Below are 288,358 nucleotides of genomic sequence, written 5' to 3'. Positions count from 1 at the left end.
TTCAATTTCGAAGGTGACAGTTCTATGCAATGTGTGCTATAAGGACGTAGTCCATGTCACCAATCAGTTCTGGCGAGGCACTTTCTTTTTCATTTTTCATTTCATTACCATAAAGACCCCTTGCGGGGTATTAAATAAGGGGTGGGTGCACGAAATAATTCAGAAAGTTTTCCCACTATGTAAGTTTACAGAAAGAACACTTATTACTACTTCCACGGAGGCAGATGACGTGGTGATGCAGCAACGTCTTGAGGAATGCTGTTCCAGTCTTTAGCTGTGCGATGAAAAAATGATGAAGAGCAGGTGATAGTGGGTGCACTAGGGCGAGCAACATTTATTGGGTGGCCTGTGCGCAGCAATATGCGTGAAGGTGGCAAAATGTAAGGTGCATGGTGAAGCGAACTGGTGTAGAATTTATGGAATAATGATAAGCTCGCGATACGGCGACGGTGCGCTACCGCGTCGAAACCAGACTACATTTAATGGTGATACGCTGATATAATATGAGCATGTCGAGTGAATGTATCTTACGGCGCGGTCCTGTATGGATCGTAATGCGTTGCTGTGGTAAATCTAGTGAGGATGCCATATAAGTGATGCGTATTCAAGTTTTGGTCTAACCAGTGTTTTATATGCTACCAATGTTACCTGTTGAGGAGCATTGCGGAGGTTATGTTTCAGAAATCCCAAGGCTTTGTTGGCAGAAGATAGGATGTCAGTTACATTCCAGCACCAGTTTAAATCACGCGTGATCGTAATATCTGGGTACTTAATTGAGTTTACAGTGCCGATTCGGATGTCATTAATTGTGTAGAGAAAGACCTACCGTTTACCGCTGTGGGAAACTGACATAGGTCTACATTTATTAGTGTTTAAGACCATTAACCAGTGATTTCGCCAGGCTGTAATGTTATTGAGGTCATTTTGGAGATAAATGCAGTCATTACTGTTAGTGATAGTTCGATAAATAACGTAATCATCAGCAAACATACAAATCTGAGAGGAAACATGCAATGCAGAATTGTTATTGTATATTGGGAACACGAAGGAGGGGACCTAAAACTGAAACTTGGGGGACCCTGTGGGAAAAGACTCTTCTGCCAGATTTATTGTCGCCGAGCGTTAGGCCGCCGTAGCATTGCGTACTCAAGGTCAAAAGCCTAACATCGGCATTCTCCCCGGACACGAGACATCTCCCTCTTCCTCTTCTTCGATGCGTCGCGCGAGCACGACTTCCAACATCCTCCGCGGCCAACAATGTCATTTGCACAGTTCCAGAGGACAAAATTGTTGAACGAGTCTCGTGAGCTCTGTGTTGTCTACTAGTCGGACTTTGCATGCTCCGACGTACCCATCGCTCCCATTAAATAATTTAACTTGACCTAATTTCCAAAACGTAATGGGTACTTTGTTATCTCTAATAATGACCAAGGTCATCATTCTTTAAACACTTGTCGAGCGTCTGTGACCTGTTCGCATTTCTCAGTGTCAAGATACATTCTTTATACAAGCGCTGCCAAAAGTCGTTTAGTTTTTGTTCTCCACTTGTCTACAGCCGCGCAGTGTGTTGGTTTTGTTAACTTGCGCTTGTAGAAGGGCAGTGAGACGTCTACCTGACAAAAAGTGCGAAGGAGTTAGTACTTCCGCTTCAATAGCATCATCAGAAATGTATGTGAGTGGTCTATACATTATGACTGCCTCGACCGCTGTGAGTAAAGTGTGCAGCTGCTCGAAGATGAAGCATCCTTTTCCTAGTGTTTTCCTGAGGCAGTTCTTAACTGTTTAAGTCATTCTTTCCCAAAATCCTCCCCACCATGAAGCACGCTCAGCATTGAACTTCCATGTGATGTTACTAGATGCACAAAAGTTCTGTACCGGGATATCACGTAAAATTCCATATGTAAGCTTAAGTTCATGACTGGCTGCCTTAACCCTTAAAGCATTGTCAGAATAAATTATACATGGCAAACCACGGGGCGAAAAAAATCGATGAAAGACCTATAAAAGTGAATTCACAGTCATGTAATTCGAAAGTTCTAAGTGAACAGCTCGCACTACAGAACAGGTAAATACTACAATGAATGCTTTCACCGAGCCGTTTCCCCTCACAAACACTGGACCAGCGAAACCGACGCCCGCGACTTGAAATGGATGAGACCTCGAGACTCTGTCGATCGGAAGCGGGGCTCTAGGAGCTCAAGCCACTTTACGACGAAACCTCGCACAGACCCCGCACTGGCTAATCACCTTTTTGAAGCACTGGCGACCGCGCACTACACAAAACTTCTCTCAGAACTCGGTGAGTGTAACACCGACATCACTATGAAGAAGGCGTTGATGTTCGCTGTCCACGATGAAGTGCCTACAGCGATTATCTGCGAGTAGAAGTAGAACACACTTTACGTTGTCTGAAGCAGCTGCGTTGTCAAAGCGAGTCTTGATCCTGATAAAGCCCTTGGCATCAATGAACGGGTGAAGGTCTCGTATGGTCGACATCTTGTACAGACTTTGTCCGTTTGAGTGCAGCAATCTCGTTTGCAAAGCCTTGTGCTTGTGAAAGTGAAAGTGAAAGTGAAAGTTTATTTTCTTTTCAACGAAAAGAGGGCGCCAAGACAAAAGGTAAGAGCCTGACAAGGTCCCGGTCACCCGTAAAACAGTTGGCATTGTGCATAAGCACTTCACAAGAAAATACACAATGAATTTCTCAAGCATTGTAAAAGCATGAAGCAATAAGTTAACATGCATAAAATTTTTACAAGAAAAGAATTGAATACACAACTTATCGTATTAGGGGTGTAAAGACACATCTTTTTATACAAACATAAAAATATCAGTCCTAAAACAAAGAAACAATATCACAGGTAGCAAAAAATACAAATAAATACAACAAAAGGTAGTAAAAAAAATACAAAGTATGTCGACTGAATAAATGTATCATTCCGTTTGTTCCAATAGGTATTTTTTAATAGTAGATTTAAAGCGTTTTTGTGGAAGGTAATACTCAGTTTCAAAGGGAAAGTTATTTATTACCGTGGGAATCTGGTAGCTTAGTGTTTGCTTGCCGTAATTGGTGCGTGTGATAGGAACAAGCTTACGTTTCGTCCGAAATGCATAACGGCTGTTGGAATTATCTGGGCATGAAAAGAACAATCTATGATGATGGATGTACTTAAGTAGACAGAAATTGTATACTTCTTTTACTTTAAGGATGCCATATTTCTGAAATACCGGTAACGTAGGTAAATCTGAAGGTCTGCCATGAAACCCTTCAATGGCACGTATAGCGCGTTTCTGAATTGAAATTAGTTTGAGGTAATTGCTGGACGTCGTAGTTCCCCACACAAGGATACAGTAAGATAACCTTGAGTACAGAAGTGCGTAATACATGGATATCTTTAACCAGGGGGGCAACAAATGAGATATCTTATACAAACAGCCGACTGTTTTACTTAAATCAGACATTAATTTGGTGATATGAAAACTCCAAGAAAGATTCTCATTGAACCAAACACCAAGAAATTTCTGGTTTGAAACACGTTTTAATTCAGTATGTTTGTAGCAAATTTTCAGAGTGATACTTTCTACTGTATTAATAGGCTGAAAAATTATGTAGTTAGTTTTTGATAAATTGAGGCTTAGCCGATTCGTCAATAACCAGTTATGTAACTTTCTTAAGTATGCATTTGCCGTAGCCTCCATTTGGGACAAGGAGTGGGAAGAAAAAAATATATTCGTGTCGTCAGCGTACATGACGAGATTAGGCGATTCGGATATGTTAGCGATATCATTTATGTACACTAAAAACAATAACGGTCCTAATATAGATCCTTGAGGAACACCATGCTGAATTGCCAATTTCTCTGAGGGTATACCATTAACTTGAACATACTGTAATCTATTATTTAAATAGTTCTTTAGCAAGTCAGATGCAATACCACGTATGCCATAACTGTTGAGCTTGCGTAGCAGGGTGTTGTGATGAACGCAATCGAATGCCTTTCGGAAATCTAAGAAAAGACCAAGAGTGAACTGTTTCATTTCGATATTCTTAATAATTCTTTCTTTTACTGTTAAAAGCGCCTGCTCTGTTGATTTGTTTTTCAGAAATCCATACTGCGAGGAAGTAATAACACTGAACTTATGGAAAAAATTCTCGAGACGAGTATTAATGACACCTTCAAAAACTTTTGATAAGACAGGTAGAACAGAAATGGGTCTATAATTGGATATGTCATTCTTTCCCCCACTTTTGTAAACTGGACATACACGTGCTATCTTCAGCTGATCAGGGTACACTCCGCTTTCTAACATACGATTTGCGATGTAACACAAGACGTCACATATTAAAGAAGATACATGCTTCAAAGGTACCGCTAGTATACCATCATGCCCTGGTGAAACGTGATTTTTTACCTTATGTATTAATGAAGCTATTTCATGAGTAGTAGTTGGCATAAGCGCAATAGAGTTTTGTAAGGGAGTGATTAGATTAGAAAGTGCGTCTGGTACTGATGACGTACATACAGAATCTGCTACATTAATGAAAAAATCATTGAAAGTGGTTGCGAGATCAGAGCCTGTAAGTTCGCCATTGACTGTCATAATAGTAAGGGGCGGGTCCGGATTACATTTATTAGTTAAAAAGGCAATTTCACGCCAGACTTTTCTACTGTCAGATTGTACTTTTGTAAACCGATCAATATAGTAAGTAGATTTAGCTATCTTAACATCCTGGTTAAGTTTATTTCTGTATTTTTTAAATTCAATGAGGGTATTGGCATCACGGCTCTTGATAAACTTGTGATACAAATGGTTTTTCGTTTTAATTCTTTTGTATAACTCCCGAGTCATCCAAGGCTTTTTAAACTTTTTGCAAGTTTTAGTTTCCTTTAGCGGAAAGGCAGTGTCGTAGCACCAAAGAAACTGATTAATAAATGCATTATATGCTTTGTTTACGTCATTTGTATCGTACACATTATCCCAATGTGAACTTTCGACTAATGTTTTGAACATACCCAACGTGTTAACATTAATTACTCTGTATAACCGTGGGACCTTCACATCTGTATCGTGAATGACAGGCATGAAGCAAAAGATTGGCAAATGATCGCTGAGGTCATGGGACAGGACACCAGAGATAATGTTGTTAGACATCAGATTTGTAATACATACGTCTAGTAGACTACTTGTTTCAACAGTTACCCTTGTGGGTAAAGATATGCAATTCCAGCAGGCAAATGATGCGACGGTATCATTGAATTGCACTGCACATGAATCGTTCGACAATAGGTTAATATTTATGTCACCCATAATAATAAATACGCATCCAGTAGAAGTGAGATACACGAGTAAATTTTCAAGGAAGTCGAAGAAGAGCTGTTTGTTACCGGTGGGAGGTCTGTATATTGCAACGACCACTACATTTCTAGTAGATACAGTAATGCATTCCACATTAGAATCTATTATGCAAAATTCATCTATTACAGAATGTTTGTACAACTTATTTACGTACACAGCAACACCACCACCCTTGCAGTGAAGTCTTGATAATCCATTATAAGTGTAATTGTCAAAGCGGGGATGATCCTCATGGGATGTTAGCCATGTTTCTGTAAACACCAAAAAATCAAATCTATGCTTTATGGACGCAAAAAACAAGTTCAGATGGTCACCCTTGTGTTTAATACTTCGAGCATTAAAATGAATAGCACTGACCCCTTTCTTTAGAGAGCCGAGCTTAGTTTTGAAATCTTCAACATTATAGCCAGCACAAGTTGGCTCGCAGTTCATGGAGGTGCGACAGTCCATCTTAGGAAACGAACCTTACCTAGTCATTTTTTCCAGATCACCATGATCGGTGATCCTCAGAGCGTCAGTCAGTTCGCTTTGACGTGCGAACACCTTACCCCCTATAGTCCAGACATATTTCCATGACACTAATTTCTTACGTGCAATGGCAGCACCTAACAACTGCTTATTAAACTGAGATAGATGCTCATTAACATAGACAGCCCCTCCATCCGAGGAACCAAGCATACTGTTATTAAGTCTCTGTTTCCTTGCCTTAGAAAGGAACGTGTTCCTTTTTTCTCGTCGAACAAAACGAACTATAATGTTTGTCTCGTCCGAGTTCCGAGTGGGAATGCGGTGACATGTATCGATGTCCGATTCACTGACTGGCTCGCCAACAACTTCACCAATTTGTTTTATGACATCAACAGGCTGCGAATTCCCCTTGACACCCTTTACTTCCAAATTGTTGAGCCTCGTGTACTGTTGTAGCTCTTCAACTTGTCGTGTCAACCGCTTGTTCTCGCTCCTCAAACCTTCATTACACTTAACAAGTTCGCTAACTTCTTTTCTCAGTGCCTTAACCTCAGAAGTGATCTTCTTCGTCTCATCGCAAGTGTCGCTGCAGAACTTCATGCTGTCTTTCACAGAACGAAGTTCTAATCTCATTTCACGCTTAAAATCGTCGAAGGCTTTAGCTAAGTCCTTAGACATATTAGAAAAAGAAGAACGACAAATTGAACAAAAAAAGTGGGAACTGTAAGTGTGGCAGCAGTGCGCAGTGCGTAAAAAGAACAAGAAGTTGCTACTAGTGGGTGCTTACCTGCAAAAGCAGAATACTTTTAGTAGATGCTCGCGCGGCCTGCGCACTGCTGCCAACTAAGAGGACAGATGAGGGTGCGTCCGCTTTTAAAGACCCAGGGCATCAGCTGTCCCACGTCGATCCTTAGCCACGTATCTTCGCTTTCTGAAATCTCCTGAGCGGGAAGTGTACATTCTCTTCTAGTATTACAACGTGCTTGGCAATTGTGAATGAACCTCTTCACCCAAGTCATTATTCTAAGGATCGTCTTCCAGCGACTATATTTGGTGACATCTAATATACGCTCCGGAGTCCTACTCAGGGCCATCAGAACCACTTCTGCTGGTTTTCTTTCGTCGAGTAACACCTCAGATGAGTTCTCGCATCTCTCTTCCTGTTTCGGCCACATTTCTTGGGGCGTAATTAGCCATTCGGGGCCAAACCACCATAAATAATTTGTGCAAAGGCTCTGGACTGACATATTTCTTGTTAGTAAATTGGCTGGGTTGGTTTTCCCAGCGCAGTGACCCCAGTGACTTGGATCGGTGCGGTCTTGAATTTTCACTACTCACTTACAAACAAAGGGTTTCCACTTAGCGGGTGATGACCGAGTCCAGCATAGGCAGATATTCAATTCAATTCAATTCAGTCTTTATTTTTTTCTTGGACAGAGAAGGAGATAGGACTAAAAGCTCGTAAGCTTGACAGAGGTCCTGCCCCCTTTATCAACTTGGCAGTACAGTACAGAGGCAGAGATTTTCAATTTTCCAAATAAACACTGAAACAAAATAACAAAACACTTTGTAAAAACAGTGCTATGCATTTCAGCACAAACATAGTGTTACGTTTCGCCTACGACGCGCACTAAAGCCGGCGCGGATGCAACGTACGCCGGGGCTTCGTTCAAAGCGGCGGACATTTTGGCCCGTTCGGAGCGGCCGCGACGCATCCCCGGCGAGCGCGTCCCGGCATGTTCAGTGCCACGTGTCTTTGTGTGTGCGTGTGTGTGTGTGTGCCCACGCTTGTCAAAGCGCGGCAGCCGGGGAGAGGAGCTCCCCCAGTGTGAAGCGAGGAGGTCTGACCGGCGCCGGCCCGTCTGATGCGTCACCTCCTTGTTCCAACGTGTCTCTCAGTCCGTCCGTCGCCGCTGTCACGTGGTGTCATCTCGTGACCTTCCTTCTTGCCCGTGACCCCAAGAGTATAAGAGCAGCTGCCCCCGGACGCCAGGAGAGAGGCTCCGATTTCTTCTGTTGAATAACGTGCTCTCCCGTCTCTCTAATTCGGTCGACCTGACCGCCCGCTCTTTGCGATGCTAAAATAAACAAGTTGTTCTGTTAGCAGTCGCCTCATGCTTTGCTGGGACCTTCGGATGCTTCCAGTGTGCCCCAGGCCGCCAGGCCAACGCTACCCTTGGGGCTTGCGACCCATTTGCAACAACGGGCGCCAACGGTCCGGTTGCAACAACGGGTGTCAGCACTGAGGTTCCAACAGCTGGTGGCAACGCTGAGATTCCAACAGCCGGTGCCATCGGTGCGGTTCAAACAATAGGTATTAGAAAAACAAATAAGTGGTCATGGGGAAGCGAAAAAAAAATAATAACAGGTATAGGTTTAAACTGAGTGCAACATTACGTAATCTTGCTAAGAAAAAATCGCTTAATAACAACACTCGAATGCTGAATGGGGTCAAACAATTATTTGTTTAACTTATTTAATAATACTGGGACAGTATAAGAAAGAGACTGCTCTGTATAATATGCCCTAGGCGTCGGCACTAACGAAATTTCTTTATGGCTAGTCTGCAGGATATGCGTGTTTTTCTCAAGTTTTGCCAGATAACTAATGTAATGTTCATCACTGTGTGAAGAGCGTTTATAGATCATTAAAAGTCTATAATTGTATAAACTATAGATTGGCAGGATTTCATATTTTAAAAACAAGTCATGTGTGGGGGAACAATAAGGAACACCAGCAATACATCTTACAGCTCTTTTTTGAAGAAGGTGAAGCTTGGATAAATTTGTGACACCCGTAGTGCCCCAAACGGTACAAGAATATTGCAAAAGAGAAAGAACTAATGAGTTGTATAGCAATAGCCTAACTTTCACAGGAAGAATACCGCGCAGCCGCAACATGACACCGACAGCTGAAGACACTTTTGATCTGATATAGTGAACATGATCATTCCAAGTCAAATGCTTTGAAAATATAACACCAAGGATTTTAACAGAATCTACAATTTCAACAGTATATGAGCTTAAGAACACGTTCAACGGCCTAGAAATTATCTTTCCTTTAGGAAAGTACAATATTATTATTGTCTTTTTAGAATTCATCTTCAGACAATTTGCTTTTGCCCACGTATTTAATGCACTCAGTGTTTTGATTGCTTTATCTTCAATGTCATTATCTGATCTCCCAGTTATGAACACCAAAGTGTTCATAACCGAAGTGTTATGAACACTTCGGTTATGAAGTGTTCATAACCGAACACCAAATTTGTCTGGCAGAATTATTTTTCGCGTTTTGGGAGCGTCTCTCGTAGGGATGTCGCGATCTGCGTGCCCAGGTACGCCCCAACGAATTCAAGGTGCGGTAACGTCAATCTCTTGATGGGAGCAACACGAGCTTTCGAGAGCAGTTGTTGGACATAGACGTTGCCCGATACATCTTCAACCCTTGGGTATGCAACGACACAGTATGCTTGAGGGCTCGCGTCAATGAATACATGTAGCTGTAAGTGAGCTCAGTCCGTGTTAGCTTCGATCAATGAGCTCCTCTTCAGAGACAGACTTCTTATGTCTTCAACCTCCACAGCAAACATGTTCCAATCATCTTCGAGAGCCTTCGGTAGTTACACATCCCAATTTAATCCTTGCTACAATATCTCTTGAAAAAATTGGACGCTTATCAACGTTAAGCCCAGTGGATGCCTTCAAACGCTAAGAATACGCTAAGGTTAAGCCCAGTGGATGCGAAGCATCCACTGGGCTTAACCTTAGCGTATTCTTAGCGTTTGGAGGCATCTTGACCGCATACACGCCCGGCGCAAAGACGCTGGCGCGGTTGCGGGCACAGAGACTGACGCGACGGCGGGCGCGCGCCGCTTCATCGCTGGCGTGACATCACATATCACGTGAAGCAGCGATGGTGGCGCCGCCACCGCGTCGCGCGCGACGGCGCAAACCGAAGCGTGGAGCCCTCCGCCGGGCGACGTCCGACGGCGCGATATGAGGCCCCATCTGCAGCCGGTGTGACGTCATCACGTGACGTCACATCATGTGATCTCACTTCAGGGTCAATGGTGGCCACCGCCGGGAGGTGACCAACGGCGCGATATGAGGCCCCACCTGCAGCCGGTGTGACGTCATCACGTGATGTCATGTCACGTGACCTACTCGAAGGTCACTTGAAGGTCAATGGTGGCCACCGCCGGGAGGCGACGGACGGCGCGATATGAGGCCCCATCTGCAGCCTGTTTGACGTCATCACGTGACGTCTTGTCACGTGACCCCACTTCAGGGTCAATGGTGGCCACCGCCGGGCGTCGCGCGAAGGCCCGAAACCTACGTTAATACGCTTCGCATAAAAGTATTTTGCCTCTGATTGTGAATGAAGACAAAAAAATCCAACGGGTCCTGAATTCTTAATGTGGTCTGGAGTACAGTTCACTTTGTGCTTTTTCCGTTGTTGATCTTCGTCCGTATTCCAGTATAGGCCGACTACCTTCGTTAGTATATGTTCCCTCGTTGATGTTTCTTTTTTCTTCCGCAGAGTATGTCGCAGCGTGACGTCGTTAGTTGACCATTTCTGCATACTCATCCCTGCTAGTTACGTGGTCTCGGTTGTTTGTTCGTACAAGTGGGATATCTCCTCTGGTGTTGAAGCGTCAAATACCAAATCGTCCACGTAGAAGCTTTCTTTGAGCTAAGCAGCTGTTTCTTGGTATTTCGAATCTACGTGGTTGGAGTCATACTGAAGCGTAGCCGATAAAAGAAACGGACTCGAAGTGCTTCCAAAAGGCACCCGCCTCATCCTGATCTCCTCGAGCCATGGAAGTTGTCTGTGCTTGGTGGGAACTTCCTCAAGCCACAACAAGCCAAGCGCATCCCTCTCTTCTTCCTTGGTGGATATCTGAAGGAACGCCTTCTCTACATCCGCTGCAAGTCCAAATACGTACAAACGAAAGCTGATTATTATCATCTTGACAAGGTCAGCGTTCAAGTTCGGTCCTTTTGAAGTGCTTTATTTAGACTGCATGATCCTTTTCCGTGCGACGATGAGTCGAAAAGAACGCGCAGTCTAGTAGTAGTAGATGTCTCGGGAATGACTTCATGATGGGGCATGTAATGCACGTTTTCTCGTGACGTTTGGACGTCCTGCACCTTCTCCGCATGGCCATCCTTCTCGTACTGTCTGACTGCTTTGTCATACACTTCCAAGATTTCATCGTTCGACGAAAGCCTTCAAAACAATGAATATTGACACGTGCACTTATCTTTATCGGGCAACCACGTTTCGCAGCCTAACAATTGTAATCGCACAGCGTGGGAGGCGCCTGTATGTATCCGAAGTTTCTGGAAAGTTATCGATGCTTCTATCCGCTGTCTGTTGTCGCCGAACGTTGTGTTATCTGATTTCTCTCATGACGCGAATGGTGTAGAACTTTGTGGAAGGCACGCGGGTCCGAACGATTAGTCTGGAACATTCGATGACTGCCCTATAAAAGCCGACGCGCTTGACCCACTGATCAGATTTTCGAGATTGCCGACTGTGTTCGCCGCTATCGTTGTGCTTTAAGTGTAGCCTGTTTTGTGGGCACAGGTTCGCCCAATAAAAGCTAGTTTTGTCTTTCACAGTACTGCTACTGTGTCATTTAACGTCACTACCACGTGACATCTGGTGGAGGTGCTTGTGCGTTCATGTACCGAACGCCCCCACAAAGCCGCGACCCAAGCCCGAAGCCCGAGGACAGAACCGACATCGCCCAAGACCAGCGTGCTAGCCGCAGACTGCAAGGACTGCCCCCAGAGCATGGACTTCTACCTGAGACGACAAAGAAGATGGTGGTCAAGGAAACCCCAATGGCTGCCCCAGCGTCCTCTGTTATCCTACAACAACCTCGGGAACCACCAACCTTCCGTGGAGCAGCGACTGAAGACCCGGAATCATGGCTGGAGACCTACGAACGAATCGCAACATTCAACAACTGGGACTCCGACGAGAAGCTGCGGCATGTCTACTTCGCCTTAGAAGACACCGCGACAACTTGGTTTGAGAACAGGGAATCGACCTTGACAACGTGGGACCTGTTCCGTAGCGGCTTCTTACGCACCTTTACAAGCGTCGTGCGCAAGGAAAGCGCTGAAGCTATGCTGGACGCCCGAGTGCAGCTACCAAACGAAAACGCTGCCATTTTTACGGAACAAATGAGCCGTTTGTTCCGCCACGCCGACCCGGATATGGCCGAGGAGAAGAAAGTCCGCCTACTGGTGCGTGGTGTAAAGGTGGAACTTTTCGCCGGGATGGTAAGAAGCCCACCGAAGACCGTCGAAGAGTTTCTTCGTTAGGCGACGAACATCGAGAAGACACTCGAATTGCGGAACCGGCAATTCAACCGCCGTACAAGCTCTACCCACTACGCAGGAATTCAATCACTGGACACGGACGATCTGCGCGAGACCATCAGGGCCATTGTGCGCAAGAACTGCGCAAGGTCTTGCTTTCGTCGCAGCCTCAAGTGGCCTCGATCGCCGACATCGTAAAAGAAAAGGTGCACCAATCGCTTGGAGTTCCTGAGGTGCAACCCCAATTATCGCAGCCCCAGCCAGAAGCGATGACCTACGCCGCCGTCGCCCGCCATCAAGGTCCCCTTCCACGACCGCGCCAGGGCCCCATAACGCCGCAATTCCGTCGACCACCACCGCCGCCGCCAGCACGCCCACCCATCGCCCAGAGCAGCTACCCGAGGAAGACATACGTTTGAAGCGCTCCTGACCACCGCCCGCTCTGCTGCCACTGCGGAGATGCAGGTCACGTCTACCGACGATGCCCATACCGAGAGATGGGACTGCGAGGTTTCGCCGTCAACGCACCGCGTCCATAGCTTGGAGAGCGCCCACGTCACATCGCCGACTTCCTCGCCGCTACTCAATGGAGCTCTCGACGACCGTCGCGTTCGCCATCACCAGGCCGCTACCTGTTGCCGCAGCGCCGACCATACACTGCCCCAGCCCGGAGCCGGTCAGCGAGCCCATATCCGGAAAACTAAAAGCAGCAACCGATGGAGGTGCGGGTGCTGTTCGTCGAACTGACGGAGATCCTCCGCCGCCGACGAAGACGACGAAGACGACGAAGAGCCCATCTCGACGACATAATAACGACACGCCGCCATCCCGACAAGTCAGGTAGCCAAGACTACACCGACTAAAGACGATTTGACGAAGCGACGTTCCACCTTCAGTTCAACCCGACGCAGCAGTGATCCGACGCCAAGACCTAATTGCAATGTCAGACAAAGAACCACCGACCTCGACGTGCTTCTCGACGGCCACTCAGTCACCGCTTTAGTGGACACAGGAGCCGATTACTCTGTCATGAGTGAAACCATCGCCGCGCAGTTGAAGAAAGTTAAAACTGCATGGGCCCTCAAATTCGGACCGCTGGAGGACACCTCATCACGCCGACTGGAATCTGCACGGCAAGAATAACCATTCATGACCGGACTTACCCTGCCACCTTCGTTATCCTCCAACGGTGTTCACGAGACGTCATTCTCGCTATGGACTTCCTGAACCAACACGGCGCAATCATCGACCTGAAGTCGAAGTCAATAACGCTGTCGGAAGATCAAGCGATACCGCCGGAGAGCCTTCGTAGTTACCACGCCTTGAGTGTGCTCGAAGATAAATAGAGCATCCCGCCTCGCTCCAGCATTGTTATTTCGGTCGGCACCGAAACACCCGCTGACGTCGAAGGCGTCATCGAAGACGACCAACGTTTACTGCTCGACCGTGAAATTTGCGTCGCAAGAGGGATCGCTCAACTGCATGGAGGAAACACGAAAGTGTTGGTGACAAACTTCAGCCAGGAGTTCAAGCACATCAACAAGGGCACGACGATCGCATACATCGAGGAAATTCAGGAAACCAGCGATGCCTTTGTCATCTCGGATTCTGTTGCATCTACCCCGATGACCTTAGTTTCCGAGCCAGACTTCAACATAAATCCAAGTCTCCCCGTGATTAAGCAGCAACAGCTCAGAAGTCTGCTTCGACGATACAAACACTGCTTTTCCACGTCATCAAGGATTCGACAAACACCAGTCGCAAAGCATCGCATAATATCCGAAGAGTGCGCTCGACCACTACGCCAGAGCCCTTACCGAGTTTCGACGCGAGAACGCGAAGCTATAAGACAACAAGTCGACGAAATGCTGCGCGACGACATCATCCAGCCGTCGAAAAGCCCGTGGGCGTCTCCAGTTGTTTTAGTGAAGAAAAAGGACGGAACCCTACGTTTCTGCGTCGATTATCGTCGACTGAACAAAAACACGAAGAAAGACGTATACCCCTTCCCATGGATAGACGACGCATGGGATCGGCTCTGCAATGCTAAATACTTCTCATCGATGGACTTCAAGTCTGGCTACTGACAAATAGAAGTCGACGAAAGGGATCGCGAAAAGACCGCCTTCATCACGCCAGACGGCCTCTATGAATTCAAGGTTATGCCATTTGGACTGTGCTCGGCGCCTGCAACGTTCCAGCGCGTGATGCACACGGTTTTAGCAGGATTGAAGTGGCAGACCTGTCTTGTTTATTTGGATAACGTCGTCGTCTTCGCCGGAAATTTCGACGATCACCTTAGGCGGCTTGCAACAGTAGTAGAGGCCATCAAATCATCAGGGCTCACTCTGAAGCCAGAAAAGTGCCGCTTTGCTTACGACGAGCTTCTGTTCCTAGGCCACGTCATCAGCAAATCCGGAGTACGCCCCGACCCGCAGAAAACAGCCGCCATCGCAAAGTTCCCGCAGCCCATCGACAAGAAGGCAGTGCGTAGATTCCTTGGCATGTGTGCCTACTACAGGCGCTTTGTCAAGGACTTTTCACGCATCGCTGAGCCGCTAACGCATCTAACCAAATCTGATGTCGAGTGCAAATGGGAAACGCCGCAGGCCGACGCATTTCAAGAACAAAAACGACGCATGCAGTCACCGCATGTACTCGCACATTTCGACGAAGACGCCGATACCGAAATCCACACTGACGCCGGTAGCCTAGGCCTCGGTGCCGTCCTAGTCCAGAAGAAAGACGGACATGAACGGGTGATATCTTATGCTAGCCGGTCGCTGTCAAAAGCGGAAGGCAATTAATCTACGACTGAAAAGGAATGCCTCGCCATCATTTGGGCTACAGCAAAATTCCGCCCTTACCTATATGGCAGGCCATTCAAAGTCGTCAGCGACCATCACGCGTTGTGTTGGCTAGCTAACTTGAAGGACTCTTCAGGACGGCTGGCGAGGTGGAGCCTCAGACTGCAAGTATATGACGTCACGGCGATCTACAAGTCCGGACGAAAACACTCAGACGCCGACTGCCTATCACGCGCCCCCATCGATCCCCCGCCGCAAGACCACGAGGATGACGACGCCTTCCTTGGAATGATAAGCGTGGAAGACTTCACTAAACAGCAGCGAGCCGACCCGGAGTTAAAAGGACTCGTCGAGTACTTGGAAGGGAACACCGACGTTGTCCCTAGGGCATTTAAGCGCGGGTTGTCTTCGTTCACGCTACAAAACAATCTGCTCGTGAAGAAGAACTTCTCAACAGTCCGCGCCAGCTACCTTCTTGTTGTACCGTCAGCGCTGCGTCCAGAAGTACTGCACGCCCTACACGACGACCCAAGAGCTGGGCATCTCGGATTCTCCCGGACGCTGTCGAGGATAGACGAAAGGTATTACTGGCCGCGTGTCACCGCCGACGTTGACCGTTACGTCAAGACATGCCGAGACTGTCAGTGGCGCAAGACACCACCGACAAGGCCAGCAGGATTACTACAGCCGATCGAACCACCTCGTCGACCGTTCCAGCAGATTGGGATGGATTTGTTGGGGCCGTTTCCGACGTCAACATCCGGGAATAAGTGGATCGTCGTGGCGACGGACTACCTCACCCGCTTCGCTGAAACTAAAGCTCCACCAAAAGGCAGCGCAGCCGAAGCGGCGAAATTTTTCGTCGAGCACATCCTGCTGCGACATGGTGCCCCAGAAGTCCTCATCACCGACAGAGGAACGGCTTTTACAGCAGAGCTCACCCACGCCATTCTGCAGTACAGCCAGACTAGTCACAGGAGGACAACTGCCTACCATCCGCAGACAAATGGTCTTACGGAGCGCCTGAACGAGACCCTCGCCGACATGCTAGCAATGTACGTCGACGTCGAACACAAGACCTGGGATGCCGTCCTGCCGTACGTAGCATTCGCTTATAACACGGCGGTGCAAGAAACAACACAGATCACGCCGTTTAAGCTGGTTTACGGCAGGAATCCGACGACGACGCTCGACGCCATGCTGCCGCACGTCACTGACGAGGAAAATGTTGACGTCGCTAGCTATCTCCAGCGTGCCGAAGAAGCCCGACAGCTCGCCCGCCAGCGGATCAAGAACCAGCAGAGGACCGACAGCCGAAACTACAACCTCCGACGACGCTTTGTCGAGTACCAGCCCGGTGACCGTGTTTGGGTTTGGACCCCTATACGCCGACGAGGACTGAGCGAGAAGCTTTTGCGTCGCTAATTCGGACTACACAAGATCATCCGACGTGTTGGTGCACTGGAATACAAGGTCGTGCCAGACGGCATTTCGCTGTCACAGCGGCGCCGCTCACGACCTGAAATTTTCCACGTTGTGCGGCTCAAGCCGTACCACCAGCGTTGACGAACTTTGGGATTTCGCGTAACTAACCTTTGGACTTTGTTTCTTTTCGTTGTTTTGTTACTTATGTTTAATAGGTGTCCTTTTGTGTTTCGCTCTCTTATATTTGTAGCATCGGGATGATGCTTTTTAAGAGGAGGGTATTGACACGTGCACTTATCTTTATCGGGCAACCACGTTTCGCAGCCTAACTAATGTAATCGCACAGCGTGGGACGCGCCTGTATGTTTCCGAAGTTTCTGGAAAGTTATCGATGCTTCTATCCGCTGTCTGTTGTCGCCGAACGTTGTGTTATCTGATTTCATCACCTGACGCGAATGGTGTAGAACTTTGTGGAAGGCACGCGGGTCCGAACGATTAGTCTGGAACATTCGATGACTGCTCTATAAAAGCCGACGCGCTTGACCCACTGATCAGATTTTCGACGATCGCCGACTGTGTTCGCCGCTATCGTTGTGCTTTAAGTGTAGCCTGTTTTGTGGGCACAGGTTCGCCCAATAAAAGCTAGTTTTGTTTTTCACAGTACTGCTACTGTGTCATTTAACGTCACTACCACGTGACAATATCGTTGTGAAACCCCAACTTTGGGGTTGTCTGTCATATCAGGTCCAATTGATTTCCATGGGAGCGATACTTCATAGCGACCATCTTGAAATTTGATGGCTTCGTGAAACTCCGTCCAAACATCTGGTTTGTATGACGGCGTATCCACTATACCAATCGTTTGCATTTCCCGAAATTGTTGAGACGGAAAGGAAAGCTCTTCATTCTTGTATGCGTCTACGCGTAAAACACATATCTGACTGCTCGTTTGCCGACTAACTTTCCTTGTGAATGCCAAGGGCACTTGAATAGTCCTTCCGATGTACGTGTTGACCGGTACCAGAGATCGGTTTTCGGTATCGCATTTCACCTCACTTGAATTCGGCATGAGTTTCGACGTCTGGTCGGTCGGACCCAATCAAAAACTGACTGCTGGTTCACCTGTTAGGTCCGGGAAAACCACTGCCTCTGCTAGTGCTTTGTCCTCCGCGACGATGGCACGGAAAAACTGGTTATCTAGCGGAACTTCGGTCATGCCTTCGCAGGTGAAAGGCACGACAATTGCTTCTATGAGTACTGATACATTCTCGTGCTGGTTCTGAAGTGTTATGCTGACTACCTTAGCCCGCTGAGTATGCTGTGACCGAGCTCGTCCGAACGTGCTAATCACCAGATCCATATCTCGTATGGGCGACAAATTGAGCTTCTTACATACATCTTCCCGCAGAAATATTGACACGTGTACTTATCTTTATCGGGCAACCACGTTTCGCCGCTTAACAACTGTAATCGCAGAGCGAGGGACGCGCCTGCATGTATCCGACGTTTCTGGAAAGTTATCGACACTTCTATCCGCGTGTCTGTTGTCGCCGAACCTTGTGTTATCAGATTTCATCGCGTGACACGAATGGTGTAGAACTTTGTGGAAGACACGCGGGTCCCATCAGTTAATCTGGAACATTCGATGACTGATCTATAAAAGCCGACGCGCTTGACCCGCTGATCAGATTTTCGACGATCGCCGAGCGTGTTCGCCGCTATCGTTGCGCTATAAGTGTAGCCTGTTTTGTGGGCACAGGTTCGCCCAATAAAAGTTAGTTTTCTTGTTCACAGTATTGCTACTGTCTTATTCAACGTCACCACCACGTGACATCTGGTGGAGGTGCTTGTGCGTTCATGTACCGAACGCCCCCGCAAAGTCGCGACCCAAGCCCGAAGCCCGAGGACAGAACCAACATCGCCGAAGACCAGCGTGCTAGCCGCAGACTGCAAGGACTGCCCCCAGAGCACGGACTTCTACCTGAGACGACAAAGAAGATCGTGGTCAAGACAACGCCAATGGCTGCCCCGGCGTCCCCTGTTATCCTACAACAACCTCGGGACCCACCAACCTTCCATGGAGCAGCGACTGAAGACCCGGAATCATGGCTGGATACCTACGAACGAATCGCAACATTCAACAACTGGGACTCCGACGAGAAGCTGCGGCATGTCTACTTCGCCTTAGAAGACACCGCCAGAACTTGGTTTGAGAACAGGGAATCGACCTTGACAACGTGGGACCTGTTCCGTAGCGGCTTCCTACGCACCTTTACAAGCGTCGTGCGCAAGGAAAGGGCTGAAGCTATGCTGGACGCCCGAGTGCAGCTACCAAACGAGAACGTTGCCATTTTTACGGAAGAAATGAGCCGTTTGTTCCGCCACGCCGAGCCGGATATGGCCGAGGAGAAGAAAGTCCGCCTACTGATGCGTGGAGTAAAGGAGGAACTTTTCGCCGGGATGGTAAGAAGCCCACCGAAGACCGTCGAAGAGTTTCTTTCTGAGGCGACGAACATCGAGAAGACACTCGAAATGCGGAACCGGCAATTCAACCGCCGTACAGGCTCTACCCACTACGCAGGAATTCAATCGCTGGCCACGGACGATCTGCGCGAGACCATCAGGGCCATTGTGCGCGAGGAACTGCGGAGGGTCTTGCCTTCGTCGCAGCCTCAAGTGGCCTCGATCGCCGACATCGTAAAAGAAGAGGTGCACCGATCGCTTGGAGTTCCTCAAGTGCAACCAGAACCGCCGCAGCCTCAGCCGCAAGCGATGAGCTACGCCGCCGTCGCCCGCCGTCAAGGTCCCCTTCCACGACCGCGCCAGGACCCCGTAACGCCGCAATTCCGTCGACCACCACCGCCGCCGCCAGCACGCCCACCCGTCGCCCAGCGCAGCTACCCGAGGAAGACAGACGTTTGGCGTGCTCCTGACCACCGCCCGCTCTGCTACCACTGCGGAGAAGCAGGTCACGTCTACCGACGATGCCCGTACCGAGAGATGGGACTGCGAGGTTTCGCCGTCAACGCGCCGCGTCCACAGCTTGGAGAGCGCCCACGTGACATCGCCGACTACCTCGCCGCCACTCAGTGGAGCCCTCGACGACCGTCCCGTTCGCCGTCACCAGGCCGCTACCTGTCGCCGCAGCGCCGACCGTACACCAGCCCAGCCCGGGGCCGCTCTGCGAGCCCATATCCGGAAAACTAAAAGCAGCAACCGATGGAGGTGCGGTTGCTGTTCGTCGAACTGACGAAGATCCTCCGCCGCCGACGAAGACGACGAAGAGACCATCTCGACGACCTAATGACGACACGCCGCCATCCCGAAGAAGTCGGGAAGCCAAGACTACACCGACGAAAGACGACTTGACGACGCAACGTTCCAGCTTCAGTTCAACACGACGCAGCCGTGATCCGACGCCAAGACCCAACTGCAACGCCAGACAAAGAACAACCGACCTCGACGTGCTTCTCGACGGCCACGCAGTCACTGCCTTAGTCGACACAGGGGCCGATTACTCCGTAATGAGTGGACACATCGCCGCCCAGTTGAAGAAAGTTAAGACCGCATGGGAAGGCCCTCAGATTCGAACCGCTGGAGGACACCTCATCACGCCGACTGGGATCTGCACGGCAAGAATAACCATTCATGACCGGACTTACCCTGCCACCTTCGTTATCCTCCAACAGTGTTCACGAGACGTCATTCTCGGTATGGACTTCCTCAACCAACACGGCGCAGTCATCGACCTGAAGTCGAAGTCAATAACACTGTCGGAAGATCATGCTATACCGCCGGAGAGCCCTCGTAGTCACCACGCCTTGAGTGTGCTCGAAGAGCAAGTGAGCATCCCGCCTCGCTGCAGCATGGTTATTTCGGTCAGCACCGAAACACCCGCTGACGTAGAAGGCGTCATCGAAGGCGACCAACGTCTACTGCTAGACCGTGAAATTTGCGTCGCAAGAGGGATTGCTCGACTGCATGAAGGGAAAACTGAAGTGTTGCTGACAAACTTCAGCCAGGAGTTCAAGCACATCAACAAGGGCACGACGATCGCGTACATCGAGGAAATTCTGGAAACAAGTAATGCGTTTGTCCTCTCGGATTCCACCGCATCTACCCCGACGACTGTGGTTCCCGAACCAGACTACGACATTAATCCAAATCTCCCTATGATTAGGCAACAGGAGCTCAGAAGTCGGCTCCGACGATACAAAGGCTGCTTTTCGACGTCATCGAGGATTCGACAAACACCAGTCGCCAAGCATCGCATAATCACCGAGGAATGCGCTCGACCACTCCGTCAGAGCCCTTACCGCGTTTCGCCGCGAGAACGCGAAGCTATAAGAGAACAAGTCGACGAAATGCTGCGCGACGACATCATCCAGCCGTCGAAAAGCCCGTGGGCATCCCCTGTTGTCCTGGTGAAGAAAAAGGACGGAACCCTGCGTTTCTGCGTCGACTATCGTCGTCTGAACAAGATCACAAAGAAGGACGTATACCCCCTCCCACGGATAGACGACGCATTGGATCGGCTCTGCAACGCCAAATACTTCTCGTCCATGGACCTCAAGTCTGGCTATTGGCAAATAGAAGTCGACGAAAGAGATCGCGAAAAGACCGCCTTCATCACCCCAGACGGCCTCTACGAGTTCAAGGTTATGCCATTCGGACTGTGCTCGGCGCCTGCAACGTTCCAGCGCGTGATGGACACGGTTTTAGCAGGATTTAAGTGGCAGACCTGTCTCGTATACTTGGATGACGTCGTCGTCTTCGCCGGAAATTTCGACGTTCACCTTAGGCGGCTTGCAACAGTACTAGAGGCCATCAGGTCATCAGGACTTACTCTGAAGCCGGAAAAGTGCCGCTTCGCTTACGAGGAGCTTCTATTTTTAGGCCACGTCATCAGCAAATCTGGAGTCCGCCCCGACCCGCAGAAGACAGCGGCCATAGCAAAGTTCCCGCAGCCCATCGACAAGAAGGCAGTGCGTAGATTTCTTGGCATGTGTGCCTACTACAGGCGATTTGTCAAGAACTTTTCGCGCATCGCTGAGCCGCTGACGCAGCTAACTAAATGTGACGTCGGGTTCAAGTGGGAAAAGCCGCAGGCCGACGCATTTCAAGAACTCAAACGACGCATGCAGTCGCCGCCCGTACTTGCGCACTTCGACGAGCACACCGATACCGAAATCCACACTGACGCCAGTAGCCTAGGCCTCGGTGCCGTCCTAGTCCAGAGAAAAGATGGACATGAACACGTGATAGCTTACGCTAGCCGGTCGTTGTCAAAAGCGGAAGGCAATTATTCTACAACCGAAAAGGAATGCCTCGCCATCGTTTGGGCTACAGCGAAATTTCGCCCTTACCTATATGGCAGGCCATTCAAAGTCGTCAGCGATCACCACGCCTTGTGTTGGCTGGCGAATTTAAAGGATCCCTCTGGACGGCTGGCACGGTGGAGCCTCTGACTACAAGAATACGACATCACTGTAACATACAAGTCCGGACGAAAACACTCAGACGCCGATTGCCTATCACGTGCCCCCATTGACCCGCCGCCGCAAGATGGCGAGGATGACGACGCCTTCCTTGGAATAATAAGCGCGGAAGACTTCGCCGAACAACAACGAGCGGACCCGGAGCTTAAAGGCCTCGTCGATTATTTGGAAGGGCACACCGACGTTGTCCCCAGGGCATTTAAGCGCGGATTATCTTCCTTCACGCTTCAAGACAGTCTACTCGTGAAGAAGAACTTCTCACCAGTCCGCGCCAATTACCTTCTTGTTGTCCCGTCAGGACTTCGTCCAGAAGTATTGGACGCCCTACATGACGATCCGACCGCTGGACACCTCGGATTTTCCCGGACACTATCGAGGATACAAGAAAAGTATTATTGGCCGCGCCTGACCGCCGACGTCGCCCGTTATGTCAGAACATGCCGAGACTGTCAGCGACGCAAGACCCCGCCGACAAGGCCAGCCGGATTACTACAGCCAATCGAGCCTCCTTGCCGACCATTTCAGCTGATCGGGATGGACTTGCTGGGACCCTTTCCGACGTCAATAACCGGAAATAAGTGGATCGTCGTGGCGACGGACTACCTCACCCGCTTCGCTGAAACAAAAGCACTGCCGAAAGGTAGCGCAGCCGAAGTGGCGAAATTCTTTGTCGAAAACATCCTGCTGCGACATGGCGCCCCAGAAGTCCTCATCACCGACCGAGGCACGGCCTTTACAGCGGAGCTCACCCAAGCCATTCTGAAATACAGTCAGACAAGGCACAGGAGGACAACGGCCTACCACCCGCAGACGAATGGTCTTACGGAGCGGCTGAATAAGACCCTCGCCGACATGCTAGCGATGTACGTCGACGTCGAACACAAGACCTGGGATGCCGTCCTGCCGTACGTAACATTCGCTTATAACACGGCGGTACAAGAAACAACACAGATCACGCCGTTCAAGCTGGTCTACGGCAGGAACCCGACGACGACGCTTGACGCCATGCTGCCGCATGTAACTGACGAAGAGAATGTTGACGTCGCTAGCTATCTCCAGCGCGCCGAAGAAGCCCGACAGCTCGCCCGCCTACGGATCAAGACCCAGCAGCGTACCGACAGCCGACACTACAACCTCCGACGACGCTTCGTCGAGTACCAGCCCGGCGACCGTGTTTGGGTATGGACCCCGATACGCCGGCGAGGACTCAGTGAGAAGCTGCTGCGACGCTATTTCGGACCCTACAAGGTCATCCGACGCATTGGCGCACTAGACTATGAGGTCGTGCCAGACGGCATTTCGCACTCACAGCGGCGCCGCGCACGATCTGAAGTGGTCCACGTGGTGCGCCTTAAACCATTTTACGGACGCTGATGAACTTCCTTAGTTTGTTGTTTTCTTTGATACGAGTGCTTTTCTTTGTTACTTTCGTTTGTTTGCAGCATCGGGTCGATGCTTTTTAAGAGGGGGGTAATGACACGTGTACTTATCTTTATCGGGCAACCACGTTTCGCCGCTTAACAACTGTAATCGCAGAGCGAGGGACGCGCCTGCATGTATCCGACGTTTCTGGAAAGTTATCGACGCTTCTATCCGCGTGTCTGTTGTCGCCGAACCTTGTGTTATCAGATTTCATCGCGTGACACGAATGGTGTAGAACTTTGTGGAAGACACGCGGGTCCCATCAGTTAATCTGGAACATTCGATGACTGATCTATAAAAGCCGACGCGCTTGACCCGCTGATCAGATTTTCGACGATCGCCGAGCGTGTTCGCCGCTATCGTTGCGCTATAAGTGTAGCCTGTTTTGTGGGCACAGGTTCGCCCAATAAAAGTTAGTTTTCTTGTTCACAGTATTGCTACTGTCTTATTCAACGTCACCACCACGTGACAATATTTTTTCACTGCCATTGTCCGAAACACCGTGGACGCAACAGCAGTTGTCGGAGTCGTCAGCCAGGCACGGAACGTCTGTAGGCGAATCTCCGTAGCGAGTCGAGGCTGCGTACCGTTCGTTGCAACGGGCATGGCCACATCCGGCGTCTTTTGTGGCGCTGAAGAACGTGATCTTTCGTTAACGCCAGCGCTGCACATCGTGGAAGTGTGACGAGGCTTGTATGCGGCACACTGGATCCTGCGAAGACAGTCATGCGCAAGGTGTCCCCTCATCGTGCACTTGAAGCATCAGCCATCTTTCCTGAACATGCTGCGTTTGTCTTCGAGGCTAACTTTACTGGTGCATCGTTCGATCCTGTGGTGTTTGGCTTAACAAATGAAGCATGGTTCTGTTAATACTTCTGCCTTGTTGTGAAGAACCCTTGCAGCAGGAGTCGACGACATATTGAAGCTCGGACTGTGTTTAGGACGTGTTTCGTTCAACCTTGATGTTCTAGTCCTTGCGCACCTCTCTCTACATTCGACTTCTAGCTGAAGAAATTTCAGCAAGTGCTCTAACTCCTGTTCCGGTGAGTGCTGACTATTGCTTGAGCCTACCGATGGCATAGCGAATTCGATGCTCTCGCGCTTGTAATACTCTACTACCGTATCTTGAGGTATAGCTTTTAGAAGTATTTCATGTAGCATCGAAGCGTCAGATGAAGAGCTCACGCAATGGTTTGCAAGTCGGTTGAGTCGAATGTCTTCGAGCAACTTCCGCAAGCCTGTAACGTTATTCGAAGATGCCACCAATCCGAGCATTTGTAGGTTTTCCAAGAGCTTCTGCTCAATCAACTTGCGGTTGCCGTAGCGCTGCTTCAATATTCAAGTGCGTCGCTGTAGCTTGATTCCATCACTTCGATTCCGGCGACCGCTTGAGCAGCAGTTCCGAAAGTAGCGAAATCAGGTAAAGGAAGAGATCCGTGTCGGTCAGCCGCAGGTTCTCGTAAGGAGAATGAAGAAACATATCCCATAACGGCTGCCATCGGGTGCTCGTTCCGTCGAAGCGTATAAGTTCTGACTTCGGTAACCTAGCACCAAGCTCACGCTGTGAACGTGTCGTGTCTGTCGAGGAAGCAGACGCTTGGTTGCCGTCAGATGCGGTCGGTGGCTGAATTGTCGGAGGCGAGGAGGGAACCTTGAGCATGTCGATATTGTGCTCGAGCAAGGCCAAAGCGCTGGCAGCAGCGCCTTCATATTCCATGACGGAATGATAATTACCTCTGGCTTGCTCGTCACTCATGAATATTTCCAACTCGGCCTTGAGTACGAATAACTCTGACTTCGTCACCTTTAACCGGCTATGCAGGACTCGAAGGGCACAAAGGTCGAACTATCCGGATTGAATTATCTCGTTCACCTAAGTAATGATACTCGTGCTGTGCGCTCGGGAAGAAGTCCGCTTGTTCTTGATGCGCTCCATGATGGTCTGGCTGCAGAGGTCTCTCCCAGACAAAGCCACAAGTTGCAAAGATGCTGGCTGGCTTCCCGGGTTTTCGGCACCAAACACAATGTGGGAAAAGACTCCTCTGCCAGATTTATTATCGCAGAGTGTTAAGCCGTCCTAACATGGCGTAGTCAAGGTCACAAGCCTAATATCAGCATTCTCCCCGGACGCGAGACCATCTCTGTCTTCCTCTCCTTCGATGCGCCGCGCGAGCATGACTTCCAAAAGACGCCTTATGTTACGGGAAGAAATACTGAGGAAGTATTGGTAACACTGACTGACTGTGATCGCTTACTAAGAAATTCTTTTATCCATGTTACGACATTGGGGTGGAAGTTCATTTGAGAAAGTTTTAATAATAACCGTTGAGGAGCTACTTTATCAAACGCCTTTGCAAAGTCAAGAAGAATTACGTCGGTCACAGTGTTAGTATCACGATTTGAGTGTAGGTCATCAAGAAATCTACCTAATTGAATGTCACATGACAGGCCTTTAGAGAAGTCATGCTGCGATGGATGTAAATATTATTACTGCCTAGGAAATTCAATACGTGAGTATATGACGTGTTTCATTATTTTGCAAGCGCCACTAGTTATGGATGTGGGACGATAATTTAAGGGTGAATTATGGTTACCTGATTTGTAGACTGGAACGACCTTGCTCTTTTTCCACTTGTTTGGGAGCGTGCCTGATGATAGTCCTTTGGGAATGCAGCCGGGATGAATACATGGCAGAGATGCGCTTCGTGTTTTTTTTTAAAGCTTTTAAGTGATACCGTCAACAACGGCTGATGGGGATAATTAGTGATTATCAATGAGTGCGGATATTTCATCTGGTGAAAAAAATATTAACCGCCATTGGAGACATGACAGCAACAGGAAAAGCAGGAAGAAGCATGTGGGGTTCGGTGGGGAAAACAACTGAATATGCATCATTAAACAGTTTGGTACAGTGAAGATCAGGTAAAATTTCACCATTTTCGAAATTCTGACACCAGAGGATGACTGGGGACTGATTACCAGTCAAAATTTTTTTGTAATACTGCTGAGCATGCGGGGTAGGTCTGAATGAAATAATGAGCGCATTTGTTGCCGGATAGCTACCAGGTAGGCACGTCAGGTAAGTAGTATATTTCCCAGAATATACGGCTTGGCCTCAGTTTAGCGGAGCGAAATAGAAGTTTCTTGTTATTTTCCAGTTTTTTTTTTCATGCGCACGCTCGTGAATCATTGTCTGTTGCGATTAGGGTGAAGTAGGATAGTTGGTGTAAACTGCGCAACGAGGTTAGTCATCTTATTTTGGAAGAGCCACCAGTTTTCTGGTATCGAGTGATTTCCAAAACCTAACGCAAATGATTGATAGAATGTGGCTAGTTCGTTGTTCATCGTGGCATAATTCCCTTTTTCGTACAGGCGGATTGTTTTCTGATCCGAATGACGAACTATAGGTGAAAAAGAGACAACAGCATGAATTATTTTGTGATCACTTATTTCGCGCAGGTAGCTAATGGAGCACATTCTTTCAGGATGAGCGGCTAGTACGAGGTCTAGGATGTCAGCAGTGCCATGAGCTGCTCGCGTTGGTTCTGTTATCATCTGGGAGAGATTAAAATTAAGGCGGATATCGAAGAATTCTCTAGCTCCTATCATACTCGTAACTGTGCTAGAATAATTTGACAAATTTACATATGGGCAATTGAAATCCCCAAAAAGCAGAATGCAAGCTTTCGGGAATTTTTAGTGTTAGGTTGTACTCGGCATCATATAAGAAAACGCAGAAGCAACTCACCAAGTAGAGCATTCCCCTTTATGATCAATGCCGTCTCTTGGTTGCAATCGCTGTCGGTCGAAGTAATATAACCGCTTCTGGCTTTTTTCATTTCTGTTTCCTTGCCTCTAAAATTACTTCGTTCCCGCTTCCGTTTTCAACTGAATATATATGCGGCGAAAACATTCCTGGCTTCGCAAATGGCCTTCTTTATTTGTGGCACCATTTCCTTAGGCTTCTTCCAGTTATCGCTCGAAGTCCAGTTAGAAAATACTTGCTGGAAGTCGTTAGTTCCCATAAAGTAGCTGCACAATCTTTGGTATGAACGTGCAACTGGACAAAAGAGATATTTTTGTCTGGTTATATAAAACTTCCCTAATTTCGAACACGTCTATATTGCCAAGGAGTACCTCATTATCGGCGTATCGTCGACTAGCCAACAATCTGTACCGAGAATGATCTGCCTTGAATCCAAAAAGCGTTTCTATGTGCAAAATCAACAGCTACTGCGAAGTCAGCCCAAGCAGTGATTCCGTGGGGCATACACTTACCGTGCCAAGTGCTTAAACTCTGATCTTTTACCTGGCAAAAGCGCGATCGCGGAAGGCTCCAGATTAACATTTTTTTTAGAGTTTTTTGCCTTCCACCCAATGCGTGGCGCACGAACGTTTTATCATTGCTTCCCCCGCGGCCGGCATTGAACCCGCCACATCGACTTCAGCAGGGCAGCAGTACTGCGCGAAAAGTTCGCGTTTGGTCTAGCGAGAGCAACATTTCTATGCGATGTGTCAATCAGATAAGGTGGGGTCTGCATATCAATGTGAAGCATTATTTCTTGAAATGGCGGATCTGGAAAAAAGGAACCACACAACTCTCCCCTCTCCCTACCCCGCACCCTATCTCCAGGACTGAGAAATGGCGGTACTTGTGCGCTGGAAAATGCAAAAATTCAGCACCACACGTGCCCCCGCCCCCTGTATTATGGGTGTCGTTGAGCACCTCCCCGCCCCATCTCACGTAATGCTACTCGTGACCCGCCAACAATTTATGTCCAGTTGCATTTGTACAGGTGACTCACATGATGCAGTTCGACCCATACGAGGATGTTATAGCCACCGTTCAGTTCACCCTTGACATCGTGTACATGCTGGTGGGCTTCGTGGTGGTCTCCTTCTCGGCGGCTGCCGTCTGCAAGGCGTACGATGACTCGCTCCCACAAGTCAACCACCTCGCAGCCGTGCACTGTGCGGTGGCTCCTGTCCCGAACCAGGCGTTCCTGGAGCAGGCCTCCCTGCTCATGTCGCAGATGCAGACTAGGGACGTCTCCCTGACGGCATGGAAGTTCTACGAGCTCAACCGCGCCGCTCTCGTCACGACAGGAGGCGCCGTGGCGACTTACGTGGTGGTCGTCCTCCAGATGGCCCCGTCTTTTTTGGAGGCCGCGGAAGCATGAAACATTTGTTGCTCGAGCTGCCTGAAAAAGCCGCATTGAAGCGGACAACCGAAATTTCATTGTAAGTTCGGTAGTAGAACATAGTATAAAAGCGCTTCATTCCTAAAGGCTCCAGTTATTGAAGCTAGGTTACTCTTGTCACGAGCACCGAGTTTTGGGCTGGTTGGTTACGCATAGCAGATCACGGTCAAGTGCGCACAAACAAAGACATGGTTAGGGGTAGACAAAAGAAGCGCTTACTTTCAACTAATTTTGATTTTACAAAATCGCATCTTTCGAACACTTTCCTTCAGGACCTCACAAGACCGAAATGCCGACATCAGGTGGCCATGCTCAGAAACTTAGTTGCTTTGGACGACAGAAAAACAGAAGGTGCCCTGACACACAACAGACCCACCTTCCTAATGTAATTTGCTTCAGTTATCCCCTTGGAATACTGTGGAAGATAGTCGCCAAAAATAAGATTCAGGATGTCAGGAAGAATACGGAAGCAGATTGCATTAAAAAGGCAGGTGTGTTGTGTGCCAGAACACCTTCTGTTTTTCAGTCGTCCAAAGAAACTAAGTTTCCGAGCTTGGCCAACTGGGGACCCAGGACCTAAACCTATTCTGATATGTTTTTATTCCAATCTCCGGACGTCTGAGCACACCAATCAAATGCTCTCCCCGTTTATAAGAGGTCACTTTTGTTTGCTTGAAAAATAAATAGCATTCCCTACACTGGGCAGCTTGTCTTATTTAATTGGCTTACAAGAGACAATGAACATGCTCGAGTGGAGAATGATTCAATGAAGCCGAGCCACTTCACAGAAAATGGTTAACTGGATGAAGAGGGTGGCGCTGGCGTCTGCGATTGGTTCGGTTTCCCTTACTTAGTTTGCGGTGGCTGGTCGAAAATCGTGGTGGCATGCAACGGCAGCCTAATAGCGACGCTAAAACGGATCCTCAGCAAATAATAATAGGGAGAACGAGGTCGCAAATGTGCCGAAAGTGCTCGAAAACGTTACACGGTCACACAAGAAGTTATATTGTCACGAGAGGAAAAGCCAGTCACTTCTAAGCGAATGGCCGTTTACAGTTCGTTTTTGCAGCAGCTATCGCGCACATTTCTCCTCGGATCCCCTCGGTTTGGCTTGCGGTAGTTGCTGACATCTTCCTCACGGAACTTGCCAGGGGACTGCATTGCGGTGGAAGACCTTGAGGCGACGGCTGCTTCGATAGATTTCTGCCGTCCTCGAGGTACTGGCGTCGGTAGCTTCTGTTTCAGGACCCGTAGGCAAACGATGAACGCGTACCCCGCACCTCCACCAGTTTGTCACGAGAGGAAAAGCCAGTCAGTCAGTTCTAAGCGAACGGCCGTTTACAGCTCGTTTTATTACGCAAATAAATCCTTGCTCTCCGGTAGGTGCGAGTAGCCAGTGCCTGAGCTATCGGCCGCCACCACCTTTGTTCCTTTCGGGAAGCCTGCGGCTATTCAGAAGACCTTCAGTCTTGTTCGGCATATTAATGCACATTTAACGCGTACACGCCACTTTGACGCGGTAAGTTTTTGTGGTTTTGTGACGTCGCGTGACAGGCAGGTGAAGTGGGTGCAACCCAAAAACTTTTAAACCAATAGCCGAGGGCTAATGGCAGAAAGGGTTCGAATCAGAAATAACTCTTTTTATTTTGTCCAGTCCAATTAAACATACCCAATGTGTCACGTCATATCAGTTGGGGACCAGTCGCGGTATTCGTTACGTCGCGCGAGAGAAATCGCGGTGGGCTGATTGCAGAATTGAAATAGAAAAGTTTGGAATAGCTTTACGTTATAACGTCCGAGCTTTACGTTATAGCGCTCCTGATGTCGGCATTTCGGTCTTGTGACGTCATGAAGGATATTGTTCAATAGATGACATGAAAAACAGGTCACCTTTTTGTTACGGTGGAAAGGTAATGTGAAAATTGTCCTTATACATAAGCCTACACTATATGGCCCGCCATTCATACCTTTGGGAATGCATCAGCCATTTTACAGAGCTTTAGCAACGAACACAACCTTCGAGGTGTCTGCCCTTGAAGACTCCTCTGCGCGCGGAGGCTTATTGTTGAGCGTGTGTGAAGGTGTTATCAGCAGAATAAGCAAATGGAAATACACGACATATTTGACGTCCAACTTCTCCTGATTTCGAAAGTGATAACACGAGCGACTGTTAGATTTGTAAATAAGTTTCCCCCCTATTATTTCCTTTATCATAAGCAGCCCAGCTAAGCGTGTTCAAAACGACAGCGCAAAGAACAGCAACTCCAAGCTGCGCGTGTGCGTCCTCTGGCACTGCCGGCGTCATTACGCCTTGCGCCACGTATGCTTGGAACGTTACACTAAGCATGCCTTTCCGTCAGCATTACTCTGATTCAACTCTTCATTTGCCAATTCAGATGCCTGAGGTACAGACGATTACCGCATTCGGCGGCAAGCCGAGAAGGATACGAAGACTCGAGCACATGCCGTCTCTGAACGGGCTGCCACCGGGCCGGTCCACACCGCTCCCCTTCCTAGTGACGCCACTGAAGCTTTACAATAGAGGAACACCCGGACACGCGCCCTGTCTTAGGCGTTTGTTTCAGATAAAGCAACAGGTTGCTTGACCGTGGCCAACTTGCCCAGGTAGCAATCCTGATGAATAGACCGGGGGTCTAACTGTTCAGTTTACCCGAATGCAAGTCCCCACGCCCTGGCACTCGATTGAAGGCGCAGACAGAGGAAGCCTGCACACCCCGCATGCGCCGTAGCGGCACCGCGGAAAATGTTGTGGCACCAGCGCCGAGTGAACCAACCATTTAGCTGGGAACAAATTCAATTTGGCCTGTTTGGTGTTTACTGCAGGCCATATTGGCGACTGATAAAGACGCGAACAGGGGAAAAGGACACAAAAGGACAACATGGTCGTCGTTTTGTAAAAAGGTATGCAAGATTGATTGTGGTGGCTGGCAGCATGTTAAGAAAAACAAAAAAATAGTCCTGGTGCCGCCTATGAGCAATGCAGAAGTAGAAATGTGGTCGTGGTGCCATATCTACATAGAGTCATCAACAACGTCAACAAGATTGCACGAAAAGTTAGAGTGGACATCGTTTGTTGTGCCCCGCGCACACGCTCGAAAGCTTGTGCGAGAAAGTTCATAATCCCAAGCGGAATTGCACTACTTCTGACACAAATAATCGCGAGCTGTTTGTTGTCCCATGTTTGGGAGGTGTAGTTTAGTGCATTATATTGTCACGCGGGTAATAATACTTTGGACTAAGTGACACTAGTCTCAACGATTGCTTACGAGAACACTCAAACAATGTTAAATGGGCAGTAACCGGTCATCTTGCTGCACACTTCCTACGCTGTGGCTGCAACCATTTCTTTGAAGAGACTAGAGTGAAGGGCAGGGATTTCAATCATCTGACAAGGAAAATCGTAGAAGCGTTTGAAATGAAGAGAAACAGAGAATGCATGAGCTGACCATCAGTCGCGTTGTGAGAGAAGGAGACAACGTTCTTGTTACGGTAGCGGTAGCCTGTTACGCTGTTACGTGAACTGTTATGCTGCGGGAACGTCGCACTCCATTTCCCTCTTTTATTGTACGTTGCTATATATACTGTGACCAAGTGCAATAAAGCATCAGCTCTTAGCAGCGATGTGTCCTGTGTGCCTTCTCTCGTGTCGTGCGTTCCTTTGCAGTAGAATCGTTTAACAAGATATCAGTGCTCCATGTTCATTTTAACATATGACTTGGCTTTTCCTTCAGAACATTTAAAAATACCTTTTCCGATAAATGTTTACTAAGTAAAAAGTAAGTTTTTGCACTGCTGTTTTACAGCTCTAGAATCCGTTCTTATGCTGGCAGCACTGCCCGAATAAAGAGTTGGCTACGATATCCAGGATCATGGAGGAACTTTTGCTAGGCACAGTGTTCGAGTTTCTCGGTTGTGCCATTGATTCAGGGTGTTTCGCCGAAGCAGGAAGGGTCCATGTGGCCGATGACCTTTCATTGATTAGTCTCAAGTACTTCAGTGACAAAACTACTGAACTAGTGGAGCTGCGCTTGCAAAGATCAGGCTGGCTAGATGAGCCGCATCAGATTTTTTTAAAAGAAGAAGAGCCTATTAACGGAACTGTATGTCGTAGAAGGCAAGTGTTTTATTTGGTGCATATCGAGACTCTTCGAACAATGCAAGCGCTTACGCATGGCGTTGCCCCACGGCTACCGGCAAGATACTATACTGCATTCAACCTACATATGGGCAACACTTCGCTGTGACTCACGCTGTACCCATATAACATATACTATCACAATATTCAAGTACTAACGTCTGTCATTCGTGCAGAAGCTAAATACACATTATGTGCGTTGATAGAACATGCCTAAAAACCATAAATTTATCCGTTAGGAGTCTCTTGGCTTTTAAGCAAATGAGAGATCGAATTGGTAGGTATTATTAAACAGAAAATGCGATATCCCCGCACTCGTAGGTCGTATAATGATTGCTCTACCATCTGCTTAGCTCAGATGGTACAGCGGCTGCCCCGGAAAAGCAGTGGACCTAACTTCGAGTCCCAGACCACTGGCAGGACAAATTTTTATTTACCTACGAGGCTTTTCTTCGAGAAACACGTATGGATTTCCTTTGTAGCAATTGCTGAGATTGGGTGAATGCATCATTGTCCGTTTATGAATGAATCCCCTCCGCCTTGCGGGTTTCTGCAGAACTATTACGTCAAACTCTTGCCTTTGATTACAACGAAGGCGCCAAATTAAACAATGGACGAAGGAGGGATACACGAGGCAACCACGTTGGCGCGCTAACTGAGCGTTTTATTTCTTGACAAAGGAATAAATACCTGCTGTCAACGATGAAAACAATAAGTAGAACCAGGGCCATCATCTGCACCGCACAAGGAAACCACAATACTGAACGACTTCTAAGTGGCGCTCCCCAGATGCGCCAGTTCCTTTATCTAAAGGGAAACGGAGGCTTCAGTGATGCAATCATCACCACGCTTTTTGATCTCAAGCGCTTCCAATACCTCCCTTGTCAGTTGATCATCAGCTCTCTTCAAAACACAGGTGCTATCAAAATCTGGAATGCACTTGTGAGCCTTACAATGCGCACACCAGGTATTTATTCCTGTGTCAAGAAATAAAACGCTCAGTTGTTATTGCGCTTAAGTGGTTGTGTTGTGTCTCCTTCCTTCGTACGTTTTATTTGGCGCCTTCGTTGTAATCATGCATAACCACCTCGCCCTCCAGCACGTGCTCAGTGTCTTGCCTTTGGTTCGAGTTGTCGATAGATTGGACTTCGCCCTGCCACCTGCTAGCCGCCTGGTTAGCTGACATAGTAGAGCGGCTACCCCGGAACGGCAGTGGTCCCGAGTTCAAGTCCCCGGACCAGGACGACTTTTTCATAACTACGAGGCTTTTCATTCGAGGGATCCGTATCGCTTTCCTTTGAAGCAATTGCTACGATTGGTTAGATGCCCTATTTTTCGTTTATTAATTACTTCCATCCACATTGTGGGTTTCTGCGGAACTATTACGTCAAACTAATTGGGGGTTGGTGCACAGATTTCTGTTTTATTTTCTGATCTGTGTGATGAAGTCGTCTGCCTCTGATAACTGGAACTTGTTCGTATGCGCACTAGGCAGTGTTCGAAATAGGGCCCGGGCTTACGAACGCAGCCCACACCCGTCCCGTATAGTGATCCTTAAAACTTGGTGAAACGTGAAACGTGAGCACCTGAAACATGAATAGCAATCAATTGGACCAAATTATGTTGCTTCCGACATTTGCAAAATATAGCGATGGTTATTTTAGTGGAAAGTCTCATATATTTATTTATTTTTCTATTTATTTATTTGCAGGTACTGTTGGCCGATTGGGCCGTTACAGGGGTGGGGTACAATAGTGGCGCAAAATGCATCACGGCTTACATAAAGCAGCACTGTATAGCTAATACTTAATCACAGCGTGTCATTATACATATATATAATACAAAATCTGACTTAACAACCGTTACGCGAAACAAAGCAGCAACGTGTTGCCAAAAAATGCATCACGTACTACATACTACAACTTACATGATACATATTATATCACATACATCGAAACATTATACATATAACAATACTAGATTCTACAACTTACACGAGAAATGTTAGATCATGAGGGTCCATTTAGAAAATATTTTGTAACTTCGGTTTCAAAATGTTTTACAGTTTGAGAATCACATATGGCGTTCGGTAAATCATTTCAGTCTCTTATGGTTCTAGGGAAAAAAGAGTATGTGTATGTATTCACACGAAATTAACATACTAGAAACCTGTTGTGGAGGTCACCTCGTAGACTCCGGACTTGTCGCGGAATTAGGTACTGCGCTGCATCAAAGTTAAATAAATTTCGAGAAAGCAAAAACAAGAATTTAAGTCTGGCTATGCGACGGCATTCCAAGAGGGGGGGTAAACTTAGTTCTTCCAACATCTCTGTCACAGAATCAGTACGGGAGTACCTTGAAAGAATAAAGCTAGTCGCCCTTCTTTGCACTGGGTCAATTTTATGAATTAATTCTTTTCGGTAGGGGTCCCATATATTGCTTGCATATTCCAGTGTAGGCCTTACTATTGTTAAATACGCTGCTAGCTTTACGGGGGCTAGAGCAAGTTTTAATTTGCGACGTAAGAACCATAACTTTTTTCAATGGTAGAGCAAATATTAGTGATATGTTGAGTCCAGTTGAGGTCTTACGATACTGTTACTCCTAAGTATTTACATTGTATTTGTTTACATTGCATTGTTTTTTAAGTATTTACTTGCTAACTTGTAAGCACGGGGCGTATCTGGCTGAAGAGAGATTGCATTTCGGCAACGTAGTCGGTAGGTGATGGCATAGCTGTTTTGGTGGTGACCGCAAAGAAATCGCATGGAAGGCCGAGGTGAGTGTCGTTCACTAGGTCCGATTCATGAGCCCCATTAGCGAGACTATTCGTGCTGCATAAAGCCCTGGGCCTCAGGCAAAGAACTAAACTAGCAACACAAAATTAAGCTCAAGCGTTTATCACCCTAATACTTAGCATATACGAAATATGGTGTACACATTGGGAACAAACAAATCTTCCTTTGTGAACTTTTTTTCTAGAAACAAGCAATTCATCAGTCACCTTTTCCTGGTCCGTAACTGTCTTGCACATTTAAAAGGGTTTGAACATGTGTTCGATGGTATGAATCTGGGGCGAGAAGCCATGGCGCATTGTGGAGTCTCGGCTTTCTGAGAGAGAGAGAGTGAACCGATAGAAATGATCTCTTAGCGCAGCGTTTTTTTATGTACTAGAATACTACTCCTTTCGGCACGTGCAAGTGGCACCTGTCTCGTGTAGACGCGAGCGTCTGTGTAATTCCGATGCAACGCAGGTGCTGCTGCTGCCCCAGAGCTACCTTTGGGATGGGGAGGAGGCTCACGGACCGACTAGAGGTTTGAAGCAGGGGCCGTCAGGTGCTGACCAACGCCACGGGTCGATACAGGTGATGAGGGAGGCCAAGACGTCAAATGACGCGTGGTGGAAATGGCGAGAGTGGTTGTAATTGAGCGCTAGAGGTGACATAGTAAGCAAGGCAGGCGGCCCGCAAGCCGTCGTAAAAGGCGCGGCCGCCGGCTGGTAACCGGAGCCTCGAACGCAGCCGGGCACTGCAACCTTGTTTATACGAAAGTGGCCGTTCAGCTGGATGTGCAAGAACTATGTCCGACATGTCGACGTAGGCTTCTCGGACACCCTACAACCACGGATGTCTGCCAGACTGCGTGACACCACGTCACTCACCTCGGTAGAGTCGGTGTACTACACTGGTATGGCTGGGCTCGCTCGTTCCGGTCACCGATTTGTGGGAGGTGGCACGAAGAAGTAGCCGCCGTAACCACGGCTTATTTAGGCCAGCCACCCGTGCTGCCGCTGGATGTCGGTAGCAGCTGACACCGCGGACAATCAGGTGAAGCGCACTAGCGTGTTCTCGCACTGCCTGCACGTGAGCCCCTCATCTTCGCCTGATTTTTAGGCGATATTTGCGCCAGTAGAGGACGTTCCAGGGCAATCGTGTCGGGTCGGCTGCTTATGTTCACGACAAAAGCCGTCGCAGGGCGCTGGAGAACGGAATATGGTCCGCTTTCGTGTGATTGTAAAGGCTTTAGCACGGCACAGTTATACACGAAAACATAGGTAGCACAGCTGAGTGCAGGGGAAACATACGGTGACCTTGCTTCTTGCTAACTTGTAAGCACGGGGCGTATCTGGCTGAAGAGAGATTGCATTTCGGCAACGTAGTCGGTAGGTGATAGCATAGGTGTTTTGGTGGTGACCGCAAAGAAATCGCATGGAAGGCCGAGGTGAGTGTCGTTCACTAGGTCAGCCCAGGAGCAACCTAGGCCACACTTGAGTGCGGCTCTAATACCAAGTAGGACGAGAGGCAAATGTAGACCCCACCTCTCCTTCGATTCATACCCAATTAGAGAGGGTTTGAGATGCCTGAGAAAACGTTCAACAAGCCTATTTGACGGCGGGTAGTAAGCAGTCGTGCAGCCGAGCAGTTTGTGCAGCTCGTTGAAGAGTACCGAGTCGAACTGCCGGCCGCGATATGTGACTGTTGTGGATGGGCCGCCGAACCTTGCAATACGTGTAGACACTAAAGCTGCTGCACCAGTGGGTACTGGGCTGTCAGATATGGGTGTAGCTTCTGGCCCCCGTGCGTACAGGTCAATGAATGTCAGTATGTAGGAGTAACCTGCCGAGGGTGCGATAGGCACTGGTGCACGGTGTCAAAACACGCATCTGCTAAAATAAAATATTTTACTGGCGGGCTGGGGTGACGCTGAATCTTGGAGAGTTGACACGACAAATAGCAGACAACACAATCGCGAACTTGCTCGTTTAGCTAAGTCCAAACAAAACGACTGGAAAGAAGTTTCTGTTTCTCGCGTGTTCCAGCATGCGACAAGTTGTGCATGGTTTCGAATAAACGTTTGTGTAGCGATGCTGGAATGTATGACAGAGGCGGGCCGGTAGAGGTATCGCAGACGACGGCCATACAATCTGGAGTCAAAAGGGCATCCTACAATTTCAGAGAAGTCGACGAATTGTGGAGGGTACGAAGTTCGGTGTCGTCGCACTCACACTAAGAAAAAAGAAGACAATCTCTTACACGTTTTGAACTGTCTAGACTCAACACGTATACGAACCACATTGAGGGAGAGACCTGAACTCTCTTTCTTCAGAGATTCTGAGAAGATCTGTACTATATAGGAGGTGGTTCCTTAACTCCTCACACAATAGCCATGCACACTGTGTTCTAGTAGTCTCCTGGACGCTCACAAGAAGGTTTCAAGAATACTGCTGAGGGAGTCCGTTAACTATTATAGAATAATGAGACGACTTAAGATAAAGGATCACATGCCCATTGCTGAAAGATTCAGGTAACTTTGTTGACGAGTCTGATGACTCCAGCAGTGCGTGTTAAGTTACCCATAGTGCATGGTGCAGAACTCTTGTCAATGGAGTAAAGTAACTAATCCACGTAAGTCGTTCGACTTTTCACTGGAAGTGTGGGGCAACTTTTCAAAATGAGTTAAAAGCTTTTGCCGACAGTGCAAAGTGACTTGTCAAGCTGACTATTGTAAAAATACGACGTATATTAATAAAGATCCATAGTGTCACGTGGTAGTGACGATAAAGAACACATTAGCAGTACTGTGAAAGACAAAACTAGCTTTTATTGGGCCAACCTGTGCCCACAAAACAGGCTACACTGAAAGCGCAACGATAGCGGCGAACACAGTCGGCGATCGTCGAAAATCTGATCAGCGGGTCAAGCGCGTCGGCTTTTATAGAGCAGTCGTGGAATGTTCCAGACTAATCGTTCGGACGCGCGTGCCTTCCACAAAGTTCTACACGCGTTACGCGATGTCACATTCGCGTTACATTCGCGTTACATTCGGTCACATTCGCGTTACGCGATGAAATCAGATAACACAAGGTTCGGCGACAACAGACAGCCCGGTAGAAGCATCGATAACTTTCCAGAAACGTCGGATACATGCAGGCGCGTCCCTCGCTGTGGGATTCCAGTTGTTAAGTGGCGAAACGGGGTGGCCCGATAAAGATAAGTACACGTGTCAATACCCCTCTCTTAAAAAGCATCGACCCGATGCTGCAAACAAACGAAGGTATTAAACAAAAGCACTCGTAGCAAGAGAAGAACAAAAATGGCGAAGTTCGTCAGCGTCCGTAAAAGGGTTTAAGGCGCACCACGTGGACCACTTCAGGTCGTGCGCAGCGCCGCTGTGAATGCGAAATGCCGTCTGGTACGACCTCATAGTCCAGAGCGCCAATACGTCGGATGACCTTGTAGGGTCCGAAATAGCGTCGGAGAAGTTTCTCACTGAGTCCTCGTCGGCGTATCGGGGTCCAGACCCAAACACGGTCGCCAGGTTGGTACTCGACGAAGCGTCGTCGGAGGTTGTAGTGTCGGCTGTCGGTCCTCTTCTGGCTCTTGGTTCGCAGGCGGGCGAGCTGTCGGGCTTCTTCGGCGCGCTGGAGATAGCTAGCGACGTCAACATTCTCGTCGTCAGTTACGTGCGGCAGCATGGCGTCAAGCGTCATCGTCAGGTTCCTGCCGTAAACCAGCTTAAACGGCGTGATCTGTGTTGTTTGTTGCACCACCGTGTTGTACGCAAAGGTTACGTACGGCAGGACCGCGTCCCACGTCTTGTGTTCGACGTCGACGTACATTGCTAGCATGTCGGTGAGGGTCTTGTTCAGGCGCTCCGTGAGACCATTCGTCTGCGGATGGTAGGCAGTTGTCCTCCTGTGGCTTGTCTGGCTGTACCTCAGAATGGCTTGGGTGAGCTCTGCTGTAAAAGCCGTTCCTCTGTCGGTGATGAGGACTTCTGGGGCACCATGTCGCAGCAAGAAGTTATCCACGAAAAATTTCGCCACTTCGGCTGCGCTGCCTTTTGGTAGAGATTTAGTTTCAGCGATACGGGTGAGATAGTCCGTCGCCACGACGATCCACTTTTTCCCGGATGTTGATATCGGAAACGGCCCCAACAAATCCATCCCAATCTGCTAGAATGGTCGGCGAGGAGGTTCGATTGGCTGTAGTAATCCTGCTGGCCTTGTCGGTGGTGTCTTGCGCCGCTGACAGTCTCGGCATGTCTTGACGTAACGGGCGACGTCGGCGGTGAGACGCGGCCAGTAATACGTTTCCTGTATTCTCGACAGCGTCCGGGATAATCCGAGGTGCCCAGCAGTTGGAGCGTAGTGTAGGGCGTGCAGTATTTCTGAACGCAGCGCTGACGGTACAACAAGAAGGTAGCCAGCGCGGACTGCTAAGAAGTTCTTCTTCACGAGCAGGTTGTTTTTTAGCGTGAACGAAGACAACGCGCGCTTAAATGCCCTAAGGACAACGTCGGTGTTCCCTTCCAAATATTCGATGAGGCCTTTTAGCTCCAGGGCGGCTCGTTGCTGTTTAGTGAAGTCTTCCACGCATATTATCCCAAGGAAGGCGTCGACGTCCTCGTCGTCTTGCGGCGGGGGATCGATGGGGGCGCGCGTTAAGCAGTCGGCGTCGGAGTGTTTTCTTCCGGACTTGTATATTACCGTGACGTCATATTCTTGTAGTCTGACGCTCCACCGTGCCAGCCGTCCTGAAGGTTCCTTTAAGTTAGCTAGCCAACACAATGCGTGATGGGCACTGACGACTTTGAATGGCCTGCCAGAGAGGTAAGGGTGGAATTTAGCTGTAGCCCAAATGATGGCGAGGCATTCCTTTTCAGTCGTAGAATAGTTGCTTTCCGCTTTTGACAGCGACTGGCTAGCATACGATATCACCCTTTCAAGTCCTTCTTTCCTCTGGACTAGGACGGCACCGACGCCTAGGCTACTGGCGTCAGTGTGGATTTCGGTATCGGCGTCCTCGTCGAAGTGTGCAAGTACCGGCGGCGACTGCATGCATCGTTTGAGTTCTTGAAATGCCTTGGCCTGCGGCGTTTCCCACTTGAACGCGACATCACGTTTGGTTAGACGTGTTAGTGGCTTCGCGATGCGTGAAAAGTCCTTGACAAAGCGCCTATATTAGGCATACATGCCAAGGAATCTACGCACTGCCTTCTTGTCGGTTGGCAGCGGGAACTTTGCCATGGCAGCTGTCTTCTGTGGGTCGGGGCACACTCCTGATTTGCTGATGACGTGGCCTAGGAACAAAAGCTCATCGTAAGCGAAGCGGCACTTTTCCGGCTTCAGAGTGAGCCCTGATGACTTGATGGCTTCTAACACTGTCGCAAGCCGCCTAAGGTGATCGTCGAAATTTCCGGCGAAGACAACGACGTCATCCAGGTAGACAAGGCACGTCTGCCACTTCAGTCTGGCTAACACCGTGTCCATGACGCGCTGAAACGTTGCAGGCGCCGAGCACAGTCCGAATGACATGACCTTGAACTCGTACAAGCCGTCTGGCCTGATGAAGGCAGTCTTTTCGTGATCTCTCTCATGATCTGCTGGAATGGTTGGCGAGGAGGTTCGATTGGCTGTAGTAATCCTGCTAGCCTTGTCGGTGGTGTCTTGCGTCGTTGGCAGTCTCGGCATGTCTTGACGTAACGGGCGACGTCGGCGGTGAGACGCGGTCAGTAATACCTTTCCTGTATTCTCGACAGCGTCCGGGAGAATCCGAGGTGCCCATCGGTTGGAGCGTAGTGTAGGGCGTGCAGTATTTCTGAACGCAGCGCTGACGGTACAACAAGAATCGTCGTCGATTTCTATTTGCCAGTAACCAGACTAGAGGTCCATCGACGAGAAGTATTTAGCGTTGCAGAGCCGATCCAATGCGTCGTCTATCCGTGGAAGGGGGTACACATCCTTCTTCGTGATCTTGTTCAGTCGACGATAATCGACGCAGAAGCATAGGGTTCCGTCCCTTTTCTTTACCAGGACTACAGGAGAGCCCCACGGGCTTTCCGACGGCTGGATGATGTCGTCGCGCAGCATTTCGTCGACTTGTTGCCTAATAGCTTCACGTTCTCGCGTCGAAACTTGGTAAGGGCTCTGGCGGAGTGGTCGAGCGCTCTCTTTGGTTATTATGCGATGCTTTGCAAGTGGTGTTTGTCTAATCCTCGATGACGTCGAAAAGCAGTCTTTGTATCGTCGGAGAAGACTTGTGATCTGTTGCTGCTTACTCATAGGAAGACTTGGATTTACGTCGATGTCTGGTTTGGGGAAAATGCTCATCGGGGTACATGCGGCTGAATCCTAGAGGACAAAGGTATGGCTGGTTTCCAGAATTTCCTCGATGTACGCGATTGTCGTGCCCTTGTTGATGTGCTTGAACTCTTGGCTGAAGTTGGTTAGTATAACTTCCACTTGCCCTCCGTGGAGTCCAGCGATCCCTCTTGCGACGCAAATTTCACGGTCGAGCAGTAGATATTGGTCACCCTCAATGACGCCTTCTACGTCAGCGGGTGTTTCAGTGCCGACGGAAATACTAATGCTGGAGCGCGGCGGGATGCTCACTTGATCTTCGAGCACACTCAAGGCGTGGTGACTACGACAGCTCTCCGGTAGTATCGCTTGATCTTGTGACAGCGTTATCCATTTCGACTTCAGGTCGATGACTGCGCCATGTTGATTCAGGAAGTCCATGCCGAGAATGACGTCTCGTGAACACTGTTGGAGGACAACGAAGGTGGCAGGGTAAGTCCGGTCATGAACGGTTATTCTTGCCGTGCAGATTCCAGTCGGCGTAAGGAGGTATCCTCCTTAATGAGAGCAGCATTCCGGGCAAGTTGGTAATCCATTGTTTAAATAATATTGCGTGACATAAAAAACGACACGGACGTGAAAGAAGACGACACACCAAGCGCTTGGTGTGTCGTCTTCTTTCACGTCCGTGTCGTTTTTTATGTCACGCAATATCATTTAAACAAGGTATCCTCCAGCGGTCCGAATTTGGGGGCCCTCCCATGCAGTCTTAACCTTCTTCAACTGGGCGGCGATGTGTCCACTCATTACGGAGTAATCGGTCCCTGTGTCGACTAAGGCAGTGACTGCGTGGCTGTCGAGAAGTACGTCGAGGTCGCTGGTTTTTTGTCTTGCGTTGCAGTTGGGTCTTGGGGTCGGATCACGGCTGCGTCGCGTTAAACTGAAGCTTGAACGTCGAGTCGTCAAGTCGTCTTTTATCGGTGTAGTCTTGGCTTTCTGATTTCGTCGGGACGGCGATGTGTCGTTATGTCGTCGAGGTAGTTTCTTCGGTGTCTTCGTCGGCGGCGGAGGATCTTCGTCAGTTCGACGAACAGCAACCGCACCTCCATCGGTGGCAGGCAGGCAGGCAGGCGGGCGGGCGGGCGGGCAGGCAGGCAGGCAGGCAAGGCAAGGCAAGGCAAGGCAGGGCAGGGCAGGGCAGGGCAGGGCATGGCAGGGAAGGCACGGCACGGCACGGCACGGCAAGGCAAGGCAAGGCAAGGCAGGCAGGCAGGCAGGCAGGCAGGCAGGCAGGCAGGCAGGCAGGCAGGCAGGCAGGCAGGCAGGCAGGCAGGCAGGCACACACAAACACACACGCACACAAACACACGTTCGCATTCCTATTTTCGCTCAATGAGGCAAGTAATGCTTTCGCGTTTAAAAAATGGTTGGTCTGCTACGTTTTTCACGTACCTAAACTTTCATCGGTCCTTTAGCTTTAACGCAAGATCACTAGCCGTGCTAGAAGAAAAAACTGTCCGGTGCTGGTGCCAGTCTCTACCTCTCAAGCGTGGAAGATGGCGTTTAGAGGGCTTTCGTTTTCCCCACCTTCAACATGCTAACAGATGGCTAGAAGAAAGGCTAAAATGAAGGAAGGCTATAATGGCTCACTCGCTATAAGCAAACACCGGTGAGAGCAGCATGGTAATTATACTTCCGCGACAGGTGACAGCGATTTGTATCGAGTAAAAATAGCAGCTTAGTGAAGTCACAACCAGCGGTAGCAGTCGTTGGTACTCCAAGGCAGCAGAACGGCCGCACAAACGAAGCGGAGATATTCAAGAATGCTATTGGATTCCCTTCGCATCAAACCAGTTGATCGCCGCTCATTTTCTTTTTGTTCAGTTTAGTTGCTTCCTACAGTCTCACCTCATAAAATTATCGTCATCATCGGCAGCAGCAGCCTATTTTATGTCCACTGTTGGACGAAGGCCTCTGCCTGCGATTTCCGATTGCCCCTGTCCTGCGCCAATCGATTCCAACAAGCACCTGCAAAGTTTTCTAGTTTCATTACCGCCCTAATCTTCTACCGTCCTTGACTGCGCTTCCGTTCTCTTGGCACCCATTTTGTAACACCAATGGTCCAATGATTATCTAGCCTGTGCGTTACATTACTGGCCAAGCTCCATTTTTTTCTCTTAACGTAAATTTGGATACCGGCTATACCCGCTTACTCTCTGATCCAAACCGCTCTATATCGGCCTCTTATCATTAAGCCTAACTTTTTTCGTTCCATCACCCTTTGCACGGTACTAAACATGTTCCCGAGATTCTTTGCCAATCTCCAACTTCCTGCCCCATATATTATCACATCTAGAATGCATGGATTTGATACCTTTCGTTTCAATGATAGTTCTAAGCTTCTAGTCAGGATCTGACAATGCCTGCCGTATGAGCTCCAACCCATTTTTATTTTTATGTCAATATCCTTCTCATAATGAGGGTTCCCTGGTAAACTTGTTCCTTCACAGACTGAAAAGGCTGACTGGCGATCCTAAACTCTTGTTTCCCTTCCCGGCAATTAATCATTACCTTTGTCTTCTACATACTAATCTTTTACACTCTCTCTATTAAGGTCCTCAATCATTTCTTGAAACTCGTCCCCAGTGTTGCTGCGCAAATTCCAAGCGTACCGCGACTCCCAAGTAGCAACATGTGCTTCCGCCACTGTTTCGGCCATGTTGTCTTGTAGAGGCATCGCCTCAGGCCACCTTGAGTAGCGGTCGACACATGTGAGGGGGTACCTGAAACTTTGGCAGGGTGGAACAGGCCCCACCAAGTGTAAACGCACCTGATCGAAACGCCTCTCTGGTGCTCGAAACTTCACGGCTACTTTCACGGCTTCAACCCCACTCTTACGCTTTCTGTTTTAAGCTCCTCAAACATTTGTTTTAACTCATCCCCAGTGTTGCTGAACAGGACAATGTCATCTGTAAACCAAATATTGTTTAGACATTCACTGTTGATAATCACTCCTAAGCCTTCAAGTGTAATAGCTTGAATACTTCTTCCAGGCATGCCGTCAATACCACTGGACAGATTGTCTCCTTGCCTTGCCGCTTTCTTTAAAGGTGTTTTTCTACTTTTGGTGACCTAAGGTAGGTATGGAATCTCTGTGGATATATTCTAAGATATTTACGTAAACCTGTACTCGTTAATTACGTAAGGCATCTATGACTGTTGGTATCTCTACTGAATCAAATGCCTTTCCGTAATCTATGAAAGCCAAATAAAGAGGCTCATTGTACCCGGCGAACTTCTCGAGTACCTGATTGATGACATGGATGTGATCCATTGTAGAGTATGCCTTCCTAAAGCCTGCCTGTTCTCTTGGTTGACTAAACTTCAGTCTTGCCCCTATTGTATTGAAGATTATCGTGGTGAATATTCTATATAATACTGGAACTAGGCTAATGCCTATATTTTTCTATTCTATTATTATTCTATTATTATTTTTCTGTTCTATGTTATTCTATTGTGAATTACTATAATGTTGGCATTCATCAAGTTCTCTGACACCATTGAAGTCAAGAAGCAGTAAGCCTGCTACTTTTTGAAGCATTATGTCTCATCTATATTTGATTAAATCGGCTGGTAGTCCATCTTCTCCTTCCGCTTTTCCCCGTTGATGTCTTGCAAGGCCCTTCTAAATTTATCGTTGGATATAGAAGGGGCCTGTGTAACCTCTTCACTGCTACTTCGAATGGAGGTATCGCGGCTGCTTTGCATACTGTACTGGTGAGCATAGAATTATTTTCTCCATTAACTATATCATTGAAATTAATGATGATATTACCCTGCTCATCTTTCAGGTCATACATCTTGCTTTGTCCGATGCCAAGATTCCTTCTCACTGATGAGAGGCTGCGTCCATTTTTTACTGTTTCTTCAGCATTTCTCACGTTATCATTTCGAATATCCTTTATTTTCTCCTTGTTGATCAGTTTTGGCAGATCCGAGCATTCTCTCTAACCTCTTCAGTTGCGCACTTTAATTCTTTGTCGTATCTTTATTAGGCCGTTTTTTACTCGGGACAGCTTGCCTATTGGTTGCCTTGGTACATTGCCTCCCACTTCAATTGCTTTCTCTGAAGCCAGCCTAGTTACTGTTTCATTTATTGCCTCTATGTCATCTTGATCTCTCTGTTCTAAGGCTGCATATATGTTTGCAAGCGCCAACCTGAATTCATCTGCTTTTACCCTTACTGCGTCTAAGTTGGCCTGTTTCCTCTTGACCAATTTTACATTTTCTCCCTTCAAAGTGAGGTGAGTCCTTGCCCTCACTATCCTACGATCACTGCACCTTCCCGTACCTAGCACGTCTATATCTTGCGCTTCCCGGCCACGGTGGCCGCATTTTGATGGGGGCGAAATGCGAAAACACCCGTGTACTTAGATTTAGGCGCACGTTAAAGAACGCCAGGTGGTCGAAATTTCCGCGGTGTTCCACTACGGCGTGCCTCATGATGAGAAAGTGCTTTTGACCCGTTAAACGCCATATTTAGTTTAATTTCACATATTGCGCTATGCTGGGATCGGCAGAAAGTATTAAATTCTTTTAATTTTTGGTTTCAACATTATGGCGTTTCCAGGTCTACTTTTTGTTCCAATGGCTCCTGAAGGAGCTGATCGTTACACGCAGCTTATTCCTATCCGCGAATTCTCCTGACATCTCTTCTCTAGCGTTCCCAGAATATCGACGCCGTAGCTGCGTGTTGCTTATTCACCCGCCTGCTTTTCCCCCACCTTTATATTGATGTCGCCCATGACTACAGCACACTGAGTTTGCACTTTGCGCATCGCTAGTTCAACATCTTCATAAAACTGCTCTATTTCTTCATCATTGTGGCTGGACGTTGGAGCGCAAGTTAGTGCTACCTTTATTTTATACCTCCTATTCAGCTTTATTACGACTACTGCTACCCTCTCATTAATAGTGTACAATTCGTCAATGCTGCCCGCTATGTCCTTATGGAATAGAAATCGTGCTCTGAACTGCTTCTTACCTGGTAGTCCTTTATAGCAGAGGACGTGGCCATTTGTCAGTACTGTATAAGCCTCACCAGTTTTAATAACCTTGCTAAGGCCAATGATATCTCAAACAATGCCTGATAAATTCTCAATGAGTCCTGCTAGTCTAGCTTCAGTCGAGAGGATTTTGGTATTAAAGGGCCCCTGAAACGGTTTAGTCAAATTTCGTAGACGCGCAAGGTACAGCTTAAGTAGAATATTCGCACCAAAGTTTAAGTGAAGCGTTACGTATTAATGGAGCTACAAGCGATTACAAGTTACCCTCCTTCCTAGCCATACTTCTCCTCAACTCGTTCGCCGAGCGATCGGGCCTAAGCTCCGCCTTTACTGGTTCTGCTTCACGATGCGACGTCACATCGTCCACTTCCGGTTGTTTTGGAGCCCGCCCCTGCCCGCGCAAAACCTCTCCGCTAGCCGCTTGGCTGTCGACCTCAAGCGAGAGCTATCAAAACAGCGTGCGTTGCGAGCATTCTGTCGTATCGCCGAATGTGTCTGGTATTGCGGTAATCACACACAAGCGAAACGTTTCGACAGAATGGTGGAGGCATAAACTCAAGCTGATGAAGGAACTTTAGCGTAGATCTACGTGAGCTGCCTGATCGGTCTCCACGGTCCAGCCACCCGTTGGCGCAGAGCTTAACCAGCCACGAAAAGAGCTAATGTTGCTCTAACCAAGTGTAAAACATTTTAAACATTTACAAAACAACGTGCTAACGATTACACTCCTGCGAAAAATTTACACCAGCAGCAAAGAAGAATATATTTTTTTACTGCTACTGTGTGTGGTTGAGCTCTATGCCACCAGGTGGCTACACCGTGCAGACCATTCACATTTGCGCTTTTCATCCCCTGAAACGACACGCAAGGGACATGGCCAGGTCCTGTCCCCTTGCGCTTGCGTTTACCTTAATACCGGACTCGCGAAACGCTATTGCAGTAGTAATCTTCCGGTTTAATGTGACGGCCGCAATCGCGCAAATCCTGGCGCCGATCGGATAGCGGCAGTCCGATGCGCTGCCGCCAGTCCGCTCGTCTACTGGCTCGCAGAGGGACACGATGTCGCAGCTTGACATATGGCCAGTCGCTACTTTTGCAGTCCATAAAGCAACAAAGTGGAATCATAGCGCTCGCGAAAAGACGGACCGACACTGACGGCGGAGCTCTCGTCAAAGCACGTTGTAACACAAGCAGACGACACTTCCTGTGTGCCACAAGTGCTTAAGTGTACTGAAAAATTGTTCTTATGTATTCTTTTGATGTTACTTTCTCCTTATAAAAAAATTAACTAACATTCCAACTATTACGAACGTCATTTGTTTACCATAAATTTGGAAAAATTATCGATCACGCACCCTGGTCAGCCTATCGGATAGATCGCCTCACTGACGTCATATGGGTGATTGCCGGCATAAGGGTAGGGGCGGCTTAAAATTCCGCGGAACAGTGCGCTGCGATCAGCAGCGATGTGCATTTTTAAAACCTTATAATAAATTACATGCTTTATGCTGAGCACTTAGATGTGTCAATTAATGATCAGAACGGTCTACTCTAATGACTCAGTATATTTGTAGAAAATCGTCAAAATCGTTTCAGGGTCCCTTTAAACCTTGCAAGGGTCAGTTTCTATTGGTGGCCTATCCGGGTCCCAAGATTCTTAGCGCCCTCTGTTGCGTTACAAGTCTGACCACCACCTTCGTAAGCGGCTGAGGACTGGGGGCCAAAGAATGGGTCATCTAGGAGGGAGTGGCCAAATACTGCACCAGGGAAGGCAATTCCTGTTCTGGTGAGGGAGAGTCTTTTCTTGAAGCTTAGATGGTCTTCCTAATTTGGATGTACCTGGATTAGTGTAGCCCCACTTGCTCTCGGCGTTTTGCCTGCTATTAGGCGCCTCTTCAAACCTGGAGATGTAGTGTACATGGGGGGGGGGTGCATTTGATTTCTGCCTTCGGGAAAAAAATACCAAGATTCGAACGTCTGAGTGTGGCTACCGAGCATCCAATCTACCTCAGTAAGATAAGCATGCGCGCTGTTTGGCCACCTTATGCCGGATAATTTCAGCCCAAAGTTTCCTACGTGCCTGAAAACATGCTTGAATTATCCTTGATATGAGAGTTTTGCTGATCGCAAGAGGTGGCACAACATTGTATTTCACAATGGTTCTAACACCGGACTTTCGGAGTCTCCCGTACGCATGCGACTATGAACGCGGCTATATGCACAATATATTTTCGGCGAACTTGAATAGCACTTAACAGTAATATGCAAAAACAGAAAATCAGAAAAAGAAAAACTGTCAGCGCTTACCCGGAATTCACGGGTCGCGTGTGGACGGAGGTACACCAAACAGCTTAAGGTCGCTCCTGCCTGCCTCAGGCACCGGAGAAGTCTTTCCGAACGAGACGCAACTGATGCCGATGCGCCGCCGAAGGCTGAGACGTCGGGTGTGGGGAGGGTGAATCGGCAGAGACTCTCGCTCAAACGGCAAATCCTGGTGAGACGGCTGCCAGAACAATAGGGTTCTGAGCCACGCCTAAAATAGGCGACCTTGGAAGCGGCCTTTCTGTATGCTTGGAAAGCACTTGTACGATGCCTACTTTAAGAGGAAGCTTTAGCTCGGGCCCAACTCCGACACGGGCTGTTCTAATACCTGTAAAATGCAGAAATGCTTTTCTGAGATAACCCCTGGACCGATTTTAATGAAATTTCTTGCATTTGAGAGAGAAGGGTAAATTATAGTGACTCTTGGAAGTGGAATGCATTATTTATGGCCTGAATTTTGTCGAAAAAATTTTCACAAATTTGAAAGTTCGAAAAAAAATTGAAACACGAAGTTTACAAATTAATAGCTCTGCTTAAGAACCACATATCCCCGTTCAGTAAATGGAATCCATTAGATCATTCAAAGCTGACAAACTAACTGTGCCAATTTATACCTTACGTGAATTCGTTACGTTGCATACGAGGGTTCGGCAAAAGTTATGTTTACAGATTACTAAACTTTTTGAGATTCATATTTAACATGTCAATTTTGTCCGCATTAGATGCACTATCAGATGCAATTCACAAAATTGTGATATCAATTTTTTAATGAGTTCCAGTGCTGTAAACTTGACAGTTCTGCTTTCTGAAAATTTCCGATTTTTTCCCCTTTTTTTCATTAACAAAATTGATAAACTCAATCAAAAATCCAAATTAACAGGCACTGCGCTTTAAGTTTCTCATTTAATTGCAACAAACCTCGTCAAATTTGGTGCAGTGGTTGCTGAGAGAAATGAATTCTGCTTTTACAGGCATTTAGATAGGAGCAGTAGCTTAGCGCGAATCAAACCACGGAAACAAGAAAGACGGACAAGGATAAGCACTTCGTCTTTCTTGTTTCCGTAGTTGGATTCGCGCTAAGCTACTACTTCAAATATGGACGACCAAATAGCCCAACAGCCAACTCTTCTAGACAGGAGCACTCGAGCTAAAGCTTCCTCTTAAGCAACGTCTGCGATCAATTGGACATCAGAGAGCTTCAGAATTAGGGCCCCAATAGTTTGGGGCCCCAAGGTGTTTGCGGGTGTGAGTGTTGGGGCACCCAAAAGTGAATAGTTTTTGAATAGCGCTTTGCGTTTGCGGATAGCGTCTTGCGCTGACAGTGCCGCTGCGCCTTCAAAGAAAACCTATTCGAAATTATTAAATAAAATATATCATTTTATGATATGAATTGTGATTTTGCCTTTAGTGTTTTAGCGTTTAATTACAATTTAGTCGTTATTCTGGTAGCGGCAAACAATTAGTTGAGCTTAGTTTTGAGTAACCAACTTTACGAGCCTTTCCAGCCAAGCTAAGCCATGTTTGGCCTAAGAGCCATAATATGAACCATTGAATTCGGAATCAGCGGCGTCTAATAAAGCAATCTTCAAAACACAAGCTAGTTTAGAGAAAGCGATAACTGTCGTCACTTCTCCGCATTATCACGCATCCAGGGCAGTTTGGTGCCATATTAGAGCACGAGCGTTTGAAGGATCGCCAGCCGTTTATGTGTAGGTGCGAGCAGGTGCAGGCGCGAGAGAGAAAATCTGGCGGCTTTTGCTCGTTGAATATATGATTCTGCCTAGGCACTGCGGAGGACGTTTCTGAGCGCATGTTGTAGGCGTTCGTCGCTTCTCCGTAGTGCCTTCGCAGTAGTGCCTAGGCAGAATCATATCTGCAAGGGGCAAAAGCCCCCACATTTTCTCTCTCGCGCCTGCTCTTACAGGCGCCTGCGCAGAGGCGGGTGGCGATCCCTCAAATGAGCGTCTTGTGGTCAGAGCCGTCGCTTCGATGGATGCCGCCATGTTCATTTACGTAAATCTTTCGGAGCAGATTTTGGAACTCCCGCTAAATCAGTGTAGTAGTGTGCCCTACGCAAAACACAAACGCCGTTTGCATCTCGCGCGTGCGCAGTGGCTTCAACGCTACTTCTTTGGGGCCCCAAACGTGTGGGGCCCCTATTGTAAAGCTCTTCATTGTTTGTACACTTCCCGCGGGAAAGCTATTGACGTTCCTTTCGCCGCCGCAGTTGTACTACTAACAGTTTAGCAGTTGCCAATACACGCTCGTGATCTAGGGGAGCGCAAACGGAAACTCGCGAAAATGAATATAAGTGCAAATGCAATCTTTCCTCCTCATTACATGTCCTGCCCATACTCATTTCTTTTTCTTGATTTCAACTAAGATGTCATTAACTCGCGTTTGTTCCCTCACCCAATCTGCTCTTTTCTTATCCTTTAACGTTACACATATCATTCTTCTTTCCATAGCTCGCCGCGTCGTCCTCAATTTCAATAGAACGCTTTCGTAAGCCTCCAGGTTTCTGCCCCGTACGTGAGTACTGGTAAGTCAAAGCTGTTATACACTTTTCTCTTGAGGGATAATGGCAACCTGCTGTTCATGATGTGAGAATGCCTGCAAAACGCACCCCAGCCAATCGGGGTCGTCTCGATGTGCCGTACGCGACACGGCATCACAATCTTCACTCATGAGCGTCACTCCGAGTATCCTAAGGCTGCAATCGTAAGGAACCCGATAACGTGTACAGCGATTTCCATCAAGGTGGCCCAAAAACGACAACCCCATATTCGCATATCAGGCGTCGATCCCGACGTACCCGCTCATGGTCTCCTCACCGCTATCAATGCGCGCAACCTATCTATCCAACTCGATCCTGTTTCCTGTAAAGTGCGAGTCTCTTTACGCGAACGCTCCGGAAACTTCACCCATGATCTTGCCGTCGATGTCGCCTCCTTCCGCTCCCTTACCGCTCTCGGGTGGTTGATCATAGGGTGGACTTCGGTGACGGTGCGGGAAGATTGCATGTCCCCACCTGAACCGTACGGGCACTTCAAGTGCACCTGTCCGCATAAGTCGGACCCCTGGCGGATGGTATGCACGAAATGGGCAGAGTCGCATTTTGCAGAAACGTGCTCGGTCCGTATGGGGGACACTGCGGTGTCATGCATCGAGTGCCGGCGGGTAGCTAGGGCGTCGTCGTATTCCACGGGCGATGCGACTTGCCCAGTTTTGCTCGAACGCATAGCGCGTATGCGCATGCGCACGGACTATGGATAAGATATCACGCACCACCTACTCTTGTCCCTTGGGGGCTGCGTGGTGGCTCTTCCCATCTATACCTCCTGCCGTCAGATACACCTGTATGCTCACTACTCCTCGGCTTGCGGACTTGAAACAAGTGTCGGTTTGTCACTACGCAGCCCCTTTCCCCATAGGGCGGGTGCATACGCCCCTCCATCCTCCTCAATCCTTGTTCGTATTTTGTTCCTCACCATGTCCGTTGCTTCCTTCTAGTGGTTTCATTCTCTCTATTTGCTTCCTTCCTATCTTCTATCTCTCTTTCCTCCATTTTCTCCATTTATCTGTTAACTTTTGCCTCCTCTTTACTCCGCGCATTTTGCCTTCCTTTATTTCTGACACCTGCGATCTATACTCACCTTAACGCTTTTTTTTTAATAATATGATATAAGCAGATGTTGGCGCGCAATTTAAGGCGCCGGCTACTCCTTATCTCTTGGGTGGTTTCGTCATACGTCATTCAGGGTTCACGGTCACATATCAAGTAATATTTTTCAATCAATCAATCATTTTATTTCCTTAAAGAAGGAGGAGTACAGGACTAAAAGCTTGGACAGCTTGACGAGGTCACAAGCACCAGGACTTCTAACGCAACGTTTCCACAGGAAGACTATGACATAAAGAATACATGGTACATACAAAATGCCTGTGGCTTAGCTAAGGTTAAGCCCAGGATGCGAAGCATACTAGCCTTTATTTTAACGCGACAGTGTTAAGGAGCTCGTGTCGCAGAAAAGCCGGTGTCGTCGGCGTCGGCTCAGGCGTGCGGCGCTTGCTCAGGCGCACATTTTGTTGTCGCGCCGAACGCTGCGTTGCTCGACGCTGTTACGTTTCGCCTACGACGCGCGGTATGCCGGCGCGAATTCAACGGATGCCGGGGCTTCGTTTAAAGCGTCGGACATTTTGGCCCGTTCGGAGCGGCCGCGACGCATCCCCGCCGAGCGCGTCCCGGCAAGTTCAGTGCCACGTGTCTTTGTGTGTGCGTGTGTGTGTGTGTGCCAACGCTTGTCAAAGCGCGGAAGCTGGGGAGAGGAGCTCCCCAAGTGTGAAGCGAGGAGGACTGACCGGCGCCGGCCCGGCTCATGCGTCACTACACTCGTCTCTACATGTCTCAGTCCGTCCGTGCCTTGCTGTCACGTGGTGTCGTCCCGTGACCTTCCTTCTTGCCCGCGACGCCAAGAATATAAGAGCAGCTGCCCCCGGACGCCAAGAGAGAGGCTCCGATTTCTTCTGTTGAGTAACGTGCTCTCCCGTCTCTCTACTTCGGTCGACCTGACCGCCCGCTCTTTGCGATGCTAGAATAAACAAGTTGTTCTGTTAGCAGTCGCCTCATGCTTTGCTGGGACCTTCAGATGCTTCCAGTGTGCCCCAGGCCGCCAGGCCAACGCTACCCTTGGGGCTTGCGACCCATTTGCAACAACGGGCGCCAACGGTCCGGTTGCAACAACGGGTGTCAGCACTGAGGTTCCAACAGCTGGTGGCAGCGCTGAGATTCCAACAGCCGGTGCCATCGGTGCGGATCAAATAGCTGGTGGCAGCGCTGAGATTCCAACAGTCGGTGCCATCGGTGCGGATCAAACATCTGGTTGCCAGCGGTGAGATCGCGACAACGGAGGCCAGCAGCGAAGATATGCGGTTGACTGTATGCTGAGCAGCACAACGACCATCCTGGAGCAGTGCAACGAGCCCTGTGTGATGACTGGTTGCCTGCAGCGGAACGACTGCGCTGAATTCTTGGCTGCGAGGTTTGGTGAGTGCGGGACTTTCTTCTGAGTTTTGCCAGGCTTTTGTTAGTGTTAGAAACAGAGCTGGTAATTGTGGTTGTCGTTGCTGCCGGGTTAGTTTGCGGCAAGACAATAGTAGGCAGTAGAGAAAGCAGCATTCAGAGCAGCCATGGATTTGAAGTCGTTGCGCAAACCGAAATTGCTGGAGCTTGCAAGAGAGTTGGGTTTGGATGTCTCAGACAAACTCAGAAAACCAGAACTGCTAAGGGCTATTCTTGAGTTAGGAGCTGAGGATGACGAGCTGTCGGAATGCCTTGAGACCATTGAGGAAAGGGCAAAAAGACAGGAGCGTGAACTTAAAGAACAGAAAGAGCGAGACCAACAAGAGAAAGAGCGAGAGCAACAAGAGAAAGAAAAAGAGCGAGAGCAACAAGAGAAAAAAGAAGAGCGTGACCGTCAACACGCTTTGGAAATGAAGCGTCTCGAGTTGGAGATGGAACGCGCTCGTAATGGAAGTCAGGCACACAGTGCAGGAGAACGAGTATTGTTCAAAATGACTGACCTAATGCGGCCGTTTAAGCTTGAAGAGGACATTGGTTTGTTCCTGGTTAACTTTGAGCGAACGTGCGAGAAGCAGGGGTTCTCTCGGGAAACGTGGCCACAGCGCTTGCTCACTTTGTTACCCGGCGAGGCGGCCGACGTAGTCACTCGCTTGAAGAGAGAGGAGGCAGGGGATTTCGACAAAGTGAAATCGAGTCTGCTAAAAAAGTACACGCTGTCAGCGGAGGCGTTCCGTCGGAAGTTTCGAGAAAATGAGAAAGGCAAAAGTGAGTCATATACAGAGTTTGCCTACAGGCTAATGTCAAACATGCAGGAGTGGCTCAAAGAAGAGAAAGCGTTTGGTGACCACGAGAAAGTTCTGCAGTGTTTCGGGCTAGAACAGTTTTATAGTCGGTTACCTGAGAACGTGCGCTACTGGGTCTTGGATAGGCCAGACGTTAGTACGGTGGCTAGAGCCGCCGAGCTAGCCGAGGAGTTTGTGACGCGTCGGGCTCGCGGAGCTAAGGACGGTCAAAAGGGTGAATTTGGCTCTAAGTTTGAGAGGCCGAAGTTCACGCCCATGAGAGCAAAGGGGGACACACGTAGTGCGGACGCGAGTGAAAGCAGTCCGACCGAACGTAAGGAGACGGCGGCAACCGAAGCCGAACGCAGAAAGCGGTTCGAGACGAGGCAAGCGCGCGTTTGTTATACGTGTCAGAAGCCGGGTCACTTTTCGGCGCAGTGTCCAGAAACAAAAACAAAAGTCGCGTTTTTGTCATTATGCAGCACTGACGAAAACATGAAGCTTCTCGAGCCTTACATGCGAGACCTCCTCGTGAACGGGAAAGAGTGCCGAGTGCTTCGCGATTCCGCAGCTACAATGGATGTAGTTCACCCCTCTTACGTAGAACCCGATATGTTCACGGGCGAGTGCGCATGGATCAAGCAAGCCGTGGAAGCTCATAGCGTGTGTCTGCCCGTAGCAAAAGTGCTTATTGAAGGACCTTTCGGAGCACTTGAGACGGAGGCCGCAGTGTCATCTATGCTGCCCCCCCAGTACCCGTACCTATTTTCGAACAGGTCCGATCAGCTCCTGCGCGAGAACGGGCTTTTGTTTGGCGAGGCTAGCGTTCAGGCCTTAACCAGATCGAAGGTTCGGGAGCTCGCTGCAAAGGCGGTAGTTGCGGGGCCGACGTTGTCGAACGATGAGAAAGGGTCAGAGGCGCAGCAAGCTGATATTCAGAGCACGCCCGAACTGAATAAAATTGAGCCTGTAGCGTTAAAGGAACCAGATACTGGAGAGGAAATTCCCGATGCGGGAAAGTTAGAAGAGCCATCTGCAGATTTGCTCATCGCGCCTACGTCAGACGGACTTCATAGGTTGCTAAAAGTCAGCCGGTCGGCTTTGATAGCCGAGCAAAAGAAGGATGGCAGCCTAGCAAACATGCGCTGCATTGTCAAGGAAGGTACCGCCAAGAAAAATGCTCGCTTTGTGGAAAGAGGTGGGGTCCAGTACCGGAAGTATCTAGACCGCAGGGGAGTGGAGTTCGATCAGCTGATCGTGCCTCAATGCTATCGTCAGGATCTGTTGCGCTTGTCGCATGGGGGTTCGTGGTCCGGACACCTAGGAGTTAAGAAAACTAAGGACCGTCTCTTGCAGAGGCCAGGGTGTTTTCGGGACGCAGACCACTTTGTGAAGACATGCGACACCTGTCAGCGGGTGGGCAAACCAGGGGACAAATCGAGGGCGCCGTTGAAGTTGGTACCTATCATTACGGAGCCTTTTAGACGGCTCGTTATTGATACAGTGGGACCTCTGCCGGTAACAGCCACGGGGTACAGACACATTTTGACTGTGATCTGCCCAGCGACAAAGTTCCCTGAAGCAGTGCCGCTTAAAGAACTCACCTCAGTTGAGATAGTCAATGCACTACTGTCCATATTTGCGCGAGTTGGTTTTCCTGCGGAAATCCAATCAGATCAGGGCACACTGTTTACTAGCGCTTTGACGACGGCCTTTCTCGAAAGGTGCGGGGTAAAGCTGTTACACAGCTCAGTGTACCACCCACAGTCGAATTCCGTTGAGAAGCTCCACTCCGTCATGAAGCGCGTGTTGAGAACCTTGTGGTTTGAAGAACAAACTCACTGGGAACTGTTTCTGCCTGGGGTGATTTTTGCATTGAGGACCGCGCCGCATGCGGCTACAGGGTTTTCGCCCGCTGAGCTAGTGTACGGTCGCTCGCTGCGATCTCCGCTTCGCATGCTTCGAAACGGATCACTGCCCTCTCCAAAGGCTGCAGACTATTTGTTTCACAAATGGCCGCCTCCTGCGCTGGAGCCTCGCTTTGCAACAATATTCCTTTGAGGTGCGTTACAAAAAGGGGAGTCTCAACGGTAACGCCGATGGCTTAAGTCGAAGTCCCGAACATGGGAATCAGCCTCAAAATTGTTTGTTATTGATGTTTTTCTTCCTGAGGCAGGATTTTTAACATATTGCTTTTGTGTAGCGTTTCAAAGTGATGATGTGCTTTCTAGTGCAATTTTCCGATTTGTGGACGCGTTCTGAGTGCTGCTAGACTACTGTAAGGAACTAGGCAGTAGTATAAAAGGGGAAAGAGCCTGGCATGGCTTAGTGAGGGTTGTGCCGTGCTTGCTGACTGAACGGCTGAGTCTCGGCGTAGTTCTAACGCTTGCTGGGAACGAGAGAAAAATGAGAACTCTCCCGAAGTCACTTTGCAGTGTCCTGTGTGAACCTGAACGTGAGAACGAGGCCTTCTCGGTGCGCTGCGCTCAAGAAACGCCGAGGGACGACCGGCTTCGGTTATGAGCATCATCGAGCGACATCCCTCCGGACAGCGGATGCAGTCCCCTGACCATCGGGATCTCCCTCCCCCGGCGGGGCGGTCTGTTACGTTTCGCCTACGACGCGCGATATGGCCGGCGCGGATGCAACGGACGTCGGGGCTTCGTTTAAACCGGCGGACATTTTGGCCCGTTCGGAGCGGCCGCGACGCATCCCCGCCGAGCGCGTCCCGGCATGTTCAGTGCCACGTGTCTTTGTGTGTGCGTTTGTGTGTGTGTGCCCACGCTTGTCAAAGCGCGGCAGCCGGGGAGAGGAGCTCCCCCATTGTGAAGCGAGGAGGTCTGACCGGCGCCGGCCCGTCTGATGCGTCACCTCCTTGTTCCAACGTGTCTCTCAGTCCGTCCGTCGCCGCTGTCACGTGGTGTCGTCCCGTGACCTTCCTTCTTGCCCGCGACGCCAAGAGTATAAGAGAAGCTGCCCCCGGACGCCAGGAGAGAGGCTCCGATTTCTTCTGTTGAGTAACGTGCTCTCCCGTCTCTCTACTTCGGTCGACCTGACCGCCCGCTCTTTGCGATGCTAGAATAAACAAGTTGTTCTGTTAGCAGTCGCCTCATGCTTTGCTGGGACCTTCGGATGCTTCCAGTGTGCCCCAGGCCGCCAGGCCAACGCTACCCTTGGGGCATGCGACCCATTTGCAACAACGGGCGCCAACGGTCCGGTTGCAACAACGGGTGTCAGCACTGAGGTTCCAACAGCTGGTGGCAGCGCCGAGATTCCAACAGCCGGTGCCATCGGTGCGGATCAAACAACGCTCACCGCGTCCGACGCGGAGCGCTTAGCCGCTGCGCCGTAGCAAAGCCACCTAGAAACAGTCTCTGTAGCACGCCGCAACCTTCGCTCCTCATTCAAACGAGCAGCTCTGTATCCAGGAGGCATCTCACCTCGTGAGTGTCTAGCAGATGCAAGCGCAGCTGCTTATATACCACCGCGACGCCGCGAGCGACGGCGCGAGTTGGAGCCCCGTTTCTCCTCTGTAGTGACGTCACGGTGTCACGTGGTATTGAAGGCGACACCGCCGCGCCTGAGGAGCTGGGTTGAGCTCTAGTAATATGCTTCGCATAATATACATGCAAATGTCTCCACACTTATGTAGTCGAAAGTCTCAAAAGTACAAACGATACTGTCGCCTAATAACACATTGTCTAGTCAGTGGGTAGTATATACATCGTGTATATATATTAGCACATACTGTCACAAGAGAAAATCCAAATAACATAATTGCCAAACAGATGCCTATATAGAGCGACATTGAAATGAACCGAACAATGAAAGCACGAATAACGTACAACGATGCCGCTGTCGTCAAGAAAAGTCTTTAGCGCGTTTAAAGCGCTCTTCTGCAAGGCCGTTGTTGGCCAAGGGCCCAAAAGTTCCCTTAAACTGAGAGGTCTGCGGTATAATTTACTTAGCGCTGATATAAGTCGGCATCTTGGTGTGTCGTGATGTGGGCGATCTAGAAGGAGGTGATATATATCTTCATATACAAATCCACAATCACATTCGGGGGTTTCCGCTCGGCCAATTCTGTGTAAGAAATGCTTTGTGTAGGCAGTGCCTAGGCATAATCGATGAATAAGCGTTTCCATAGTTCTATCTAATGACAATGCACATTTGAATTTAATTAATGGGGTTTTACGTGCCAAAACCACTTTCTGATTATGAGACACGCCGTTGTGGAGGACTCCGGAAATTTCGACCACCTGGGGTTCTTTAACGTGCACCTAAATCTAAGTACACGGCTGTTTTCGCATTTCACCCCCATCGAAATGCGGCCGCCGTGGCCGGGATTCGATCCCGCGACCTTGTGCTCAGCAGCCTAACACCATAGCCACTCAGCAACCATGGCGGGTGCAAATTTGAATTCAATAAATGGATCAATATGATATAAGTCAAAGCTCTTAGAATTCTGGTCAAACCAAGTGTTTCTAGACATGTTGAAAGACGTTATCCTTATAATGCAGCGTAATTCATTCTTTTATATTGCGAGCGGAGCCGTATCATCTTTCAGGTGCGCTAGTCGTGCTGCTTCATCGACTGCTGTGTTGCCAGGAATGTTGCAATGCCCTGGTATCCACTGGAATGATATTGCATGTTTCGCTTCGCTTGCCTCTGTGAGGTTTTTAAGTGTTTCATATATTATACTGTTGCTGAATGTTTTCCCCTTTGTGCTGCAGAGTGATGTCAGAGCCGCCTGTGAATCACTGAAAATTACACATTTTTGTGCTTCTGTTACTGACAATGTAAATTTTGCCGCACATAGGATTGCGAACAGTTCAGCCGTTGTGGACGAAGTCGCACGAGATAACTTAAATGATTCGTGTTTGTTGAGGTGCGGTATAATGAATGATGAAGTTGAAGAGGTTGCTGTACTGGAGCCGTCCGTATAGACGTGTGTGTATCCTGAATACCGCATATATATCTGGTATAGTGCTAGTTGTTGAGCAGCTTGAATGAACATGTCTCTTTTGCTGAATACCCCTTCTACTGACAATTCAATTTTTGGAACTGTAAGCAGCCATGGAGGATATTCAATGTCCGAGTTCCAAAATCCATTTCCTGGCAATATGTGAAGATTTTTTTTTGAATTTCTGTATAAACCTAACTTCTATCTCGTTTCATTACGTCTAGAGTCAATGGGTGGTTCTTATGCTGGGTTCGAAGACGGAAATAATGCCGGCGTGTTTCAGTAGTTCGCATAACTGGAAATGGTGATTGGCGAGCCTCAGCTATTACAAGAGAACTCGAAGTCGCTCGTGGAACTCCTAGACATAGGCGCAGTCCTCTAGCTAAAAGTCTTTGAAGTCTCTCTTCTGACGTGTGGGAAATTCCGTGTAAGATGGGCGCAGAATATGCAATTTTTTGTCGTAATAATGCATTGTAAACAGTCAGCATGGATGATACTGATCCGCCCCATGATGTGCCTGCAAGTCTGCGAAGCACAGTCACAATGGCATTGACCTCGTTTTCGAGTTTTCTTAAGTGGGCTGCCCAGGATAGCTGCCTATCAAGTATTATGCCAAGAAATCGACGCTGTGTGACAATCATTAGAGGGTGTCCTTCCAGATTAAGAGTGAATTTTTTTAACTGCCTCCGAGTGAAGGGCAATACAGCAGTCTTTGCGTGTGATAGTACCATTCCCCTTTCTCTCAAAAATTGGTTGATGATGTTTATGTCGTCTTGCAATGCCATCTGAAGTAGTTGAGCATTAGACCCAGATGTTCAAATACACACATCATCTGCATACAGTGAAAACTTTAACTGTGATGGCAGTCTTCGCGTTAAATCAGCCATGACGCAGTTAAAAAGGAAGGGGCTGAGTACGCTTCCCTGTGGTACTCCCTGTTTGACAATATGTTCAGCACTCTTCCCTTCACCCGTCTGAACAAATATTTTGCGACCTGATAAAAATTCAGAAATCTATCGCAAGGACCTGCCAGACAGACCAAGTTCCAACATGCTTAGCAGAACATGAACGTGACTAACAGTGTCAAATGCCCTCTTGATGTGTAGGAATACTGCTATAGTCATGTTTCCATGTGCATGCTCGTGCTCCACACAGGTTACTATATCTAATATTGCATCCATTGTGCATGTATATTTTCTAAAACCTACTAAAAAGTTGGACAACACCTTCGTTTCATTACACCGCCATTGAAGTCGCGCGCCTATCATTTTCTCCTTTACTTTGCATAAACAACTTGTGAAACTAACGGTGCGGAAGGATTCAAGGCACAAGGGCGCCTTACCAGGTTTTAAAATTGGTATGATTCGAGCAACTTTCCAAGAGTCAGGTACAGTTTCCTCTATCCAAAAGGTATTATAGATGCCTAAGAGAGCATTTGTACCTGTCGGTCCGAGGTTTCTTAGCATATAGTACGTAATGCCGTCCGGCCCAGCAGCGGACTTTTGGCGACATGATGCAATTGCACATTGAAGCTCGCTTAATGTGAAAGTATGATATAATTGCGGATGTTGGGCCCAGTAGCAAGCAGTAATTTTTGGCTTAGCCAACTCTACCGAAATATTAAATTCTGCGCGTTGTGATGAAAAAGCAGATCTGGAAATAAGCTCACAAAATTCATCTGCAACTATTATTTCACATGTGTCCCGGGCTACAGCGTGAGCACGAAATGGGAAGCTATGTGTTACAGATCCACTTAAAGAACGAATTACTAGGAAAATTCGAGGGACAGCCATGTGAGGAGACAGCGTTCTGCAGAAATCGCGCCAGCGCCGTTTGCCTAATCTTTCGATTCGTCTGCGCATTACATTGTGTATTTTCTGAGCGTTTTTGTATGCTTCTAAACTTCCGCTCCGTCGGTAAGCTCTTTCGGATCGGCGTCGGATGGCTCTTAGGTGTTCATATTCTCCGTCTACTGCAGCATAATATTTTAGTATTGGGACCTTCTTTGTGCATATGTTCATATTATCCTTCAAATATTCTGTAAATTTTTCCACCGTTGCATGTTGGTTAATTTGATCCGTTAGGCGGTACCGAAAAGCTTGCCACTTGGTTAGTCTGCTGTAACGCCTGATATCATAGTGCGTGCTAGGGTGGTTAACAAGGATGGGAAAATGATCACTTCCGCGCGTTTCCATATCTGTTGTCCATCCCACACCATTCACTAGATCATGTGAACACAGGGTAACATCTATGCAGCTTGAGTAATTATATCCACGAAGGAAAGTTGGGGACACATCGTTTAAAATAGTCAAGTTGCATTTGTCTATGGCGCACTCAATAACATTACCCCGTGCATCACAATGATCACTGCCCCAGATGATGTTGTGTGCATTGAAGTCGCCACATATAAATACATTAGAATTAGCTATTTTCCAGATATCCACTAGCGCTTCTACTGAAATCCGGTTTGAAGGTTGTAGATATAGATTATTTTCTGTTATACAGAGCTTGCCAAAGGATACTTTACATGCGATGAATTCCGGGAAGTCTGAATCATGGACTGAATTTGATAAGATGGTAGGTCCTTTCTGACGCACAGGAGCACTCGGCTAACAGCACCTTGACGAGAAGTCTTATATATCACATAATTCGAGAGGCGAAAGTCGTCAGTGATTCCCGCCTCTTGAATGCAAAGTATTGAGAAGTTCTATTGCACAAGCAGTTTACGAACGTCAGCACACTTTCTTCGAAGGCTGTTGACATTCCACTGAAATATGGAGACATTTTTTAGCGGTTATTCATGTAGTGCCTGCCGCAGTTTTGGCCCGGATTGTTGACACAGCAGTGCTTCTAGAGGCAGCAAGGCTTTTACTTCTGGTAGGTTGTTTGCTTCCGGCAAAGCAGATAGGATTGCCTTAAGAGCTGCGAAAAGCATTGGTAAAATCAGTTGTGCCACCGATGCTCTGGTATGTTCGCTATCAGCTGGTGTTGCTCCTGCAGTAGATGCGCAAGGTCGCTGAGAGAAATGTGTACGAGTACAGGAGCTTTCTTGTGTATTACTTTCTGCCTGTTGTCCTCTGGGTTTCCGAAGCACTGATGCATAAGACTGGGCACTTGACTGTGATCCTCTTGATTGGTCTCTTGATTGCACTGTTGGTTGTTCTCTAGAGGAGGGATATCTTATTTGGTGCTCTTGGCTGTGGTGGTTCCGGTGCCCGCTGAGGTGGCTGATCTGGATGAACAATCTCGAAGTTTGGTGCGGGTTCATTGCGTCGCGGTTGTCTTCCATGAATTAGTTCATGTCGACGCATTTGTGCCGCTGCTTATTTCTGTGGACAGCCTGAGAAGGAGGCGGCATGATTCCCCGTACAGTTTGCACATTTAAGTTGAAGAAGTGACTTGCCCTCCTTGTGGTCATGGTCTTCTGAGCTGATTTTGCATCGGCGTGTGCTACGGCAGGTTTTCGCCATGTGCCCAAATCTCTGGCAATTATAGCAGCGAAGTGCGGGTCCTAGGTATTCCTCGACAGGGTGACTCTTAATGCTCTCTTCCCCTTTCTCATCTACTCTCAACCATGGCCCATTCCACACCCATTACATTTTTGCAGCTAATCTGGTGCATTCCCGACAACCAACACTGCTCTTGTTGGACTTTATCCAGCAGCAGCACATTGATTTTATCATTATTTCCGAACCTTATACACGAGGCAACTCTCGTCCGCACCTACCTCACACGCACATCACCTTCGCTTCACCAGTAACTCCGCGTCTGGCTCTTTTCGCACTTAAACATACCTATGATCTCTTCCTAATCCATTCCGATCCTCTGTATGTTATGGCCTCCTGTGTTGCCCTTTCAGTCTCTTTCGTCATGCTCGCCGTTTGCGCTCACCCTCACGAACCACTGGAACCCCTTTTTGACGCCCTACAAGCTCACCTGTCCTGTATTACTCAAACATTTCTGGTGATGGCGGGTGATTTCAATGCGAAACACTTACTGTGGGGCCCAGTGGACGGCGATATCAGGGGTGCACAGCTCACACAATTTGCTGCCGCAAACAACTTAGGAGCATTAAATGACCCTCGTTCACCTCCTACCTTTCAATTCCACCTTGCTGAGAGTTGGATCGATGTCTCCTTTGCACCGCTTCCTCTCGCCTCATGCGGCTACAGCTGGTTCGTCGACGAATCGAAACGCTATCCGACCACAAATATATCTTATTTTCCTTTATTTGGCCATGTCAGACCCCGCCATAAACGTTTAACAAGATCGACTACATCTCATCTTTTACAGTCACTCGTCACTTCTCCATGGTTTTCGTTGGTCCAACTGACTACTTTGCTATCGCCCAACGCAGTTGATTTGATTTTGGAGAAGTTCTACATTCTTTTCGACAAGCTTCATCATCTCCAATCTCGCTGGATAAAGCCGCGCCCCTCTCCGACTAATTGATGGTGGACTCCCGAACTTACTATTGAACGCAAACGCATCCGTGCTCTCCGTCGGCGCTTCCAACGCACCACTGACCCGTTCCTTCGACAGACGTTTAAGACTCAATATTATCATGCCCATGCCAACTATAATATGCATATCGACCAGGCCAAATATAATTATTATAAATACCTAATAAATGTGACGGAAATGATACAAAGCAGAGCAGCCTGGTTCATATCCCGTAACTACAGTATAAACTCAAGCATTACACAAATTAAACTACACCTACTGTTGCCGCCATTAGATATCCGCCACAACATCGCTCTTCTGTGCTTATCCCACAAATATATTTAAACTAATAAACGAACCCGGTTACAACTACAAATACCCCACTCTTTTTCACGCAGATTACATAATCAGTTCAGTTTCATGCGCATATACGGTAAAACAAATGCATTTAGTTCATCTGCACTACCACGTTCCTTTCGTCTCTGGAATGACCTCCCTGATAACATAGCCTCCATATCTAATCCCGACACGTTCCGCTCTCAGTTACTCATGCTTTTCCTATTTAATACCGTTCACAAAGGACCAATCTAGTGTATGTTACCGTGCACTTTTTTCCATGTTGTATATCATTTCCATAAACGGTATTCATTTGCTCTGTTAACAGTAACAAGTGTTCGTGTGCCTTCAGATATTGCTTTGTATTCCCAGTGCCTTCAATATTGTGTAACACGGTAATCTTTTTATAGCACTGTTCCTGTTGGAAATTTGTACTTTACTGTTTAATATGCCCCCCCCCCCCCCCCCTACTTTATGCCCTCCTGTAGGACCTGTAAGGTCCTTTTGAATAAATAAATAAATAGATAAATAAATAAATCTGCTGCCTCCAAATCTATCTGCTCCGATCTGTCCAAACGCAATCTTTTCGGTCTTCCTTTCCGCATCTGCTTTGACGAAGCCTCCCGTACCAACCAGATCCCCTCACTTCTTTTAGCCAATGGTCGTTCCACATGCGGCGTGCTTGAGTCGACCCATTTTCTCCTTACTGTTCACGTGACTCATGACTCCCCCTCATCAGATGCTGACGACCGCGTGCGCCTGCGTAAAATAACTGACACGCCTTATTCCTCCAAAGCTATCGACCTCCCTTTCACTATTGCAGAGATTGAACATGCCCTCAATTCAGGCAACACCAACGCCACCCCAGGTCTAGACAGACTGACTCTTCCTATGCTCAAGACGCTTTTTTCCTATCACCCGTCCTTTTTTTCTCTTCATTTTTAACCATTGTCTCAATCTATCCTACTTCCCAGCTCATTGGCGTAAAGGACGTGTTATCTTCATTGCTAAAGCCAATCGCCCTCCCGACTCTCCTTCATCCTACCACCCTATTGTTATGAATTCTTTGTTTAGTAAAATTCTCGAATATCTTCTAAATTCCCGGCTCTACTTCTTTCTCCACTCGAATAACTTACTTCATCCGCGTCAATTCGGTTTTACACATGGCAATAGCGCGTCGCCCGCTTTGTACCGTCTTAGACAAACTCTAAACACCTAGAAAGACACGAAATAACACGCAGTTCTCATCTGCCTAGACTTTAAAGGGGTTTTCGATAGTGTTTGGCACCCTGTCGTCCTCCACTTTTTACGCTCGCACAATTGCCCTTCCAACCTTTACCACCTTCTAAAATCCTTCTTAGAACACCAAGAGATCACTTTTCGATCGCAGGCAGGTCAGGTGTCTGTGATGCTTACTTTGGGCAGCCCTCAAGGGTCACCACTCAGTCCGCTGCTGTGGAACATTGTCATCTACGGATTGCTTGACCTCCCCTTTCCCCCGGACGTGGTTGCGCAGGCCTGTGCAGATGACACTGTCATAGTGCGCTCTGCAGACAATCGTCGCGCTTTGGAATCGAAGGTAGCTCTCACTCTTAATCTTATTTTGACCTGGGCACAGCGCACCAAACTCACAATCAGTACCGACAAATCCTCCTTTCTATACTTCCCCAATAGCCACTCTGCTTCCTCTTCACGCACACGTCTTCCCATTGTTGGCTTTAACGGCTTCGCCCTCAAATTACAGTCGACTATTCTTGGCGTCATCTTTGACACCCATCTCCCCTTTAACACTCATTTAACATATCTCCGTACTAAAGCAGACCTTCTCTGTTCCCGTCTTCTCCTGTTCCTTCGAATGCACTATTCGATGCCCCATCCGCTCTCCATCTCCTCTATAATCAGGTTCTGCTTCCATCCATCACATATGCTTCTCCTGTCTGGTGGCCAACCTTTCCTGCCTCACAGTCTAAACTCAAAATTTCTTCTATCCAACGTACTCTTCTCCTTCCAATCACCGGTGCTTTTCCTACGACGCGTACTTCATCACTTCAGGTTTTGGCTAACGCACCACCGCTCCACATTGAGCTAGACCGCCTAAACGCACACTTCTCTTTATTTGTACTCAAGGCGCTTACCTTTTATGGCCCTGAGTCCTACCGTCCGTCGCTTGTGCACTACCCTATGAACCCTAGGGACTGTAATCCCAGCCTTAAATGTCGTTTTTCCCAATACCGCCATTACCGCCTTCGATTTCAAGAGGTACTCTCTGTTACCATTAGGCCGGCCTACCACTTGTATACCGACGGCTTCCACACTTCCCACTCGGCTGGAGCCGCTTTCATACTTTAGAGTCCAACAGGCCACACCACTAAAGTTGGAAAATTTAATCTTATTGGTGCCACTTCCTCTTATGCCACTGAAACACTTGCTTTATTGGAGGTACTAGCCTATATACGGACTTTGCCCCATTTCATCCCTCTACACATTTACACCGATTGCTTGTCCATGCTCACTACATCGAACACTTTCACGACCTGTACCTCTGTCAGAGACATCAAGAAGCTCCTTCTTTTCATTACTACCCGGCGACGGGGGTCTCTTTTCCATGTGCCGACACATCAGGGCATCGAAGGCAATGAGATGGCGGACTTCCTCGCTAACTCCGCCGCCTCCCATGGTGTTTCTCGATTCCTCCTTGCCACTCCCTCATCCATAAAATCAAAGTTGCATACCTGTTCCTTCGCCCAGTGGAATTCTCACTAGACGCGAGAGAACAGTGACACTGGACTTTTTAAGTGAATAAAAAACGTCACCTGCATTCCCCTTTTCTTCCCGTCGAAAAGACCCATTGTTCACCTCATCACCGCTCATGGCCGCTTCCCTTCCTATTATTTCCGCTTTCATCTTTTATCTCGCAGTAACTGTGCCTGTGGCAATCCTTGCACAGATTTGCTCCATTATTTCAACGATTGTCCTCTTACTTCTCACATTGCTAATCTCCTTAAAGAGAATCACCCCACCACCTTAGCACCTGACCTTTACCGCCCCCTTCTTACCGATCAAAGAAAGCGGGCACTTCTCATTCGTCTTTATCGCGTCATTTCTTCGTTCACTTTCCCGGACTCATGCTATTATTTTTCTTCCATCCCTTATCTTTAACCCTCCTTATCCAACTTAACTATCCTCCTTAACCATCCCTTATCCCTTTTCTTTCATCCCTTATTTCTTCATCGGTTTCCTTTCTCTCACCTTTTTCCCTGTTTCCATTTCATATCCCTCACACCTTGCCCTTCGCCTTTCGCTTTATAGTGTCCTTAGTTATGTCAGCTAAGGTGGGGCTTGTATCCGGGAACACTATAGACGGAATGGCTGTTTTCTTGACTCGGCCCTTTAGTTTGTCTTCCATTCCCTGTCCGTACCCATTGCTAAGTGCCCAAGATACACCTACTGAACCGGCTTGCCACCACTTTCAGGTCTCTTGCAGATCTTCAGTGGAGCTGCAGTCAAGTGGACTGCACTATGCTTCTGATACCTGACGTAGTCACACCTACCGGAAAACTCTGGTCACATGTACGAAAAGCACGCCATCCCACGAGCCTTCAAGAGTATACCACTGCGTTTCGTCTAGAGGAACCTACTACACGCCTGTACGTCTCCAGGCTTGTGCAGTCCGGCCTACCCAAAGCTCGGCTCCAGATGTCCGGCATCCTGCCAGACCTGCAGGTCTCCTCTGGCCCTGCCCTCTTCTGCCGTCCTAATTCTTTCTTCTTTATTTTCCCTTTTCTTTTCCTGTTTTTTCCTCATGATTTGTGACCTAATAAAGAATTGGATGAATCCTGAGACGTCACACGCCACAAGCCAATGCAGACAGGTATTCCGACGTTCATTCCTGTCCCCTACTTGTAATGATAGACATTTTCTGTCGGCTTACCTCGTTTTTTTTAACAATTGGCTTTTCCTCAAATTACATTTTGGGTTTCTGCTTTGGGGCACGTGATGGCAGGCGCCGACCGAAGGATAGGCAGCCTCTTACTGCTGGGGTTCTTTGTTCTTTGTTCTCTCTCTGTCGCGGTACGCCGTGAGCGGCCACCGGCGACCATTTGGCCATATTTTGTGTCTTAATTAGCTTCAGATTTCGACCTGCTCTTAAAACGTGTGTCTGTATTGAGTACAACCTCAATAAATGTTCTTTGTGGCTTCTAGAGAGCTTCACCTAGGGTCTCTTGCTGCGCGCGCGGTCTCGCCTTCCCCTAAGCTGGGGCCTGCCGGGCGCGTACGCGCGCAGATGCGCGTCGGCACGCGGAGCGGGCCGGAGCAGGCGCGGACTCGACGCCCTGCACGCATGGCGGCTCGGAGGGCTCGCACCCGCGGTGGTCGTCCGGCATGCGCGATATCGGAGCGTGCGCGCCGTGAGCGTAGTGAGGAGACCACATAATATATAAATAAAAAGGTGTCAGTTGCGGTTATAAATAAAGAATGCATTACACAGTTTCTACACTGATAAAGTAATAAAACCTATGGCAACACATCACAACATAAAACAATGTACATAATAAGCAACATAAAAATACTTCAACGAATAGATGCAGTTTAGAGGGTAGTAATATAAGCTCTCAGTGAACGTTGGTATGACGATAATGTTGGTAAGGATTTCTCGTGAGCAGGTAAATTATTCCGCATTTTCACACTAGCAAAACCAACAGTTAGCTTGTCATAGTTGCTGGGTGATTTCAGGAGTAAAAGGTTATTTTGTAAAGAGAACCTGGTAGTGTTAGGATTAGCCAGACTATTCCTACCAATGATATAATATAATGGTAAGTTTTTAAGAAGGCGGAAATAACCGTGCTGTGGTTGTACCAGATAATTTTATTAATTCTGAAGATACGTAACTCAGTTAAGATAGGGGTAACATGAGCGTTATCAGGTGCTGAAGCGATCATACGGACAGCGTTATTTTGGATGTGCTCCAAGGGAGCTATATGACAGCAATATGTAAGACCCCAAGAACTGACACAGTAATTTAAATGGCTATAAATGAAGGCAAAATATAATGTCAGGCGAGTGTGCTTTTGAAATAACTGTTTGGCCTTTAAAACACCCTGATACCACAGGCAGCTGTGCCATAGAACCCCATAAGATGTGCGCCAGGGTGGCCCTTTCCCACTGGCACACGCGGCACACATCCCTCACATATTGTCACGTGGTAGTGACGGCGAAGAAAGAAGCAGTACGGTGGAATACAAAACTAGCTTTTATTGGGCGAACCTGTGCCCACAAAACAGGCTACATTTATAGCACAACGAAAGCGTCGAACACAGTCGGCGATCGTCGAAAATCTGATCAGCGGGTCAAGCGCGTCGGCTTTTATACCGCAATCATCGAATGTTCCAGATTAAACGTTGGGACCCGCATGCCTTCTAAAATGTTCTACACCATTCGTGTCAAGCGATGAAATCAGATAACACAACGTTCGGCGACAACAGACAGCGGGTAGAAGCATCGATAACTTTCCAGAAACTTCGGATACATGCAGGCGCGTCCCGCGCTGTGCGATAACATTTGTTCGGCGGCAAAACTTGTCGCCCGATAAAGACAAGTACACGTGTCAATATACTTTCGGGTACAGATGATTCATTAATACAGGTGTGGGTAAGGAACCAGTTTGTGGTTGTCGGAACAGTACCGCCTCCGCCCGGCTCAGCCCTGGGTGCGGGGGTAGGAAAGTACTTCGAGCCAGGTGGTGAAACTATAAGTTCGTCGAACTTCGTCGTGCCGTCCTTGGCACTACACCACGTTGGACAGTCAGTTGCAGCAGCGCGGTTGGTTAGCGCTCGCACCACTGCGTGTGCCATCTCGTTGTGGTTATCGTGCTTCTCCGACGCCGGGAAGCACTCGATTATAACATACCTATTTTCTCGTTGCAGGTTAGCCGAGCACAGAACGTGCAGAGCCTCACCACACACTTTGCCCTTGACATAATTCCGCACTGCACTTCGCGAATCACACAACACCGTCTGGCACCCGGGGTCGGCAATGACCAGGGCAATGGCCACCTCCTCCACCTGACATGCCTATCGGACCCGTAGGCTCGCCGCTGACCTCGTCGCCCAGGACGACGCCTCGATGACGGTAGCTACGAACGCCGCGCTGTCTTCTGGTATTCTGCCACATTCACGAACCTTGCGTGCACGTCCTTGGCGCCCCGCAGGGGTGTCTGCGTCAGCAGGCGTTTGTTGTGTTGCGACACCACGGACCCGAGCACACGAGGGTTGGACCCTCCCGCGTCTAACCGTGCGCGGCTTAGCCGTCTCCGGGGAAAGGGGGATCCTGGAGGTTGAGCCAATGCCGTGTGTTCGGACCTTTAAGGCCCTCCCCGCGGAGGCAACACACCTCTTCGCCCTCGGCTTCACGCAGACGGCACCTCTAGACTGACCCACCTGGAGGAATTCAGCAGTCGCCTTTTCCTGTCTCTCTCTCCCTACAACCTTCGTCTTTCCCTTACTTTCCACCTTTCCTGTCTCCTTTTCTCTTCTATTTACTTCCTTCTTCTTGGCGGCAAGGGTTAACCCTGTGTGGCTTTCCAACCTTGGGTACACCATATATGGTTATAATGGCGGCGTACGACTGGCGTCGTGCAGACTTGCATGCAAGCTCTGCCGCGTACCCTCGTTGGGCTCCGTGGTGAGCGGTCGCGCTGTTGCCGAATTTAGAGCGCAGCTCTTTGGCGTCCGTTCCTGGGTTTCGCGTCGTCGTCATCGTCGGCGTTGTCGTCGGCCTCGTAACCAGCTCGCCGACGAATCTGCTCCGCCGCCGCGCATGCGCGCTGTCGGCTCTCCGGGCGAGGGAGGATGATGGAAGGGAGGAGGAGAGACTGTGGAGGAGGGCTGGCTACACAAATGGCTCTTTGGTGTCCGTTCCTGGGTTTCGCGTCGTCGTCGGCGTTGTCGTCGGCCTCGTAACCAGCTCCGCCCCCCTTTCATCCCCCCAGCGCTAGCAGCGACCGACTGATACCGCTTTCGTGAGTCCGCTACCGCACTCACGAAAGATGTCGTGCACTTCCTGCAACTCGCATTAACCGTCCATCGATCCACACCGATGTTAGTAGTGGGGGACATTAATGTTGACATAAAGACAAACAGCGATTTCCTAACACTTATGCGGGAGAACATCCCGTTCCTCTCGCTCGTAACGCGTCCCACGGCTGTGACAACCTCGCGAGGCACTTGTATAGATCTCGTCTTTGAGAATCAAGCATTGGTCTACCAAGTCGAACATATATCAGTCTATTTCTCCGACCACAAAGCTTCCTTCATGACTGTCAAGAACTGTTAGTGGAGTCTTTGTTAAAGGAATACGTGTGAAAAATAAAAAAAAATTCTGTGATAGCGCATACATGTGTTGCTCGATTTCTTTGCCTCAATCTATCGAAAAGGTGAAACAGCTTATTTGCTGCGCTCAAATTTCGCATTAGGAAGTAACGTAATCGTCGGTAATTTTTTATATATTTTCATGGAAACTACTTTCCCCAAACTTCCTGATCGCCCTCAGAAACCAGGGCGCACCTAAGATGTATTTCAGTTTTTCGCACACCAAATCCAGATTTTTCCCCGGTTCCATGTTATCCACTCTGAAAAGCCAAAAAAGCAGTGCGAAATGTTTCACCATTCCTTGTGTCAAAGTCTTTGAATGATGTTTTTGGTCCAGGTTACAAGGTGTCCAGGATGGCAAGCGGTGACCTACTTTTGGAGCTCCGCGATTTGAAACAATATGAAAAACTACCAAAACTAGTGTCATTTGGGGAGACCCACATAACAGTAACCCCGCACCGTACAATGAACACCACCCGCGGTGTTGTGTCGGATGATGATTTGCTTGAGCTGACTGAAGCGGAACTCCTTGAGGGCTTCAGCGAACAAAATGTGATCAATGACAGAAGAATGAAGATGAGGCGGGATGGTAAAGAGATTCATACGAAACACTAAATAATTACTTTTGGATAAGTATCTTGCCCGAGTCAATCGAGGCCGGGTACATCAAGCTCCGTGTTAGGCCGTACGTGCCAAATCCGCTCCGATGTTTCAAATGCCAGTGCTTTGGTGAGAGCTCGCAGAGCTGCCAAGACCGCCAAACATGTGCAAAATGCATTGCCCAAGAACACACATCTGAAGCTTGTGAGAATGCTATCCACTGTGTAAACTGTTATGGGGAGCACACCGCGTACTCGCGGTCGTGCCCATCCTGGAAAAAACAGGAAATTGTAACAGTTAAAGTAAAAGAAAATATAAGTTTCAAGGAGGCACGCAGGCGGGTATCGTACCTGCCCAAGAAAACCTTTGCCGATGTGGTGCGTCAGGGGGCAGCGTCACAATTGCCTCCGGCGGCTGTCCGACCCACAAGTAGGCAGTCGGCACCTACGCCATCTGCCCCCGCGGCGGTTGCAGCTAGCGCTGCTCCGCCAACCCAGCAGACGGGGCCATCGACCCCGAAGGTGGGTGCAGCCGAGGCTGTCCCAACCTCCAAGGCCCCTTGCAGTCAGCGCAGCCAAATCCCTCAGGGAGCTCCATCGACCTCCGGGCTGGTGGGCGCAGGGGTCTTGCCCTTCAAGGCGAGGCTCCCTCTTGTAACTTCTCGCTCGCAAGTGCATGTGTCCGGCACCTCACATGAGGCAATGGACACTACACCTGCCCTCAAGGCGCACCAAACGCCTAAGGAGCGGCGAGGCTCCCTCGATCGCTCCAGAAGCGGCAGAACCCTCGTTACAGGGCTTCGAAAGAGCTGTGTAACCTAAGGCATCACCTCCGTTTCCGTAAACACAGCACCAATTTTTCTTTAAATATGGATACACAAATCATTCAGTGGAATGTCAGAGGTCTTCTTAGAAATCTCGATGATGTGCAAGAACTTATCCATAAACACAATCCAAAGGTGCGGTGTTTACAGGAAACACACTTAAAATTAGGATACACAAACTTTCGTCGACAGTATGTTATTTCCCGCAAAGATCGCGATGATGCTGTCGCATCATCGGACGGTGTTGCAATTATAATTCAAAAAAGCATAGCCTGTCAACGTTTACAACTACGAACAGCTCTTGAGGCAGTGGCGGTTTGAGTTGTTCTGCCAAACAGACTTATCGCTATTTGTTCGCTTGATATACCCCCACACTACAATCTAAGCAAACACGAATTTCAGTCCTTTATAGATGAATTGCCAGAACCATATGTTGTTCTTGGCGATTTCAAGGCACATAACTACCTGTGGGGCGACGCTCGTACAGATGCGCGAGGACGTCTTGTTGAACAGTTCCTTTTTTCTTCTGGTGCGTACCTGTTGACTAAGAAGGAACACACATATTACTCTCTTGCAAACAAACCTATTCTTTAATAGATCTTAGCATAGTCTCCCCGTCTGTACTGCCTGAACTTGAATGGGAAGTTACCGACAACCCTTATGGCAGTGACCACTTCCCTATACTGCTAAGGTCACCTAAAGAAAACAAATATCCTCCGCAAGCTCCTAGGTGAAAGATAGACACAGCCGACTGGGAGAAATTTCGAGCTCTCACCAGCATCTCATGCGCTGACATGTCTTGATGCTGCGGTGGAGTATCTTACAACATTCATAATAGACGCCACATCAAAATGCATATCCGAAGTGAGGTGTTTAGCATGCAAACGGCGCGTCCCGTGGTGGAACGACGAATGTAGGACCTCCCGTAAGAAACAAAACAAAGCGTGGGGGTTGCTACGCTCCTCTCCCACTGCGGAGAACCTTATTAGCTTTAAAAAAGCAAAATCTGAAGGCAGGAGAACGCGCCGACAGGCCAGAAGAGAGAGTTGGCTGAAGTTTTTATCGAGTATTAACTCGTTTAGAGATGAGGCCAAAGCCTGGAACAGGGTTAATAGGATTAGAGGGCGGCAATATATTCACTCCCTCTGGTAAACACACAAGGCGATACCCTGCAAGATCAGACAGACTACTTGGGGAGCACTTTGAGAGCGTGTCGAGCTCAACCCATTATTCTCAGTCCTTTCTCAAACGTAAACAAATGGAGTATTTAAGCCAACAATTAGAAAATCCAGACAGAATGAACCCTATAACCAGCCTTTCAGTATTGCCGAGTCGAGAGCTGCCTTGAACACATGCAAAAGTACTGCACTGGTACCTGGCAGAGTCATGTATGATATGATCAGAAACTTACATACCGACACACAAGTTACACTATTCACACTTTACAACACTATTTGGGCTGCGGGATACATCCCATCTACATGGAAAGAGGCGATTGTGGTTCCTGTCCTGAAGCAGGGAAAAGACCCCTCCTTGGCAGCAAGTTATCGTCCGATAGTTCTCACGAATTGTCTGTGTAAGCTTTTTGAAAAAATGATTAATCACAGACTCATACGCTTCCTTGAATTCAACAATATACTCGATCCCTATCAGTGTGGCTTCAGACAAGGGCGGTCAACAACAGATCATCTTGTGCTCATTGAAGGATACATTCGCAATGCCTTCGTACACAAACAGTATTTCCTCTCCATATTCCTCGATATGGAGAAGGCATATGGTACAGCATGGCATTACGGGATCTTGCGAGACTTATCGGCAATGGGCATGCGTGGAAATATGTTGAAAATAATTGAAAGTTATTTGTGCAATCGTACCTCCCGTGTTAAAGTCGGCAATGCACTATCACGTCCCTTTACCCAGGAAACTGGTGTACCCCAGGGAGGCGTGCTCAGCTGCACTCTCTTTATCTTTAAGATGAACACACTACGTGCTTCACTACCACCTGCCATTTTTCGTTCCGTGTACGTAGACGATATACAAATAGGCTTCAAATCTTGCAACCTCACAGTATGCGAAAGACAGGTACAGCAGGGCTTAAACAAAGTGTCCAAATGGGCAGACCAAAACGGATTTAAGGTCAATTCCCACAAAAGTTCTTCTGTTCTTTTCACAAGAAAGAGAGGCCTGGTCCCAGATCCTTGTGTAGAACTGGGCGGACAACAAATTCCTGTCAACAAAGAACACAAATTCCTCGGTGTTATTCTTGACTCCAGGCTCACTTTCATTCCTCACATAAAACATCCTAAAGTAAAATGTCTTAGAACAATGAACTTACTTAAAAGCCTATCCCACACAACGTGAGGTAGCGACAGACACAGTTTATTGAATATTTACAAGAGCCTAGTTCGATCACGGTTAGATTATGGTGCCGTAGTATATAACTATGCCGCACCGAGTGCGCTTAAGATGTTAGACCCCGTTCAACATCTGGGTATCCGTCTGGCCAGTGGCGCATTTAGAACAAGCCCTGTTGAAAGTCTATGTGTAGTGTTACGCTTCGCCTACGACGCGCGGTATAGCCGGCGTTGATGCAACGGACGCCGCGGCTTCGTTCAAAGCGGCGGACATTTTGGCCCGTTCAGCGCTGCCGCTACGCCTTCCCGCCAAGCGCGTCCAGGCATGTTTTAATGCCACGTGTCTTCGTGTGTGCGTGTTTGTGTGTGTGCATTTGGTGGCCACGCTTATCAAAGTGTGGTAGCCGGGGAGAGGAAGTCCCCAAGTGTGAAACGAGGAGGGCCGTCCGGCGCCGGCCCGGCGGATGCATTACCTACTCGTCTCAACGTGTCTCTCAGCGCGTCCATGCCCCGCCGTCACGTGTGCCTCTGACGAGGCGTCCCTTCTTGCCCTCGACTGCGAGAGTATAAAAGCAGCTGCCCCCGGACGCCAAGAGAGAGGCTCCAAATTCTTCCGTCGAGTAGCGTGCTCTCCCGTCTCTCCACTTCGGTCGACCTGACCGGCCGCTCTTTTGCGATGATAGAATAAACAAGTTGTTCTGTTAGCAGTCGACTCATGCTTTGCCAGCACCTTCGGATGCTTCCAGTTGTGCCCCAGGCCACCAGGCCAACGCTACCCTTGGGGCTTGCGACCCAGATGCAACAACCGGTGCCAGCGGTGAGATTGCAACAACTGTCTGCCAGCGGTGAGATCGCTACAACGGAGGCCAGCAGCGAAGATATGTGGTTGACTGTATGCTGAGCAGCACAACGACCATCCGGGAGCAGTGCAACGAGCCGTGTGTGATGACTGGTTGCCTGCAGCGGAACGACTGCGCCGAATTCTTGGCTGCGAGGTTTGGTGAGTGCGGGACTTTCTTCTTCTGAGTTTTGCCAGGCTTTTGTAAGTGTCAGAAACAGAGGTGGTAATTGTGGTTGTCGTTGCTGCCGGGTTAATTTGCGGCAAGACAATAGTAGGTAGTAGAGAAAGCAGTATTCAGAGCAGCCATGGATTTGAAGTCGTTGCGCAAACCGAAATTGCTGGAGCTTGCAAGAGAGTTGGGTCTGGATGTCTCAGACAAGCTCAGAAAACCAGAACTGTTAAGGGCTATTCTTTAGTTGGAAGCTGAGGATGACGAGCTGTCGGAATGCCTTGAGACCATTGATGAGAGGGCAAAAAGACAGGAGCGCGAACTTAAAGAGCAAAAAGAGAAACATGGGCGCGAATTTAAAGAACAGAAAGAGCGAGAGCAAGAAGAAAAAGAGCGCGACCGTCACCACGCTTTGGAAATGAAGCGTCTCGAGATAGAGATGGAACGCGCTCGTAATGGAAGTCAGGCACATGGTGCAGGAGAACGAGTATTGTTCAAAATGACTGACCTGATGCGGCCGTTTAGGCTTGGAGAGGACATTGGTTTGTTCCTGGTTAACTTTGAGCGAACGTGCGAGAAGCAGGGGTTCTCTCGGGAAACGTGGCCACAGCGCTTGCTCACTTTGTTACCCGGCGAGGCGGCCGACGTAGTCACTCGCTTGAAGAGAGAGGAGGCAGAGGATTTCGACAAAGTGAAATCGAGTCTGCTAAAAAAGTACAGGCTGTCAGCGGAGGCATTCTGTCGGAAGTTTCAGGAAAATGAGCAACGCAAAGGTGAGTCACATACAGAGTTTGCCTACAGGCTTATGTCAAACATGCAGGAGTGGCTCAAAGAAGAGAAAGCGTTTGGTGACCACGAGAAAGTTCTGCAGTGTTCAGGGCTGGAAGAGTTTTATAGTCGGTTACCTGAGAACGTGCGGTACTGGGTCTTGCATAGGCCAGACGTTAGTATGGTGGCTAAAGCCGCCGAGCTAGCCGAGGGGCTTGTGACGCGTCGGGCTCGCGGAGCTAAGGACAGTCAAAAGGGTGAATTTGGCTCCAAGTTTGAGAGGCCGAAGTTCACGCCCATGAGAGCAAGGCGGGACACACGTAGTGCGGATGCGAGTGAAAGTTGTCCCACTGAACGTAAGGACACGGCGGCAGCCGAAGCCGAACGCAGAAAGCGGTTCGAGACGAGGCAAGTGTGCGTGTGGTATACGTGCGAGTAGCCGCGTCACTTTTCGGCGCAGTGTCCAGAAACAAAAACAAAAGTCGTGTTTTTGTCATTATGCAGCACTGACGAGAACATGAAGCTTCTCGAGCCTTACATGCGAGACCTCCTCGTGAACGGGAAAGAGTGCCGAGTGCTTCGCGATTCCACAGCTACAATGGATGTAGTTCACCCCTCTTATGTAGAACCCGATATGATCACGGGCGAGTGCGCATGGATCAAGCAAGCTGTGGAAGCTCATAGCGTGTGTCTGCCTGTAGCAAAAGTGCTTATTGAAAGACCTTTCGGAGCGCTTGAGACGGAGGCCGCAGTGTCATCTATGCTGCCCCCCCAGTACCCGTACCTATTTTCGAACAGGTCCGATCACTTCCTGCGAGACAAGGGGCTTTTGTTTGGTGAGGCTAGCGTTCAGGCCTTAACCAGATCGAGGGTTCTGGAGCTCGCTGCAAAGGTGGTAGTTGTGGGGCCGACGTTGTCGAACAATGAGAAAGGGTCAGAGGTGCAGCAAGTTGATATTCAGAGCACGCCGGAACTGAATAAAATTAAGCCTGTAGCGTTGAAGGCACCAGATACTGGAGAGGAAATGCCCGAAACGGGAAAGTTAGAAGAGCTATCTGCAGATTTGCTCATCGCGCCTACGTCAGACGCGATTTCAATAAGTTGCTAAAAGTCAGCCGGGTGGCTTTGATAGCCGAGCAAAAAAAAAGATGGCAGCCTAGAAAACATACGCTGCATTGTCAAGGAAGGTATCGCCAAGAAAAATGCTCGTTTTGTGGAAAGAGGTGGGGTCCTGTGCCGGAAGTATCTAGACCGCAGGGGAGCGGAGTTCGATCAGCTGATCGTGCCTCGGTGCTACCGTCAGGATCTGTTGCGCTTGTCGCATGGGGGTTCGTGATCCGGACACCTAGGAGTTAAGAAAACTAAGGACCATCTCTTGCAAGAGTACTATTGGCCAGGGTGTTTCAGTGGGGGGCAAACCAGGGGACAAATCGAGGGCGCCGTTGAAGTTGGTACCTATCATTACGAAGCCTTTTAGGCGGCTCGTTATTGATACAGTGGGACCTCTGCCGGTAACAACCACGGGGAACAGACACATTTTGACAGTGATCTGCCCAGCGACAAAGTTCCCTGAAGCAGTGCCGCTTAAAGAACTCAGCTCAGTTGAGATAGTCAATGCACTACTATCCATATTGTTACGTAGGATGACGCAGACGAAAAGCTATGTACAAATATATTTACAAGGAAAATACGCTGCGCTAGGCCAAGAGGCAACAGCCCGCGCTAGAATCTAATCGTCGTTGTCGTCTTCACACTGCTGGCCTTTCGTGATCGCACATATTGTGCCGTAGCACTACCCTCGGCTGCAAAAGCGCCGTCCCGGAGCGACTAAAGATCGGACTCGGAAGCAGTGTAGTAGGCCTTGAGCCTACTGACGTGTACGACATCACTAGATGCCACAGGAGAGGACGAGGTTGAGCCCACAGGAGCAATTTCGTAAGTCACAGGCGTCACCTGGCGCAGCACGCGGTAGGGCCCTGTGTATCGCGAAAGAAGTTTCTCTGAAAGTCCGACGTGACGAGAGGGCGACCACAGGAGCACGAGCGCACCAGGTGAAAACTGTACGTCACGATGGCGGGCGTTGTACTGACACTGCTGAGTGGTCTGTGAGGCCGTAAGTCGAGCACGGGCAAGCTGGCGTGCATGGTCGGCGAGGGCGATGGCGTCGCGCACATACTCGCTTGTAGAGACCGCAGCAGGAGGAAGTGCCGTGTCTAGGGGCATCGGATCGGATCGGAAAACATTTATTGGGCTCTAGAAAAGATCTTCGCGGCTTCAGACGGCGTCTTCCATCTTCTGATGGATGCTTCTGTCTGCAATCACAGGGTTGGTGCCCTAGTCCAAGGCTCCACTGAGTATGGCCAACCCGCGAGCTCGCTCTACTAGGCGCTTTTGGCCGTTCAAGCTTACGCTGGAAAGCATACTCTCCCACTGTTCCGCACGCGGGTTTTTAATTTTATAGATAGTTGGGGATTCAATTTTCTGACAGGCCCATGATATGTGGTACAGATCTGGTTTCTCTCCGCACCATGGGCACTTAGCCTCATATTGTGTAGGGAAAATTTTATTAAGAAGGTTTAAATTCGGGAAAGTACCCGTCTGCAGTTGTCGCCATGCAACAGCATCCTCTCTGCTTAGATCCTTATCCGGGGGTGGGTACTTCAGTCTGACCCCTTTATAATAATTTAGTATATCTGAGTAGCCCATGGGTACTGACTCGGGTTCCTCAAGGCTGGATGTGTCGGACGCCCGGTTGGTATGCCCTCGAGCTATCCTATCCGCCTCTTGGTTCCCTGTTATGCCAGTGTGCCCTGGTACCCAGATTATGGTATGGTGAACTTTGTTTCCCGGGTCGCATGAGCAGAGTATATGGCGTGCTTTGCGCCCAATTCTGCCGTTTGTATAATTACGGCATGCTGCTTGAGAGTCTGTTATTATTGTTAGGGACCTGCCAGATCGATAGCCCTCCAGTGCTGCCAGAGCCACAGCTGCCTCTTCGGCCTCGACTACCGTGCAGTCCTGTAGTGATGCGCTGGTGATCTCCTTGAGGTCCGAATTAACCACCGACGCCACTGCTCTGCTGTTGTGTCTTCCGTCTTTGACGAACGTTGCCGCGTCCGTATACCTTGTGTTGTCCTAGTTCGCCAAGGTTCTCTGCACGTACTCCGCTCTTGCCTCTCTACGCGCCTTGTGCAGGTTCCGGTCCATATTCTTGGGTATCGGTGCGACGCGCAGTGTACTGCGATACTTGTCCGGAATGGCCTCGGTACGTTCGATCTCTTGGATCATGTTGCCGCCGCCATATCTTCGCAGGAGCACCCTTCCCGTGGGGGTCTGCATCAGCCTACGTGCCTGAGAGCATAGTAGTGCTTCTCTTAGTTCATTGAAGGTATTGTGCAGTCCCAGGGCCAGCAGTTTCTCGGTTGATGTGCGCTGCGGCAGGTGAAGCGCAGTTTTGTACGCCTTTCGCAGTATGGCGTCCGCTTGTTCTTCTTCTTGCTTGATGCATTTGTGGTAGGGAAAGCTATACACCACTCTGCTAACCACGAGGCTCGTGACTAGCCTAAGTGTGTCGCTCTCCTTCATACCGTGTCTCTTGCTAGATACTCTGTTGATCATACGGGCTACCTGCATGGTGGCAGTCTTCAGCAGTGTCAGAGTATGATTGCACCGTTGATTGGATTGAAGCCACATCCCCAGGATCCGAATGGTGGTCTTCTCCGGAATGCGTTGTCCCGCGAGGTAGACGTTGAGGCTGAGCTCATCGCTTGTAGGGACCGTTCGATTTTGTTTGCCTCGCCACACCCTTAGGAGCTCGGACTTCTCCGTCGAGCAAGTGAGGCCCCTGGCCCTAACGTAGGTTTCTACGCAGGTGGCCGCTTTTTGCAGGCACACTTCTTTTTCGCTGAGCGATCCCCGATTCACCCATACCGTGATGTCGTCAGCGTAAATGGCATGCCGTATGCCTTCAAGTTGTTCGAGTTGTCTTGCTAGCCCGATCATTGCGACGTTGAAGAGGATGGGGGAGATGACCGACCCTTGAGGAGTTCCCTTGTTTGGGGTGCGAAACTTCTCTGATCTGACTGCTCCCAGGCCGATTGTTGCTGTCCGGTTAGAGAGGAAGGCCTTGACGTAGCCATGAATCCTTCTGCCACAGTTCAGGCTATCCAGTCCTTTGAGTATGGCTTCGTGGCTGACATTGTCGAAGGCTCCTTTAATGTCCAGTGCCATGATGACGTGTTCGCTGTTTCTTGGGACGTTGCTGAGCACCTCCTCCTTGAGCTGGAGGAGCACGTCTTGCGTCGATAATTTAGCGCGGAATCCAAACATGCTGGGGGGGTACAGCTCGTTGTCCTCCATATAATTTTGTAGCCTCATTGTAACCACCCGCTCGTACAGCTTGCCTAAGCTTGGTGAAATAGAAGCAGGAGGAAGTGCCGTGTCAAGGGGCAAGGTAGGTTCGCGACCGTACAGGAGATAAAATAGAGAAAATCCGGCGGTGTCGTGCCGGGAAGAATTGTACGCAAATGTTACGTAAGGAAGGGCAATGTCCCAGTCGTGGTGGTCCTTGGAAACGTACTTGGCCAGCATATCGGTAAGAGTACGGTTTAACCGCTCTGTCAGGCCATTGGTTTGAGGATGGTATGAAGTAGTCAGTTTGCGTTGAATGGAGCAGGAACGCACAATGTCAGCGATAACTTTGGAGAGGAAGTTTCGACCACGGTCAGTAAGCAGCTGTCGCGGGGCGCCATGAAGCAAGATAATGTCACGCAAGAGAAAGTCCGCGACGTCAGTGGCGCAGCTGGAAGGGAGAGCCCGAGTGATAGCGTATCGGGTGGCGTAATCAGTCGCGACGGCTACCCATTTGTTCCCAGAGGATGACGTGGGAAAGGGGCCGAGCAGGTCTAATCCAACACGAAAGAACGGTTCCACAGGGACGGTGATCGGCTGGAGATGACCGGCAGGTAGCACCTGAGGTGTCTTCCGACGCTGGCAGGGATCACAGGCAGCAACATAGCGTCGAACGGAGCGAGCGAGACCAGGCCAATAGAAGCGGCGGCGGATGCGGTCGTGCGTGCGGGTTACCCCAAGATGTCCTGCAGTGGGTGCGTCATGCATCTCAAAGAGCAAAGCCTGTCGTAGATGGTTTGGCACGACAAGAAGAAGATCAGGGCCATCAGGGAGGAAGCTCCTTCGGTACAGAATGCCGCCCTGGAGGACATATCGGCGAACGAATGCGTCGGTAGATGTAGAGCGCAGACGCTCGATGAGTACTCGCAGCGATAGGTCTCGGTACTGCTCATCGGCGATGTTAGCGAAGGCAGACACGGAGAAAATGCCTTCGGCGGTATTACTGTCGGCGTCGTCAGGCTCGTCTACCGGGTAGCGAGACAGGCAGTCAGCGTCCTTGTGTAGTCGGCCAGATTTGTAGGTGACAGAGAACGAATATTCTTGGAGGCGTAAGGCCCAGCGACCAAGTCTTCCTGAAGGGTCTTTCAATGAGCATAACCAACAAAGCGCGTGATGGTCTGTGACCACGGAAAAGGATCGGCCATATAAGTATGGGCGGAATTTCGCAACCGCCCAAACTAGGGCCAGACAATCACGCTCAGTGATGGAATAGCTGCGCTGCGTGGGTGAGAGGAGCCTGCTGGCGTAAGCGATAAGACGGTCGTGGCCACGCTGGCGTTGTGCTAGTACTGCTCCAATTCCGTGTCCGCTGGCATCAGTACGGACTTCGGTAGGCGCAGAAGGATCAAAATGGGCCAGAACGGGAGGCGTTGTGAGAATGTCGATTAGATGAGAGAATGCAGAGGCCTCGTTATTGCCCCACTGGAAAGGAGAGTCTTTTTTCAAAAGGTCGGTTAGTGGTCGTGCTATGGCGGCGATATTCCTCACGAAAAGGCGGAAGTACGAACAAAGGCCGGTGAAGCTGCGCACATCCTTGACACACGTCGGAACAGGGAAGTGCGTAACAGCATGGAGCTTGCCTGGGTCCGGTTGCACTCCGTTCGCGTCAACGAGATGTCCAAGGACGGTAATCTGGCGACGGCCGAATTGGCACTTCGATGCGTTGAGCTGCAGACCGGCTCGCCGAAAAACGTCCAGGACTGCTGAGAGGCGCTCGAGGTGCGTAGCGAACGTTGGGGAGAATACGATAACGTCGTCCAAGTAGCACAAGCACGTGGACCATTTGAAACCGTGAAGAAGGGAGTCCATCATGCGTTCAAAGGTGGCAGGAGCGTTACATAGGCCGAACGGCATTACCTTGAATTGATAAAGACCGTCGGGTGTCACAAAGGCAGTCTTCTCGCGGTCGAGATCGTCCACGGCAATCTGCCAATAGCCGGAGCGAAGGTCAATAGAGGAGAAATAGCGAGCACCGTAGAGGCAGTCAAGGGCGTCATCAATCCGAGGTAGGGGGTACACGTCCTTTTTGGTAACCCTGTTAAGGTGCCGATAATCCACGCAAAAGCGCCATGAGCCATCCTTCTTTTTTACCAGCACAACCGGTGACGCCCAAGGACTACATGACGGTTCAATAATGTTCTTGGCAAGCATTTTGCCAACTTCTGCGTGAATAACTTGACGCTCAGCTAGTGCCACTCGATACGGGCGGCGATGAATAGGAGGGGCATCGCCGGTATTAATGCGATGTTTGACAGCTGTAGTTTGGGCTAAAGGACGATCGTTAAAGCCAAAAATATCGTGGTAGGAAAACAGAACGCGGTAGAGTTCACGAGCGTGCTCGGAGGGCAAGTCGGGCGCAATCATTTTCCGTAAGTCAGCAATTGAACAATTTGTCGACTGCGATGGTAGAGAAGTATCGGATGAAGTGTCGTCTACTGCAATGGATGCTACTGAGTGATCCTCGAACGAACAAAGCTCGGCCAAAGACATCCCACGTGGCAGCACTTGTGTCGTCAAGCCAAAGTTGACCACTGGCAGGCAGACGAAATTCGCCGTAATAGATAAAACTGTATGGGGTACTGTGATCCCGTGCGTAAGGAGGACGTCTTGCATAGGAGCCGCGATGTAGGGACCGTCGGGGACTGGTGGGGATGACACTAGGTCGACGTAGGTCAGTGCCGAAGGTGGCAAGCGAACGAAGTCGGCGGAACTGAGGCGACTGGGGTGTGGTTCAGTAGGATCCAGAACAGGCAGGTCAAGGCGGAGAGTACTGGCGGAACAATCGATAAGAGCAGAATGTGCGGAGAGGAAGTCTAAGCCGAGGATGATGTCGTGGGGACAGTGGGCGATGACTGTGAATAGCACGATTGTTGAGCGATCGGCGAAGGAGACGCGGGCGGTACACATACCAATTACGGGGGCTGTTCCGCCATCGGCGACACGGACAACAGGCGTCGTGGCGGGCGTGATAATTTTCTTGAGCCGGTTACGAAGGTCAGCGCTCATTACGGACAAATGCGCCCCAGTGTCTATGAGAGCAGACACGGAAACACCGTCGACATGCACGTCAAGAAGGTTCAGATGAGTGGGCAAAGTCAGTAGAGGAAGACGCAGACGACAAGCTATGTACAAATATATTTACAAGGAAAATACGCTGCGCTTGGCCAAGAGGCAACAGCCCGCGCTAGCTTCTAAATCGTCGTCGTCGTCTTCACACTGCTGGCCTTTCGTGATCGCACATATTGTGCCGTAGCAATATACTCTAATAATAGCTCACATAATGAAACACAATGAATATCCAGTAAAACGCGGTCGTGCTTTCAGTAAAATAGCCAAGTGTAAAGCAATAGTCTGCTCGGTAAACGAAAATTAATTGAGATTGTGGAAATCGAGTGTTCAGTATACCCAAAGCCTCACGTACGGGGTTCTTCCTATGCCACTAATGCACATAGCTGCGAAGAACAAGTAGCGTACCCAAATGCGTATTACAATAAAAAGCATATACCTGTCTTTACTTTGTGCAACAATTCACAAGAAATTATTTTATTGAATTTCTAAGAAATGTGCCGAGAAATGTGCCCGATTCGATGGCAGTGGAAACAAATAGGCTTGTCGTCAGCAGTGCGCCACTCAGATGGGTTGCGGAAACGTGGTGGGTAAGAAGATGCGGGACGGGGCGAAATCGAAGAAGCCGGGCGGGTATCAGGGCGATGGGCCGGGCGGGTAACAGGGCGATGGGCCGGGCGGGTAGCAGGGCGATGGGCCGAGCAGATGGTGTGAAGACCCATGTTTTCAAACTCCTGGCGGACAACTGCCTGGATTAGTGAGACCGTGACTGCAGATGTGTTGGTGGGACTGGAGTCGAAGGCAGCCGGATAGGCGGCCTCGATCTCACGCCGGACGATCCTGGTAACATCGGCAGTGTTGTTGGGGCGAGGAGCGTCGCCACAGGAAGATGTCGCTGGGGTGTTGGGCAGACGGGCAAACTGCTGGTCAATACTTCGGCTTTTGGCGAGTTCCAGGCGGCGGCACTCTTTTATAACAGCATCCACCGTGGCGACGTTGTTGCAAACGAGCAAGTTGAAGGCGTCATCGGCAATGCCTTTTAGGATGTGGGAAACCTTGTCTGACTCAGTCATGTGGGTGTCAACTTTGCGGCACAGAGCCAAGACGTCCTGAATGTACGTGACATAGGGCTCTGTTGACGTCTGCACACGACCGGAAAGCGCCTTCTGCGCGGCAAGTTTTTGACCGTAGGGGTTGCCAAACAAGTCTCGAAGCTGTGTCTTAAGTGAATCCCAACTGGTGAGCTCATCTTCGTGCGTGCGATACCAAACTCGAGGTGTGCCACCGAGGTAAAAGACTACGTTGGCGAGCATAATAGTAGGGTCCCACCGGTTATTGCGGCTGACGTGTTCATAGAGGCTGATCCAGTCATCGACGTCTTCCCCATCGTGGCCCGAGAATAGGCCAGGATCACGGGTAGCGGGGAGAGTGATGTAGGTCGTCGAAAGGGCAGCAGGTGTCGGAGCCGGCGGAGTCGGGTTGTCGTCGCCGGGAGCCATGAAGGAAGGCTCGACGTACCGTCCACTGCGAAGCTCCGTGACGAGGTACAGGGAACGTCCACCTCCACCAGATATGTTACGTAGGATGACGCAGACGAAAAGCTATGTACAAATATATTTACAAGGAAAATACGCTGCGCTAGGCCAAGAGGCAACAGCCCGCGCTAGCATCTAATCGTCGTCGTCGTCTTCACACTGCTGGCCTTTCGTGATCGCACATATTGTGCCGTAGCAATATTTGCGCGAGTTGGTTTTCCTGGGGAAATCCAGTCAGATCAGGGCCCAGTGTTTACTAGCGCTTTGACGACAACCTTTCTCGAAAGGTGTGAGGTAAAGCTGTTACAAAGCTGAGTGTACCACCCACAGTCGAATTCCGTTGAGAAGCTCCACTCCGTCATGAAGCGCGTGTTGAGAGCATTGTGTTTTGAACAAAAAACTGACTGGGAGCTGTGTGTGCCTGGGGTGATGTTTGGACTAAGGAGCGCGCCGCATGCGGCTACGGGGTTTTCGCCAGCTGAGCTGGTATACGGTCGCTCGCTGCGATCTCCGCTTCGCATGCTTCGAGACGGATCACTGCCCGCTCCAATGGCTGCAGACCATCTCTCCCAAAAATGGCCGCCTCCTGCGCTGGAGCCTCGCTTTGCACCAATATTCCTTTGAGGTGCGTTACAAAAAGGGGAGTCTCAACGGTAATGCCGATGACTTAAGTCGAAGCCCCTAACGCAGGAATCAGCCTCAGAGTTGTTTGTTACTGATGTTTTTCTTCCTGAGGCAGGATTTTTAACATATTGCTTTTCTTTAGTGTTTCAAAGTGATGACGTGATTTCTAGTGCGATTTTCCAATTTGTGGACGCGTTCTGAGTGCTGCCAGACTACTGTAAGGAATTAGGCAATAGTATAAAAGGGTGAAGAGCCTGACATGTCTTCGTGAGGGTTGTGCCTTGCTTGCTGACTGAGCGGTTGAGTTTTGGCGTAGTTCTAACGCTTGCTGGGAACAAGAGACAAATGGCAACTCTCCCGAAGTCACTTTGCAGTGTCCTGTGTGAGCCTGAACGTGAGAACGAGGCCTTCTCTGTGCGCTGCGCTCAAGAAACGCCGAGGGACGACCGACTTCGGTTATGAGCATCATCGAGCGACATCGCTCCGGACAGCGGATGCAGTCCGGAGGGATGCATCCCTCCGGATACCCATCGGTATCTCCTTCTCCCGGCGGGGCGGTCTGTTACGTTTCGCCTACGACGCGCGGTATAGCCGGCGCGGATGCAACGGACGCCGGAGCTTCGTTCAAGGCGGCGGACATTTTGGCCCGTTCAGCGCTGCCGCAATGCCTCACCGCCAAGTGCGTCCAGGCATGCCACGTGTCTTCGTGTGTACGTGTGTGTGTGTGTGTACATGTTGTTGCCCACGCTTGTCAAAGCGCGGCAGCCGGGAAGAGGAGCTCCCCAAGTGTGAAGCGAGGAGGGCTGTCCGGCGCCGGCCCGGCGGATGCGTCACCTACTCGTCTCAACGTGTCTCTCAGCGCGTCCGTGCCCCGCCGTCACGTGTGCCTCTGACGAGGCGTTCCTTCTTGCCCTCGACTGCGAGAGTACAAAAGCAGCTGCCCCCGGAAGCCAAGAGAGAGGCTCCGAAATCTTCCGTCAAGTAGCGTGCTCTCCCGTCTCTCCTCTTCGGTCGACCTGACATGCCGTTCTTTTGCGATGATAGAATAAACAAGTTGATCTGTTAGCAGTCGACTCATTCTTTGTCAGCACCTTCGGATAGTTCAAGTTGTGCCCCAGGCCGCCAGGCCAACGCTACCCTTGGGGCTTGCGACCCAGATGCAACAGTAGAGTCAGATGAGTGGCAACTCCATCTTCAGAGAACAAACATCAGCTTAACGTATTTTCTCAAGGTTCGCACTAATAAGGAACATTTGTGTTTCGCTACTGCTAACGAATTGACGTGTGAAACACTTTTTCATAACAGACCCTCTATGAGACTTCCTTTCTCACTGCGTGCAAGAGAACTTAGTACGGAAATGGATGTCCCAGTTCTCGAACAAAGCCTAATGACTCCAGCTAAGCTAGTAACGCCCTGGGAGTGGCAACTGATAGAGTGTGACACATCCTTTTTAGAGGTCACTAAACATGTGCCAGAGACACATATCAAAATGCATTTCTTGGAGCTCCAGTACAAGTACTCATGCACAGAGTTTTACACGGACGCTTCTAATTCGCATGCCGGGGTGTCCTCCGCAGCCATTGGTCCATCCATCTCGGAATCCGGTGTACTGCACTCTGAAGCGAGTATATTTACGGCTGAGGCCCATGCACTATTGTCGGCTTTGAAACATATCAGAAAATCAAATACAGTGAAAGCTCGTTAATTCGAACTTCAATAACTCGAATTTATGGATAATTCGAACTGTACGATTTGGTCCGGCCAAGCTCCACAGAAGTCTACGTATAAAAACGTCCGTTAATTCGAACGCGAGAAGGTTCGCTCACGGATAATTCGAACTACGCTCGCCTGGCACACGGCCAGATAAACGCGCCTACTGCCTACACAAAAGGCTGTATTGCCTCGGAAACGGAGAGAACGGCGAGATAGGCAAAATCGGAAAAAAATCTAACCGACGCGTGGTCAGCCAGAAGGCAGCGGCGGCTGCCGCCTCTCCGTTCTGCGTAACCTCCGAGTCTTTTTGCCCGTTGCGAATCTCGGAGGCTTTGCAAATCTTGTACAGCTGCTAATGTTGTGCGGAAATGGCACGGCAAGCGCCAAAACACAGCGAATCAAGTACGTCGCAGCTGCGCTTGCAATCGAGAACCAACTAATCAGGGCCTTCGCCACCTTCACTCGTTCAGCGTCTTTGTCTCGGCAGTCTTCATCGGTTGTGCACCTCTGTTTTCAGCTTAGGAGGTATCGGCCGTCGCGATTGATTGTGATGGTGTTAAGCCTCGGCTAACGTTCGTTTCGGTGGACATCGGTGGTGTGGCACAGTCATACCCAGAGCTTCGACTTGAAGATGGCGTGTGCCCGCGGCACACGCCATCACTTTCTGACACGCCAAATTGCTGACATGCCCTACTGCTTCCTAATCGCAGTGTATTGTTGCTCTCCTTCACTTTCGTTAGTTCGAACTTTCGTTAACTCGAACTGGAGGGGCTTCCCCTTGCGGTTCGAAAGCTTTTACTGTATTCAAACAACAATTTTATTTACAGACTCCTTAGGCGTTGTAAAAGCCTTGAAGTCACACTGTCAACGCAGAAACCCCGTAATTACTGAGCTCTATTCCATTCTCTGTAGAGCGTATATGTCTAACCAGAATGTCATTATATGCTGGGTGCCTGGACATAGGGGCATCGTGGGTAACGTTCTAGCAGACCAAATGGCCACATCAATTTCATTGCATACAGTTAATCCTACTGCTTCGGTCCCTGTCACAGACCTGAAGCCTTTTTTAAGAAGGAAACTACGAAACCACTGGTAACGTAAGTGGGACGCAGAAGTAAATAACAAACTGCACGTGATAAAGCCACAGTTAGGTTCTTGGCCCTCCGTGACAAAATCACGGTGAACAGACGTCCTATTTTGTCGCTTCAGAATAGGACACATTTGGCACACATAACTTTGTACTCACTGAAAATGGTCCTCCAACCTGCGGTGGATGCGGGGAGAGGCTGACCGTCCTCCACGTCCTCCTGGAGTGTCAGGCAGCCGAATCTGAGAGAAAGAAACATTTTCCCCTATCATACCGGCAGCAGATCCCCCTTCATCCTGCAATTTTACTAGACCCAGAACCGCTATTTGACACCAACGCAGTACTAAGTTTTCTTAAAGATGTTGTGTTGCATGTTGTTAGCCCCACATGTTCGTAGCGTCTCCTCTCTTCAGAGGATGCCGCTGTGATAGTTCTTTCCTACAGCACATGCCTCTAGGCGCTTATGTTTCTAGGGCTCTGGCGAGGCAGCAGTGCTCCAAGTAATTTTACCATCTTATATATTTTCTATTTTGCATCATTCTTCTACGATAGATTTTAATGTTAATAGTATTCGTCATTAGTCATCACCATAATTTGATAGCACGTAGATTTTACGCACTTTAGAGCGACTATTTTTAGGCCACTTTACAGCCAAGTCACATCTTCCATAATACATCGTCAACATTACCACTTGTCATGGTGCTCTTTGGCCAAACCTGGCCCTTGCGCCATAAAACACCATACATCACCATCATCATCATCATCATCATCATCATCACGTCCTTGGCGTGAAAGTCGATGAAGAGCTTGGCCATCGACGCTCTTCTCTCCTTGTTTAACTGCCGGTTCATCTTTCTCGGGATGAGGTCTACCCGAATCCGACTCCGGGTCCCGTCCGGGACAGGACTTGAACGAGCCGCTCTTGCAAGTGCCTGGCAGGCAGCCTGTCTCTCTCGGCCTCCTGTTTATCGGCGAAAGGTCAGTAATTTCCGATTCTTGCTCTAACTTTTTATCAGGGGTTATTTTTGAACATCTGGAGGTTTCGTTCGATGCGTTGGTTCGGGCTACAAGGGGCTATTTAGCCCCTTTTAGCCCGAACCAACCGCTGTGGCAGGCTGCCGGCCTACGAGCCACATGGCTTATACCCGCTAGAGGGGCATGCGAAAAGCGTAAACCCCGCTACTGATCTTCCGCCTGGGAACGGGTATGACTCGACAGGCAGTTCGCCTCACTCAGGCGCATGAATATTTTCTGCAGATGGCGATCGCATCCTAGCGGATGTCAACCTCGGCCCGTTTAAGAACGGTGTGCCCGAGCCTCCGGGGCCGGTGGCTGCCGATCACCGGCAGGGTGGACGGAGGCCTGCAGACTCGTGCTCCGAGCGCGGGGCCGTTGATGCCGCTCTTTCGGCCTAGTTTACCGCACCATTGACTACCATAAACAAATAGCGGACATTATGTTGGATAAGAATTGCAAGACCACCAACAACTACCGGTCGCAGGTCTAGGTCCTTTTGAGAATGATGTTGCAGGAGTGTGCTGACCTGCGTGGGGTCGCAGCCCGGCAATGCGGCAGGGCTAACGAGTTGCGGGACCAAATGGCGCGGGCGGCAGCGGCTGGTCCGGCGCTGTGCCCGGCCGCAGTTTCTTCGGCGACCCCAGCGCGATCCTATGCTGCTGTGGCCCGTATTGGAGGATCGGTGCCGCATGTGGGCGCGCCTGGCATGCCTGCTCCTATCACCTTCGGCCGTTGATGTCACCGCGGAGGAAGAGTTGCCAAGGCGAGAACACGCCCGCGGTATGTTTTGGTCGTCGCTTGCCCAACCAACACTCTTGCAAAAGATCGTTCACACATTCTAAAAGCTAACATCGACCCGGCAAAAGAAAAAATAGGCGAGATAAATATACGAAAGACGTCCCGCGGCCTCACTGTCCTCACCAACGACCTGACATCTGTCCACGGACTCAAAACGGCGATCGAGCAAAACGTAAACACAAAAGCGACTATGTCGGTGCGACTTGTTGACCGACGCGAACCCCAGGTCAAGATCACTGGCATTGATCCCGATGTCCCAGCATTAAATATTGTTGCGCAGACCAACGCGCAAAATCCCGACATAAACCACGACCCGGCGACTTGCGAGGTGCAAGTCTCATTTCGTGAACGGTCGGGCAACTTTACCCATGTGCTTGCGGTGAAGCCCCGCAGCGTTTCGAGCGCTCACGAGCCGCGGCTGCGTCATGGTGGGGTGGACGTCTGCCACCGTTGTGGAGGACCTGCACGTCCCCACGTGCACGTTCTGTGCCACGTACGGCCATCGCCGGCGTGCTTGTCCTCTGCGCTACCAACCGCAACGGGCAGTTTGCACCATATGCGCCGGCCAACATCTCGGAGAGCAGTGCACCATGCGACGGTGTGCTGCAGCGAGTGCCATCGGGCGGGGCGACCGAGCGTGCACCAGACGGGTGATAGGGGGTGCCCTCTTCTGATGGCTCGGATAGCCTGCGTGCGTGTGCGAACGGATTATGGCTAACCTTGATCCTATGGCCCGTCTGTCGCAGCGCAGTGGCTTCGCTTCGTCCGCGGCGGTCGGCGGCTTTTACGTACGCGGGAGACAGCGCACGCGGCCGCCGCTGGCGGGTGCGGGGCCACCGCGCCTTAGTCACCCATTTAAGTACGTTGCATCGCCTCTCCCTAGTCATCCTTTCCATCCGTTCGGCCATGTATCCTGCGTCTTCCAACACGCGTGAACATTCCTTTTTCTTCTGAATATCTATCTATGTCCCAGTCTACACTGCTTTGCATCCTTTCTCCTGTCGCACCACCACCTTTTCCAAAGCATTCTATTTCGGACAGTTGAACAAGCAGGTCAGAATTGTGCGCTTAGCCGGTTTTGGGCCGATGACTCTTGCCCGTCGGTGCTGCCCTACTTTAGTAAGTTACGAGATGTTAGCAGCGTCGGCTTCGTGCACGCGATCTTCGTATCATTCAAAAATCATTCAAATTTATCCAGGCTAATCTAGCCGGTACGGGCGATGCTACCAAGCTGCTTGTGGAGTGCATGGTCACGGACGAATTCAGTTTCGCGTTGGCGTCCGACCCGCATACGCGCGTCAACCACATGTAGCATTTGCCCTGCTCCGTCACTCCATTTCACGCTTCAGAGCACCCACATGTCGTCTTGCTCGTGCGGGCCCCAGACTTCGACCTATTCTCAGTATAGGCCTCCCAGTTGATCGTTGCGCTCCGCTGTGAACGTGCTGGGAAAGCATTCGTCGTCGTGGCTGTCTATGCGCCACCCTGTCGCCTGTTGGATCCAATTCTGGACGAACTGAGCCAGGTGGTCTTCCAGCATTTCATCCATAGCTTAATTTTGGGCGGTAATTTTAATGCTAAACATGCGCTGTGGGAACCCGAGGTGACTGATGTGCGGGCTGGCTCAACTCGCACAATTCGCATGCGGAAATGAACTTTAAATATTAAACCATTGTGGTTCACTACTGACTTTCGAGACACCCTACGCTGGATCATGGATCGACGTCTCACTAGCTTCCTTTTCCTTGACGGAGCAGGGATATAGCTGGCCAGTATCTGAGGAGGAGACGCTGTCGGACCATCGCTACATCAAATTCACTCTTTTCGCGCCCACGACGACAACTGTGCGTCGTCTCAAAAATTTTCGCACGTGGCCAAATGCTAGAGTGTTTTCGGGACCATAACTGGTTCCTCGGCGTCTCCAGATGTCAGTATTGAACACCCGCAATGCTCGGCATGGTGCTAGAGGGGTTCTACTCCATCTATAACACCTTATGTAAGCGCCACCTTAGAAGGGTTCATCCGCACAGCGACGGGACGGGGTGGTCGCCCCTTTTGAAGGAAGAGTGTGCGAGGCTGCGCGCGATGAGACGCCGTTTTCAGCGTGTGCATGATCCCGCCATGCGTGAGACCTTTGGGGTCCAGTATGCTGCCGCCTACGCGGTCTACAAGAGTAATATCCGGTAGGCGAAGCCTGCGGCTGATCGGGTGGTGTGCCAAGACATTACGGCACGGGCACTCTTTGGTGTGCCATTAAGGACCGCCTTTGAAAAATTACCACCCATACTATCCCTTCCTCCGCTAGAAGGTCCGGACGGCACTCCCACCTCGTCCGTCTTAGACTCGGCGGCCCTCCTATTACGCACACATGTAGCTTCGGATGACCCAACCTTTGACAGCAACTACTATCGCCGCATCCGGGCTGTTCAGAGTCTGTATCCTGCAGTACAGGATGTTTATCCATTCACTGAAGCGGAGATTGAACGAGTGGTTTACCGGGGGAATCCGCAGTCGGTGCCGGGACAAGACGGGCTCACCGCCATGTTCATTCGCAATCTGCACCGATTACATCCGCGTTTCTATTTTTGACGTTTTTAATGCCTCCCTCCGTTTGGGCCACTTCCCCTTCGTGTGCAAGGTCGGTCGGATTATCTTCATCCCTAAACCCAGTCGTCCCCCTTCTCTCCCTTCTACCTATCTCGCCATAGTAATGAATTCCATAATCGGCAAAATATTAGAACGTCTGCTAATTTCTCGCCTGTATTATTTTCTACACGCACACAACCTCCTTCACGCTCATCAATTCTTTTTTTCTTATGCGCGGAGCACCCGTCTGGCTCTGTATGCCCTAAAACGTCGTATCAGTGAGCTGAAAGCAGACAAGATACCGACGGTGTCGATCTCTTTAGACTTCACAGGCGAATTTGACAGCGTGTGGCACGATTCGGTGTTGTTTTTTAGGCGCCAACACCGTTGCCCCGCCAATGCTTACCGCCTCCTTAAATCCTACCTGACGGACTGCCAAGTTCCCTTTCGAGCAAACGCGGGGGACGCATCGGCACGTCCGTCTATTGGAAGTCCTCAGGGCTCACCGATTAGCCCCTTACTGTGGAATTTGGTGATTTACTCGTTATTAGACTTCCCACTTCCACAGGGGGTGCACATCCAGGCGTCTGCAGACGACACCATCATACTCGCTTCCGGTCTGTCGCGCTTGCAATTACAGGCTGTCGCAAAACCTGTACTCACCTTGGTTTGCAATTGGGCCCGGCAAAACAAGGGCAAAGTCAGTCACGAAAAGTCCTATTTCGGCTTTTTTAACAATGGGCACATTGGCACCTCTTAGTGGCGCCGTCCTTTCGATTTGATGGCGCTTATCTAAAAACCAAAGATAACATTAAAGTTTTCGGCGTGGTGTTTGATGACAAGCTCAATTTCCATGCCCATGTTGACATTATTAAGACCAAAGCTGAGGTATTGGTTGCGAGATCTCTCAAATTTTTACGCATGCACTTCTTGCTGCGTCCCGTGCTTATACAGTGTCAGTATAGATAGGTTCTGCTTCCTACAATTGCATACGCGTCTCCGGTGTGGTGGCCGGCTTTTGCATCATTCTTAGCCACCCGAATATTGTCAGTACAGCGCTCCATTTTCGTGGCTCTGACTGGTGCATATCATACCAGGCGTACCGCGGCACTGCATGTCCTGGCCAACTGTGCACTTTTGAATGTGGAGCTGGAAGGTTGGGGGCAGAGTTCTACATTCTAACTCTCCGCCAAATCACCTATCATGGCCAGGTCACTGGCCCTAATGGCCAGTGACCGGGCCATAAGTCACTCGACTCCCATCCGCCCGACCTCCGTACCCGACCACCTGACCTCCATAGCGTGTCCATTCGATGAGTGGTCGCATCACCCGCGTGCGGGTTGTTTTTTGTTCACGTGTTTGACGCCCCCCCCCCCCCCCCAAGGCAGCCATACTTTCCACCTTGCCGGCATACCACGTAAACACAGACGGCGCTTTCACGACAGTCGCGGCGGGAGCGGCGTGCGTGGTATTCGACCCGCGCAGCCACCTTCTCGCGGTGGGCAAATTCGGGATCGAGAACGTCGCTAGCTTGTACAGTGCGGAGTCCATTCTTTTGGAGAAGCCCTCGAGTTCATTATGAACGTGCGTGGAGCTGCGATAATCCATTTATATACCGACTGCCTGTCTCTTTTGAGGGTGATTTCCAGCCTTCACTTTAAGGATAAACGCATCTGGCAATTTCGAAAAGTGCTGCGACGGTTCCAACTCGTGGGTCACACCATCCGCCTCTTCCACGTCCCTGGCCACCGGGGCGTGGTAGGTAATGAACTCGCTGACACGGCCGCGTCGTCGGCGCCTACGCAATGGTCTCGTTCGCTCTTGCCCCACCTCATTACGGTCAGTCACGAAGTCATTATTTACCGCCTCATTGCAACAATGGCCCTCCTACGGGCAGCGCGAGGGCAAAGATACCAGCCTTTAAAGATGGGTCAGGAGTGGATATGCCATTCGATCTTTGTTCCCCCGGACTCGTTTGATTACCCATTTTTTCACCGGACACGGCCACTTTTCGTACTACCTCCATCACTTCCGTCTCAGCCCCTCCAATCGGTGCGCGTGTGGTACTCCAAATGTGCATGAGACTCAGAATTTGACATCATGCCCGCGTACCGCACTCGTTGCTTTGCGGTTGCGCCGAATCTTGAATCTGGATACCCTTTCACCCGACGTGTATCCCGCACTCATATAAACCAAACAATCCGGCGCCCTGCTCTTGCAGCTAATACCCATCATAACCCTCTCCGTTCCTTCCCCTTCTGTTCCTGTCTCTCCTTCGCTTCCCCATGCTCACTAATTCCCTCCTCCTTATCATTCTCTTTTCACCATTTCATATTAGTCTCGCATGACTGTTCTTTGCCATCCGCACTGCATAAGCCAACTATGGTGTGGATTCCCCGTGCTGGGTGGCACTAATCGCATGCTACATTCCCATTTTTCTCCACTTCCTCTTTTCCACTTCCCCTTCCCGATGTGTCATCTACCATTGTACAGACTTTGCAGCTCTTTACCCTGACGAACCTCGACGTCGCCATCAACAGGAACTCTACGCGGACCACTCAACTCGACTTGGCGCGGCAAGGTCACGCGGCATGAGTACGACCACGAAAGAAGAACCGATGCCTTTGGCCTTTTCTGCAAAAAAAAAAGCTGCGCGTCCCTTCGCGGGCGTTGGTGGGTTGCCCTGGGGGTGAAGTTGGTTTGGGTGCGTGTGCAGCTTGCAGACCCCTTTCTATTAGGAGGCAGTTTACTACCTACTGCTCCCCTCCTCTTCCTCATTGACATCGCTCTACACACAATATTTGCCTAATTATAAGCTCGCACGCGCTTCCTTTTTGTTTACCGGTTGGTTTTTTCTCTAACACCATTTCGGGCTGCCTTGGCCACCCCTTTTCATTTATGTTATATTAGCTTTCATACCCGTTGTACCTTAATAGTGGTGAGGGTTTGCCCCTACGTAATTTTTCCTTTTTTTTCACGAAGGGGCCACAGAAAGCAAGGGACAGGAGCGTCGCTGCACGCGTTTTTCGCCCCGGGCGTGAAGCCCAAGTATTGAAGTATGCGCCTGCCGGCTTCGGTCATAGAGAGCCGCTCCAGCTGGGTGGTCCGTTGCGCTTCCGCAATTTCCTCGAGGGTATTGTGTCCCCTCAGGCTCAGGAGCTTGTTGGCGTTCGTACACTCGAATAGTCCGAACGCCGACTTGTAAGCACGGCGCATCGAGGCGTTCACCTTGTTCTTTTCACACTGCATCCAGTTGTGGAAGGCTGCAACGTAGGTGACGTGGCTGATTACGAAGGAGTGCACAAGCTGAATCAAGCTTTCCTCCTTCACCACGGCCTTGCGGTTGGCGACCCGTCTGATGGGACGTATTGCGTTGGTAATCTTGGCTGTAAGGCGGGAAATGGTCTCGCCGTTGCCGCGTCGCTTGTGTGTAATCATATCGAACACCCGGGTTTAGTCGATCTCCGGGACCACTTGACCGTTCCTCGTCACGATCTTGATGGCCTCATAATCCTTCGGTTCGCTCTTCTTACGTCTGACGTACTTCGGTGGTGACGCCAGCAGTTCTGACTTGCTCGGTGAGCTGATCTAACTGGAACCGTTTGCAGCGTGCTCTCAATGGGACCGTCGCTGCCTCCCGGCACCTTCAGCGTGATGTCATCGGCGTAGATGGTGTACCGGACGCCCTCGACTCGAGAGAGTCGCTTGGCCACCCTGATCATAACGAGGTTGAATAACAATGGAGATATGACCGAGCCCTGAGGGATCCCGACACTACCGAGCCTCTTCTCTTGGAGCCGTAGATCGGAGGCACACAGCTCGGTAATCCACCCCGTCAGAAAGTTCTTGATGTAATTGTCCGTTCTTGCACCCATGTTGAGGCGGGACACCTGGACTAGGATCGCAGAGTAGTTCACTTTGTCGAAGGCATTCTGCAGGTCCAGCCTTCAGGTCTGACCCCTTGGCTATTTCAAATCAAATCAAATCAATCTTTATTTTCCCGTAAAAGACACAGAAACTGGATGGTCATTTCGGGCTAAAAGCTACGAGAGTAGCTTCACGGGGCCCAAAAGACTTTACATGGCAACATCACCTTGGCACATGATGAAACACTGTAGTAGACATATACATATACGTGAGGCAAAAACTATGATAGTCATGACTGCATTATAAATAACTATGTCATAGTGCACCGAAGTAATTACAGCAAACTGCATATATGCAGGACAAAAAAAAAAGAAATCAGTGCTATATCTACATATTTGTTGAGAATAACGGTAAGTTTATACGGAAATGTGGACTTATCCATTTGTCAGATTTACTTTTGTTTATATTAGACTGATGGTGTTCTAAGCACGCTAGAGGTCCAATGAAGTTATTTACTAATGTGTAAGAAAATTGCAGCACATATAATAAACGGTATGTGTAAATGTTATCTACTCTGACGATATTAAACAATTTATATGCATCTCTAGGCGTAGACAACGGTTCTAGGTTTCCGATGCGACGAATAATTTTTTTCTCCAATATAAAAAGTCTGTTTACATTGGCTTTAGTTGCCGTGCACCAGACCAATGCACAATAGTTTAGGAGTGAATTGAAAAGAGCGTAATACATCTGTAGTTTGCTGGAGGCTGGCGGCATGCCGCGACAACTGTGTAGTACTCCTGTCACAGATGATAGTTTTTTACATAGATAGCTTACATATGTATCCCAAGTTGAAGTAGCTGAAAAATGAACACCAAGAATTTTGTAACTGTCAAAGCTCCCTATTTCTCAATCCTCAAAAATGACGTTATGGTTTGATGTTGCCTTATTTTTCGCATGAAATATCATAACCTTTGTCTTTGTTGCATTAATCTTAAGTTGATTTTCCTTAGACCATATAGATAGCTTCTTAATAGATCGTTGCATTGTGATGAAAACTGGTTTAGATCAGATCCATCCATTAAAATGGTGCTGTCGTCTGCATATATAATAAATTTTGCCCTTCTGTCTAAATCTACGCTATCTATAATATAGATGTGTTAAACAACAGTGGTCCCAGCAGACTCCGTTGCGGCACCCCAAATGCGTTGCGGTACCCCAAAGAAGGCTGAGGTTTCGCCATTTATACATGTACACTGTAGCCGTTTGCTGAGCTATGATTGTAATAAATTTAACAAATTACCATGTATACCATAAGACTGCTATTTGCCAAGTAGTGTAGAATGATCAAGGCAGTCAAACCGGCCTGCTTGTTATATCCCTATGCCGGGTGCGCCGCGTTGAAGTCCCCGCAGGCGACCAGCCCGTGAGTCCCCGCCACGCTGCTGGCTCTGTGAAGGAGCGTCTTGAATTTGGCTTCCAGTGTGAACGGCTACTGTAGACATTAAGCAGAGAGGTGCTGTTCTTTTGTTTGTTGCCCGTTGTGACCTCGATGAGAGTGCATTCAATTTTACTGTTGTGCAAATCGTGCTCAATGAAGATGAGTCCCTTGTGAACCAATGTGCATATCCCTCTACCACAGTTGATCTTCGGAGAATTGGCGTATAGCCGATAAACGGGTATTATCCCAGTCCTCCTTATGTTCGTAACCGAGCGTCCATAAAACTCGCTTAAGCACGGAATGCCACCTCTCTACACTATTTGACTGAGGGTGATAGACAGAACTGTGTATCAACTTTACCCCGCACTTTTGTAAGAATGCGCAAGTCAGTGCGCTGGTGAATACTCACCCTTGATCCGCCTGAAGTTCGGCTGGAAACCCAACTCGTGCGAATACTGTCAAAAGTGCGTCTACTAATTAGGTGGAGCTGAACTCATACTTAAAGAAGGGAATTGCGCTAAAAAAGACACGGACGAGTAAGGACATGGACATGGACATGGACGGACATGGCGCCCGTCCATGTCCTTACTCGTCCGTGTTTTTTTTAGCGCAATTCCCTTCTTTAAGTATGTACGACCGACTCGCCCAACAACGTGCTCTCCGGAGCTGAACTCTTTCAGAGCAACTGCTGCTGGAAGCTTTGTAGCCGGACAAAGCATAATAAACAGATACCTGTAACCCAACTTTTTCTTTCGCAGACACCCTACCATGTCTATCACAAGCCGTCTGAAACGTTCCATTATTAAGGGCACTACATTAAGTGAAGCTTTCCATGTTACTCTTGGTTTACACGTGCGCTGGCAGGCATCGCATAATCTTACAAATTTCTACTTCCTTGAAACAGCCAGGCCAGTAGTATTCCATGAGCAATCTTTCCTTTGATTTATATATGCCTAGGTGGCCAGACCACTCATTTCCATGACAGAGATTCAAAAGGTCCTCCCTGTACTTAGTGGGTGCCACTAAATGATCTAGAATCCTACCTTTTCAGTCTCTGGTTGCCGATACAACGATCCTCCCCTCTCTTGTATCGTCACGTTGCGCCTAGGAATGCCTTCTTTAGCTGTGTGATGTAGTTTATCTCAACTGCCATCCTTCATTTGCTCGGCTGTCAGTGACTATCGGTCAACACGTAAGGGCAGATCAAAGTTCTTTGAGGCCGGTGAAAGTAAAGACCCTCTCTCGCTTGCGGGTGCGTCAGCTCGCTCTTCCTGCAGGCTTGAACTTGGACAACCTAGTGATCCGCTCACACTGAGCTGGTCAGCTGGCAGGCTTTCCCCAACTGCTTTTCCGTCCCTCCAGCTTAGCTCGGATTTGGTTTGTTACCTCTTTTGCTATTTACGCTGGAGCAGCTCTTGCATTTTAAGCCGAAAGCGACGCGATTTTGCGACGGCCTCGCGTCAATGCCTGTACTAGGCCCTCTCCCAGTTTAAACTCTTTGTCCCGCAGTAACTCATCCGTAGAATTTGAAAAAAATGTGAGGGTACTGCAGCGACAAAAATTTGGGAAGTGCAGCCTTGGTCACTAGCTCCATGAACGGTCCACTAATTTTCGCTTTGGCCATGGGCAGACACACACTGTGTTCTTCTACAACCTGTTTAATCCATGCTACTTCTCCAGTGCAGTCATCTATCGTCGCGTAAGACGGATGGACAATGTCCATCGTGGAGGCACTCTCTCGCAGCACCCGGCATGGTTTGCCATTAACTTGCATGTCTTGAAGATATGGGCTTGAAAGTTCCATATTCTGGTCTTTTCATCCACGCAGCAGAAAACTACTCTAGGTTTCCCGAAGTTTACAACGATATGTCCCAGTTTCTAGCACTTGTAGCAGTGAATCGGTGTAAAAGATTCGAACTTTCTTTTCTGCTCATTTTGTACGATTTCCCTGTTTGATTTCTCCTCGCCATTTTCTGAGGGCTTTTCCTCCACGTCTGCAGGCTCCGATCGGCTAGTCTGCGAACCCTTTTTGAACGGAAATGGTTTGCGCGATCCATTTCGACCACCCCGATTTCAGCCCTTGGCGTTCAGCTTTCTACGCGTTGCGTACTCTTTGGCTAATTCAGCCGCCCTTTCCACGGTCTACACATTTCCTCTGTCTTGCACCCAGAGCTTCACAGATGGTGGGATGCTCTTGTAAAACTGCTCGAGACAAATGAATTCAATCATCTTGTCTCTGCTCTCGTACGCTTCCGCGGTTTTCAGCCACTTGACTAGGTTGACCTTTAAGCCGTATCTAAACTCAGGATATCACTCAGTATCCTTCTTGCCTATGCTTCTAAAGCTTTACCGAAAAGCTTCGTCTGAAAGGCGGTATTTCTTGAGAAGACTAGCCTTAACTTTTGCATAGACATATGCACCCTGCGCACAGAGTCTCATGATTACTTCCGCAGCCTCACACGACAACATAGACAGCAAGCGCTGTGGCCATGTACTCGGACCGAAGTTCATCTTCTCGCAAGTGCTTTCAGAATTGCTTAGAAACAATCCTATGTCGTTCCCAAGCTCAAATGGTTTGAACAGCCTGTCCATGCGATATGATTCTGCCTCGCGTGATCGTCCCAGAGCCCCGTCAATTCCTTGATACAACTCCAAACGTTTGCAAGTTCAAGTTGTATTTTTCTTAACTCGCGATCTTTCTCGCCGTTCTCTCTATCGCTCTCTGTCCCGTTTATCTCTTTTCTTAAAAAGTCCCAATCCCATTTGAATGTCCTCCTCGCTGGCCTTTTCGGAAATCAGCTGCAATAACTCCGATTTTAGCATTTCCTTGCGTATCTCTAGGCCAAGTTCTTCACGAACAATCATCAATTCGTCTCTCAGCAGCGTCCTAAACTCAATAATGATTGCTGCTTTACTGCCTTGGCCCTGCTCGCTAAACCTACCTAGGAAAGCACAACCTAGCTAACAATCAAGAACCTAGCTTCCATGCTGTTTGAAACAGAACAACCACAACATGAAATCTAGACAGTCAAATCAAGAACCAAGCACGCACCGCAGACACAGCACCACGTCGCAAAGTCCATCCCACTGCGATAGATAGATAAACTTTATTAAACTAATAATAATAAAAAAACAGCTAATGGTCTGGGCCCTTAGTCCAGGGCTCCGCTGGCTCTTGCCATCTTCTCAGCTCTGTTTATCAGCTTTAGCTGGTCGTCGAGGGCCAAGCTGGACAGCAGTGCCTCCCATTGCTCCCTCGTGGTGTTGGCGTCTGGGTGTTGTATGTCGTGTAGTGCGCACTCCCACGTAATGTGGTATAGGGTTGTTGTGGCCCCACACCATGGGCATTCGTCCCTGTAGGCTGTGGGGTGTATCCTATGTAATATGCGTAAGTTCGTGTAAGTGCCTGTCTGGAGCCTACGCCAGGCAGCGGCATCTTCTGTGTTTAGATTTCGATGGGGTGGTGGATATAGCAAACGACGCCCTCTGTGGTAGTTCACGATTGCTGAATACTCGAGGTCGACAGGGTCCAGGTCTTCTGCAGCCGGCGTATTGAGTGCTCGGTTATGTACGAATCCTCGAGCTGCTCTGTCGGCCTGCAGGTTGCCCGTGATGCCTGTGTGGCCCGGTAGCCAGATGATGGTTTGGATGATGAATTCCTCAGGGTCCTCCTTGAGTATTCCGGCTAGGACTTGTGCAGCAGGTCTTCCAATTCTTCCCTGTGGGAAGTTGCGGTAGGCTTGCTGGGAATCCGTGAGGATCGTCAGTGGTTGGTTTGCGTGTAGGCCCTCGCGGATGGCTAACGCGATGGCCAGCTCCTCAGCTTCCGTAATCGTGCAGGGGCGCGTCCATGCAGCGGAGGTAACGTGGCCTCGGTAGTCGCATGCCACTGCAACTGCGCCCTTGTTGTTCGTGCCATACATGGCAGCGTCCGTAGAATGGGCCGTGGTATTTAATCTGAACGCTTTCGCCATGTACTGGGCCCTTGCTCTCCTCCTGCCGGAGTGTAGGTTAGGGTCCATGTTGTGCGCTATCGGGGCAACGTGAAACCTGTCCTGGACGTGACGAGGTATGGAACAGGTTTCTTGGGTTCGTGTTGTTATTTCTGCGAACCCCAAGGTTTGTAGGACCTGCCGGCCCGTGCGAGTCCGCGCAAGTCTCTGTTGTTGCGAGACGTAATGGGCTTCTGCCAGTTCGCTGAGGGTGTTGTGCAACCATAGCGCCAATAATTTTTCAGTCGATGTACTCATCGGCAGGCGGAGAACGGTCTTCAAAGCCATCCTTAAAAGTGTGTCGGCCTGCTTGGTCTCGGACTGTGTGAAGTGGTAGTAAGGCTGGCTGTATGTGATTCTGCTCACCACCAGGCTACTGACCAGTCGCAGGGTGTCGCTTTCCTTCATGTCTCTGTTCTTGGATGTTACGCGGGCGATCATGCGTGATATCACCTTGACACTGGTTTTGAGGAGTGTAAGGGTGTGTGTGGCCCACTGGTTAGACTGCAGCCACATGCCCAGAGTTAAGTTTTTTTTTTTGTTGTTCTTTTCTCCTTGAAGTCGACCAAAGTCTCTTCAAGGTGTTTATCGGCGTTGATGAAGCAGGAGGCAGGTTGGAGGTAACAAAACTTGAAGATATATTGTAACGGAAATATTTACACAGTCAAATACAGAGTTAGCAAAAGAACACTGATGCAAAACACACAAGTAAACAGCGCCTTACTCTTCTACTTTCTCTTAAGTTAGAGCCTAGGACAACTGTCACTACATACGACCAACCGAGTCTCACTGTTCTACCACTAAGTGGTTACGGCCCAGACTAGCGTTGCATCGTACGGAGTCTTACTGTTCTATCAGGTTTAGTGATTACAGCCTAGACTGAGGAACAAGCACCTCGTCTCGGTTGTTATAGGGGAAAGAGACAAAGAAAAAGGGCGGTAGGGTCGTTAGCCCATCCCACGGAAGCAATTGCCAATGAGAGTTGACAGTTTCTTAAGCCACAACCCAAAGGGATGGGCTTACTCTCATAAGTGAATCTATTGGAAAGCTACCCTGTTTTCCCTCTTCCCACATCTTCTTCTCCCCCTGCTATTTCCACGTGGTCAGTGACGGCCTCGTCAAACACGCCAGGCCTGCATGATTTATTGAGGCCATCTCGCACCTCAGCGGCGTTTCTAGCCAGCAAGGGTGGCTCGGGCGCTGGTGTCCCAACACCGCGTACCGTAGCCCCCCTCAAGGTTTTTCCTGGTAGAAAACTAATTACCGCTGGCGGCATCCGGACTCGGGTGCTCTTCAAACGACGCCGCGCCCCTCTCTACGGCGCGCACTGCATGTTGCAACACGACACAAAGCGGGCTCTCCCCAGTGCTCAAAACAAGATGCACGTGGCTGCCGTCCGAATGCGTAGGGGGGTGAACCCCCCCGCTCCGTACGCGCCAGACGTGGTCAACCTTGCTGGCAGCTGCGTCTCTAATTAGCAGGGGACTCAAGAGCCGGCGCCACAACGTCGCGTATACAACCTTTGTCCGCTCGAGCTTTGTCCGCGTGGCCCTATTATGACCATCGGCGGAATGTCAACAAAGCGCGCGTAAAAGCATTTTCTCCGAATCCGTTTACCGCCTCTGCACCGCGCCCCCCGCGGCGGCGCGCGCCTCGGCTCGTCACCCAACACCACGCGGGCCGTCCGACCCCTCACCACAGAAACGGTCGCCGCCCGAGGCGCTGGGGGGGTGGACGCGTCCCCATTCACAAAACGCGCGGGCAACTCGCGGCACTTCAAAAGTATATACAAAACAATCATGCAGCCCTCCGCCGTCCATTCTGCGTGTTCGAGAGATGAGCGGCCTAACACGTTCCCCCTAAAGAGTATACTGGGCTGATTTTCGCTCAGTGATACGATAAATCACTGCCGCGATTACGTAATGAACATTCTAACCACACCCTAGCCTAATTACATCACAACAACAAACACTTTCATATAACAAAGCAAGAAGAGAGTAAAAAGAAATACACAATACATGTCATCAAACTATCAAGCACACGATTGCAGTTCCAAACTGTAAGAGCACTCTAGTGTCTCTGGGTCTTGAATCGGCACTCACAAAGTCCGCAATATACAGCGCCAAGTGAGCAGGAACATTCACGCCCATCCAGTTGGCATGGCAGTATAGTATTACGCTGGCTTCCATGAGCTGTTGTGAAGCCTGGACAAAGCATCCGCGTTACCATTACTGACACCCTTCCGATGTCGCACTGACACGTGATATCGCTGTAAAGCCAGCGCCCATCTTGTCAATTTTGCCCCGTGTGGAGTCGAAGTTGTAAGGTACGACAATGGATTGTGGTCGGAAACAACGTTTATCTCGGCACCAAAAAGCCAGTAGTCAAACTTCTTTAAGGCCCATATAATAGCAAACGCTTCCCTCTCAATTGTCGACCATCGCGTCTGAGTCGGCGTGAAGCGGTGGCTGGCAAAGGCAATAGGCCTCTCCTTTCCCTCGGCTGTCATTTGCGCCAAACAAGCGCCCGCCGCCGTAGCTGATGCGTCTGTGAAAAGCCAGTAGGGCTCAGATGGGTCCGGAGTGCTGAGCGCAACGGCCTTGCACAGGGACTGTTTCAGTGTCTCAAATGCCGTCTGAGCTTCCTCACCATTTGCTCTACACATCAACTGCCATGCCAACCAAAGAAAGACGCAAGAAATCCTGCTCACCCTTTGCTGAATGCACTGTCGTTTCCGGATCTCCTCCACGGTGCCGGGCTTGGCTGCTGTGGGATCTTCTCAAAGGTGCAGGAGGTGCTCGTTGGATGACTTGATCCCTTCACCACTGGTCCAGGATTCGATGTTGTAGAGCTCGCCGATCCTGTCGACTGCGCCAGTTAAGTTTTGCTTTGATGTAATTAGGCTAGGGTGTGGTTAGAATGTTCATTACGTAATCGCGGCAGTGATTTATCGTATCACTGAGCGAAAATCAGCCCAGTATACTCTTTAGGGGGAACGTGTTAGGCCGCTCATCTCTCGAACACGCAGAATGGACGGCGGAGGGCTGCATGATTGTTTTGTATATACTTTTGAAGTGCCGCGAGTTGCCCGCGCGTTTTGTGAATGGGGACGCGTCCACCCCCCCAGCGCCTCGGGCGGCGACCGTTTCTGTGGTGAGGGGTCGGACGGCCCGCGTGGTGTTGGGTGACGAGCCGAGGCGCGCGGAAGATATATTGCAACGGAAATATTTACACAGTCAAATACAGAGTTAGCAAAAGAACACTGATGCAAAACACATAGGTAAACAGCGCCTTACTCTTCTACTTTCTCTTAAGTTAGAGCCTAGGACAACTGTCACTACATACGACCAACCGAGTCTCACTGTTCTACCACTAAGTGGTTACGGCCCAGACTAGCGTTGGATCGTACGGAGTCTTACTGTTCTATCAGGTTTAGTGATTACAGCCTAGACTGAGGAACAAGCACCTCGTCTCGGTTGTTATAGGGGAAAGAGACAAAGAAAAAGGGCGGTAGGGTCGTTAGCCCATCCCACGGAAGCAATTGCCAATGAGAGTTGACAGTTTCTTAAGCCACAACCCAAAGGGATGGGCTTACTCTCATAAGTGAATCTATTGGAAAGCTACCCTGTTTTCCCTCTTCCCACATCTTCTTCTCCCCCTCCTATTTCCACGTGGTCAGTGACGGCCTCGTCAAACACGCCAGGCCTGCATGATTTATTGAGGCCATCTCGCACCTCAGCGGCGTTTCTAGCCAGCAAGGGTGGCTCGGGCGCTGGTGTCCCAACACCGCGTACCGTAGCCCCCCTCAAGGTTTTTCCTGGTAGAAAACTAATTACCGCTGGCGGCATCCGGACTCGGGTGCTCTTCAAACGACGCCGCGCCCCTCTCTACGGCGCGCACTGCATGTTGCAACACGACACAAAGCGGGCTCTCCCCAGTGCTCAAAACAAGATGCACGTGGCTGCCGTCCGAATGCGTAGGGGGGTGAACCCCCCCGCTCCGTACGCGCCAGACGTGGTCAACCTTGCTGGCAGCTGCGTCTCTAATTAGCAGGGGACTCAAGAGCCGGCGCCACAACGTCGCGTATACAACCTTTGTCCGCTCGAGCTTTGTCCGCGTGGCCCTATTATGACCATCGGCGGAATGTCAACAAAGCGCGCGTAAAAGCATTTTCTCCGAATCCGTTTACCGCCTCTGCACCGCGCCCCCCGCGGCGGCGCGCGCCTCGGCTCGTCACCCAACACCACGCGGGCCGTCCGACCCCTCACCACAGAAACGGTCGCCGCCCGAGGCGCTGGGGGGGTGGACGCGTCCCCATTCACAAAACGCGCGGGCAACTCGCGGCACTTCAAAAGTATATACAAAACAATCATGCAGCCCTCCGCCGTCCATTCTGCGTGTTCGAGAGATGAGCGGCCTAACACCCAGCACCCTCAGCAATGGCTTCTCTGGTATGAGGCCCCCGTCGAGGCGTACCTCGAGTCTTCTTGTTGGGTCTGTGGGGACTGTGTGGTTACCCCGGCCTCGCCAGACTCGTAGGAGCTCAGGTTTCTCGGGGGAGCATTGTAGTTCCCCGTTGGCTAACGTATTCCCGGATGACATTTGCTGCAGTTTGCAGCCGTTCTTCTTTTTCAACGAGGGACCCTGTTCTGGTCCAGAGTATTATGTCATCTGCGTAGATTGCGTGCCGAAGACCGGCTACGTCCTGCAGTTTGTTTGCGAGACCGATCATGGTGACGTTGAACAGCGTGGGAGAGATGACAGCACCTTGTGGTGTACTCTTGTTGGGAGGGTGGTACACTGGAGTGTGGATCTCTTCCATCTTCAGCTCCGCCGTGCGGTGACTCAGGAAGCTCTGAACATACTTGTACGTTCGCTCGCCGCAGTTGGGGTTGGCCAGCCCTTCTAGGATTCCTTGGTGGCTTACGTTGTCGAGAGCCCCTTTGATGTCGATTGCTAGGAGGACGTGTTCGCCGCTGCGGGAAACGTTACTGAGGACTTCTTCCTTGATTTGGAGTAGCACATCTTGTGTGGACAGGCCTGCGCGGAAACCGAACATGGTGTCCGGCAGGTGTTTGTTATCTTCCAAGTGTTTCTGTAGTCTCACGTTTATAACTTTTTCGTGCACCTTACCGAGGCAGGACGTGAGCGATATGGGCCTAAGGTTTTCAACTGCCAATTTCTTGCTCGGTTTGCGGATTATAATTATTCGTGCGTGTTTCCACATCACCGGCACCGTACCTTGTTCCCAGTGTTGGTTGACAAAGGCCATGTGCGTGGAGATATACTTGTTGCTCAGGTTTCTGATCATCGAATTCGTGATCTGCTCCATGCCCGCCACTGTGTTACGGGTGGTGGCTGCGATGACCACTCTTATTTCGTTTTCGGTGATAGGTTCATCCATTAGCGGGTTGGGTTGTCCTGTGTAGTGTGTTCTACATGCTTGTGTGGGAGTGGGATCTCCATAGCACTTGGTCTTGATGGCATCGATGAGGTCTTGTCGGCTACCTGGGTAGGTGTGTAGTAACCGTTCCAGAGCCCTGTGTCCTTCTTCTTTGGTGGGGTCCAGGATGGCTTTGAGGATGTGCCACGTCTTGGCCGTGTCTAGCGTGTCGAATCTATACCAGTTCGCGGAGGCGAGTTGCATGGCATATTCTTCTGCTTCCACTGTTATTTGTGCTATGCGCGTCTTCAGTTTCCTGTTATATTTCTGTTTTTTTCCAGCGGCGGGTAAGGCCCCGTTTCACATCCCACAGGTGTAGTAAGTGGGGATCCACCTCTGGGGTCTCTTCCGTTCTGGCGATTTCCTTTGTGTGGCGTTGTTTATGTCGACGGAGGTTGTCGCACCAGTCTTCCAGGTTCGTGATTGTGTCGGCGTCCTGTTCTTGGGCTTCCCTGATTTTTCGCCAGTCAGTGATTTTAGCTGTGCCGATCTGCCTGCGTAGGCGTCCAGTCTGTAGTGTTATGTTTAATATGTAGAGATCGCTGCCTAGGTTTTCGAGTGTGTTGAGCCATTCGGCTCGCGTGGTTTGAGTGATGAAGGCGAGGTCGGGAGTGGTGTCGCGTGTTACGCTGTTCCCTTCCCTCGTCGGTATGTTCGGGTCTGTGATGAGTGTGAGGTGACACTGCTCAATATGTGTTTGTAGCTGGAGACCTTTCCGATCCTGCCTCTGGTATTCCCACAGCGTGGTCTGAGCGTTGAAGTCACCTATGATTACCAGGGGACTCTCTTTAGCGAGGCGGAGGGTGTCCCCAAAGAGTTTACCTATGTTTGCCCGCCTTTGACTGGGGGGGGGGGGGGGCAATAAATGTTGAGAACGAAGGCGCTTTGTTTCTGGTTACCTTCGTATATTATTCGAGAAGTACATGTAGTATGTCCACGTCGTCTATGGGTTTGTGTTGTATGGCTGTGATGTTTCCGTCTACTAGTTTGGCTACCTTCCACTTGTCATCTTGACTTGTGTGGTATTCTTCGTAGCCATGTAGTGTTGGTCGGGTACCAGGCTCTTGTAGGGATATGACCCCAGGTGGCTTCGAGGAATGAGCGATAAATTGTGTCAGCAGCCCTTTCTTCCTCTGGTACCCACGGCAGTTCCATTGCGAAATTTCTAAGTTTTCTTTGACTTGCCTGTATGGTCTAGGCATTGTTGGACGTTGTGGTCGGCGATGTTACAATTTGATTCGGTGCTGCTACAGGTGTGACCTTGTAAAGGTTCTGTCGTAGCGTCTTACGTAGTTTTATGGAGTGAAGCTGGTTCTTAAGCTTGCTGTCTACAGTGGCTTCCATGTATTTTATCGCTGCATCTGTGCGTTGTGTTGCAGTCTGTGTGATAAGTTCCAATTGGGTGCGTGTAGCGCCCATGAAGGCTTGCATATGGGTGCGGATGGCATCGACACGGGTTTGTAGTTCAAGGATGTCCATGTGTGGAGCCATCTCTTGTGGTATTTGTGTGAGTTGTAACACTTGTTGTTTGAGTTGTCTGTTTTCTTGTGTGAGTGTTTGTATCTGTGCACGCATAACCACGAGTTCCTGTTCCAAGTTTACAGATGGTGGCGTCTGTGGTTTTTTATACGAAGGGGAGGCTACTGCTGCCCAGCTTACCTCGTGTTATTTGGTGGTAGTCCTCTTGAGCGAGGCCTCCTTGGTCTTTCGGTGGTGTTGCTGGGGCCCCTTGCCTTTGAGTGCCACGGTCGCTGGTGCTGCCTGCTGTCCTTGTTTGGGCGTCCAGCGGGATCGCCGTCTGGGCGACCGAAAGTGAGACCGGGGGCGAGAGGAGGAGCGGGACCTGGACCTCGGGTTGGAACTGAACCGGGATCCGTGGATGCTCGGAGACTCCGAATAGTGGAAGTCGGAGTCTTCCCGCTCGAAGCTGAACCATCGCGGGTGAAGGTCAGCCGCCTTGGTCGACTGAGTGACCGGGCGGGGCTGTCGTTGGGTTTTGGGTGTGGCGGTGGAGGCAGGCTTCCATCTGGGTGGAATGCGCTTGAGCTTGTTGTTGCACCCTGTTGCGGCCGTGAGATGGGCCCCTCCGCACAGGGCGCACTTCGGAACACAAGTGTGTCCGGCGTCTCGGCTAATGTTGTTGCAAACGTTGCACGCACGAACCGTTGGGCTTGGGCAGACGTGTGGTCGGTATCCGGTGATTCTACAGATGGAGCAGAAGTGCCTTGTCGGCTGGTAGTCTCGGCAAGGCATCTCCCCTCCATAATAGTATACAAATGTAGGCACCTGGGGTCCCTCGAAGTGGAGTAGGGCTGTCTGGAATTGTCCGAGCATACGGGCCCGCACGATGCGGACTCCGTGTGTGCGGACCCGAAGATTCGCCATAAGCTCTTCTTCGCCGGTGCCTGCGTCGATGCCGTGTACGACACCTTTAAGCAGGCCCTCGGGTGTTGATAGATACACCTTCACAGGATGTGATCGTCCGTGAAAGGTGAGGCTTATAATTTTCATGAGGGTGGCCGCCGTGGCCTCGTGAGGGGTGCTCACGATGATGACGTTCGAGCCGTGTCGCAGGCGGACGATGAAGTCATCCCCCTTGCAGGTCGGCGCACCTCCGGTGGCTTGCACGATCGCCTTGGCCACTTGGTGGGTCTGTAGTTTTCGAACGATGAAGCCCGGGGTCGGTCGGATAATGATTTTTATGTCAGTGCGCGGGAGTGGAGGCGCGCGTCGGCGATGCCTCCTTGCAGCCGCGTCTTCAGAAATAGGTGTTCCGGCTCCGCGCTCTTCGCAGGTAGCTTGCGACGTGGCTTTCGTGGCGGCGGCTGGCACCTGGGCTAGAGCTAGCCCTAAGGGTGTGGTTTTCGATGGCGGGGTTTGCCGGACTGGGTCTTGCTCACCAGTGGATTGTTGTTTTTGCAGACGGCGTTTCCGATGGAGGGAAACGACCGTTTGCCGCTGCGAGTCTTGATTGTGGAGCTGCTCCGAGAGGACGGGAGACGGCCCGGGAAAGGCCTCGTCAGGCAGGGGTCTCGGGTGACTCTCGGATACAACTTCCATGGTTTCGGTATCGGTGGGTTGGTGGGCAATGGTGCCTGGGTTTTCCACGATCGTAGCGTTCCGGGCTGGGTCCCCCCCACAACTCATCGTAGACACGGTGGCTGCTTGCGGGTCTCCGAGATCCCACGCGCCAGCGTTCGGCGTTAGGGCTAACCCTACCGTCGGCGTGGCCGAACGAATACGGCTCTCGTTGGTCTTAAAACTGCGGCTCACCGATGTTCGGCTCCGTTGAATCCCCTTGATGTTTACAAATATTCCGCTGATACCGGTGGTACCAAGAGATTTTGGGCACTTGGAAAATTTGAAATCATGGAGCCGATGCAAAGCACGTCTGCACGCTTCGAGCTTCTTCTTCCTTTTTTTCTTCCCATCCCAGTGCTGCCACCAGTTGTAATGGTTGGGGTCGGGCATGAAATAGATGGTAGCTGGCCCATGCCGTCATCTAACTTATCCACGCTGAAAACGTTGTTGAAGGGAAGAGCTGCTTCTCAACGAGAACGAGAAATACGGGATTTATTTAGAGTATCTAAATCAGAATGTTACAGTTCATCAGTCTAACGTGACTGAAAGAGGAATGCACACTGAGGAGCCACCAACGGCTCCTTAAATACACTCTGTCCTCCCTAGATTCTTAGGTGAGGGAAAAGAGGCCGCTAGACCAAACGGAGCGTTCAAAGTCATCGTTGCCGACCCGCCTTTGAGGGGGAGGAGTTTACGCACTCACTTCCGCAAACATTTCCCTGACCACATCGAGGTCAGAGGGTTCTTGCAGGCACAGGTACTGCCCCGAGCAGGCGCCTCTTCATCCCAGTGTTGACCTTGCTAACAATGGCCGCCGCGTCTGTCCATGACTTCTCAGCCCCGTGAGACGGCCGCCAGAGATTTTCTCACTCTCAGGAGTTGCACCGCTCATAACAAGCCGTGGTGCCCACAGCGAATCCATTAAGAATACTTGGACGGCCGAGCGTGTTTAGTCATAGCGGCGCCGAGGGTGTGTTGACGCGGCACATCGTCGTCCCTACAAAACGAGTCACCGCAGCAGGTGGGGAAGGCTTCCAAGGTCGCTTCTGGGAAACTCGCCACGTCCGCAGCTGCAGCTGGCTGGGAAAAATTTGTAGGTCGGTGCCCTTGCAGGCCGTTCATAAAACCGCCAATGGCTCCTCAAATACACTCTGTCCTCCCTAGATCCCTAGGTAAGGGAACATGGCCGTTCGACCAAACGGAGCGTCCAAAGTCGTTGTAGCCGACCCGCCTTTAAGGGGGAGGGTTTTCGCACTCACTTCCGCACAGGTTTCACTGACCACACCAAGCTGAGAGGGCTCTCGAAGACACGGGTCCTGCTCCGAACAGGTGCCTCTCCATCCCAGTGTTGACCCTGCAGACTACGGCCGCCGTGTCTGTCCATGACTGCTAAGCCACGTGAGACGGCGAAAATACATATTCTCCCACGATTTCCACCGCTTCTGACAAGACGTGACGGCGACGGCGAATCCACTAACAATACTTGGTCCGCTGGCCGCGCTTAGTCATAGCGGCGCCGAGGGGGTGTTGATGCGGCACATCGTCGCCCCTACAACACAAATCGACGCAGCATGTGCGGAAGGATTCCACTGTCGCTTCTCGTAAACTCGCCATCTTCGCTGCTGCAGCTGGCTGGGAAAATTTTGTATGTCGGTACCCTTCCAGGCCGTTCGTAACAGCCTCACAAAAACAAAGATATTAGAGTAGGTGCTGTCGTAACATCGGTAGTTGCGTTTCTTTTCTTGTCGTTAAGGTTAAAGCCTCGGCTGCAAATAGGTCTACTAGCTCACTTTACGGTTTTTATGGTTTTTATGCTCACTGAAACGTGGTATCAATCTCATAGCAAGATGCTACAGCTGCCTGGTTACAAAATGTTTTTGCTTAACCGATCTAACAAACGCGGTGGCGGTGGCGCAATCTATACTCTAGCGTGCAAAGGTGCCACATTCTGCCTTATGTTAGTTTTGTTACCGATGATTATGAAGTTTTAACAATGCAAAATCGAAATGAAATCAATTCAGTGGTATACCGTCTCCAAACGGTAACGGGAAACATTTTACGGATTATTTTTACGAGATTCTACAATATGCGTCACTAAAGAAACGTTCGTTTTTGTGCAGCGGTGATATTATTATTAACATTCTAGACAATAACGCTACTGTACATGATTTCAGCATGAATATTCTCTCCTGTGGTTTTGTCAAATTCATAGAAATAGCTAAACGTCTCACATGCGTTACTGCGTCGGCACTTCATTTAATAATTACGAACATTGAAATGAGTGTGCTCTCTGCTGGTACAGTCGCTCCTGATGTGAGCGATCACTGTCCGGTGTTCGTTGTTTTTCGGCATGTGCATGCTAAGCGAAATAGTGGTAAAGAATCTATTACTGTGCAGCGCATAACTGACGCCTCTTTATAAGCCTGTAAGCACGATATTGACACGTGTACTTGTCTTTGTCGGGCGACAAGTATTTTCGCCTAACAAATGTTATCGCACAGCGCGGGACGCGCCTGCATGTGTCCGAAGTTTCTGGAAAGTTATCGATGCTTCTATCCGCTGTCTGTTGTCGCCGAACGTTGTATTATCTGATTTCATCGCTTGACACGAATGGTGTAGAACATTTTAGAAGGCATGCGGGTCCCAACGTTTAATCTGGAACATTCGATGATTGCTGTATAAAAGCCGACGCGCTTGACCCGCTGATCAGATTTTCGACGATCGCCGAGCGTGTTCGCCGCTATCGTTGCGCTATAAGTGTAGCCTGTTTTGTGGGCACAGGTTCGCCCAATAAAAGTTAGTTTTGTCGTTCACAGTACTGCTACTGTGTTATTCAACGTCACGACCACGTGACATCTGGTGGAGGTGCTTGTGCGTTCATGTACCGAACGCCCCCGCAAAGCCGCGATCCAAGCCCGAGGACAAAACCAACGTCGCCCAAGACCAGCGAGCTAGCCGCCGGCTGCAAGAACTGCCCCCAGAGCACGGACTCCTACCTGAGACGTGCAGGAAGATCGCCACCAAGTCCACCCCAATGGCAGCCCCAGCATCCCCCGTCGTGCTGCAGAAGCCCAGGGAGCCTCCGACGTTCCGCGGTTCAACGTTCGAGGACGCAGAAAGCTGGCTTGAGACATACGAGAGAGTCGCTGCTTTTAACAACTGGAGCAGCGAAGACAAACTGCGACATGTCTTCTTCGCATTGGAAGACGCTGCCAGGACGTGGTTCGAGAACCGAGAAGCCACCTTGACTACCTGGGAGCTGTTCCGAAGCGGCTTCCTGAAGACATTCACAAGCGTCGTACGCCGAGAACGAGCCCAAGCACTACTGGAAACCCGAGTGCAGCTGCCCAACGAGACCACCGCGATTTTTACAGAAGAAATGAGCCGCCTATTCCGCCACGCCGACCCGGAAATGTCCGAGGAAAAGAAAGTCCGGCTACTAATGCGTGGTGTTAAGGAGGACCTTTTCGCCGGTATGGTACGAAACCCACCGAAGACTGTCGACGAGTTCCTTCGCGAGGCCACTAGCATCGAGAAGACACTCGAGATGCGAAACCGGCAATTCGACCGCCGCACCAACGCTACAAACTATGTCGGAGTTCAATCACTGGCCTCCGAAGACCTGCGCGAGGCTATCAGGGCAATCGTACGAGAGGAGCTTCAGAAGATCTTCCCGTCGTCGCAGCCTCAAGTGGCCTCGATCGCTGACATCGTCAAAGATGAGCTTCAGCGGTCGCTTGGAGTCCCGGAGGTGCAACCTCAATTACCGCAACCCCAACCCGAAGCGATGACCTACGCCGCCGTCGTACGCCGTCAAGGCCCTCCTCAGCGACCGCGCCAGGGCCCTGTAACGTCGCAATTTCGTCGTCCGCCGCCGCCGCCGCCAGCACGACCACCGGTCGCCCAGCGCACCTACGCGAGGAAGACGGACATTTGGCGTGCTCCTGACCACCGCCCGCTCTGCTACCACTGCGGAGAAGCGGGTCACGTCTACCGACGATGTCCGTACCGGGAGATGGGACTGCGAGGTTTCGCCGTCAACGCGCCGCGTCCACAGCTTGGAGAGCGCCCACGTGACATCGCCGATTACCTCGCCGCTACTCAGTGGAGCCCTCGACGGCCATCCCGTTCGCCGTCACCAGGACGCTACCTGTCGCCGCAGCGCCGACCATACACTGGCCCAGCCCGGGGCCGGTCAGCGAGTCCATATCCGGAAAACTAAAAGCAGCAACCGATGGAGGTGCGGTTGCTGTTCGTCGAACTGACGAAGATCCTCCGCCGCCGACGAAGACGACGACGAAACGATCTCGACGACATAACAACGACACGCCGCCATCCCGACGAAGTCACGAAGACAAGACTACACCGACGAACGACGACTTGACGACGCGACGTTCCAACTTCAGTTCAACACGACGCAGCCGTGATCCGACGCCACGACCTAACTGCAACGCCAGACAAAGAACCACCGACCTCGACGTGCTTCTCGACGGCCACGCAGTCACTGCCTTAGTCGACACAGGGGCTGATTACTCCGTCATGAGTGGACACATCGCCGCCCAGTTGAAGAAAGTTAAGACTACGTGGGAAGGCCCTCAAATTCGAACCGCTGGAGGACACCTCATCACGCCGTCTGGAGTCTGCACGGCAAGAATTACCGTTCATGACCGGACTTACCCCGCCACCTTCGTTATCCTCCAACAGTGTTCACGAGACGTCATTCTCGGTATGGACTTCCTGAACCAACACGGCGCAGTCATCGACCTGAAGTCGAAGTCAATAACGCTGTCGGAAGATAAAGCGATACCGCCGGAGAGCCCTCGTAGTCACCACGCCTTGAGTGTGCTCGAAGACCAAGTGAGCATCCCGCCCCGCTCCAGCATTGTTATTTCGGTCGGCACCGAAATACCCGCTGACGTAGAAGGTGTCATTGAAGGCGACCAACGTCTCCTGCTAGACCGTGAAATTTGCGTCGCAAGAGGGATCGCTCGACTGCATGGAGGGAAAACCGAAGTGTTGCTGACAAACTTCAGCCAGGGGTTCAAGCACATCAACAAGGGCACGACGATCGCGTACATCGAGGAAATTGTGGAAACCGGTAATGCGTTTGTCCTCTCGGATTCCGCCGCATCTACCCCGATGACCATGGTTCCCGAACCAGACTGCGACATTAATCCAAGTCTCCCAGTGATTAAGCAACAGCAGCTCAGAAGTCTGCTCCGACGATACAAAGGCTGCTTTTCGACGACATCGAGGATTCGACAAACACCAGTCGCCAAGCGTCGCATAATCACCGAGGAGTACGCTCGACCACTCCGCCAAAGCCCTTACTGAGTTTCGCTGCGAGAACGCGAAGCTATAAGAGAACAAGTCGACGAAATGCTGCGCGACGACATCATCCAGCCGTCGAAAAGCCCGTGGGCATCCCCTGTTGTCCTGGTGAAGAAAAAGGACGGAACCCTACGTTTCTGCGTCGATTATCGTCGTCTGAACAAGATCACGAAGAAGGACGTATACCCCCTTCCACGGATAGACGACGCATTGGATCGGCTCTGCAACGCTAAGTACTTCTCGTCGATGGATCTCAAGTCTGGCTACTGGCAAATAGAAGTCGACGAGAGAGATCGCGAAAAGACCGCCTTCATCACGCCAGACGGCCTCTACGAGTTCAAGGTCATGCCATTCGGACTCTGCTCGGCACCTGCAACTTTCCAGCGCGTCATGGACACGGTGTTAGCAGGATTGAAGTGGCAGACCTGCCTTGTTTACTTGGATGACGTCGTCGTCTTCGCCGAAAATTTCGACGATCACCTTAGGCGGCTTACGACAGTACTAGAGGCCATCAAGTCATCAGGGCTCACTCTGAAGCCAGAAAAATGCCGCTTCGCTTACGACGAGCTTCTGTTCCTAGGCCACGTCATCAGTAAATACGGAGTACGCCCCGACCCCCAGAAAACAGCTGCCATCGCAAAGTTCCCGCAGCCCACCGACAAGAAGGCAGTGCGTAGATTCCTTGGCATGTGTGCCTACTACAGGCGTTTTGTCAAGGACTTTTCACGCATCGCCGAGCCGTTGACACGTCTAACTAAATGTGATGTTGAGTTCAAGTGGGAAACGCCGCAGGCCGACGCATTTGAAGAACTCAAACGACGCATGCAGTCGCCGCCTGTACTTGCGCACTTCGACGAGTACGCCGATACAGAAATCCATACTGACGCCAGTAGCCTAGGCCTCGGTGCCGTTCTAGTCCAGAGGAGAAACGGAGTCGAACAGGTGATAGCTTACGCTAGCCGGTCGCTGTCAAAAGCGGAAGGCAACTATTCTACGACCGAAAAGGAATGCCTCGCCATCGTTTGGGCTACAGCTAAATTTCGCCCTTATCTTTATGGCAGGCCATTCAAAGTCGTCAGTGACCATCACGTGTTGTGTTGGCTAGCGAGTATAAAGGATCCTTCAGGACGACTGGCGCGGTGGAGCCTCAGACTACAAGAATACGACATCACTGTAACCTACAAGTCCGGACGAAAACACTCCGATGCCGATTGCCTATCACGCGCCCCCATTGACCCGCCGCCGCAAGATGACGAAGATGACGACGACTTCCGTGGCATGATAAGCGCGGAAGACTTCGCTGAACAGCAACGGGCAGACCCGGAGCTAAAAGGCCTGGTGGAATATTTGGAAGGGCACACCGACGTTGTCCCCAGGGCATTTAAGCGCGGATTATCTTCCTTCACGCTTCAAAACAATCTCCTCGTGAAGAAGAACTTTTCACCAGTCCGCGCCAACTACCTTCTTGTTGTCCCGTCAGGACTTCGTCCAGAAGTATTGCACGCCCTACATGACGATCCGACCGCTGGACACCTCGGTTTTTCCCGGACACTATCGAGGATACAAGAAAAGTATTATTGGCCGCGCCTGACCGCCGACGTCGCCCGTTATGTCAGAACATGCCGAGACTGTCAGCGACGCAAGACACCGCCAACAAGGCCAGCCGGATTACTACAGCCAATCGAGCCTCCTTGCCGACCATTCCAGCAGATCGGGATGGACTTGCTGGGACCCTTTCCGACGTCAACAACCGGAAATAAGTGGATCGTCGTGGCGACAGACTACCTTACCCGCTTCGCTGAAACTAAAGCACTGCCGAAAGGTAGCGCAGCCGAAGTGGCAAAATTCTTTGTCGAAAACATCCTGCTTCGACACGGCGCCCCAGAAGTCCTCATCACCGACAGAGGAACGGCCTTTACAGCAGAGCTCACCCAAGCCATTCTGAAATACAGTCAGACAAGGCACAGGAGGACCACGGCCTACCACCCGCAGACGAATGGTCTTACGGAGCGGCTGAATAAGACCCTCGCCGACATGCTAGCGATGTACGTCGACGTCGAACACAAGACCTGGGATGCCGTCCTGCCGTACGTAACATTCGCTTACAACACGGCGGTGCAAGAAACAACACAGATCACCCCGTTTAAGCTGGTTTACGGCAGGAACCCGACGACGACGCTCGACGCCATGCTGCCCCACGTCACTGACGAAGAGAATGTTGACGTCGCTAGCTATCTCCAGCGCGCCGAAGAAGCCCGACAGCTCGCCCGCCTACGGATCAAGAACCAACAGAGGACCGACAGCCGACACTACAACCTCCGACGACGCTTTGTTGAGTACCAGCCCGGCGACCGTGTTTGGGTTTGGACACCGATACGCCAACGAGGACTCAGTGAGAAACTACTCCGACGCTATTTCGGACCCTACAAGGTCATCCGACGTATTGGCGCTCTGGAATATGAGGTCGTGCCAGACGGCATTTCGCATTCGCAGCGACGTCGCGCACGACCTGAAGTGGTCCACGTGGTGCGTCTTAAACCCTTTTACGGACGCTAACGAACTTTCCTTATTTTGTTTTTTTTTCTTTGCTATGAGTGCTTACTTATTACTTTCGTTTGTTTGCAGCATCGGGTCGATGCTTTTTAAGAGGGGGGTATTGACACGTGTACTTGTCTTTGTCGGGCGACAAGTATTTTCGCCTAACAAATGTTATCGCACAGCGCGGGACGCGCCTGCATGTGTCCGAAGTTTCTGGAAAGTTATCGATGCTTCTATCCGCTGTCTGTTGTCGCCGAACGTTGTGTTATCTGATTTCATCGCTTGACACGAATGGTGTAGAACATTTTAGAAGGCATGCGGGTCCCAACGTTTAATCTGGAACATTCGATGATTCATGTATAAAAGCCGACGCGCTTGACCCGCTGATCAGATTTTCGACGATCGCCGAGCGTGTTCGCCGCTATCGTTGCGCTATAAGTGTAGCCTGTTTTGTGGGCACAGGTCCGCCCAATAAAAGTTAGTTTTGTCGTTCACAGTACTGCTACTGTGTTATTCAACGTCACGACCACGTGACAATATTATGAACTTTCACTGGTCCTGTGTGCTGCGGAAAATGGATGTCAATGATGCGTACGACCTTATTTTTTCACCATTTTCTTCGTTTCTATTCCAAGCACTTTCCACTCGAAACTTAAACGAAAAGTACGAAAAAGATAAGAAAACCATGGGTAACAAAAGAACTTTTCAAGATTATAAAGGACAATAGTCGTCTCTATCAAACGTTCCTTCGAACACGTGCAGAGGATACAATTCCATCACTTTAAAAAGTTCAGAAACCAATTAAACTCTGAGCTACGGAAAGCAAAGACATCATATTATCAGGAGCTCTTTTGTAACGTCAGTTCAAGGAGACCAGATATTGCCTGGAAAGATTTAAACGACGTCCTAGGTCGCCGTGCGAATAGTTCTGTCGCAAAATCTATGCTAGTAAATGGCAACGAAATAACAGGGAGCGCACTTGCAGAATACTTTAACAAACATTTTCTTAATACCATTTCATCTCAAGACCTCAGCGACATTACAATCACCACTTATCCTAATCAGCATAGTGACACTACATTTTTCGAGCCTACTGATGCAAATTATGTTTATAACGTGCACATGGGATTTAGTAACAGCAAAGCCTTAGATATCAACAGTATGCAGATGAAACCATTGAAATATGTGTTACCCATAATTTGTCCCTTCATTTCACACATCTACAAGCTCGCACTTGAGTGCGGGGTTTTTCCCAAAGCAATGAAAGCTGCAAGAGTATCTGTCATATTTAAAGGGGGCGACCAAAACGTACCAACAAATAATAGACCGATTTCAGTAGTCCCTGTGTTTTTGAAAGGTCTGGAAAAAGTCATTTCTTCAAGAATAAGTAAGTTTTTTGAAAAACATAAGGTAATATCGGAGTCACAATTTGGTTTCAGAACTGGTAAGTCTACAGAAACAGCGTTATTAACAATGAAGAAAACAATTTTGAATAATAATAATAAGAACTTGTATACGGTGGGCCTTTTCCTGGATTTTAGTAAAGCTTTTGACTGCATAAATCACACGATTCTTGTTAACAAACTTAAGAATGTACGGAATCCGTGGTAGACCACTCACATTTATTGAAGAATATTTCCTAAACAGAAGGCAGTCGGTGTCTTTAGATAACGAACCTTCATCTCTTTTGCCTATCAGTTTCGATGTTCCACAAGGGAGCATATTGGGAGCCCTTTTGTTCAATACGTACATAAACGATATTGTAAGCATAGATCCTTCCATTGATTTTGTGATATACGCGGATGATAGCACACGACTTCTTTCAGGCCCTAAGCTTAATGATTTAATGGTGAATTGGAATGACCTACTGGGTAAATTGTCTAGGTGGCCAAGGATGAATAAATTAAGAATTAATCCTACAAAGTCTAACGCCATAATATTTCGTGCAGGAAACAAACCGATAGCACCACATTGCATGCTACACTTTGAAGTTCGCCAAACAGAAATAGTTGAAGTGCACAAGATACTTGGAGTACATTTTTCCTGGTATTTAAACTGGGATGGCCATACTGACTTTGTCTGCAAGAAACTCTCTTCCGTCTGCGGAGTTCTACCGCGATGTCGTGAAACTTTACCTTTAAAATGTAAATTACGAGTTTATTACGCACTTTTCTTTCTCACCGCAACTACTGCAATTTAGTATAGGCCACAATAACTAAACTAACATAAATAAGGTTCTCGTACTGCAAAAGAAAATTGTTCGAATAATCACCAATATTGCTAATACAACTGCCTCCAAGCATGCGTTTGAAGCACATAACATTGTCCGGGTCAACCATTTGTATCACTTTAGGTTGTTACAAAAGATGTATTTTTCGACGGCATCCATTGCCGATTTGTATTCAGCTCTGGCATCTTCGGGCATGCGTCATGCTAACATACACCCAAGAACTATTCTTACATAGAATATACCACGTTTTCGTACTAACTATAAGTTGCAAATGTTGTCTTACAACCTGGCCCATGTTCTTAACACATATAAACACACAATCGGATATGCCACTTCTAAGCTGCGGAAATATTTTCTTTAGATGTGATTTTGTCTTTTATGTTTTTCTTGATTTTGCCTATTTAATTCTGAACACTTGTATGACCATTTGAGAGTTTCTAATTTCTATTTTATTGTTTAAATTTTTTGCAATATATTGTTACACTCTGTATGTATAACTGGTGAATGTTTTCTCTTTATTGACCGTAATTATTGTATGTGCGTCTGATTTCTGTACCAGTCGTGTGCTCGTACTTATAGGGGTTTTCTCGACATAGTCAAGCTCCACATGCAGCTTTTTGCCAGAAAAGCCTCCTGTTGAACCTGGAAAATTAACCTACCTACTTACTTACCTAAAATTTGTGACATAGCATAATTGTGCACTACGAAAGGGAGAGTGCAAATGCTTCCTAATACCCTAGTACCCGAATGGAAGTTAGCACCGTGGTACGCGGAGGAAGAAGATGGCGCCACTGTGGAATTTGAGTGACGTGAACTAGGGTGTCTAGAAGCAACACGGCCGGTTGTTGCCATGAGTGTTTGGTTGAGGCTACGAGCAGGAGCGTGAGTGTTCGCGTGGCATGGCACCTTGACGTCCACTTCCATCGAAGCCACTGAAGATCGCCAGGGCAAGCAAAACAATCGGTTGTACACGCGGCTGTTGTACGGCCATGTGAGAGCCACGGGTCCAAAAGTAACGCTTTTCGTGAGCTAAATCCAGACATCTTGCATCATGGACCGACACCACAGCAGCAGCCACTCCAGAGCCCGATCATGCCTCGCCTAGCTTATCGAACGACTGCCCTCTCGTGCAGAACCGGTTTTCTTTGATGCTACGAAACAGTGTGTATAGCAGACAAATGTGATTCCATGCTCACATATTTTAACTTTGTGTTGAAGATGACTTTTAAATAGCACGAGGCTTTTGATCACGTGATTTAGGGGAGAGGTAGAAAATAAGCTTTTTCCAAAGATAATAATGTTGACTTAAAACAAGCGCACTTAACATTTGTGCGAGCTATGCTTCTATGAGTACAAAATCAGTCGCGAATTTCATAAATCTTGCTTGCACTGGCGTCACTAGCATAATTATGTGAAAACGTCCGACATGGCACACGCTGCAGCAATTTGGCAGACCTAAAAAGCTTCTTACCTGCATGTCTTTCTTCTTTACTCTAGTCATCCTATGATGAAGTATTACGGCATCTCAGCCTCGTAAACTGCACCCTAACATGATTTATTATGTAACTTCAGTATTCCACTCAGTGGTGACAGCCGTGATGAAGAAGTCTCCACATTTAGGCACCAAGCATGCCACAGTGGCCATGATTACTTCAAGCAAAGCGGTCATGTTCCTTGGACCCGTCATGGCAGTCGGATACAGGTGCTTGACAGAGACGGAGTCTTGAATATTCCACTCACATATGCGCGCGTGCTATAGTACTATACCATGACAACTTCTTCTGGGGCAAGCTGGTGCTTAGGCTTGTTTGACATGTTTGTTTTCCCGCATGGTTTAAAACGTGAAGAAACGTCCTACAGAGGCAGTGGCGCCCCAGCCACCAGCTGTTTATGGACAGACTAAGAAACAAACCGAAGAAGACTGCTCCGCGGACACGGCAGGGCGAATGTGTAACTTGTAAAAGCATATTCACGACGGCTGTCTTTCTGAAAAGAACGTTTCACTCTAGTATAAAACAATAGATGTGTCGCTGACGCAAGCTTACCATTACTTCTTCATATGAAGGGTTCCATCAGTTCCTTTGCACCTTGGGGAAAGCCTGCCGTACACGGACAGGCACTACAGTGCGCAGGAAGATCCGCATTTTCACTTTTCCGAATGAAGCATGTCTCCTCAATCTGTAAGTGACACAACGCCCCGTTTGTCCAACATAGTACTGACCACAGCTTAGCGGCATTTCGTGTACTACGCCCTCAACACAGCGCCGACATAGTATGGCGTGCCTCCTCTTCTGGCAGTCTAACTTCCGAGTGCACGGCCGGACCAACTGTGTTGGGAGCCGAAAATAAAACAAATATCTCACACCTACTTTCTTCAGCTTATGGCTCATGCGGTGCACACAGGACACTTACGTCCGTTTTTTTGGAGCACTGGTCTTAGTCGCTTGTTCCGGCGGCGAGCGTCGGCGCTGTCCCTCGTAACCATGCGAACGAGCCCAGTGAAGGATGAAAGCGAACATGAAGCGCAGCGGGAAATGAAATACGGCGATAGCGGAGAGAGAACGAGGAGGAAATCGGGGAAGGAGCGTGCAGCGCAACCATGAGGTGGAAAGCTGAGGAGGAGGGTACGGCGAAAACGCTAGAAGGAATGTGTAACACCGGGGAAGACGGGCTTTGTGGGGACGATGGCTACGAGATAGCTTCATAGTATCGTGCATTGTGCGTACGGAATCAAAGTGCTGCAGAAGCGGAGGTCTGTCTGAGGCGGCTGCTGTGAATTGCGCCTGGGCATGACCCACATGCTTCCTCTAGAGATCTCCGGCGATACCGGCGTAGAAAATCCATCGGTGATCTAAGGACAGCCAGGCGACTACAAAAGAAAACTGAACGTCGCATGGATAAATTGACATCTCGAAGTTGGGCAATGTTTTACCAGTAACTACGCCCCGAAAGGCCACTTTCACAAATCTGGAGAATCATACGTGTTCTGCTCCTTGAACAACGCTTCCCATTCAAAGCGCTGGCGCTATTCCAGGGGGAACTGGATGCTGATATTGCAAAATACTTTTGTGCAAGGATCTCTGGCCGGTCTAGGATCTCCAGCCCCCAGTGACATACCTGTTTCGCGTAACTGTCGCATGGATCTTCCTTTCACAATGGAGGAACTTGAAGCGGCTCTTGCTCTATACAGGCGTTCTTTATCTCCGGGACCCGATGGAATGTCCTACCGCGAGTAGAACAACCTGAGGCGAAGGCACGCGGAGAGAACTTTTAGATCTCTACAACGTATCCTGGCAAGATGGCATGATTCCCCAAGAATGGAAGACAAGCCGCTTGGTCCCTCTCCTGAAGCAAGGCAAGTCTCCACTTGATTTCACCTCATATTGCCCAAAAGCGCTGGCCAGCTATGTGGGAAATATATAGGAAGAGATGATCCTTGCCCGCTTGCAGCGGTACATGGAACAGTACATGTTCCCAAATTGCATGGCTGATTTCCGTCGAGAACACTTATCAGTAGACAGTGTTCTTGACCTCGCTACGTATATCCAGCATCAAAAGTCATGCGAAAGATTATCCGCAGCTTTTTTCTTGGATCTCACGGGGGCATACGATAACGTATCTCACGAGGGTATCCTCGAGGCTCTTGAGATGGTTGGCCTAGGTCTTCTAAGTTTTTCAATGTTTTTCTCATTACCTTTTTAGAGATCGTTCGTTATGTGTACCGGCGATGGTCAAACTACACCAGGCGATGTACTCAAACTCAAGGCGATGTACTAAGCTCCACCTTATTCATACTCAGGCTCATTCGTCTCGTGGGATATATATATATATATATATATATATATATATATATATATATATATATATATATATATATATACACGGACTTCAGGTGGCACGCGTCCTCAGATTTGTGCAAGACATCAGAAAGCTGCTACTCTGACACCTATATACCTCCGCAACCAAGCTCTTGAAAACGTGTCAGACAAATGTGCTCTCATGGCGTTCACTCGTAAACCAATGACACCCGACGCCATCTCTATAAATGGCCAGATAATTTCTTACGTGAAGACTGACACATTTCTTGGGCATAATTATTGATAGAGATCTCTCATGGAGCTCGCACGTGACCTGCTAGAAACAGCGTCTGACAGCAATCTCCCAGCTTTTCAAGTTTCTGGGTGGAAAGACTTCGGGAATGTCAGCGCATGCAATGTTGGAATTGTACAACGCTCTTTTTCTTGGCCTCTTGAGCTACAGTGTGCCCGTACTGACCAACGCTTGCCAGACAAATCTTCGTGCTCTACGGGCTATTTAAGTTCGGGCTCTCAGGGTTAGTCTTGATTTGCCAAAATGCACATCGCCAGTGGCGACTATTGCAATTGCCCGGTACCAACCAATACGAACACACATTACTGTGGAAGTGTTGAGAGTGCACATTAGGCACTTTGCCTGTACCCGTTCCCATCATCTGGCAACACTACAGTCGGAGAGGCCGCAGGCATCACTTGGTACCCCGATTTCGGATTATTACACCCGCCTTCCATCAGAGTTTGCCTCCGCAACTAAGCTATGAATTTCCTCATGGTTTTTGGCTCGACCTGAAGTGCACCACACCATGGCAGGAATCACGAAAACATTTAATATGTCACCACCTGCTCTTAAACAACGAACTCTGCCCCTTTTGCACGAGAGATACGCTGACCACATACATATACAGTCCTTGTTACCGGACTACCTACAAATCACAGGCACTCCACTTCAATTTTACATCCATTCTAAAAAAAATTTCCTGAAGTTACTATTGCTAGACAATGGCAGCTACGTCAGTTCTTCACATCAATGTTGCAAATACCTGTCGCTTAGTTGTCTTTGGAATGGCGTGCACGTGTCTTGTTCACGTGGATTTTGCCTACGCTGTACTTATTGCATTCTGTTTCTGGTCTTGTTCATCCTAGGTCATGAATTTGAATGCATAATCATGTCGGGTTGTTCCTTTGTAGGGGGCGCTTTTGTCTTGGTGCCCCAGCACATATATGAATGTTTCCCATAATAAAAATCAGTTAGAAGTAAGCGCTTGTCTTCGTCGTCCTTTTTTGTCGTAGTCAGTGTATGCACTGCAAGTGACGATTGATACCATGGAATACCAACCAGCCCGTACCCAAACCTCACTCTACATAGCCTTCTGTCATCCTCGATTGCGTTTGCCTTCTCTTGGTGCCCATTCTGAAACACTAATGGCGCAAGGGTTATCTAAGCGGCGCACAAAATGACCTGCCCAGCTCCGTTTTCTGTTTCTTAACGTTGTGCCTAGCAATCTGCCTTCCATCGCTCTTTGCGCGGTCTTTAACTTGTTCTCAAGCTCCTTTGTCAGTCTCCAAGTCTCTGCCCCATATGCCAGCACTGGTAAAATGCACTGATTGTACACTTTCCTTTTCAATGATAATGGTATGGTAATGGTAGTCAGGAGCTGGCAATGTCTGCCGTATGCGATTCAACCCATTTTTATTCTTCGGCGAATTTTCGTCTCACGATCAGGGTTCGCTGTGAATAATTGATCTAGGTAAACGTATTCCTTCACAGATTCTAGAGGCTCACTGGCAGTCCTTAACTCTTATTCTTTGCCCGGCTATTTATCATTATCTTTGTCTTCTGCATATTATACGTCAACACGACTCTTACACTCTCTCTGTGAAGGTCCTGAATCATTTTTTGTGGCTCGTCTGCATTGTTGCTCAATAGAACAATGTCATCAGCAAAACGGAGTTTGTGAGATATTTGCCGTCGATCTTTACTCCTAAGCCTTCTCAGATTAATAGCTTTAATACTTCATCTAAGCACGTGGTGAATAGCATTGGAGAGATTGTGTCTCCCGGTCTGACTCTTTTCTTTACAGCTCTCTTCCTGCTTTTCTTGTGTAGAATTAAGGTAGCTGTAGAGCCTCTGTAGATATTTTCCAAGGTATTTACGTAAGCGTTCTGCACTCCTTGGTTACGCCATGCCGCTATGACTGTTGTTTTCTCTACCGAATCAAATGCCTTTTCATAATCTGTGAAAGCTCTTTAGAGAGGCTTTTTATATTATGCGGATTTCTCGATGATCTGAATAATGACATGGATGTAATCCAATGTAGAGTATCCCTTCCTGAAGCCCGCCGGTTCCATTCGTTGGCTAAAGCGCAGTGTTTGCCTTATTCTATCGGAGATTATTTTGGTAAATATTGTTACGGGGCTAAAACAGTCAGACGTGTATTTAGAGAATATTTACAATAATTATAGCAGCTGACAAGATGGTAGCAAGCGCGCAAATCCCAGAACATCGTCTTCTTCCGATGATGATTACAACACCTTCTTCGTCAGCGTGTCACATGACCCCCGGCGTCTGAAGCACCAGCTCGGTGCTGGGTAGGACACCGGCGAGTGATACAGCTTAAGACGCGCGACGTGGACCCCGTCGGAGCGATGCGGAGCCACGGTTGGTTCAAGAGGGGCGATTTCGTACGTGACGTCAGTTACTTCACGCAAGACACGGTAGGGGCCGGAGTAGCGTGAAAGTAACTTCTCCGAGAGGCAAACGCTTCGCGACGGCGACCAAAGGAGAACCAGGGCGCCCATTGTGTAATGGCAGGCTTTATATAAGCGCCACTGGTTGTCCTGCGACTCCACAAGTCGACGTCGAGCAATATGGCATGCTTCTTGTGCTTTGAGGATGGCTTCACGGGCGTACTCAGATGTGGAATTCAGTCTAGCAGGCGGAACGGTGCCGAAAGGTAACGTAGGGTTACGGCCGAACAAGAGGAAGAATGGAGAGAAGCCTGCGGTATTATGGCGAGAAGAATTATAGACGAAAGTAACGAATGGCAGCGCAACGTCCCAGTCGCGATGGTCATCGGAGACATACATGGACAGCATGTCAGTAAGGGTGCGGTTAAGGCACTCTGTTAGACCGTTCGTTTGTGGATGGTAAGCAGTAGCATGTTTGCGTTTAGTTGCGCACTCGTGTAGAATATCACTGACAACTTTAGAAAGAAAAAAGCGTCCTTGGTCGGTGAGGAGCTGTAGAGGTGCATCCTGGTGAAGGATGACATTTTCTAGGAGGAAGTCGGCGACATCGGTTGCACAGCATGTCGGAAGAGCCCGTGCGATTGCATATCGGGTGACGTAGTCTGTTGCTACGGACTACGTCAGATCCATTTGTTTCCCACAGCAGACGTAGGCAAAGAAATGGGGACGTAAACTGCCCAATCAGCTCGGTGAAAGCACCAGCTTGCTCAGGGCTCCAAATGAATGCAGCGTCTTTCTTTAGAAGCTGGTTGAGAAGGCGTGCAACGTTTGCAAAATTTCAAACAAACCGACGGAAGTAGGAGCAAGGGCCCCAGAAGCTGCGAGCATCCTTGGCATATGTTGGCAGGGCAAAGCCTTTGACTGCCCGCATTTTATCGTGATCAGGGTGTACACAAGAATCAACAAGGTGCCCAAGCACAGAAATTTCACGACGGCCGAAGTGCCACTTAGACGAATTTAGTTGTAGCCCCGCCTGATGGAAAACAGATAGGATCGTCGCCAGGCGCTCGATGTGTGTCCCAAAAGTCGGAGAAAAAACGATCACATCATCCAGGTAACAGAGGCAGCTGGACCACTTGAAACCGTGTAGGAGGGCGTCCATCATTCGTTCAAATGTGGCCGGGGTATTACATAAACCAAAAGACATCACTTTGAACTGATACAGGTCATCGGGAGTAATAAAAGCTGTCTTCTTCTCGCGGTCCATGTCATCGACATCAATTTGCCAGTACCCGGAGGGAAGGTCGATGGACGAAAAATATTGTGCCCCATGCAGGCAATCCAGGGCATCGTCAATTCGTGGTAGCGGATATACGTCTTTCTTTGTTAGCTTGTTGAGGTCTCGATAATCGATGCAAATTCGCCTACTGTTGTACTTCTTTTTAACTAGTACAACAGCGGATGCCCATCGGTTGCAAGAAGGTTCGATGATGTCTCGTGAAAGCATCTTGTCAACTTCATGTTGGATTAAATGTCGCTCAGTAGGCGAGCCGCGGTAGCGTCGCCGATGGATCGGGCTCGCATTACCGTTGTTTATTCGATGTTTTACGAAAGATGTTTGTCCTAGAGGTCGTTCTACAAGGTCGAATATGTCCCCATATGAGGCAAGGAGGCAACGTAGTTGTTGCGCACGCTGGGGAGGAAGATCCGGAGCAATCATTTTTGTCAGACCATTCAAGCCTGAAGAGCCAGGGGGCGAAGCGAGAGTTGAATACGAGGAGCTGTTACAAGTTAAAGCCGAAGTGTTGTAGTCACTGGCCGGCGTTATTTGCGCCAGGAATATTCCGCGTGGGAGTGCTTGTGTACAGAGTCCAAAGTTCACAAGCGGAAGGCATGACATGTTGTCTGAAATGGTAACGACGGTGTAAGGGAAAGCGACGTTATGTGAGATCAGGACATCCGGATTAGTAGATACGATGTAGTCACCGTCTGTGACAGGTAGAACGGGGGAGACACCTATGTAGGTAACGGCACGGTGAGGGAGGGGAATATGCTCTGTGGAACATAGCCGTATCGAGCACTATCAGGAGGGTCAATAGCAGGAGGTAGAGCGAGTACAACACTAGCGGAACAGTCTATCAAAGCAGAATGTGTAGACAGATGGTCAAGGAGCAGGATGAGGTCGTGAGGGCAGTGCTCTAGTACATAAAATAAAACAGAAGTATGATGTCCGGCGCTACTCCCGCGAGCCGGACACATGCCAATAACGGGTGGTTTTGCACCGTCGGCGACTTCGACCACAGGCGAAGGGGCTGGAGTGAGGACTTCCTTGAGACGATACCGAAGCTGAGCATTGATTACAGATACGTGCGCGCCAGAGTCAATCAGAGCCGTAAGAGGTACACCATCCACGCTCACGGTAATGAGGTTCCGATGTGTGGGCAAGGTCAAAAGGGGATTTTTGCGTCGGGTCGGTTTGGCAGAATCACCTCCAGGTGCTGCACTCATTAGTTTTTCGGAAGGGTGCGCCGGAAGGAATTAGGGTACGGTGATCGGCGAGATGGGGGCGATCGGGAGAAGCGGCGACGTGGCGAAGGAGAACATCTAGAGCGGGTAGGACGAGAAGTGTCGCCAGAATTTGCTGGCTGCGTTTGCGGAGAGAACCGGGGAGCGGCATGAGGGCCGTGGGGTGGGTGGTAGGACTAGGGGGTCGAATTCCACGAAGACCGGCAGTGACGTGAAATATGGCCGATACGGCCGCAAGTGAAGCATATAGGCCTGTCGTCTGGAGTACGCCATTCAGCCGGGTTGCCATACCACGTTGGGGCATTCACGCTGCGGTTACGTATGACAGTACTGGACAGAGTGTAGTCGGGCCGATTGACTGAGCTGACGTTGTTCAAGCCAACGTTTTCCAATTCTTGGCGCACGACGGAGTGTATCAGTGAGATGGTCGCCTGGCAATTGTCGGAGCCATGTGTTGGGGTAGCGACAGGAGATGCGGCTTCTATTTCACGTCGGATGCTATGTAGGACGTGATCAGAGCGATCGGGCGTGTGCCTTCTGTGGAGGTCTTCGCAGGTGGACGTAGCAGCCGTGTTGGGAAGGGGGGGGGAATGGCTAGGCAATGCAGCGACTCTTGGCTTCTTCAACCACCGGCATTCGGTAATAATGGCTTGCACAGTGGAAGAATTCTTGAAGACAAGGAGATGGAAGGCGTGATCTGCTATGCCCTTAATGACATGTGCAACCTTACCTGGTTTGCACTTCTTCGGTTCCACTTTCGGCACAGAGCGAGCACGTCCTGGATGTAAGGGAGATAGGATTCTGTGCATGTCTGGACACGCGAAGCGAGGTCTTTTTGGGCGGCGCGCTGACGTCAAACTGGCTTGCCGAACAAATCTGTGTTTCTGTTTACAAATGTCCTACCTGTTAGGTTCCTCCTCGTGGGTCTGAAACCAGACGCGTGGCATGTCCACGAGGTAAAATATAAGATTCGCGAGCATGGTGTTCTGGTCCCAGTGGTTGCTGGTGCTTACCCGCTCATATAGTTGAAGTCAGTCTTCAAGATCAGTGTCATTGGTGCCAGAAATGTTTCCTGGGTCGCAAGGTTGTGCTAAAATGACGGTGGGTGTGGATGCCGACGGGCCTGAACAATCGTCGCCTTGAGCTGGCATTAAAGATGGAGCCAAGGAGCGCCCGCTGCGTAAATCCGTCTTGATAACGATCCCGCAACCTCCGCCAAATATGGTACGGGGTTAAAAACAGTCAGACGTGTATTTACAGAATATTTACAATAATTATAGCAGCTGACAAGATAGTACAGCGCGCGAAGCCCAGGACATCGTCTTCTTCCGACGATGATTAAAATATCTTCGTCAGCGTGTCACAATATTTGATATAAAACTGCAAGTAAGGTAAAGGGCCTATATTATTTCAAATCTTTCACATCTCCCTTTTTGGGGATTAGTCTAACATTTGCATTCTTCCAGTTTTCTGGGACCCTCGCAGTCGATACACACTTCATATAAAGAGCCGCCAGTTTTCCCAGCATTATGTCTCCTCCATCTTTGATTAAATCGACTGCTATTCCATCTTCTTCTGCGGCTCTTCCTCGTTTCATTTCTTGCAAGGCCCTTCTGACCTCATCGCTAGTTGTATTAGGAATTCCTGTATCTTGTTCATTACTGTTTCTAACTGAGGTATCCGGGCTACTCTCGGTACTGTACAGGTAAGTATAGAATTGTTCCGCTGCTTTTAATATATATACGAGATTGCTGATAAAATTACCCTGCTGATCTTTCTGTGCATACATCTTGGTTTATCCTATGCGATTTTTTCTCTCACGGATTTTAGGAAGCGTCCATTTTTTACGGCTTCTTCAGTATTTCTCACGTTATAGTTTCGAATATCCCTTATTTTCGCCTTGTTGAACGGTTTTGATAGTTCCGCGAATTCTATCTTATCTCTTCAGTGAGACCATTTCATTCTTTGCCTCTTCCTTATTAGGTTCTTTGTTACTTGTGAGAGCTTGCCTACTGGTTGCCTTGGTGCCTTGCCTCCCACTTCAGTTGCTGCCTCTGAATCCAACGTAGTTACAGTTTCATTCATTAGCTCTATGTCATCATCATCTCTCTGGTCTGAGGCTGCATATTTGTTTGCAAGTACCAGCCTTACTGCCACTAGGTTGACATGCTCTTGTTTATTTATTTCTAATTCGTCTAAAATAAAGTCAACTATATTATTGAATGCCAATGGGCACTTATTGCCAAAAATATATTGAACAAACCTACGTTAACAAAAAGCGTTAACATGATATCAAATAAAACCACTTTATAGTGCGTAATCAAAGTACAATAAACAGATTTCACATTAATTCGGTTCCACACGGGATGCAAAGCAGATGCCCTTTTTTTCGCAAATAAATACCATGGTCAAGAGAAACAAAGGCGCAGTGGAGGCAAGCTTCCAAAGCAATAAGAAATCAAAAGCCGACTTTGTGATGTAGTCGTGGTCACGCCATTGTCGTCATACACTCGTGTCGTCTTGGTTCATCCCATTTGCCTAACACCGTTGTCATTTAATCGTCGTCAGGCATTCTTTGCCACACCGTGGTTGTGACGCTGCCGTGATAAAGCGACTGTGACTTTCGCAATGCCATCACCATGACGTAATAGTCGGCCCACGATCTTCGCCATAGCGTTGTCGCCAAGCGGTCGTCTGCAGTAGCACCATCTCCATAACTTCAGTGACGTCTTTCCTTTGCCGTCGTCTTTATACAGCCTTATTCATTCCATCGACGATAGTCCTTCTTTGTCATTTTATCGTGATTAATCAAGATAAAATGACACTGAAGGATTATCAGCATGCCGCCGCATTGCATGCGATCGTGGTTATTGCGTCGTCAGCAGAGAGTCTTTATCATACACACGTTCAAATATTGTCATCTTCATGCCGTCGTGGTCGTGCTGTTGGCGCCACTCCAATTTCTACATTCAACTTGTCGCGCCATTGGCGTCGCAAAGGCTTAGAGATGTGGTCGCCGTCACGTCATTGCGTTCATATTTTCATCATCATCTTTGTGTCCTCATAGTGTTATTATGCCATCGTCATGATTGCGTCGTCGTTATACAGCTCGCCGTGATGCATTCGTTGCCATACCATCATGATGCCTTCACGGTCGTCGCACTTCTAACTTCGTTATCCGACACTCTACAGCTGTCCCTGTTTAACGCCTGCTAGATAGCGCAAGGCTAGTGTAGTTCCATCCATGACGGCAAGCTACCTTTCCTGACTGCCAGAGAATAAATAGCATTGCTGCCGCGTATGCCGTGCAGATTTGAACGTCACCGCTTTCGTCAAGCCTGGCTTGGCAACAGAACTTTCTGTCTAAGTAGCATGACTTCATAAAGCAGAATGCACAGGCCTGCTGTCTAGGAGGCGTTACCTGGCCAGGCCATCACTTGTCGCAGACTCATCGTCATGCCGCCTTCATCTATCCATCGACTTCAATAATTCATCATTACGTCATCAACAAAGGGGAGGCCAAACACTTGAAAAATTATACATCGATCAGCTTACTGTCCCTTGCCTACAAAGTATTTACTAAGGTAATCGCGAATAGAAATAGTAACACCTTAGACTTCTGTCAACCAAACGACCAGGCAGGATTCCGTAACGGCTACTAAACAATAGACCATATTGACGCTATCAATCCGGTGATAGAGAAATGTGCGGACTTTAACCAACCCTTCTATATAGCTTTCATTGATTACAAGAGAGCGTTTGCTTCAGCCGAAACCTCAGCAGTCATGGAGGCATTGCGGAATCAGGGTGTAGACGAGCCGTACGTAAAAATACTGAAAGGTATCTATAACGGCTCCATGGCCACCGTAGTCCCCCATAAAGAAAGCAACAAAATCCCAATAATGAAAGGCGTCAGGCAGGGAGATACGATCTCTCCAACGCTATTCACAGCGTCTTTACAGGAGGTATTCAGTGGCCTGAATTGGGAAGAGTTAGGGATAAGAGTTGATGAAGAATACCTTTATAACTTGCGATTCACTGATGATATTGCCTTACTTAGTAACTAAGGGGACCAATCGCAATACATGCTCACTGACCTGGAGAGGCAAATAAGAAGTATGGGTCTAAAAAGTTACCTGCCTGAAAACTAATGTTTAACAGTCTCGGAAGCGAACGGCAGTTTACGATAGGTAGCGAGCCACTGGAAGTGGTAAGGAAACACATCTAGTTAGGACAGGTAGTGACTGCGGATCCGCATCATAAGACTGAAATAATCAGAAGAATAAGAATGAACTAGGGTGCGTTTGGCAGGCATTCTCAGATCATGAACAGCAGGTTGCCATTGTCCCTCAAGAAAATGGTGTATAACAGCTGTGTCTTACCAGTACTAACGTATGGGGCAGAAACCTAGAGGCTTACGAAAAGGGTTCTACTTCAGTTGAGGATGACGCAACGAGGTATGGAAAGAAGAAGGATGGGTTTAATGTTAAGGGATAAGAAAAGAGCAGATTTGGTGAAGGAAGCGGGCGAACACTGTCCCGTTACAACTTCTATGTGTGTAGTCACTGACGATGCCGACGAAGAAACTTGTTCGTCACCTCGCGCGTCGTCAGTGTCACTCAGTGAAAGGTCTGGACAGAGACTTTTCCTTGTTGCCGTAAGGTGGCGCCGATTTCGTAGAATGGTCCTACCATTTTCCATTTTAACGAAAAAAGACCGTGGACCCACTGGCGCTACAACGCGGCTTTTTGGAACCACGATTTTTCTTTGACTCGTACGACATCGTCACGCTCGAAGGGTAGCAGTGGCCCCTCATTTGAAATGATCTGGCTGTGTTTCGCTGCTTCAATTACTGGATGATTCGTTAAACCGGGAAGTAGGGCATGCAGGCATCTTCCTTGGAGTGATTTGCCAGGAGACCACTCATGTTCCAAAGGACTTGGTCTATAATTCAACAGACCTAGCCAAAAGTCTTCTTTTGCTTCTGTGGTCTTGTTAAGGATCCGTGTTAAAATTTGCACCGCCTTCTCGGCTAATCCATTTGTATATGGGTATCGTGGACTTCACGTTACCTGCTCGAAGTCATACCGCGCGGCGAACTGAGCAAAATCTTGGCTTGCAAACTGCGGCCTGTTGTCGGTGCAAACCTGTGAAGGGATGTCGTGCCTTGCAAACGTGGGGCTGAGTTTATCGATGACGGATGTTGTCGACAGGTCACGCAGCTGGTCCACATCTGGGAAATGGGACGTCCCATCGTCCGCACGCCGGTAGTGCTTCACGCCGCACTGAAAAATTTCAACTCTCAAGCGACACATCGCCTGCGATGGCATGGACAGTAGCATGAGTGGCTCGGCTGGTTAATTGCAGCCACGCTTCCTACAGATAGTGCACTTTTGTACAAGTGATTTTATATCGCTCTTGGTACCAGGCCAGCAGACTAATTGTCTCGCCCATGCCTTACATTTTCCCGTGTCCAGATGCCCTTCATGGTTTCGTCATAACGTTTGTGCTCGCATTCTTGCTGGGATTAAGACCTTCATCCCCTTGCGAAGTATACAATTTACTATTCACAACTCAGAAGGCGTTGAAGCTAATGGCCCGTCCACCTTCCTTGCATGACCCTTTGCAGCTCTAATTTGAGATGCAGGTTACTCGCTGTTTCACGCACAAGGCGCCGCGCAGTCTTCTCGGAGACCAGTGACGACACCACACTAATAGCATTTAGCTCGACGTCGGTAGCGACCACAGCGGTACCATTCGCAGGTGCAGGCGATCTTGACAGCATGTAAGCCAGGGTCAACTGTTCGCCGGGAGCGAAAGTAAGTGAGTAGTCGTACCGCAACAATCTCAGAAAAATCACTGCATCCGCGGAGGTATTTCCGATATCGCCTTTATTGCTGCATCGATAAGAAGGCGTTGGTCCCTTTCAAGTATAACTGAGCAGCCATAAACGAAACAGTGAAATCTTTCGCAGCCGAACACCAAAGCGAGCGCTTCTTTTTCTATTTGAGAGTATCGTTGTTCGGGTGCTGTCAAAGCTTTAGAGGCATAGGCCACCGGCTTGCAACCATCATCACGTCGCTGCAACAGAGCTGAACCTACGCCGTCGTGTGAAGTATCTGACGTCAACTTTCTTTGCCTGTTTGGGTCGGAAAATTACAAGAGTGGAGCTGCACTCACGGACCTGCATACGTCATGCCATTCCTTTTCATGCTCGTGCGTCCATTGAAAGTGCACGTTGTGTCTAATCAGAGATCGCAAAGCGTACTTCGCCACGTCAGGTTCGGTACTTATTTGCCCAAATAGTTCATAACACCGGGTATTCTTTGGATAGCCTGTTTATTTTGTGGTTCAGGCAACTAAAAATGGGCTAGCAAGTAATGTTGAGGCTGGCTTGATGCCGTCAAAGTTAATTATGTCTCCCAAGAACCTATTTTTTTATCTGCAAACACGCACTTTGCGGGGTTAACTGTTAGCCCCGCCGTCTCGGCTGCGTTCAGAATGCCTTGCAGGGGCTGATTGTGTAAGGAAGGCAGATTCTGCAAGGAAGGAAGATGCATCGTATCGGCACATGTGCGCGTGTGTATGCTCACTAGCCATCAATAGTTGTAGCCAAAACCACTCTGCTATGTTTATCGAATGCTCTCTCCCTTTTCCTGCTCAAGACAGTATATTAACCGTATTCAAAAACAGCGTTGTTCACCCTTCACTCGGTGTCCCACTGTTTCCTATCGGCAACATCAATGCCGATACAAGGTGTCAGAAGTGGGATTTAGTGACCGCCAGGCCAGAAGCGACGAATTACGTCAACGATGGACTGCATCAAGCCCCCAGAGCCGCTTCGCTTGTCCGGAGATAGTGAAAACCCTGTTGAAAAAGGAAACAGGAATTCCTGTCGCAACTACAGAAATTTCTGTCGCGATTACAAAAATTTGTGTTGTACGACAGAAGATCCTGGTGTTTCTGTAGTTGCGACAGACATTTCTGAGATATACGACAGAAATGATGATCTCGCAACAGAAATATTCTGTCGCGAAGACCGAGAGTTCTGAAATCGCAGAAGAAGCTTTCTGTCGGGACAACAATAGTTCTAAAGCCGTGAGAACAGCTTTCTATCGGGACAGCGATTCTGACGTTACGACAGAAATTCTGTCGTAGCAACACAAACATTTTGTCACGATGATGAAGAGTTCTGAAGTCGCAACAACAGCTTTCTCTCGTGACAGCGACACTCACGTTACGAAAGCAATTCTCACGCCGCAAAAGAGACAATTCAGCCGCGACGGCCAAGAGTCCTGAAGTCGCAACCGAAACGGAATGTCACGACAACAGGAGTTTATAAAGTTGCAACAACTTTCAATCGCAACTGCGATTCTGGCGTCGCAACAGGAACTGTTTGTCGGCACTACACATTTTCTGTCGTGGCGTTAAAAATGTGCCCCTTTCTGTCTCAGCGACATAAGTTCTGACGCCGCGACAGGAGCGCTTGGCGTCGCGACGCTTTAAAATTGTATGTCAGCTTCGCATCGGTGGTGTACGCTGTATTTTTCTCTTGCATGATATTCAATTGTGTTTCTCTGAAGCCGGCAATGCTGACAGCACCGACGCCGATATTAAAGTCAACGTGGCCAATTGTTATAATTGTGCCGTGACGATGGGGCCCCAGCAAACGCCCTACCGGCATCCTCAAACCCGGCCGCTGATCAAAATCATACCATCTGTGGCAATGGCTGCGTATCCGTTTTCTTTTATTTGGTAAAATGTGGCACACAGGCCTGTGGACTTACATGGGCCATTACACTCACACATTAGGTAATTTCCCAGAAATACTGCTCAAGCTTTTGCAAAGCGAAAATGAAGTTTGGGGTTGTTCCACAAATTTGCGTGAAAAGCTGTCTCGCTCGGATCTAATTATGCTGGTACAGTGTTGCCGTGAGAAGCCAGTATTCTGTCAGAATGAACACTCATCCATGAATGTTTATGTGGTGCTTTGCATTGAACAAACGAATTATATGCGCGCAGAAAGTGTAACAAGCGAGGGACAACTGTCGAAATCAGCAGTAACAAACCTAACAGTGTCCCCCGTAACCGTTGTCTATTTCTGAATTTCTTATTTATATGGATATCGTACAGCAAAATTGATGTTGTAGCACTCCATGATGTACCTATAGATGGTAAGAACACTTTTGCTGAGATGAGGCTGTTGACGTGGTGGAGTGAAAGTGCATCTGGGCTCGTAAAATGCCAATGTAAGCATCTACGCAGACAGATATTCTTACTGCTGTCATAGCCAAAATGTACACTTGGAGACATGTTCGGTGCGGCAAAAAATAAGAAGCCGTGCGGAACGGCTGTCTTCGAAAATGCTCTCTGCTGGAAACAGCGTATGGGCCCCAGACCGAGAATCGTCGACCGCATTTTTGAGCGAAGATGCAACTTACAAATTAGTCTTTTCGCGGCTACCAATCGGTAACGACGTTTTGAATTCTATTTTCCTTCATGCGGACTTGAGTGGCAGTGCATACCATGTTCCTGACTTCCGAGACGCTCTGGTTGAAGTAGCGAATACTGCAGATATTGTAGGTGTCGGGCAGTATCAAATGAGCCATTTATAGATGTTTACTTGCTCTAGTAGTGCGGCAAAACAGACTCTCATCGCCTGCGGTGTGCTCCGTGCCAAAGGGCTGAAGTGAAGAGTAATAGATCCGGAGATTAAAAACGCCAAGCTCAAATACTATGGTTTCTACATCACGTTGAACCACAGCGCGTGAAGAGGTGTTCCAGGCGTATGGCCAGGTGAAGTCGGTGGAGTAAGAAGTATGGAGATGCACTGGTATTGAACAGTGGGTGACAACGAATCGGGAAGTTACCTTGGTGCTCAAGGATACTGTCACCCTAACGTCAATACTGCACAATATGTCCATTTACTGACACCAGTGCTTCGTACTTATCCCTGGTAGGCCTCCGCTGTGCCTTCGTTGCAAGAGTGTGCGACACGTTCGTCGACAATGCAGAACACCGAGATGCTTGCAGTGCCACCAATTTGGTCACTGGGCGGATGCCTGCGTGTCGACCTACGCCAATAAGCTTCGTTCCGGGCAATATACCACAGACGAGTCACAACTGCACCATGTCATAGATTCTACAGAGCAAGTAGATGCCACCGGAGAGACCATAGGTAGCATCAGGGACGAAGACCAGGAGTCCTCGAAGCCATTACCAAGCATTCATCATCATCATCATCATAATTATCATCATCATCATCAGCCTGGTTACGCCCACTGCAGGGCAAAGGCCTCTCCCATATTTCTCTAACAACCCCGGTCATTTACTAATTGTGGCCACGCCGTCCCTGCAAACTTCTTAATCTCATCCGCCCACCTAACTTTCTGCCGCCCCCTTCTACGCTTCCCTTCCCTTGGGATCCAGTCCGTAGCCCTTAATGACCATCGGTTACCTTCCCTCCTCATTACATGTCCTGCCCATGCCCATTTCTTTTTCTTGATTTCAACTAAGATGTCATTAACTCGCGTTTGTTCCCTGACCCAATCTGCTCTTTTCTTATCCCTTAACGTTACACCTACCATTCTTCTTTCCATAGCTCGTTGCGCCGTCCTCAATTTGAGTAGAACTCTTTTCGTAAGCCTCCAGGTTTCTGCCCCGTAGGTGAGTACTGGTAAGACACAGCTATTATATACTTTTCTCTTGAGGGATAATGGCAACCTGCTGTTCATGATCTGAGAATGCCTGCAAAACGCACCCCAGCCCATTCTTATTCTCCTGATTATTTCCGTCTCATGATCCGGGTCCGCCGTCACTACCTGCCCCAAGTAGGTGTATTCCCTTACGACTTCCAGTGCCTCGCTGCCTATTGTAAATTGCTGTTCTCTTCCGAGACTGTTAAACATTACTTTAGTTTTCTGCAGATTAATTTTTAAACCCACTCTTCTGCTTTGCCTTTCCAGGTCAGTGAGCATGCATTGCAATTGGTCCCCTGAGTTACTAAGCAAGGCGATATCATCAGCGAATCGCAAGTTACTATGGTACTCTCCATTAACTTTTATCCCCAATTCTTCCCAGTCCAGGTCTCTGAATACCTCCTGTAAACATGCTGTGAATAGCATTGGAGAGATCGTATCTCCCTGCCTGACGCCTTTCTTTACTGGGATTTTGTTGCTTGCTTTATGGAGGACTACGGTGGCTGTGGATCAGCTATAGATATCTTTCAGTAGTTTTACATACGGCTCATCTACACCCTGATTCCGTAACGCCTCCATGACTGCTGAGGTTTCGACAGAATCGAACGCTTTCTCGTAATCAATGAAAGCTATATATAAGGGTTGGTTATATTCCGCACATTTCTCTGTCACCTGATTGATAGTGTGAATATGATCGATTGTTGATTAGCCTTTACGGAATCCTGCCTGGCCCTTTGCTTGACAGAAGTGTAAGGTGTTCCTGATTCTATTTGCGATTACCTTAGTAAATAGTTTGTAGGCAACGGACAGTAAGCTGATCGTTCTATAATTTTTCAAGTCTTTGGCGTCTCCTTTCTTATGAATTAGGATTATGTTAGCGTTCTTCCAAGATTCCGGTACGCTCGAGGTCATGAGGCATTACGTATACAGGGTGGCCAGTTTCTCTAGAACAATCTGTCTACCATGCTTCAACAAATCTGCTGTTACCTGATCCTCCCCAGCTGCCTTACCCCTTTGCATATTTCCCAAGGCTTTCTTTACATCTTCCGGCGTTACCTTTGGGATTTCGAATTCCTCTAGACTATTTTCCCTTCCATTATCGTCGTGCGTGCCACTGGTACTGTATAAATCTCTATAGAACTCCTCAGCCACTTGAACTATCTCATCCATATTAGTAATGATATTGCCGGCTTTGTCTCTTAACGCATGCATCTGATTCTTGCCGATTCCTAGTTTCTTCTTCACTGTTTTTAGGCGTCCTCCGTTCCTGAGAGCATGTTCAATTCTATCCATAGTATACTTCCTTATGTCAGCTGTCTTACGCTTGTTGATTAACTTCGAAAGTTCTGCCAGTTCTATTCTAGCTGTAGGGTTAGAGGCTTTCATACATTGGCGTTTCTTGATCAGATCTTTCGTCTCCTGCGATAGTTTGCTGGTATCCTGCCTAATGGAGTTACCACCGACTTCGATTGCACACTCCTTAATGATGCCCACAAGATTGTCGTTCATTGTTTCAACACTAAGGTCCTCTGCCCGAGTTAAAGCTGAATACCTGTTCTGTAGCTTGATCTGGAATTCTTCTATTTTCCCTCTTACCGCTTACTCATTATTCGGCTTCTTATGTACTAGTTTCTTCCGTTCCCTCCTCAGACCTGTCGTCACTGCAGCGCACTTTGCCGAGCACTTCCACATATTGTATGATGCCAGGGTTAGCGCAGAGTATGAGGTCTATTTCATTTCTAGTCTCGCCGTTCGGGCTCCTCCACGTCCACTTTCGGCTATCCCGCTTGCGGAAGAAGGTATTCATTATCCTCATATTATTCTGTTCCGCAAACGCTACTAATAAGTCTCCCCTGCTATTCCTAGGGCCTATGCCATATTCCCCCACTGCCTTGTCTCCAGCCTGCTTGTTGCCTACCTTGGCATTAAAGTCGCCCATTAGTATAGTGTATTTAGTTTTCACTCTACCCATCGCCGATTCCACGTCTTCATAGACGCTCTCGACTTCCTGGTCATCATGACTGGATGTAGGAGCGTAGACTTGTACAATATTCATTTTGTACCTCTTATTACGTTTCCCAACAAGACCTGCCACCCTCTCGTTAATGCTATAGAATTCCTGTATGTTACCAGCTATATTCTTATTATTCAGGAATCCGACTCCTAGTTCTCTTCTCTCTGCTAAGCCCCTGTAGCACAGGACGTGCCCGCTTTTTAGCACTGTATATGCTTCGTTTGGCCTCCTAACTTCACTGAGCCCTATTATATCCCATTTAGTGCCTTCTAATTCCTCCAATAGCACTGCTAGACCCGCCTCACTAGATAACGTTCTAGCGTTAAACGTTGCCAGGTTCATATTCCATTGGCGGCCTGTCCGCCAATGTAATCACTGGTTCCGGACAGACCAAGCATTCACCACAGCTCAAGCAACACTAGTGAAGCTACATGCGAGGATGACTGTTTGCCCACCTGGCCTACCAAGCCTTAAACAAAAGCCCCTTGGCAAGGAAGAAGAGGCGATGGACATAAGTCAGACAAGGAAACGTTCGGCACCACTCAACGACGAAGCAACAGAAAGTGTTGTACAGGCGCCTCAGAAAGTGTCTTCTAATGCTCAACAAACTCCTTCTCCTGTTAATATTGTGCCGCGCCGGTTTTATCATCGTAGTCAGGAGATTGTCACAAAGAAGTCCAAAGAGAGCAAGACCACAGATTTACCTATGATCACGGGCGACAAACACAAAAGCTTTAGGTGAGCAAAATGGCTACAGCCTTCACCCTGCGCTTATGAGTAGCGACACTCAACGTATGTGGGCTGAGGAATATAAGGTGTCAGCAGCAAATACTACACGTGCTTAGGCAGCATGAAATTGATGTTGGTGCAGTGCAACAGGCAAAGATATCGTCTACTGGGGATGCCAACCTTGCGCTGCAAACATTTCGACCAGATTACGAGATGTGTATTAGCCAAGTCTGTAGGGCTTCCGCTGGAGGCTTTTTTGTTATTCAGATAACAGTTAAATCATTCTTCATTGTCGCTACAAGTTGATGGAGAAGGCCGGCTTGTATGCTTGACGTCACTTTTCGTTCCCGTAATTGGCGGTTTATTTGCGTTTATGTTCCCTCAAACGTTAGTGACAGGAAGGCTTTCTTCCTCTCACTTGCTCCACTCCTAAGTACTGACAGAGATTTGGTACTGTTGGGAGACTTCAGCCCTGTTTGTCATTCCAAAGATCACTCATACGCAACTAATCGTTATGATTCAAGTGCTACTTTACTGCGACGGTTAATAGAACATCGCAATATAATACACGTGGGAGCCTACACATCTTCTTGGGTGTGGTTTACGCCATTTCAAGACGTCTGTCATGCTCTGATTGATCGTGTGTACGTTTCGACGGATCTCTGGTCTCACATTCACAACTACGCCGTGAAGCCTGTATTTCTCGCAGACCACTGTTTAGCAGCTGTTTCATGGGGTCCCTGAACGTTTCGCAAGTTTGCTCCAAACTGGGAACTGTGGAAACTTAATGCACAACTTTTACGAGAGGCAAGTGTTGTAAACCAAGTGAAAGAACTATTGCTAGAAATAACACAATGTCAACAGCTTCCATTGTTTGCACAATGGGAAATGTTCAAAGATAGAGTAAAAAATCAGGCGATTGCCATTTCATCTGAGGTGTCTCAAAGAAAAACAGCTGAAAAGCATTACCTTCATGATCTACTTCACAAGCTGCACGCTTTCGAAAGCCAGGAACCTGGGTTATATAGTGAAGAGATAAATACAGTTCGTGCACAAATGCAGAAATATGAGGGAAGTGTACAAAGGAGCAATGGTGCGTTCAGGCATAACTCGCTTCACAGAAGAGCAGCCCACAATAAGTGTCTCGACGATGAAAAATGATACGCGCTTGCCAAGCAAATATTGGAAATTGAGTCTGGTGGTTCCATATACACAGAAATGTCACAAATAATAACCGTATTTGAAGCTCGTAATAAAAATATTGTTACGCCCATAAAAGGCGTTACTTTGAAGCCGCGTAGCGTTAGTTGTGATGGCCTTGATCAGCTGAGCGCCTGTCGAGATTCAGCTAGCCAGCCACCCATCGTCTTCTTCGTTCACCACTCTTCGGTGCCCCCGCATACTGTTTGTTGAGGCTTGAACCCACTATGCACGTAAGAGCGTCACATTTCCCTCCGCGCAGACGAAGCCCGCCGGGCAAGTCAAACAGGCTATCGAGAAATAAAGGGCTTTAAACGGGCGACATGCGAAAGTTCTGCCTTTGCTGACCATGGGCCATTTGATGTGAGACGTGCTATGCGGTAGGTTACTTCGCTGATACGCTCAGTAATAACATAGGGTCCAACATAGTGGGCCAGCAGTTTTTCACATATTCCACGTTTCCTGGTTGGTTTCCAGAGCAACACTGAATCACCAGTGACATATATCACGTGTTGGCGTCGGCGGTCACAGCGTGCCTTCGAGCGGTCTTGTGAAACAAGAGTGCGTAAAGAAGCAAGTCGTCGGGCTTCTTCAGCAAGACAGATATACAAAGATTATCGTGGCTGGAGAACGGGAAGATAGTGTCTAGTGTATAACGAGGCGGACGAGCGTAAAGAAGAAAAAAGGGTCTGTAGTCCGTAACTTCATGCTTTGAGGTGTTAAATGCGTACGTAATGAAAGGCAGCACGCTGTCCCAGTTCTCATGATCTGACGCGACATACATGGACAGCATGTTAGTAAGAGTTCTGTTCGTGCGTTCCGTAAGGCCGTTTTTTTGGGGATGATATGCGGTGGAATGTCGTAACCTTGAAGCACATAGACGAAGCATCTCTCCGACCACGTCTGCAGTGAACTGCCGCCCACGATCGCTGATGATGACTCTGGGAGGTCCATGTCCGAGAATGACAAAACGCAGGAGAAAAATACACGCTTCGGTTGCAGTAGCGGACGGTATTGCAGCTGTCTCATAGTAGCGTGTCAAGTGATCGGCACACACGATAGTCCAGCGATTTCTCTCGGCTGAACGTGGGAAAGGACCGAGGAGGTCGATGCCAACTTGCTCAAAGGGAGCGCTGGGGGGTGGCAGTGGATGGAGTTGACCAGGATGAGCACTCGTCGGGCGCTTGTAATGTTGACACTCGCTGCAGCTGGATACATACTGGGCAGTCATCTGGCGCATTTTAGGCCAGTAGAACCTTTTTTGAAGGTGGTAGAGAGTTCGCGCAGAACCCAAATGACCAGATGTTGGATCGTCATGCATAGCGCGCAAGACGGAGACACGGAGACTCTCCGGGACCACCAGAAGATATTGTGGGCCTGTAGCAGAATAGTTCTTTTTTAAAGAACCCGATCACGAACGCAGAAACGAGTGGATGGTGGTGATTGCCTTGCAGTAATGAGCAGTGGTTCTAAAATTCTTTGATTTTGTTGCTCGACCTTGAAGGTATTTATATCAGGCAATCCCGGCTCCAGTGATGCGATATAGCAGTCGAAGTTGTCCGCGTCGCAGTCCGTCGTTGGAAGAGGCAGTCAGCGTCGGCGTGTCGGTGGCCGCTTTTATAAGAACCGGTAAAGTTATATTCCTGTAAACAAAGTGTCCCACGCGCAAGCCGGACCGGCGGATCACGGAGATTAACCTGCCAGCCGAGAGAATGATGGTCTGTCACCACAGTGAAGGGGCGCCCGTACAGGTACGACCGGAAGCGCGGTACTGCGAAAATAACTGCAAGACATTTTTGCTCTGTAACGGTGTAGTTACCCTCGGACTTACTTAAAGAGCGACTTGCATAGGCGACGACGTGTGCTTTGGTGTCAACGCGTTGAATAAGCACAGCGCCGATGCCAATACCGCTAGCGTCCGTATGAACTTCTGTCGGTCGAAGCGTCGGAGAATGGGACGGGACGTCAGACGAGACTTCAGCGCACGAAAACTAGCTTCACATTCAGGAGTCCATTCAAAGGGAACGCCTTTCTGGAGGAGGCATGTCAGCGGATAGGCGATGTTGGCAAATCCAAGAATAAACCGGCGGAAGTACGAGCAAAGCCCTATGAAACTGCGTAGCTCTTTTACATGGCGAGGTTCCTTGAAGGCTTCCACCGTAGCAGCCTTCGCTGGATCAGGTCGTATATCGTCCTTATACTCTAGATGTCCCAGAACGAGTGTTTGGCGCTCTGCAAAATGACACTTCTTCGGGGTGAGCACCAAACTCGCTTTGTCCAAGCAGTCTAGCACATGATAGAGACAGCGTTGTGCTCACTGAACGTGCGCCCGAAAATCACTACATCGTCTAGATAGCACATGCATACTTCTCACTTCAAACCACGCAGGGTGTTGTCCATCACGCACTCGAAAGTTGCAGGCGCATTACAGAGCCCGAACGGCATCACATTAAATTTAAGAAGTCCATCTGGTGTTACAAATGCCGTTTTCTCCTTGTCTGCCTTGTGCATAGGAATCTGCCAGTACCCCAACCTCAAGTCAACAGACGAAAAGTAAGAGGCTGATGAGAGGCAGTCGATAGCATCATCAATACGCGGAAGAGGATATACGTCCTTTTAAGTGATGGTGTTGAGGTGGTGTTAGTCAACACAAAATCGCCATGTACCATCTTTCTTTCTAACCAGAATCACTGGCGCTGCCCACGCACTACAGGATTATTCGATTACATTCTTATTTAGCATTTCGTGGACTTGGTCACTAATCACCGTGCGTTCCGATGGTGAGACTCTGTATGGTTTCTGTCGCAACGGTTGGGCAGATCCTCGTATCTATGCGATGGTGCATACGAGAAGGAGGAAACAATGGTGACCCCTCTTGCTGGAAAAAGTAATGCAGTCGGGCATGTTTTAGCAGAATATGCACCACCTCGTGACGCTGCTTAGTGCTGAGTGACTTGTTTACCATAGTCAGAAATGAGGAGTGCGCCGCAGGGCAGGCATTAGCGAAATGGCACTCATCCGCAGCATCAAGGGCCTCTGTAAGAATGGCGAGCGATAGCACATGATCTTCATGGTAGGCGGAAAGTTTCAGACCCTGTGGTAGTATTGCAAGTTCACTCTAACGGTTTATGGCCCATAAGTTAGTGCGTCCCTGAACAACTGACAGCGTGCAATACGGTATCAGTATATTCCTTTTGATGCAACTCAGAGGAACGGGCTCCATGGTAGCGTCAAACGTTCCGTCGGTGGTAGGGAAACAGGCAACTGAAACACACGTTGCCGATAACGGAGGCACAACTGTATCCCGAGATGCACAAAGCTCACTTTCACGATGTGGTGGGCCTTCCATAAACGCAGCAGAAAAGCTCGTACCTACACTGATTACACCCGTTTTGCAATCGACGGTGGCACCACACAGTTTCATAAAATCGCGGCCCAGGATTACGTCATGCGTAGAATGACGTAGGAATAGCGAACTCCGCGTTAAATATTTGACCACCCAAGATAATGTCTACATTACACACGCCCACAGGATACAACAACTCCCCACTCACTCCGCGAAACGTATCGGCACGGTCCCAGCGATACATCACTTTTCATCCTAGGAGGCTTTTGAACGCAAAACTCATTACTGAAACGGTTGCTCCTGAGTCCACTAAGGCCATGGATGAAACCCCGTCATATAATACAGACACCTCATTCTTAAACATACAAATGGTCGGAGGTATCTCTATCGACATCGAAGATTGTCCAGCGACCTCACCTCCAACGGCCGCGCTGGCTAGTTTTCCGGAGGTGGCGACGGGTATCGACGCCGTGGAGAGGGCTACCGGCTTACACCAGGAGCGGGTGGTGGTGTCAAGCTGCGATCGGATGCTGGAGAACGCCTTCGCAGCGGCTCCGGGGGCTGGTGAGGCAAGCTTCCTGAATATGTGTGCGAGGGCGAATATGTTTCACCCAGAGGAGCGCGGTACCGCCTAGACATCGTCGATCGGTCGAACCTCGGTGGTTGGCGGTGATTGCAGTGCCTGGCAATGTGACCCAAGTCGCCACAGCTATAACACACAGGTAAACGACGATCGATGAACTGCCCTTCGAAGCGCTCAGCCGTGGGGGTCCTGTAGCAGAGCGAAGCGGCTGAGCCTGCTGCACAGGAGGAACGGTTGGTCTGCGTGCAAACCTGCTTTGGCGAAGGTGTTCTGCAGGTCGGTGTTCGGGCGTAATTGCGCCCTCACGTGGCCATGGAGCTCCTCTGTGGTTGACGTCTGTGATACATAGCGCTGGTTCCCAGGAAGCGCAGGGTGCGGCAGGCGCCATGTGTTGCGGGTATTAAGCATCAGGTTGTCGTATGACTTCGCGCGCAACTTCCCGGTGCCGTAGCAGTTCTTCACGCACGATCTGCCGTATAGTAGACGAAAGATCGGCGGACGGGCTCTCATCGACGCTGGCAACGGTTGTCACATTCGCCAGGCGCCCAAATTTAGGCACAATGCGACGTGTTTTCAGCGTCTCAAACGTACAGCGATGACGCACTACATCTGAGACGGAATCAACCTGTTCCCTGCTTATGAGGAAATTGTATACATCTTCCGCAATTCCTTTGACGAGATGCCCGACTCGGTCTTCCTCAGACGTCTGCGAATTCACGATTTCGCACAGCTTAAGGATTTCCTCTATGTATATAGTGCATGTTTCTCTTGGTCTCTTTGAGCTAGTGTTCTCTCGGCACGTTTCTGTTTGGCGTAGGAGTCGCCAAAACGCTTCTTAATTTCCTCAACAAAGCGCTGCCTCACTGTTAGGGAGTCGTCGTGGTTTTCATACCACATCAGCGCTGTCTCACTAAGTAAAGACATATTCAAGCTGAGTGACCGAATCCGAACGGTTGTAGCGGCTCACCCTTGCTTAGTGTGTCAGCCACTCGTCGACGTCATCGCCGACTTTCCCCGCGAACGAGCGTGGTTCCATGTAGTGCTGCAAAGCTCCAACTGGCGCTGACCTTTGAGCAGGTGAAACTACAGTTGGCATTTGTCCACCTCCGTTCTGAGCCATAGGGAAAGTCGTTGGCAAGAGACCGGCAAGACGACGGCTCCGGCAAAATTCTAGATGCTGCGACTCCGTGTTACGTTGTGTCGTTCTCAGCACCTCCACCTTTCTGTTACGCCCACTAAAGGCGTTACATTGAAGTCGGGTAGTGTTAGATGCAATGGCCTTGATCAGCTGAGCGCCTGTAGAGATTCAGCTAGCCAGCCACCCATCGTCTTCTTCGTTCCCCACTCTTCGGTGCCCCCGCATACTGTTTGTGGAGGCGGGAAACCACTATGCGCGTAAGAGCGTCACATTATTTTCACTGCAGTTAAGCCTCAGAATGGGTCCATAGAACAAGCTGATCAGTTTATTTCGCTAATGCAAACTTACAACAAGATGATCGATTCCGCATTCGCGGGCCAAAAACTCGAGAAGAAATTAATTTTTCCGTGGGAACGCTCCAGGGAAACAAGACGCCTTGGCCTGATGGCTTTAGTGCTAAATTTTAAATAAAATTTCAGGAATTCCTTTGTCCTTGTCTTGAGCAACCTTTCGAGGAAGACTATAAATATGGTCAGCTTCCTCCATCTGTCTATCAGGGGGACATAACCTTAATACCAATGAGCACTGGTAATGAAGTAATAAAGAAAGGAAACGTATATAGGCCGGTACCGTTATGTAACGTCGATTACAAAATATTTGCAAAAGTACTGACAAATAGGTTACAGAGAGTCATTACTAAATTAGTAGGTGACCATCAAACATGCGGAATTCGAGGTCGCTCTCTGCAGATAAATGTTCATATCGTACGTTCAGTCCATGAGTGCATATAGGGTAGTATGGAACAAGTAGCTCTTCTACAGATGGACCTTGCCAAAGCCTTTGATAAGGTTCAGCACAATTTTTTGTTCCAACTACTGCGACATCATCAGTTAGAGGATTTATTATACAATGGTATAACATTTTCTTATAAACATTGCACTACAAAGTTAATTGTGAGCCGCAACGTCTATGTTATAATACAGCTACAGTCATCCATTCGTCAGGTTGGTCCGCTCTCGCTTTTACTCTTCGCCATATACTTAGAACCGCTTTGCTTAAGCGTGCTTTGTGACCCGAGCATTAAAGGATACAGCTATGCAGATGAGGAAATTAAAGGGCGAGCTTATACAGATGACACTGCCTTCTTTAGCATCGATAAGCCAAGCATTACCAAGGCAATAAACGCTACCCTGCGTTTCTGTGAGACTGCAGGAGTTAGTGTAAATTTTGACAAATGCAGAGCCTTTTGGGGTGTGTGCTGCTCACTCCCTCTGTATTCGCAAATATTCATTGGAATCAGCCTCTGTTGCAATACTTTGGCGTGCCTTTAGATGACTTCCATAATAGTGGACCTCATTGGACATTCACGTCAACCACTATCCGTCGAAAGGTGACTGCCTGGCAGAGACGTGATCTCTCCAACTTTTGCGAGAGCTAAGGCATGCAATACATTTCTCGCTTCTAAGCTTCTTTATGTTCTGCAGGTCTTGGACTGCTCACGTGTCCATGCTCAACCATTTCATAGAATATTTGCATGTTTTATTTGGCATTCATCATGGGAAGCCATGAGAAGCGACAACCCATTTCTTCGGCTTGAGAAGGGAGGCTTGGGTCTTCTGCATTTGTTTGTGTGACAATTGGTCATGCGCCTATTGTACCTTAAAAATGTTCGTCATTCATTCCTTCTCATAGTTAATCGAGCACGTCTTGCGTCACACCTCCATTTTCTTTCTGTCACGACAAACTGTGCTCAAGAACTACAGTTATGTGGCTTCCTAAAGGAACTTGTCGACACTATTTCATTCTTAAAAGCCAGATTCACCCTTGAATATTTGTTTACCGTTATTGGCGCGTGGGTAAATGTAGCGCTTATAGATAACCTCTTCCCTGAACACCTGTACCAAAGCCGTATCTGTCTCTATATGGTGAAGTTGTTAATTAATTGTGGGAGTTTTACTTGCCACAACCACTTTCTGATTATGAGGCACGCCGTAGTGGAGGACTCCGGAAATTTGGGCCACCTGAGGTTCTTTAACGTGCATCTAAATCAAAGTACACGGGTGTTTTCGCATTTCGCCCCCACCGAAATGCGGCCGCCGTGGTCGGGATTCGATCCCGCGACCTTGTGTTCAGCAGCCCAACACCATAGCCACTGAGCAACCAAGGCGGGTTTCGTCAAGTTGTTCTTTACCGTGTCCATAGAATGTGCATTACACCAGCAGAGCAAACATTTTTCTTTAGACTGCACACCTCCACCATGCCAGTTACAACGTGGGTTCAGGAAAAATGACTCTCTGTACGCTGGAATACAAATTGTAAACTTTGGAATGAACCCGAGACAATAGAACATTGATTTTTACTTTGTCGTCACGCATATCATTTTTGGGAAATTTTACAAATAATTATAAAAAAATACTTCACATATTACGGTATTCGGTTCTTTCCTTTCAAGCAGACAGCCAGTAATACACAATATGATTTGTTTATGTTATTAGGACTCCATTCATTATGGCGAAGTCGAATTATCGATAGACATGCCAACCCGCCTCGCTCGACAAGGTCTATCTTCCGAGAAGGGATTGCTCATAGGCGTAGCGTGGTTGCTACATTCGATCCCATACCTGAATGGATTTCGCGTCTGGACGCTCGTGCTTCTTTGCCAGAATTTTGAACTTTCAATGGACTGCATACCATGTGTGCATTTGTTTTTCATGTATATTGCTATGTCGTGTAACAGCATTGGTTTGACATTACTCATAATTCCATGCAATAGACAAAAAAAAGTTCGGGCTGTTGACGAGAGAAGAGGCTTGTTCGAACGGCCACGTTTGCGATGCGCTCCGCTGGAAGTAGCGCATCGGCCCTCGGCCGAGGATCACAGCCACCGCCAACTACTGATTCCGGTAATTATAAAGTCGTTCTTCCTCGTCTACCGACTGGCAATACCGTTCTCAATTCAGTTTCCCTGCATGCTGACCTGGCACGGCGGCCATATCGGGCCCCGGACTTTCGCGATGATCTTCTTTGAGTGCGAAATGCCACTGATATCCTCGGCGCTGGACTATACCAGATGAGCCATTTGTTGTTGGTGACATGTGTTAACAGCATCGTGAAACAGAAACTTGTCGACAAAGGCGAGTTGTTGGTGAAGGGCCTCAAGTGCCTTATCATTGACCCGGAATGCAAGAATATCAAGATGAAGCTTCTTTTGCTTCCCCCACACCTCGAACAGAGACGGATTGTTGAAGCGCTAGAGCCATATGGCACAGTGCAGTCCATCACAAGAGAAATGTGGTGGTGTGACAGCATGGAGGGTAGGCATATGACTGATCGAGACGTAGCGTTCACATTGAAAGATAGAGTTTCTGCCAGTAAACTGCAACATCTGTTGAGCTTATACGGCCACCAGTGCCTTATCTTGGCACCTGGCCGACCATCACTTTGCCTCCGGTGCAGCAGAGTTGGGCATATCCGGTGACAATGTAGAACACCACGCTGCAGTAACTGTCACCGCTACGGTCACCCTGCAGAGCATGCGTTGGAACCTACGCTGACAAGCTTCGTGGAAATAGACCAGCTGAGGATGATACCATCACCGATCATCTAATGGACGTGAGCGAAGTTGACTCATCGACAAGAACAGATTAAGCCGTCATCGGGGGACATTAGCCTCAGCCAGATCCCTGCGAGCGAGAATGAGACTAAGGCGCCTGACGATGAACCAACTCTGTCATGGGCAGAATCACCACCAATTCAAGATCGCCCCCCTTCAATGGAATCTGGATCGATGTGCGAGGCCGCTAAGAAGCGTCAAGCCCCATCTTACAATCCATCACCCTCGCGAAAGGAAGCTAGTGTTTTCAAAGTGTCAAAGTTGACAAAACCGCTCCGGGGAACGCCCACTCCTGTAGATGTCCTTTGTGTTAACGTGCACCAAAAGGTACAAAATGCATCACCTCCTTAAGAAGAGAGTGGGGCGTCTCTGGAGCAGCGTTTGCACACTGCACCTACATAGGTAATCATGGCGGGCGTTCTTCCCTTCCATTTTGGTACTTTAACTGTCCGTGGCTTACGAAGTAAGCGACGGCAAGTACAGCTTCTTCATTTGTTACGCAATAGAATATTAGATATTGCTGCTATCCAGCAAATAAAGATTGAATCCGACGAAAACACAGAAGTAGCTCTATCTCCATTCCTATCTGGCTATAATGTTTGCGTCAGCCACGCAGTAGGTGTTTCCGCAGGCTTTATGTTATTTGTTAGAAAACATTTACCATGTGATTTGCTACATTTGTTAACAGATAGGGAAGAGCGCCAAATCTGTAGGGATATTGATATCAGTGGTATGAGCTTTAGCTTTGTGTGTGTTTATACTCCGGACAAGTTACGTGAACGTGAGTGCTTCTTCTTATATCTGGAACATCATTTCTGTGCTGATAGTGCATTGGTCCTCTTTGGAGATTGTATTGTGTATGCATCGCGCAAGATTGTACGTCCCTGAAGCTGAGACATGATCCAAGTAGTGATGCATTGCAATGCCTGATATGTGATTATCAGCTTGTGGACATTGGAGAAAATGAAAAGGCGGGATGTCGATATACGCACTTCCAGGGTACCTCGCATGCAAGGCTTGATCAAATTTACGTTTCACTTGGCGCGCTACCTCTTATTTATGGTGGCACTGTGCACCCTATATTCTTTAGTGACCATTGCCTAGACTCACTATCGTTTGGCAGCCGTCGGTATCAAAGTCGGCGTATGTGCTGGGAGCTGTCGAAGTTTAATAACCAATTACTTACGCGTGAGTGTTTCTTATGTAATGAAGAAGAAGAGCACAAGGACAAGGCCAGCCAGATCGTCTGTTCCGTGCCTGCAGTCGAACCAGTGGGCCAGCCGGATCGCCAGTGCTTAGCACGAGCTTGAACCGTTCGGGCAACCAGCTGTTCCTGCTCTGCGTGGCCTTCCTTCTCGATTACGAATAGACGCTACCAACTGAACTGTTCAAACACTCCATTACAATTGGTGGAGGTGCGGGGTATTCAAGAACATCTACACACTGCAACTCTGGTCTCGGACTCTGCCTTTCGTCATGCCTGCCTCTCCCCAGCCGACGTCGCCGCCACCCTCCGTGGCCTGCTCTGGCGCTGTCCCGCAACGCCATCCAGCGGTTTTCAGCGGTGCGGATGAGCAGGACCTCAATGACTGGTTGTCTACATACGAACGGGTGAGCTTGCACAATCGATGGGACGATACCGCCAAGTTAAATGCCGTCATCTTCTACCTTGCGGGAGTGGCTCACCTGTGGTTTAAAAATCACGAAGCCGACTGTCAGTCCTGGTCCGCGTTCAAGGCCAGTTTCGCTGAAGTTTTCGGTCGCGTTACTGAGCTTCGTGTTACTGAGCTTGTAGGTCGTGTCATGCCGCAAGGACTTGCCACTCTTTGCTGTGGGAATTATTCAAACAGGAAGTCACAATGATAGCTATCGAAGAATCATCAATATTGGCTTTTGAAAAAAAAAAATTACAAAGCATTGTATAACCTTCTGAGTGAATTGCATGAGCTTTAATGCCTACATTCGGGTCAACATAATGATGATATTTATAAGTTCAAGGCACAGTTGCAAACTTGGAACGCAGAAAAATACAGAGATGCACTAGTGCGTGCGCGAGAGCAGCGTTTCCTGGAAGAACAGCCTTACAGTAGGGCCCTTGGTGATGAAAGCCGAGACGCACTGTCGAAACAATTGCTAGATATAGAGTAGGATGGAATCGTTGTTAATTAGCCTACTCTAATACCTAAAGCGTTTTTCGACCATTAACAAAAACGATTTCTAGACCATCAAATATTGGATACAGATGCTGCCAAATAAAATTGTATCGTTGTTGCCCAGTTAAGTCAGGATGATTACAATTATGCAAATGAAAACATTGATAATAATTAGGTAACACCATGCATCGATTTGTTAGCGAAGGGCAAGGCGCCCGGCCCGGATGGCTTACTGCTGAATTTTATGAGTGTTTTTGTTCCCTCTTATCACCATTATTACTTCAGGTGTACCGTGAGGCCTTGGAAGTAGGGTACCTAACCGCCACAATGCACGAAGGACACGCCGTCCTTATAGCCAAAAGCGATGATGAGACTAAATTGGAAAACGTTGACGGATATCGGCCTATCTCCTTATGCAATGTTGATTATAAAATTTTTGCTAAGGTATTAGCTAACCGTTTGCATGTTGTAATAAGATCTATGGTCGGTGATCATCAAACATATGGCATCAGGGGCCGCTCCATTCAGACGAACATTCATGTTGCGATATCGGTGCTAGAGTGCGTAGGTGAGGGGTTTGTACAGGTGGCAATGGTACAGCTAAAGCTGGCTAAGGCATTTCACAGGGTGAATCACTCATTCCTGTTTACTGTACTAGAGCATATAAATATCGGAACCCTGTTCCTTAGAGGTGTCAGGATATGTTATGCTAACGGTTCAACGAGGCTGAGAGTGAATGGTTCTCTCTCCGATTCGATTAGGCTTGCATCGTCACTATAACAAGGATGCCCGTTGTCGCCCCTTCTGTTCTGCTTGTATTGAGAACCACTTTGTAGGAGCATGCTTAAAGAACAAAATTTCCAAGGGTTTAAATTACTGACTAATGAGGTTCGGGTTCTTGCGTGTGCAGACGACGTGGCCTTTTTTGTACAGATAAAAAGAGTGTAAAGACTGCTCTTGCAATTACAGAAGAATCTTGTGCGGCTTCTGGTGCAAGCGTTAACTTTGAAAAAAGTTTACGTTTTTGTTTTGAGTAATGGGCCACGTTGCCATCACATTACGCAGGCATTGAATGGAAAGAAGATTTGCGCTATTTACGTGTGCCTCTCTCGCAGTATAGAAATAGCAACGCTCATTGGTCGGAAGAAGTTGGCAAAATACAACGTATAGTGAATTCTGGCGAGGGCGGAATTTGTTGATGTTCTTTCGTGCTGAAGTGTGCAACGTGTGCTTAGCTTCCTGTCTTATTTATTTATTTATTTGTACATACTGCAGCCCCTATATGGGGCTATCGCAGGAGTGGGTTAGACAAAAAATGTCATAAAAAACCAAGTAAACAATAACATTAAAAATTCGCAAGAAATAAGGCAGATGACACAAATGAAACTCAAAATAGCAGCAACACTGAGAATCAGTACAAAAACGAGAATGAGTAAATACACTGTAACAACAAGAAAATACATAAAATCAGGTGTGGTTAGCTTTTAACAGGAAATCGTTTAATGGCAGTGACCTAACTGTTCCGGGAATTAAGGTCCAGAATTCAATGGTACGTGGGAAAAAGCTGTATTTAAATTTATTAGATCGAGCAAAGTAAGGCTTAATATTGAGGTTATGGTGACTGCTACTTGACCGAGGAATCTCTGAAGGAATATATATGGGATGTGAGACACGATAAGAAAAATTGACGATGCCATGCAGAAACTTCAATGACTTAATGTGACGGCGTATGGATAAAGGGGTTAAGCTTCAATGTATGTGCTTCAAGTACTGCACGGCTCACGACTTCCCCTTCGGGCACTGCATCGCGTATTTGCAACATTTATTTAGAGTTCGAGTTCTGAATCGATGCGGCACGACAATCTGTTCCTCCCCCTTGAATGTGGTGGTCTAGGATTAGTCCACCTCTTCGTCAGGCAAATTGTTTGACGCCTGTTTTTCTTTCAAGACAATGATCATCCATATTTGCATGAAATGTCGCAACTCCGGTTAGTTCATTATATTTCTTATATAGCAGTGTCATCAAATGCGAAAGATGTCCCACAGGCTCCCTGGGGCTTTCACAAGTAGGTTGTTGACACATTTCTTTTCTTGAAAGTTTGATTCAGCCTGGAGTACGTGTTCACTGCCAGACGAACAGCAATTTCTGCGGCACTGGTGGACTATTTCCCCAGATCCTTTGTATGGTGCACCTTATTTAATCCGAGCTTATCAGGATGTACTTAAGCGCGTCCGAAAAATGTGTGTACCTCCTGGAGTAAAAATATTTTTCTTTAAATTACACTCGGAAACACTCCCTGCTGAAGCTTGGTTGAACTCGAAGGCTTGCTTTGTGCCGTGGTCAGCAAACAGTCGGCTCTGTCCATGTGCCGAAACCATTGATCACTGCTTCTAGACTGTAGGGACGCTGTATTTTTTGGGGACATTCTCCGACGGACGCTTAAAAAAGGACATTGACATGATTCCATATACAATTAAGTTTCTACCGTTTAAGGTTACGAATGGTCCTCCCTATGACATGTTCATAGTACTTGGTTTACATAGCCTATCGAGAAGTAGACTGTGTGATCACCATGCCGAAAGCCAGCGATCTACAAAGTCCTTCTTTCTCGAAAGCGCTGCTTATGCAAGAAGTGTGTACGCTGCACAGGAACCTCCGCCAGACTGGATGCACTTGTCGGATGGATGTGTGCGTTTGCCTGAGTTTTAAGTCTGTAGTTGTGTCCACTTTGTAATACACCTTCAGTTTTCATTTCCATGTAGTACAAGGAAAAGAAAAGTTTGGGCTGGTGCAGTGGTAAGATGCTGGGCTCGAAATCCTCAGGTCCCAAGTTCGAAGCCTTGGCGGGGAAGTTATTTTCTTTCTTTCATATTTTTCTTTTCTGTACTAACGAACACACATAGCCTTAAAGAGGTCCCTGTGAATTTTTCTTTAAATATTGATCAAAACCTGCAGAACTTTACACTACAGGACGCCACACTAAGGACAACAGCACGTCAGACAAAAGAATGACAGAAACAACGTCCCAAAATATGACAGACTGAAATTTCCTGTTGTGGTTTTCAAGTGCGAAGAACTGCAAGTCGTTCACACAACGGTTTGAGCTGTTTCTAAAGACAACCTGCCTTGCCAAGTGCATGTCCCAAGAAGCAAAGACAGCAATCCTGTTCAGCATAGCCGGTGAAGACGCATTAGAAGTATACAAGTGAGTCAAACGAGTCAGAAGTGGTTTTATTTAGGCATAAACTTCAGCAAACAACTTCTCGTTTGCTGAAGAAGTCGACAGGCACGACTACGAGGCAGTAGTCGCTAAGTTCCAGGAGCACTGCGTCGAACAAGAAAATGAAGTCTATGAAAGGTATGTGTTCCGAATACGCCTACAGGCTGAGGCTCTGCCGTCAGAGCTATTCCTGCGAGAAGTCATGAAACAGGTGCCGCTTTGCAACTTTGGTATTTTGACTGACGGCATTGCTCAGGACCAAATCATCTTTGGGACGAATTCACCTCGGCTACAAGAGAAAATGTTCAGAGATAAAGGTCTAAACTTCGAAAACCAAGAAAAGTATGTGAAGGGCGGCAGAGACAGTGGGTGGTTTTGGCTGCAACTATGGATAGCTAGTGCACATACAGAAGGCACACGTGACGATACAATACAGAGGTATCTTGCTGAGGGAAGCAGTTTTATTTCTCTTTCTATTGCCCCTTTTCCTTACCCCCCGTGTAGGGTAGCAAACCAGGCGCTCGTCTGGTTGAACTCCCTGCTTTTCCTCTCCTTGCTCTCTCTTGATTCCATTGCTGTTCATAAAGAAAGCTCATATCAAGCTTCAGAGATGATGTGAATACTGAAGACTTTCCCTCAGAACAATATGTATTATCCTTATGACATTCAAGCAGTTTTTCAAAAGCATGAAAATGAATGAGACTGCACTGCTTCGAGCACTGGGTTATTGCAAGCAACTTAACCAAGTGTGAAATTTCGGTAATACAGTCCGTTCACGAATACCAGATTAGATTTTGCCTGATTAGAGTGTACTTTGAGGCTCACCTTGCAGTTTCATATTTTTGCCGATTCAGTGAAACTGAAATGGTTCCTATTAGCATACTTTAAAACTGGTCTAACACAGGTTACCTACCTGAGTACATTAACAGATTAGGATCCTTGCCTTAGTTCCTAGGGAAAGAACGATAACATCTGCACTAGTTGCATAGCTTTGCGGTAATCTGAGGTATTGAGCTCCGCTTTAAGGTAATGTGCTGATGGAGCTAGAATCACACGCATGTAAACGATATTCGGTGACAGATTTGATAGCTTCCTGCTTTAGCTTGCCACTGCGAGTACGAAATTCTAGCGCCCTGTTTTGTTATTTAGCAAACAAGCGTACTCTTTACAGCGGATTTAATGTTTGTCAAGAGGCTACGACACCACCCTACGTGCTGCTCAGCATATTGATTTAAGGTTCTTGATACAGATTCGCAACACACTAGCATTGCGAGGCACATGACGAGAACGTAGACGACATCCATGTCTGTTAAAATGCTACGATGCTACGTACACAAGGAAAGGCTGCCCCTTAATATTGTATTCTCACCTTTTGCGCCTTTAAAAACATTTAGAGAAGATTTCTACGCATAATTACAGCACAAGCGCAGTTAATGACTAAACAGGTTAGCGTTAAGATGGACGTTTTCAAAACAAATTCCATTTCACGCTCAGTAATCACGCACTGATTGTTTCCGGCTTCCTTCAGGGGCAGAGATGGGCCTTTTGGTCGGGGCTTGCAGCTACGTGGGGTGCAAGAATATGACTGGGAGCAGGCAATGCTTATGCGTAATTACGAGCAATATACGCACAACGCTTCTTCGGAAAGTGAGGCTAAGCACAGGTAACGCGAGGATCTCACTGCACTGACACGGCGACTTCGCTGCAGCCGAATTCCGACTACAGCATATGCGGTGAGGGTAGCTATATGGGCTTGTGGGTAGGTCGTGTTGTAATTTGTTGTAGTGCAGGCAGAATAGCACAGACATAGAAGGAACATGGGATAACACACAGCAGTGATCGATTAGCTGCGAACAGCTGTTGTTTACGTATGCCGTCTGTCTTCGCACTGAACTTCAGAAAGCACCGTTGCGCACTGCAAAGAAAATCTAAATTTCAAAACATTCCAAAATTGCAGAAGAGTCGTATTACTTCCTCCTAATAAAGACAGGCCAATAATATCAAACCGCAGCAGTACAAGCAGTAACCGCAGCAGTTAAAGATTGTTTTGTTTCTGCCACAGTACTTGGCAGCCGGCAACCCTGGGCGTCGCTTCAGCTGGACTGTTGAAATCGCAATCGTGTGAAATGAGCCCTCTAAAAATGGCACTGAGGCACGTGCGAGTCCACTGATTTCTTTCACTGCAGTAGCAACCTCTGAAACAGCCTTTGCGCCTTGAACTCGATGTCTTCTGAATCCATACGACATCAGCGCAGAGGATCTATATGAGCTTCGCCACAATGTTGCGCCCTTCAGACCAGCACGCTCGTTCATACCTGCCATGCTACAGGTATTGCTTTTACGTCTGCAATATGATTCAGTTTTATGCAGCTGCTCTGCTGTTGCCTTTCAAACGTAGTGCTTCTCGTCTCGCATCATAGATGAAGTTCTCCGCTAATTATCAACTAAACACAAGGTTGCTACAGATCATGAGCGCCTGACAAACTGGCCTACAGAATGACGGAACAGCACATAACCATCATCACGATCATCATCAGCCTGGTTACCCCTACTGCAGGGCAAAGGCCTCTCCCATACTTCTCCATCTACCCCGGTCATGTACTAATTGTGGCCATGTCGTTCCTGCAAACTTCTTAATCCTTATCCACCCACCTAACTTTCTGCAGCCCCCTGCTACCCCCTGCTACCCTTGGAATCCAATCTGTAACCCTTGATGGCCATCGGTTATCTTCCCTCCTCATTGCTTGTCCTGCCCATGCCCATTTCCTTTTCTTGATTTCAACAAAGATGTCATTAACTCGCTTTTATTCCCTCACCCAATCTGCTCTTTTCTGATCCTTTAACGTTGCACTCATCATTCTTCTTTCCATAGCTCGCTGCGTCGTCCTCAATTCAAGTAGAACCCTCTTCGTAAGCCTCCAGGTTTCTGCCCCGTAGGTGTGTACTGGTTAGACACAGCTGTTATACAATTTTCTCTTGAGGGATAATGGCAACTTGCTGTTCATGATCTGAGAATGCCTGCCAAACGCACCCCAGCCCATTCTTATTCTTCTGATTATTTCAGTCTCATGATCCGGATCCGCGGTCACTATCTGTCCTAAGTAGATGTATTCCCTTATCACTTCCAGTGCCTCGCTACCTATCGGAAACTGCTGTTCTCTTCCGAGATTGTTAAACATTAGTTTTCTGCAGATTAATTTTTAGACCCACCTTTCTGCTTTGCCTCTCCAGGTCAGTGAGCATGCATTGCAGTTGGTCCCCTGAGATAGCCGGAAGTCGACATAACCATGGGCTTTCGATAAATGTTTCCGCCGACCATCTCTAATGGAACATTACTGTGCGTCTTGTTATACCTTGGCACCTAATTTATCGTGCCATGACGTCGTCGGCTCTTCTCTCTTTTTTCTATAATTTGAGTGAACCAATCTTGCCTATGAACACGTTGCTTCGAGCCTCTCTGTACTTATCGTTGAAGTAAGCGCAAGGTGAGATTGACATGGGCAACAGCTGCACACTAAATTGCCTGTAACCGCCTCACATCTTTTGCGGGTTTCAAAGCGGTGTCATTACATTTCTGCTTTCCATGGATTCTCTGGTTGTCTTCTCGAAGACTGTTCGCGAATTTTCTATCACGTTGCTATGGTCCCTACAATATTTTTTCGCGCGCTCACCCACAAGTGTTCTATTACATTTTGGCACACGTCGCCCCCATCATTAATACCCGTGCCACACGGGCACAGCAAGTGACACTAACTTCATAATGCCTTATAAGTTAATGTCATTTGCGTGGTGCAACACGAACAAATCAAATGGCATTCGCCGTCATGCCATTCGTTATTTAATGCGCTCGCGAGAACTCATTCAACTGAAATATGCGTACTCTCGATGCCGTAGCTTCCCAAGCCACAGCGTTGATAGTATGCATTTCTCAGTGTAAGTAATGTATTTGAAACGTCTAAACCTGTAAGAAAATATTTGCACATAAGTTTGAAGTGCAACTGGCACTTTTACGAGAACGAAACTTTTCTAGATAATCATCTATTCATACCTAAAATACCCCATTTAGGGTTTTACATTAGGGGTGGGTATATTTAGGTCATATTTTCAACGAATGCCTTGAACGATGAATGACTAGAGTGGTGCACCGCTAAGGTTGGTGGATCATTCCAGCCTTTCACTGTTTTAACGAAAAAAGAGTTAAGATGAGCGGTCGTGCAAGTTGGAGGGGGATAAACAGCTTTTGAATGGCTATGACGAGATGAAGTGTTACGCGCAGGTGTGATATCGGTCGGTTGAAGCTGCGAGTGAGAGAACACGTGAGAATCTTTGAGAAGACGAGGACTGTTGCAGCTAGCGAAGCTGCGCAAAAGTTTGGCAACCTGTGAAACAGACGAATGTCACGTGGGGATGGGTTATATTTGTTGCACGGTAAGTCTTTCGTGGCACGCAGGATGTTCACGTGCAGTCTTTGTGTTCATGGACTCCACGTGATCAGACGAAATTTCTCAGGTTGGCGTTGCGACGGTCTTCCTGCGGCAGGCCCCATTTCGTTCCTGGGCTTCGGATTTGACATACATTGGGCACAGTTACTGTGGTCGATTCTAAAACACAACAAGAAACTGAAGCTAACTGTGTCATAGTATGCTTAGTTTTATATATTGGCTGTTTATTAGGGCAGTTTGGACTTGTGAAGGCATATTTAATTTTTCATTCATACCCTAACATTGCTTCATTCAAAAGACACTGTCATCGACATCATTGGGTCAAACGTCATTAAATTTTACGCATGGCAGCTCCACCAAATGAATGTTATTCAGGAACTCGAGGCCTTAACTACTGAATGCCATTTTCTGTACCCATGTGGCACAGGTGTAAGACCCAGAAGACGAACAATGCGAACAAATAAAGAACTTGGTAGTCCTCTTTGCTGACAGTATGTCCTATTTACATACTCAAATAATACACATTTGGGCAGTTTTTCCTTACTTTTTTGATGAACAGAAAACGGGACACTAAAATCAATGTATCTGTATGTATAACAATTAAAGATAAAATGCTTATCATCAATTCACTGTCAATGCAAATAGCAAATGTAATGAAAATCTCCTCCCTATTTTGCTTTCAACATGCATACCATATGCGCAAGAATGCATTGCGCTGATATTTCCATTCATGAAAATAGAATACGGCAAAACACCACGTTAACTATTAGAAATAAAGATGCTAAGTGCAATGTTTTGTTGTCGAAAGAAAAATCAACTACTTATGAAGTGGTGAATGGTGTGATAGACAGCCATGGTCTAAAAGAATTTGCACCTTTTAAAAAAAGAGAGCGCAGCCCCACACATGAATGTCATTTACAGTGAGGTTACTGGATGTAAATGCATAAAAGATAAGTAAAACGAAAATGTATACCTTGTCTCACAGGACATACACAGATATGGTAAAGTGCTATCGTAGAAACTGCATTTCTTAAACGCATCATTAATAGCCTTTTTTATAAATACCTGTGGACAATTAGGCAGAAGTCGTCACTAACTGGTATCTGTGCATTTTATTTTATTGCGATCGTCACGCCAAAATTATAGCTAATAATTCAAGAGGAATTTATTTTTGTCTTATCTCGGTCAGAACGAAGGCCTTGGTTCAGATTTCAGGTAATTGATTTTGAGTCCATCTTTCGGACTTTAGCTTTACTTATTTCAGGCACCGACACCCTGCCGCAGGGTTGAGTAAATGCCGCAGTCAAAAAGTGTTAAGGTAACATTCTGTGGTATACTAGAAGTGTTCATATGCTACATATATTTGGCTTCATCTGGCTCACAGAATGTTAGATTGCGTTCATTCTACGTAAGAGTTCATGTGCAATCAACTCTTTGGTGCTCTGTGGAAAGCGCCCATGAACTTAAGAGGAAGCTTTAGCTCGAGCCAAACTCCGACGCGGCTCCGACATGTAAAACGCAAAAACTTTTTATTCAGGGAAAAGCCCTGGACTTATTTCAACGAAATTTGTTGCATTTGAAAGAAAGCTAAATAATTTGTGACTGTTGGAAGCGGAATTTTGATTTAAGGTTGACTTTCTTACAGATTTTGAAAATTTCGAAAGTTTCAAAAGTATAGACGCACGAAGTTTCCAAATTTATGGCTCTGAATGAAGAGGTATCGCGGTGGTGTCAACGGCATCCTTTAGACCATTGAAAGTGGACAAATTTGTTATGTCATTTTATATGTTACAAGAAGTTACGTTGTCTACGAGGGTTCTGCGAAAGCGGTATTTTCCTATTAGAAGAGTTTTCTAGATTCGGTGTCCAACAAATAAATTTCTTCCGCTTTAAATGTATTATTAGATGCAATTCATACCATTGTCATATCACTTTTCATTGCTGAGTTACACAGTTATAAACTCGATAGTTTCATTTTCTGAAAATTTTCTATTTTTGCCGCTTATTTATAAAAAATTTATGGCCTAAATAAAAGTTCAAAGCCAAAATCACAAGATTTGCAGTTTTATTTTAAATGCAACAAACTTCTTCAAATTTGGCGCAGTGGTTGCCGAGAAAAGGGAATTCTCCTTTTACATGTATTTAGAAAGGATCACTAGAGCTAAAGCTTCCTCTTAAGGTTTCGCTTGAACTTTCCACAGTAGGCTGTAAGTGACAGCACGACTACTGCAATGATGTTTTCTATTTTTCTATTGGCTACTGAACCAAAACACAGATGGGTGATGGCAGCAGCTAAATTTATACTTATTGTCAACCATTTCATTAAATGTGTTACCATCAGCATTTTTACATGATCAGGAGAAATGTGCTACACATATGAAGTTGGGGTAACTCAACATGCGCCTGTTAATTAGTTCAACAGGATGTACACCATCGTCCGCTTATCGAAGGTAACTGAAATGTGTTTGACAACGGTAACACCCCTTGTCCTGCGTACAGATTTCCAGCATTTATGCCACAATGTCGAGCGTACATTCACGCTAGGTATGTCAGTGCAACCTTTGTACAGTACGTAGTGTAGTAATTCTCAGGTAGTCCAAGAACCAGTCCCGATGTCATCCATCCGTGTGCTTCGATGCTCGGCACCATACACATTGTTGTAAACTACAAATCAGCATCAACCCGTTGACCTCTTTTCTTCTTTTCCCGTGCCCTCTATGCTTTCGTGAAGCGCTCTCGAGGCAGACCCGTCGCCTCAGTGATAAAGTCCATGTTTTGGGTCACATCCGCGTAGACTGCTGGCACTCCCAGTTGACCGCAGGGCAGGTCGCCGTACGAGACCAGACCCACGAGCATGGGGCGTCCCTCGCTGTTGCGCTTGCACACCAGGGGCCCACCGTCGTCTCCCTGCAATTCCCAAATTCAGTGTGCGATGTCCTTTGTTAATGGTCATGAAAGCATGTTTAGGGTAAAACAACAGCACTTCATTTTCAACGCCTAAATTTTCAGCGCACCAGAAGAAATGCTGTAAACTACAATTCAAGAATTTCTCCAAATTGGGAGTCAGTACGAAAAGTCAATCGGAGCATGGACGCAGCGACCAGAAAGTATGCCAGAAATGCCGCCCACGTAAATGTCCACACACCTTCAAAATATTGTGTAAATTTTATAAATAAATAATTGCAACCACTGAGTGTACAACATAAAGGTCGTGGTTATAAACTGTAACAATACTGAGCCATTAGTTCAGCGTAATGAGAAACATGAGTTCAAAAATAAACGAATTCTATACTTATAACACAGAATAACAGAGGAGTATGGCGTCTTTCACTTTTTACTTAGAGTAAGTCCATCCGTTATTGCGATATTTCCCATGACTAATTAGCAGGGATATATCGCAGCCTGGTACGCATTCCATAATTTCAGCACTCTCGTTTAACGGTGCACCCTCTTACCCAGGGCATTGCTGGTTGTGGGTGATGTGTGGGCTGCTGCACAAAATTTATGGCGAGTTCTTGTTTCAAGACAGCAGCCTCATCACCATCATCATCAGCAGCAGCCTGGCTACGCCCACTGCAGGGCAAAGGCCTCTCCCTTACATCTCCAACTACCCCGGTCATGTGCTAATCGCGGTCCTGCTGTCCCTGCAAATTTCTTAATCTCATCCGCCCACCTATCTTTCTGCCGCCCCCTGCTACACTTCTCTTCCATTGAATCCAACGCGTAACCCTTAATACCCATCGGTGATGTTCCCTCCTCATTACATGTACTACGCATGCTCATTTCTTTTTCTTGATTTCAACTACGATGTCATTAACTCGCGTTTGTTCCCTCACCCAATCCGCTCTTTTCATATCCCTTAACCTTACACTCATCATTCTTCTTTCCATATCTGGTAGCGCCATCCCGAATTTAAGTAGAACCCCTTTCGTAAGCCTCCAGGTTTCTGCCCCGTACGTGAGTTCTGGTTAGACACACCTGTTATGCATATTTCTCTTAAGGGATAAGGACAACCAGCTATTCACGATCTGAGAATACCTGCCAAATGCACCCCAGCCCATTGTTATTCTGATTATTTCAGTCTCATGATCTGGATCCGTGGTCACCACCTGCCCTAAGTAGATGTGTTCCCTTACCACTTCTAGTGCCTCGCTACCTACGGTAAACTGCTGTTCCGTTCCGAGACTATTAAACAGTACTTTAGTTTTCTGCAGATTATTTTTGGACCCATCCTTCTGCTTTGCCTCTTCAGGTTAGTGACCATGCATTGCAATTGGTCCCCAGAGTTACTAAGCAAGGCAATATCATCAGCGAATCGCAAGGTACTAAGGCATTCTTCATTACCTGTTATCCCCAATTCTTCCCAATTCAGGTCTCTGAATACCTCCTGTACACACGCTGTGAATAGCATTGGAGAGATCGTATCTCCCTGCCTGACGCATTTCTTAATTGGGAGTTTGTTGCTTTCTTTATGGAGGACTATGGTGGCAATGGAGCCGCTGTTCTCTTTCAGTATTTTTACATACGGCTCGTCTACGCTATGATTCCTAATGCCTCCGTGACTGCTGAGGTGTCGACTGAATTAAACGCTTTGTCGTAATCAATAAAAGCTATATGATAAGGGTTGGGTATATTCCGCACATTTCTCTATAACCTGATTGATAGTGTGAATATGTTCGATTGCTGAGCAGCCTTTGCGAAATGCTGCCTGGTCCTTTGGTTGACAGAAGCCTAAGGTGTTCCTGATTCTGTTTGCGATTACCTTAGTAAATACTTTGTAGACAACGGACAGTAAGCTGATCGGTCTATAATTTTTCAAGTCCTTGGCGTCCCCTTTCTTATGGATTAGGATTATATTGGCGTTCTTCCAAGATTTCGGTACGTTAGAAGTCATAACGCATTGCGTATACTGGGTGGCGAGTTTTTCTATAACGATCAGCCCACCATCTTTCTACAAATATGCTGTTACCTGATCCTCCCCAGCTGTCTTCCCGCTTTGCATAGCTCCCAAGGCTTTCTTTACTTCTTCCGGCGTTACTTGTGGGATTTCAAATTCGTCTAGATTATTTTTGCTTCTATTATCGTTGTGGGTGCCACTGGTACTGTATAAACATCTATATAACTCTTCAGCCACTTGAACTATCTCACCCATATTAGTAGTGATATTGGCGGCTTTGCCTATTAACGCATACATCTCATTCTTACCTATTTCTAGTTTCTTCTTCACTGCTTTTAGGCTTCCTCCGTTGCTGAGAGCATGTTCAATGCTATTGATATTATATTTCCTTATGTCAGCTGTCTTACGCTTCTTGAATAACTTTGAAAGTTCTGCCAGTTCTATTCTATCTTCTCATATATGGGCGTTTGTTATTCAGATATTTCGTCTCCTGCGATAGCTTACAGGTATCCTGTCTAAGGAAGTTACTACCGACTTCTGCTGCACACTCCTTAATGATGCCCATACAATTGTCGTTCATTGCTTAAACACTAAGGTCCTCTTCCTGAGTTAAAGCCGAATACCTGTCTTGTAGCTTGATCCGGAATTTCTCTATTTTCCCTCTTACAGCTAACTAATTGATCGGCTTCTTATGCACCAGTTTCTTCCGTTCCCTCCTAAATTCTAGGCTAATCCGAGTTCTTACCATCCTGTGGTCGCCGCAGCGCACCTTGCCGAACACGTCCACATCTTGTATGATACCAGGGTTAGCGCAGAGTATGAAGTCTATTTCATTTCTAGTCTCGCCATTCGGGCTCCTCCACGCGCACTTTCGGCTATCCCGCTTGCGGAAGAAAGTATTCATTACCCGCATATTATTCTTTTCTGCAAACACTACTAATAACTCTCCATGGCTATTCCTAGAGCCTATGCCATATTCCCCCACTGAGTTGTCTCCAGCCTGCTCCTTGCCTACCCTGGCACTGAAGTCGCCCATCAGTATAGTGTATTTTGTTTTCACTCTACCATCACCGATTATACGTCTTCGTAGAAGCTTCCGACTTCCTGGTCGTCATGACGGGATGTAGAGGCGTAGGCGTGTACGACCTTCAATTTTTACCTCTTACGAAGTTTCGCAACAAAACCTTCCACCCTCTCCTTAATGCTATAGGATTCGTGTTTGTTGCCATCTATATCCTTATGAATCACGAATCTGACTCCTAGTTTTCGTCTCTCCGCTAAGCCCCGGAAGCACAGGGCGTGCCCGCTTTTAAGTACTGTATATGCGTCTTTTGTCCTCCTAACTTCACTGAGCCCTATTATACCCCATTTGCTGCCCTCTAATTCTTCCAATAACACTGCTAGACACGCCTCACTAGATAACGTCCTAGCGTTAAGCGCAGCCAGGTTCAGATTCCAATGGCGGCCTGTCCGGACCCAGAGATTCTTAGCACCCTCTGCTGCGTAGCAGGTTTGACCGCCGCCGTGGTCAGTTGCTTCGCAGGAAACACCTGCAGACGTAGAAGGCATCATCGAGGGCGACCAACGTGTACTGCATGACCATGAAACTTGCGTCGCATGAGCGATCGCTCGAGTGCACGGAGGGAAAGCAAAAGCGATACAAACAAATTGTGCTTCAAGACCATAATAAAAATAATACGGCTATCTCAATCTCGAAGACCTTTACAAAAAGTTACAGTGTCGAACGAAAGCCGAAGCATCGATTGCGATAGCAAATTAGTCGACAGCCATAATAAGTGGGCGTAGTAGCTTTATCAGCTCTATAAACCTGTAAACACTCCCTTAGTCAATAAATTACTATGCACGGTGACAACGCGCACAGGTAAACATGAACTCATTACACTTGATAACCGCGAACACTCGCTGCCGAAACAGTGGCGTGAGGAAGCGCTGCAGCCGCAGCGAGGCAAGTGACCTTCGTGCAGCTTATCCCTTCAACGCACACTGAGCGGCTAGAACACGGCACACGCGAAGCTACGAGCCATCGGCACACCCAGACTCTGCTCCCAAAGCAGATCATTATAACTTACAGCGCGCACTAAAAACACGGACAAAGAAGGGACACGAAACGCGAGCAGCGCTGTAAGTAATAGTAATGCAGATGTAAGGACTCGGCCCAGCTAGCTACCGTACTGCAGTCGAAATCAGTTCGCTTTCATGATAAAATTCTCGCCACCACGCACCACATGCAGTTCGTGACAGAGTGCAATCACCTCTCCTCCCTTCTCCCGGGTTCCTTGCGCGCGACGAAAGACGGCGGGCTTCGCGCATGCGAGATTGAGCCGCGATAGTCGGCTCAGCCTTGTACGCTTTCACTCGCACACGTAGCATGCGGCGACGGCGTCAGCGTCATCAACCTTTATACCGAACGTCGCGGCCACGGCAACGACGACCGAAGAAATGCACCGAAAGTGTCCGTATAATTGCTATCAAAACAAGAATACGTAGTGATGAAACCAGTAATGCGCAGAAATATGTGGGAATAACTCATTTCATAAAAGAGAACAACGTATACCACTAGACTACCCACTGCATTGTTTTTTCAGAAGCACCTTTGCATTTTTTCATCCCGACAAGCCTGCATGCGGTTTTTCATCCACGTACCTTATTTTAAAACAAATGACACTTCAATAATTAATTTCGTTTCTCCGCATGTAACGTCACACAACTAAAGTAGTGACCCTCTGCTGCAGGTTTCTTTTTGTGACAACTCGGCAAGTTTCTGCCTACATGACAGTGATTTTTGCATGCTTGAAAGTCATCATCATCATCATCAGCCTCGTTACGCCCACTGCAGGGCAAAGGCCTCTCCCATATTTCTCCAACAACCCCGGTCATGTACTAATTGTGGCCATGCCGTCCCTGCAAACTTCCTAATCTCATCCGCCCACCTAACTTTCTGCCGTCCCGTGCTACGCTTCCCTTCCCTTCGAATCCAGTCCGCAACCCTTAATGACCATCGGTTATCTTCCCTCCTCATTACATGTCCTGCCTATGCCCATTTCTTTTTCTTGATTTTAACTAAGACGTCATAAACACGCCTTTGTTCCCACACCGAATCTGCTCGTTTCTTATCGTTTAACGTTGCACTCATCATTCTTCTTTCCATAGCTCGTTGCGTCGTCCTCAATTTGAGTAGAACCCTTTCCGTAAGCCTCCAGGTTTCTGCCCCGTAGGTGAGTACTGGTAAGACACAGCTATTATACACATTTCTCTTGAGGGATAATGGCAACCGGCTGTTCATGATCTGAGAATGCCTGCCAAACGCACCCCAGCACATTCTTATTCTTCTGATTATTTCTGTCTCATGATCCGGATCCGCAGTCACTACCTGCCCTAAGTAGATGTATTCCCTTACGACTTCCACTGCCTCGCTGCCTATTATAAACTGCTCTTCTCTTCCAAGACTGTTAAACATTACTTTAGTTTTCTGCAGATTAACTTTTAGACCGACTCTTCTGCTTTGCCTCTTCTGCTTGGTCCCCTGAGTTACTACGGAAGGTAATATCATTAGCGAATGGCAAGTTACTAAGGTATTCTCCATTAACTCTTATCCCCAATTCGTCCCAATGCAGGTATCTGAATGCCTCCTGTAAAAACGCTGTGAATAGCATTGGAGAGATCGTATCTCCCAGCCTGACGCCTTTCTTTATTGGGATTTTGTTGCTTTCTTTATGGAGGACTACGGTAGCTGTGGAGCCGCTATGGATATCCTTCAGTATTTTTACATACGGCTCGTCCACACCCTCATTCCGTAATGCCTCCATGACTGCTGAGGTTTCAACAGAATCAAATGCTTTCTCGTAATCAATGAAAGCTATATATAAGGGTTGGTTATATTCCGCACATTTCTCTATCACCTGATTGATAGTTTGAATGTGATGTATGGTTGTGTAGCCTTTCTGAAATCTTCATTGGTCCTTTGGTTGACAGAAGTCTAAGCTGTTCCTGATTCTGTTTGCCATTACCATAGTAAATTAAATACTTCGTAGGTAAGAGACAGTAAGCTGATCAGTCTATAATTTTTCAAGTCTTTGGCGTCCCCTTTCTTATGGATGAGGATTATGTTAGCGTTCTTCCAAGATTCCGGTACGCTCGAAGTCATGAGGTATTGTGTCTACAGGGTGGCAAGGTTTTCTAGAACAATCTGGCCACCATCCTTCAACAAATCTGCTGTTACCTGGTCCTCCCCAGCTGCCTTCCGCCTTTGCATATCTCCCAATGCTTTCTTTACTTCTTCCGGCATTACCTGTGGGATTTCGAATTCCTCTAGACTATTTTTCTTCTATTATCCTCGTGGGTGCCACTGGTATTGTATAAATCTCTATAAAACTCCTCAGCCACTTTTACTATCTCATCCATATTAGTAATGATATTGCCGGTTTTGTCTCTTAACGCATACATCTGATTCTTGCCAATTCCTAGTTTCTTCTTCACTGTTTTTAGGCTTCCGCCGTTCCTGAGAGCATGTTCAATTCTATCCATATTATACTTCCTTATGTCAGCTGTCTTACGCTTGTTGATGAACTTCGAAAGTTCTGCCAGTTCTATTCTAGCTGTACGGTTAGAGGCTTTCATACATTGGCGTTTCTTTATCCGATCTTTCGCCTCCTGGGATGGTTTACTGGTATCCTGCCTAATGGAGTTACCACCGACTTCCATTGCACACTCCTTAATGATGTCCACAAGATTGTCATTCATTGCTTCAACACTAAGGTGCTCTTCCTGAGTTAAAGCCGAATACCGGTTCTGTAGCTTGATTTGGATTTCCTCTATTTTCCCTCTTACCGCTAACTCATTGATCGGCTTCTTATGTACCAGCTTCTTCCGTTCCCTTCTCAGGTCTAGGCTAATTCGAGTTCTTACCATCCTGTGGTCACTGCAGTGCACCTTGCCGAACACGTCCACATCTTTTATGATGCCAGGGTTAGCGCAGAGTATGAAGTCTATTTCATTTCTAGTCTCGCCGTTCGGGCCCCTCCACGTCCACTTTCGGCTATCCCACTTGCGGAAGAAGGTATTCATTATCATCATATTATTCTCTTCCGCAAACTCTACTAATAACTCCCCCCTGATATTCCTAGTGCCCCCACTGCCTTGTCTCCAGCCTGCTTTTTGCTTGCCTTGGCATTAAAGTCACCCATTAGTATAGTGTATTTAGTTTTCACTCTACCCATCGCCGATTGCACGTCTTCATAGAAGCTTTCGACTTCCTGGTCATCATGACGGGATGTAGAGGCGCAGACCTGTACAATCTTCATTTTTTAGCTCTTATTAAGTTTCACAACAAGACCTGCAACCCTCTCGTTAATGCTATAGAATTCCTGTATGTTACCAGCTATATTCTTATTAATCAGGAAGCCGACGCGTAGTTCTCTTCTCTCTGCTAAGCCCCGGTAGCACAGGACGTGCCCGCTTTTTAGCACAGTATATGCTTCTTTTGGCCTCCTAACTTCACTGAGCCCTATTATATCCCATTTACTGCTCTCTAATTCATCCAATAGCGCTGCTAGACTCGCCTCACTAGATAACGTTCTAGCGTTAAACGTTGCCAGGTTCATATTCCAATGGCGGCCTGTCCGGAGCCAGTGATTCTTAGCACCCTCTGCAGCGTCGCAGGTCTGACCGCCGCCGTGGTCAGTTGCTTTGCAGCTGCTGGGGACTGAGGGCCGGGGTTTGATTGTGTTGTTCATATAGGAGGTTGTGGCCAAGTACTGCACCAGGGTGGCCAATCCTCCTCTGGTGAGCAGGATTGGCCACCCTGCATCCGCTGCTGCATCTTGAACCACCGCTGCATCTTGAAAGTCAGGAACCATTGAAAGTCAGGAATGTGCAAACCTGGCAGGCAGCCGCTCCACCCTCTCCGGCGACGCACATAGAGCCTTCGTCGAGCTTGAACGATGGGCCCAGCTTGGTCTTCCTGAGCGCATCTTGGCAGGGCGCTTTCTCCACGATGCTAACGTTGGCCTTCGTAAGCACCGAAGACAGAGAGCCGCCTGCACAGAGGAAGCAATGCACATTGTGGGAGAACCCATCTAACGATGAATGTGCATGTTAATGCGATTAGCATTCAAGCAATCTACTGAGACACTCGAATGCCACAGCGGAAACGCTTCATGCATTAGCTGACTTAGTCTGGTGGCGATGACTCCCATCAGGTCCTGTCAATGGATGAGCCGTGTACTACATCCTCAGAAACACCACAGACGTCATTTTGTGATGCGATTTCTGATCACAACACCAGCCTTCGATTAGGCTTCACCTCGGGCACACAGCCATTATTCCTTAATGATATTTGTATCAGCCTAGAGAGCACGTCACTGTACCGACAATCAGAAAAAAACCTGAGCAGTCATCTCCCACTTTCAAATAACCATCTATTCTCGTTTTGCACGAGAGGGAAGCCGAGCACTGTCATGTTTACGCTGATGGATCAGCAACTATTCAGTGTTCGTCCAGAGCCGTGGTTTTGCCAACGAGTGATTCAAAAAAACTTCTTTCTGGGCGAGTTCGTGCATACTTGATTTGAATTTTGATTTGAGTTAACAGTCGGCGCTTGCGTCTTGTCCTTGTTATTTTTTGGTTCCATGTGTTAGCGCTGTTATGCTTTTCAAATCAACGAGAGCTACCAGCATCAGTGTCAAAACGTGTTACGAAACGACATTGACGGCTGTAGAATCTGCAGCTTTTGTCCCTGGACTTCATCGCGTCAGCCCTCGGTACCTTCACAGATGTTCATTATTCGATGACGTGCGGCGCGGACCATGTGAACTACTTGTATTGAAGATTAGACAACTAATCCACACATTCGCCGTGGAAGGAAACTACGTCATTATTAAGTGGCTTCCAAGTCACTACGGCATCACACATAACGAACACGTCGATGACGCTGCTCAGTTGGCTTTTCAAAGATACCGAAAAAGAGACCATATCACCAACAATGACAGATGCCGCGATAAAACTTCGAATGCACGCGCGAGATTTCCCGTTCTTTATCTGGAATGCCCCTAGATTTCCAGGCAACCCGCAGCGCAAGGTGGACTTTTCTGCTAGTGTGCGCATCCCAGCTAAACTCTGGCAACGCGAAGCGACCTTGCTTTCTCGAATATGGCTAGGAGTGGCTTTTACGAAGTGTTCTGCTATCCGAATGTAATATGCAGACAACTTGTGGAGATGCCTGTCGTAGCGAGGTGAATCATCAGCACGTTCTGTGTAACTGTTCTCGTCACAAATTACAAATTACACCACAATTATGCTCCCAATCTGAAAGCGCACTTTCATAAAGGACCATTCAGAGAGTAAATAATTTTCAAATGTCGACTTTACAAGCCATTGCAGCTGAAGATGATGAGGGCACTAACACAGTTTTTAAGGCAAACACGCGCACAATCGTCCTCGCTTTCCAAAAGTTGGATATTCCCTCATCTAGTTAACACCCCTGCCTTTCCCTTTCTTCTGTTACTCTAAGCGATTTTTGTTTCATTGTAAATCTGCGTAGATAGACCCTGTGTAACTTAGGTAAGCGAAAAATGGCTATTCGCATTAAGATCCTACAGTAACTTCATGGCATTTCCCATTGTACATCAGTGCACTGTTGTGACAACACATTACCTACAGTAGTATACTTGGTCATCAATAACAACGAACGCCTAGTGGCAATTCCGAAGGTACAGTAGAAAGAAAGATGTTAAAACGTACGTTTGAGGTTCTTTCCCCATCCGCTGATCACGCAAGCACTGGCGCCCACAGAGCCCTCCTCGGGCTCGGCCAGCACCACGCGTCCAATGGTCGGTGTGGTGGCCACTTCTTCCCGCAGCTTGAGGACGGCCACGTTGCGTATCTGCGCTGACCTGAACTTCGGGTGCACAATGACCTGTGCGCACAAGATGCCCGTCGGGATATCAAAAAGGAATTCTTTATTTGGGTCTTAAAAGTGTCGATCCATGCACTCATGCAAACATAAGTATGGTAATGAACACTTTTATTGGGCATTGCATAAAAAAATCACCGATGGTTACGGTGCTTCCTATTGCGAAATTTGAGTACTGCTCTATACGTGTTTTTCTTTCGCGATATATCAGCTGTCGCGTACGTCATATATAATGTGTCCCGTACGTCACGCTGCAAAACGAAGCGAAGTGCGGCGCGACTGCCTCGCTATTCGGCAGATCGCGAGAGGCAACGCGTGGGTGAGGCGTGGGCGCGGCTCACAGCCGCCGCCCAAGGAAGACCACCGCTCCTGGAGCTTTTTGTTTCCGTATGACTAACGCGCACTGCTTTGGCACCATCTCGCAGCCATCATCGGCACACAGCCAGTCTTACGCGGTAAAACGCTTTTCTTCTCCTGCTTTCGCCATACCCTCCACCTCGGCTTTCCGCCTCATGGCTGAGCTGCATCCTCCTTTTCCGATTTCCTCGCCCCGCTCTCTTCGCTATCTCCGTCTTTCATCCGACGCTGCCCTCCGCGTTCGCTCTTTCATCGATCGCGGTGCTTGTTCACACGGTTACGAGGGACGCTGACACTCGCCGCTGCAACGGGAACCTAAGAGCTGCTGTCTAAAACAGAACTACAAAGTGCCCCAAAAACCATATTCAGCGATGATGTAGAAAAAACTCTGTCCGACAAGTGTGCCAAGTTAAATGCTCGTGGATTAAATGCAATAATTTTATAAAACGTTCCCTAAAGATGTGCTCTAAAGTGGTATGGGAAATATTTACGCTTACTTCCCGTATCTCGTCGTAACCTTATGCTACACAATAGTTACGTTCGCCGAAAATGTAGGAAATGTTGAGGTTAATGACAGGAAAATGGATGGTGTGTCGCTTAATTACACTTTCTGCAATTATTTGTGTAATCAAAAGCTCCATAGAACATTTAATTACATATAATTACAGTCGTTGGTTACAAGTAGCACCAAGTTATTAGCAGTAATGCGCACACTAATAGGTAAAATCACCCCCTGTGGCTACTAGGTGACTATGGTTATGGGCTGCTAAGCACGACGTCACGGAATCGAACCCCGGACACGGCGCCGCCGTTTTATGAGGACGAAATGTGAAAACACCCGTGTACTTAGATTTAGGTGCACATTAACGAAACCCCGGTGGACCAAATTTACGGAGTACCCCACCACGGCATGCCTGATAATCAGATACTGGCTTTGGCATGAAAAACCCAATTATTTGTTCTTTAGGTAAAATCAATGCGAACGTTACGTGCGTGGATCTTGTACAGTTTTTGGCAAGACTTTCTGAAAAATCTGTTTCCAAATGTCACGCTGCCGTTATTAGCAACGCTTCCCGATACCTGCAATCCACATGGCGTCTCACATGTCGGCTCGGTCTCCTCCATGAGAGGAAGCTTTAGCTCGAGTGCTTGTATCTAAATACATGTAGAAGCAGAATACGTTTTTCTCGGCAACGAATGCACCAAATTTGACGAGGTTTCTTGCATTTAAAAAAAAAACTTAAATTGTAGTGACTGCTGGTTTCGAATTTTTCATTTACGTAGTCTATTCTTTATTACAAATTTACCAAAATTGCAAATTTTCAGAAAACGAAACCATCAATATACAAACTCTGTAATTCAGCAATGAAAAATGATATCACAATTCCGTGAATTGCACCTAATAGTGCATCTACAGCGGACAGAATTGCTACGTCACACATGAATCTCAAGAAATTTAGCATTATGGAAATACGGCTTTCGCAGAATCCTTGTACACAACGTAATGAAGTGACGTAAGACACGAAATGACACACCAAGTTTGTCCGATTTCACTGTTATAATAGATGCCGTTTACTGAGCAGCGATATATGTGCTTGCTGCAGAGCAGGCACATATATCGTCCATGTGTCGCCCAAGCACATGTGCAGTTTTTCTGGTGCGACAACTAAGATAATTCGTGACTATAACAGAGGAAATTACAGTGTTATTAACGCTAAACTTGAAACATTTCTTGTTAGTGTATTATTTCCTTGTTTCAGTAACCGAACAGTTCAAGATAACTGGGATTTGTTCAAAAACATGCTAATAACACTCGTTAGTCAACATGTTCCGTTAATTAAAATAACAAATGATAAACGTAACCCGTGGTTCACTAAGCCTCCTAACAAACTTAGAAATAGAAAGAAACGATTGTACGCGGCCACAGAACGCGCGTCCACTCCAATATCACGAAAAATATACACCGACTTCTTGAAAAGCTACTGCTCTAGAGTACGCGCTGCCCGAGATAAGTACGTTTCGCACGATTTGCCATCCCTGCTCACAACTAACACTATAAAATTTTGGGAATCAGTGTGTCCGGAGCGACAGTACAGCAACATCATTTTGCACGATAACGACCAAATTCCCTTTCCCGACCATGACAGTCCAAACGCTGTGAATTCATTCTGTTCATCAGTATACACCATACAAGACGACTCAAACGTGCCTGAGTTAGCTGATGTCGAGTACCCTTTTTTACAGCCCATCGACATTACTATCGATGGCATCGCATCCATTATAAATAATCTGAAAGTGTCCACATCAACAGGCGTTGACGACATAAACTCAAAGATACAAAAAAAACACGATATCAGTCTCGAGTAAAATATTATCGCATATATTCCGACAATCGCTATCGACAGGTATGCTTCCCCAAGAATGGAAAATCGCGAAGGTCATTCCCATCTTTAAATCTGGCAATAGAAATTCACCACTAAACTACAGACCCAGTTCACTTCCATGTGCTGTAAGACGCTAGAGCATATAATCACCTCCCATATTTACAATCATTTAGAGAAAAACAACTTTTTCTTCACAAACCAACATGGATTTAGAATGGGTTTATCATGCGACACGCAACTATTTGAGTTCATGATGAATTACATTTTAATCTGGACAAAAACCTGGAAACTGACTGCATGTTTTTAGATTTTTCAAAAGCCTTTGATCGCGTAGCTCACTGCCGACTAATTTTTAATCTGTGTTCGTTGTCCTTGGATTCACTAACGCTATCTTGGATTCCGAACTTTCTTACCAATCGGCAGCAGTTCACCGTGGTTAATCATTTTTCCTGAACTGGAATAAGGGACGCTCCTACCTCTACTGATAACTCACAACTTCAAATAAAGCTTTCTTTCTCTCTCTCTCTCTCTCTCCCCGCTTTCATACGTTTCCTCTGGTGTGCCACAGGGCAGTGTCCTCGGTGCACTACTTTTCCTGATTTATATTAACGACTTACCGAATAACATTTCTTCTCATATGCGGATCTTTGCTGACGTTTGTATAGTTTACCGAGAAATTGCTAGTACGGATGACCACGTAAAAATTCAAAATGATCTTGACTTTATTAACAGTTGGTGTAGCACCCGGCTAATGTTGCTTAATCCAGATAAATGTAAAGTAATGTCTTTCACTCGCAAACATTTCCTTTCCGACTTCTCATATCATAATAATAACAATCCTGTGTCTCTAGTTGCTTCTTTTCAATACCTAGGCGTAACCCTGACAACAAACCTTTCCTGGACTACACATATCAACATCTGCGGAAATGCCTCCCGATCCTTGGGATACTTACGCCGGAACCTCAGTAAGACGCCGACACATGTCCGCAAATTAGCCTTTCTTACATTAGTTCGCCCTAAACTTTAATTTGCTGCTTCAATATGGTTCCCTCATTACATTTATTTAACCACTATGCTAGAATCAGTTCAAAATAGAACCACTCGATTCATTTTACAAAATTACAACTGGAACGAAAGTATAACGCAAATTAGAAACAGTCTATCAATTCTTTTTTTGAACACTCGTCGTGATGCAGCACTTATACTGCTGTTTCACAGGTACGTTCACGGACCGAGGCCATCACCAATAGCTCTGCAAGTTTCTCCATTCGCCTCACCAAGATTGCATAATCATCTGTCTTTCACGCGCATCTACGGCAAAACAGACGCTTTTAACTCATCTGCGCTTCCACGTGTCATCCGCTTGTGGAACGACCTTCCCGATATCCTGGTAGCTGAGTCTAACAACGATAAATTCCATCACGGCATATACATTCATTTCTTAATTTTAAAAAAAAAACTTCTTGTCTGCGTTGCTTCCTGTATGGTTTTTTTACTTGTATCTTAGAATTTTTGAGTTTGTGTAAACTTGACTCTTCGTTGTATTATTATTCACAAAGCATTGTACAATTGCATAATTTTGTATAATTGTTTGCTCTTTATACCGTGTAAAATTTTTTTCCCTTACCCAATGCCCATTCTTCGGGCCTGTAAGGTATATTGAATAAATAAATAAATGAATAAATACAGGTCGTGGTTCTATTTTTTTTTTGCACTTTCGAGTTTTTCAAAATCGAAATTCCCTAAACCGACATTCCGCGTCCAACCGACACTAGAATTTACCTTCTCTCTCAAATGCAACAAATGTCACTAAAGGTAATCCTGGGGTTACCCCGGAAAAGCGTTTCTGCGTTTTCCATGTATTTGAATAGGCCGCGTTAGAGTTCGGCGCGAGCTAAAGCTTCCTCTTAAACAATTTGTCCGGGGATCAAATACATGTCTAATAACAGCATCGCCATTGCTAAAGATGCTGCAAATGAATTCTTGAACGCTACGCACCGTCAAAACAAGTAAAATATGTATTTTTTTTTATAAAAGAATGTGCTTGTTTGTGCCATAGGCTGTGCCCAAAATAACTGGTGTTGATGCTTCCATGTTTTTTTTTCTCTATTTATTAAGTAAAGAAAATATCACATGAACTTTAGAACTATGTCAGTTCGAAACCAGCAAAGCACTGCATGTCGCTGCTATGAAAAATGTAAACGCCAAGAAATTAGCAAGCTGAGGACCAATATTGTACTGAAACATTGTCGTTCAATAGCCTTGTTTAGATGCTTGTACATATGCAACGGCCAGTGAAAAATGTCAATGACACTGTCGTTTGTTCCAATGTATTACGCAGGAGCAGCTGTCACCGGTCGTGTATCCTGAGTAATTGCACTAAAATTATAGCCGCAACAGAGAGCACGTATAAAAAGCCGAAGTTCTGCAAAATCTACGAGGGCGAGTCAAATGAAAGTCAGCCACTGCGAATATACGACAAACGGGGTACTTTATTTAAAAGCAGTCTTCATGATTATTTAGACATTTGTCCCGTTGTTTGACGAGGTCGGGCGATTCCAGTCTCATTAAACTCCTTGGGTTGCTGCTTCAAAAAGTCTGCAACTGACTCTTTCATGTCATCGTCCGACACGAACCCGGTTCCCTTGAGCTGTTTTTTTTTTCGGTTGCCCAAAAATGTGGAAGTCGCAAGGCGACAGGTCTGAGCTGTATGGTGAATGTTACAGCGTTTCCCACTTGAACATTGCCAGTTTTGTATTAACCACATCACTGACGTGGGGACTGCATTGTCGTGGAACAAGATGACCCCGTTCGTCAATTTTCCACGTAGTTTGTTCATGATTGTTACAAGCAGCCGATCTGGCGTTCCACAATAGCGAAAAGAATTGTTAACCCCTCAACATTTAGCAAATTCTATCCATAATGGCCCCTGACGATCGAGAAAGAAAAGTCAACAACACCTTTCCGGCGGAAATGACGGCCTTTCCTTTCTTGGGGGTGGTGAATTCGAATGTTTCCGCTGTAAGCTTTGCCGTCGTGTTTTAGGTGCTTAGAAGTGGCGCCATGGCTCCAACCCGATCACAGATGGAGACAAAAAGTCGTCACCCTTATTGTGATACCGGATCAGATGAGTCAAGGTAGCGCTGAACTTCTCTGTCTTCTAGCGGTAGTTCAAAAATCTTCGGCAACCATTTCGCACACAAAAGCCGATAAACGAAATGTTCATGAATTATGGCGTGAACCAAACCATGACTGATGTTTACACGCTCTCCCAGTTCATCGATGCTTATCCTCCCTTCTTGCATCATCAGCTCATCAAGCTTTGCAATTTTGTTAGGAGTGAGTACGATGGCTTTGACCCGGCCTTGGATCATCTTTGCAAGTTTCACGTCGTTCTCTAAACCGTTTGCTCAAACGCTCCACAGTGGCCAATGAAATGCAGTGTTCAACGTACACGGCAGCCATACGGCGACTAATTTCTTTCGAGAAATATATTCAGCTGTCAAAAACCTCAGGCCACCACGCTGCTCAACTTCTGGAGCGTCCATGACGTCACGCAACCATCTTCACCCCGGTGTATGAGAGCATTAAAAAAATTTATCCCCACACCTGCGTGTCACTTGTAAATGAGAGATGCCTCTGTGCTATGTGCATGCCTCGCAGACAATGAACCGAACCATTATTGCGCGGGGCTGGTTGGATCACTTTCATTTTACTCGCCTTCGTACATCAGAAATGCGAAGATGCAATGAAATATACAAATGCGAAGATACAGCTTGATAAAAGGCCAAAAAGTGTCACTGGAAAAAAGTTCACTGCACGCATACACAAAACCTCGCAACGAGATATTTAAATATACGTATAAGTCTCCAATAAATCTACATATCTAAAAAAGTCACTCTATATAATGCGTCAAACAAGGCAAATGAACATGTTGCGCAATCAGAGATCCACGGAATCCTAGATCCCGCCCACATTCCATCCACTCCCCTCGACGTATCGCGCGCGATGGAAGGTGGCACGCTTCCTCCCCGCTTTTCTCCTTTGCGCACACAAGACTGAGCCACCATTGTCGTCTCACCCTTTCCAGCCCCCCCACCCCCCTCCCTAAGCTTTCACTCGCACATACAGTATGCGGCGCGCGGTCGCGATGTTATCGCCCTTGGACTAAAACATGAGGGCGACGGCGATGCCAGGAATGGGCCTGGAGTGTCCATATAATTGCTGTCGCAGTACTATATAATAAGAGTACTCGGTAACTGAAGCGTCCCGTGGCCCATTCCTGTCCGCATAAGAAGTAACAAAATCGAACTTTCACCATGCGACAATTCGCTGCGCCAGAAGAATCTCTTTTTTTATTCTTTTGTGCGGCCGGGGCACCGAAATGAAAAAGCGCAAAGCTTGTTGCGCACAATCAAATGCCTACTTTGGGCACCTAATGTGGCTAACGAAGGAATATCGAAAAACACGTGAGACGCTTGGTCGACCGAGAACCATACGCATAGTGCTCGGTATCCTACAATTACGAGACAAGACTTTCCGGAGAGGTTGCGCTCAAGCGAACGCGGTGCGATTCGTCGAGTCCCCACGGTGATGGCAGCGAGCGACGATAGTTTCTTTTTCTCGTATGCTTGCCCGAAAGCGCCCAAAACTCTGCCAGGCGAAGATCCACTCGGCCAGGGGAAAGCGAATGCGCACCGAAGTGCACCGCAAGGTGGTTAGAGCAACACAAGAAAAACGCATGCGCTCTGGCTGGCTCTGACAGCCCGCGAGTAGGGAAGGGAGGACAAAAAAAATGAAGAGGCTCAATGTACCCTCGCGAATAAAAGTCAAAGTAGTAAAAATAAATAAGAACGCAGTTACCTTGGCAGGCTTTGGTTTCTTGATATGGATGCTTTGGCGTAGGTGAAAAAAAATATTTCTTTATGTGTCAGGACGGCACAAATGAACCACCACAACGCTTCATATCATCGAACCTCGCTGCTGGCTTTGTCAACTTGTCTGATAGTGCGTTTATTTGGCTTGTCTCGTGGTATGGTCCGATGTAAGGCTTTAGAAAAGTCAATGCACCTTTGGCGTTCAATAGTTATACGAACATTAACCCACAAAGTTCCGCAATTGAAGATCTAAAACACAGCTTTGGAAATGTCAATGCACCTTTCACATCAAAAGTTTATAAAAACTTTGCAGCCATAAATTGTGGGATGGACATCCATGCACTCCGTAGATTTCGCGGCCTCCACATGATGCCGCGGCGAGCCCGTTCGCCATCAAAACGCCGTTGAAACTTTCTGCTCGGATGGGGCTGCTTGCGCTATGTGACTCCCGGTGCGTGGGCGTTGCCGCGAAATCCAGCCCGAGTTCGCAATGTTCGTGGTGAAATGTCTTTTCGAGCTCGTGAAAAAGACATTCTAGCCAAATTCAGAATGATTACTGGCACCGTGGATCGCTTTGGTGGGCGGTGGATAGACAGTACGAAAAAATTGGGGGGGGGGGGGCTGAAGCCCCATAAGCCCCCTCCCCCCTGGCTACGCCACTGAGGACGACGCAACGAGCTATGGAAAGAAGAATGATGGGTGTAACGTTAAGGGATAAGAAAAGAGCACATTGGGTGAGGGAACAAACGCGAGTTAATGACATTTTAGTGGAAATCAAGAAAAAGAAATGGACATGGGCAGGACATGTAATGAGGAGGGAAGATAACCGAGGGTCATTAAGGGCTACGGACTGGATTCCAAGGGAAGAAAAGCGTAGCAGGGGGCGGCAGAAAGTTAGGTGGGCGGATGAGATTAACTTTGCAGAGACAACATGGGCACAATTAGTACATGACCGGGGTAGTTGGAGAAGTATGGGAGATGCCTTTGGCCTGCAGTAGGCGTAACCAGGCTGATGATGATGATGATGATGATGATGATGATGATGAGGAGGAGGAGGAGGAGGAGGAGGAGGAGGAGGAGGAGGAGGAGGAGGATCTTGTGTTCAAAGCATTCCGAAATTTAGAAGTAACTAGCCTTATTAGGAAAGTCACAACAAATTGCGGAACCCTCGTTTTAACGGTATTTTCACGCGTGATAAGACGTTCGTCCGCTATTCTCGGATAATTAAAAGAGGTACTTTGTTTCCGTTTCGTGGAACTAAGGAACAAGGAAGTGTGGCCTTGAGAAATATCACATCTCGGGGGAAAAGGCGCAGGAATATCGCCGAATATTTTCGCAAAGTAAAGTGTATGTGGATGAATTACTGTAATTGTAAAAAATTGCTACCAAGTGCAGGAAAACGTTATATTCTGGCAAGGTTGCATTCGACCTGTCTCAAAGAGAAATATCTTAAGTTGTGCGATTTAGTTAGAGTCAACGGTCGTTTTGCAACTGCTCGAAAGGAACTTGGGCGGAATTCACTAAGCTGCAATGTTCGTAGGCAATTTCTTAAGCTGAGATAAGGATGCGGAAGCTCAGGGAAGGGGGAAGTAAAGCTCAGTATAAACGAAAAAAACTCAGTGGCCTTCCACTCTGTGAAGAACCATGACCAGCGAGGCTATATATCGGGGCCCCTTATTGTCGATATGGACCTCCGCCACCCGGCATTGCGCAATCTTCGGGATCGGCCCACGTATGGGGAGTGCTTAACGCCTGATTTACGTCCGCCGCGGGTCGGGCCAGTATTGCACTATCTTCGCGATCTGCCTACGAATGGGGAGGGCTAGAAGTAATCACTTCAGTTTTATCAAAGGGCGGCATGCATTCATTCTCACAGCGCTTGCGGCACGAATGCCCTGATCCCGATGGTGCCTCGACAAGCAGCTTGTGCGCCAATAGACGAACGTTGATACACCGGCCAGTTTGGTCGATGCACCAACTTCCGCATGACAGCGGAATTCTGCAAACCCGTTTGTCCTGCAATCCACATTAGGCAGTTGAAGTTTTAATGGCAGGGTGGTTTACTGCGAGTGACGCCAGTGACAACTTTGCAAAGTTGCCCGAGTTTATCCGGTGCCGTGAACACAACTCGGGCGTTGCCTTTCTCAACCACCTCTTTTAAGGTGGTGCATCAGTTGGTGAATATAGGACAGTGCCACGCACCAAGCCAGCTCGTGAGCTGGTCGCTCAAGCGTGTACACCTGTTTACCAGCTTTTCCCACTTTTCTTAGGCCTCCAGCCACGGACGCCACAAGTTCTCTAAGGAATCCTGTCTTTGTCAGGCGAACTGCTTGTATATGCACACTTTCATGAACCCTGTGCTTTTATACAGTAGTGCAATGTCCCCTTATACGAATAACCACCAACTAGCCCACCTTTCTACCTTAAACACCCCTATTCGACGGCTACGTTTTCCGGGCGCCTGCTAGAGCGCCGACGAGCGCAACCACCCTCGCCTATATTCACTGCACTGTCACCAAAAGGATGGCAGAGAAAGTCTTACGCATTCTTCGAACATTTCTGCGAGAGACAGGACTGATGATAACATGGTGAAATATTTGGCGCAGAAAGTCCCGCTCAAAAGGAGAGCAATTGTCGGCCATGTCTGTCAGGCTAATTTCACCTATATAATTCACCACAACCACCGTATTACAAAGCAACTAAATGGGTTTATTTCGATACAGACTAGGAAAACAAAAAATAAGGTTCATACAAATTTGGAAAGCGCTTAAGATTTGCCTTTAAGAGTGCAACGCGATAGCGTTCAAAGATGCCTGACTGCTTCTCACGGTTCCCGGGAACTGGATCGTGTATAACCGTAATGTTTACCTGGAAACTCTTGCCGCGAACGTTATGCACGAAGGCGAGCTTTGTGGGGGAACCACGGCCTGTTGCGTGGACCACGATGTGGTGGAGACGAGCGTCAGCTGGAGTCAATGAAAGGAACCGGGCGAACCGCTCCGTGGCACACAAGACAACCATCGCGCAAGCGCGCGCAAAATGGCGGACGCCGCGGCCGGTTTGTGATCACCGCGGCCGCTTTGTGCGTGTGAATAGGCTTGAGTTTTTGCGTAACAGAAGTGTTTTCTCTTATAGTCAAATTACAATCAGAGAGCTTTCATGTCTGTCGGTTATGTGCAAGTCGTAGTTTACGACGTTTCTACGTATTTTAGCTTGAGAAATTCAATTAAGTAAATTCCTTGCATCATATAAAAAGCCTGTATATTGGTGGTTCCAAAACAATTTTACCGATGCCACATTCGACGCCGGATGCGGAACAGCGGATTTGCTGCGACACGGGCTACTTAACGATATCGCGCTAATATGTAGTTCTAAGCCTCAAGGCAAGTGGCCTAGCGCCCGCACGTTCATTTGTGTGATATGCGATCGCGCTGCACGCGGTTGCAGGTGCGGTTCTCATGCCACGCGCCGGCAGCCGTCTGAGGTGTTGGTCGACGATCCAGTTGACCGTCAACCAACGACGAAACGCGCGCTCCCTTCGCATAGCATAATTATCGATATCTATGGAAGTCGCCCCAAAAATCAATACGGAAACAATCCGTGGCTACCGACGCTCCCAAATTATGACTGAAAACTTCAGTACGTAATGTCTACATCAGCAAGTTTCGCCGCCTATCGCACTCTGACATCATATCAGCGTTCATCGCTTTTTTCTTGGCTTCTCCTCAGCTGATAAAACGCGATGATGCCTCGCAGCAAGTCAAGAGTGGGCTTTGAAGATTCGGGCGGTCGCATTCCGACGGAGGTGAAAGGCACAGAGGCGCGTATGCATCAATTTTGGAGACGGGTATTAAATCATTATTTGGTCACAGCAGGGCCTGGAGCCCCTCACTACGCTGTCTGTCATGGCCGAAATGTTGCCTCATAGAAGTCAAGGCTAATCAATCAACATGATTCCGATGCTCAAGTACCCGTCAGAATACTCCACAACCCTACACGAAGCAAACAGTGATTCAACCTTCTAGTTGCTTTCGGACCAAATTTGTTCCAGTCGGCGATCTTGAGACACTGCGTTCAGAGCAGTCGCTGCACCTATGGTACGATGCCAAGGTGAGGGTGGCGGTATCCAAGCGGCGCACGACGCCGTTCTGTAAACATACCAATGTGGCCTCGGAATACGAAGTGAACTGCCGATCCAGAGTAACGGTCCGCTAAAGTGCCGAACGGATTTTCGATGTTGTAAAATGTCATCTACGTAATTTTATGTAGTGTCGTTGAGCGGAAATACAGGCGGGAAGAGAAGAAGTGGACAGAACAGACGCTCACATAGAAATGAATTTCAATGAAAGTTTTTAGTGGGACGGAGAGGCGCACGGGTGAAGTGAAAACGCAGATACGAAGCTCATTCATAATCACATGCAACATTTGTAAAAAAAGCTACCGCCCAAGGAGATACGTTATTTCTTTATCCGCGCACACGTGGCAGATTGTGCGTAAATCTGGCCAGGCTCAGTAATTTCACTCCCCAGTGTGTCATTAGACTTGTTAAATAGCGGAGTGAAACCGCAATCGTTGATGTGCACAGGTAGGTGCATACCACCCGCAGCAGCCTTTAAAGATGCTGAGTGCTCCCTTAGTCGGTCGCTTATACATCGACCCGTTTAGCCAACGTAAACTTTACCGGAGCGGAGCGGAATCTGGTAAACCTCAATGGCGCAATTCACTAGGGCGTTTACGTGTCTCTTCTCACATGAATTATTTGTACTTTTCGCTCCGATTACGTATTAGAGAGCACAACCTCACGAGCTTACAGGGGGCTGTGAAAACTACGTCCACCTCATGTTTGCGTCCTATTTTTTTCAGGTTGTGTGAAACTGCATGCAGTTACGGCATCACTACAACCTTTTTTAGCTTGCACTTTTCATGTGTGGTTGCGGCGCTTGCTATTTTGAGCTTCTGTAGAAACTAAGCTCATTATTGTGCCCACTACAGGACGAAGGCCTCTCCCAGCGATATGTAATTACCCCTTACCAACTCTAGCTCAATTTCTGTTATACCTGCAAATTTCCTTATTTCATTACCTGACTTAATATGCGGCCGTCCTATAGAGCGTTTCTTTTTCCCAGAACCAACTCTGTAACCAACACCGATTATCTACCCTACGAACTACGTGGCCTGCCCAGCTGTAAGTTCTCCTGTTAATTTCAACGACCACTACTTCAGTTTGCTATCTGATCCACACAGCTCTCTTCCGCTCTCTTGACGTTGGGCCTAACATTTTTGGTTCCATCTCCTGTTTGAGTCGACCTCAACTTGTACTCAAGTTACGTTGTTAACCTCCTATCTTCCGCTCCAATTGATAGTTCTGGCAGAACGAAACGATTGTAGACTATCTTTTTCAGAGTCCACGATCAGCTTCCAGTAATGTTTGGATAAAACAGCCGTATGCGCTGCTGCTCATTTTTATTCTTCTGTAAATATCTTTCTCATGATGAGGGCTCCCTGTGACCAATTAACCTAGGTCTAACACACTCGAGAGGTTGACTGCCGATCCGTAATTATTTGTTGCTGGACACATTATTGAACATTAGCTGTGCCTTCTGCACAGTATTCTTCAACTTACTTTTACAATTTCTTGGTTAAGGTACTCAATAAGTTGTCATAATGAATTCCAGCGTTGCCGAGCAGTACAATGCCATCGGGAAGCTGAAGGTTATTGATATATGCGCCGTTGATCGACTCCTAATGCTTCCCAGTGAAGAGCTTGCATATTTTTTTCTAAGCACGCAGTGAATATCATTGTAGATATTCTGTCTCATTTCGTGACCACTTTGTCGACGAGTATTTTTCAACTTTTCAGGGAGATAATTAAAACATGTGAAGCCAGAACTATCTCTCAGGCAGCGTTGAAGCCTGAGGAGTTGCGGGTACGTGCGCTGTGACTTTATGTATTTATTCGGCTTTTACACTTGCACGGCAATTACCACGGCCTCGATGCGAAGTTCGTTCAGTCCTTCAGCACAATCCATACGATATGCACTTGCACCGCTAACTACACCAACATCTCGTACCTTCGTCCAGCAGCGACGAATAAACAGTTCCAGCTCGGCGCCACCGGCAGAGCCGACAAGGCAGCATAATTCGAGCGACGCAAACGCTGATTTTGCCGATATGAAGCGTTTTAGGGACTTCGCTAATCGTCGTGCACGCTTCACGTCATTCGCTTCGCGATACCAGGCCACTGTGGCCTGCTTTTTCATGCCGCCACGTTCACCTGTCTGCTGCACAACAGGCGGGGGGTACCTTAAGAGGAAGCTTTAGCTCGGGTGCTCCTGTCTAAGTACATGTAAAAGGAGAATGCATTTTCCTCGGCAACCGCTGCACGAAATTTGATGAGGTTTGCTGCATTTAGAAGAAAAAGCTAAAATCTAGTGACTGTTTGTTTTGAATTTTTTATATCGGTCGCAATGTTTTTATTAAACATTTGCAAAAATCAAAAATTTTCATAAAACGAAACTACCAAGTTTACAACTTTGTAACTCAGCAATGAAAAATCCTAACGCAATTTTGTGAATTGCTTCTAATAGAAGATCTAAAGCGGACGAAATTGATATGTTACAAATAAATTAAAAAAAATTGCAATATGGAAATACAGCTTTTGCAGAACCCTTGCAAACAACGTAACGAAATCACGTAAGATGGTAAATGGCATGTAGAATTGGTCCGCTTTTAACGATCTAATAGATTCCGCTTACAGAACTCTGATATCTGTTCTTGATGCAGAGCTATAGGTTTGTAAACTTCATGCTTCTATATTGTTTTTTTAAACTTTCACATTTTTGAAAATCCTTGCAACATATATTCATGCCTTCAATCGAAATTCGGCTTCCAACATTCACAAGAGTTTAGCCTTCCCTCGCAAATGCAACAAACTTCATTAAAAATGGTCCAGGCGCTATCTCAGAAAAGCGTTTTTGCGTGTTACATGTATTTGAATAGGCCGTCAGAGTTGGGCACGAGCTAAAGCTTCCTCACAAAACCGCCGCCGGATGGATGACAATTCTTGCGCTGAATTCACAAACGCCTACGAGGATGTTCTTAGGCGACAAAAGTAAACAATAGAAAGAACGTCACACGAAGCGATTGAAAGACGTGAGTGACTTCACTTCGGTTAATACTGATATTAGTCTCGATTTAAGAACAGGCATCTGCAGCCAATCATGAGACGACTGTGGCTACCGCCTGCTCTCGCTTTGCTTTGTCGTCTGCTCTTCCCATGGTCTGTTTTCTGTTACTGGCTTCGCACATGTAAAACAAACACGTAGGGCTAACGTTTTGAGTGTCTCCAATGACACACGTCAGTGTGTTTATACATATAAATTTGTGCATATGTGTGTGCGCGCACCTGTGTGTGTGCGCGTGGACTCATCGTAAGGTGTATTTTATTTTACAGCATCACTATTGTTCGAGGAGTTTACATGACTTTCTTTTCAATGATAGTGGCTTCAGGAAAGGATGCTCTACAGTTGGTCACGTCCATGTCATTAATCAGGTAATCGAGAAATCCTGAGTGTACAATAAACCTATCTATGTCGCTTTCAGAGGTTACAGAAATGCATTTAATTCAGTAGAAATGCCACCACTAATCATAGAGACATTAGGTAATGAAGGACTACAGACCGCTTAGGTAAATACTTTGGAAAATATTGTTACGTGTGGAAAGACACACATTACAATTAAACAAGAAACCATTTAACAAGAATTTAGCCATCCGGTACAAAAAGTTTTCTAACCAGCTTTCTGCCACATTGAAAAAAGCTAAAAAAACATGGTACGAAAGGAAAATTTTGGAATGCGATAAAAACGTAAAAAAGAAATGGGAAATTGTTAACTCCTTCTTAAACAGTGCAAATAATCGCGAAGCTACAACAGAAATTGCATATCAGGGTATGGTATACAAGACCGCCAAAGAAATAGCTGATGCGTTCGCTGATTTCTTCTTTAGCAGCCAGCTACAGCCACCTGCGCATGACAATTCCGTGCCGCAGCGCCTGCCACATTCTTTCTTTTTATTTCCAACTACATCTCAGGAAGTTCTAAATATTATAAACAACATGAAAATAACCGGCGCCGGCATCGATAAATTACACCCTTCCCATATAAAATTAATTGCACCCCTAATAAGTGATGTCCTTGCAGACATAATCAACGTCATGTTTAAATCAGGCAGTTTCCCACAAGAGCTAAAACAAGGCAAGATCACCCCAATTTTTAAGAAAGGTGACCGCTATTTAATTTCCAATTATCGCCCGATCTGTGTATTACCATTCTTTAGTAAGGTAATCGAAAAGCTAATAGAAAAACGTTTAACTAATTACCTTAAAAAATTTAACATTCTCTCACCATTCCAATACGGCTTTCGCTCGGGTTACTCGACCGAACTGGCTCTCGTTGCTCTAACCGATCAACTAAAACTAGCTATCGATGAAGGGAATTATGCAGCGTGAGTGTTTGTAGATTTAAGCAAAGCGTTTGAGAAAATAAATCACCGCATCCTGTTTCGTAAGCTTGAATCATTGGGAATCACCGGCCCAGCGCTTTTGTTAATACAAAATTACTTAACAGACAGAATGCAAGTAGTAACCATTTCAGCCGTTCATTCTAAAACCATGTTCACTAATATTGGTGTGCCCCAGGGTTCCATATTGGGTCCGCTTTTGTTTTTATTATACGTGAATGATCTGCCTAACTGTCTGTCCTTTTCGAAATGTATACTTTATGCAGATGATACTACTATTAATAATTCCAATAAATGTATAACAACCTTAGTATCTAACCTTAATAGCGACTTACACAGCCTAATGGAGTGGTGCCAAACTAACCAGCTACAGATAAACCCGTCTAAAACAAAATTTGTTGTATTCACTTCCCACCAACGAACACTTCACTCCATTCCTCCTATCTTATTAGGCGGAAGTCCTATCCCTGCAAGTTTTTCATGCAATTATCTTGGCATAGAAGTAGACAAACATCTTAAATTTACTGAACACATAACCAAACTAAAACAGAAGATTACCTACGGGATTAGGGTACTTCTAAAAGCACGAAACATATTTGACCATAAAATATTACTGTCATTATACTTTTCATTTATTCATTCCCACATTATTTACTGCGTTACTTGCTGGGGAAACACTTACGTAACCCATTTAAACTCATTGCAAATTCTACAGAATGAAGCTATTAGGATAATTACATTTAGCCCATATAATAACAACGCCTCATATCTTTTACGAACTAATAACATTCTTACAGTCACACAACTCGTTAAATCTAATCTAGGTACCTTTTTGTTCCGCCAAATCAATTACACACGATGCGATAGCTTGTTACCACAGTCTTCTCTATTAAATACTAATATTACCAGGTTTGCAATAAATATGAACTTCATTTTACCTAAAATCCATACTAATTATGGTAAACAGAGCGTCCATTTTTCATCTATCGCATTTTGGAACACACTACCAATTTACATAAAAACACTTCAAATTCACGAATTCAAAAAACAACTAAAAGATTACATTATGTCGTATACTGATGCCTAGTCCATACTCATAACCATTCTTTCAGGGTCCCTTCATTTCATTTTCATTGCCATACCGTTAGGTTTCTATTTTTGTATGACATATACATTCGAATTAACAAATTCTACTGTGTTCGTCACGTCATCTACGCAGTTACTTCATCAGTTGTCAACGAGATTGTGTTATAGAGCTTTTTTTTCATGACATTTATGCATATGTAATTCTTCAATCATGGTATTCATACAAAAACCTGTAATTTTTTAACAATTTGTTGAAAACTGCTGTACTTTTGTTTTATTACGTTTACTTTGTAAAGGAGGTCCCATTGCAGTCTTTGACTCCGGGACCTCCTCCTGAATATTAACAACTTGTAATGATTCTAATGATCTCAATAAAAACCGATTCTGATTCTGATTCTGAAAGAGGCTATATACAGGTTATTTACACTGGAGACAGTTCGCCAGGCCGACACTCGCTCGCGCCAAGGGCTCAGACCCACTTCGGCGTCGTCCTCGCGGCGGCTCGTCCCTTGAGCATCGCTGGATGATATCGTAATACTACCCCCCGGCGGCAAAAGCGCCGTCATGGTGCTGTTAAATATCCAAGGCGCATGGAGAGTTGTAGGGTTTCAGTCGGGCAACGTGGACAATGTCCCTGGTTGTCACAGCGGAGGACGTAGTGGGCGTGGCTAGAGCGATTTTGTAGGTGACATCGGTTACTTGGCGAAGCACGCGATATGGGGCTGTGTAGCAGGAAAGCAGTTTTTCAGAAAGGCCAACTTTACGCGATGGTGACCAAAGCAACACCAGGGTGCCGCGCACAAAATGGACATCACGGTGATTGAAGTCGTAGCGTTGCTTTTGTTTGCCTTGAGACACTTGTAGACGAGTGCGCACACGTTGGCCAGCATGGTCAGCATGGGCAATAGCATCACGGGCACAAGCGCTAGTTGAAGCTGTGGTGGACGGAAGCACAGTGTCCAGTGGTAGCGTCGGTTCACAGCCATACAAGAGGTAAAAAGGAGAAAAGCCAGCAGTGTCGAGAAGGGAAGAGTTGTACGCAAAGGTGATGTAAGGAGAGCCTGGTCCCAGTCACGGTGGTTGTCTGAAACGTATTTGGACAAGATGTCTGTAAGGGTGCAGTTCAAACGCTCAGCGCGGCCGTTCATTTGAGGGTGGTAGGAGGTGGTAAATTTATGCTGTATTGAGCAGGCACGCATGATGTCAATGACTTTGGCTAAGAACGTACGGCCACGGTCTGTTAGCAATTGACGTGGAGCACCATGAATCAAAACGATAGCATGCAGGAGGAAGTCCGCAAAATCAGTTGCGCAACTGGTCGGGAGAGCGCGGGTTACGGCATAGCGGGTTGCGCAGTCCAACGCGACTGCAACGCACTTGTTTCCTGATGTACATTCCGGAAATGGGGCGAGAAGGTCTAAGCTGACACAATGGAAAGGCTCGGCAGGGATGTTCAAGTGGCTGTTGGTAACCAGCGGGAAGCTGGGAAGGCTTCTTGCGTCGTTGGCAATGTTCACAAGCGGCGACGTAACGTCGTATGGAACGGGCAAGGCCCGGCGAGAAAAAAAAACGGCGACGTACACGGTCATGGGTTCGAGATACGCCGAGGTGTCCCGCCGTTGGTGCGTCATGAAGCGCTTGTAGAACGGTTGAGCGGAGGTGTTTCGGTATGACAAGTATGAACTTAGAGCCGTCCGGATGAAGGTTACGATGGTACAGAATCGTCAACAGGGTCGTCAACAGGGTAACGCGACAAGCTGTCAGCGTCTTGGTGCAGGCGGCCAGACTTGTAGACAACGGAAGATGAAAATTCTTGTAGCCTCGAAGCCCATCGACCAAGCCGGCCTGTAGGATCCTTTAGCGATGAGAGCCAGCATAGAGCATGATGGTCAGTGACTACGGAAAAAGGGCGACTGTAAAGGTAAGGACGGAACTTCGCAATCGCCCAGACTACAGCAAGGCATTCTCGTTTCGTAATGGAATAGTTGCGCTCCGATGGTGTGAGGAGGCGGCTCGCATAAGCAATAACGCGATCCTGGCCACGCTGAGGCTGGGCTAAGATGGCACCTACGACATGACCGCTGGCATCTGTACGCAATTCTGTAGGGGCATCGGGGTCGAAGTCGGCGAGAATGGTTGGTGAGGAGAAAAGAGTGACGAGACGAGAGAAGGCGGCGGCTTCTGCAGTACCCCACGAGAATTGTACGCCTTTCTTCAAAAGATTAGTGAGGGGTCTAGCAATTGCCGCAATATCTTGAACAAAATGACGAAAGTACGAGCATAGCCCGACAAAACTTCGAACGTCTACGGCTGTCTTCGGAACTGGAAAGTCTCGGACAGCGCGAGTTTTGTCGGGATCAGGCTGTACTCGGGAAGCGTCAGCGGGGTGGCCCAGAACAGTAATTTGGCGGTGACCGAAATGACATTTGGACGAGTTAGGTTGCAGCTTCGCCTTTCGAAATACATCAAGTATAGCTGTTAGACGTTCAAGGTGTGTGTCGAACGTGGGCGAAAAGACGATGACGTCGTCGTGGTAGCAGAAACATGTGGACCATTTGAAACGACGAGGCAAGGAGTCCATCATACGCTCAAAGGTGGCAAGGGCGTTGCATAATCCAAACGGCATTAAGTTAAGTTGGTATAGGCCATCCGGCGTGATGAACGCGTTTTTTTCCCTGTCCATATTGTCAACAGCAATCTGCCAGCAACTCGAGCGAAGATCAATAGACGAGAAATAGCTGGAACCGCGCAGGCATTCAAGGGCATCGTCTATACGTGGGTGGTGGTAGACGTCCTTCTTAGTAATGCTGTTCAGATGAATGTAGTGTACACAGAAGCGCCACGTGCCGTCCTTCTTCTTAACCAACACTACAGGTGACGCCCAGGGACTCAAAGGCGGCTCAATGATGTTCTTGTCCAGCTTTCTTGTCCAGCATTTTGTTGACTTCACTTTGAATTACTCGGCGTTCCGACGCTGAAACTCGATACGGTCGTCGGTGAATAGGAGTAGCATTGCCAGTAAGAATCCGGTGGTTGACCGCGAGCATCTGGTCTAAAGGGCGATCGTCGAAGTCGAAAATATCTCTGTAGGACGATAATACTTGGTAAAGGTTTTCAGACTGCGCAGGCTAGTCCGTCGCAACTATTTTCTGTATCTTTGGGTCGGCGGCCGAGGCTGGCACGATGGGCCTGTTAAGCTCGCAATAAGCATCGGTCGATAAAGTTGCCACGTGATGGTCGCCAAAACAATCAACGGTGGCAAGGCAAATACCTTGCGGTAGAATTCGCTTTGCCAATCCAAAGGGAAAGATCGGCATGAAAGTGCGGTTCGCAGTAATAGTAAGTATATTGTGAGGCACGGTAACGTCATACTGTAGTAGAATGTCGGGCAGATGAGTGACGATGTACTCGCCGTCAGGGACTGGTGGGGAAGACAAGAGTTCAATATAGGCTATTGATTTTGGCGGCAGGCGAACAAAGCCGGTGGGGCGTAGGCGGCACTGGGGTGCGTCAGAAGGTTCTGCGAGAATCGGCAACTCAAGGCGAAGGGTACTAGCAGAGCAGCCAATAAGAGCAGAATGCGCGGAGAGAACATCTAGGCCGAGAATGAGGTCGTGGGGCAATGAGCAATCACTGCGAAGAGGACAGGAGTGTGGCGGCCGGCGATGCTAACACGTGCCATACCCATGCCGATGATAGGCACAGTACCGCCATCTGCAACGCGGACGACGCGTGCCGACGCTGGGGTGAGTAGCCTGTTCTGTCGTCGTCAGAAGGCAGCATTCATAATAGAAAGATGTGCACCTGTATCGATGAGTGCCGTGACAGGATAGCCATCAACGTCAATGTCAAGAAGGTTTTGGTTCGTGTGTAATGTAAGCAGAGGATTTGAGGGCAGGGTGGACAACGCAGCTTCACCTCCAGAAGCTACAGTGCCTAGTTTTCCGGCTGGATCCGGGCGGCGATAGGTGACGGAGAGAATCGGCGGGGTTGGGGCGAACGAGACGGATGGCGTCGAGGTGAGCGCGAGAGGCTGTAGCGAAGGTTCGGAGCAGGGACATCAGCGGTAGTAGGTTCACGGTAGGCGGCATAGGAAACAGGAGGTCCAAAGGGGCGGGATTGAGCGGCGGTGTATGTCCGAGGACGTGGTGGCCATCGTTCGCGGCAGTGACGAGTGACTTGGCCGATGCGACAGCAGTGGAAGCAAATTGGCCTGTCATCAGGGGTACGCCATTCGGCCGGGTTGCGGCGAGATGTGGCAAAAAAGGACCGTCGGGGACGACGAGGGTTGCTAGGGTACTGGGGAACCATGGGTGTAGACGATGAACACACGGAGTTGAGACCTATGTTCTCAAATTCCTGTCTGACGACGGTCTGAATCAGCGCAATCGTGGTTGCTCGTGGATCGGGAGGCGTCGTGGAAAAATCTGGCAAACAAGCAGCCTCGAGCTCGCTGTGAACAATACGAGTTACGTCGTCACAGGGGTCGTCTGACGCGGTCAACCCTCGCATGTCGACGTAGCAGCAGTGTTGAGTAGCCGCCTGATGTGATGTGTGATACGGCGGCTCTTAGCTTGTTCAAGGTGACGACATTCTTTGATGATGGCGTCGATAGTCGAGACATGGCCGAAAACAAGCAAATTGAAAGCATCGTCGGCGATGCCTTTTAGCACATGCGACACTATCTGCTTCAGACATAGTATCGTCACCTTTGCGGCAGAGCGACAAGACGTCGAGGATGTCTGAAACGTACGGCTCTGTAGATGTCTGAACAGGAGACCCAAGAACCTTTCTCGTGGCAACTTCGCGACCAATGGGGTCGCCGAACAGTTCCCTGAGCTTTTCTTTGAACCTGTCCCAACTGATTATCTCGTCGTTCTGCGTTTGGTGCCACATGCATGGGGTGCCGCCGAGATAAAAGGTGACATTGGCGAGCATGATCGTTGGGTCCCACCAGTTATTATTAGCACTGGCGTATTCATAGAGCTTGACCCATTCGTCAACGTCCTCTCTCTCCAGGCCAGAGAACACACCGGGGTCGCAATGTCGGGCAACCGTGGTGATTGGAACAGTCGGACAAGCCGAAGCCGTTGCAGAGGCGGTCTCGTCACCGGGAGGCATGGTGACAAGCTCGATGTACCGACCACTCCGGAGTTCCATGGTGAGGATGGGGATCGCCGACCTCCACCAGAATGTTACGTGTGGAAAGACACAGATTAAAGAGGCTATTTACACTGGAGACAGGTCGCTAGGCCAACACTCGCTCGCGACAAGGGCACAGGCTCACTTCGTCATCGTCCTTGCGGCGGCTCGTCCCTTGAGCATCGCTCGATGATATCGTAAAAATATCTACAGAGACTCCACAGCTACCTTAATTCTATAGAAGAAAAGTAGGAAGATACCTATAAAGAAAGGGGTCAGACAGGGACCAATACTCTTCACTGCTTGCTTGGAAGAAGTTTTCAAGGTATTAAACTGGGAAGGCTTAGGAGTAAGTATCGAAGGCGAATATCTCAGCAACATTTGGTTTGCCGATTACATTGTTCTATACAGCAACAGTGCAGACACGTTACAACAAATGATTGAAGACCTTAACAGAGAGGGAGTAGAAGTGGGATTAAATATTGATATGCTGAAGACAAAGATAGTAATGAATAGATCGGCAAGAGAGCAAGAATTCAGGATCGCCAGTCAGCCTCTAGAGTCTGTGAAGGAGTACGTTTACCTAAATCAACTAAGCACACGGAACCTTCATCATGAGAAGGAGCTCCATAGAATAACAAAAATGGGTTGGATCGCATACTGCAGACATTATCAGCTCCTAACTGGAAGCTTACCATTATTATTAAAAAAGAAGGCGTACAATTAGAGCATTTTACCCGTGTTGACATGTGGGGCAAGGACTTCGAGATTGACAAAGATGCTTGAACCCAGGTTAAGGACCGCGCTAAGAGCGATGGAACAAAGGGTGCTAGGCATAACCTTAAGAAACAGAAAGAGAGTGGTTTGGATCAGAGAGCAAACGGGTATAGCCGATATCCTAATTGACATTAAGAGAAAAACATGGAGCTGGGCCGGTAACGTAATGCGTAGGTTAGATAATCGCTGGACTATTAGCGTTACAGAATGGGTGCCAAGAGAAGAGAAACGCAATTGAGGACGGCAGAAGACTAGGTGGAGTGATGAAATTAGGAAATTTGCGGGCGCTAGTTGGAATCGGTTGGCGGAAGACAGGGGTAATTGGAGATCGCAGGAATAGGCCTTCATCCTGCAGCGGACATAAAATAGGCTGCTGCTGCTGCTGCTTCTTCTTCTTCTGCTGCTGCTGATGATGATGGTACGGGATTTTATTCGCTCTTTCTTTTTCATATGTCATTGAATGTGACGTCTCACTTCATATCATAGACAGGAATGCCGTGTATTGTATGCATACGCTCGCTCAAACCGTAGGCCACACGATGAGCAAAACCTTGAACACAGACACTACGTCTCTTCGTATTAGTGCTGAATTGAAACTAGGAGCAATATAATAGAAGGCTGAGGCTCACAGCACGAAACATGACAGCGAATTGTAGAGCAGCAACAAATTTTGATAATTATAAACGTTTAAGCTTTGTTACGTTGTTTCATCCCGAATTGAGAGTTATAGCCTCAAAACTGCCATGAAAAATAATCGTCGCAGCCCTATCAGTCACAGAAAGCTCTAACTAGAAAAATAAACTCTGGAAATTTAGGTATAGTAAATTTTCTGGTTGTCTGGGTCGGACACTACGATATGCACGCATCAAAGAAAACACAGCCTATCAGACATTCAGGCGACGTTCGCCGCATGGCAGTAATGTTAGTGCCTTCCACAGCTGCACAGGCCCAATACAATTATGCAGAAAAACTGCTCAATGCAATTGAGGTGACAAAGCAGACCATGCCACAAAATCATAAACACGCGCAATCTTCGTGTATCAGTTATGGACTCTGGCCAGTCGGCCGCTACTGCGTGCTCCAATGCTTACCCGCCTCAGCTCGAGCGGCACACATAGGCATAATTAGGTTCGTAAGACTGCTATCCGCCAATCGTAAAAATTTATTTTTCAGTTGGCAGCTGGCGGCTGTTTATGTTTTGTTAATCGAGGGCGCTATAACGTAAACTATTTCAAACTTTTCTATTCCAATTCTGCAATTAGCCCTCCGCAATTGGTCAAAAACATTTTTGGACCACCCCCATTTAATCTGTCACGCGACGTCACGAAAATTGCTATAGCTGCCCATCTTATGTAACGTGTACACACGGATTATGCATGATTTGACTGAACGAAAGAAAAATTGTTATTTCTGATTCGAGGCCTCTTCGCCATTAGCCCTCGGCTACTGGTAAAAAATGTTTGGACTGCGCCCACTTCACCTCCCTCTCACGCGATGTCACAAAACCGCAAAAGCTCACTGCGTCAGAGTGACGTGTACACGATAAAGATGCATTCATATGCCAAGCAAAACTGAATTTTCTTCTGAATAGCCGCAGGCTGCCCTGTTTCGAAAGAAATAAAAGAAGGCTGCCGCCGATCGCTCAGTCACTAGCTACTCGCACCTGTCGGAGAGCATGGGTTTATTTGCGTGTAATAAAGCTTTTTGCGTGGCCGTGTAAAGTTTTCGAGCACTTCGGGCATGCTTACGACCTCGTTCGGCCACCTCTTCCATGCTGAGGCTCCGTTTTAGCGTCCTTCTTGAGCTTCCGTTGCATGCCGCCGCGATTGTCGACGAGCCACCGCAAGCTAAGTAAAGAAAAACGGACCAATCGCAGACGCCGGTACCACCCTCCTCGTCTGGTTATCGATTTTCAGTGCAGTGGCTAGGCCCCATTGAATCCCTCTCCACTTGAGCGTGCTCCTCTCCTCTTGTGAGCCAATTAAATAAGACAAGCCGCTTAGTGTAGGTCATGTTATTCGTTTTTCAAGCAAATAAAAGTGACCTCCTATGTACGAGGATAGCGTTTGATTGGTCTGTTCAGACAACCCTGCGGGCGACCGCTAGTTGCTTGCGTCAGCGGTTACGCAAATTTGATGTCAGGAGATTGGAATAAAAACATATTGGAATAGTTTTACGTTATAAGGCCCAGATTTACGCTTACTATTCGCGCAAGTACTGAAGTTCGCACCGGTGATGCCATTACATACGTGCCTTTTTTAGACTGCGATGCTCGTCTTTGCAGCGGCGGGCAACGCAGACTTGCTGATCTTACGAAGAGTTTTGGCTTTGTGAATAAGCTTTTCTCGTAAGATTTCTTTTACACCAAAATTTGTTCGTCAGTTAGCTTAGTGAATTCCGCTCCAGGTTCTTTGGAAATTGTGCTGTGATTCTGCGAGGCCGCACAGGTCTGGTCTTGTTTTGGTAATCGTGACTATACAAACACAACTGACAATAAAGCGAAGGGTATGTTTCTAGCATCTCTCGTGGGCCGATCCCAGCCATTGATCAGTGTAACCAATGTGGGACCATAGTGGGTATGCGCTCCTGTGGTCACTGGTCACGTTGACGTACCATATATATATATATATATATATATATATAAACGAGAAGAAAGGGCGTTAACCGAGGGACCCGATATTTATTAGTCATATAATGAGAAGCCAACAAACACTGACACCAAGTACAACATAGGGGAAATTGCATGTGCTTAATAAATGAAGTAAAGTAATGATAAATTAATGGAAATTAAAGTGGATGAATAAACAACTTGCCGCAGGTGGGAACCGAACCCACAACCTTCGCATGTCGCGTGCGATGCTCTACCAATTGAGCTACCGCGGCGGCGTTTCCCCATCCACTTTCTTGGTTATTTATGTGTACTAGTAGAACCCTGGGAGTGTTAGCCAGCGCCCCCACTCACAGACCTTGGCGGCGGACGTGGAACGTCTTTTTTGCCGCAGGCGTCACGAGAACGTGATATTTTCGGGTGAAGGCAACTGGTCAATAAACCCACATATGCTACCTGAAGGCATCAATGTTGCCGGATTCGAGGCCCTCGTTATGTAATAAACGAGAAGAAAGGGCGTTAACCGATGGACCCGATATTTATTAGTCATATAATGAGAAGCCAACAAACACTGACACCAAGTACAACATAGGGGAAATTGCATGTGCTTAATAAATGAAGTAAAGTAATGATAAATTAATGGAAATTAAAGTGGATGAAAAAACAACTTGCCGCAGGTGGGAACCGAACCCACAACCTTCGCATGTGGCGTACGATGCTCTACCAATTGAGCTACCGCGGCGGCATTTCCCCATCCACTTTCTTGGGTATTTATGTGTACTAGTAGAACCCTGGGAGTGTTAGCCAGCGCCCCCACTCACAGACCTTGGCGGCGGACGTGGAACGTCTTTTTTGCCGCAGGCGTCACGAGAACGTGATCTTTTCGGGTGAAGGCAACTGGTCAATAAATCACATATGCTACCTGAAGGCATCAATGTTGCCGGATTCGAGGCCCTCGTTATGTAATAAACGAGAAGAAAGGGCGTTAACCGAGGGACCCGATATTTATTAGTCATATAATGAGAAGCCAACAAACACTGACACCAAGTACAACATAGGGGAAATTGCATGTGCTTAATAAATGAAGTAAAGTAATGATAAATTAATGGAAATTAAAGTGGATGAAAAAACAACTTGCCGCAGGTGGGAACCGAACCCACAATCTTCGCATGTCACGTGCGATGCTCTACCAATTGAGCTACCGCGGCGGCGTTTCCCCATCCACTTTCTTGGGTATTTATGTGTACTAGTAGAACCCTGGGAGTGTTAGCCAGCGCCCCCACTCACAGACCTTGGCGGCGGACGTGGAACGTCTTTTTTGCCGCAGGCGTCACGAGAACGTGATCTTTTCGGGTGAAGGCAACTGGCCAATAAACCCACATATGCTACCTGAAGGCATCAATATTGCCGGATTCGAGGCCCTCGTTATGTAATAAACGAGAAGAAAGGGCGTTAACCGAGGGACCCGATATTTATTAGTCATATAATGAGAAGCCAACAAACACTGACACCAAGTACAACATAGGGGAAATTGCATGTGCTTAATAAATGAAGTAAAGTAATGATAAATTAATGGAAATTAAAGTGGATGAAAAAACAACTTGCCGCAGGTGGGAACCGAACCCACAACCTTCGCATGTCGCGTGCGATGCTCTACCAATTGAGCTACCGCGGCGGCGTTTCCCCATTCACTTTCTTGTTTTTTCATCCACTTTAATTTCCATTAATTTATCATTACTTTACTTCATTTATTAAGCACATGCAATTTCCCCTATGTTGTACTTGGTGTCAGTGTTTGTTGGCTTCTCATTATATGACTATATATATATATATATATATATATATATATACATACATATATATATATATATATATATATATATATATATTGTGACGAAAAAGAAAAGCAGAAAAATCTGAAAAGCCCGTTGTCATCGTGTGGCACTTACCCAGTCCGTTCGCTGGCTGCGCCCTACCTGCTGGTGCTGAGTTTGTCGCTGCTGCTCTACGAGCCGAATAAACCCCCTTTACAATTGGTGGAGGAGCTGGGTGCAACCAGAATTCTGGAACTTCGTAATCGGACACTGCAGCCCATCTTCGTAATGCCGGAAGAAGGACCACCACAACCACAACCCGCTGCCCCGGTGGCTACCGTGGTCTGCCCCGGCCCGTTGCGGCAACGCGACCCCCCCCCATCTTCAGCGGTACAGAAGACCATGGCTCGCTGACTACGACCGGGTGAGCAGCCACAACCACTGGGACGACACAAAAAAAACTTAATTACGTGTCGTTTTGTTTGAGCGGTGTCGCCAGCGTGGGGCACCGCAACCACGAATGTTATCTGACGACGTCGACGGCCTTCAAGACTAACGTCACAGAGGTATTCGGGTGCCCCACAGTTAGCACGCTTCGCGCCCAGCAACGTTTGCGTGGCCGTGCGCAACAGTGCGGGGAGACATTTGCGAGCTATATAGAAGATGTTATCGACCTCTGCAATCGCGTTGACGTCGCAATGCCTGATGCCGAGAAGATCCGTCATATCCTAAAAGGCATTGAAGACAACGCCTTCCACATGCTGTTGGCCAAAAATCGCTCGACAGTCTCTCAACTCGTCAGTCTGTGTCAAAGCTTTGACGAACTGCGCAAACAACGCGTAGCCACCCACCAATCTACACCTCAGGCCACTTCAATGTCGAGCTTGGCTGCTGCCCCGGATAACACTTCGCTGCTGCTACAGATCAAGGAATTCGTCCGTGAAGAAGTGGCTCATCAGCTTTCCTTGATTCCACTTGCACACGGCCAGCCGAGTACTCCGTTGGCGCCCGCTCTCCAATCAGTCGTCAAGGAGCAGGTAGCCGACCACATTTCGCCTTCTCTTCAGCAGGCTCCAACGGCCGCTCCCCTGACGTACGCCGAAGTTACGATGAAGCCGGCGCCACAGACCTGCGGCCCCCTTCGCCCACCTTTTCGCCCACCCGTATCCCCTCCAGTCCGTCCACTGGTGAACAATGCATGACCTCAAGACCATTGGCGCACGGAAGACAACTGTCCGTCGTCTTTTGACTGCCAAGCAGCATCACTCGGCCGCACAACGACTGTTTCGCACACTATCGACACTGGGAGCCATGCACCAATTCGACAGCGCCCCTACCGAATATCAGTGACTGAAAGACGCGTTATCAATGACCAGGTGAACGATATGCTCAATCGCGGTGTCATCCAGCTTTCTAGTAGTCCTTGGGCATCAACAGTCGTCCCAGTTAAAAAGAAAGACGGCAACCTATGATTCTGCGTCGATTATCGAAGGCTTGACAAGATTACCCGAAAGGATGTATACCCGTTGCCACGTATTGATGACGCACTTGACTGTTTGCAAGGAGCAGAGTTTTTGTTCCTCCTTAGATCTCCGCTCTGGCTACTGGCAGGTGCCCATGGCTGACGCTGACTGTTCGAAAACCGCGTTTGTAACACCAGACGGCTTGTATGAATTCACTGTAATGCCGTTCGGTCTGTGCAATGCGCCCGCCACGTTCGAACGCATGATGGACGGCATCCTACGCGGCCTGAAGTGGCATACTTGCCTCTGCTACCTCGACGACGTTGTCGTCCTCCTGATTTTCTGACCCATCTTGGGCGTTTACATCAACTTTTGACCTGTCTCCGGAATGCTCGTCTCCATCTTAACTTAAAAAAGTGCCGATTTGCAGCTCCAAAACTGACTATATTAGACCACGTTGTCTCCAAAGAAGGCATTCTTCCTGATGCTGCTAAACTTCGCGCCGTATCCGAATTTCCAAAGCCCACAAACTTGAAAGCACCACGCAGCTTCATTGGCCTATGCTCTTATTTTCGACGTTTCGTTCGAAATTTTGCTACTGTTATCTCACCACTAAACCACCTTCTCCAAGGCAACAATGAACTTTCTGCTTGGTCGGAAGCCTCTGATGATGCCTTTACGACTCTTCGTCACCTACTCACGTCTCCGCCAATCTTGCGCCATTTTGATCCCAGTGCACGTACAGAACTTCACACTGACGCCAGTGGTGTCGGCCTTGGTGCCGTGCTCGCACAACGCAAGAACACTAATGCCGAATACGTGTTCGCCTATGCCAGTCGTGCCCTCACGACACCTGAGACCAATTACTCAGTAACAGAAAAAGAGTGCCTGGTCATCGTATGGGCTCTTCAAAAATTTCGTACATATCTCTACGGTCGACTCTTTGACGTGGTGACGGATCATCACGCTCTTTGCTGGTTGTCCTACCTAAAAGACCCATTTGGCCGCCTCGCTCGGTGGGCCCTCCGAATCCAGGAATATGATATCCGTGTCGTCTATCGCTCTGGACGCAAACATGCCGACGCCGATGCCCTCTCGCGCTCCCCAGTTACTTCAGACAGCAGCACTTCTGCCGACAGCCATGACATCTCACCACTTCACATCCTGGACTTGGCTACGGAGCAACAAAAAGACCCATGGATTGTCATGATGTTCGACTTTTTGTCGAATCCTCCGGCAACTTCGGCACCTCGAGTGCTACGCCGACAGGTGCAGCATTTCACAATTCGGGACGCACTTTTACACCACCGCAACTACCACAATGACGGCCGCATATGGCTCTTAGTAGTGCCTTGCCACCTACGACAAGAGTTCTGCTCCGCTTTTCATTCTGACCCGCAGTGTCGTCACGGTGGAGTGTCAAAAATTACACACGGCTTCGCCTACAATATTATTGGTGAGGGATGCTCACCTTCGTCCACAAATACGTACGCTCCTGAATTGCGTGCCAGCGACGCAAATGTGTCCCGCATCTCTCCACCACACCTCTCCAACCACTTCCCTGCCCAGCTCAGCCATTTGACCGTGTCGGCATTGATATATATGGGCCTCTTCCATCTACTGGTGCTGGCAACCGATGCATTGTTGTCGCCATAGATCATTTGACACGGTATGCTAAAACCGCCGCCTTGCTTGCCGCATCAGCAAGACATCGCCTCGTTAATTCTAAACAACTTTGTTCTCCACCATGGCGCACCTCGTAAACTGTTGAGCGATCGGGGCCGCGTATTCCTCTCAGATGTCCTGCAGTCACTCCTATCTGAATGCCAAATTATTCACCGCACTACTACTGCTTATCATCCACAGACCAATGGCCTAACAGAACGATTCAACACAACTCTTGGTGACATGCTATCACTGTATGTTGCATCTGACCACTCCAACTGGGATCTTGTACTTCCGTTCGTCACTTACGCTTATAACACTGCCTCTCAAGCCACTACCAGATTCTCACCATTTTTTCCGCTTTACGGCTGCCATCCCTCCAGCACCATTGATACGGTTCTCCCGTACCGGCCGTACCCTGCTGAATGCTCGCCTGTTTCTACGGTTGCTCAGCACGCCGAGAAATGCCGCCAACTGGGCCGTTCGTTGACGTCTGCTCAACAGCGCCGCCAAAAAGAACGGCATGAACTCAGTCCTCCCCCTCAACCCTTCCCCGTCGACTCACTCGTGTGGCTTTGGGTCCCGCCTGTTGCTGCTCCTGGCCTTTCGTCCAAGCTCTTCCCGGAGTACCACAGGCCCTACCGCGTGGTTGCATAAACATTACCAGTGAACTACGTGGTCGAACTCGTATCGCCATCTTCCCATCTGTGTCGTCGGGGGCGAGAGACTGTGCAAATTGACCGGCTGAAGCAGTATTACGATCCACCCACCTCTTCCTAGGTCGCCAGGATGGTTACTCTTCAATTCCGGGGGTGATTGTGGCAAAGGAGATCGGCAGGCTGAAAAGCCCCGTTGCCATCGTGTGGCACGTACCCAGTTCGTTCGCTGGCTGCGCCCTACCTGCTGGTGCTGAGTTTGTCGCTGCTGCTCTACGAGCCGAATAAACCTGCTTTACAATATATATATATATATATATATATATATATATATATATATATATATATATATATATATATAATATATATATATATATATAATATATATTGTAAAGCAGGTTTATTGTAAAGCAGGTTAGCGACAAACTCAGCACCTGCTGGTGCTGAGTTTGTCGCTGCTGCTCTACGAGCCGAATAAACCTGCTTTACAATATATATATATATATATATATATATATATATATATATATATATATATATATATATATATATATATATATATATATATATATATATAATATATATTGTAAAGCAGGTTTATTCGGCTCGTAGAGCAGCAGCGACAAACTCAGCACCAGCAGGTAGGGCGCAGCCAGCGAACGAACTGGGTACGTGCCACACGATGGCAAAGCCGGAAAACGTCGCGTCTTCTAGCTGTCTGTGGGCCTCTGTGGGCCTATATACGCCGCAGAGGCCCACAGACAGCTAGCAGACGCGACGTTTTATAAACGCCTTGATCATGACCCCACTGAGCACTATAAATATCTGATCAAAAGCACAGTGCTAGATCTCGTCAAGAAGAAAAAGGTGCCTTACAATGCGGTTCATTCTCTCATTCCACTAAGTCCTGTTGCTCGTCCTTTTTACCTTATACCTAAAATACATAAGATAAACAACCCAGATCGTCCCATCAATTCTGGTATAGGTACAGTCACAGAAAATTGGTCCAGCTACATAGATTCCCTGATTAGTAACACCCCAGCTACGTTTGCCTCTTACGTAAGAGACACTACCCACTTCCTGTCAGATATAATCGATCTCATTATTCCTCAAGGTTCTGTTTTGGTCACACTTGATGTAGCATCTTTGTATACTAACATTCCTCATTCTGATGGCATCAAGGCAGTCGTCAATTGCTACGAATGTGTATCACCTGATAAACATTGGCAACTTTGCTAGCCCTTCTTTTAGAACTAAATCACTTCGAATTTGAAAGACAGCACTATGTGCAAGTTAGTGGGACCCCTATGGGTATGCGAATTGGCCCAAACTACGCCAATATATTTATGGGTGAGCTAGAAGATAAATTTTTGCTAACAAGGACGTTAAAACCTTTTTATTACAAACGTTACATTGACAATGTTTTTCTGATTTGGCCTCATGGGGAACAGGAACTGCTTTCCTTGATACCTGACTTTAACAATGGCCATCCATCCATATCATTTTCTCACACGTATTCTGCATCTACTATTAACTTCCTTGACGTCAGCTTTTGAGTGCTAAATGATAGACTATCTACTGTCCTATACAAAAAACCGGAAGATAGATATCATTATTTGCACTTCTATAGCAGTCACGTTAAACATTTCAAGACTAGCATTCCTTATAGCCATGCCTTGCGGTTTAAAAGAATTCCTTCTGGGCAATCAGAGTTTCAAAAAAATTGCGGTAAGCTAAAGAACGCTTTAGCCAAACAAAATTACCCACCACAATTAATTGACGATGCAATAAAACGCGCAGACGTGCATGACCGAAAGACGCTTCTTTGCATTACGAACAAACCGATTCCCTCACCCCAGACAAATCTTGTCCTAACCCACACTGCGTCAGTCTCAAGTGTTTCGCATGTATTAAAGAAACACCACATTATTCTAATGCAAAGTGACCGCCTCAAAAACATATTCTCTGATCCGCCTAAAGCAGTATACCGCAAAGCTAGAAATATTGAGATATACTAGCATCATTATCTAAGACTGACTGTCCTGATGCCATCGGATGCCATCCTTGTCGAAAACCGCGGTGTAAAGTAAGCCCCTACATGGTCACATCGCAACAGGTTACTAGTACGTCTTCAAGCTTTTGTTTAAAATTCAAAGGCGATTTCGACTGCGACACAAAAAACGTAATATATATGCTTGAATGTACGCTGTGCAAAAAGCGGTACATCGGACAAACAGAAGGGCCTTTCAGATTCCGCTTTAAAAATCATAAATCCCACACTAACACGTTGCCCAACCTGCCCATCTCAAGACACGTGAATCTTCCTGACCACTCATTTGATAAGCTGAGAGTCACGTTGCTTGAATCTGGATTTCGTTCGAATTATTATAGAGAAGCCCGCGAATCCTTCCTTATCTATAAGTTTGATACCGTCGCGTGTGTTATGAATGAATGTGTAGGAAAATTCAGTTGCCTGTCTTTGTAGCCCGTCACTTGTCCCTTCTTCTACTAGTACGTCACTATTCTCCTTTTCCTGTGTCTGTTTTTGTTTGATAACATAGCACATATTGAGCACATATTGACGTTTTGTTGTCACGTGGCGGTTGGTTTTTGCAATTCATTTCGGTGCGTTTTTATATACACGTATCAGCTGTCCTTTGAACGATTCAGATGCATTTTGTTCGCCAATTTTATTGTTTTTCATGTAAACTGTGGGGATGCGCGACTCTCGCGCGTCCCCTGATATGTTGTTTTCCCGCACGGCTCGCGTGGTCTGGCACCCGCGATGGTCGGAGTGGTACAAGCGCGGCGCGAGAGATGGCGCGAGTGTTGCGCTGCTAACGCCGCCGACAGGCGGGGTTATTTGGGCGCCGGGAGACAAGGGGCTTCCTCTTTCCCGGCGGATCGGCGAACAGCGTCGGCATTCCGCGCGCGCGGCGACCTACGCTTCTGCGAGACTGTCTCGCGTGGCCGCCTTGGAATGCGCCACCGTTCGCGTGACAGTACGCGCGAACGACCAGGCGTTGGGATCCAGCATGGAGCAAGCATATTCGTTCGCTTCCGGTCGCGGTGAGTCGGACTTCTAGATTTGTCGTGCACCCCATCGGCATGTTTTGTGGATAGCAACTCGGCTAGCAGGCAGTGATCTAAGAAGGGTGCAATAAATGCCCTTGTGATTGTTTGCACTACTGTGTAGTCGTTCCTTTGTCCCAAGAGTAACGGAGGAGAACCCCACAAAACATATCTTCATGTGGTTGATATGTACATGTATATTAACTGTACTGACACCATGCAATGTATACTGATGAAGGCCGGACCCCAGCCGAAACGTCAGTAAACCGCTTCATGCGCGCGTCTACTTTACTGCGAATATTTACGCGGACCCAAAATTGCTTTTTCCTGGTATGTGTTTATGTATATATATATATATATATATATATATATATATATATATATATATATATATATATATATATATATATATATAGTCATATCATAAGAAGCCAACAAACACTGACACCACGGACAACATAGGGGAAAGTACTTGTGCTTAATAAATGAAATAAAGTGGATGAAAAAACAACTTGCCGCAGGTGGGAACTGAACCCATAACCTTCGCATTTCGCCGGATTTGAGGGTCTCGAATCCGGGAACATTGATACCTTCAGGTAGCATATGTGGGTTTATTGACCAGTTGCCTTTACCCAAAAAGATCACCTTCTCGTGACGCCTGCGGGAAAATGGGCGTCTCACGTCCGCTGCCAAGCTCTGTGAGTGGTGGCGCTGTCCAACTCTCCCCGAGTCCTACTGGGACACATAAATACCCAAGAAAGCGGATGGGAAAGTGACGCCGTGCTAGATCAATTGGTGGAGCATCGCACGCGAAATGTGAAGGTTGTGGGTTCGGTTCCCACCTGCGGCAAGTTGTTTTTTCATCCTGTTTAATTTCCATTAGTTTATCAATTCTTTATTTCATTTATTCAGCACACGTAATTTCCCCTATGTTGTGCTTGGTGTCAGTGTTTGTTGGCTTCTTATGATATGACTAATAAATATCGAACCCCTCGGTTAGTGAGGCATTTGTGCAAAAGTTCGCTTCCTTTACAGTATGCCGCACGAGACTCACTGTCCGCGCCAGCCAATATATAGCAAAATGAAAAGACATATCGAGCTGTGCTCAAATTTTGTATTAGGAAGTATCGTAATGGTTGGTGATTTCTTTTAATGCCAGTTATTAGAGGTACTAGCTCGGCAAGAATACGTAAAGCTTCGTAATATGACTACAAATGGTCAGTTAAGGAATTCGAACACGCACAGAAAAAAGGGAACTTTTGAGGCATCTCTGGGCTCCGTTTGAAGGAGAAGCTGCACAAATAGACTAATAATATGCTTGGACAAATTATCAGGGTTGCAAACATTGCGCATTCAATATGCATTAGCACTCGCAATCAAATACAGAACTAACAAAATTTTATCCATAAAAGCTTTACAGTGGAGCTGTATATCACTAGGGTACCGCAGAATTTTTTTGTCCACCCACAAAACGGTCATCATCAATGGCTCATACCTCCGTAAACATGCAGAAAGTGCAATGACTCCTCGCACCATAAAGCAGTGACTGCAAGCACTCAACTAAGTGATGAGAACAGTGGTTACGTTTTTCTAATCACGGATACAACATACAGAACAAACTGTCGTCAGCAATGGTTTATAGCCCCGTAAGCAAGTAAAAGATGCAATGGCTCATAACCTTGTAAGGTTCATGGCTATTCACCTTGCGTAGGTTAGATGCGATGACACTACCCCTGTGATTGTTGTCAGTTATTTCAATGTGGATGTGTCAGTACTGAAAAGGGAGTGCTTTACGCGTTTAGTGTTGCAGACATATCGCTTGTAATGCCACACCGATCCGGCCTAGCAGACCACCTAGCTGCGTACGTGCATCGATTTCACATTATCAACGAATACATTTGCAGTTGCGAGCATGCCGATCAGTATATATCATAGCGACCGCAAAGCCACTATGACCATCGTTATTATGTGACAATGAGTGATGCAATAAAGTTTTCACCACAAGTTTTCTTTCCACAATGTTACAGATCCGCAGGTCATCGAACTTCGCAGGGCGGAATGGCCTTATATTGTTTTCTGTTTCAGGCTGTCAACATTTCTGGCTAGTGAAATTAGGTTCCATTTACCTGAAGATTTATATAGTTCTAATTGGATGAATGGATCCTGGTGTGAAAATTTTGGTGATAGCGTAATTATTCACAATGTCAACATCATTCAAATATATCTTCATTCAAAAGGCCCAGCGGCTTTGGTCTATCTAGGATATCTTTTTGTCCTTAAGATGATTACCAAGGTATATACTACTCATTAAGTTAAGCACATTTATGTTTTCGTCTTGTCAATGTATTGTCATGAAGCGGCCTAATTATTTCCATTGAGAAAAATGCAAATGATACATTACACATGACCAATGCAGCAAATCTCAAGAAAGATGCGCTCATAAATTACTCTGAAATGCTATATATGCTCCTAAGTTGAAGGCACCTGTAAAACCATCGCTTATTTTGTAGTCACCTTGTGCACTCCTGCCAGGGCTTGCACACTTCGTAAACGTCATGAAAAGTGATTTGATACAAAAGTTGAACAAAGTACGTTAATTTTTGGATGCAAATGGTTGATGTGCTGGAAAGGCCCGAGTTTTTCCGCCATTATTTCTTGAAGCAACTCTTCCCCATCAGGCTTACCTGCCTAGAAAAGCTCGCATTGACCACGCTGTTTGTCCTTATTTGTCGCTGGCCTGTGGTTGTAGAGCCTCTAGCTATTAAAAAAATAATCTGTTTACGTTCCGTTCTGAAGAACCAAACTACGTCTCACTCGGCTTCGAAGCAAGCCAAAGAAGTCCTATACATGTAAATGTTAAGTGGTTACGGTTTTAGCAAGAGCTGGGAAAAGTGTGTGGCACCAATTTTTCATGCAATAATTACGCCTGCAGGAGTGTGCTGAACTGTGCTAGTTCGGTGCAATTTTAGAGGGTGATCGAATAGCGCTAGAGACGGGACGAAGTGAAGTAGACACAGCACTAGCTACAAGTACGGATATCGACTGCCACATACAGGGGTGAAAATTAGCCTAGGGCCCACAAAAGCACAGGGTGCGCAGAGAACATAAAAGAAGTTGACTGTTCTCGGCAGCGTATTTAATTATAGCGTAGAGATTTTGAAGGCAGGCTAATGAATAACCGATAGTGTCGGTGTATCTGAAAAGCTTTGTTAATTAAATGGTCACGTTGCTTTGTATGGCAACACAAATACCTGCAATTTTCTAGCATTCGTTCACAGCAAAAAATTTTATAACCTTCTGCTAATGTTTTACAATGTTTGTTACAATGTAAAAAAAAGCTTTTGCGCGGTCATGCCATCATCAGATGGCAAGTAGTGCCCTATACCAAATGCAAAAGCTACCATAGACCACGTACTTATCCCCCTGCTGACTCTGATAGACTCGGTGGCCAGTGATTTGGCTGAACAATGTAAAAAGTGTGGTTGGGGGCAAATTATTGAAAACTGCTAGCTTTCATGTCGCTATACAGAACAATATACACATGAGATTAGCGACGCTTTCTAAACATACTAACACGGTAATTCCTTTACTAGCGCGCCTTCATGATGTCCACATTGTAGTAAACTGCGCCATTTATGTAAATAATGATAGCCTCCTGACATCAACCGCATTTGACCATTTGGTGTTTTTATGTTCTCCGCGCAGATTCCCCTGCTTATGTTTAGCAGTTAATATTACAAAAAACACCCGTTGTTATAGGCAAAGCTGTGTCGACCCGCTTCACTTCGTCTTGTCTGTAGCGCTGTTCCAATCTGCTCTAAAGATGCCTCTGATCCTACCAAAGCACATGCTCTACTGAAATTATATGCTGTGCAAATTCAATGATGCACAATTTGTGGAAGTTTCTTTGTTTATCCCTGTCCTTTTAGTGTTATTGGGGTTCACAGTAAATTCTACAGTTTCACATGGCCAAAGCAGCATATTATTATGAGGCACGCCATATTAGGGGACTCCGGATCAGCATTGAGCATCTGGGGTTCTTCAGCGTTCACCCAATGTGCGGTACATAGGAGTTTTTGCATTTCGCCCCATCAAAATACGGCGCTGTGGCTGCGACTTGATCCAGCGACATTGGGATTAGCAGTGCAGAGCCTACGCCAATACGCGGGTTCTGCTAACTACTCTTATTATTCCGAATATGCATTTCAAAGCTCGTACGAAACTGTGGAAAAGATTGCCTGAGAAATTTGTCATTCCGTTTTGTTCTTTCGCACGTATTTACTTCTTGCAATTTATTCGTATATGTATATTACCTTGTCCACAGTGTAGTTTTGATGAATAGGAGAGTTTTCGAAGATGCTGCGGTCCAGGACACCAAGACGAACAAAGAGTTTCGAAGCTTGGTCACCTCTGCAAAAAAATAAAAAAACAATATTTGTGATCAATGCCGTTGAGATCAGAAATGGTGACAAAAAAATGCACACAAATGTTGTACCCTGTGCAACATACAGGTAATCACGTCGTCGTTCCATGTAAAAATCAGTTTTTCAAGAAGCGACTCTCGACATTAGAAAGCACGGAACCAAGAACGTTCAGTTAATGTACCGCAGTACGTTTGCTCAGACCATTCTTCCCACCCAGCGTTTAATAAAATTTAATTTATTCGCAAACGAATAAAGCGGCCTGTATCATAGTGCCGCTTTTAGCCGCTGCTCTATACACGACGAAAAAAGAGGAAGACGCACCAGCGAAAAAAATCACGAGAAGTGAACTTTATTGAACGTAATGCAATAACGGCTACGTGACATACAAGGCACACAGCCTCAAAATAGAAACAGAACAGACAACCCACGAATAAAACCACCTAAAAGTGGACGAAGTCACACCACAGACATGGGTGAACGCGCTTCCACCTGAACTCATGCACATACATTGTGCATAATACAAGCTTTACATTATTTCATGTACAAAACAATACAGTGGCATCATGCACTATTATCTGGGCACTACTCTACATATCGCTATGCTGACATGGTAGCTACTATATTCATCTGACATTCATATTTCTTGCTTCCAACAACCTATCCACTTTTCCTCTCAAGGTAATCTAACATATTACCGTGTCTATTGGAATTATTATCTTCAACTAGCTTTATTTTTTGCATTGCACTATTAGCAGAACAATAACAGGAAAATGTGTCTAGAATGCTGAATAATATAGTCAATGGTGAGTGATTAGGTAGGAGGCGTTGTCGTACAATCTATCCATAAGAAATTAGGTGGTAAAAAGGAATAATCCGCAATCAAAAACAAGTGAAAGCTTCAACGAAAGATTGAAACGCTGCAGCCTCACACAATTAGCCACGGATAATTCCGTGCGCTTAATTTCGCTAACCGCAATGTGATTCCTGAAAATAGCAGCATCAAATTTTTGAAAGGAGATACACTACCCGTGATTCTCATCTTCTCTGTAGTACCATAGGACCAGAATTCCATGTATAGAAGAAAGGTAGCGCCATTTACTGGCCCCCCGAATAGCTAGTACCATCCCGTCACAAATTTCACAAATCTTTTAACAACCTGATACAGTAACGGCTGCAGCCAAAAGCATTACCTGTCTCATGAAATAAAAGCTAAATAAACAAGTAAAAAGGACACCAGTCGAAATCAATGACGTTAGATCCTTACTTTCTTTTTGAACGCCATCAAACAGTACCTAAATAACGCGCAAGAAAGAAAAATGATGCTTTGGGTATATGCGCTGCACAGAAACGAGCAAACAGTGAAGGTGAACAAAGCATCGCGCAATACCTAGATACTTTGCGACATGTCTTTGAGCAGAACCTCATATGTTTTACGCGTATATGTGTACACACACAACCTACCGTGCATACATACAGACACATATGCGCATACACATTCCCCTACATAGGGGGTGATAATATTGAAGTTTACCAGCATTTTTCAAAATCAACTGCAGCTGCTACATAATTCTTGTCCTTGACCTGGACCATTAGAAGACGCGGACACTTTTAGCACAAGAAACCAAACGACATATTCAACTAATTAACAAGAACTCCCTAATTCTTAATTGATTGCTTTACGGCAGAAACTGCGATTTACGAATCGTAGCCGATGACATTTCAAGATGTATCCCCTAGAAACGAATCACCATGATTAAACCAGCTTCGAGATAATAGTTCCGAAATTTGGGGCGAAAACTATGGGCCTTCAAGTGACTTTTGTGCTTCAAGGCATACAAGATCATTTTGTTCAAAATGTAAGCGGAACAGCAGGCATTTTTACGACGAGTTCAATGGCCCATACTTCCAAGTTGGAGTCATTTTGGAAAATAATTTCAACCAGATGCTAAATGATATATAGGTATGAGGAACAAAACTTTTTAGAACGTGTGGCGCCCTTATAGACTGGACATGGTAGCACACGAGTGTCCATCTGACCTAATAACTGGCACAGAAGTTGATCTTGATGTCGCACTATGGACCGCCATAAGACGGCTCAGTGCGTAAGGCACAAGCCGGAAGCGGACAGCATTTACTAACTCTCGCGAGTTTCACTTCCTCAGAATGCGGCCTCCATGGCCGTGAATGAAACTCATGGCTTCGTGCTAAGCAGCAGGGTGTCACAGCCACCGACTGACCACGCTTGATGAAATGCCCATCAACTAATCCGCTGGAGTTGATGGATATAAGTACAAAATAACGCGCACCAACTTGGTTAGAACTGTAGCCGCAGAAATGTGTTGTTTCACGCATCCGCGTGGTACCTGCACCTGTAGTTAAATGAATGTATATGTAATATTATATTCTACGGGCAACGCTATTTCATTCGTTTACTTTATAAATGCCGAAAGCAACTGTACCTATTCATCCGTGATCTGTTATATATTTTCATTTAACCTCGTGGAGGGAATTCCTCGCGGGCCTGTGTATTTTTTTTTTCCTCGTGCAGTTTCTGTGCAGAACGTAGGAAGGCTATCTGAAAATTCAGGAACCATTACACTCTGTAAAGGTTCATTACGAGCGAAGTTGTAGCAAATTACACATTGTTATGCAGGGGTGATGTATTAATTTTGGTCATTGTTCATGCCAGTGACGATATATCTTTGTGATTACTGCGGTACACGCCGATTGGCTTGGTCGCAACCTTAGAATCTTTGTCCAAGTCAATTCTACACAGGCCGTTTTTCAGTTGTTGAGTGACTTGGATTAGTGCGGCACTAGAAACCATACTTTGCTCGCAAAAACTGAGTGAACAACTTCGTGTCTGGGGCCCTACAACGTAAAACTATTCTAATATGTTTCTATTCCAATCTCCTGACGTCAAATTTGCGTAACCACCGACCCAAGCAGCGGGCTGTAACCCGCAGTGTTGTCTGAACATACCAATCAAACACTCTCCTCGTTCATAGGAGGTCACTTTTGTTTGCTTGAAAAACGAATACCATTGCCTACACTGAGCTGCTTGTCGTATTTAATTGGCTGACAAGAGGCGAAGAGCACGCTCAAGTGGAGAGGGACTCGCTGGGGCCGAGCCAGGGCACTGAAAATCGATAATCGGATGAAAAGGGTGGTGCCGGCGTCTGCAATTGGTCGGCTTTCCCTTACTTAGCTTGTGGTGGCTGGTCGAAAATCACCGCGGCATGCAACGGAAGCTTAAGAATGACGCTAAAGCTGACCCTCAGCAAAGAAGAGTTGGCCTAATGGGGTGGTAAACGTGCCGAAAGTGATCGAAAACGTTGCATGGCCACGCAAGAAGTTTTAATATACGCAAATACATTCATGCTCTCCGGCAGGCTTCAGTAGCCAGCGTCTCAGGGATCGGCGGCAGCCATCTTTTATTCCTTTCGGAACGGGGCAGGCTGTGGCTATTCCGAAGAAATTCCGTTTTGTCCGGCATATTAATGCATCCTTATCGGGTACACGTCACTTTGACGCGGTGAGTTTGTGCGGTTTTGTGACGTCGCGTGACAGGCAGGTGAAGTGGGTGCAGCCCGAAAACTTTTTACCAATAGCCGAGGGCTAATGGCGAAAAGGGGTCGAATCAGAAATAACTTTTTCTTTTTTCTGTCAAATCATGCATAATCAGTGTGTACACATCATATCAGATAGGGAACTATCGCGGTTATCGTGACGTCACGTGACAGACAGGTGAAGTGGAGGTGGTCGAAAAAAGTTTTTCACCAATCGTGCAGGGCTGATAGCAGAATTGCAATAGAAAAGTTTGGAATAGTTTTACGTTATAGTGCCCCAGGTTTTGCAACATCCATATTGAAGTCTCGCACAATGATCACAAGGGGAGCCGGAGGAAACTAGCATTGCAGCGCGGACAGAACGCACGTATACACAAGGCCCAGGCCGGTCTGCGAGTTGCGACAGAGTGGAATGGCTCCATAATATTTGCGTAACTATGTGTGGCCATCCCACAGCAATTTCAGAACACAAAGGAAATCCGCGGTTCGGGGACAACCACTGCTTACGGCTTTATGAGCCATTGATGGTAGGAGTTTTCGGCATCCTGTTCTGCGTGATGTATGCATGATTAAAAGAAATGCAAGCACTGTTCGCTTCACTTCGCTGAGTGCTTGTAGCATCTGCCGTGCGGGCCTACGAGTCATTGAATTTTGTGATTCCTTACGGGGGTATGAAACACTGATGATGATGGTTTTTGTTGGCGCACACAAAAAATGTTCCGAACCCTAGCTATATTACGCTTCTCTCTAAAGCACCTCCGGTTCAATATTCTTCGTAGTGGGAGATGGAGGAGAGGAAAATATTTCCCAGAACACATGTCACGATGATTACTGGCGTTAATGTAATTAGCTTTCGAGCAATAGAGCGATACGCTCTATTGCCACCGTTGCAACGCGTCATGTATGAGCCGTGCAGGGCTACTTTTTGGCGCTTCCCTCTGTACACGCTGCGCCATGTAGTGCTGCGCCCCCTTCCGTAGCCTCCCGAAATATGTGGCACGCTGGTGCGGGCTAACGCTGAGAACGAGTGCCTCACTGCCGGCGAGAATTACTGGCGCATCGCGAAAGCGCTGGCCTACTGTGATTGGTGAACCGTGCGACGCAAGTTCGATTGCGCCCAGTACCGGATAAATCGCGAAGGATAGCTCTACTTGGAGATGCGCGTAATGAGGCTAGATAGCTGGATAGGACCAAACTGACTGAGGTGGCCTGAAAAATTATACTCGCGTAATTAAACTTTGAACAGTGATTATGGTGCTCGATGCTTTTGGCGCAACAATGAGCAGCCGACACAGTGCTGATTCCCATTCCCGTGTGGCAATGTCAAATTATACAACGAGCTAAAACCCCAATTAGAGAGGTGCGCTTGCGTTAACATAATATTCGCAGCGAGTAAACCGAGCACGCAGCAGCGCCTAAACTACGACCCTAGTGCAACGCTTTGCGTCCTACATTGACGTTTGCGCTAATTAAGTGTAATGCGCAATGTCGGTAAACAAGTATGCGATTGTGCGGCTTTTATCCGCAAGCCACGCAGCGCCTGCTCTATTTACAGAGACGTGGAGGAAACCAAAAAAACAATTCACCATGAATGAACACTTACTGAAACTTATGTACGCAGTCTGCGGTGCTTAGGACGTTCTTGGGGCTTATGACTACGCCTGAACAGAGGAATTCCTCTTCAGTTGAAAATAGCATCGCCTGTACAAAAAGAGAAAACAAAGAGAAGAGGACACTTTAGAGGATTGTGGTTGGGATTCAACAAAGTTGTTACCAATCATTCCAGACTGTTTGAGGATAATAAAGAAATACCGTTAGTGATTATTCAATACATAGACACCAGGCATGCATATTTCTATAGAGATACTTCATTTACAGAGTAATCTATGAGGTGTTAGATGGCGAATTCTTCACATGTAAGTCGCACGGAGACATTGTAATTAGGCGGGTCATAACTATAGGAAATGTACTGATTCTTTTGACCTGGCCATTATGTGTTTCCTGATGTATTTTCACTCAAATTTAACGAATTTTATTCCGATATCAAATACACGGACGCCCAAGACACATTTGCGCCCGTTGCCACAGCGTCAGAATCGACGGTGATGGCCTATATTGACGGCGCTATCCTTACCAGTGAGTAGAGTGCTTCCAGAAACGCGCAGTTAGTTTGCCCGCGAAAAGGATGCAGCCAAGTGGAGGCACCGACTCTCTAGCCACCATGGACCCGCCCTGCTCAATTGACGCTGACGTAAGCGAGGAAGCGTTCTAGCTTCCAATGTGGGTATGAAGGTTGTGCTGTTCCTTCAACACAGCCTGTTTTTTGGCATGACGACCTGCTGATCTCGACATGACCTCCCGATACTTGCGTCGGCGGTTACGCAAGTCTGACATCAGGAAATTAGAATAAAACCACATTGGAATGGTTTTACGTTATTGGGCCCATTGTCAACGCTCGCACCATTGGGGAGAAAGGCACTGCTGCAGTCACTTTTAAAGAGACTGCAGCAGCTCGCCTTCGGAGGCATTACCACCGCCGCATCAGTTATTACGGCCGCCTTGCTGTCTTTGCAGACGACTCCGACGCACATGGCCCACACGCAACATGGCTCAGCTCATCGCTTAAGGTAATCTTTGCAGTCATATCCGGGATGTTCGGGGAACCATCCCGACTGTTATTCAGTGGAACTGCCGCTCCCTCAAAAAGAAGAAGAAAGCGGACATTATTTTACGTTGGGGCCTGTCGTATAACAGCTAACACCCGCCGTCCTGGCATTGCAGGAGGTGAACTGGTTCATGCCACGCTCACCATGCTACGATCGAGGGCGTGGCTTCCCCCTGAGACACCCACACACCTGCGTACACAGCTGTGCATGTCGATCGAAGACTGACCCACACAAAGTTCGACACTGAACTCTGGTGTTCGAGTGTTGCCAATGTTACTGAATGCCGGATTTAACTCACGCCCGAAAGAATAACAATTATATTTCCCGTCTACATACGTCCAGAAAACGCACGAAGGAAGACTAAGCGCACCTCGGTAGATTTCAGCTACATGCCACATTGCCGAAGTATTTATCCCAATGATAAACTGCTAATCTGTGGAGACCTCAATGCTCAACACGTAGACTGGTACTGCAGTCAGTGCTGCCCACGCGGTTATCGTATAGTGGAAGAGCTTGACCATTATGGACTAGTGCTTCTTAATCTGCCACAACCCCGTACGAAGCTCGTACAGAACAAGGCATGCAGACATGATGCCAGACCTAAGCTGGTCCTCGAGACCCAGAACCTGTTGCTGGAAACTTCTAGAGGACCCTCTTGGCCATGACCATCTTCCACTTGTGAAAACAGTGAGAGCAAATGGTTCCTCATGTCGCCCGTCGTCTTTCAAGCGAGACTGTAAGATTACACGCTGGGACAATTATCGGATGCTCGAAGAATATCGGATGCTGCATATCCTGAACGCACGCTATGGCGCGTGCCAAGCGAACAACAACAAAGACGCTGCGGGTTTCTCCGAACCAACCAGATCCGGATAGGCACCTGCTGCATCTATGGAACCACAGGCTCAGACTTCTGTCTTCTTATCGAGCGAAGTGGCGCTCCCCAGACACTACGAACTAAACTACGCTCTGAAATCGAGAAGTATACGGGAGAGCTAGCTTCCGAGCATTGGATGCAGGTGTGCGAGCAAATCATTCTATCAACTAATTCACGCAGGGTATGGGCTATATAGACATGCTCTTCTTGGGCACCGTAAGACATCAGACAGCGCAGCTCGTGTTGCCTTTAAAGAAGGCATCACCAATGCGGTACTCGCAGAAAGAGCGCCAGACATCTTTTTTCCCCAGTCAAATAGTAACATAAATGCGACGGATGATGCCCAAAACGGAAACGAAGATCTAAACCAGCCCTTCATGACCAGCGAGCTCGAAGACGCCATACACAGAATCAACACCCGTGGCGCGTTATGGGTTGATGGAATCACGGCAGCGCACATAAAAAAAAAAACCTCACCGAAGGAAGCAAAATGCTCGGTTATACTGCGGCTTTTCTGCCGCAGTATAACCGTGAATGAAAAGAAGGAACCGGCCCACAAGAATACCTCCATTCGACTGTCAAGCCTGTACCGAAACCGAGGAAGCCACCGAACTCCCTGGGAAACTTAAGACCAGCTTCTCCCACGTCATGTTTGTGCAAAATTTGGGAGAGTACCGTGAACGCAAGGTTAGTATGGTGGTCTGAGGAAAATTGCCTTCTGCCCCACACAAAGTACGGATTCCGGCCTGGTCCTTCTACTCAGGATGTCATGCTCTGCCTAAAAGAGGACGCGCTCGATACCTTGTCCTCGTGTCCTCGCATGTTTATTGGGGTGGACGTCAGGAAAGCTTTCGATAGCCTTCCCTACGCCTCTATCATGCAGGTGATACAAGAAACAGGCATCCAAGGTAGCACGCACAACTTTGCTACCGTGTTCCTGCAGGAAAGAACGTTTTAAGTTCAAGTAGGCAGCGAGCTCAGCTCCTATCATCAATCATAACGGGTTTGCAGTCCGACAGGGAGCCGTAATCTCCCCAACATTATTGAACATCGTATTAGCAGCTCTTCTTGCAAAACAATAGAAAATCCCAAGCGCTGAGCACACTGTTCACGCAGATAATGTGACGCGGTGGACTACGCGATGCCATGCAGATGGTGTTAAATAACATCGAGGGCTTACGCCAGCGCCGGAGAAGACGTTAACCAGGCTTTCAGAAGGTTAATGTCAAAGGACGAGGAAAAGGCCAGTTTCCATCTCTCGATCGGGCAGACACCCATTCACGGGAAGTGGGTCATCCGCATACTCGGACTCTTTTCGGACGTGTAGTGTACATCCACAACCTGGTTCGACGAAACAGTAACGGTCACCAAGCGAGCCACCCAAGACCTCCGTAGAATTGCGAAGCGTACGAGAGGCCTTAAAGAAAAAGAAATGAGACATTTTTTACAGGCTTTCCTACATTCTCGCGTCCTGTATGGCGCCCCTTTTCACCCCATCACTCGAACACAGCTACTTACCTTGGAACACCTCAACAACGAGGCAAGGAGAGTAACGACAGGACTACCAAAGTAAACGCCACTCCCTGCACTCAAGAGCCACTGCGTTTCGGGTAACATCGCTGATCTTATTTTCACGCACGAGCATACTCATGCGACCCGTCTCAAGTCCACAAACGCACTAAGGGCCATTTTGATTAAAATTGGGCATGGCATCTCTAACCTTCTTGCGCTTCTACGCATATCTTCCGCTTCGAAGCATGTACAAACTGTGGTCCCGAAGCCACTGCCGAAGAACATGGGACAAGATCAATTGGCAAGGAGACAGGCCCAAGCCAAATGCCATGAGAAATATACGCACCAACTACGCGAAGGGAACGACCACTCTGGCAGGTGCCACATATTCAATGTGGATGCTTCTATCGGGAGACCGGCGAAGGAGCCAATGCTCACTACGGTGTGAACAAATAGGGAAGCAACCGAACTGGGCATTAAACTACACCTGCTCTACTGCCTTCACAGCTCCGCTTCTGATTCGGCTTGTCGAACTCCTTCATCGGTGCGGCGTTGGCATTCGGCTTCCGCTACGGCTTGGCGAAACTCAGGATTACTTCGGCGAGCTCGCGCGCGTTCACGGGCCCGCTCCCGTTGCCGTTCTTTGAAGGCTGCTTCCTTTTCAGAGGACCGGACCAAGCGCAGCCTACCCATAGCGCAGCTGGCCTTGAACTTGAGAGGAATGACGCGCGTAGATCGGGTGAGTAGGAGAACCTACCAAGCAGCTGCAGGCGCGGACGACTCGGTTTTTCGCGTACAACGGCAGCCACACCGATAGCGCGAGCTGCCAATACAAGCTTCGCTTAAATAACGCGCAACGTCTCAAGTAGCCACCCAGACCAACACCAGTGATGCACGCAAGGTAACATGTAACACCAACGCACCACTCTCAAATTGGACTAAACGCTGCAGAAATTACACGTTCACCGCTATCATCACCACTAATTATCGTCAAGCGAAGCAAAGAGCATGCCAAACTTTATTTAAATTGATTCACGCAGTGCGTTGGGTCGCGATGATTTTGTATTGCTTTTTATTGCCATCGCGAATATGTGAACGCTCGAGACGCGTTCGCGCAGCCGCCGCCGCTGCCGTGTTTCTGTCACGGTGTCGCCATGCATGCAGGGTTAGAAGGTCTCCAGACACACGCAGTATGTTAGGCTGCGAAAGTGACGACGGCAAGTGCACGCACCTTCCCGATCCACTGAATCGGCCCTACCTGAGCCAGTTCGCCATTCTGGTTTCTGGTACTTGCATGAGCGTCGTGCGCAAGCACGCGTTCCTGCGGAGCAGGTCTGAGCGTGCTGAGCAGGTCCATGAGCAGGTCTGAGCAACGGACAGTAAACGCCAAGCTAAATCTATACAACACTTTCTTTGGGCCACTTACAAACGCCTATGGCTTTCTACCGGCCGTATCTCGCGCGTCACCAATGTGCGACGCCAGTAACGCGGGTTCCGGTGCCAGCGGGGGCGATGACCCACGCGTTGTGACACGCCTTGCAACAACTATGGCGCTTTTCCTGAAGCGCTGCCACAGTTGTCTCTCCTACTGCGTGAAGCTATGTTGCCTGCGCGTCTTGTCAGAACAACCTGCAAGGACCTTGAGCGTATGCTTGCTATCTCTTTCTAGACTATGCCCACTGATGAAACGGCCATTTTTTCCTAATGTCCGGTTGTTTAGCTTCGTGCCTGTACTATTCCTACATTAAAGTCATGACAACTTACAACACGTGTGGCCACTGGACCTGATCTAGACGTGAAAGAGGTAATAATGCAATAGTTTCTGCCAAGGATTTGCGCGGCGATCCCGATAGTAAACAGTTATCACAGGAAATCATCGCGTTTTTTCAGCAGATAATTTCGTACAACTGTACTCAGCATGTTCTAAAGATCTTTATTTTGCAAAATTCAATGCGCCGGAATTATTATGACGTCAAAAATAAACAAAATATGGTGAGTGATTTAGCACAAACACCTGCCAGAGGTCTTCTGCTACAAGCTTTAGTTCTACCGAATTCGGACACCACTCGCCGACCACAATGCCCGATATCCAAATTAACTGATCCCCCCCCAGCTGCATTCCCCCTTTGCATAATTCCCAAGGAGTTCTTTATTTGTTCCGGCGTTACTTGTGGGATTTCAAGTTCCTCTAGACTATTGTCTCTCACATTATCGTCGTGGGTATTACTGGTACTGTATAAATCTCTATGGAACTCCTCAGCCACTTGAACTATCTCCTCCATATTAGTAACGATATTGCCGGCTTTGTCTCTTAACGCATACGTCTGATTCTTGCCTATTCCTATTTTCTTCTTCACTATTTTTAGGCTTCCTCCGTTCCTGAGAGCCTGTTCGATTCTATGCGTATTACAGTTCCGGATGTCAGCTCTCTTACGCTTGTTGATTAACTTCGAAAGTACAGCCAGTTCTATCCTACCTGTAGGGTTAGAGGCTTTCAGGGTTTTATGAGGATCTCTTTAAATGACAGGAAATATTGTGCATGCGGGCACATGCTGAGATATCGAAACAAATTCGATGTATATGCGATCAGGCCGATGTTGAACTTGTTTCATAAATGAAAACGCACAGGAATGCTTCTTTTTTGAATTATTTTAACTCAATCCAATGAGAACGTCGAGCCTGTTAGACGGCGCCCATGACTCCTGCTCACATATTTCATAGATTAGCTAAATAAGGAAATTTGCGACAAAGGAATAAATGAAACACAGCAGCGACGACAACCCTAAAGATCCCATACACGCAAAACAAAAACAATTGTCATTGAGGATTTCGCAAACGTACGAGTATTTATGTTCACGTACACATGGTCGTTCTCGTTGGTAGAAACACCACCGCACTACAACACAAACCACAGGAACACGGCAATATCAGCAAATAGAAAAAAGTAGATATGAAACCATTAAAGAAATGAATCACTTCGACAAAAACAGCGTAGAAATGAAAGTTACAATGATATAATCTAATAACTTTTACTCATGCCCGTTTCTCCAAGAAGCTGTACTAATGCGTGTGTTGTACAGTGTGTAGGGATGGATATCCACTGAGTATTTTATTTTGCGGGGTCATAATTTTTCGGAATAAAATAGCAGATGTTCTGTCTTCTGCAGCCTCCTCAAGAGAGTGCACATACTGTCTCTTTTTCCCATATTGTGCCAGTACAATTTAGTGTACACGGTGCCAACCTGAAATCCATTATTCCTTTCTATTGAACAGTTGGTTTTCACAGGTATGGTGAATTGCATCATATGGTCTATCCTTTACAATGTGCAGCTTTCTGCAGCACTTGGAAACCAAGTTGCTCAGGACAATAAAATTGAAAAGCTGTTTCACAGACTACGTTCGCCAATTGCCGTAAGAAATAATAGATGTTGACATGCGTATTTGTTTATCTTTGTCGGGTGACCGCGTTTCACCGTCTAACAAATGTTATCGCTCAGCGTTGGACGCACCTCCATGCATCGGAAGTTTCTCGAATGTTATCAGTGGCTCTATCCCCTGTCTGTTGTCACCGAGCCTTGCGTAATCTGATTGTATATATATGCCACGCTAATTATGTAGCACTTTCTTGAAGACACGTGGGGCCTGCCAATTATTCTGGAACTTTTGATTACTCACACATAAAAGCCGACGAGCTTGACCCGCAGATCAGATTTTGACGATCGCCGATGTGTTCGCCGCTATCATTGTGCTTTGAGTGTAGCCTGTTTTTGTGGGCACGGGTTCACCCAATAAAACTTATTTTCGTCATTCACAGTTTTGCTACTGTGTTATTTAGCGTCACTACTACGCGACATCTAGTGGAAGTGCTTTGCGTTCATGTACCGGACGCCCCCACAAAGCCGTGAGCCAAGCCAAAAACCAGTAAACAATGCTAACGTCGCCAAAGACCAGCGAGGTAGCCGCAGCCTGCAAAGACTGACCCCGGAGCACGGATATTTGGCTCAGACGACCATGAAGATCGTCGTCAAGTCAACAACAAAAATGGCAGCCTCAGCATCCTCCATCGCCCTTCAAGAATACAGGGGGCCACCTACCCTCCGTGGAGCTTCTTTGGACGATCCCGAAACTTGTCGCGAAACTTTCTAAAGAATCTGAGCTTTCAACATCTGGACATCTGAGGATAAGCTGCGCCGTGTGTACTTCTCCTTGGAAGATTCCGCCAGGACCTGGTTCGAGAATCTGGAGTCCACCCTTACAACGGGGGAGCTATTCTGAATTAATTTCCCGGGGGCCCTTACGAGCGTTGTCCGCAAAGAAAGGCCGAAGCTTTATTGCAAGCCTTTGTACAGCTGCCAAATGAGTATGTTGCCATCTTTACGGGAGAAATGAGCCGTCTATTTTGCCACCCAACCCCAAAATGCCAAAGGAGAAGAAAGTTCGCCTACTTATGTGCGGTGTGAAACAAAAACGTTTAGCCGCAATAATACAACACCCCCCGTAAACCGTCGAAGACTTTCTTCCCAAGGACATGCGCATCGAGAAAACGTTGGAAATGCGGAACCGGCAATTCAACCGCTGCCCGATCCTAGCAGACTACGTCGTAGCTAAGTCACTGGGAACCGAAAGCCTGCGCCAGACCATCATAGCGGTCGTGTGGAAGGAGCTTCAGAACTTGTTTCCTTCCTCACAACCTCAAGTGGCTTCGATCGCCGACGTCGAAATCGAGGAGACCCGACAGCCACTCGTACAGCTTCAATCGCCGAAGTCTAAGTCGGAAGCCATGACGTACGCTGCCGTAGCCTGCCGTCGCGTTCCCCCTCTGCGCATGCGCCAGGGCCCGGTAACGCCGCAGTTCCATCGCCCAACACCGCCAGCACGCCAGCCCGTCGCCAAGTGTAGCATTCCAAGAAAGACTGACCACTGTCCGCTCTACTGTCACTGCGGAAAAGCGGGCCACGTCTACCACCTACGCATATACCGCGACATGGACGCACAAGGGTTCGCCGTCAACGCACCACTTCCGCAGCTTGGTGAGCGGCCACGTGGCATGACCAACTACATGACTGCAACACAATGGAAAGCCCGACTACATTCGCGTTCGCCATAGTCAGGACGCTACATATCGCTGCAGTGCTGACCATGCATTGGCCCAGCCCGGGGCCGGTCAATAAGTCCCTATCCGGGAAGCTAAAACCAGGAAACGATGGAGGTGCGGTTGCTGTACGTTGAAATAATGAAGATACACCGCCTCCGGCAGCCATGTTTCAAACTCTTTGCCGATGACGCAGCAACGACACGCCGCCATTCCGATGAAGTGTGGAGGCAAAGAATACGCCCACGAAAGACGACCTGAAGAGGCCCCGTACCAGCCACAGCTCCACGTGACTCTACCGTGATCCGATGCCAAGACCCAACTGCAACAAGAGACAAGCTACGACCGACCTTGAGGTTCTTCTCGGTGGTTACAAGTCACCACGCTTGTAGGCTCTGGAGCCGACTACTCCGTCATTAATGGACCCTTCGCCGCCGAGTTGAAGAAATTTAAGCGTGTGGAAAAGCCCCGAAATCCGTAAAGCTGGAGGAAACCTCAAACGCCAACGGAATCTACATGGCAAGAATTGCAGTTCATGACTGCCATGACAACCCTGCCACGTTTGTTGTACTTCAACAGCGCTTGTGAGCTGTAATTTTCAGCATGGCCTTCCTGAACAAACACGGCGCGATCATCAACCTGAAGTTGAAGCCAGTTACACTGTCCACAGATCAAGCGATACCGGCGTAGAGACCTTCTAGTCGGTGTGCCTTGGGTGTACTTGAGGACCAAGTGAACATCTCGCCTCGCTCCAGCACTGTCATTTCGGTCGGCAGCGAAACACTTGCAGACCTAGAAGGCGTCATCCAGGGCCACCAATGCCTACTGCTCGACCGGGAAACTTGCGTCGCAAGAGCAATCGCTCGACTACACGAAGGGAAAGCGAAAGTGATGTTGACGAACTTCAGTCAGGAGCTCAAGCACATCAACAAGGGCACAACCATCGCACACATCGAAGAAATTCTGGAAAGCATCATTGCGTTTGTCCTCTCGGATTTTGCCGCATATACCCTGACGACCATAGTTCCCAAACCAGCCTCCGACATAAATCCAAATCTCCCCCTGAATCATCGTCATCATCATCATCATCAGCCTGGTTACGCCCTCTGCAGGGCGAAGGCCTCTCCCATACTTGTCCAACAACCCCGGTCATGTACTAATTGTGGCCATACGTCCCTACAAACTTCTTAATCTCATCCACCCACCTAACTTTTTGCCGCCCCCTGCTACGCTTCCCTTCCCTTGGGATCCAGTCCGTAACCCTTAATGACCATCGGTTATCTTCCCTCCTCATTACATGTCCTGCCCATGCCCATTTATTTTTCTTGATTTCAACTAAGATGTCATTAACTCGCGTTTGTTCCCTCAACCAATCTGCCCTTTTCTTATCCCTTAACGTTACACCTATCATTCTTCTTTCCATAGCTCGCTGCGTGGTCCTCAATTTGAGTAGAACTCTTTTCGTAAGCCTCCAGGTTTCTGCCCCATAGGTGAGTACTGGTAAGACACAGCTATTATGCACTTTTCTCTTGAGGGATAACGGCAACCTGCTGTTCATGATCTGAGAATGCCTGCCAAACGCACCCCAGCACATTCTTATTCTTCTGATTATTTCTGTCTCATGATCCGGATCCGCAGTCACTACTTGCCCTAAGTAGATGTATTCCCTTACGACTTCCAGTGCCTCGCTGCCTATTGTAAACTGCTGTTCTCTTCCGAGACTGTTAAACATTACTTTAGTTTTCTGCAGATTAACTTTTAGACCCACTCTTCTGCTTTGCCTCTCCAGGTCAGTGAGCATGCATTGCAGTTGGTCCCCTGAGTTACTAAGCAAGGTAATATCATCAGCGAATCGCAAGTTACTATGGTATTCTCCATTAACTCTTATGCCCAATTCTTCCCAATGCAGGTCTCTGAATACCTCCTGTAAAAACGCTTTGAATAGCATTGGAGAGATCGTATCCCCCTGCCTGAAGCCTTTCTTTATTGGGATTTCGTTGCTTGCTTTATGGAGGACTGCGGTGGCTGTGGAGCCGCTATAGATATCTTGCAGTATTTTTACATATGGCTCGTCTACACCCTGATTCCGTAATGCCTCCATGACAGCTGAGGTTTCGACAGAATCAAACGTTTCTTATAATCAATGAAAGCTATATATAACGGTTGGTTATATTCCGCACATTTTTCTATCACCTGGTTGCTAGTGTGAATATGATCTATTGTTGAGTAGCCTTTAGGGAATCCTGCCTGGCCCTTTGCTTGACAGAAGTCTAAGGTGTTTCTGATTCTATTTGCGATCACCTTAGTAAATAGTTTGTAGGCAACGGACACTAAGCTGATCGGTCTGTAATTTTTCAAGTCTTTGGCGTCTCCTTTCTTATGGATTAGAATTATGTTAGCGTTCTTCCAAGATTCCGGTACGCTCGAGGTCATGAGACATTGCGTATACAGGGTGGCCAGTGAATAATAAGCAACAACTCAGAAGTCTTCTCTGACGATGCCAACGCTACTTTTCGACGTCATCGAGGATTGGACAAAGATCAGTTGCAAAGATTCGCATAATACCAGAATAGTGAACTCAAACCAGTCTGTCAGAGCCCTTACGGAGTTTCTATGCTAGAACGTGAAGCTATAAGGCAACAAGTCGGCGAAATACTGCCGACGACTTTATGCAGCCGTCTAAAAGCACGTGGAAATCTCTTGTAGTTCTGGCAAAAAAAAAATGACGGAATCCTACGTTTCTGCGTCGATAATCGTCGACTGAACAAGATCAAGAACAAGGACGTATACCCCCTTCCACGGATAGGCGACGCATTTCATCGGCTCTGCTACGCTGAATAGTTCTCCTCCATGAGTCTCAAGATTGGCTCCTGGCAAATAGACGTCGATGAGAGAGATCGCAAAAGGACCGCCTTCATCAGGCTAGACGGCCTCCGTGTGCTCACCGTCATGCCATTAGGACTGCGCTCGGCGCCTGCAACGTTCCAGTGCGTGATGGGCACCATATTAACAGGACTGAAGCGGCAGACCTGTCTTGTTTAGTTGGATGGCGTTCTAGTCTAAGCTGAAAATTTGGACTATCACCTTAGATGGCTTACGACAGTACTACAGGCTTTCATGTCATCAGGGCTCACTTTGAAGCCGAGAAAGTGCCGCTTCGCTTAAGATGAGCTTCGGTTCCTGGGCAACGTCATCGAGAAATCTAGAGTCAGCCCCGATCCGAAGACGGCAGCTGCCACCGGAAAGTTGCAGCAACCCATAGAAAAGAAGACAGTGCGTGGATTCCTTGGTATGTGTACATACTATAGGGTTCGTCGGGAACTTTTCACGCATCGCTGAGCCGCTGATACATCTAACTAAATGTGATGTCGAGTTCAGATGAAAAACGCCGAAAGCTGACGCAATTCAAGAACTCAAAACGTATGCAGTAGCCACCAGTACTGGCGCACTTCGGCGAGGGAGGCCGATACAAAAATCCACATTGATGCCAGTAGCCTAGGCCTCGGTGCCGTCATCGGCCGGAGAAAAGAGTGACTTGAACGGGTGCTAGCTTACGCAAGCTGGTCGCTGTCAAAAGGAGAAAACAGTTCTACAATTTGGGCTACAGGAAAATTCCACGCTGGCCGATATGGCAGGCCGTTCGAAGCCTTCACCGACCAGCACTCGTTGTGTTGGCTAGCGAATTTAAGGCACCCTTCAGGACACCTGGCGTGGTGGAGCCTCATACTGCAAGAATATGGCGTCACTGTAATCTACAAGTCCGGACGAAAACAATCTGTTGCCGCCTGCTTGTCTCACGCTCCCCTGCACCCGCCGCCCCAAGATGACCATGAGGTCGCCTTTTTAGGTACGATAAGTGCATAAAACATTGCCAAGCATCAGTCAGCAGCGAGCATCAGCGAGCAGGAAGCTCAGACGCCTTGCTGAATACTTGCAAGGCGAGATCGACTTTGTCCCGAAGGCATTTAGGTGCGGATTGTCTTCCGTTTTCTTACGAAGTGACGTCATTGTGAAGAAGATTTCATCTCCACCCCGTGAGAACTAGTGCCCACAGCACTCGGGTCAGAAGTCGTCCACTTGTTGCACGATGATAAGAAAGCCAGGCACCTCAGGTTTTCACGTACGCTCACAGAATATCTAGAGCAACAGTATTGACCGCGCCTAACCGCCGTCATCACCCGTTACGTCAACACATGTCGAGACTGCCAGTAGCACAAAATACCACCGTCAAGGCCGGCGGGATTACTACCGCAGATAGAGGCGCCTTGCTAATTTCGGGATGGATTTGATGGGGCCCTTTCCTACGTAAAGATCCGGAAACCAGTGGATCATGGTGGCTACCGACTACCTAACTCGCCACGCCGAAACGAAAGTTCTACCTAGAGGTAGTGGGGCCGAAGTTGCTGTATTCTTCGTCCAGAGCATCTTCCTGCGACGTGGTGCTCCAGAAGTCCTCATCGCTGACAGGGGAACAGCCTTCACCGCAGAGCATACCCGAACCAATTTGTAATACAGCCAGACAAGCCACAGTAGGATAATGCCTACCACCAGTGAATGACCTTATGGAGCGGCTGAACAAGACGCTAGCAACAAGCCCGCAATATAGGTCGACGTCGAACGCAAGACGTGTGTTGCTGTCCTGCCATACATAACCTTTCTTTTCAACGCGGCAGTGCAAGAAACAGCGCAGATCACGCCGTTGAAGTTGGTTTATGGCAGGAAGCGTACCATGACTCTCGACGTGATGTTGCCACAAGTCACCGACCAAGAGAATCTCGTCACCGCCGCCTATCTCCACTGCGCCGAAGATGTGCGAGAGCTCGCCCGCCTTCTCATCAAGAACCAGCAGCGGACCGACAGCCGACACTAGTCTTCGACAATGCTACGGCGAGTACCAGCCCGGCGACCGTGTTTAAGGCCTCGATTCGGATACGCCGACGAAGGCTTAGCGAGAAACTGTTAAGACGCTATTTCTGACCTTGCAAGTTTATCCGACTTATTGGCGCACTGGGCTATGCAGTCGTGCCAGATGGCATTTCGCAATCACAGCGGCGCCACGTTCGACATGAAGTCATCCACCTGGTGCATCTTAAGACTTTCTACGCCCGCTTACGGGCTTAGAGAATTAGTTTTTTTATTTGGTTGTCTTTTTTTCTCTTTGTTATGGTTTTGTTTTCGCTTTCGTGTTTGTAGCATCAGGCCAACGTTTTTTTTTTTTCTTTTTTTAAGAGTTGTGTATTGAAGCGTGTATCCTTTATCGGCTGACCGCGTTTCACCGCCTAACAAAAGTTATCGTTCAGTGCACGACGCCTCTCCATGTATCGGAAGTTTTGGAATGCTATCGATGTTGTCTGTTGTCACTAAATCTTGCATAATCGGTTCGCATGTAAGTGCTACGCGAATTGTGTAGTTCTGTCAGGAATACGTGCCTGCACCAGTGATTACTCTGAAACCTTCGACGAGTGATGCATCAAAGTTAACACGCTTGACCCGCTGATCAGATTCCGGCAATCGCAGACTGTGTTCGCCGCTATCCTTGTGCTTTGAGTGCAGCCTGTTTTTATGGACACAGGCTAGCCCAGTAAATTTAACACACGTTTCGTCATTCTCAGCTTTGATACTTTGTTCTCACCGTTACTACTAGGGGACAATATTGTAATTCTTTTTACTAAGCTTCGCATGCCATATTATCTGCAATGACGTTCCCTGTAATTTCGTCATTACTTGGTAGCCATTGGAATATGATATCAAGGATAATACTCTTTGCTGTAGGTTAAGCATTTGTACTTCTTGTAATACTGCCCTGTTCTATTTTCGAAAGCTGGTTTCCTTTATGCGCAACAGCGAAGTTTGCGGATCATTCAGGATAAACCATCGAAATGTTCCTGAGGTCAACATACGAGGCGTAATGCAGAAAGCATATCACAAAGCTTTACCGTCATAGATGTTGTAAAGTGACGCTATCTAAAGGTTCTTCGCTCTGTATCAACGTTCTATAACGATGATGCAGAGCTCCCATTCTTACGCGAACCATGTGTGTAGAGTTGAATGCGATCCCTCTGTGTTGTGAAGAGGTGCAACAGCGTAAATATTTTATTACAATTACTAGCATGTCGCACTAACAAGTTAGACAGGAAATGGAAGTGACAATTTTCGGTCTGAAATTGGGAGTAGCCATGGTGGACTTGAAACATTTGTGGCCAATATTCATGAACGGGCAGATGATTCGGGCGCTATACTATTACGGAAACGGGACGCGTTTCGAAGATGAATGGCTTGACAAAGAGGTTGATTGGTACATTTACCTACCAAAAAAAAGTCTTGACATATTTTGTCAAATCTTAGCGTCCGAAAACGTGGCTGCTGATACACGGAAGTAACCAACGTGCTTGCAAATGCTCGAAGTACTCACCTATATATATGCCTGAGAGTACCTCGGGCGTTCGGCAGCCCTTGCAGATAGTAAATTAAGCGCTGATACAGGAAGTAGAGCTCTTTTTCTAGTAATTGCGCAGCGAGCACGCGTAAGAAAACTGACATTGTGTCGCTCCATCTGAATACTATAAAGCGACGAGGAACGTTGATAAGAGAAATTATTTTCTCTTCTTTTGCATTTACGTGCGGAGCCTATGACAGCCGCCTACCAAGAACGACTCCCAAAAACGTGCTGTGACAAAGCGTCAACGCCCAGAGAGCCACGTTTTAATTGAATCCTCTTGCAGGTATTTCCAGGTGAAAGTAGTAACAGCCATTGTTCTATTAGGTAGGATCATACTTACGCTATTAAGAACTCGTTGATAATCACTTGGGCTATCCTGTGGGTGTTGCTATATAATCTGAGCACCGGTATCAGAGAGAGAGAGAGAGAGAAAGGCAAAGGAAAGACAGGGACGTTAATCAGAGATTATCTCCAGTTGGCTACCCTGTACTTGGGGAGGGGCAAGGGGATGCGATAGATGAGAGAGAGAAGGACTGAAAAACAAGGAAAAAAACCTACACACGCACGTACACACGAACTGTTTCTGTGGGCACTGTCACGCAGCCCGCAAAGACGTTCCTAGTCTTACACAGTGTCACCGTACAATCCTACGTGACGCAGTGTACAGTCACAATCTGTCAAAACGACCCGCCTCTTTCAAGTACCGCAGCACCACCTTAATAGCGGATCGCGCTGATGTTCGCGTACGCCAGTTTCAAAGGATATTGTTTTCGATCATTGGGCGCTTGTGCAGTTTGCCTAGGGTGGCCGAGAGGGCTGCTCTTGGCGGGTTGAAACGAGAGCACTGACAAAGAAGGTGCTCAGTTGATTCGTTGCACCTCAAGAATCACAAAGTGGGCTGCTGGCCATTCCGATAAGAAAAGAGTACGCATTTGAAAATGCTACTCCAAGCCATAGATAGACTAGAAGGGTGCAGTCACGTCATGGAAGCTCGGGCGGAAGACGAAGCTGTAAATTAGGGTCTAGGGTATGATGGCGTGCATTTGTGAACTCAGATGAAGTCCGCTGAGCTAATGTCAGCCACGCGCAAGTGCAGAAAGTTTCTTCGCTGCGTCGGCTCTCGACAGAGGAATGGCAACGCAGTTGACCCTGTCATGGGCAGATCGGGCAGCTGCGTCTGCGCGATCATTGTCATGTATTCTACAGTGACTAGGCAGCCACTGATATATTATATCGTGTACTTCGTCAACTATGCGATGGTGGACTTCTCTGATCTCTGCGACGAGCTGATCATGTGATCCATGGCGCAGTGGTGAGAGTACACTCTGCAGGGCTGCCTTGGAATCACAGAACACTGACCATGCATGAGGTGGTTCCTCCTGAATGAAATAAAGAGCCGCACGCAGGGCTATCAGTTCAGCAGCTGTCGTTGATGCTACATATGATGATTTTAGCTGTATTTTGACGGATCTTGTTGGTATCACCATAGCGGCAGCTGAACTTGCAGATGTGCCTGAGCCATCGATTTAAACGTTTCCGCGGCCACTGTGCACCGCATGTAAAAGTTCTAATGTGGCTTGCTTCAGGGCAAACGATGGCATGTTGGCTTTCTTCATGATTCCTGGGATGGAGAGGTATTTCCGGTCTGTGCAGGCGTCATAAAGGGTGAGGATGGTCTTGTTGCAGGCACGCGGTTCGATGACAGTGAGGTACGATTGGCGACAATTATACGACTGAAAGCTGCGTGTGGCCTTTCTGCGGGTAGAGCGGCAAGATGGTGAGAAAGTAGTCGGGCAACGTGCCGAATATGCGCCCTGAGAACGTCGGTTGCCAAGTACGTTGATATTGGGTGATCTTGAGCTATGACAATCATTGTCGCTGTAGACGCACATCTTGGAAGATCAGGACACGTCCTTAGGTTTTGAGCTTGTAGTCCTTGGAGTACACGCAGGTTTGTCTTGCAGGTGTTACCAAGCACAGGAAGACTGTACCTTGCGAAACCGAGAAACAAGGTGCTATAAAGCTGCAGCATTGACCACACCGATGTGCCCCATGATTTCCACCGAGAAATTTGAGATGTATTATTGTCATTAGCCTCTTCTTTAGGTATGAAACTTCCGGGTTCCATGATAGGTCGCGGTCGATAATTACCCCTAAGACGCGGTATCAGATGCCCCTATGCATAAGGCACCTGCAGTGGAGGCAGCTGCAAGGCAGTAGACAGTATATGGGTCAATTCAGCAATTACACAGTTAAAAGGCAATGGATTGAGTACACTTCCATGCGGAATACCTTGCCTCCCTTGTGGTTCCTGACTTTTGCCATCAGCGTTATGTAAGTTTTTCTATTGCTGTGATTTCTGTGATTCAGCTAAGTGTTCCACCTGCTATGACTGATTCAGTTGATCCACAAAGCACCTCTACGTTGCACATTGTGTCAAGTGCTCGCTAAATGTCTAGAAACAGAGCAACGGTGTGATCCTACCACCGTTTCGTACATATGTGACAAGATCTAATATAGCATCCCTTGCACAACAGCGCCTGCAGAAGCCTGCCATGCTTTCAAGTACTGCTACGATGCATTCCGACTACCACTGCAATCTCGTATCTATCACCTTCTCCATTACCTTATACAGACAGCTCGTAAGACTCGCAAGTTCACTCCACAGATAGCGGAGATTTACAGTGTCGACGTAGGTGAGCCACCTTTACATGTGCCAAGATGTAGAAAAAGAATCTGCTGTCCAGGCATCTCTATGCATGTTCCATAAAATATTGGTGCTCACCGAACCAAAATTTTTCGAAGCAGCATAAGTAACTCTGCCCTGCGCTTCTACCGTCTTTTGATGACCAGATGCAAGTGTGGTCTTCCATTCATCCAGTGAAAATGGCTAATCTCATTCGGAATGTAGCCCCGCCTGCTGGAAGAGTTCACTTTTGTTTTGCCCTATCCACAAAATTTATGAATTCGTGTGTCTTCGATGGTTTACCAGGGCGTTTAATTACGTGCCTTGGTAAAGCACTGAATATTCCTGAATTCATAAAGCTGGCAAAACTCGTCTGCGATGCCTGTTTGAGACACCTTCCTGCATAAGCAGTGCAAAACGTGTCATACATTTTGTTCAGGTGTTAGAGTTGCTAGTGAAGTGCAGAATTCCTACCATTGCTTTCTGCCTCATTTTTGCAACTGCCGATGCGTGCGATCATGGGCTTTTTGATGTGTGTGTGAGTCAGTAGCCATCGAGAAGACCTGTGCATCGACCTGAGAGAAGACCTTTGACAAGATCTGTCGATGTTCTCTGAGCTCTTCGTCATATGGTTTAGGCTGCTGATATTCGTAATCTAGACCAGCATAGCTTGCAGGGATTTTGGCAAGATTTTTTCACAGCGGTTTACGTTGTTTTCGATAAGCCATAAAAGACTCTCTGCATCAGTGACCGTTTCAGCTTGGTTAGTGATGTGGTACAGGAAAGCCTGCCATTTTCTTATCTCTGCATTCTGCTAATGAGATGAAAAGCGGAGGTTAGGATGTCAATTTAGGATAGGATAGTGATTGTGTATTTATTTTAGTTTTCCACTGTCAATGTCATTCCCATTTGCTGATTTTGTTGGAAAGCTATTTGTGCTTCCCGTCTCGCTCACCTTTTGTTCAAGGCTTGTATATTATAAAAGGCGTATTTTTGTGCATGAAAACTAAAGTTTGAACACTCCTCAAAATATTTGCTTGCACCTCCCTCTAAACATAGAGTTCTTTCTTTCTTTTGCCGGAGAAACTTTCATTAAGCTCCGTTGTGCGCTGTCCACATGACGATGCCGAGGAACGAGTAATGACTTTCACACTTCATGGTGTTGTGCCATTACCACAAGCCCGGATTCCGAATCGGCACGATGCAGAATTTATCGTGCGAGCGCCCTTTGGACAAACGCAGGGCTGCGCCGAAAGACACAGCGCCCTAATTCTCCCTTGACAAGTCAAGATGCTGAGCCATGAGGCAGCGGTGTCCTGCGGAGAAGCATCGGCGAGCAACGTGTTCGAACGTGTCACCAAGCGCCAGACAGCCCGGCGCCACACCTGCTTTTGCCCGGAGATCACCGCGCGCGCGAACTTTGAACCGGGTGGCCAGCGCGGTCGCTGGTTTGACCTCTGGGACGACCGTCGAGTGCTGGCTTTGTATTGGGCCCTTTGAGTGACAATGGTTTCTCGGGGATTATAAGGCCGCGACGAGCCGCCTGGAAAACCGGATCCGCCGACCCACCGAAAGCAGAGTGCCGCTCTGGACTGGAGTGAGATGTTTTCGCCGGACGTCGCCGTGCGCGGACAGTCGCGTTTGCTGTGAGCTCTAGCCCCCAGTGCCGACCCGTTCATGTCCTGTATAATGACCTGTATATAGTTTATGAAGTCCCTTTTGTTGTTCTCGCCGATGCCTGACTCGGAGTCTTCGCTACCAATGCTCTGTCACGAAACGGGTGACGAGCGCTACGGGACCACCACAAAGTCGTTATAGTGGTGCAGCGGTGCAAAGTCGTAACAATGGCCACGAGTGCCATATGTCAGGTACTTTTTATTAAAAAGAAGAATTGGCTAGTCTTTATCGCTACTTGCTGTGATGCACATCTTCCTTAGGTGCACATCTTCCTGCGCCTTCTCTAGCCACCGCAGGTTACACGTGCGATAATGAACTTTCGCGTAGTTTCCGAAAAACGTTTAGCTGGGCATTGGTAATGAAAATGGCTCGAGATAATAGCGTATGCGCTGCTGTCATTTGTTTAGTTCACATGATAAACGCACAATAAATATGACATTATGCGCAGATGCTAGGGAGAGATGCGCTCGTCAATATCAGATGTTGAACAAAAGCGAACGCCAGCCAAGAAAAGAAGAATATGCGAAAAATTAAAAGACGTTCGTGGCTCCTAGATGGGCGCCGGAACACATTTCAATTTTTCAATTCTTCTTATCTGGGTCCGCATTCTCTATTTTGCATCATGCCTCTTCCCCGCCACAGTGTATTCCATTAAACCCTGGATTTCTTCCATTTAGGATGCAGGTAAGCTTAAAAATTAGCAATGTCCTGTCGAAATAACGCCTCTTTAGGGATAATGAGTAAGAGCTGAGCAGAGTCGTTAATATTACTTCGGTATTGTGAACTAAATGCGAATAATTAGAGTGGGGACCAATGTTCACTGACTAGAAGGTAGTGCAGTGATAGATAGTGATAGGCATCAGCGTAGAGCTCGTGAAACCGCTAGATATCTCAAGCAGGGTGGTTGTATAATACGGTGCACTTCAATTTAATCCCTTCTTACTACGCACAGACACCAACCTATTGACGCAGCTAGGTCGGTTTGAAGTGTTCTTTTATTTTTGCGCGTTTTCAATAAATAACGGTCAAAATTAGGAACTTCTACCCCAATGAAACTAGATGTAAATTTTCAGCATAGCTCCAGCTACGAAATCTACCGTAACAAGCTATCTTTAGTTTCATGGACGTCGTTTTCCAAATCATTAGGTAGAAAAAAAGAATGCATGCAAAAAGCAGGCTTAACGATGCATAAATTACTGAACACTGGCTTTGTTTAGATAAACAATGTGTTATGCTCTTTGCTCTTTACCAAAGCATCACATACATGCAAAACACACCTGCCACGGGAATTCCCCTTTCTGGGCGAGTGCATTCTGGGGTTCCGGCTGCGGAAACAGGTAGGAGTGGGTCTCCACCGTCTTCTCTGTGCGCACGATCAAGTGGAAGCAGCACACTTGCTCTGGGCCGCATTCGTTCTTTCTTGCACCCGCCTGCAAACGGTGACATCGCTGCTGCTACTATGCAGAACAGAGTGGACAGCTGGTTGAAATTCACATTCGTAATTCTTTCGAACAGGAATGCTGAAATTCTGAGAGAATTGCATACGCCAACAGCTGTAGCAAAGTAGCTTGGTGGGGGCCCAGGCAACTATTGCTTAGCATGTGGAGCACTGTTTTTAAAATCCGCTACATACTATAATGCTTTCATAAGGTTAACAGGTTCAACCAAGTAGCAACCGAGGCCTACAGAACAGAATGACGAAGCATAATATGTAATACAGGTACAAAGAAAAAAAAGTTGCTGCCAATTTGAGGAAATACGAATACACCGCAAACGGCAAGGTCCCGCAACAACATTTATTGCATAAACAGATTTCAGGTTTCAAAGCAACAGCCCAATCATTGTAGAATAATTAAATATCTTCTGAATGAAAAAAAAGCTATATGAAAAGAAAAACACGCCGGCCAAAACGCAAAACAAAAATGAATCACTTTCACCTCCATTTGAAGTTCGTGAGTGGTGATAGTGAAAAACAAGAAACAGAGACTGCGCTTAAAACAAGTCAGAAAATAAAGCCGAGATAGTCCTTAATTTACGGATCATTTTTAACAACAACGCAGGGGTTATGTACTCTCACCAAATTCCCCGTGCTCCCAAGAAAAGAATGACCAATTACAGAAATTTAACATTGTCTACATCGGTTTCCATGATTATAAGTCGAAAGAAAATGATTTCATCCGTGCTTTTACTGCTCTGTTGAGGAAAACAGCCTTTAATTTCAGCGATAATACAGCATCGTTTGTATTTTCTAGGAATTTTGCTTCTTTTATGTCGCGGTACAGTCGACCTAAAATATTGGCAGATAATATGGAAGCTATACATTTTCAAGAGCAGTACAATTAATTTCTACAATTAATTCTTTCAAGAAAGAATAATGACTACGCGTGCTCATCTGAGCAGGGACTATTCAGTGAGTAAGACCTATGAACGTGCCGAAAGTACCATGGAAAGCTTATACATATTTTTTTTTTGCAAATAGACATAAAAAGTTAATCCAGATATTAATATCAATACTTGCGTTGCACTTTTGATGAATTCCATGAAACCCACAAAATTATTATGTGGTGATTTGGTAATTTTTGGGGAATCAATAAAGGAATGAAGTAAGTACGATCCTTGAGAGAGAGAGAGAGAAATAAACTTTATTGTGAGACCAGGCTTCTTGAGCTCAAAGGTGGGTGGCCTCCTCAGTCCAGGTAGCCATGGCTCGCTGCCGCCGCCCGAGCCCTGTTGATCAACCGCAGCTGGCTGTCAGGGTCTTGCGTCACCAGCAGAGCCTCCCACTGGTCTTCCCATTCTTCTTCTGAATCCGCCTCTTTCTGCATGTTATCGCCTGGTGGCGATGATGATGGTGGTGCTTCTCGATTATTCCTGCATCCAAGCAGGTGTTGGGCGTGTCCGGTGGGCAGAACTTGCAGTCTCGCCCGTAGATGGCCGGGTACATGGCGTGCAGCAGTGTTCCGTGTGGGTAGGTTCCAGCCTGTAGTCTTCTCCAGGTTACCGCTTGGTGCCTACTCATCGTCTTATGCGCGGGCGAGTAGCGATGCCTCTGCTTCCTGTACTGCGCCAAGATATCCGAGTACTTCTTGGATATGCGTTCATCATTCTCGTCACAGTCGTTGGTACGTGTTCTCTGCGCGTTGGAGATGGCTCGGCGTGCATGATCTCGAGCCGCGGCGTGCGCCGCCTGGTTCCCCGTGAGAGACTCATGTCCCGGCGTCCAGAGGATTTGTGCTGCTTCTATCTTGGTGTTGTTCAAGACCTGAAGTGCTCCCTTTCCAATCCTTCCGTTCATATACCTTCTGTATGCTTCTTGCGAGTCCGTCACCACGGTAACCATGGCCTTCTTGCACGTTGCGATGGCCAGGGCTATGCCCACCTCTTCCGCTGTGCTCGCGTCCGTGGCACGTATGGATGTGGCTGTAAGTTGTTCGCCCTTCTCATCGACCACGCTGATTGCGAATCGGTCGTTGGTACTGTACGCAGCTGCATCCGTATATCTAACGTTTTCTTCTTTGCTGTTGGTGCGTTCAAGTATGAGCATGAGCGCCTGTATTCTCGCCTGCCTCATTTCCTTGTCGTACTCGGGATGCATGTTTCTGGGAATGGTACGTATGTGTAGCTTGTCTCTGATCTCGTGTGGGATACGCTGAGGTAGGTGCCTTTCATCCTCGACTTGGTAGCCCAGATCTTGCAGCAGGGCTCTTCCCGTCTTTGTCAGCTTTAGTCTCTCCAGTTGGCTGACGTTGAGCGCCTGCACGAGCTCTTCCCACGTGTTGTGGACTCCCATTTTGATTAATTTCGCTGTAGACGTGGAGGGGGACAGACCCAAGGCAATTTTGTATGATTTTCTGATGAGGGCGTTTACGTTGTCTCGTTGGCTGTTCTTCATGTCAACGTATGGAGTCCCGTACGTGACGATGCTCGTGAGGAGCGCTTGTATCATTTTCGTGCAGACTCCTTCCTTGAGTCAGTGGCTTTTGCTCGTCACTCTTTTGATAAAGTGGGTTATTTGTTGCACTGTTCTCTGAATTTTTTTCCAACTCGGCTCCCCCGGCCCCGTCCTTTTGAATCAGGAGTCCGAGGATGCGGAGCGTCATAACCTGTGGAATCATGATGCCTCCCACCTTCTCTACCGGGTCTGGTATCTGCTGCGGTTGTCGGCCTCGTGTGCGCTTTCGTAGCACAAAGAGCTCCGATTTTTCAGGTGCGCACGTCAGTCCACATGCTTCCCGGTACTTTTCCGTAGTTTCAACCGCTTCTTGCAGAGCGTCTTGCTGTTTACCTGTCGACCCTCCCGTAGTCCAGATGGTGAGGTCATCAGCATATATTGCGTGACCAATCCCTTCTATTTGCTTCAGTTGCCTGGGTAGTGAGCTCATCGCCAGATTGAATAGCATCGGCGAAACGACGCAGCCTTGTGGCGTTCCCTTTCGTGGTATGTCGAATTTCTCAGAGCGTAAGTTGCCTATCCCCACTGTGGCTGTCCGTTCTTTCAGAAAAGCTTTGATGTAATTATATACTTTTTCGCCGCAGTTATATACGTTGAGGTGCTGCAGTATGGCTTCGTGTGACACGTTGTCGAAAGCCCCTTTCCCGTCAAGTGCGAGGATGGCTCTTTTACTGTGCGTGTCCAGCTTGTCGATTACTTTTTCCTTGATTTGCAGCAACACGTCTTGCGCGGACAGGTGAGCTCTAAATCCGAACATAGTGCTTGGGACGTGTTCATTGTCTTCGAGATAGTCGATCATGCGGTTGTGCACCATGTGCTCGTAGAAGTTTCCAGCACACGAGGTTAGGGATATAGCTCGAAGGTTCTGCACGCTGATGGGCTTGTTGGGTTTAGGTATCATGGTTACCTCGGCGTGCTCCATTCCGGTGGTACTTTACCTTGTCGCCAGCACTCGTTGATGTATTGTAAGAGCGCGTCTACAGAGGGTCCGTCAAGGTTCCGGAGTGTCTTGTTGTTTATTCTGTCGTACCCCGGCGCCGTCTTGCGGGTGAGCTTGCTCAAGGTCCTCTCGATTTCTGCTTCTGCGAAGGGCCGATCCAGTCCTATATTTGGGTTGCCTCGATACTCGTCGAAGTGCGAATCTACAGTTATGTTTCGCTCCGTACCGAGGAATTTCTCCTTCACTTCTTTGATAATGTCTTCCTCTTTCCCCGGGTGGTTGTGTATGAGTCGCTGCACTTTCTGTTTTGCGGCGTACTTGTTCTCTTTCTTTGATAGGAGAGTCTTGAGCACTGCCCAAGTGCGCTTGCTGCTTAAGGTACCTTGAAGCTTGTTACATGTTTCGCGCCAGTTCTTTCATTCAAGTTGTTCAGAGTACTCTTGCCTTTCCTTGATCAGCTTAGAGATTCGAATTTTGAGTTTCCGGTTGCACTTGTTACGCTGCCAGCGTTTGGCGAGACCCCCCTGCGCCTCCCACAGGTGGAGTAAATGCGGGTCGACCGCGGGGGTGATTTGCGACAGCTGGATTGTCCTCGTATGCTTCTCGGCTCTTTCCACGACTCCTCTGATCCATATTTTTATGTCGTCTATCGTCGCATTAATGGCGCTCTCATCTTTGCGAAAGGCCTGCTAGTCCGTGATATTGGCTTTTCCTTTCTTCACCGTTGCTTTGTGGTGCGGAATGATCGTTTGCACTATATAATGATCGCTACCAAGATTCTCGTCCATGCAGCTCCACTCATACTGTTTGAGTCCGTGTACGAATGTGAGGTCGGGGTTGGTGTTTCTAGATGCACTGTTGCCGATGCGCGTGGGTGTCTGCGGGTCGTTGAGTAGCGTGAGGAGGTGTTGTTGCGCTACGTTGTGCACGTTTTCTCCTTTTTTCTTTGAGGCCGCATAACCCCAGGCCACATGAGGAGCATTAAAATCTCCAACGACTATCAGCCCGTTACCCTTGCTCAGCTTCTTCACCTGTCTCATAAGCTTGTCTAGATCCTTTAGGTGGTCCTTTAGTGGGCTGTACACGTTTAACACAAAGAGGCTTTGCTGCTGTTTTTTCTCAGGTACGATTTCGACGAGGGTGTGTTCGATGCGGTGTTGGATGTCGTGTCGTTGAGCGTTGATCGCCTTCTTGGTCAGGATTGCTGTCCTCGTTTTACCGTCAGTGACGTGAGTGAGGCAACCACTGACCTTGAAGTCTTCTGCTTCGGTGTCTTGTAAGGCTATAATATATGGGTCAAACTGCTTGCAGAATTGTACAAGGTTGCTTCTCTTACTTCGGATAGAATGACAGTTCCATTGCCAAATTTTTAGCCGTGGGTGTTGCTTGTAGTCATCTTCCTCTTTAGTTTGCCTCGCCATCTTGTTCGCTTAGGGTCTGCATTATCTTGGCTTCTCTCGCAGGGTACTTAGGTTTCTTTCGACCATTATCTCTTTCTTCTAGCATGTGAATGCATTGACTGAAACTTTCTCCGGATCGTGTCATTTTCATCTGTAGAGCCTGAATCTGGTTCTCTATTTTGTTCTTGAGAGATGGGAAGCCAGTCTGTATCATCTGTGTTACCGTGTTTTGCATAACCTGCGTTACTGTGGACAGTGTGGTTTCCATCATGACGGTCACGTTGGCGTTGATGTGGTCTTCAAGTGTCTTGAGGTCGTTCTGGGTTATCACCGCTTGGTTCGACAGTGTTGATGGCTCTGGTCGTGTTGGTGATGGTGGTGGGGGTGGGGATGAAGGCCGCGGTAGGGGTGTTTGCGATTGCTGGGTCTGTTCTCTCCGTAGTTCTATTTCTCGCATCAGGTATTCGAGCTGTTTTTCTGTGCTGGCTTCCTTCTCTTGCGTCTTCTTCTTTTGCTGTTCTAGCTCTCGCTTCAATTCATCGTTCTGTCTTCAGAGAATCATTATCGTGTCTTCGTACCTCCAGTGTCTTGTGGTTTGAACGCCATTATTTTCCTTCGACGTATGATTGTGCCCTCTGACGACGTTGGCCCAGCTTACCTTGCGCTGGCTGTTGTCGTGTTCCACGCCCGTTGCCGTTGTCCGGGGGCGCTCGCCATTGCCTCGTGGTCTTTCCCTCGATCGCGATCCCGACTTGGATCTGGATCTTTTTGTCTCCTCGGCCTCATTCGGTGACTGTGGCGATGGTGGCATGGTCATCATGTGCTCGTTGTCGTTGATAGATACTACGCTGGCCGGGTACCAGAAGCGTCTCTGTCTCGATCTTGACCGCTCCCTGGCTCTCAACGGTGGTGACGCCGGTTTCAGCTTCCTTCGACCGTCTCTACTTGCCGTTTCATGGGGCATTCCGCAGAGCTTACATTTCGGTTCGCATTGGTGGTTATTTGGATCAGCGTTGTGTTCTCCGCAGTTGTCACATAGTTCATCGTTTCGATTAGGGCAGATGTCTTGTCTGTGTTCAATCTTCCCGCAAGATCTGCAGTACAGCACTGACTTTCGGTAGGGTCTGCAGCGGGTGAGCGTACATCCAGCTTTAACGTAGAACGGAACGTGCGGGCCCTCGAAGGTGATCACTGCCGACGTCGATCTTCCCAGCATTCTAGTGTACAGGATTTTGCACTTGTTGGTCGTTGCTAGTAGATCTACTAGCTGCTCGTCGGTGGTACCTTCCTCTATTCCGTGAACAACGCCACATACAGTGCCCGGAATTGGCTTGAGGTAAGGTGTGACTTCGTATGTTTCGTGTCCTATTTGGATGCTTGTTATTTCTGCTAGTTTAAGTGCGCAATCCTCTTCTTCGGCACTTGCCAGAATTAAGTTTTGTTGCCACTGTGTCTGTATGATCACCTCGGCGTAGAGCTCCTGGGGTGTGACTCCGCATGCTTGGGCTAATACTCCTGCTATCACTCCGTCTTTCCAGTTTGACACTTTCACACCGGCTTTAGGTCTGTAAGCAATCTTGTAATGGTTTCCTGGTAGCGGTGGGGCCGTTGGCAAGCGAGGCCGTGGCTTGCTTGCGTTGTTGTGGCCCTATGGCTTTTGAGGGGCTTGCTGTTTTCCATCATTCGTGTTGTGCCCCGTGCTGTGTTCGCACGATCCTTGAGGAACAAAATAAAATCAAGGAAGTGCCATGGACATATGGGCCAACGACCAGCTGTGACACGCGTGCTCCAACAACGCGCCGACTGCGGGTGGTGCCATTGTGCCGCGGTCGCTCTCGCTGGTCGGCGAACATTAAACTGCTCGGGTTTATTAGTGCGTCCATGGATGCGCTCCTCCCTATCACGTTGCCATAAAAGCTGTTATCACCGTCACCAGCGCCGTTCTTACCTGTGCGATCACGCGAGACCAACGATCAAACTCTAGAAATCATGCGAGCAGTAAAAAGCGCTAAACAAGAGGACAAAGAGACGGACATAGACAACAGCGCTGACTAACAACCAAATGTCTTTATTCTTTCAGTCAGCATATATATACTTCACCGCTATCTCAAAGCATAGAATCAACAGAATTCATCCTGTGCTGCAGCAAAAATTGCAAATAATGCTATAGGGAGGCAATCTTCTTAGGAAAGAGGGAAATGGAAAAAAGGCTTACACATGCTTCGCCGATATTACGAATGTGAAAAGCTTCGGAAATAAGACGTGCGCGGTCATCGTGGTATTTTGACAGATAGGTCACATATTTAAAAGACCGCCGCTTGCAGCCGCATTCATTGCAATGCAGTGGCAACTGACTATCTCTAGCTCGTTTTTCCACTTTGTTTGAGTGTTCACGGATGCGGTCATTGATGCTTGCAAACGGTCAAGCGGTCATGTGGTCAAGCGCTTGCATGAAAGAAGAATCTTATAAACTACACAGTCACGGCAGTCAGCAAGAAACATATGCCTGTGCTGCTGTTTACAACGTTTTTTGTTGTTTTTGATCAGCCGATTCACTTGATGGCTCAGGCTACATAACTTATTTCTGGCAGTGAACAGCAACCAAACATCTGCCCCGGTCCCAACCTTTTGAGATTATGCGCAACCTGGTGCACATATGGCATACCCGCAACCATTTGCCATATGCGATTTTCAGAGTGAGTAACTGTCGCTTGCTTTCTTTTAAGGCTTCTTACGATGCTTTCAGCGATGCTAGTTAAAAACGGTAACGGGAAAGCTGCGAGCTTCAGCCTGGCTACTTGCAATTTCAAGCTTGCATCTACTTGGTGGTCACAAGACCTGATGAGGGCCGCCTTCATGCAAGATCTTGCAATACCGCGTATAACTATGTTTGAGTGCGCGGAAGGGAAGGGAAGAAGGCTCTTATGAGACCGAGGAGCATAACCTCAACATACATGATTACTTGAGAACAATAGCTCCAAGTCTAAGAAACGCAGCTTATTCTCTGACGGTCAGCCAGTTTGTGCTTAACGACTCCGGATGTATACCGCTGGTTGGTTAATCGAAGGATGGTGTGGTCAATGCACGATGGCTGTGGTTATACCATATGTTCACCAGGTTACGCGTAATCTCAAAAAGGTTGTCATCAGGCCAGATATTAGGTAGCTGTTCACTGTCAGAAATAAGTTAGGTAGCTTGAGGCATCAAGTCAATCGGGTGACCGAGAACAATAAAAAACGTTGTAAACAGCAGCACAGGCAGAGGTTTCTTGCTGACTCTTGTGACTGTGTGGTTTATAAGATTCCTCTTTCATGCAAGCGTTTTTATGTCGGTCAAACGGGGCATGGCATCAATGACCGCATGCGCGAACACTCAAAGTTGACAAACGGGCTTGAGATAGTCAGTTGTCAATGCATTGCAATGAATGCGGTTGCAAGCGGTCTTTTAAAGATGTGAGCTATCTATCAAAATACGGTGATGACCGTGCACGTCTTATTTCCGAAGCTTTCCACATTCGTAATAGCGGCCGAGCATGTGTAAACCTTCCCTACATTTCTCTCCTTCCGAAGAAGATTGCCTTCCTATAGCATTATTTGCAATTTTTGCCACAGGACATGTTGAATTCTGTTGATATTATGCTTCGAGATAGCGGTGAACTATATATATGCTGAATGAAAGAATAAATACATTTGGTTGTTAGCGCTGTTGTTTGTGCCCCTCTCTTTGTCCTGTTGTATAGCTCTGTTTACTGCTCGTACTAAGCTTACTGCGCATTGCTGTCTAATAATTTGATTCCACAACCATTGCTTCACCTCTTGGTCGAAACTGCTATTTTCTTACATTGCAATGTCACGGGGAGACGCTCACCTGAGGCGGCTTCTCCTCGACAGTGTCATCCTTGCATTCGTCTTCGGGCACACACATGCAGCCATACACCTCCACGGCGGCGCCAGAATCGGTCGCAGCGGTTCCATTTTTCTGTGGGGCACCCTCTGCGGAAGTTATACCCGTCGCCAGAAGGCAGGCACCGAGAAGCATGCACGTTTTCCTGCAACACCGGAAAAGGCATCGCGTGAGAACTCGCTACATTCGTACAGTAATCTCGATTCACCAAGCACGTCAAGCTAGCTTCCCTTTGTTATGTTCGTGGTGACATGTATCTGCTGGTGGTGACAGTTTTTATTTGGGTAAACGCGAAAAAGAAAAGACCAAGTAGGACCGTGGCTTTATCAAACTTTCGTGGTCCTAATGTCAGCCACCCAGTAGTGTTCATTCTTTGAAGCCTCTTTCGAGAGCACTGTTGTCGTTCATGCGGAACTCATTCTCCTCTCGCGTTGGTTTTCTCCTTTCGCGGCAGAACTTTGAAGCGGATAAAGAAAAACTGGAGAAATACATGGAGCAGGAAAGTGTTGAATATATTACTTTCAAATGAGCTGTAGAATTTGTGATTCAAGTTATAGAAAACATTGCTATAATATTGAATATATAGCTATTCATAGATGATAGAAAAATTCACCAGTGTGCACAAGGCAATTGCCAACAAAACATTAATCTTCGTATCTTGTAATACATTTTCAAAGAAACAGCTTGGCCTGCGCTAGCTAGGGAACATTAAGGCATCATATCGGCAAAATCACTTTGCCAATGGCCTCCTATTCCTGATTGGAATGTTATGCACCTGAAAAAGCAATTATCATTCAAATGCCTTAGTGAGACCGGCATGTACGTGAAGAAAGTGACTTTTTATGCACAAAGACAGAGTTGAAGGTGCACAATTCTATGGTAGATAACAGCCCTTCGCTATCACCAATCAGTATATTTAATCCCGATCGGCTGGCATGTTTTTTTTTTTGCAATGATTGCGGTGCGGCATAGTTCAGTGTAATGCGGTCTACTGTAACACAAAGCGCAAAAAAAGGATATGACTCACATCCAGCGGCAGGTTAAGAAGCGGAAGGACAGTGATTATCGTACTCCACTTATTCGTCACCGAAGAAATCATGAGAGCTTTAGGAAACAAAAAGAAAGCGAATGCGAAGGATGGCGAGCTCAAAAGAAGGTAAGCGTGATGCCTTCAATGAACAAAATATCCCATGGCTTGAAATGATTGGCGAAAGGCACGGCGCCGATGTGTTTTTTCTTTCTTTTCAGCTCTTCTACATGTGAAAGGCCTATACGAAAAATTCAATGTCAGAGAAAACCTTTTCAAAAGAAAATGTGAAATAAACCATGTAAAGAGATATTTGGAATACGTCGACAAAGCTGTCTGCAAGATTTCTTACACGCACGGAAAATTCTACAAAGGGCCTACAGGCCGATGTATTAATATTAGGTTAAGTGAGCACAGGTACGCGACAGAAATGCTCCGTCCACTAGGTCTTTTGGCGGCACACTGAGCCGCCACCATATGGGTTCCCTTTGTAGCAATTAGCTACGTTTGAGCGGATGTTTTACTTTGTTCGTTTATTAACTATTTTCCGCAGAAGTCTACAACGAAAGCAGGGCTTTGTCACTCTGCAGCTCTAAAACAAAGCGCGTGAAATTCCGGAAGCTTCATCATCATCATTCAATGTTATGTCTACTGCACGACGAACTCCTCTACATGCGAGCTCCAATTACCCCTATCCTGGGCAAACCGATTCCAACTAGCGGCCGCGAATTTCCTAATTTGATCGCCCCATCTAGTCTTCTGCCGTTCTCGACTGCGCTTCCCTTCTTTTGGTAGCCATTCTGTCACCCTAATGGGCCAGCGCTTATCTAACCGGCGCATTGCATGACCTGCCCACCACAATTTTTTTCTCTTAATATCAATTAAAATATTGGCTATACCCGTTTCTCTCTGCACCAACCCGTTCTCTTTCTGTCTCTAAACGTTATGCCTAGCATTCTTCGTTCCATCGCTCTTTCGGCGGTCGTTAACTCGCTCTCAAGCTTCTTTGTCAATCTCCAGGTCTCTGCCCCATGAGTCAGCACCGGCAAAATGCACTGATTATGCACTTTACCTTTCGGTGATAATGGTAAGCTTCCAGTTAGGAGCTGACAATGTCTGCCGTATGCGATCTAACTCATTTTTATTTTTCTATGAATTTTCTTCTCATGATCAGGGTTCCCTGTGATTAATTGACCTAGGTAAACGTACTCTTCAAAGACTCTAGAGAATGACTGGCGATACTGAACTAATGTTCCCTTGCCCGGCTATTGTAGATTATCTTTGTCTTCTGCAGATTAATCTTCAACCCCATTCTTACGCTCTCTCTGTTTAGGTCCGCAATCATTTGTTGCAACTCGTCTGCAGTGTTGCTGAATAGAACAATCTCAGCGCAAACCGAAGATTGCTGTGGTATTCGCCATCGATCCTTACTCCTATGCCTTCCCAGTTGAATAGCTTGAATACTTCTTCCAAGCAGGCAGTGAATAGTAGTGGAGAGATTCTGTCTCCTCGTGTGACCCCTTTCTTTTTAGGTACCTTACTTCTTGTGTAGAATTAAGGTATCCGTGGAATCTCTGTGAATATTTACCAAGATATCTACATAAGCGGTCTGTACACCTCGATTACGTTATGCCTCTATGACGGCTAGTATCTCTACTTTGGAAGATTATTTCATTCAAAAAATGACACAGGAAACCAGGTTAGAGCACCTTCTCTGGCGCTGAGAGAAAGAATCTTCAAATTCACAAACGATGGTTAGATCAAAGCATACTTGTCATTGTGAGACCAGAGCTGCATAAATTACTTTCGTTTTCATCTGTCGCTGCATTTTTACTTTCATTTATCCATCTTGCGTATATCTGAGCTATGCTAGCGAATAATAAACATTTTAAACTTTGCTCATATGTGTGTCAGTTTCTTTTTGGTCCTTTTTATGGTGCAGCAATAAGAACGATGTCGTGCCAACTGTCCCGTGTCGAAGCCATATTGGGCATAGATCGGACATGATCCCGATCGAAATTGCGGCATGTCCAAGGGCGTATCAATTCTGACACGATCAGCAGTTATGTCCACCTAAATAAATGACAAAAATTTCCAAATTCTTGAAGCATCACTAAGGCTCTGCGGGTGGAAGGCGGAACAGAAGGCATGCTTCGAGTTAATTTTAGTTTACTTCCTACCCGCCGTAATGCTTGCCACTTGATGAAAAGATGCGCAAAGAAAGCTATAATATTTTTGTGCTGAAATAAAAGAAAAAGGGTATTTTGGCCTATTCTGCCATCCAGCCCACATTAGTATGATAAAAGCGAGAAATAAAGAACAAATGAAGGGGGATTTTCATGGTGTTGACAGGACACATACGGCAGTGAAAAGGACAGGCAGAGTGAAAGATCGGCGACTGCCAATGAGCTTAATCTTCGCGTTGGATTCCTTATGTACACTGGTGGAAATTGAACAAGACAAAGGGCAGCCATATATAGTCTTCATCCACTGTCATAAGATTCGAGCGCGTGCTGCCAGTACCTCAAGGCCAGGCACGATGTCCAAATTCATGTTTCAACAGTACAATGGAAATTGCACTGACACGTATATATCCGAGTTTTTTTTTCTCATAATTTCATGCTCAATAATTTCACAAGTTAGCAGAGTCCTATGCTTAGCAAGCACTTTGTATTCATTGAAAAGGGATGCGCCAAGACCGTATTTATTATTATTATTATTATTATTATTATTATTATTATTATTATTATTATTATTATTATTATTATTATTATTATTATTATTATTATTATTATTATTATTATTATTATTATTATTTGTTTTGAACCTATATAGAATTAACAGGAAACGGAAAGCGAGGAGCAGGTTCGCAACTGCCACCGGAAGGGGCACAACGCCTGCCTACTCTTGGGAAGGGAGGTGACAGCAACACAGAAATGGAAGACAAGAAGGAGAGGAGCAAAGAGGAAAGGAAGAGCAACAGGACAAATCTAAAGAATAAAGTAGAACACAGTACAGATCACACAGAGTAGGACCGATCACTGAAGGTCACGCTACTACAGAATGTTGAATAGAATTGTTTCGACGCTACAAGCGAGAACCTAACTTAGTTAACTCTAGACATGTAGGTAGAGCGCGATGAGGCTGATCACGTTTAGACGCACAACCACTGGGGTACAAACATTCGTCGTGTGTCGTACACCGCCGACCAAGGAGATGACAGTCTCTCACTAGCGACATGCGCTGAGCACTGAAAGCGGGGCACTCAAATATCAGATGCTGAAGTGTCTCGCAACAGCCGCAAGACGTACACGATGGACTTGCCACAGGTCCTTGTCTGTATAAACGTTGATGCAAGTTCACGCAGCAAACCCTCAGCTTGAGTAGTTGTGCTCTAGCGCGACGAGGCAACCGTCGACCGCGAACACGCGGCGGTAACGTTCCATTTGGGACGCGCTGTTGTGGATGCTGCTTGAGCAGGTGGCGACGCATTAGCAGACGAGTGTCATTCGCGAAAACATTTCTGGGCAGTCACAGTTGTTATGAGCGCAAGTTGCAGCGAGTCGATAAGCCCCTTCATTTGCGGCGATTCCTACATGTGATAGTATCCATTGAGCAACGAGAGGAACCCTACGTGATGAAATTTTGCTCGCCGAGTCAGTAATGCTGCGCCCAACTGGGCACTCAATTTCACTCCATTGTAACCTGCTAAGGGCAGCGCGGGAATCCGTAAAGATGGTAATCTTCGATGTAGTTAACTTCTCATGCACGTATTTCAGTGCGACTTTAATCGCTGCAAGCGTCGCAGGACAGTAGTGGCAGTGAATGTCAAGTTGTCACATCACAATATTGTGATCTTCATTGCGATGCTCACGCAAACGGCTGTTCAGGCATCTGCGGACTGCGCAAGAACTCCTTTATTGAGTTCATTAAGTAAGATCAATTATTCAAAAAGTGTAATATTATCTTAGGGCCAAGTACGTTTCGTAACGTTGTAGACGAGATTCAAAAACGACCCACCCAATTTTTGATGACAACGTGCATACAGCGTGATCATTTTTCTGGCGTTTAAAGAAAGCCCGCGAAGTATGAAACAAAACCACGTGACTGCGCTCATTCGCTACCGTATTGCAACGCTCTTCGTTGCGGTTATCGCGAGAGAACCGTGCGCGTGGACCGCCGCGAAGTGAGCGGCCCTAGGCATCGGGGAGTCGGGATCGTTGACGGTGGCCCATAGAAAGGAAGTGCCGTCGCCGCTGACAACCGGTATGCTCGACACGTGGTTGAGAGCTTCGCAAGCAACGGCGCATGAGCGCATTCACGTGGTTTTGTTTCATATTTAATGGGTTATCTTTGAACGGCATAAAAATCACCACGCAGCATGTACGTCGCCACAAAAAAAATTGTATCGTTCGTTTCTGAACATCCCCTACAAAGTAACCAAACGCACTTGGCGCTACCGTGAATATTAAAATTTTCGCACAATTGATCTTAGGTAACGAAGTAAGTAAGCCGAATATCAATATACTCTCAGGAGCAGCACATAACGGCTAACCATATGTAGTTGGTTTCAGTCAGCTGGGGTTAACCACATTTTTTTTAATCCTTGGTTCAAGTTACTTGAAACACCCTGTATAGCACTCAGAACGGGTGCCAAAAGAGATCTACCACAAATTCTAATTTTCTCGATAAGGATGCGGTCCTTCCAGGAAACAAAGGTTGATTTATTGAATGACTTCAGCCATTCCAAGAGACTGCTTGTGCATACCTGAGCGAGGTTGAAGAGCAAATGAGCGAAATATGTCAGTGAATTTTTTAGTCACGAACTCAAATGGTTTGTCGTGAGGCATGTAGCACATATCAATAATTGACCTTATGCCGTCAGTATGAGTATAGTAGTGTACAGGACGACACGTCCATAGTGACCAAAATATTACTGCGGGGAACCTCGATGTCGGCTATCTTACATAGAAATTGAGTTTTCTCTTTGATACATGCAGGGATGGTGAGTGGTTGGAATTTTTTAGATCACGCTATCGACATACCGACAAATGTGTGGTTATGATTCGTGAAATCATGGGCCTGCCGCGATTTCGGTTTGTGTTTTGGGCAGTAGGTAGAACTTTTCTGCTATCGTGTTTAGAAGAACCAGTGCTTTGTTGTGGGATCATGGGATCTTTTTCGGTAAGTAAATCAATTAGAGTCTCACGGCCTAAAAGTTTGTAGTCGGTAGTTTGGTCATAAGGCAGTAATATTCAGAATGATTTATTATTCAGCTGAAGTAGTGCATCAGGCGGGGTGTTCATGGGAACCATACGATTATGTCTGTACGAGAGCCGAGAGTTCTGAGGGCGTTTTTTTTTCTCATTATTGAAAATATTTCTCTCAAACAGCTATTATATCTGAAACAGAAATGTGCTGTCTCGTATCTGAGTTTCAGGAGAATGCCATTTTCGTAAAATCTGTAGTGGGTGTTTTAATGTTTTGCTTTAAATATTGCCAGATGACAATTTCTTCGTTTCACATTCGTAAAAATTAACAGGTTCTGTAAGTTGGCCGCCAGCGAGTATAACAGGCGACGGCCACACTTGTGTCTCCGATGAACCACCGTCAGCTGCAATAGCCTGCTCTCGATTCGTGCAGTCTGTCAACACCAATGATGCTCTCAAAGCTCCAAGAATCGCCATGCGCTGTGCATAGTATACAGGGTGTCGCCCCTAACTTTAGGCAGAGTTTAAAAATACGTGAATGCCACGTAACTGGACTGAACTCAAGGTAATGTTGCTGGGCGTCCCTCGGAGATACTCAGATTATTTTTGTCATTCTACCTTATTACATAGTAAGTTCTAGTTATTAATCAACTTCTCAAGTATTATAATCAGATTAAAAGCGCAAATAAGAAAATTGTAAAGCGACACGAGAAACTCCCGATACTGCTTGTTCCTCAATTTGTGCTGCACAAAAGTGCTTTTTCCAAGCGTGAAAGAAGCCCGCGAATATGCGCAATGTGCCCTAGGTGGCCACGGCAAGATAACCAGTTGGGACAGTTTCAACGAAAAGCTACGGGAACTGTTGGGAGACCCCATTGGCGGCATGGTTCCCGCGAGAACCTTGTGCCTTTGGCGCTAGCGAATGTCGGCCTGATGCTCTGGCTCCAATTCAGTGTAAATAGCCTGTAAATGGCATCTTTCGTCTCTTGCAACCAGTGACCTAAGTGCATAAAAAATAGTTCTACATGCTCAAGAAGGGCGGAAAAAATACGCAGCGTCGTTTATTCTCGCAGAGCAAAGGTATATTTCCGAAAAAGTGGAATAACTAAGCTAAAATGCTCTGTGTGGATATATATATATATATATACATATATATATATATATATATATATATATATATATATATATATATATATATATATATATATATATATATATTAGTCATATAATGAGAAGCCAACAAACACTGACACCAAGTACAACATGGAGGAAATTGCATGTGCTTAATAAATGAAATAAAGTAATGATTAATTAATGGAAATTAAAGTGGATGAAAACAGTTGGGTCTCGAATCCGGCAACATTGATGCCTTCAGGTAGCATATGTGGGTTTATTGACCAGTTGCCTTCCCCCGAAAAGATCACGTTCTCGTGACGCCTGCGGCAAAAAAGACGTTCCACGTCCGCCGCCAAGGCCTGTGAGTGGGGGAGGGGGCGCTGGCTAACACTCCCAGGGTTCTACTAGTACACAAATACCCAAGAAAGTGGATGGGGAAACGCCGCCGCGGTAGCTCAGTTGGTAGAGCATCGCACGCGACATGCGAAGGTTGTGGGTTCGGTTCCCACCTGCGGCAAGTTGTTTTTTCATCCACTTTAATTTCCATTAATTATTCATTACTTTATTTCATTTATTAAGCACATGCAATTTCCCCTATGTTGTACTTGGTGTCAGTGTTTGTTGGCTTCTCATTATATGACTGATAAATATCGGGTCCCTCGGTTAACCCCCTTTCTTCTCGTCTATATATATATATATATATATATATATATATATATATATATACATTGTATATACATTATTATAACACTATGCTTTGCGATTCCACCATCATTATAAAAATATTGCAACGATGACCGCTTAGCTCACCTTAAACGCTCTCGGCAGCCGTTGGGGCTCATCTTTGTCCAGCAAGAGATATTAATTTCTTGCTTGAATTTTCCATCGTGAAAACTGGGCACTCGCTGAACGCCTGTCAAGTGCAATGTCTCACGCTGATAACGCCCATGCCGTTGGTGCCTTGTAAGTATTAGACTTGCTTTATATTCAGCAAACTATCGAGTAGCGGGCATATATGACCTATTTTATGTTTCGCAGAAAAACGAACATAATGTGGTACCTTGAACGAACGTTCTTAAGCCGATGCGCTAGCTTGTGTACATAGCAACTTTTACAACTGCGTTTGTACAACTCGGGTGTGTTTAGGGACGCCGGGATAAATGGATCAGGGCTATAAAACGCTTTCGAGCGCTTGCTTAAGGAAGTTTTCTCAGAGCGTGCAGTTAACCGTCAATTTTAATTGTTTGGCCACAGTCAGTTTGCCCTTTATCGTCTGCCATATTCAGCACTAGTTAGAATTGTTTAAGGTCCGAAGTCGCGGCGACTCAATGACATGAGTGCACGGTGGGAGCGCGAAGGAAGAGCCGTTGCCTGGTAAAGAGACGGTTTATTGAAACGCCAAGGCATCTGTCCGGGTGCAAGCCCAAACTTCCACTCTCACTCATACAAAAATAACATGACTTCTTATACCCTTAGTTGCAAAAAGAGCCAGTCACACATGCGTGTTGACACCGTTGCTGCCAATAGCACAAAATCGTTCGTGACCGACACAGTATTGGTCAAAGGTGACACACTTTCCAACACGCAAGGGGATAGGTTTGCTCAGAGATACGTGCCATCGTACGTGCCAGGTGCAGCGGTGGCATAGAAGTAGAACACCCGCCTCGCGTGCAAGAGGTCCGTGGTTCGAATCCCGGTGCCGGCAATTTTCCACCGGATTAAAAAAAATCCGCGTGTTGATAAAATTGCACAAACAGGCCTGGAGTGTGGCCTGATCCCTGTGACCAGAACTTGTAACGCACTCCCTCACCAGAGCAGGATTGGACACCCTGGTGCAGTACTTGGCCACAACCTCCTCTATGAACACAGCAACAAACAGAAAACAGATGTTTATGGTATTCCCGCAAACGCAAGAGTCACGAGTATGGCAACCTTAACCGCAAGAGTAACAGTATGGTCGCAAGTTGTCGTGACAGCCCAGCTGCAGTTCACGGAGCCACTCACTAAGGGATACGCGGCGAGGTATGGCCGACGAATAAGTAGTTGCCGAGATTGGTATTTCGTGAACGTCAATTACCGAGAATGGCGGGTGCTTATACTACTGCAAAGGCCGCATACTGGGCGGTGTGACTCCAATCGATTTGCTTGCTACATCACACATGTACATTGAATTTAAGCTTGTTTCAGAAATTCCCGCTTATATTCTCTCGACCCTTAGCTGTGACTTCGCCTGCCACCTGGACTCTATTTTTTGCCTCTCCTCTCCCAACATACGGAGACGTGCTTCCACCGACGTTTGGTCTCCTTTCTTTTTAACGAATTCATTTACTGAATAATTTAATCCTAAATTGCTGCAGAAAATAGCGTCTCTTCATCTCCATAATCATCCTCTCTCTCACCTGGAATCTGCTAGCGCAAAACAATGCTTTTGTGTTGCATATGGCTGGGTGGCAGCGGTGGCATAGAGGTAGAACACCCGCCTTGCGTGCAAGAGGTCCATGGTTCGAATCCCGGGGTTGGCAATTTTCCACCGGATTAAAAAAAAAAGATCCGCGTGTTGATAAATTTGCATAAAACAGGCCTGGAGTGTGGCCTGATCCCGGTGACCAGACCCGGTAGCGCACTCCCTCACCACAGCAGGATTGGCCACCCTGGCGCAGTACTTGGCAAAACCTCCTATATGAACAACACAATCAAACCCCGGCCCTCAGTCCCCAGCAGCTGTGAAGCAACTGACCACGGCGGCGGTCAGACCTGCGACGCAGCCGAGGGTGCTAAGAATCACTGGCCCCGGACAGGCCGCCATTGGAATACGAACCTGGCAACGTTTAACGCTAGAACGTTATCTAGTGAGGCGAGTCTAGCAGTGCTATTGCAGGAATTAGAGGGCAGTAAATGGGATATAATAGGGATCAGTGAAGTTAGGAGTCCAAAAGAAGCACATACAGTGCTAAAAAGCGGGCACGTCCTGGGCTACCGGGGCTTAGCGGAGAAAAGATAAGTAGGCGTCGGATTCCTCATTAATAAGAAAATAGCTGGTAACATACAGGAATTCTAAAGCATTAACGAGAGAGTGGCAGGTATTGTTGTGAAACTAAATAAGAGGTACAAAATGAAGATTGTACAGGTCTACGCCCCCACATCCAGTCATGATGACCAGGAAGTCGAAAGCTTCTATGAAGACGTGGAATCGGCGATGGGTAGAGTGAAAACTAAATACACTATCTAATGGGCGACTTTAATGCCAAGGTAGGCAGGAAGCAGGCTGGAGACAAGGCAGTGGAGGAATATGGCATAGGCACTAGGAATAGCAGGGGAGAGTTATTAGTAGAGTTTGCGGAACGGAATGATATGAGGATAATGAATACTTTCTTCCGCAAGCGGGATAGTCGAAAGTGGACGTGGAGGAGCCCGAACGGCGAGTCTAGAAACGAAATAGACTTCATACTCTGCGCTAACCCTGGCATCATACAAGATGTGGACGTGCTTGGCAAGGTGCGCTGCAGTGACCACAGGATGGTAAGAACTCGAATTAGCCTAGACGTGAGGAGAGAACGGAAGAAACTGGTACATAAGAAGCCGAATAATGAGTTAGCGGTAAGAGGGAAAATAGAGGAATTCCAAGTCAAGCTAGAGAACAGGTATTCCGCTTTAACTCAGGAAGAGGACCGCAGTGTGGAAACAATGAACGACAATCTTGTGGGCATCATTAAGGAGTGTGCGATGGAAGTCGGTGGTAACTCCGTTAGGCAGGATACTAGCAAACTATCGCAGGAGACGAAAGATCTGATCAAGAAACGCCAATGAATGAAAGCATCTAACCCTACAGCTAGAATAGAACTGGCAGAACTTTCGAAGTTAATCAACAAGCGTAAGACAGCTGACATAAGGAAGTATAATATGGATAGAATTGAACATACTCTCAGGAACGGAGGAAGCCTAAAAACAGTGAAGAAGAGCTGGGAATCGGCAACAACCAGATGTATGCGTTAAGAGACAAAGGCGGCAATATCATTACTAATATGGATGAGATAGTTCAAGTGGCTGAGGAGTTCTACAGAGATTTATACAGTACCAGAGGCACCAACGACGATAATGGAAGAGAAAATAGTCTAGACGAATTCGAAATCCCCAAGGTAACGCCGGAAAAAGTAAATAAAGCCTTGGGAGATATGCAAAGGGGGAAGGCAGCTGGGGGGGATCGGGTAACATCAGATTTGTTGAAGGATGGTGGACAGATTGTTCTAGAGAAAATGGCCACCCTGTATAAGCAATGCCTCATGACCTCGAGCGTACCGGAATCTTGGAAGAACACTAACATAATCCTAATCCATAAGAAAGCGGACGCCAAAGACTTGAAAAATTATAGACCGACCAGCTTACTTTCCATCGCCTACAAAGTATTTACTAAGGTAATCGCAAATAGAATCAGGAGCACCTTAGACTTCTGTCAAGCAAAGGACCAGGCAGGATTCCGCAAAGGCTACTCAGCAATAGATCATATTCACACTATCAATCAGGTGATAGAGAAATGTGCGGAATATAACCAACCCTTATATATAGCTTTCATTGATTACGAGAATGCGTTTGATTCTGTCGAAACCTCAGCAGTCATGGAGGCATTACGGAATCAGGGTGTAGACGAGCCGTATGTAAAAATACTGAAAGATATCTATAGCGGCTCCACAGCCACCGTAGTCCACCATGAAGCAAGCAACATAGTGGCAATAAACAAAGGCGTCAGGCAGGGAGATACGATATCCCCAATGCTATTCACAGCGTGTTTACAGGAGGTATTCAGAGACCTGGATTGGGAAGAATATGGGATAAAATTTAATGGAGAATACCTTAGTAACTTGCGATTCGCTGACGATATTGCCTTGCTTAGTAACTCAGGGGACCAATTTCAATGCATGCTCACTGACCTGGAGAGGCAAAGCAGAAGAGTGGGTCTAAAAATTAATCTTCAGAAAACTAAAGTAATGCTTAACAGTCTCGGAAGAGAACAGCAATTTACAATAAGTAGCGAGGCACTAGAAGTCGTAAGAGAATACATCTACTTAGGGCAGGTAGTGACGGCGGATCCGGATCATGAGAGGGAAATAATCAGAAGAATAAGAATGGGCTTCGGTGCATTTGGCAGGCATTCTCAGATCATGAACAGCAGGTTGCCATTATCCCTCAAGAGAAAAGTATATAATAGATGTGTTTTACCAGTACTCACCTATGGGGCAGAACCCTGGAGGCTTACTAAAAGGGTTCTACACAAATTGAGGACGATGCAACCAGCTATGGAAAGAAGAATGATAGGTGTAACGTTAAGGGATAAGAAAAGAGCAGATTGGGTGAGGCAACAAACGCGAGTTAATGACATCTTAGTTGAAATCAAGCAAAAGAAATGGGCATGGGCAGGACATGTAATGAGGAGGGAAGATAACCGATGGTCATTAAGGGTTACGGACTGGATCCCAAGGGAAGGGAAGCGTAGCAGAGGGCGGCAGAAAGTTAGGTGGGCGGATGAGATTAAGAAGTTTGCATGCACGGCATGGCCACAATTAGTACATGACCGGGGTTGTTGGAGAAGTGTGGGAGAGGCCTTTGCCCTGCAGTGGGCGTAACCAGGCTGATGATGATGATGATGATGATGATGATGATGACGTTAAAGCAAAAGAAAGGCAAAGAAGATGGACAACGATTATTGTTGCGGGACAAGAATAAGCTGCTCAGGTTAAATGTGTTGTCAGAGTGGAATATGCAGTCATAACCGCCAATTTCGTCTTTGCCACAGTACGCCGCCATGAGTTCATGAACCCGCAGGGTAGACTGTATGCTGTAGTTCTTCAGTGTGTAATTTATGCAACCGGAAGTGTCGAACAAAAGCCCTGTCAGTGCGCTTTCTTTCTTTCTTTTTGATGCCGCTGACTGCACGTGTCGCCGGGCTGTTGGCACGCGTGGCCGCGATTCTGGAAGTGGTCCCGATACCGCCCGTCTCGTTGACCCAATAAACCTCCTAACCTGACCTAAAACAGCTTCACCGTGTCCTGGCGAGATGGCTCTGTATTTAGACCTCATTCCTCAGGCAGAAGGGCACGAATAAAAAATGGCGACGCCACTCTCCCCGATGGCGCACTGCGAAGCGGCACGGACGCGCTCCTAAGTGACGGCCGCCGTTCAATGAACCCCTTCCGCCGAAGCAACTTTCTGGGTCATCGCCATTTCACCGCTACGCCGCTGAGATCTCCAGCCACGCGCGCCAGCATCCTAGAACGCGCTGCAAACGACCACGACGCTTATCGTCCGTCGAGTATTGCGTAACGCGGCCGACGCACTCGAGCGACGCCAAGAGCGCTCGCATGCCGATTCTCTCACGCCCTTTGTAACCCTCGTGAGTTGGAAAGACTTTCCGGTAATAAACACGCGTGCTTTTTTGTGTACTGCTCGACACCGTTGCATACGTTCCGAATTGCTGTGATCTACGTCAACAAAGCAAAGTATATTAGGCAAAACAAGTGAGTAACTGGTGTCCCCTTTTGGAAGAACAGCGCCTAATGCGTTGACTTCGCGGTTCAAAACGACCAAAGCCACGGCAATAAATTTATGCTCCCTGTAGATATTTCGTTTTCAACGAGCTGTTTTTTCGTAGAGCCTGCACTTTTACATTGACATATGCAATCAAAGCTAAGCGACACCGTTAATATTTGCAGTTTGTCAAAAGCATTGTGAGTGAACTAATAATTTGCAGATATTGGCATTTTCTTTTTTTGCTGTCCAATGTCCTCTAGTGACTTTTCTTCCGTGGACCAAAAGATGCCCGCAATGCATGCGTTCGTACAGGGATCCTCGTTGTCAGTAGCTGCAACTCAAAGTAATACTTTTTTTGCTCTCAGTATGTTATTAATTTTTATAAAAATGTAAATGCTGACCTATATTGCATTGACTGATTCTTTATGTACAATAGATGCTTCGCTGAGTGAAAAATTTCGCTTTGTTGTGTCATAAAGTGGCATAAATAATTTCCAGCTATGCAGCATATATCCGACACCTCCCAAAACAGCTGACATGCGAAAAAACTTTCTTGCGCTTTTTTTTTGCTAATTACTACTACCGATTTATGCAGTGAACAAAGCCTAATATTAGGTGTATATGTGTCAAATATTTAGGCGATTTTATTGCTTTCTGCCCTTTATAATGCCGTCAAACCGGAGTTAGCGTTTTGTTAACTGGCGAGAAATGGAAACGCGCGCTTCTGGGCTCATTACATTTAACACAACGGATCTCTAAACTTCGGTATCATTATTTATTTGCTTTTTATTAGCGTTCATAAATGGAATCTCGCGCTTACCAAATCTACGGCCTACGCGAAAATTGCGGGAGAATATCTATCTAAATTCGCGATATTCAACAAACAATCGCAGTCAACAGCGGTCTTTGCAGGCTCCTGGCTGCTGAATAAAGCTTGAACTCTTCCTGTACTCGCCGAGGCCCCAACCAAATTTCTCGTATCTCATACTTCGTCGTATTACCTGCGTTGCTGTTCAATTTTCATGCATATTGTGGCGCTGAAGTGGTGGCGAAGAAGCAGAAGTAACAAACACTCGAGGGACGAACTTTACGCTTTATTCGGCAAACTCGTGCCCAGAAAAACGAGTGACACTTCGAGTGCAATGACTACGGCGAGCACTGTCATCGGTTGTCGAAATACGGGAACAAGCCAGTTGGCAATTCCTGCAGGACTCCGCCTCGTACACTCCAGAGCAATCGTTCTGCTCTCGTGTGTTCCAGAATGCAGCACTATTATTTTCGCGCACTCAATTCTATTAGGCAAGATTATTTCGAAAAAAAATCTGCGACAGCCCTCGGAAGAGTTTCAGTACACCTTGGCACGTCTAGCACGCAGCAATAACATTGTGACAGAGGTTGACCGGTGAAAAACATTCTGCGGAAAAATGTAAACAATGTGCACATTACGCATGACGTTTCGTCGACTGTGATCCTCTTCCACTCTCGCAAATTAATTTTACGTCATCTATTGCTTTTGCGTACGTTGCAAATGCCGTATGAACTTGAAGGGAGGTTGAAATAGCACGATAAAAAAAAACGAGGACAAGGGGAAGGAACACACAACAATGTTTATTCGCTAAAATCAAAGTACAGGCTATTTCAAGCAAGACCTCTGGCACGTGACCATATTGTCACTCACACTCGTGCAGATAGCATAAGAGAATTGTGCTGACTAATTGTAACTAGTAAAACACGTCTGTGGGCGAGTTGGTGCATTGTATTAAGAAAAAAACCAACACTCCTCTTTCCTGTCTTCTTGTATGCTAACTGCAACACTGCTTGTACCGAATAAACATCAGGAAAATAAAACCTGAACCAATCACAAACCTTCAGTGGTCAAAAGAAACGAAGGCGACACATGTCTTAACAGGTGACGTCATGATATGCACGCAAGCTGCTCTTTGTACCGTAGTGATGGAACCGTTTTCAAAGCACGTGCCTACATTACCGCAGTGCCGTGAGGTAAATGCCAGTTATGACTACTGGCAGCATTTTAAGTTTTCTCTCGTTTGTTTGCTTTCTTGCTGAGCGCACGCTAATCAGATTGACTTCCGGAACCGGTTTGCGCGGCATTCGCACCCAGCCACGATTGCGCGTGGCGTCAGCCCCGCGTTGGCACGTGGCCTATTCCATCCGGAGCAGCTGAAGCGATTCCGGCCGCCGCTGTACAATTTCGGCTGAGTTGAGTGGCAAAGGCGACTATTGCCTTCAAGCGTAGCCGAACCGCCCCTCGCAGTCCACGGATGGCGATTTCGACTGGTGCGTGGCGCCTAGGGCTCGCAAGCGATGTCACCCTTTTCTAATACACTCTTTTCTCACTTTTCTCCTTACTCATTTCCAGCTGCTATATTCATATAGCAGGTTCCCCTACAGGGCTGCTATTGGCCAATAGCTGACATCAATCAAGAAGGGTGTTCGGACCAGTGCGTTTCTTCCTGCTATTAGGGTGTATATTTATTCAGGCAATTTATTAGACAGGCTGAACTAAGCGAAATTCTGTGCTTCGAGTTTTGATAGAAATTAGGTACTTCCGAAAGTACGAATGTCGTCCTAACGCCGACTAAAGTTTGCTAACGCCAGGCCGCGCCTTCTTGCATAGAAATCAAACTTTGTCCATACTACATATAAGTGCCTTATCCAACAGATGTCGCTCATTTCTGCTAGTTATGCTGGCCCAAGTAGCCTCGAGCCACGCAAAACCTATTGTCAGACCCGATGTACGCTTACTAGCGTGCCCTCAATCCTGGCTGCTCCTATATATGGTGACGTTGTAGTGACGGTGAAGACAACCGTCCCAAAAGTGCGAATGACGAAACTAACTTTTTATTGCAGATACCTTTGTCCACAAAAGCAAGTCGCACTTAAAGCACAACGATAGCGGCGAACACAGTCGGCGATCGTTTTAGCATCCCAAACAAAATGGGTTATCCTTTACCAGACGCTGACTGCGCTTACATTTTTAACACAACATTCTATTCAGTTTTCACCACGGAATCTGATACGCTTATCAAAAGAGTTTCTGTTCTTGTCATGTCATAAATGCCTGCCATCATTTTTTCATTAAACGGTATCTGCAGCTGTGCAGTGCTGTGGTGGAGTGTGTGGCCGCTACCCTGCGCGTCCGAGGCGCCGAAACCTCTGTGGCGTCTGTTTACATGCGCCCCAATCGCGGCCGCAACAGCCACCACCAGAACAACTTCGCTTACCTCACGCGCCTGATCGCCTCGTTTTCGGCGGACTGTGTCGCGTGTGCAGACTTTAACGCTCACCACCGTAGTTGGGGCGGTGCTATCAGAGATCGGCGAGGCAAAGCGCTCCTCGCTGCCGCGTCATCGCTGGGCCTGTCCATCCTAAACAGCGGGAGGCCCCCGTTTGTGCGCCATGGCGTACAAACCTCGCTGATCGATCTGGCACTTGTCTCGGAGCGCTGCTCATATTTCTGGCAACGCGCCCCAGACACTGCCGGATCGGATCACGTCCCTATCACGCTGTGATCCACCTGCCCCAGCCGCGGAGTCGTTCGCGTGTGCGTTGTAGTTCGGTGGACGTTCTTCCGCGATCTGTGTCATGCGTGGTCGCGCGACACCGACTTTTTCGCGCACATAGCGGAGTGCGCTAGGCGCGCGTCGACGAGTGCGGTTGTGCCGGCCGGCACTCCCTGCCCGGATATTAAGCTACTGAGCATTGGCGCCGCCCGCCGCCGTGCCCAGCGCCGCGCCGTCCGCACGGGTGCGCGCGTCTGATTGGACTGTTTACAACAGACTGGACGCTGTGTGCCGACGGCATGCCAGCCAGCTGCGCCGCTGCAGCTGGGCTAGACTCTGCGCGTCGCTCGCCGACCCGCAAAACCAGCACCGTGGCTGGCGCATCATGCGCTCCCTCGTAAACCTGAGGACCCAAGGTTGGCCAGTCCTCGGCATAGCTGTTGCCCGCGGCATCACAGAGTTGGCGCTCGCCGAGCTTCTGGCGGACTCTTTCGCTGCCGCCAACACTTCAACAGCACCCGGCGTCCCTGCGGCTGCATTGCGGGCGCTCGGCTGTGTTCTTGAGGGGGGCAGACCACGCGCATAGCGCGCGGGCGATTGACAGCTTGTGCAGCGACGACTTCACCTTTCACGAGCAGCAGCGCGTCCTGCGCCGCAGACGGCGCCGCACCGCCCCAGGAGCAGACGGCATCACACATCAGATGCTCCGCAACGTCGACGACGCCCAGCGCCAGCACCTCCTCGACGCTTACAACGCCGTTTTCCGCGAGGGCTCCCTACCGGAGTCATGGCGCTCTGCTGTCCTGGTGCCGGTTCTCAAGCGCGGCAAACCGTCGCGCGAGCTCGCTTCATACAGGCCGGTCTCGCTATCATCTGTGCCGGGCAAGGCCATGGAGGTGATAGCACTGTCCAGACTCCAGTGGATTGCGCGCACTTGCGGTGCCCTTCCGCCTGAACAGTGCGGATTCCGAGCGCAGCGCTCCACTGGAGACTGCCTCGCCGTTGTTGTCGGCACGCTGGAGCAGGCCAGGCGCGCCGGAGAGGCCGCATTCCTTCTCCCCCTCGACGTGCGGAGCACTTTTGACACTCTCCCGCACGAGCCCGTTATCTCTGCTGTGCGAGCCCTCGGCGTTGTAGGCAACCTGTTTGCCTACGTGCAGGCTTTCCTCGCCGACAGGAAGTTGGCCGTCCGCGTCGGCCGGGCCACCAGCTCGCCTCGGCCAGTGACCACCTAAGCGGCAGGTGGAAGACGTGAGCCACGACAGGTAGAGACCAATGTGAGTGGGCTTCTTCGGTCTTCCACTTCTGGCTACCCGCGAGCTGCCAGAACCAACCAGAGCGTCTTCGTTTTTCTTCAGTTGCTCCGCCCACCGCGCTACGCACTTCCGCCGGGCGTTCGTTTTGCTCGGGCTGGGCGGTTCTGGCTACCCACGGGCTGCCAGGACATGCCAGGATGATTTTGGTCTGGCTGCACTCCGGAAGTTCTCTGGATAGCAGACGACTAAAACCGGCAATGGGCGCTTGCCGCCATCTTTGCAGGGACTTCACAGATTGCAACGCAGGCGCTTGAGAACTTAAATTTACCTCGCTCAGCCAACTGTCTGCGGTCATCTTCAAAATTTTCTTACTTGTAGCGTTATCTTTTTAGGTGCAAACGCTCCCTTCCGCATTGCGAAGCGGTGTGATATGAATAGTGGTGAACCGTTTGAAGCTTTTGTGTGTGTGCGTGTGTGTGTCCCCTGAAGGCTTCTTCGCGGCGGTGATCAGCGCGCCGCGCTCTCATGCGTGCATGTTATCTGCATCGTGTTCCACGCAAGTTATAGACGCTCATTCACACATATTGCGGTACGTTTTCAGTTGGTTTTTTTTTTTGGGTGGAGTTCCTTTTGACATATCTCGCGTATGTATGCAGAGATATCTCCTTTTTCTGCAGTTGGCGAAAGTGCGTCAGCTAGCCCGTGTTTGCTCCGTCTCTCCGTCGTGTGCTTGGTTGGCAGTTCGAAACCGATATGTGTCTGAACTGCAGGCCGTTGATGTAAGAAAGCACTGGTTGAGCCATAGACACACGTACATTAGATACATGCGCATTCGCTTATTGCTCTCATGATTGCGACCAATGTTGTTTTTCAGGTGAAACTTTTCGCTGGTCACAGGCGGCGTGCATTTTCACGCGCCAGCCGCGTCGCAAGCTCCTTAGGGTCAAAATGAGGGGCACCATCAGCCACGACAAACTTTCTGAAATCGAAGGCCAAGCAGATCGGCACAAAATTTTATGCGCATAAGACGTACCCGATATCCTGCTTTTTCATGTCTTTTGAACTGATGACACAACGCCAACTCATCAACATGCCGGTGGGCGACGTGATCGCTGCGAGCAGAAATCCTCGAGCTATCGCTTTCGAGGATGCAATTACTTGCGCATGACTTCGCGTCTTGTTACCGGACGCGTGAAGACCATTTGTTGCGCTGCACAAGGTGAGGTTGGCCCAGTGCGCGTCCTGCGCCGAGTCGCGCGAAATCGCGCAAAAGTGATCGTATCCCTGAATGCAACTGCATATTTTCTAGCTGGCAACGCATAAATGGCCCGACTACGCCGGGCACGCGCCGGCCTCCCCAGGCGCTGCCATGCTGGTAGCATGTTTACATTCGGACAGGTGTCCTGGCGTTCGGATTTGCAAACCTCGGGCAGGTTCGGGTTGTCTTGGGAACCCAGCCCACGTGACTTCCTATCAGAACCGGAACTAGCTGGCTGCCATCTCGCTGCCAGCGGGCTGCCAGAACTCCGAAAATCGAAGAGGCCCAGTGACGTGCGCGCGGGTAACTGGTTTTATGCGGACCCGCCCGACCGATCGTTTCGTACCATCGTCTGCTCGCGCTTGATTGTTTGGTTTGGTCTCGTTCGTGCTTGTTTATTGCCATGGTGGGAAATAAATGGGTGAACAGGTTCGCAAAACAATTCACACCGCAGTAAACCGGGGAAAAGCAACACACGTGTGCGAGTGCATAGCACAGAAGTGCTCTCAACTGCGTGCGATGAACGCGAATGATGATGAGACGTCAATGAATGAGGTGCCGATGAATGAGACGCCGATGAATGAGCTAGCAGCCCCCATCATATAGCGCCACCACACGGAGGCAGGATTGCCAGATTGGGCCATTAAAAGCCAAATTGGGCTACTTTTGTCCGAATTGGCGTCCGAATTTTTCTTTTGGCTGTGTGGCTATTTTTGGGCTACATCTTTTTCCCGTATAAAAGAAAGTTCACATAGTTAAGCACAAATTAAAAGCACGCTGGAATCAAAATGCACACGACATCAGGTTAACAAAATTGAGCGCGCCCGTTACAAAATCAAATTTAGCAAGCTATATGTGAGAAAACACATATGCATGTCAAAAACTCAAGGATTGCTGCCATTTCATAATTTTAATTATGAAAGCTGGCCTCAGGAAACACGTCTCCATCTGCGAACTAACGGCTGTTGCTGTCTCCACATGTGAGCTTTCGGCGTCCTACGTTTTAAGCCTGAAGTGCTTTTAGCTCCCATTGACGGTGTGCCGCGGGTGACGTGGGCGCCAGAACGGAGGAAGAACACCAAGCTGAACCTAACCGAAATTTGCCAAATTTTCTGCCTGACGCATGGCGCTTACATGGCAATTCCCTCGCACCCTTCCTGCTCAAATTGCTTCTCCACCAACGCCAACGCAGAACATATCCTCTTCCGTTGCCCCACAGCCACCACAGCTATCCGTTCCCTACGCAACTCCAAACCCTCCTCCTCTCTTTGTTATAACTACCCGTATTGAATGCCTCCGTCGATCGTGTGTTCAGCCAGGTCTCGCTTACTAAAACCGACCATCGAAACAGAATGTCGAACGAGACATTGGTAGTGCTACTACACGTGAAGTTTGGCCTGGCCAGGAACGGAGGCTGCTGCAAGCAGTTTAGACCGCGCCAAGAATTGTTGTCCCGTTTCAGCCCTGACATTTTGTCTGGACCAAGCAGTTCCACTTCGCAATAAGCTCGTGATGCTTAATTATAGCATACCTTTTTATGTCTATAAATCGTACTGGATTTTGTACCAGCCGTCATCGATTGTGTTAAATTTCGTCTTGAATTTTTTTGTAGCCCTACGTTATGTGGCGTAAAGCAAAATTATCATGAGCTGTAAGTAACAACACTGAACGCCTGAATGCATGCCATTGCTTAGCGTGTTTAATGCTCAGTGCTATTCATGCATTGTTCTTTTCGTGTTTTATTGGTGCTCTGGGAAAAATAAAACAGTGCATTCGCAATGAAGACCGCATTTGCCTTATCATGAATTTGCCTCCGTGCCTGCGTGCCTGCACTTCTTGCGCTTGTGCAGCGCCTGTTTTCCATTCCGCATGGCCTCCGTGGCGATGTGCGCAGAGGTGATGCGTGGTCAACCGTCAAAAAACCATGCAGGTATCCTTGCCGAAAATTATTTCAGTAAGCTTAAGAAATCACAAAAAGACGAAGCCTTTTGGCTTTTGGCTACATTTGTGGCTACATTTGTGGCTACATCGCTTTTGGCTACATTTGTGCTACTGCGGAGACCACTTTGGCTACGTGTGGTTGATACGATCTGGCAACCCTGCTCGGAGGATGGAAGAAGCGCACGCAAGTTGTCGATGCGCGCTCAGCTCGGCGAGGCGCCACCATTCGCACACCTCTCAATATCGTTACACCGTTAAAATTAAATTATGGGGTTTTACGTGCCAAAACCACTTTCTGATTATGAGGCACGCCGTAGTGGGGGACTCCGGAAATTTCGACCTCCTGGGGTTCTTTAACGTGCACCTAAATCTAAGCACACGGGTGTTTTCGCATTTCGCCCCCACCGAAATGCGGCCGCCGTGGCCGGGATTCGATCCCGCGACCTCGTGCTCAGCAGCCTAACACCATATCGTTACACCGTGCTTCCGATACATGCAGGCGCTTCTGGCGCTGCGGGATAACATTTGTTGGTGAAACGGTTCACCCGGGAAAGATAAACAAGAACACGTGTCAGTATGTAGACACCTTGGGAGACACTGCTTCCTATAGCTTTTCCTCAAAGCATGCCTTTTGGATGTGGCTGCTCTCCGTTGGTCAAGCTGGTGCAGGACAAAGAGGGTCCATAACACGCAACATGGCCAGACAGGAGTACATAAACACGAGTGCGCACCCCAGCCCTGTTACGCACCCCAGCCCTGCGCACCCCAGCCCCGCACGCAGTAAGCCACTACAGCACTCTAAGAACAGTTTACACCCTTTGGTTGCCCCTTCTGCCACACAAAAATAATCGTCATCTGCCTTGATGCGTTTCCTTTCTTTATCGCCGCAAGCCCGGAACTTTCCAGTGACGAACGGCACGCGCGTTATCAGAAGAGGCACTCCAAAGGGTGTAAACTGTTCTATGCTGATAACGCGCGTGCCGTTCGTTACTGGAAAGTTCCGGGCTCGCAGCGATAAAGAAAGGAAACGCATCAAGGTAGATGACGATTATTTTTGTGTGGCAGAAGGGGCAAGCCAAAGGGTGTAAACTGTTCTTAGAGTGAGTAGCAGTTGCGTCTGCAACGTAGCGCAAATACCGCGTCGGCACGGGGTGCCGCTACGAGCGCGCTCGCTGTGGCTCGCCGAGAGCTGGCCCAGCAGAAAAGCGTGCCGTGATTGGTATCTGCGAGTGACTTTGGCCAGAACACCTACATCGGACGACGAACAGGTCATCTGCTTTCCTTGCTGCACATCCTTCAGCTGCGTCGCAATCATAGTCGAAGCTCGATACGTCATAAATCCTTTAAACGCGAGTCAGGAATGCGGCATCTATCGCTTAGCTGATGTGCACGCAGCCGACGTACTCGCGCGAGCGAACATGAAGATGAAAATTTTTCGCCCCTTAAGTATTGCGTGATCTTCGTAGAGATAAGTACGAAACATTGTGTGCGACTCATACCAATGGATGCCAGAATGACAGCGTAGCTTTCTAGAGAGAGAGAGATAGATAGAGAGAGAGAGAGAAAGGCAAAGGAAAGACGGGGAGGTTAACAAGATATTACCTCCGGTTGGCTACCCTGTACCGGGGGAGGGGCAGAAGTTTCTAGTAAAATGAAGAGTAGCAAAAGGACGAGACACCATGAGCTCCACCGTAAGCTAAGAGATTGCCTCTGAGTTCGGCGCGTCATAGGCGACGCTCCAAAATCGGAAGTAGCGGCATCCATATGAACAGTCAAAATCAAATCTGAACTGCGCGCCACGTTAGGTAGCTGGAGCGTTTTGGGCACCGCCTCGCTCTGCCGTAGTTTTCGCCGTGTAGAGCATCGCAGAAGGACAAAGAGCGCCAAGAAGGGGATCACATTCTTTGACTTGTGATCATAAAGACCAGAATTCTATACTAATAGTAACTCCGCTTCTTCTGAATGCATTTAAGCACTTTATGTGACAAGGTATTTCTGAAATAGGCTGTTTTAATGTCGGACGCATTTCTCAACTTCTCAACTCAACTTCTCAACTAAAAAATGGTGCACGAACCTTTTAAATGGTGTGCCCAGTGCAGTCGGGACAGAGCTTGACACAAGACCTACAGGCGCATACGGCGCTAACCTGATTCGAGAGAATCCTTGTTATATTTAGCACGAAGGTGCTTTATGTAGGAATCCACATGCAACTTCCTGTAAAGAATAGGACGTCGGAGCGAACACGAAAATATGCTCCCTTTTGCAGGGATGGTGCCGTAATCTAGGAACAGTGAAGCGAAGTACTGCATATAACACTAACGAGCGCTAAGAGGGAGCGCTTCGGTTGTCTGAGCGCATCGAAGGCTCCAACGCGGTGTAGCCTGGTGTAGACGGTGTAGGCCTTCTGCTGAGGTGTCGACGCAGCTTCCGCACGTGGTTTGCATTTCGCTTTCGATTACCCTGTGACGTCTCACCACCTACGGAGTGCAGCTTCAGCATGCATGAGCAGTGCTTACACGCCGCCTACTAATTGGCTTGCGATGGCACCAACTAAGAAACTGCTGCGCTAAGCGTCGCAAAAGGACAACGACCTCGACCGGTTAACCTCACTTTCTTCCGGCGAGGCCAGCATGACGCAAAACGCCTTTCCGCGTTCACCGCGCACGCTGCGAACTCTACCATTCGCATTCCTGAAGCTGAGCGCGTCGCAACTCAAGCGGCTGCCAAAAACGCACGAGGGAGCCGCCCCAAAGTGCTCGTCGCCGAAGCGTCTCGGCAGCAGGACGCCGCTCGCCAACAGGGCGCCGAACCTGCAACAGTGTCGCCAGCCCGCAAATAGAGCGCCTTTCGCTGCAGCGGGCCGTGAGTGCACGAAGCAAGCATGCAACAGCTTCTGTGAAGGCACGTTTCACTTTCGTGTTCTGCCGATTCCCATGAAGGAGAGTTCCATTACATAGATATATATATATATATATATATATATATATATATATATATATATATATATATATATATATATATATATATTAAGTGCATAGGGACCCCTAGAAGTACAATATGAAATACACTTCATCCTACGGACTTTGCGCTCAAGATAAAGCTGATAACCGTGTGTATATTGACGTGGTACATATATGCAGATAACTAATAGTGCATAACAGAGCATTAATATTTCAGCCGACGTTGATCATCATCATCATCATCATCATGAGGCAATTTTTTTATATCCGCTGCAGGACGAAGGCCTCCCTGTGGTCTCCAATCACCCCTGCCTTGCGATACCTGATTCCAAATCGTGTCTTCAAATTTTCTAATTTCATCAGCCCACCTAGTTTTGTGCCATCCTAGACAGTGCTCCTTTCCCTTGCCAGCCATTCTGCAGCCCTCATGGCCGTCCGATTATCTGCCCTACGAATTATATGGCCTGCCCATGTCCAATGTTTCTCCTAATGTTAGCAAGAATATTGGCTATACCCGTTGTTAGGTATGGCCGGACGCCAAAGGCCATACCTCGTCCCCCTCACCTTCTCTTGGTGTGGCACCATGGGTGCTACCTCGTCCCCCTCACCTTCTTTTGGCCGGACCCCACGAGCGCCGGAGAGGTCATTCACTCTACCACTCCTCTCATGGTCGGGGCATCGTGTGTGCTTACCTCCTCCGCCTCACCTTCTCTTGGCCGGAGCCCACGAGCGCCGGAGCGGTCATTTACACGACCTACTCACCGGATTCGTCGAAAAGAGGATCGACTTCTTCCCGTACCTGGTGTTGCAAGAGGAGGGGCCTTCTCCCTGTGCCTGTCACGTGTCATCGATGGAAGCAAGATCCCGCCCACACGATTGTAGAGAGCCTATTTAAAGGGCTCTGAAACGTACTTGTGAGATACATCATACTTGATACTTCATTCTCTTCTTATTTTCTTTCAGCTACCTTTGAATAAACAGTGCAAGTTTCGCACTAGCAAAACGTCGTCTCGCTCTTGCTCGGTCGCCATGGTCTACCGGATGCCTGCAGCTCGCCGACAACGCCACGCGACCCAATAAGTAATGTCGATGGAGCTTCGAGAGACAGGTTGCTAGCAGTGGGATCGCCTACAAATGCAACAAACTGGTTGCTAACGGAGGGATCGCCCTGAGGTGCAACACCGTATGCTCTGATTGACACCCCTCTTTTCCTGTCTCTTAACTTTAGGCCTAGCATTTTTCGTTCCATCGCTCTTTGCGCGGTCCTTAACTAATGCTCCCGCGCTTCCTTTTAATCTCCAAGTTTTTGTCCGATATGCTACCACCGGTAAAATGCAATGATTGCATACTTTGTTTTCCCCCGACCGTGCTAAGCTCCAACTCAGGGTTTGGTAATGCCCGCCGTATGCATCTCAGCTGATTTTTATTCTTCTGTTATTAAATTTCCTTCTCATCATCGGGGTCTTCTGTGAGTAACTGACCTTGGTAATGACGTTGATAATGGCAGCGAATTTTAATACAGTTGTGCAAGAATTCGAATGAAAGGAATACAATGAAGAGCCGAGCAAACGAGCAGCTCTAACACCTCACAGAAGCTTAAGACATGCTAGACAACAGTTACTTTCTTATTTTCCCTGCACATGCTACGTTTACGTTGTTGGTTTCATCGTGTTCAGATAACTAGTCGAAATCTCCGCTTTGCTCTTCAGAATTGTATGCGCAATTTCCCACGTACATAAAAGCCATGTCCGTGATTATGTATGGGTTGTGTCGGCTAAGCGTTGGCTGACAACGGATGCAGTGGTGGCGCTTGGCAACAGCCACATTGTCGTTGTTTGAGCTGGTTATAAATTTGGTTATGACAGCCAATGAATTTACGTGCGGAAAGGAATATTGAACGAATTACCATTCAATAAAAAGAAATGAAAATGAATAAGTAAAACTATGTAGCGTGGCAAAGTTTATTTACTTGTAAATAAAGGAACGAGTACATTGCGCAAGAACATTGCTACATAACGACTAAACCTAATACTGGCCTAACGGCATTTCAAGTGGCTCGACGCCCCAACCTGCACACAATAATGCTACATTGTATGCTGGCTGCTTTCTTAGGCAAAATTTATTATAATGGCCTGCGGCGGGTCTCGCGATTCTAGCGCCTGAGCTGGCTCAAGAGGCGAAGTGTACTGATGCAAGAAATGGAGGTCCACAATCAGTTACCTAAATTTATTCACTAAATACATGTTTAAAATATTACGGCACATTTTGAAATTTTCTAATTATAACCAGTGAGTTCAAGAATGGTCACGTCCTGAGAATTCATTGGAAGTACGCCGACCTTGCAAACTGTCTTCCACAATTCGTAAATTGCACAATATTCCTGAAAGTATTTGCTAAAAGGTAAGTGGTTAATTTTTGTGAATACCAGAATTAAATATTACAATTTCTTGCACAAGTAACGTACAACAAGTTATCTATTGTGCTCTCTATTTGGGTATTCGTGTTCAAGACTTACAGTGCTCTTATATGCCAAAGGCTTTTGTTTCTAACATAGACACTAACAAAGAACGTGTTATTTATAGGTATCGTAAGTCCCATTACGTATATTCTTTCGTAGAGCTCTAGCCTTTTTGTTCCTTTTATACTTTTCATTCCTTTTAAGCACACGGATATCAAACAATGGTGTAAGTGAAGCCGCTGGCGCAAATCGAAACACTGAGCAGATAACGCTATTTAGGTCAGTGACGTGCAGTCTGACCTAAAATAAAAGACGCACCTAGTAGACCATTTCATTCATAAAAAAAAACTAAGGCTTCACGTTTCTGCGACAATCATCAATAAGTAAATAATTTCCTCGTAACCCTGCCCCGGACGCTCGTTATGATAAACCAATTTTTACGTGATGTCGACAGACATGTCCAACACTCGACACACGGATATCAAACAATGGTGTAAGTGAAGCCGCTGGCGCAAATCGAAACACTGAGCAGATAACGCTATTTAGGTCAGTGACGTGCAGTCTGACCTAAAATAAAAGACGCACCTAGTAGACCATTTCATTCATAAAAAAAAACTAAGGCTTCACGTTTCTGCGACAATCATCAATAAGTAAATAATTTCCTCGTAACCCTGCCCCGGACGCTCGTTATGATAAACCAATTTTTACGTGATGTCGACAGACATGTCCAACACTCGACAATTTTAAGAAAGCTCCAACGGTAAGCACGCTGCCCAAGAAGCGCTCTAAATAATTGTTTCGCGGGAACTCGCTGCTCTCGGGTCACGCCCCAGCTGCCAAGAAGGCATAGCCCCAGCTTCGCTACACGTCCATGTCGATGCCACGTCCAAGGTCAAATTGTACGTGAAAAGAAAACGCCTCAAGATTCGCCGGCAACGACACTGGCGGTGGCATGAAACGGATGGGTTTCCCCGCAGCCCCTTTTCTTGGTAACAAATGATGCCCCTTACAAAGCCCATCAGGATTCTCGTCTTTCTCCACATATTACATCGACGGGGAAAACCGGATAAAAGCATAGCAGGTCCTCGAGGTTTCAGTGCGCGCGCACTTTCAAGACTTGGCTTTTCATCTAAATGCAGCGCGCTTTCTTTGAAACATGTGTATCTCTCCCTTCTTGATGTGAAGCCGATAGGAAGTATACGGAGGGCAACCGGCAAAGTATTTTGTGGATTAACTGCATGGCGACTTCCCAGTCCCATTTTTTTTCTGCTACTTTAAGCTTTTGAACAGTTTCAGGAATGTGCAATTGCACGGGGTCATTGCCAAGATATAGAGACAGGCTGTTGACCTGAGTCAACTGTAGACGACGTATAGCGGTGTTGTGTGTGTTCTCTTCTGACTCTTTTCAATTCCAAGCAAATGGTTGATTAATTAATGCTTTCTTGATGCAAAATTCAATGTATTTTTCATAATTAACCTTCAAAACCTCATGGCAAATCAGTGCACGTTCAAACTCAAAGGGAAAGGAAAGGTTACTGTACATGACTCACCTGCTATTTTGTTAATGGAGTAGACATTGATATGTGCACGCCCGAGTGATGCACCACATAATCATTTTAAAAACGTAGATACCTTAGCGTGCCACTAATCATGGGTATGCGAGTGCCTCCACATTTATTTCCAGCATAGAACCACTGCAGCTTCGAATCGCACCCGTGAGTTCTCGCTCAGCAGCAGCGCACCCCTGAGACAGCACGTAGATGCTGTCATGCCCTCTATTGGCCTTTTCCTAGACAATAACGTGTTGGTATCAAAAAATTCTGCCATGGCTTCCCCTTCTTTCAATTTTTCCAATAGAGTCCTCTGCATTCTTATTCATAACTACGGAACGGCAGACGAAATGCTCAACAGCCATCTAGTCTTGTCGTCTCGACTGTTTACGAAGTCGGACGAAACATACCCGAGTGAAAATTATCTTAGGTGTTCTAAATGCTGAAAATTCTGCAAACTAGGCTCTTATGTATGTATATATATATATATAAATATATATATATATATATATATATATATATATATATACACATGTAGCGTGAAATAGTTGTCTACACATATCGACAAATCGATGCTGACTTCCTTCCGCCACATTGAACCACTTCACAGCTGTTACTTTCCCTACATCTCCGCAGCGGCTATGCATGGACTTCACTAACACGTGCATATGTGAAAATTTCGTGTAACACACAAACTGTTTGTTTCACAAAGTTAGCCAAAGAAAGTTAGAAGTTTCTGGTTTATAAATTTTTCTCTTAAAAATATGGAAATTGTTTGCTATTTGTGCTTCGGGGCGAAATGCGAAAACACGCGTCTACTTAGATTTAGGTGCTTGTTAAAGAACCCCAGGTGGTCGAAATTTCCGGAGTCCTCCACTACGGTGTGCCTCATAGTCAGAAAGTGGCTTTGGCACGTTAAACCGCACAGTTCTTTTTTTTTTAGCTATATGTGCTTCAACATATCGTTCGCTTTGTGACTGTCACGAAGGATATTACAATCCTGCGAAGCAGTTAGGAATGAATGTTTTATGTATTTAATAAAATTTGCGTAGTTCTGCCTTCTGGCATTCTTAATCAAGCTGAGACCGCTAGTTGGTGGACAGTAAGGTTACGTTTTACATCGCATCTACGAGCTACGACAAATACAATGGAAATGTGAAATACTATATGTAAAGGGTTAATTCTTTCGCATTTATTGCGATTTACAAGACGGCGCAGCAAAACGAAACGCTTAAAAAGGTGTACATGAAACGGGCGCTAATTAAAATTGAAATGTTCTGAGAACTCACACATCGTTCAACAATCATGCTCAACAACGCAATCATAAGGTATTGACAGACGCTTGTCAGTTAAACATCGCACATGTGGGAGCTGTGGCAAGACTTTTGTGCGACAAGAGGGCAGGTGCACTTCTCACAGGCTTAAAGAGAAGGCAAGCGATCAAGTCACATACGAACTAGTGTACCTTCTTTTACAGTGCGGAAAGTGTTCGTGGGAAAACAACGGTCCTGACACAACCTTCCTTGGTTGGGAAAATGTAACAGTCAAACGAGATTTGCAGCCAGTTTCACAGCGCTAAAACTGTTGCTTTCGCTCGTTGTAGGTGAGTCTGCAGGGCTTTGGCGCATTTCGTGATCCCTGTTTCGCTGCAAACCCCAACTGAAGTTGTGTAAGATTGTTTGAACAGAGATGGGCATTGATCTACGTACCTACCGCGCGAGAATCGGCTGTTTCGTCGTGCATAGTAGAGTCACTAAATTGTGCTCACCCGTGTGGCTACGGCCAGCATCGGTGTGTCGGACATCGAAGGCTGGGGTACAATTGTTTGTAGGTTTGTTCTGTGTCGCGTACTTGATCATCTGTGCAGGGGACGTCCAAACAAACCCAGGTCCTGACAAGGTAGATGAAATTATGAATTTTCTCAAAGAACTTTCTGCGGCTAATGAAAAAATCTCAGAAATACATGTGCGTCAAGCTCAAGGGCATCCAGTCGAATATTACAGATGTCAAAAGACGGTTCTCAAAAATTGAACAGCGCCTAGAAACAGTTGACAGCGTTCACAAAGATGTATCCACAGTGGGGATGCTTGTGCAGGAAACTCGGGATCAGGTTCGAACCATTGAACTTAAACAAATTGAACAAGCCAATCTTGCCGTGGATGATCTCAACAACCGAATGCGGCGGAACAACCTTATATTCAAGGGAATTCCCGAGGAAAGAACTGAGAAGTGGAATGACACGAATAAATTAATTACAGAGATTATAACCAATATATTCGACATTCAGCCTAGTGGTGTTGAAAGCGCTCACAGACTGGGAGAGGAAAAGCCGGGATATAATCGCCCCATAATAGTAAGGTTTTTGAACTTAAAGGATAAAAACAATATCCTGAGGAAGGCATTCAAGCTTAAAGACGTTGCATCTGCTCGAGTATGGGTAGAAGAAGACTTTTCACCGCGCTTGCGGCAGATCAGAAATAAACTCCGCGATTTTGCTCGGACTAACCACCAACCCAACGAAAAATTCAAGCTAGTTTTTGATAAACTAATTCTTGCCAATAAGCACTATACGTTTGATTCCTCGGCCAATAAGGTGGTAGTTCTCCCGGACCACCAGACACGTAGAACAAACGAATGAACCTGAAAGAACCCATCCGAATAACACCTTGTAAATCATAGCATCGAATTTCCGAAGTCTGTTAAACAAATAAAATCATCTTCAAGCCTTTATTGAATGCTGTCCCGTGGACATAGTCCTTGGTACCGAAACTTGGCTTTGCTCTGATGTAGATGACGGCGAACTATTGCTTTCGAATAGTTTTTCCTTGTTTAGAAAAGACAGAAGCACATCCCTAGGCGGTGGCGTCATAATTTCTGTAAATAAGAAGTTCAGTGCGCATCTTGTCGACACTTTTTTCGTCCTGGAATAATTGTGTATCGCACTCCATTTATCGCCGTCTGTAACTTGCGTTATCGGGGTTTGCTATCGGCCACCCAGTTCTTCAGCTGACTTTGTTGAATGCCTTCATGATTCTTTAAGCATTATTCAAAGCAACTATCCGTCATCGGAAATAATACTTGCAGGTGACTTTAACTATCCCGGAATTGACTGGCCGACATGCAAACCCGTCGAAGGCGCAAGAAGGCATGAATGTAGGCAGTTTCTTGATGTTCTTGCTTTGCTTAGTTTGAGCCAAATGGTATCATGTCCCACACGTGGTGATTCAGTTCTAGATCTTGTACTGACTACAGATCCACAATGTATGTAAGTATGCGTCCTTGACTGCATGAGTAACCACAGTGTTATCCACTGCGAGTACACCATAAAATATGAAAAACCTCGTAGTGCAAAGAAAACCATATACGATTACAACAGAGGGAATGTACGCGGACTAAATAACGACCTACTAACATTTTCTACGCAGTTTTTATTGACCTTTTCCGAGCGTGATACAAACGGAAATTGGCAGATCTTTCAAAGCACGCTCACTGAATTGAAGGAAATATATATTCCAAGAATTACTGTCAAATATTCAAACAAAAACACGAGGCTTACAACACATGTTAAACGGTGCATTAATAAGAAGAAAAGAATGTATTCAAGAGCAAAGCTTTCGACCTCTGCCGACGACTGGGAACGTTATCTCGAACAGGCGAGACCTTGCAAAGCAGAAATTGAAGCAGCGAAGGAAACATTTTACAAATACGACTTATCCCAAATGTTAAAAAACAACTGTAAACAATTTTGGGAAGTAAATCCGAAACCATCATCATCATCCCTTGTGTCGATAACGAAAGATGGTGAGCCTCTTCTGCAGTCCGATGTTGCGGAAGAATTAAATACTTTTGTCTGTTTGGTTTTCACATCAGAAGAACCAGTGCCACCAGATGTGAACTTTATCAGCCCAAATACTTCAATGAATGACCTTGTATTCACTCGCGAAGGTGTAGAAGCCGCTATAGATCGTCTACCAGTCAATTCGGCACCAGGACCAGATGACATTTGCGCAAAATTGCTAAAACTTACAAAACCAGCAATATCACGTATCTTGGTTGCTATTTTTCAACAGTCAGTTAATACAGGATGCGTGCCTGACACCTGTATGTGTACACGCGTGATCCCCATTTTTAAATCTGGTGATCCCTCCTCAGTCTCAAACTACAGGCCCATATCATTAACAAGCATCTGTTGTAAATTACTAGAGCACATCATATCATCCAATGTCATGAAATTTCTATCAGATCGCAATTTCTTCGCTAGCAATCAGCATGGTTTCCTTCATAGTCGTTCCTGTGAAACCCAGTTATTCGATTTGGTAACTGACCTCCACCAAGCCGTTCATGGTGGACTCAAAATAGATACTATATTTATTGATTTTGCAAAAGCATTTGACAAAGTTCCGCACATCCGCTTATTAATGAAGCTAGCGAATCCTAACATAAACAGTAGGATTGCAAATTAGATAGCTAATTTTTTAACCAATTGAACTCAACCAGTCTACGTGAATGGGTACTCATCTTCACTTTCACATGTAAAATCCGGTGTACCGCAGGGTTCTGTCCTGGGTCCACCACCATTTCTGATCTATAATAACGACATAGGAAACACTTTATATTCTACCATAAGGTTATTCGCAGACGACTGTATCATCTACAGACAAACTAGTAACGCGGAAGACAAGAACTCTTTACAGGTAGACCTCGACAAACTCGCATTTTGGTGTTGCCAGTGGCAAATGGAAATTAACGTTTCTAAAACTAAGGCCACGACGTTCACGAGAACACATAGTCCAGAATTGAGCTATGACACGATTCAGGGAATCCCTGTTGAGAAAGTATCCACATTTAAATATCTCGGAGTTCATTTATCCTCTGATTTATCTTGGAACAAGCACATTAATACCATAACCAGTAAGGCATTCAAAACACTCGGCTTCATTAAACGCAACTTGGCGAACTCTGCTACTAAGTTCTTAGCATACAATGCGCTTGTTCGTTCAAAGGTACAGTACGCATCCATTATTTGGAATCCGTATCAGACCTATCTGATCGATCAGCTCGAAGCATTACAAAATAAAGCAGCAACATGTATCACAAAAAATTACTCGCGAAACTAGTGTTACGGACATCAAGGAATCACTTTCATTGGCCTCTCTTCAAAACCGCCGACTAATAACTTTGTTATCACATTTTCACGCGCTTTATCATAGTAGATCCCCGTTCCGCGAGTCTTACATCAATGCAGCTCATACTATTTTTCAGCGTTTTGATCACCCATTTAAAGCGCAACCCCTTTTTGCTCGCACTAATCTGTACCGTCATTCACCATTACTTTTGGCAATATATCATTAGAATAGACTACCGAGGGACATCGTATCTGCCATTAACCATGATGTTTTTGTTAACAAACGGAAGGTTTTCCTAAATGTGTGATTATTTCTGTGTTGAGTGCCTACTTGCGTATGTTATTCTTTCTGTATATAATTATGTCACTGTCACTGTATCTTACCAATGTACTTTTTCTACATGTTTGTAATTGTAACTGGCTCCCCCCCCCCCTCTATGTAATGCCCGAATGGGCCTTTAGGGTATATGAATAAATAAAATAAATGAATAAGCTCAAGCTGGTTGTAGCCTGGCGGGTGCCTCCTTGATGTATTTTATTATTATTTATTAGTGCCTCTTGCAAATATTTCTTGATTTGCGTCGGCGCTGTGAGGCGTAACTACAAGTTACTTCTTTTTGACACATGTCTCGCGAACAAAGTAGCAACAGACTAAGAATGTGGACAAGCCAGAATAAGAATTGCGCTGTCCAAGTTTTATCATTATACTTATTAGCTCTCGATTTTCTAGAATAGAGAAACGAATGCACCAGTGAGCATAGCTTTTATGTGGGTGTCTGGTTTAGTTTAAAAATGTAGGTACAAGTGCGTGTTTAGGCGGAAATATTTGACACAATTTGGTACTTGATGACTTTAAATACTTGAGTGTTTCTCATGGCTTTAAAAAGGGAGCCATTACATCATGCAAAATTAAATAGGAGAAGCGTTACTGTTGCAGCAAGATTATTAGATTTCACAAGAAGCAGGGGAGCGATTTGTGTTGGGTTGGCTTATAGACTTTTACAGGAAAAAATTTTCTTGTCCCTGTCAAGTCCTACTTGCGCTAATACACATGGGCATTCGACTCAAACAAGGAACTCTTAGTATAAAGGTCACGTCACCGAGTAACCCACTTTGGGCTTTGAAACATTCAAGGTTGTTCTTGGGTTTCCGTCTCTAATTTCCTTCTTGTTTGCCGCTCAATGCGCAGTGTAAGGACAAAAAATTGTCACGGCACAGCTTGCCCAAGCGACAACGTTGCAAACCATAATGTTATCAGATTTGACAAGTGACTCAGGCTGCCTAACAGTTGCGTATTTGCATTCGCGCGTGCTCCGTTGGTCCTTGTTGGCTTAGTTCTCAGCACACATTTGCTTAAAATATTGTTTCGTTTTGCTCAAATGTAAAATTTATCGGTGCGCAGACTGAAATCTCTAGGATCAAGTATAATTGCCGATAAAGATCGTCACTCTATACGAAGATATTTGTTAGCGAAACTAAACAGACTTCGGCATGCTTCCCCCTTTCCTGTCAGACACCTTTACTGTTTCCTAGTGCTTGCTTTGAAAGAAGCATCGGGTTAAAGTACAGGTAACCGAATGAAAATACATTTTCTATACCGACCAATTTCATGGGAGCGATGTTTTTGTCAACCGCGGTGTTAACAGATGCACATATATATCACTACCGAAACCTGCCAAAAAAATTCGCTTGTCAATGAAGAACCTGTTTGTTGGCATATGCTCTGTTGTATCTAAGGTTTCAAAATAATGTTTACTTGCGGACTTGCGGACTGTTTTAGGAAAAGCGTTCAGTAAATGGCATTGTTTCCTAAAGGATAGCAACGCGACAGCTTTATATCAATTACTAGTTGGCGTATAGAGGCACGTTGTCATTATTCTCAGCGGCCATACGGATCACATCATAATACTTATCTAAATAAGCGTGACAAACTTGCACTTTCTCTATGCACTCAATTCACAAATATTCTTCGCTCAACTTTCTCAGCACGGAGAACAACCTTCGGAGTGATTTTTCGCATTGAACATGGGAACGTCCTTCATACGATCTGATCCAGGCGATAGGAACCACTGCAGAGCGAGGCATCACTCACATTTTCGCTCCTCACTCAGTCGCCCGCGCCGCCACCAGCAGTGATAGCTGTCGCTGCCGTAACGGTGCCGGCCTGCCGCGCGATGAGCTCAGCAGCGATTTTCGGTGGGCAGGCCGAGAGCGCGCCTTCCGAGAACGGGGGCGACTGCACGGGCGAAGCGAGGCGGACTGGTCGGGCCAGTTTCTCTCGCCGCCGCTAGAAAGGCGAGAGCCGGCCCTATACGGCAAGCCACAGTCGTGGCTACAGATCGCTGAGGGCACACCTTACCACCTGTAGGTGGGGAAGTGGATTCGACAGTCGATCAATTGCATTTACCCATATAATTTATCAATTAGCCGTTTCGGTTGTCTTTCATGAAGCGAGAGAAAACAAATAATTTATCGTTTCGTAGTGTAAGCGTGCCGCTTAAGTGCAATCATTGGCGCTCGGACGAAGTGAAAAACAACACTGCATTTCCGTCTTTCTTTCCAACTTTTTTGTACTAACATTCTTGATCTCAATATTAAGTAGCTAACAGCGGCGACTACAGGTGCCTGGCCGGTTGTCAGTCTGTTGTCTCAATTATGACACATTTTTTTTCTCTTTTTGATGCACGTTTCCTTTGTGCGCATTTATTTCTCCTCTTGGTATACGTGCAAAATGCATAATCACAGTATTCACACACCTGTAACGAAGATCATCCGAACACGGTGTATCACAAAAAATACATTCTGCCCCCCCCCCTCTCCCCCCCCCCAAATAACAAAGCTTGCCTCTCTCCGTTTAAATCTATACTGCCGCGATTGCTACTGCGTTATCTGGAAAATTATTTATTCAATGCAGGTTGTCCTACAATAAATATAGTCCGAATAAATCATCTTCAAGGAACGAAGGAACGAAGGAATCCTCTTCAATGACATTACAAGTAAAATTCAAATGAAATCAAATTTATTTCACATCTATACATAACGTAGGTGGCACAGACATAAAGCCAAGATCGAGGCGGCTTGACGAGGGTGGCGCCTTTTTCAGAATTTGTGTACCAAATAAAATAAAATAAGAGTTAGCAATACCAATCGGACATTGTTAGGTACCATTGCACAATTGCAAAAGAATAGAAATGTACTCAATAAAAGAAGAGTGTTATTCAAGCAGTTCAATATAAGAAGAATCATCATTTTCGCAGAGGAAAAAAAAGAACTCGAAACAGCAATCGGGCATTGTTAGGTAGCATTTCAGCTATGACAAGAATGGAATCTAAATATACGCAGTGAAGAAATGTGACCAAAGCAATGTAGTTCTTGTATGTTCTTGCAGAAACATAAGGAACGAAGTGAATAATCAGAAACCAAGTGAATTTAAGAAGGGCGGTTATGAGTAAGATTGTAGTTGTGCTCCGTAATTTGTGTGTGTCGGAAATATGAACCGGATGACGCAACGAGCTATGGAAAGAAGAATGATAGGTGTAACGTTAAGGGATAAGAAAAGTGCAGATTGGGTGAGGGAACAAACGCGAGTTAATGACATCTTAGTTGAAATCAAGAAAAAGAAATGGGCATGGGCAGGACATGTACTGAGGAGGGAAGATAACCGATGGTCATTAAGGGTTACGGACTGGATTCCAAGGGAAGGGAAGCGTAGCAGTGGGCGGCAGAAGGTTAGGTGGGCGGATGAGATTAAGTGTGCAGGGACGGCATGGCTACAATTAGTACGTGACCGGGGTTGTTGGAGAAATACGGGAGAGGCCTTTGCCCTGCAGTGGGCGTAACCAGGCTGATGATGATGATGATGAAATATGAACCTGGTCGCATTATGATGAGCAATGTACACAACCAAAACTGGAACTGATGCTATTTCTTGATATGTGCCTAAATTGTCACACCGTTATAGTCTTGGTCTACACTTCCTCTTTCAGGCTCTAATAGGCATCTATCGTGACTAGTTTGCTGTTCATTGCAGCATGCGGCTAAAGAAACGGCTCTCACTCTCTGACAAACTATTTATTTCTAGTTCAGGGCTGACTCAGGCAGAGGGAAATGATGCACTCTTAGCTGGGCACAACCAGTCGCATTGGTATGCATACTCCTCAGATTGAGAATCAGACTCGACCAGTCTGACGGGGACTTGAGGTTGAGAACAAGGCATCCATGTGCTCACAAATTCGCACTCTTACGGGCTCAACCCTGTTCATGAAATCAGACCCACTTGAACTCAAGGAATCATGAGCTCAGACCACTCAAAATCAAATAACCGTATACTGAGACTCGCTTCAATTCGACCACAAATGGTTATAGCTCACTTGGACACAGTGGCGCTGTAACCAATGAGGCCCACGGGTTCCGCGCACCAGGCATTTCTGTCACGTG

At 47.7% G+C, this 288,358-nt stretch overlaps 2 protein-coding genes and 2 non-coding genes across 4 annotated transcripts; 1 reads left to right on the top strand and 3 right to left on the bottom strand.

Annotated features, from left to right (window-relative positions):
• Window positions 1–23,842: 23,842 nt before the first annotated feature.
• Window positions 23,843–29,075, top strand: LOC135910453 (uncharacterized). The gene is made up of 2 exons (XM_065442489.1): window positions 23,843–24,353; window positions 28,107–29,075. Exon 2 carries the CDS (start codon window positions 28,116–28,118, stop codon window positions 28,488–28,490), a length of 375 nt encoding a protein of 124 aa, XP_065298561.1. The 5' UTR covers window positions 23,843–24,353; window positions 28,107–28,115; the 3' UTR covers window positions 28,491–29,075.
• Window positions 29,076–164,162: 135,087 nt separating this feature from the next.
• LOC135910451 (inactive CLIP domain-containing serine protease A3-like) lies at window positions 164,163–286,169 on the bottom strand. The gene is made up of 8 exons (XM_065442488.2): window positions 286,014–286,169; window positions 249,939–250,119; window positions 241,057–241,209; window positions 220,434–220,531; window positions 215,151–215,247; window positions 176,247–176,421; window positions 174,387–174,544; window positions 164,163–166,498 (listed from the first exon to the last, which is right to left on the bottom strand). Coding segments are annotated over exons 1-8 (1,056 nt in total). The 5' UTR covers window positions 286,016–286,169; the 3' UTR covers window positions 164,163–166,306.
• TRNAW-CCA (transfer RNA tryptophan (anticodon CCA)) lies at window positions 202,837–202,909 on the bottom strand. Its single transcript has one exon. It is a non-coding gene; the product is annotated as a tRNA-Trp (tRNA).
• TRNAS-UGA (transfer RNA serine (anticodon UGA)) lies at window positions 203,303–203,375 on the bottom strand. The gene has a single exon. It is a non-coding gene; the product is annotated as a tRNA-Ser (tRNA).
• Window positions 286,170–288,358: the final 2,189 nt, after the last annotated feature.

The sequence above is a fragment of the Dermacentor albipictus genome, chromosome 8, assembly GCF_038994185.2.
Source record: "Dermacentor albipictus isolate Rhodes 1998 colony chromosome 8, USDA_Dalb.pri_finalv2, whole genome shotgun sequence".
NCBI lineage: Eukaryota > Metazoa > Arthropoda > Arachnida > Ixodida > Ixodidae > Dermacentor > Dermacentor albipictus.
Note: the sequence above shows the minus strand (reverse complement) of the source record. Positions and strands in the feature narration are given on the sequence as shown.

Coding starts and splice junctions, on each gene's coding strand:
- LOC135910453 (XM_065442489.1), top strand. CDS start 28,116: ATGATGCAGTTCGACCCATACGAGGATGTTATAGCCACCGTTCAGTTC.
- LOC135910451 (XM_065442488.2), bottom strand. Junction 241,210..249,938: donor TCGAGGAGAAGCCGCCTCAG/GTGAGCGTCTCC, acceptor CACCGTTTGCAG/GCGGGTGCAAGAAAGAACGA. Junction 215,248..220,433: donor GACTGCGTACATAAGTTTCA/GTAAGTGTTCAT, acceptor ATTTTTTTGCAG/AGGTGACCAAGCTTCGAAAC.